This window comes from Stigmatopora argus, chromosome 2, assembly GCF_051989625.1.
Source record: "Stigmatopora argus isolate UIUO_Sarg chromosome 2, RoL_Sarg_1.0, whole genome shotgun sequence".
Taxonomy (NCBI): domain Eukaryota; kingdom Metazoa; phylum Chordata; class Actinopteri; order Syngnathiformes; family Syngnathidae; genus Stigmatopora; species Stigmatopora argus.
In genome coordinates, this window is record NC_135388.1 from 9279856 (window position 1) to 9527783 (window position 247928).

At 40.1% G+C, this 247928-nt stretch overlaps 7 protein-coding genes and 1 long non-coding RNA gene across 15 annotated transcripts; 5 read left to right on the top strand and 3 right to left on the bottom strand.

Moving 5' to 3' along the window:
• Positions 1–894: 894 nt before the first annotated feature.
• Positions 895–20057, bottom strand: LOC144067548 (uncharacterized). Its single transcript, XR_013297973.1, has 4 exons — positions 19982–20057; positions 8675–8834; positions 1679–1781; positions 895–990 (listed from the first exon to the last, which is right to left on the bottom strand). It is a non-coding gene; the product is annotated as an uncharacterized LOC144067548 (long non-coding RNA).
• A 3440-nt stretch (positions 20058–23497) lies between these two features.
• Positions 23498–194205, bottom strand: LOC144067535 (E3 ubiquitin-protein ligase RNF128-like). Of its 3 annotated transcripts, XR_013297970.1 has the most exons (5): positions 193888–194205; positions 98086–98278; positions 83619–83670; positions 37800–37993; positions 23498–23612 (listed from the first exon to the last, which is right to left on the bottom strand). XR_013297970.1 is itself a non-coding variant. In XM_077591372.1 (2 exons), the coding sequence occupies exon 2, from the start codon at positions 191364–191366 to the stop codon at positions 190296–190298; it is 1071 nt and encodes a 356-aa protein (XP_077447498.1). In that variant the 5' UTR covers positions 191367–191528; positions 193888–194196; the 3' UTR covers positions 188915–190295. The 3 variants fall into 3 exon arrangements, 1 of the variants encoding a protein (XP_077447498.1); XR_013297971.1 differs by lacking the exon at positions 37800–37993; XM_077591372.1 differs by lacking the exons at positions 23498–23612; positions 37800–37993; positions 83619–83670; positions 98086–98278 and adding an exon at positions 188915–191528 and having other exon boundaries at positions 193888–194196.
• Positions 148648–166949, top strand: sema6d (semaphorin 6D). 5 transcript variants are annotated; one of them, XM_077626696.1, is made up of 20 exons: positions 148648–148860; positions 154145–154284; positions 154886–154997; positions 156025–156085; positions 156256–156318; positions 156413–156514; positions 157104–157194; positions 157425–157544; positions 157819–157907; positions 159009–159226; positions 159321–159452; positions 160171–160326; positions 160912–161085; positions 161411–161551; positions 161765–161842; positions 161925–161983; positions 162498–162554; positions 162987–163169; positions 163886–164127; positions 164226–166949. In XM_077626696.1, the coding sequence occupies exons 2-20, from the start codon at positions 154164–154166 to the stop codon at positions 165342–165344; spliced, it is 3318 nt and encodes a 1105-aa protein (XP_077482822.1). In that variant the 5' UTR covers positions 148648–148860; positions 154145–154163; the 3' UTR covers positions 165345–166949. The 5 variants fall into 5 exon arrangements, with proteins under 5 accessions (XP_077482822.1, XP_077482813.1, XP_077482832.1 ...); XM_077626687.1 differs by having other exon boundaries at positions 148649–148860; positions 154119–154284; XM_077626706.1 differs by lacking the exon at positions 162498–162554 and having other exon boundaries at positions 148649–148860; positions 154119–154284.
• A 598-nt stretch (positions 194206–194803) lies between the features above and the next one.
• slc24a5 (solute carrier family 24 member 5) lies at positions 194804–199412 on the top strand. Its single transcript, XM_077591360.1, has 9 exons — positions 194804–195225; positions 195953–196132; positions 196263–196346; positions 196450–196553; positions 196641–196741; positions 197156–197442; positions 197526–197732; positions 198349–198450; positions 198805–199412. Exons 1-9 carry the CDS (start codon positions 195063–195065, stop codon positions 199125–199127), a joined length of 1551 nt encoding a protein of 516 aa, XP_077447486.1. The 5' UTR covers positions 194804–195062; the 3' UTR covers positions 199128–199412.
• A 430-nt stretch (positions 199413–199842) lies between these two features.
• On the bottom strand, positions 199843–207163 carry myef2 (myelin expression factor 2). The gene is made up of 17 exons (XM_077589407.1): positions 206944–207163; positions 205652–205854; positions 204913–204965; positions 204212–204219; positions 204023–204116; positions 203726–203914; positions 202862–203015; positions 202730–202779; positions 202593–202653; positions 202315–202416; positions 201990–202034; positions 201820–201909; positions 201630–201725; positions 201447–201497; positions 200664–200833; positions 200393–200444; positions 199843–200244 (listed from the first exon to the last, which is right to left on the bottom strand). Exons 1-17 carry the CDS (start codon positions 207048–207050, stop codon positions 200081–200083), a joined length of 1689 nt encoding a protein of 562 aa, XP_077445533.1. The 5' UTR covers positions 207051–207163; the 3' UTR covers positions 199843–200080.
• Positions 207164–215461: 8298 nt separating this feature from the next.
• On the top strand, positions 215462–225941 carry slc12a1 (solute carrier family 12 member 1). The gene is made up of 26 exons (XM_077587424.1): positions 215462–217108; positions 218130–218264; positions 218466–218541; positions 218636–218731; positions 218810–218949; positions 219245–219355; positions 219452–219563; positions 219861–219988; positions 220091–220175; positions 220294–220451; positions 220553–220660; positions 220736–220859; positions 221036–221137; positions 221351–221506; positions 221596–221695; positions 221911–222022; positions 222096–222236; positions 223149–223255; positions 223347–223429; positions 223520–223645; positions 224109–224237; positions 224388–224499; positions 224673–224759; positions 224848–224983; positions 225082–225149; positions 225242–225941. The coding sequence occupies exons 1-26, from the start codon at positions 216863–216865 to the stop codon at positions 225375–225377; spliced, it is 3114 nt and encodes a 1037-aa protein (XP_077443550.1). The 5' UTR covers positions 215462–216862; the 3' UTR covers positions 225378–225941.
• Positions 225942–226524: 583 nt separating this feature from the next.
• On the top strand, positions 226525–228885 carry dut (deoxyuridine triphosphatase). Of its 2 annotated transcripts, XM_077587992.1 has the most exons (7): positions 226525–226701; positions 227336–227486; positions 227953–228044; positions 228128–228172; positions 228302–228376; positions 228602–228672; positions 228759–228885. In XM_077587992.1, exons 1-7 carry the CDS (start codon positions 226617–226619, stop codon positions 228813–228815), a joined length of 576 nt encoding a protein of 191 aa, XP_077444118.1. In that variant the 5' UTR covers positions 226525–226616; the 3' UTR covers positions 228816–228885. The 2 variants fall into 2 exon arrangements, with proteins under 2 accessions (XP_077444118.1, XP_077444125.1); XM_077587999.1 differs by lacking the exon at positions 226525–226701 and having other exon boundaries at positions 226713–227486.
• Positions 228886–229339: 454 nt separating this feature from the next.
• Positions 229340–233292, top strand: LOC144069824 (protein phosphatase 1 regulatory subunit 3E). The gene has a single exon (XM_077594833.1). It carries the CDS (start codon positions 229898–229900, stop codon positions 230819–230821), a length of 924 nt encoding a protein of 307 aa, XP_077450959.1. The 5' UTR covers positions 229340–229897; the 3' UTR covers positions 230822–233292.
• Positions 233293–247928: the final 14636 nt, after the last annotated feature.

Consider the following 247928-nt stretch of genomic DNA (forward strand, 5'->3'; position numbering starts at 1 on the left):
CACTCTACTTTACACACATAACTGGAAAAAAATGTAGTCCGCACATCTGACTCTGCCGCTAAGATGTGGGCCTTACTTTAATTTGCACTACAAAATATGGTATTGTTTACTTTGTACATTAAACATTACACTCCTTCTGTCCATATCTAATGTGCCAGATTAAAAAAAAATAAAAAAAAACATTTTCTTTTATCATTTGTGTTTCATTTTTGAGACGAAACTGGTATTGCTCAATAGTGTCAGAGCCCGAACCAGACCTTATAAGGTGTCCACTGTCCTATGATTGTTCTCAATTTCAAATTATTTCTCCTTTCTTTTGTTGTGAATGAATTTAGGGATACAATGCTTGGATATTTCCACATTGACAACAAGTAAATGAGACAAATGTGACTAAAGTTCAGTGTCTTATTGTCTGTTATCGCTCTATTATCTGCTTTACCTCGTCTCGGTGATGAGATTTAATGAAGCAAGTCAAATATTACTCTTTTCTTCCTGGGGTTCATGCACCCATTTCCACATGACTGGAGTCTCTTTGAGGCGTCGGCTTTAGTGATGAAAGTGCGTCAGCAACACCCATGTACTGTATGTAAAAGAAGCCGTCAAAGCCGAAGCCTAATTAGTTATCCAAATGGTTTATAATGTTTGCGGGTGTTGCTGATCATGTCTCAATCGACTCGTCTCATTTTGGTGAAGGTGGTATGGATTCAGTTTCCTATCAGTGATGATATGAAAGGGAATGAATATTTTTAAAAAATGGTCTGACACCTGTGTTCTAATACTAAAATTTGGCAAAATTTAAAACGAGACCATGAATAATCATGTGCCTCTTTCTCCACTATTATTCCACATTTATTTAAAAAAAGACTATATAATGGGAAAAAATGGAGGACATACTTGAGACATTGGGTAACTGGCTGCAATTTCCTCCATATTTGTTCATCAGTTCACAGCAAAGCAAGCATTATTCTTGATTGCGACATTATACTTGACCTGTGAATAAGGAATGTAAAACACATTTTCTTTTGTGAGCCAGAGTGAAACAGAATACCAAACAGTGTGCATATAACTAGCATATAGCACTATATGTCTATAGATTTCATTACAGTTGCTCGGGGTGTGGACTGATGTTTGTAGATGAGCCTGTGCGATATATAAAGAACATAATTAAATGCATTATAGATTTTCTTATTTCATGGATGATTGCAAGCTGGAGGCTGCAAAAGTGTTGCCTGAGGTGAGAGGCATTCTATCAGGAATGTTAAGAATGGAACTTCAACGTGGAGTGGAATTTATAAATAAGTACATGCTTAGTGCCTTGTTGCATCAAGATAAACGTGAATGTTCTTTCAGGTATATATAAGTATATATATTTGTTTTTACCCCATACATAAAAAAAATCAATATTACCCAAAATGAATACAGACAGAAATAAGAAGTATTTTGGATAAAAAAATGACAAGCGATACAAATGTATACATTTTTCTTATTTAAATGACCAAAATGTAGGCACCATTCATTACATATAGAAGGTCACATTGAGAGGTTAAAGTGTTAAGAAAGAATGAAATCAGAAGCACATGCTTCACATGCAAAGAGACATCCAACCAGAGGTAATTGTAAGGGAAAAAAGTGGAGGAATTACAGAGCAGGAAGGCAAATCAAGTGTTCATCTATTCACCTGATTCATGAACAGATGTGATGTACAAGACTCTGGTCTTGTAATTGACCCATAATCTTTGTCATAATCTTCATCTTCTTTCGCTCACAAAGCTGATTTTGTTCTAAGAGAGATTATTATTTCAACAACACATACAAATTTAAACCTGATTGGACATGTTATGTTTTGCAATGTAGTATATTTGTTTTCACGTTCAATTCCTTCTTATTTCTGGATTGAGAACTTAAAGTGGGTCTTATGAAACTAAAAACTGACTGGCCCTAAAATGAATTCTGAACTTTAAATGCCAAAGAGCGACATGATGATTCAGTAATATTTTTAGAGTGATTCAGTCGTGCCCGGATTTGGAGAGTTACATCATAGACCACCTAATTCAACATCCTATTAGTTTATTAACATCAGCAATCAAATTACTTTGCTTGATCTTTGTTCTCTCTTCTAATGTGACCTCCTATTTTAGATTTAGTCTTCAGCCATGCTATGTTTTAATTGCTTAGAACACTGCGCCTTAAATCTCATTTTGTTCATGCTCAGTCTCCTGAATCTGTCTTGCTCACAATCGCTCGAAGACTTCTGTGCCGAAAGAGATACGGGAGATTGATGACTGCTATCAGAGTGCTGTCTCTCACTTTGACATCAATACCATTTTTTACCCTTCTTCTCAATATCCTTCCTCTCTTCACCCCGATGAAGATCGGCTGAGACTCATGTGAAAATAAAAGTCAGTCATTCAACTATAACTCTGTAATCCTAGGTATTGTAAATATAAACTACCATAGATAGCATCTCATTTTTTTAACATGGGAAGAAACTGAACGACTAAAACAAAGGAATGATTTTCCATTTTTAAATAACTCAACAAACCTTTTATACCAAGTACAATTTAATAAAAATACACTCAGAGTACTTTCAACTCATTGGCTGCCTTTATAGGTGTCCAATTTATCTGAAATCGAGGGGTTGGCATTGCCAAAACAGTATAAATTATAGTTAGACAACAAACATAGCTGCATGGTTATATGCATACATATAAATGTACATGAAAGTAAAAAATAAATAAATGTAAAAGTGTACAGGAACGAGGGGAAAAGGTGAAAGGCTATAACACATCCACTATTTCATTCTCCATTGTTTGTTCAATTCTGCTTGCTCGTAATAGGTCTATCTCATCTCATCTCATTTTCTGAACCGCTTTATCCTCAGTAGGGTGGCGAGGGGTGCTGGAGCCTATCAAAGCTGACTACAGCCCAGATACATTTTATTTGAATGTCCAAATGTCATTAATGATGAGGAACTAATAAATCTGTTACACTGAATATTTGGACATTCAAATAAAATGTGTCTGGCCTGGAGTCAGCTGGGATAGGCTCCAGCACCCCTTGCCACCCTACTTTATTTTTCTCAATTTAAATCTCTGATGATGAGTCATCATCAGAGATTTAAATTAAGAAAAATAAAACAAAAGATGGAGAATGAATTGAGCATGCGCATTAAATTGAGTGTGATGGCAAGGATTAACCAGAAGATGTCCCTGCTGATTTATTTGCTAAAGTGCTTTCTACTGAAGCACAACGCTATGCTACTGTAATAACATTTCAACAAAATTAAACGTATCCTTCCGATTTAACTCAAGTTCATTCGGTACACAAATAATTTAGGAATGATTGAATATTTTTTCCAACGTGGTACAACATTCTTTTTAAATGAATTCATGAATGAATATCATGTTATTATTAGGTGAATAATTTCTACTTCATCTTGTTTTGACATAAACTCCAGTCATCATATTTCACAGAGCAACCTTGTAAAAATTAGTGTTGTCCCCTCTTTCTTTTCCAGACTGTTTCAAGTGCTTATGGATGTGTGCTTTTGTTCCTTGGCTGATCATTAATCGGACACCAGATAAAATGTTCCTAAGCAGAGTGCAATGAAAGAATCACTCTCAGGCTGATTACATTTTCAGTTTGTGTGAGCATTCAGGTGGGAAAGAGTCACTTTGTAAAGCCATAACACTGTAAGAGACCTTGACTTTAATGGTGGTCATGCCGGCATCCTTGTAAATGTTCAAGGAAGCTCATAATAGACTTCTTATCTGAGCCGAGGAGACAATGAAGCCAGTGAAGATGGTCGTTACAAATAAAATAAAAGAAACTGGTCAAAGAATTGGAGAATTAAGGAGGCCCTTCCAACCCTGACCAAAGAAAAAAAGAGATAGCCATTGTTCTTTGAGATACAAAGTCCAGAGATTTAGGGCTAAGGAATTCAAAGGTAATAGCATTAAATTTTACCGCAAGGTGTAGTGAAAGCTAGAATGGGTGTAAAGTCCCTTTCACGACACCTCATCATTAGTGGGATTGAAACTTGGTCAAGTAATTTCCCCTGACAGTGGAAAGAATAAAAAGATACTTTTTTTCTCCCTGTTTTCTACTATAATTGCTGGGTAAAAAGGGTAGAAAAACTGATAAACAACAACAACAATAAAGAAGTCACTCAGACTACATCGCCATTCACTCATTCATGTTCCAAATCGCTTATCCTCACAAAGGTCACGGGGGTGCTGGAGCCTATCCCAGCTAACTATGGGCACCAGGCAGGGGATGACCTGAATTGGTGGCAAGCCAATCGCAGGGCACAATATGCAATTCAGGTTTAAATGTTTCATCTTTTCACCTGATATGAGCATGTATTTTCAAACATATTCCATGTATCTATAAAGAAAAAAATTAAATGAATTTACAGGACCTTTAAAATATGTTTTAACAGCAATCCTCCTATAAGCAGAGTGAATATGAAGTCTATACACCCAAATTTAAATCCCTGGGTTCATTGACAAAAATGGACAAAATCAAAATTCCTTCCATAAAAAAAGAAATCCACCACTAATTTGAAATCTAACCTCTGAAACCCAGCTGAAATGTCAATCAATCTTGTTGAGATGGAAAGTAAAAACAGCCACGTGGTTGCACAACTATGCAAATGTTCTGAAATGATCTAACTTGTCTATGACAGTGCAGAATTCTGACAAGCAGCACAAACAAAATCTCTTCCAATAGAAGGCCCAAGGTACAGAATGAGCCTTTATAAAAGTATAATCCGTGCCTTGGCTGAAATAAGATGCCGAGAGTCCTATGCAAGAGTAAATTGTCCTAAAACATTAGGGGGCAGTAGAGAATAAGACATACTAGAGGTGGGACCTCCACCAAAATATCATCTCATAATCAAGTTTTTCCTCAATAAGCCCTTGAGAAAGAAAGCCCAACTGATTTCAGCCTTTTGTTGTATTTTGCTACTTTGATCAGAGGGTTTTACACCTATTGCACATTTGTCATAGTTAACAATGCATAAATGGTTTCTACCAAAGAATGAATAGAGGAAAGTTTGATCTTCTACACACCAAAGTACTGCCCTTTGAGGGCCATTTGTTTCTTCTTAGATGGCGCGTCCTTCCATAAGCAGCTCATAAACCCTTTCTGCCCTTGCCATTCACCTCTGCTACTCCTCTTCCTCCTCCTATCTCCTGGTCCTTGGGTCTTTCTCCCCCAAATTCCCAAACAGGAACCCCCCCTTCACCCCTCTGCTTCTTGTCTCTTCAGGTTGTGCATCTTCCCTGCTTCTTATCACCATTATAGAATGTGGCTGGACCAGGCCGGTAAAAATGAGCAATGAGGGAAAGGAATCTGTGAAGCGTGCACCGGCTAGGGCCAACACGGTAGCCATTATGGGGCTAAAGCACTACAGCGTGTTTGATGAGGGGGAACAACGGAGACTTGCCCTAGGATACCCCATTAAACTCCCCCTCTTTGTCTTTCTGTCTGCAGCTGAACACGCACACACATTTCTTATGGGTCTCAGGTGTGTTCTGTTCTATACTATCCAAAAGCCATGTCTGTCATCTCGGCTTAAAGGATAAGCTAGACGAGGGTGCCCTGACTTCTTACTGTCACCCATCTTTTATCATTTATTATGTCAAGCAGCCAGCCATTTACAGCTTTTGATGGATTCTTTCACGAGAATATATTTTTCAATGAGTATGTAAGTAAAGGCCAAATCTTTCAACTGAAAATATATATATTTTGCGTTTACTATGAAAAAAAAGTTTGATTCTTCTTTTCTCTTTTCCTTCTTGATTAATCAGAAGTAGAACATAAATCAGTTTTCACAAAAGAACCCCTTAATTTGCACATTTTACAGCCTTTTGAAAGATTCTTTCAAGACTCAGGGAAGGCTTTTATCCCAAATGACTATGTTTCAACCAAAATTCCCAAATGAAATTATAGGGCTTTCTTTCGTAAGTAGCAGTTATATCAACCTTTTTGTTTTTAGAACCTAGGTAGATTTTCACGGGGGCTTTTTTCGTAGCTAAAATTGTTCATTACTGCCATCCTTTGGTGATTGGGCATGTGTAAAGCTGTTCGCAAACTTCAAAGTCACAAGGAAGAAGCTCAGACCTGCCAAACCCAGACCCACTGAGAAGCTGAAAATTATGTGTTCAATGATTGATAATGAGGATAATATCCCAACAATGATCATCCATATCAGCGTGACTCCGCTAGATTTTGGCTAACTCTCCACTATTCAAATGTGTTTAATAAAATTAAGATAATGTTCATAATCGCCAACAATTTAACGGCAGGGGAATTCTTCGATATGTTGCATGTTTTTCCAGGCTTCTTAGCAAGAAACATGGATTGCTCTGTCTCAACAGTTAAAGGTTTCTGGAGAAAAAACGTGGATCCCTGTTGACCACGCACTTCACCTGAGGAGGAGATGAAACAACTCCATCACTGTCATAAACTAAGATTTTTGCAGCCTGTGTGCAATTTCTCATCCAGCAAGCTCTTAACGTTGCTCAAATGCAAAGTGAGACCTGTGAAGTTATGTTCTGCTTATGCGTTTAGGTGACAAATGTGTGTGTAAAACAGGAAACAACAACAAAAAGAAGACTTATAGCAGAAACATGCATTATTGATACTCCGGGATGTGCCATAACTGAATTTTCTTTTAAAGCATCTTTTGATGCCTGCACTGTCCATTTTTTTAAGAATATCTATGTGTGTATGTGTATGTACATATATATATATATATATATATATATATATATATATATATATATATATATATATATATATATATATATATATATATATATATGTGTATGTATGTATGTATGTATGTATGTATGTATGTATGTATGTATGTATGTATGTATGTATGTATGTATGTATGTATGTATGTATGTATGTATGTATGTATGTATGTATGTATGTATGTATGTATGTATGTATGTATGTATGTATGTATGTATGTATGTATGTATGTATGTATGTATGTATGTATGTATGTATGTATGTATGTATGTATGTATGTATGTATGTATGTATGTATGTATGTATGTATGTATGTATGTATGTATGTATGTATGTATGTATGTATGTATGTATGTATGTATGTATGTATGTATGTATATATATATATATATATATATATATATATATATATATATATCTTCAGTGGCGTTACTTAAAAAAAGAATCATGACTTTTTGTGTTCTATGCGAGTTCGATTTATTCGAGAACATACTGTGCTTGCCAGGCCTTTTTTAATAAAAGACTTCTCAGCCATCAAGCTAATTTTTTAATTTGCAGAAGCATTACAACTGCAGGCTTGGCAAATGAACCATCAAACTCAATGAGGAAAAAAGGACTTGTTGGTAAGGAGAATCACAGATAAAATTAAAAAAAATCACAAGACTGAACTGAAGGGAAGAAAAGCAAACTATGATATTACTTTGCATACAGTACTTAGCTTTGAAATCACAATGACAGAACTAACTGGAAAGGTATTCATACGCGCCACTTCAGGCTACAGAACAGACAAAGTCCCCCAATCAATACATTGGACAGCTTCTATTTCTCTTGAGTTAAGGTTCTCAACATGATACTGCATCTGTCATCTTAACAGTGCTTGACATGTCAAAAAGACTTGAGGTTTGTGAAAACATAACAACAACAAAAATAGCCAATCAGTCAGAAAAATGTACTTTGTAGGTGCTGTTGATCATCACAGGGTCGCTTTATTGATTTGTTGTGAGAACTCTGTATATCTGTAATGACAATGTTCTCCTATCTCAGGCCGTTGAGCCATTTATCACTACGTTATCCTACTGGTTACCACTCTAGTACAGATGATTTCTGAGTATGCAAAATACCAACGTACTCTAAGTGAACATGTTTCCCCAAGATGGAATACTGAAAATATGACAATTATGTTTAAAAACGGGTGATTTTTACGATATTTCTGTTCCCCTCCCTTTCCACATCATGCTCACCAATATTTGTTTCAATAATTTTATGCCATGCTGACAGTGACAGCACTACGGGTCATGACCATGGTTATATCAGAAAGCATTCAAAGCTAGAGAGCGAGACATAACAGGCATGTTGACACAGTTCCGCAGAAAAGAGCTTTGGAATTTCAAAATTGTATCCACACATTCTGTAATGGACATTTGACATGTTAGACCAGTGCTTCACATTCATTTGAACAATTCAAATGAATGCCACGTCTCTTGCCGTCGATGGTTGCTTATGAGTTAAACAAGCTTACTGGCATATGCTGTTGCCAATAAAGTCCTGGCCAGGGCTATATTACTCACTCACTACTAGTCTCATGACCGAAATGAAAATAAAAATGGTCGGTTTATATTCATAAGGGCAGCTATATAAAAACTAGTCCAACAAATGTGTGGCGACAAGCTTAAAGTTGCAACAATAGTAGTCCTTTCAATAAACCCAATGCATAGCTGTGGTGACCAATGCATGAGTTCAATAAACATTCAACAGTTGAGCAATCTGAGTAAAATAAGCCATAATAGCCTTTTGCATAGAAAGTTGCATATTATACATTGTACGCTTCATTTTTTTGGAAGCTAGCCTAGATCTTTTCTTCAAAACACAAAAGGTAGATTCACAAAATCTTGAAGAAAATTGTTCGCACCTGTGTTGGGTTGGTTGAGTCCTTGTGATTTGAAAACACCAGCCAGTTGGTCCTAATTGGTGACCTCTCCTCACCCCTTTAAACGGAGAACATGAAACCAGAGAAGATGTTGGCAGTCCAAAGAGATTAAACCTAATGGCCAAGAGGCAAAGTCACCGACCTGCAATTGGAAAATTGAGGCTATAGGTCAACCATTTACATGAAAGGAAACATTTAACCATTAAAAAACGAGAACACTGAATGATTTGTTATAAAATAGCCACAACTATAATAAAATATCAAATAAACACCCGCCTACAATATCTCATCTCATTTTCTGAACCGTTTTATCCTCACTAGGGTCGGTTGGGGTGCTGGAGCCTATCCCAGCTGACTTCGGGCCAGAGGCGGGGGACACCCTAAATTGTTGGCCAGCCAATCACAGGGCACAAGGAGACAAACAACCATTCACGCTCACACTCATACCTAGGGGCAATTTAGAGTGTCCAATCAGCCAACCATGCACGTCTTTGGAATGTGAGAGGAAACCGGAGTACCCGGAGAAAACCCACGGAGGCCCGGGGAGAACATGCAAACTCCACACAAGTGGCCCGACCTGGATTTGAACCCCAGTCACCCACTGTGAGGCCGACGTGCTAATTACTCAGCCGCCGGGCCGCCTACAAAATTAAAACTATCAAAATTGCATGAGTAATAGGGGGTTTTGTGACATTATAACTGAGCTCCAAATGACCTAATGATGAAACAAACCAAAAAAGTGTCCAATATAACTGCATACCCGCCATATTTCTAATGCTAAAATCACAAGGTTACATCACAGAGTTCTTAATTATATTATTCGGTGGAGCAGTCAGAGTCACTCATGACGTGATTTTCAAAGGTTTATATGAAGTCAGTAGTTTGTTTGGTTTTTCACCTCATCGTAAATCAAGCTTATTTGTGTAGAGCCATTCACTAAGTGACTAATAATATTCCATTTAAATATGAAGATCAAAATAAAATTCTAATGTAAAAAGAGGACAAGAAAAATCAATAAAATGACAAAACCTTCAATGTCAAGTTGAAGTCATAAAATAGAAAAGAGGATGGTGAAATAATACTTAAGGCAGCAGTTAGTAAAGTTTTTCAGGCCAGATTCATGTTAAATGTAAGAGTTTAAATATATTTAAAATCGCTGCTTCACTTTGTTCAGTCCTGGTCCTGAGACGTTAATAATTTAGAGGGTCTGGAAGTCTCACTGGGATTGTAGATTTAAAGCCCCCCAATGTAAAATAAGGCAAGTGTGAACTGTTTCTGTGTGCTTTTACTGCTAATACAGTAATCCCTCGAATATCGTGGTTAATGTAGACCAGACATGACTGGGATAATCAAAAAAATCGCGAAGTAGGGTCTTTTTTCCCCCCTTCAGCGCTCAGTCCTAGTAGCAAGAGTGGCTTCCGCTTACGAGTTTCAGTGTGGATTTTCATATTTTTATGATTAAATTTTAAAAAAAAAAATTAATAGCAGAAAAAAATCGGAGAAGTGAATTCGCGATAAGTGAAGTCGCGGTAATCGAGGGAAGACTGTACTTTTACCTTTTCGCTCAAACATTTAACCATTATTTGCTGTATTTTATTCATAATATCTGAAAATCTATATTCTTCCTTTTCTCAAACGATTTCCTTTGCCCTCTGACCTTCTCTCCTCTGCTAATGAAAGCCACACACTTGGCAAAGTAATCTCAAGTAATCAGACGCTAAAGTGCGGAACAGTCAAGTGTGTGAGCCAGATCATCAGTCATGTTAAAATTAGGTTGCAGAATCAGTGAAAATAAATGTGCCTAAGATAGGACAACCTATGAAAAAGTTTCCTTTGCTTGGCTTTTCATCAAGCAAAGTCATTGCGAAATGAACTATCACAAAATGAATGATTTTCTGTCCTCAGATTCCCATTTATCATAGCACGACCATCTCTCATGTTATATAACGGACTGCAATGACAGCTGCTGTCTGTTAATCAAAATATATTTATTTTTAAAAAAGCTGTTAGGAATTTTGTCACCAGCCCAACTGTAAAAACTTGATTGGAACCAGTCAAGCAAGATGACATGTCCTACGACATGCAAACAAAGGAAGCAAGTACAGTGCATCATTTTTAGCCTCCATTAAGTGACGTCATCTGTCTAAAATATTAATGCACAGTACTGTGCGACCCATTATATACAGATCAGGCTCTTTTTACAACTACTAAGGTGGTTCCCAAGCCATTATTGGTGCCACTCTGTTGTTCTATATTATTTCCTCTGTTTAGAAAATACAATGTTGTTCTAAAGACACAGGTGGAATTTCGTGTAAGACATCAAGTGATCTCCAATGGAAGTCTATTAGGCCCCTGATTTGGAATCATAAATAACAGATGTTATGACGTTAGCAGCAGATTTAATTATTCATCACCCGAATGTCTTGAAAATGGGCTTGACGAGGCAGAGGTTTAATTTTAGCTTGCTATAATTTGCACTGTGAATGGGAGGTTTCCAAACAGACAAACCTCATCAGGAAGCACCAGCATGACTCACGGTGGAAAGAGCCAGCCGCACACTGAGCGAAATAAAATGCTGCTTGTGTTTTAATTGAACTGTCGTAGGCTACCCGCTGCGGCAGAGTGACAATCAACGGTGCCCTTTGAGAGCTAAATCTTATTTTCATTTCCACGTTTGCTTTCCTCAACACAGAGGAGTCTGCCACACAATTTGAAGTACAGGTACCCTGGAGTAACTAAACAATATATTGTTGCTGACGGACTGGAAAATTAGTGGCGCGCTTCACATAAGAACTGTGAGTTGTAAATTCTTGTGATGTTATTTAATCAGGATTCAAATGATGAAATCATTTTTAATTGTTGAGTCGTTAAGATTTAAATACAAATATGTAAATAACGATTCAATTTACGAGTAAAAAAATCATAATTGTAGACGTGTTGTGTATGTGTGTGTGTGTGTATATATATATATATATATATATATATATATATATATATATATATATATATATATATATATATATATATATAACAAGATCAATCATAGTGGAGCTAAATATTCATTATTTGAGAATCACCACAGACAATTTGACCAAGACTCTTCAATGCCTGTTTTTGTGGCACTTTGCAGCAAAGCATTCTTTTTAGAATTGAAAAATCCTTGTGTGTGTACCAGGCCTTTAGTGAGGATTTCAACTGCTGTCCACAGTGACTCACTGGAGAATATGAGTGATCCATTGCTCTCAAGGCTCTGCCCTGTTCAAAATGAGAAAAACAGATACATTTCATATTCCCCAGTGGTGCGTGCCACCACGCTCATTTCCATTGTGCTCACACATGTGTGAAATTAAAGCTATCAGGACCTTACATTTGACTGAGAATGCTATTACTCCAATATAACATTCCAACGGAGGAAGTATCGCTTAGAACACATTTTCTTGCTTTGGTGGCCTGCAAGTCACGGGGGTAATAGCAACAACATGATGCATCCGCATGGATGGCAGGTGGTTCCAACAGATAGAAATGAGGGGGGCTGGGGGTTGTTTGTTTGAATGTGTGTTTGTGTGCATGTGTTCACGTACACAAACTGGAATGTATATGCGTGTGTGTATCCATATTCATTAGATGAGCAAAGGAAAATCCGATAATGAGTGTGTCACTTGAGATTAAGGAGATTGACCTTCAAATGACTTGAAATGACGACGAACGGAAAGGTGAAAAAAAAGACAGGAACATTTCCAGCTGGGAGAAACATGTCGATGGGTACAATGTGGATCTGTCGCCAGGTAACCCTGCCTTGCGGATGGACAGGTGTATTACAAGCTGTTCTTTTGGCAAATAAAGAGCATGCTGGGCAATAGCTGGCGGTCTTGATAAATATTGTGATGATTTTCAGTATCAAAGGAAAATGAAATGGAAAGCTACTGCAAACAGAAGGATAACATCATTGTGTGTTGTTGAACAACTTCAAATTTGATCCCTATCTAAAGTGTGCGCTTTTCTCCCTGCAATGTATTTTCACATAAGGTCTATTATTCATACAAAACTACAGCTGCATCCGAAGAGCAATTGCTGGACACGAGGTGAATGCACATCCGTTCCTTTTCATTCCACACAGACAACTAAACAGAAGTCATTGAGCAAAACTCCTGCTCCGGTGACATATCATGCCATCATATGGCAGAATTATGACTGTGACCTTTAGCGTAGCGGGATAATTGAGAGCTTAGTGATTCCCATCTCCACACGCTATATGGCAGTGAGTGATAGGGGAAAGTAGGCCGAAGAGGGCTTACCAAGAAAAAGAAGAAGGTGCAGATCAAAGGACCAGGTGCAGAGAAGATGAGGGGAGAAATGAAGACGGTAAAGGTGTGCAGGGAAGAAGATCCCACCGAGGTGCTCATCCCGCAGGTACTGACATTATCAGGGAGAGGCACATCCATGAGGGCAACGTGTGACAGCATAGTAAGGAAGGAAAAGGGGTTAATAAAGATGAATAAAATGTACCCGCTGAAACTTTACATCTGACATTTATACACTTATCATGTCAGCGGGGCTCACGAATGGAGTTCAAAACGGGCGACTGAGCCTGGAGACACAAAAAGTTGTCATTTTTTAATGGTGAGCGTCAATGCCATTTCACTCAGAACTTGCCTTCATTTACTAAATAAAGACCTCATGTATAAAACTTATCAGCTTTCCCTCATAGTAATGTCTTATATAGAAAATTGCATCATTACAAAAACAGTGCTGACAAAAAGTTACAGCAATTAATGAGAAAGTGCCTAATTAAACTTGGCCAAGACAGCCAAGCCAACATGCTGACCCCAAATCAAGCCATTTACACACATCCCTCAAGCCAGTGGGTGTAGGTCTGCAAAATCAGCATTACGGAGGGGGTCTGTAGAGAAAAGCTTACTGGAGCAAAGATTATTTCATCATCATTAAAACGCAGCTACCCAAGACTTTATCACACACCAGGCAATTAGCCTACATGACAAGCTGGTCATGGATATGCATTTCCCAGAAGGGGTCTACACCACTGGCACAATATCAATCTCAACTGCCGAAAGGTCAAATGACTTGTCAAGAAACGTGATCTGCAACATTCAAAGCATACAAAAAATAGAGGCTATTTGAAAGTAAATCCATTCGAAAAAATATCTGCTAGGTCACCATGTTGCTAGTTTGGACCAAGATTGTCCAAAGATTTTCCATGAGGGCCAAATACGTCAAATGTTTAAATACATTCATTGACCTCTCCAGGACTGTTGTATGTAGTACCTATTAATATCAATGATGGCTTCAACGTACGCAAAGGTAAACATAATGCAGTTCGTGTACATGTGTTGTGGGAGCATCTGGCTGTGGGTTCTGTATGTTTGAGTCTGTAGCGAGTGTAGCGGCACACAGTCAAATTCTGATTACAGGGATACAACCCTTTCAATTATGCATGGCATATTGAGTCAAAACCAAATGCGAGCAAGCTTCCAGGTGCAGCAAAGTAAAGCCATGCTGAGCTGAGTGAAATTATGACTACAACAGAACATGCAATATTGAAGAGAAGTGTGTGCGTCCCATTGATTTTATAATATTTTCCCCCCAAACACTAAATTTTTTAACACTGTTTGAGTTAAGTGTGTGCGTGTGTTAGAATGATTTCATCTTGAATCACATGACTTGCTTCATTGACCCCTGACACATGATTGGTTAAAGATGGTGGGCTGATGGGCCGTAGATGTAATTCCCCTCCAATCAAAAGCATCTATGTCCCGGTGGTCACAGAAAGGTATCATTGGTGCTAGGACTTCACCGCTCTTGCTCTGATCCACAAACCTTCCCCATTACTTCTAATTTGGACTATTAGTCAGGGAGCACCATCTGGGTCCTCTAATTATCCTCTTATTTCCCTGCTTCTTCTATTTTTTTGTTTCCCAGCCCCCTTTCGGCCTCCTTTTCGAGCAAACCCAGAGTTAAGCAGGGAGCGATAAATGTGTTCAAGAGAGACTAAAAGATGAAAAGGGCTGTTATGAGAAATCAAAATTGATGAATTTGAAATAACATGCATTAAAACTCCCACATTAACAAAACTGAAAAAAAAACTTTTGACTTGTTTCACCTGAAAGTCTTCTCTCTTTAATACAGCTTTTAGATAAAAATCATAACACTTCTCTAAACTATACCCCACGCTATTTTGCCCAACCCTACCAGGTCATAACACTAAAAATCAGATTACACGATGGATGATAGAAAAAAAATGAGCCAGACAAAAGCAAATTAAACTTTGCTATAGGTTTGGATGTAAACCCAGGGCTTGTTGAGTGACATGAGATCCAGCTTGCATTCTCCTGAATCCTAAATTGTTGGGTTTAAATCTAATTGATCAGAAACCTACACTGCCGGCCGGCCATCTGGGAATGAAAGTGATACTGATTTCGCTCGATTTACCAGACAAGTCATAGAAGTCTCAAGACGCTGCTGGAACTGCTGCTCTGCCAAATCACACGTATACACACTGACAGCTTGTCATACTTGACACACAAAATGCATAGCCGAGAGGTTTGTGTCCTGAGTTGAAATGTACTGTCAGTCTGCAACGTGGAAACTTGTGCTCTCCTTGTATCTAGTCAGGAAGAACACTATAATAGTTTTGAACCACCCTCTTAACTCACCCACTGCCATTTGAGTTAATAGTAGTTATTTGCACAACTACAGTGCATCTATAGGTTCCAAAATGCATAACTCAAATACAGTACCGAACAAGAAAAAAGGAACCAGATACTCACTCACAATCTCACAATACAAACTGTACTTTTGTACTGGTGACAGCTCTGTGTTATCTACCATGTCAGAGCTGACACTATTGCCCCTAAATGCTCCACAAGCGAACCGTTTTCTTGTTCCACAGGAGTAGACCAAAACAGTTTCAACATATCTTTGGACCATGACAGCATGAAAGTCAGTGGTAACCTCATGCTTTCTTTTTCCTTACAGGAAAAAAAGAGGTAAAGTCATGTTTTGGGGGGAATAAACTACAGCTCAGATATACGTATAGAGGAGGTTTGGTTTGTGTACATTCGATTTGCTGAAAACCCAGATGAGTAAAAATTCTTTCAATCTTAACTCATCCGTTACCATTGATGGCAATTTAGTAACTGGGTAAATTATCTTATATGCCGCTCACACAAAATAGTTCTTTTCATTTTATCCATGGAAGAAATTAGTGAGCTGTCAAATTCAGAATTTTGCTCTAGCAACTGCCACTGATCAGACAACAGTAAGCAATTATGACTTAACGTGATTCAGTCATTGTTGCGGGCAGAGGGATTGGTGGAAAAAGTCAAGACAAAACAAGCCTGAAGTTGACAAATTGAATGAACATATTGTGTCTGGGAAGATTAAAGTAAAGATGTGAGTTGGCTCGTGGCACGGCTCAGCGACTTCTAGTTCTGGAATGCAGTACAGCTGATTAAAGTGAAAAGTGCGGTTCGCAAGCCAACTGAGAATGGAGAGAGCCATATCAAAAGCCTCTGATTTTGGAGGCTATGTTTCAATCACTGTTGACGGTTTAAGCAAACTGCCAAATCCTACAGTTGCTGGCATGGTGACATTCGGGGGGATCTAACACCTTTGTGTATACATTTGATACTTAATTGAAAAAGAAACATGTTATATTTATGCCTGTTATTGGAGCTAGTCACACAATTATTTAAATTCAAAGCATCTCTTATTGTTAAAGCTGTGATGTAAATCTGTTTTATAATTCCAAGTGATTCATGTTTCTGGATGAAACAAGTTTGTTTTTATTTTTTTAATAATCGCTAACACTTGTGGTCATAAACCAATCTCACGGGAAGTTGCAAGTATGTACCAGATGCTCTTCGCTCTGTAATAGCTCCCTCTTCCCCACAGAAGGATGTGAGACTGAAGAATATATTAGCAGAGGAGAACGTTAAAAATGCTTGGAAAGAAGGTCATGACTTTATGCTGAGCACAAAAGTCAGATTTTGACAGACACAAGTTGATCATATTTCATAAGCAATACGCCAAATTCTATAAAAACCTGTTCTTTTTCACTTTTAATAAAATGTGACATTCTTCAATATAATACGGACGAGGTCGAGGAAAAAAGCAAGAATTCAATACCTGAGGAAAAAGGAAGAAAAAAAGAAATTATATTATCAGACCAACTGAAAGAATTAATAGCTCAGATGGAGGCGGTTGCGAGAATTTGTTCGGGTATGTTAACAACTGGTGATTCAGTAGCTATATTTCGTGGCTGTCATATACAATAAGTGACCCACAGTGTTAAAATGTTTGTGGTAAATATTGTACAGCCGACCCGAGTTTTTAAAGTAATTACTATGTATATAAGAAAATAAAAATAATTCCAAGCGCAAATCCCAAGGTTTTGTTGCTTCTTCACATATCACATTAATTGTAAATGATCCCTGATACAGAAAAAGCAACTCTTTGTCTCTTCCCTTGTGTCTTAGCAGGATTTTTCACCAATAAAGGGAAAGCGCAGCCCTAGATCATATTCACTGAAAAGCTGAAGCTGATTGTAGAACCCAAGTTACGTGCCAAAGCTTCTTTTCCTAATCCCACGATTAGTCAAATAAAAGGAGGCCTGTTTTCCTGCTCACATGCTCAAACACACAGAGGCAAAATGATGGTTTTGGCGGACTTCTGTAACCGGAACTGGTATCTACACTCTCTCAGAACAGTCCCTTGGCCACAGTAGTGGCAGCAGTAGCATTATAGCCAAAGTCTTGCAGCCAGACAAGCTTTTCTTGAGTACGCTGGGTTTAGGTATCCGAGAAGAGAGCTTGTTAGCGGGCCCCTTAGCTGGACTGAAGATTAACCTACTGGCACATTTGAAAAACTTCCAGATGGCTTCTTTTGGCCACTTTCTCTCTAGGAAATTTCACTTTCTCCGATTTGTCTGGAAACAAATAAAGTGTGTGCATTTCCTGAAAGAAATGTTCCATTTTTGTCTATGCTGACGCAAAAGCATCTGACTTTTGAAAACCCTGAAACATGAATTCTGAGATGTTATTAATTGGTTGACACACAAGATGCATACAATGCTAGATATTTAAATTCATGTGAGATGCATTTTGTTGTTACTCTATCACACGTGTGTCACTTTAAGAACATTATGCAGCCAAAATGAAAACAATGGTCTGAATGGCCACACAATAAGATTGAAAATGAAGAAAAAAAAATGGATTTGTGCATTGAAACATGCAGTCGGAATATAGCCTTTGATTGGGAAAGTGTCTCAGGCTAGTCAATTCATTCCTTTTGTCATTGTTTCACAAAAACAAAAATAGAACTCATCAACATATAAATATCGAAAAGGGAACTGAAGCAGAGAAGGTGTAAAATGCAATTATGCATGTGTCCTGGACCCTTGCAAACTGCTAGTATAACACCGCTGCACCTAATTCATTTGCAAAGGAGTTGAGCAGGATGTAAAGCCCAATTCACCGTGAATACCGACCAAGAAAAGCCCCCTTTCTACTCCCATCTTTCATGCAGACGAAAAGCTCCCGCATCTTCACCCCGTGTGAGAATTGTAGCTTTGAATGTGCATCTTGGGGCAGAGGCACCCTGGCTAATAACACACACACACTCCATGAAGCAACCTATATGTTTGCTTTTCACTGAATGATCCCACAAAGAAACAATGTCAAAAGAGGGCAGGGCATCGTACGGCCAACTGTGTTATTGTAAGATCCTCTTCTGACATAAAGAGATTTTGGAGTGCATTTTAATTTATTCTTTCGGAAAAATGCAACTCAGTGGAGCGTGAATAGGGCCTTTTCACAAGCCTCAGAATGGTGTGAAATGAGGTGAAAACCATCCGACTTAGAAGAGCCAGCATTGCAGGAAGTCTTCCTCCAATGTCTGCCGAGGTTTACTGAGGTGACCCAAAAAATCCGCTTTCGAAAGGAGTCAAGGAGAGAATTGAGCGTGCCGGGAAGCAAACACACACACGGAGTTCACTTTCTCAAATGTCCTTTTCGCCAGACTCTCACCATCTGCCTTCTTCCTTGTGATCCTTGAAACTGCCAAGTGAAACATGTAATTATACCGTGAATACATCTTCCATGTAAACAAATTCGCACAATAATTCATTGACAACCACTAAGCTATCCCCGTCCGTGGCTGTGAATGAGTTAAATAACTACTTTACAATAATAATTAACTTCTTCTCATCTCAAAGACAGAATAAATGACAGCGACTGTACGCCTGCTGCAGTTCGCCATCTCATTTGATAGCGTCTGAGTGCTGCATGTTTTATCAAAGTGACAGCAGGATTCAGGGGAACCAACATAACCACTTACTCACTAATGGCTTGCACAGCCATGGATCATTATCCCTCCCAGCATAACGCAGCACAACTGTGCACTGTAAAGCATAATGCCGTACACCCGAACCCCTCATTCGTGCCAACAGCACAATGGATCCAATGCAGCGTGAATTGTGCAGGATGCTCTTCCAGAAGTTTCACTTGAAATATATGCAAAATGGCATCTGGTATTGTAAATGAGCAAAGTTTTATATAATATTAACTTGATAAGCTGCCATTTATACAATCAATTTTCAGTGGATTAATACTGAAATTAAAGGATATACTATGATTCAGTGTGAAGGGTTTTTGTGAAGTCTTTTGCATTGAGAAATGCATAGCAACGTTGGTCCTGTCAAAGGACAAATCAAGAGTAAGAGCGACATTGAAAATGTTTTGCGATTTGTGCCTTGCTTCAACAGTTGGTGGAGGGACAGTGAGTTTGGCAATAAAATGGAAAAATCCACCACGGTAGTGAAATTTGACATATTGAGTTAATGAAAATAGAAGAGTAGCAGTGATCCATCTGTTACTTCAGGCAAAAAATGAAGAAATGGTTTCATTCTCTGGCCAATTAGAATTTAGAGGGACACAAGCAGAGATCAGAAAAGAGCGATGGCGCAGCATGACGAGGGCCCCTGTGAAGAGAGTGTGATTTCACAGGCCAAGTGTGAATGGTTAACAAGGCTGAGTGAGCGAGGTGAGAGCAATGCCCGAGGTGAGAGCTTCTGCTGGAGGAAAGGGTTGCTGGTCCAGTGGGTGGGTAGCCGATGATGCGGGGTGGGGAGGTGAGCAGGGTGCAATCAGAGGCCACGTCAGGTAGTGGAAAGGCAGAAAATAACGTTTATACATCATACATCCCAAACAGTGTCATAGTAAAAACTTAAGATTTTGTTGGGGCGACTTTTTATCGAACTAAAATTGTACTCACTGATGGTGTAGTGGTTCATTTGCCTGACTTTGGTACAGGCAGCATGGTCTCCAATTTTTGCCGCTGAACTAAAACTGCAAAATAAATAACACATCAAAATTTCAAATAATGAGAAAGCAAACATTCAACATTTATCATTTGTCTAACATTTCTAAACCCACCCAGTGCATTTCTTCCCTGACCCGAGTCAACACCGGTCACAACCCATAAGTCTCATGAATTCCAAGCAAGGGAGAAAACGAAAGCAAAATATATCAAATATTTGTAGGAACCTGCAATATAACTAGTAACAATTTGCATAAAAGTCAATTCAACAACAATAATGTCTCCCTCAAAGTTTAACTTTCTGGTGTTTGCTTTCTAAAAGAACAGACAGTGTAGAAGGCCCTACGAGGATTGGGCAAAGGTGACGAATATGGTGTTAAAAGAAGATGAGTGTTTTTGCAGCAAAGTAGCATGGCGAGGTGAACAATAGCAATTGGACATTGAACAAAAGCGAAGCCAAGCCTTCTTTCCTTTTTCCCCTCAGAGGAAACATTGTGATATAAGACCCACTGATTGTGACTGTGTTTACACGTACCGCGGGGCACCGCAACACTTTTTGCTTCCGCAGCACTTTTCCACCGGGACTGTCGCAACTAATTCAATTACGCAGGCATTTTTGTTGGAGCTCTGCATTACGTATTTGTATGCAAATAAACTTGTGCAGCTAACCTATGAATAGTAAACCGTTATATTTGCATGTTGGAACTCACTGGCGGGTTCCCATATGATTTCTTAATGAATTTGATTATGACTGGTATATTTAACTAACAATAAATATTTCATAGTCCAAGCAGCACAGTGGGATGATTTTTATCCATATATTAAATGTCAGCTATTTTAGAGGCAGGGGAGATCACCTTTTGGGGAAATTCTTGAATTTCTTTGCTGCTTAATACTTCACTAACATAACATATAATCTACACAGGAACTCTTGAAACTGATTATTTCTCCAAGTTTCACAGATTCAGACGGATGGAGAAATTTATAAAAACATTGCCTCATTTACTTGGAGTCAATATTTGAGTTTAGGTATAACGAAAAACTGTAATTGACACAAGGATTGCATACAGACAGCAAAAGTTTAACAAGATTGACATTTAATTTCGTGTGTCAGTAGAGTAGTGTTTTAGATCCCATCAATTTAGTCCTACTTGATGTCGTTCATCTTTTCTAATTTTGGCAAAGTCTAATCCTTCCCCTCATCCTCGGCATCAACTCCCACTTTCTTGCCGACCTTTTCTGTCCGTCTACTCATCGGAGATCTGCAGCTCTCATCAAACATGACCTCTGCAGCATGGCCTTTTGCTTTTCTCTTCCTTCCCTGCTCTCACTTTCTCCTCTCTCCTCTGTATGTCCTTCTCCTGCTCCCCTTTGTTCTCCTTGACATGAAGTAAGCGGGACAGAGGGGTTGGGACCTGCAGCAGCGGGTGCTGCTGAGTATAGGCTTTGATCATAGAAAAAGCCCAAAAAGGTTGCTGACACACTGCTATGGCTCATCCCTGGTCGCCTTAAGATGTGATCTGGAGTTTACTTGATAAATACACACGGTGGACAGCAATGGAATTGCTGAGTTCGTATAAATCCTCTATCAACCTCGATTATTATTGAGACTCCACGATTTTTCATTTGGCAAGTACTTTTCATTTGAATATTGAATATGTTCTCAATGTAGAGTCAATAAGAGAAATCCACATCTTTGTGTGCAAATATTTTTTCTCGACTTGTTCCGATCACATTTTTGCATGTGAGTCCGAGTAACCTCATTCCGAGCATCTGCCGGTACAAAGAGCCAATCTGATACTGAGGAAAAAATATCCATTTTAAAAACCAGATCTTTTTACCCAATTCCAATCCTACGAAAATGACATAATCCAGGTCGATTTTCGATTACGATTGGATCTGACATATCCCTAACTTTTTCTCATGAATGTAGACGTAGTTGCTGAAACTATCCATGGTTGCAAGAAAATGGTTTGCTGAAATAATTGGTTTTGGTAGTGTCTCACTTCACAAAGGACTTGACTTTAGACCATAGGGTCAACTATTCAAATCCCACTGTGGATGAAAAATATGCATATGGAAATTGAGGTTGGCTGGGAGATGCCTTTTTACTCGTGGGACAGTCTGAAGACGACCTTGAACCCCTCACAACTTTCCCAAGCTTGGGAGGGTACTTTGCACATCATTCTGAAATGTCTGTCGTGTGTGGTCTTACTCGTTCGTTGTCTGGTATAAGTCATGGCGGGAGATAATAGAACTTTAAGTGGATTTTTAAATGGTGATGTAAAAATATTTTCTAGTGGCATCACAAGCAAACAAACAAAAAATCTTCTCAATTTAAGCAAGCCTGCATGAACAGGAAAAGCGCTGATCAATTTGCTACCAATCAAAAAATAGTTTGCGAATTTAAGAAAGAAATTGAAAGTAAGAATACTTAGAGGAAACCATTGCTCCATTGTGTACAGAAATGTATATGTACAAATAAATACTCCTATAAACAGAATAAAAGTAAAATATTTTGGGACAAAACATGAAAATCCGTGTATATTTGTCTTGCGGTGTCACAGGAAGATTTGTTTTATCCGCGACCTTGAAAATGGAAATTACTTTTTCTTCTTGTGTTGAAATTGTGTACAAGCTGAGTGGAAAAACTGGCATGCTTGTTTCCACCTGCTGCGAGGGGAGGACTCCACACAACTCCCAGCTTATTGAAATATCATAAAACAACCACCTGAACACTAGGAGGTATGTATTTTTGAGTTTTTGTAAGCATAAGTCTAACAATAAATGCTGATTCAAACAAAACATGTCTGATGAGATCAGCAGAGGTTGTTTAAAGAGTGCTAAAGATGTACAGAAAGTCAAGGATGAGTGGAGAAAGGATGGCAAGGGTAGGAGGTCTCTCTCCTGCCGTGCTGCTACCCCACAGTCAGGATGGAGCACAGGTGAGTGCTGGCCCAGGTGAGGTGTAATTTCCTGTTCATCGTGTTTGTGGGCTTTGCACCTGCAGGGAGACATCCTGAAACACAGCTGCTCACCCTCACTCAGGAAGAAACCGGGCTGAAAACGTATTATTAACTCACACATTTTTTTGCGACAGCCTGTGCTTTCATCAGACCAGACGCTCTTTGCAACTCCTCAGCTCAAGTGAGACGAGGCGCGTCTAAATGTGCCAGACTAAATGTTATTTTCATATGAAATGGCTCAGCTATGCTGGCCTTTTCGTGAACATAAAGCAAATGCTGACAACAGAAGGTGTCTAAGATAATTGTACTTGTTGCAGTGCTGAGAATAGTCATCTTTTCAATTGATCATTAAGCATTTGATGCGAATATTGTTTCGGTTAAAGATCAGAATTCATCCGTTTTGACTTTCGACAGCATTAACAATAAGAGCAAAACCAAACCAAATGCTTTGTTCAAAAAAATCTTTAACATATATTTTCAAATTTATTTATATGAAAAAACCCACCTCAGAAATTTCCGATTGGTCTTTTCCATCCTGAAATGTCCATTTCAGCTTAATTGTTGTAAGCAAATAGCCATTGTGCAGCCGTAGTTATTTTCCTGGGCTTTGGGTGCTTTTTCTGAAAGTATCAAAGAAATATTCACCTCTGGCAAGAACAAGTAGGATCAAACATGTTTAACATTATCTCGTGAGCAATTGACTTTTGTAGCAGCATGCGTTTATTAGATAGTCTTACCCTTTGATGAGCTGTAATACTGATAGAATTAGGCTCATAAAATGAATATAATGTTTAGTTCCATCGTGAATTGGTCGATCCCTCGCTGCAATGTTTTACAAGGGGCGAGAGGATACCAAATTATGGCACCGGGTTCCACTTTGCAACGCTTTGACTGTGCTGTGAATATTAAAGCACATGCATCTACATGATAAAATTGCAACTACTGATGGGGCTAGCGATGATAGTGCACCGGGGAAGTCTGTAGGAACATCAATAGACAATGGCCCGAGGTGGGACTGAATAATTCACTGAGCGAGGAAGTGTTGCATGCTGCTTAGGGAGATGCACAATCTGCCACGAGCTTGCCTGCCTTAACTTTGATCATTTCCTCTATCAAAGGGGGAAAACAAGTTCAACAATTAATTAAAACGAATTGAGGGGAATTTATCCAATACATTTGGATGCACTTTGCTATGTAATGCTTTCTTTCAGATGGAGTGTTAGTTCATTTGCTGGTGTGGACATTAATAGACCTCCAATCTATATTTCACTGGTAGCACTGGCAGTGATTATTCACTGCCAAGCCATCCAGTTTAAAATAGATATGAGGTCTATGGCTGACATCGGCATTGAAACATGGTCATTCGCTGATAGCCTTCCAATTTAAAATGGGTTTGACATCTATCGACGTCAGTGGCACTGAAACATGACCTTTGGTTGCCAGCTTTCCCAGTTAAAATGTACTGGATGTCTGTCATTGTCCAAGGCAGCAAATGAATTAAGGTCAGGCAGACCTTTAGCGCAGCCTAACTTGAGGAAACAAGAGATCTGTCAGGATTTGGAGAAAAAGAAAAACAATAAGTAACTTAATATTTGAATAGTATTTTGTATTCATTGTGTCAGGATTACAGTTGTTGAACCGTGGTTCTTCTTTTGACTGGGTCGGCGTTATGTACTGCTGCCGGCAACATGATTTCAAATGTTTCGACAGCTCCAGGCCATTTGCCTTCTCTGCGGCAACATATTTAAACACATTTTTTTTCATCTTGCTTAAATATTCAAGTGGAGTTTAAATACAGTGTGATTCCCAACCAGTTACCGCCCACATTAGCCTGCATAAATTTGACTTTTTTGTTGTTGTTTGGTGTTGTTTTGTGGTTTCCTTTGATCACAAAATGTTGAGGAAAACTGCACTGTAAAATGTAATGTTACAATACGACATCCCACTGACTTGCAAGAAAAAAAGAATCAAGCCAGACTGCAGGTGGGAGGAGCCAATTTCGAAAGTCAATTTGAAGATGACAGACACGGGTTAAGAGAAATGTGGAGGAGGCTTGACCCTAGCAATTGCGAGGTGTGAAGGGGAGTTACACAATGCAATTGACATTGGGTGTGAGCACAGGTGGAGCCCACAAACAAAAACAAACACACACTGCAGTCTAACAACAGCAAGACCTGCCTACTGCCCATCCCAATTAGCTGCTGGTCAAGGTTACTGAATGTCAGCGTGTGTTGCACAGAGATAAGTTTCCCATTAATGGATGAGCAGTTGTACAAACAGTCATCGCTTGTATGCTGTTGTTTTCATCCCCGAATAAACTTCCTATCTTCTTATGGCCATATTCCCCACCAAATTAAGCCAATTCTGAGCACTTCCGTTTTGTAATATTCTTATAGGTTAATATTTGTGCCATTAGAAACTGAATTTCTCAACTGAATCTAAATGGCTAAACATGAATTTGAAATATTTACGTTGAATAGTTGAAAGATAAACGTATACATAAAATACGAGCCCGATTGATTGGCACTCGGTGGCGGTATGATTGTGAGTGTGACTGGTCGCCTGTCTCTCTGGGTGCCCTACGACTGACTGGCGACCAGTCTAGGATCTAGACGGCCTTTCGCCCGAAGTTATCTGCGATAGGCTCCAGCAACCCGTACGGGGACGGAAAATGAATGAATACCTTTAATAAATATGAAATAAAAAATAAAAAAATCAAATTAAACTTTTGATATTCAGTTTTCAAATCAAACTATAGGACTTCAAATGAAGTTCTGCAGATGCAGTTCTATATTTTAACTATTTAAAACACATTACAAAGTTTAGCATTTCATATTCCATTTAGAAATTCAATTTTTGTTGTCACAAATATCAGCCCGTCCATCCATCTGCTATTCTTTCACTCCACAACATGTCGTCAGAGAGAAGGAAGAAAGGAGGTAGAAGTGTGAATCAATAATAGTCTTTACCTTGCCTTGCGGCTGGGTTAGAAATCAATGTCAATGGGTAATTAAGTCATAATCTATGACTGCTGAGCATATTGAGCATACTGGAGAAAAGAAACAAACAACTCTAGTAGCTAGAAGTGAGCGTAGAGGTTATTTTTAAGGATACTATTGTGTTTCAGAAACTTTGCAAAAATGTTGACCTCTCGAAATAAAATGATTACCAATGCATCTAGGAAAGTACTGAGAGCATAATGGGCTTTCAAGCTATAGGTTTCCTTTCACAGAAGGCTTCAAAGAGGGAACTTTTTATGCCAATCCATTTATTTTGCACAAGAATATTTTACCACTTCCTTTGGAGACATGGCTGTTTATATGCGAAGAAAATGAACAGAGAGTAATAAGAAAAATATCTTTTATCTATAAAAAAATGATATTCCATTTGTTGAGTTTTATTACAGACGCACAACTTGACATAAACTTGATATGTCAGGCAAGAAAAGCAGACCTCATTTAGTGAACATAAAAAGTTATTTACTTGTTCAAATGGCAAGTTTTGTGGTTTTAACATAAGCTAAGATGTATATTTTTTTTATTTACACCATTTATATGACTTAAAGAAAGGTTCCTTAATTACTCTTACGTTACAGCCTCTCTAGAAAGGAGGCAAACTGCACCCTATACTCTCCCTCACTAATTAATATCATTCTTTATTAAAAGACACAAGAACACTAAGTTAGCCAGAAACATTCAGCATTTTTACTGAAATTGTTATCATTATATTAGTATAATTGGGATGCAAGATCGTCGAGTGAGCCATTCATTTATTTGGCTTCTTTTTTTAACATTGTAAACAGCGGTCTTTCCTTGCAGTAGTGACTAAAGTAAATAAAATACTACATATGGTTTAAAATATTTTCTGGTCTGAGCTTTAAGGACACTTTCCTTTGACTCATTAAGTCCATCTTTCTCCACTTTTATTTGCCTTCCTGTTAAATATTATTCACATTGTCCCTTAAAGGTTTGTCTTCGTATCTCCCGTTTGTGCTGTGTGTGTGTGCATTCTTATTGCATAATAAGTGAACACTTCCTATGCAAATTTTGGCAATGAGAGGTACTGCCATTTACTGTAGGGGGAGTGCATTTACACATTAAAATAGTATAACTTGTCTGGACTATAGTAAAGGATGAAATCATAGCAATCTTTAAAGAAATTAGCCTACAAATCCATCATTTGTTTTAAACTCAGCCATTTTATACTAATCATAAAAACAGAGCTGTCAGAGCACAGTGAGGAAGAAAATGATGCAATGTGAAAAGTAAGCTCAAGACTAACAGCAGGTTTAGTAAACTAAAAGAGTTATTGAGAGGTGAGCTCTGTTATTTCTCGAAGGGCCCATGCGAAATAGCTCATACAGAGGCCTCTGGCACCACATCACTCCAAAGAACCTAATTGCACTCCGACGGGAGCGAAAAAGCCTTGTATTGGCCCAGAGGATTTCTGCTTAAAAACAGCACCAGAAACCAGCATCCTTGTGTTGCAACACATGAAAGATTTGTCGACTCCACAAGTCCAAAATGTCCGTGAACACTTTTCAAAACGTTAATCTAAAAATGTATGGCTAAAATAAATATGAAGATCAAGAGATTGCAGTGTGTAGCACTTGCATACGTACAACATTTATAAAAGAAGGGCAAGGGGCTAAATTATTTCCAGCGATTTTCTCTTTCGAGATGTGGCAAAGAATATTATTTTATGGTGTTGTCAGGACTAGGCTGAATAACTGTTGCAAAACACTGAGCAGTTTCTAGCAACCTGTCACACCTGACTCATGAGACCCTAATGACTTACACTGGGGTCACTTGGGTCAACAGATCATGTGACCTCAAAGACTTTCAAGGCGTTAACGACTTCACGTGAACTTAATTCCTGGGAATTTTATATACAAAATGGTTCTCAGGTGAGAGGTCAAACCATCAAGGTCATGAAAAGTCATGTTGCCAGAAAAATCTCGTATTTTGTAAAGCCCCTTTTTTGATGGGTTAAAGCTGTGATAATGATCATTTCATCCTATGCACATGCATTGTTTTCAGATTTTAATTAATAGAAACTACAATAGAAAACATAGAAAAATTCTACACATCCACGTGCAGATGATCGGTTTGGGTCATATCTATGAGACAGATCATTTTAGTAATATCAAATCAATACATATACAATTCTATTCTCTGGAAAATTATATAACAGGGGATATAGCTGTATTATTTTTTCTAACACAGATTGAATTTGAACCCTAAAATAACATTTTGCATGACTACTTAGTGGAAAAAAGAAAATACAAAAAAACAGTGAGCCTGACAGCCAACTGTGTGCTCCTAGCAAATGTGTACCACAAGGGGAACCAAAGGTTACCATATGGGCCATATGTAAAAAAGTGAAGTTGGCCTGTAGATGAGGTTGAAGGGCTTGCGAGGTTGGGGGGCACAGAGTGAAAGGAAATATGAGGCAGACTGGTAAAGATAGCCCTCCAGTTACTCATTAATTCTTAGTGTCATGCCCACCACACACAGACATCTGTGACCTGCGGCGATTGGCAGAAGCCAATATCTGTGGGTGTCTGTACGTATGAAGGTTTAGTCTAGGGAATAGCTGCAATGAGAGGAGTTTTGATGGTTAAGTATAAAAAAATAATAAAAATGCAACATACAAATATTTAACTTTAAACACGCGCTTCATAAGGTGTCAAAATTATTCAAAAGCACTTTTTGATGGCCCATTGGCAGGATTTCTCAAAGGGCCCAGAACCCAGAGGCTAAACAGTTCGTATCTGACAGATAAAATGTGGACTTGCGTCTAGTATCCAGTATGTGATAGATACTGATTTTTCCTTTTGCCTACCAGGGAGCCCCAGAGTTTAAAAATAATGATGCGCGAGGAAAGAAAAATACACATGCAGTATACACTACATGCAAAAAGTAAAGAGACAGTAGGTTTATAGTTTTACAATCCAGAATTAACTGCAAATATACTATAACTAATTGGAGATTATGAAATATGTCCCCCCCAAAAATCTCAATTAGAACAAAAAATGATGCATTTAGTAAAAATAACATTTTGTCTATGTCAAATAACACAAGATAACCACAAGAAAATTGTCAGGGAAACTACCTGACTGGGATTTAAAACACTTGAGACCCATGGTATAATCCCTCTGGGAAATAATTTTTGGTTTCTCTCAATGTCTTAGTTTCCATCTGTTTTGTTTTTCTTTAGTGCCATCAAAATGTACTCCGCCATTTTTGTGCCTGTCTGTGTGTGTGTCCTTGGTGTCACCTTCCCTGTAATTCATGTTTCAAGGTGACATTTTAATCTTTACTTTGTTTTTTTGTTAATAACCACCTTCTGGCTACTGTCTTGTACAAACTTACAGCATCACATTTACATCATTTTACTTTAGTATATGCTGCACCAGGGAGGGTTAGAAATGTCTTTCTCTGCATGTAAACAGGGAGGTCGTTAATTTAGTTTGAAGCTAATTAGTATGAATAAAGATAGCTTCAAACCCCCCAGGGTACCATTCACTGTCAGGCTTTCCCGCAGACTTTCAATGCCCCTCTCTTTCTATTGTCACACAAAGTGGTTACTGCAAAAAGAAACTAGATCTTAAACTATTGTTCAATTAATCGTAATCAATCACTATGCATTTGAGTATATCTCAATGTCAAATATTTTATTTAAATTAGGGGTCTGTTCATGAAAAAGAGGATTTGTTGATCGCCTTACTGATTGATTATTTCTCTTTTACCAAAAGCACAATCACATATTTGAACTTGCTGCTCTGGTAAGAGCTGTTCTAAAAAGTAGCACACATCAATTATAACTTAGCCGTGGCCGGATGATTCGCTTAAAGACGTTTCGCCGACGGACGTTTGACAGACGGACAGGTCGCCGAATGGACGTTCCACTGAACGGTTGTTCGGCCGAATGGCGGTTCGGCCGAACGGAGGTTTCGCTGAAACGGGATTTGCGCGCTCGCCCCGCCCTATTTGTATTTGCGACATCAAATGTCGGATAGGCACTGGGGAAACACACCGTTGATGTGTGTGGTGCTCATACTTTGAAAAATTTATGGAGCTCGGGATTTCAGCGGGGCATCAGCCAACCCAATCCGCTCATGTGTCACTATCCTTGGTTACGCTCGGGGAAAAACGCTGCCGATGTGTGTGGTGCTCACGCTTAGAAAAAAATTATGGTGCTCAGGATTCCAGCGGGGCATGTGTCACCCCTGTCCGCCCACAGAGCACTGTGCTCGGTGAAAAACCCGTCCAATGTGTGTGGGCCTCAAATTTGAAAAATTTCAGGAGCTGCAGAAATTCAGCGGGGCATTGTCCAACCCAGTCCGCTCACGGCGCACTATTCTCGGATAAACCCGATTTTTAAAGTGCTCAAACTCGGGAAATATATGGAGCTCGATAATGAAACTCAGCATGTGTCATTAAAATCCGCCCACGAAGCACTGTTCCCGGGGAGAAACCCCTCCGATGACCGTAGGGATATGATTTACCTACTCGGCGGGCCGGATTAAAAATCCTAACGGGCCGTATATGGCCCACGGGCCGAGGTTGCAAAACTTGTACACACACGATCCGGAGGCGGGGCGAGCGCGCGAATCCCGTTTCAGCGAAACCTCCGTTCGGCCGAATGGCCGTTCGGTCAAATGACCGTTCGGTGGAACGTCCATTCGGCGACCTGTCCATCTGTCAAACGTCCGTCGGCGAAACGTCTTTAGGCGAATCATCCGAGTACCAATTTAGCAGTTCTAGACCTTATGTAAATACTTATTGAACCATACTGGAAAAATCCTCTTCCCTGATGCCAGTTTAGAGATTGAAAAAAACTGAGACTTTATTAAAAGGGTAGATCACAGGAGTGGCTCTAGTCTTGTGGGATACAGGACTGCACGCTACATGAAAATCTTATATTTAACATGAAATTATCCATTGCCCAACAATGCAAAGCTTTATATCTCGAATTTGTTAAGTCTTTTCGGTGAACTGGGGCAAGATCGAAGAATCGTTGTCTCTCGGGGTTCCCTCAGTGTGCAGTGATTATGCTTTAAAGGTTTGTTTACCCTACTTGGATTTTGTGTGGGAGTTGCATTGGCACAGCCGCAAACCTGACAGAGTGAGTAGAAGGTCAAAGAAGCTACAAATAGCCTTGCAGAACATTCAAAACGATCTCTACGGAATAGACCAAGTACATTCAGTGCCAAAATTGTTACAGAGCTTCTTTCGCCGACTTGAATTTTCTATGTAATCTTTGTAGTAAACACATTAGTTTAACATTCATAATTATTCATATTGAACATGTTATACATGTGTTTACTTGTTTGTCAGTGCTGGCTTATCATTGTTCTGTTTTATCATGGTATTGTCACACTGCCCATTTAAACAAATGAAAAATAAATATACGTATTCATAATCACACTTGCAACCATTAAGTGTGTTTAACATTATTCAATTTATGTGGTGCTACGGTTTGCCTTTTGCAGACAAATTTCCCCCCAGCCTTTGGTACTCCTACTCCTTATAGCAAAATCATGACTAATGTGTTAAATAGCCTTAACATTTGCAGTTTAACAGTTTACTGTAGTGAGGTTTGCTGAATCTCAGTGGGCTTTTTTTTCCTCCATTGGAGGCAATTACGTCTCATGGTCTCCCTTATTTTCTTTAATACTGCAGAGGTCTCACAGTTTAGTCTCCCAAGTCTGCCAACTCCATCTGTCCAATCCATCTGGCCCATTACCTTGCCTCAGACATGAGGACTTTTATTGTTTTTTTTTCTTTTTTTCTATTTTTTTTAAACAGAGTACACACAGTAACTTTGACTCACCTGTCTGGAACCAATCCAGTGCGTCATTAATGTTAATGAATCAAGTGATTTAGGACCTCGATTTTTAATTAAGTCAGGGGAACAGATTGGCAAAATGTTATGAATTAATAATTCAACCTATTAAAAGTGTGGCTGTCTATTAATGGTTAATTGATGCAAACATTTGTGTTAGTATAATAAATTAAAATCTACAGCACTTTGTGTATATGTGCATGTAAGTATACACGTACACATGCATTTATGCGTGGCTATATTTATAATATACATCCAACTTTTATGCTTAACAAATATATTATACCATTTATGACAACAGGAAGTGATTTTAACAGACTCATTTGATCTCACTTTTTTTTCGATCCGGCGCTACTCTACACAAAAAGGAGGAATTTCAAAGAAAATTAATCTTATTATAAACACAATCCAGCTGACTCAATGACACAGTGAAAGATCACAAGCTCATATTTTTTTCAGTTTTGTCACCCATGCAAATTTTAGAAGTCCAGATTAGCGAGATGAATTCATCGTAACTCACACTTAAATACATAAAGGCTGACAGATCTGTATCACAGAAGGAGGTCATTGTTCCAGACCGAGTAAGTTTTATGATCCTAATTACTGTTATGTAGCTGTGGTAGGATAGTGCTCCCTCGTGTATGGAAGCAACAGCAGACGTGTTTCTGTTTCTCCGCCTTATCTCATGTCTTATACAGCGATCTGCCTGATAGATTTGTGATCTAGCGTCTTCCCCCGGCATTCACACCCACCAAATTCAAATTAAATATGCACACCACCACATTCAGCACGACCGTCTGTTCACAATTCCCAGGCCTGACATTTAGTTTCTTCTATTTCTTAAACTCTGAGGAGATGATTCTCATTCTCGCCCTCTCTTTATGTTACAGGTTGACAGCAACTACAGCCTTTCAACCGTCACATTTTCTTCTGTCTACCTTCTTAGAACAAAGACTGTTGAATGAATCCATTTATAGGAACCTGTGTTTAAAGTTGAAAGCGTACAGAATGGCAGCAGCTCAACTTAAACACAGTACATTTACAAAAGTCCCTCGCATATCTCTCCCTTTGTGCATAAATGTACACCATCGGACAATTATTTTGATTTAAATAAAGAAGAAGTGGAGGAAATTAAACTCCCTCAAAGGAAAGCAGAGCATGCCTCCAGTCAATTTGTTGTATACCCCGATGTATCGGTTCAAGGAATACAAGGTTTCAATCCTGTGTCAATTCACTCTAAGCATTGTTTACGGTTTATGGCTCATGTTTTTTTTTAAATTTAGTTTTAGCTCATCTCTTGCTCCTTAGGAGAACGAGACAAATATGAGTAATTCAATTGGTCTCGCGCATTTGCTATGGGTATATCGCTAGAGAACAAATACAGTTTGCAGCATTATTGTTATTAGTTATTCTTCGTGTTGATCTAAAATAACTATTGTGCATAACAAAAGTGAAATGGCAGGTTATATTTTGAAAAAGAAAAGAAAAGATACATTTACTTGTTACTCGAAAAAAAAGGTACTATTCGAACAATGTGACTATCAAAAACCACTGTCACACTGACCCTGCTCTTGTCACGTGGGCATTAATTTTGTCATTGGTTGACCTTTACTACAATTTGCACTCAATGCTGTTTTGCTCCATAAGCATGATCGATAGAGCCACGTAAGGGCTTTAGTTCCAAAGAGAATGAGCGTCAACTTGCATAGAGGGATAAGTAAATGTAGAATTGTTTCGAGGGAAACGTGATTTTTGTCCCACTGCTAACCTAATGATCTTCAAGATGAGCATCATCATTATTTTGTTCCTTAACTAAATGTGGGACTTACTGGGGAACAGAATGTCAGGAATTACCCATGCCCACACAAAGGAATAAACAGTTTTCATTGGTTTTCATCGAGTTATCATTGTTTAGAATAATAAAAAATGATGTTGAACTCTACACAGCAGAATCTAACTAATTGAAGCAAAATTGTCTTTGTTAAAGAAAAGCTAGGACAAAAGATTGGCCATTAATCCTCAGGCTGGCCATGACATACTATAGATTACCATTCTATGTGGTGATCCTTCAAGATGAAAATGATTTTGACTCCATCACTTAATGTCAGAAGCCCCAGAAAGATGCCATTGTGGTTGGAAAACACAGTTAAAAAGTAAAACAACTGTTGTAGTGAAGTATAACTACACTTCTCAATGATATGTAAAAGATCATATGGGTTACTTCAGGTTATCATGAAGGTGACAACAAAAAGATTAAGAAAAGAAAAGCAATTTACCTTTCGGGAGTGGAATGTTTATAAGGGTAGTTTTTGTTTATCTTCCAGCTGACAGACACCTAGGTATTATTTATTGTTTTCTTGCTGTAAACAGTTAGTTGTAAACTATTTAGTTTCAGACTTTAAGTTCATGTCTCTTTTATGTACTAATCCTAACAATAAATAAATATTGTTATTTTGGTCAGATAGTTATTCCTTCCACAGTATGACTGAACAGTTATGATCTTGCACGCAATGATGGATGATGTTACATTTGCTGTTAGAAGCTTTACAATCCACAGTTTGATACTATCACATGTTCGCCTATGCTATGAAACTGTTTCTCTGTGTATTGTCCGAATGCAGGTGGCCTTTCCAGTGTGTTTATCCCAGGCCGACTGTATAAGCGAGAAGGCCAAAGCTTCATTTCCAGACTTTGAAACCGGGAAGGACCCAGGGGGATTACCTGCTCTTTAAAAACCCACAAGCTCACACCTGCTCTCAGTGGACCACAAACATACCATACCGACATTTCCAATAAGAGAAGGCGACGACTAAAAAATTGACTTTTTCTTTTTTCAAAAGTAGGCTGGGGTGTTGATTAAGAGGCCTCTGCTTTGCAACTCCCTCGAGTGTTGCTATGCTGAAAAGGGGAGACGGTGAAAATGGACACGTGACATTTTACTGTCCTACATCTACTAAAGAAAAAAATAATCACTAAACTTTTAGGATTTATTTGTACCATTTGAAAACAGTGAAATTTACATATGGCTTTTTGATGTATTAAATTTAACACTGGTGGGAGTTGCTGGTGTAGAAATGAATGCACATTTTTTATATTCCACTGCCTGTTCCTCTCATCCCACCCAAGTGTAAGCCATTAGAGGCTATAGAAGCTCAGATGTGTGAGACATGAATAGCCTTCACCTCCTTTGCCATATTAACGTTCCCTTCAAATTCATTGGAGAGTGGCATGAATATTCTCATCATCAGGTTAAAAATAGCAACGATTGTTCTTCTAATAAGCACTCGGGGAGCAAGAATGTAATGGCATGAGAATGGGGATGGGGGTAGAAGTCATATTGTGGTCTAATCTACTAGAGTAAAAAAAAGTGAAAAGTACTACCAAGGATTGACAAATGTATTTCAGCAATGCAATTATGAATAAAATTCCTTTTAGGCTTTTGAAGAATCATTTTTTTAGATGACAATTTTTATACACCCTAATTCATTGGGAACACATTTACTCTCAAGCTGAAATTCAAAGGAATTTTGGAAAATACGAAGTTAGGCACTTTTACAATGAATATTTTTTCTGATACAAGAGGACAAGATTAGTTCTGTTTTTGTCTTTAGCACATTGTTATAGAATTTTTTGGGGCAAGAAAGCACAATTGTCCACAAATATACATGGTGTTACCCCGAACCACAAAGCCTTTAATTTAATTAAACTTTTTTGTTGTTGCAAAAGATGAATGGGTTTGACAGTTGTGGAGTTTGAGAATATTGTCAACCGACAACAGATGACATGGGTGGAATAAAGAAACACGGCTACATAGTAGCGGTTCAAGCAGTCGGCTGTTATTGATAGTTTCGTGGCTCTTGAGTTGGGACAATTTAAAATACAATCATGTCTATTGGTGCACTGATATACATACCAATACGACACTAAGATGACATTATTGATATCGGGGAGCTTTGAAATGTGTTTTTTATGTCTAGTTTCCAACTGCTGGTTGGGGTTGAGTACTTATCGTCCTTTGCAAGATGATAATGGACGTCCATGGATGTGTGGTGTGTAATCATCTTACTGCTGTGAATTCAGTGAGTTTATCAGTGGTAGGCTCCATTCAAAGCCAGGTGGTGTCGGAATTGATATTGGGAGCCAAAAATGGTATTGATGCAACACTAATATTGTCTTATATTTGGGTATTTTACTTTTAACAGGGTCCTGAAGTCTGAAGCCTGGGGAAATCACCCAATGTTGATATTTACTCCAATTATACCCCTTATTCTTGAAATAATAATAATGTTGATAAAATGTGTTAAAACCAGGATTAATGGTCTAACTATGTTGCATCTAAATGCTTGTTGTATGTCTCAGATAGAATGTGATGTGAATCTTAGTTTTAAAATAACAATTTTAAAGCTGGCGCACTTTTTATTTTCTTCTTCTACTGCCAATCGTTCCAAAATGTCTTCTTGGGGCTGTTTCAAATAGATTTCAAACAAAGTCATTACTGAGGAAGGAAATAATTATATCCATCGCATTTTGTGAGCGAAAATTGATTAATATATTGACGAGGAAAAGAAGAAGCTGAAGAACAAGGGAACATTACAGTTTATAATGGCACAGTGTAGAGTTGTTCGTTTGTCATAAAAGTCAGGAGCAGAAATGATCGCCTCAGTCACCGTGTCTATCACTGTGATTACTCACCGTTAATTATAATTTCTTAGTAGCCACACACACATATGCACAAGGTTTAAAATTAAACGCAATGGCAAAAAGACCCCATTAAATATATTCAAGCCTAGAAAGTGACAGAAGAACTCAGTGTAACCTTCGCTATAATTACGGATGTGTTATCTTCTTTATGTATGATGAATTATCAACACAAAAGCAGCAAAAGAAGAAGAAAAAAATTCTTCACAATTTCAACCATAATTTAATTACAGGGAGTCATTCTTCAATTAGAATGGTAATTTTCCATGAATGATGCTAGGTGTCATTGGATATTGAATACATTGTCCAACCATTTGAAACGAACGCTTTGGTTCAGCGATTGCTAATGAAAATAGTATGAGTTATAAATATAAACAGCCGGGCCTCAATTATGTGAACGTGCCAATGTAATTGGCAGGGAAAGAAGGGGCTTGGTAGTGAAAAAGAGATAATTGAAATCTTATTTTAGACACAGCCATGTAGAAAAAGAGTTGTGACACTACCAATAGAACCCATTATAAAATTTTACCTCTGGGTACTTCTGGGTTATGGTTGCATCGAATATTTCCAAACATGGCTTCGACAAAGGACAGGATGCCATTCTATTGATTGGCTGGCTGTCAAGTATATTTAGTGATCATTTGATTAAATAGTTACTACTTTTAAATTTTCAAACGGCTCTATTTTATCAGATGCTCTTTATGACGTTTATGTTGAACCACGTGACCACCCATTGGTGAGATCAGAGAGTGTCACAACTTTCCACATCAGGGGTGCTCATTACGTCAATCACGATCGACCAGTCGATCGCCAAGGTACAACTGAGAGTAGAATTTGATCCATTCTGTTAGTTTCCTTCCGGCCTGAACAATGTCTCGTTTTCACAGCAACACCGCAATGTGACCACCGCAATCCTCACACCGCAATCCTCACACTTGTTTTGAACATGCATGGGGTTGGCTACCTCTGTTCCTGATTTTATCTAATCTATTGCATGCCAGTCAATAAGTCATGTAAGTCACATTTGTCTTACTAATTGACGGTCAAGTAAATGTGCCCTTATGCCTATTTCATGCTGATTCAATATTACATTTATGAAGTCAATCATTCAAAACAAGCACCTATTATGCATTTCTTGGTCTGGACTTTTCTGGTCACTATTTGAAGTAAGTGTGAACACGTGTGAGTTGGAGGAGACTTTGAATTTGATATGAGATGCTCTAATGGGGACAAAACACATTGTCCCATACATCCATTACCTGAGTGTGTGTGACGAAGGGCACCGCGATCCCACCTCATCCTAACACCTGCTGTTCATCCATCTGCACAGCTTAACACTCCTCTGCTAACCCCACAGGATAGAAATGTTGTTGGTGGCTGTGGGATTGGTAGCTTGTTTGCACTGAAGCTGTTTCTTGTAGATGATGTGTAAATCCAGCAAATGGGAATTAATCTACAGACAGGCAAGAAAGCATTGTTTGGTACTGTTTTTTCTGCTAACTTTTCAATAAATCCAAAAACATTATGATATTGCACTTTAAGAAAACACTCAAGGTACTGGCACAAAAAGAGTATTTTCGAGTTTTTCAACTGGTCAACTAGAAAGTATGTACTTAACTAATTATTCATTGATGTGAAAATGGCAACAAGTGAGTTAATGGGCTTAGGAGCTTGTCTCAGCTCTTTTTGACTCGTTTACAGCATTAGACATCTAATCCTTTTTGATTTTTTGGAACGAATGAACATTTCCTCTCTGTCCCATAGTTAGCTAGGATAGGCTCCTGTGAACCTTGTGAAAATAAACTAGTGAAAATGAATGAAAGACTGTAATCTGCATTTGAAATACCTAAATTTGCCATAAAAATATATTAAAGTAATATATTATAACATAATATATCATCATTATATATGAGTCATTTTTATAAATAATATTTTTTCAGAAATTCATTTGGCTTAGAACAAGACTTGAATCATCAGGCATCACACTGCATACATCACAGAAACAACATTTCCGGCTTCACAATTCAATGGGTGGCAAATGTCAAAGCGTAAGTGGGAGATTACACTTTGCACTGCAAGCGCTCTCTTTTTCAGCAGCATAGAGTGTTGATTCATTATTGAAGAAAAAAAAAACACCCTCAGAAGGATAATTAATATTTACATCAAGCTATTAGAACTAAATGCTGTTAACGCAGTCTGTCATGCTCCACGTCTTGTGCGTAACAGTACTTCATGTCATGTTTGTTTGCCGCAGCGATTCAGCTTAAGCAAGTTAAACCGATACATTCCATTTTCTCTGGGGCGACGCGGAACTGCTGAATCTGTGCTCGATTATGTTTAGTCTTTGTGCAGGTTTGTCTGCTGGATGAAAATAAACATGCTTGTTCACAAAAAAGGTCTGGCTTAGGTCAACTCTTTAGACAGCAACTGTCTTATTTCCTGATTGGTGCTTTTTCGATGGGAAGCAGTTCAGCTTGGTTGGCTTAAGTAGTTGAAGCCATCAAAAACACACACACACACACACACACACACAGCGTATATGCACACACACTAGAAAGACTGTATAACAGCACTGACAAGCAGATATGACCTACAGTTGACCTGGGAACATTACCACAATGCAGAAGGTTGCTTTGACAGCCTCACTGAGCCCTCTTTGTGTTAAGACTAACTCGGCAAGGGACACATCTACAACTGCATGCACTGATAGAAAGCACACAGGGACCTGCAATAGATATTACTTCTAAAAGCTAATTAAAATATAGACTGGGTGCTGTGAGACCTGCATTCTTTTTCCACTATTATATTCAGATTCTTTTTAGTGTTCTGCATTAAATCCCATGGCAAAACGTCAATTATTTTCAGTCGAACTGAGTATCAATAGTTTTTCACAATTTCGAATACTGGCATCATAATTAATACTCAAACATTTTTTTTAATTGTATCTGTCTGGAAAAAAAATCTGGTATAACAGTTGGGTAAAATGAGAGCAAGTCCAAGTCTGCGTAAATGTCTGTGTCTATAGGAGACGGGACACACACATTTGTCTTCATTAGAGCTATGTACATCAGGCCGAGCATCATCCAGCACCATAAAATAGCTTAATTTAGCTCTGTGATCTGCTGAGAGCCGCTCAGTAATAAGAGCGGTCAGGACCTGAGTGGAAGTGAACTGTCACACCGCTACCACCCTCATCTATGATGAAAGACATTGTCAACAATCCTCTTTGCTGCAATGCTAATCCTAGTCAGAAAACACCCCTGTTCATCTCTCATCTCCATTCCTTCTCGCTTTGCTTACCTTGAGCTCTTTCTTTTTTTCTGCATAATATTCTACTCTCCTTTCTTCTCCTCGATATTGAGAATAATCGCCTTCTTATCCTTATCCCCCAGCATATGTTCTTATCCTGCATATTCTTCTTTACTTCCCCTTGAATTTCTTTCATCCTGTTTGCTTCACTTTTTCGGAGTATAGCTGTTTATCAAGGATTGTAAATAACTTTTCCTGTTAACTCATCTTAGAGTTCAGAGACATCCTAAGAACCATTTAGATTCCTGAAGGGTGCCATAAAACAGATGCAATATGGTGGTGGGGGCTCAATGGAGGGCGCTGCCCCCCCCTCTTCCCAGCTAACTTGCCATGAAAAAATACAAACTAAACCATATGTAGTTATAGATGAATATAGTATTTAAAATGCCATTAATGATGAGCAAAACTGATTCAGCATGTCATAAAAAAGCCTTGGTCACTATTGTTACGAATTATGCTGCCATCACGTGCTCTGGTAAAGATGATCCTTACGGCTCGCCAATTAGTAGTCCACATGCCAGCTATCCGCTTCCTATAAAGCCTGGCCTACTATAAGAAAATGACATTCTGTGCTTGATAAAAGTGTTGTCTTTCCCTTTAAGAGTAAAATTTTAGCATACATGGACAGTATCAATTTGCTATTTGTAACTGCTAACATCAGCCAAACCATGCTGATGCAACAAACCCAGGCTTTAGCCCAACTCAGCACAATTCTGGCCAGCATGATAGAATTAAAAGTGTGTCGCTTCCGTTATGGAGCAATTGGCAGCATACTACTAAAGAGCCACGGGGTAGTAGCCACATGACATTTGTTTGTACAGTGTGTATTATTGGGCTCCGGGCAGATGAACGATAGAAAAGGGCAGTACATCTAAGCTTTAAAAAAATCTCTTCTTCAATCTAATTACCCCGAAGTATATCAAGTATTTAAATGCCGACCGTTAAAATGGCATGGCATTTGAGAAAACTGGGGTCCAAGCTATGCCTGAAGAAGTTTTCACATTGCTCGAATATTCAGTCAAAAGAAAGGTTTACCGACTAGTCGGCATCAGCATTAGTGTAAATCAGCAATTTAAAGGATTACAAAATGTCTTCCGTCAGTTGTAGCAAGAAGGATTTGAATTTTTTGTTGGTTTTTCATTCCTGGATTTTAGCTTTTCTACACAGGGCCAACATTATAAATACAAGTGTCTGCCATTCTGACATTGTTGAAATTTGACCATTCAGATATGGCAGTCAGTTTGAATTGGGTAATTTCTTGGATCAAACCCAATGATTTCAGAAAGTCTACAAATGTTTAAGCCAGCATTATCCACTCCAACAGCACTACTCTTGTTTGCCAGCGCTGTCCACAGCCACTGCGTTCAAGTTTCAACTGTCCTATTGTTGAATTGAGGTAAAATAGAAAGGAGGTAGTCCTCCTTTCTCCATTATTTCATTTTGTGCACTGCATCAGCACCACTGGGAGCCACAGAGCATGTTACCACAGCTCCAATGCTTGGCAGTTGCTACAATCATTTAGATTTGGACTTGTCCTGAAACTCACTGCACTTGTCGTTGTGAATAAATAGCTCGAGCTTTGTTCCGTCCGACCATAAAACTTTTGTTCAGAAGCTGTTTGGCTTGTCCGTGAGGGAGCTACAAATTGTAATCAGGCTTGAAGGCAATCTATAAGGCTCCAGTTTTTGGCAGGCTTGAGCCTTAGTTGGTTCCTGAATATTACATTTATTTATTTTTTCCAGATACAGACAGTATTACAATATTTGAATAATCCATGATGCTGAATAAAAGCTATGATTACTCTCAACATCCCTTCAATTGGCTACAACTGGTTAATGGGTGTACCCTACCTCCTGTCCATAGTTATCTGAGATATGATCTAGCAACTCTGTGAATCTTGTGAGGATAAGCGGTTCAGAAAATGAATGAATGGTGGAATACATGTGTATTCTCCTTTAAAATGCAGGGTTTTAGTGTCTTAGGTCTGGACTGGGACATGTGCCAAAGTACGATATCAGTCACAAATAAGTCCATCAAACATGATATGCTGCATTTCTTCCTTTGACGCTGCTCTAATATGATATCCAATCCGAGAATATCAATCCTTTTGTCTAAATTAATTACCCAGACAGTCTGTCATATAAGCTAAGGTCGCATGTGTTAGAGACCCATCTTCATCCATGTGTACGCACATCCATTGTTGCGAGCCCGTACATCAAGTGGAATGGTTTCTACTCCCTGATGGATAAAACTGTTTTGCTTCAGAAAGAAGAGATTTATGGGCATGGCGCCCCCACACATGGAGACACCCACTGACAGTTAGAAGGATGGGTGCGCTTGAGAGCAAGCAAGGGAAGAGGAGGAGGACGGAAGGTAAAGTAGATTGGAGGAGAAGGCAAGCTGTGAGCTGCAAAGATATAAACAGGTGAATAATTTTCTCTTCGCTTTTAGATTGTTTCCTCATCGCTCAGCCTGGACTTCTCCTCGGAGAGAGCGAGAAAGAGAGAGGGATGGGTTGCAAGTGCAGTGTCTTGCTAAGCAGCCCTGGAAGACTATCTGGCACAGATGTATAGCTTGGCTCCTCTCGCTCCATCGTGCACTGCTGGTCGCCTCGCACCACTGGCCAAGCTGTTAAAATGCACAGCTTTATCCTCCCGCCTGAATTGCATTAGCTCTGGGGCTGTCATAAACAGGAACAAGCATCAGTCGTTAAAGACACATACGTTCGCCAAGAATAACCTTCATGTGGACGTTCTCGTATTCACTCACAACAACGCTTTGCCTCCAAAACAAATGCATTCACAAAAGGTTGAATCCTGAAGGAATGAATGCTATGACCTTTGTAAATATTCCGTTTTTCTGCCAGTGGACATTTTTCTTTTTTCTCCATTTCACATTCCATTTGCCAAAGTGAGGATGGAGGGAAAAGTAAAACATCTCCAATGGGCAATATGTTTAATGATTTTATAATGATTGCCAGGTCAAAATATTTATTTTTTAAGCTCCTGTACAAACATTTTTCAACACATCTCACATATATCTGAACTGAAACTTTGGCCAAAATGCCCCCTGCTCCCAATTAAATTATCACCAGAGAAATCCGCTCTGTTTAAAGAGTGAATGAATGTTCCATAGAAAATGCAAACGGTGATCAAAGGGCATAGGTGTGCGTAACTCAGAAGCAATATTCTTGCGCATGTTTCAATAGGATTGCTGGTAGGAAAAAGGCTGCCCAATGCACTGTCGATGGGAAGCCAGGGCAAAAAAGCAAGTGAGCAAACAAGGCGAGACAACAGCCAGCTTTTCAGACACAGCAGCAGTGACACCTCTCTCAGCAAGTCTCCAGGCTGTCAGTACCAAGCGGGGCCCCTCTAGCAGTACCATTGACTCGGTGCTGACTTAAAAGAACCATGCATTGTTCTGGAGGAGTTATCATACTGGATAATATTCTCCTGAAACAGACTCTTAAAGTGGACCTGAGAGAATGGAGCTGGCTGTTTCACTTTCTCTCTTTGGTTGCTAGGTTAAAGTTCTCCAAACAGGATCACTGGAGCCTTTATAGGCTTCTGGCATGTGTTCAGCTCGCGTCTTCTGTCTGTTTCTATAAGAGAAAGGGAGAGGGCAGCCCAGGGAAAAATCCTTCCACTCTCTCAGGGTGGCGTGCTGGGACTTCCAATGTGCCTGCTACCACTGACGTCCTGGTCTTTTGCTGGCAAATTCATTCTTTCTGAAGGCCAGTTCCTTCAGTGCTGCTCTTTGCCTCTGACCTCAATCTGTCTCATTAAACCATAATTGGGAATAAGCGAAGGGACCGGCACCTGTGTTCGCCTTTACTAAATCACAGCCTGGGATGTTTCACCCACAGCTAAAAAAAACCCAACAAAAAACGCCCAACTTGAGTGAAGGCCGAGGTGGAGATTGTTCCGTTGCGGCAACGTATTTCAAAGAGTTAGCCTGAGGGTATGTTACGACTCCTGAAACTGGAGAGCAAAAGTGACACGTGCTACAAGAATGTTCCCTTTCATACCTTAAGAAAAATTGTGGTCAAATATATCACCCGTGGTCAATGGTTTGCCATCATAAATTATTGGGATGGTTCTAATGGACATTCTCTGCAACATGAGTCTCAAGATGGTATAATTTCCAACAAGGCATTACCAGGTAGAGGGTGAATGTGAATGGTTGCTCTCAGTGTAACCTACGATTGTCTGGTAACCAGTTCAGGGTGTCCCCCGCCTACTGCCAACACTTGGTTGGGATAGGCTCCAGCACCCCCACGACAGTGTGAGAATAAGCGGTACGGAAGATTAATGAGTAAAGGGATTGAACAAATGACTCTACAATTCTGCGCAAAGCATAATTTCTTTTTAGACTCATTATTTATTTGGAATCCTCTCTAAATTGCATTTTTTTCTAATATTGCTGTCATTGAAATAAATAACTGACTGGACGTAAAATTGTGTAAAAATGGAAGAGGGAAACAAGACTGAGTGTGGTCCCTATGATGCTTTTTCTGCTTACGACTCCCAAATGTTTCTAAAATCGTCATTTTAAAACAAAATTCCAGTCATACATACTGTCTGTACCTGCTTAACCTCATAGCTGAGGAAAAAAAAAAATATATATATATATATAAAATTCATCATTCAAAGTGAATAAGGCAAAAGGGATGTGCATATATATATATATATATATATATATATATATATATATATATATATATATATATATATATATATATATATGCACATCCCTTTTGTCTTATTCACTTTGTATGATGAATTTTTATTAAATCCATATTTTGTCTCGATTACGGCGGAGACCATGAAAAAAAAATCTCATCCAGCAGAGAAAATCACAATATAACCCACATGGTGTGAGCATTATCAAACAGGTGGAGTCAAATAAAGCTGCAATAGTTGTGTGGTTTGAATTTTAGATCTGCTCCCTCAGCACCTTTACTGTCTCCAGGAGTACAACCAAGCCCAGGCTGTTTTGCTGGGGGTTGGGGTGGGGGATGGCGGGGCGCTCAGGTATTGTGCATAGATATGTGATGTGGGTTGCATATAAATTGATTTTATCACATCTTTTTTTTCATTTCAAGCTGGATATACAAAGACCAGCAAAACAACCAATATACCACGTCAATCATCTTGTGTTTGCAATGGTGAATATAAATGTAAATCAGACTGAAACCTAATCACTGACTGACTGACAAAAGCACTGTAATACAATCAGACTTCAGACATGATTGATGTGCACTGCCAGCAATATAATTTGGGTGAGCTGTCTTCAGATTAGATAGAAGCTTGGTCTGGTTCAGGTGTGCGTTTTAAAGAACACAGTGGTCATATTTGTCTTATCAAATCAAATATCCGATGACTATATTTCCCAGAAAAGTTTGCTGGCTGCATTGTGACTTCATACTTGAATTATTTTTTCTTGTCTAGAAGGATATCGCATGAGTGTTGAGTTTTAAGGCTATCTCATTCTGAATTGCATATTTATGGAGGGTAAATGAGACTCATTGCTAGATATTTTAATGCTATGTAGTGAAATTTGCTTCTTCAGACTGTTGCACAACAGTACCTAGCATTCCTAATGCATCTTACAATGGTAGTGTTATGTAGACAGTCATACTGTAAGAAATGTCTCTTGAACCTCACAGTGACCATGGCTAGTTATTTCAAATCTCATAACAAGGCCAATCCGGCTAACGACTGAACATTAGAGAGTACTTTCTCCTCATTGGGTCCCAATTGCAATGGCCATACAGTACACAAGATTGCCAGTTGTCTGCTACACACAGACTCATCCACCCACACTGACTAGCGAGATTGACTGAGAAGGACACTCGGAATGACTCACTCGGGATAATTTTGAATGTGACGAAAGCAGATTTCTCACACTATGTCTTGGTTAGCCACAGACATCTCGTCTGACCATGCAAACATTCTCTCCATATAATCCAATAAAGAGTGGGGACACTGTCAAGACACAGTAGACCTGCACATAATGGCAATGGAAAACATAAATCATCTTTCATGAGGGGAATGCATCTCATCTGACCAGGTGATCTTTGAAGCGCCAGTCTAATTGCGGTCTTGCCATATTGACAGCTGCCTTTATCTGAACCCTTCACCAGAGCAGCACAGCACAAACAGAGTAGAGTCAGCTCAGTTGCGAGCTTCTGAGCATGTCAACTTGGTGGAGCAGACAGCTGGAACCAGAAGAGTCATTTCTGATCTGTCGAGCTGCTACTCAAGGGGATATATTGAGACCACATGGACCGAGGACAATAACATACATCTCAAAATGTTTGACAGAAAATGCCATGTAGTAACACGTGTGAATGACTCCACGAAGTGAGTGGGGATGGACGTACAAAGCAGGGTTATTTGGGAAATAGTCTAGTACAGATGGGAGCCAAAATTTAGTCGTGCTTAAGCCATCTAATACATTTGTCATTGGACAGCATGTTTTTAAACAAGCGATTTGCATCGAGGGATTGTAACAGTTTGGACTATGGATAACAAGTTCCTGGTTTCAGCGATAGTATTGTTACCAAGTACCATACTCAACTTAGGGAACACCACAGTACATTTGACTACAAGTGTTTTTAGAACAAAATATATGAAGAGTTCAGCAAGAAAAACTAGAAACAAAAGGTGACATCAAAAAAAGTACTACCTGTCAACAAAATTAAATCAACAGACGCAGCCACAGCAAAATAATTTCTAACGGACTCATCAAAGTCTGATTGCTTTGACTAAGCCTTTGTCCAAACAAAGAAAAAACATTTTTGGCCTGTCACCCACACGCAATCCTAAATTTTGGACATTAAAACCAAACACCATATTCATCATCATATTCCAAGTCAGTTAAGATTTTCTATCATGAAAAAGACTGACATAACAAACGGCAGATCTAATAAGGATCAAACAAAGATTAAAGCATAAATGCATTCAACGAGCAATAAAGGCACAGATGCAATTTTTTTTGAAAAACAACCCATCCAGATAACATCGAAAGTGCAATGCTTATTCAAGTTCTTAACAATGAATAACATCATCTTTTGAAATTACGACTTGGCTTTAGAAAAGAACCATATGATATTGGTTCATAAAACACTTTTTCATTTCATTTTCCGTTCATCTGAGACATCTGAGATGAGTTAAGTTCTAGCTACAACGTGGAAACCCTGAATTGCCAACTTTTTGAAAGCAACGGCAACAAGATTATCAGAGGACAATCGTCCCTCATTTGACTTAATTCATTCATTCCTTTGTATGAACTTTTTTTCCCTTCAACCGCTAATATTCACAGAGTCTCACTGTGGTGTTATTGCACGAATATTCCTGACGGGAGCCATCTGCTGTTCCTCCCCCCTGTCATTAGCCCATCTCCGAGATGATTCCCAACACATATAATTGGCTACAATCTGTCTGTCTGCATTCACTGCCAACCAAACATCAGAACATCCGAATTCTCTGACGGGTCTATGGCTGCAAACCTTTCCTGTCCATCTTCTTCCTGTGATGCCACCCCCTTCTTTCCCGCCTCATACTATCCCTCAATTTCCTCCCATCTCTAGCCAGAAACATTCTCTCGACTTTGTTATATCTTCCAAATTATCATGTCTGAAAGTAACACTCACATCCACCCTTCCCGCTTTGTTCCCTCTCATTGGGTACAGTCATACATCGCCCGGTCCTTCGAGGGAATGAGCGATGTGCGTGTCGCTCATGGTGGCAGAGGGAGTAGCAGAGCCTGACGCGAACATACGCTATGAAAGATCCCATTTATAACACTGTTTCCTAATGAACAACACACTGAATTCAACATGGAGGCAATTACCATCAGCAACCCATTGGAGGAACAAAAGTATTCTTACTGCAAAGTGGGAAAAGTCAGAAAGAACATTGATTGAAGAACTTTTATAATCGAGAAGATTGCAAAATTGCCAATGTGATTTTTTGGCTCCTCAGCTATGAGCTAAGCCTAAACACGCAGAATTGTAGCCAGATAAGCCATATGCATCTCGAACATGGCTGATTGCTTCAATTGTCCCGTTTCCATCTTCCTTCCATCTAATGCAACACTGTCATGCTACACGTGCAGCCTTCATAAGAAAAGTCCGTCTGTCAACCTGGCCTAACATAAGGAAGAATGCCAACTTATTATGAGGGAAAGAGATCAGCGGCTCCGTATCTGGGACATGAGGACAGGGGCAGCAGTTAGGTGTGTGCAGCTTATTCATAGAAAAATAACAATACATACATAGAATACACACATCTTAGTATTCTTTTTGCTTTACGTCATGCAGACAAGATAAGAAATGTGATTTCACAGTCAAAAATTAAGCATATTCTTCTTTTTTTCCCCCCATGTACAAATGACAGTATTGTCAAAACAAACTGAAAATTGAACACACATTTTCTATTGTCACATTAGAAACATTTGTGTTTTCAAGCTCCAATTTTTTTGGGGGGGAAATTGCCCATCTTTGTAGTTTTACAACTAAAAGCAGGCCTTTTTAACCGCCTCTTAGTCTTGGAAAGTTCTCATTCTGGTCATAACTTTCCAAAAAGTTACTTTAAAAGACTAGCCAGACTAAATTTTTAATGTGAAGGAAAAACACATTCTGCCTATTACGCCAATAAACATGAATAATTGATGCAAACTAGGGATTGTAAAACATTTAGACTTTTGTTGGCTGTGAATTTATGACTTTATTTGCACAACAAAATAATGGTCCAGGTGCGTTTTGGTAGGAACGTCTTGTGATTTGGAGCCAAAAACTGAGAAGCAGCGACTCATCCATTCATTATCTATCAAACTATCCTAGATTACATTAGGTAAGAGGTGGGGTACATCCTGTACTGGTTACCAGCTAACCTAGGGGCACATCGAGACATTGACAAACAACCAGTCACACATTTCCTGTTCAAATGCCATATACTAGAATCCCAACAAATGCACATTTCAATCATCTTTATTAGTGTTTTGTAGAATGCAGGTACTGATATTTGAGATGTTACCATAAAGCAAGAATATTTGTGTCAAAGACAGTGATCCGTTGAGAATATAGTGTATGCTTTCACAGGATGAATTTTATTACTTATGTAATTCCATGCACTTGTGAGCCTATATTATACACGGTATTACACAATGGTAAAACATATTTCAATACATTGGTCAATATATTTTTCTTTCGCAATGGAAGGGAGTCCAAGCTCTTATTTGATGGTTTCCACATTTTATGAAGTCACATGGAAATAATAGTCCGGCACTGAACTCTTTCGCTACCATTGGCATAAATAAGCGTCAAATCCACTTTAACTGAGAGGGCTTGGAGTGAACATTCACCGAAAGAGGTGAAACTGATGAATGTAGAGCAGCACAGATGGGCATAGGCTAAAAATTGCTGAGTAGTGAGAAATGCACACATACATCAGCGTGGGCTCCAAATGAGAAAATGTGAGAAAACCTGTTAAATGCTAAAAGGTTGTCCCTTCCATCTCCCACTAACTGCATGTCTTCTTATCACGACCCCGCAAAATATGCACAGTAACAAGGCGACTGCAGGTTAGTTGTCAGGAAGAATATGTTAGGGGGCTGAAAGAAAAGATGCTAACCAGCAGATGCGTTTTCTACCATTGTCGTGACTTGACTCGGCACACTTCTTGAAAAGACGTGGGGAAAAAGGGTTTCTAAGCAAGTGGCACAGTTGGAGCAAAACGGTTATATGAAATGGATGACGAGAGAGATCTTATAAGTCCCAGAGAAGGACTTTGTCGTTGTGTCGTTTATGCCCGTAAAGCGCCTCTGAGGTGGAGGATTGGTCCGTGGAGTTGGCTCCATATGGCTGCCGTGCTTGGCAGCAATGAAGGAGAGAACATTCTCAGAGGTTCTTTTTTTTTAACTGAGAGGGTTCTTAAGGTTATTCTAGACTGCATAATACAACATGGCTATGGAAACAAAATGAGACATGATACACTATGAATATTAATCTATGTGGACATGAATTGCAGTCGATTTAGCACGAGTTGTGATCTAAATATATGAAGCAAAAAATGACACTTTTTTTTCTTCTAATTCACAAACGCAGAAGGCGATAGACATCTAATCTTTTTCAACAGAGAGGGCTGATGGTGATGCATCACTCTTAGGCCTCCTAAGTGTGTTCTCGTCAATTGGATTGAAAACGAAGTCGCTGACGAGAATGTTGTCATTGGAATCCAACGTTTTGACTGGTGTTAATATGTTATCCTGCCGTTGGAACTGAAAGAGTTAATTGTGTTGTGTTGCTCAACTACAGCCAAGTGTGCTGGTGTGTGGGTAGCCGTACTTCTTTGACAGAGTAGCTTGATAACGTCAAGTGAAGGGCAATCTGGCTCCATGTGGAGCTAAAGCGTGTGGATGAGTAGAAAGTGAAAGAAAGGAAAAAACTAAGGGAACAAACATGCTTTTTGAGAGAGTGCATACGACACTATTCACGATAAAAGGCTAAGCGAAAAAAAAAAATCAAGGCAATTAAAGATGCGCGATTGGAACCTGGCACATGCAGGGAAAAGAAAATGAAAATAAAACTTTTGTCGCCAAAACAGGAAAATAATCAACACCTTATTATTAACCTGCAAACTCAACAAGCGAATGCCAAAATTTACCAAGGAAAAAAATAAGTATATAGTCTTTCATCTAACATTACAGCACAGCCCTGTGTTATCTGTTTGAGTGACTGCATAAAATATAAATGCAATTTTATTTGCGTTCTTGGCTTTGTACCATCGTTTACGGCTTTCACTTGTATTTTTCCAAGTCTCTAAGGTATTTATTTTAAAATAGATAATGACTGGTTCAGTTTCTTGTTTCTGTTCTTGTGCTTTGTTTGTTTGTCAGTTAAAGATTTATCAGCATTTATTGTTTCAGTCTTTTCAGAGGACACACTTCTGAATACTGTCTGTAGAAATTGTGGCGTAAAATGAATCAGGCAATCAACTTTTTTATGTATTTTTGGTAAAACTGCAAATGAAAACAGATGGCAGAAGCTGACACTTGAACCTCAAGCTCTGCTAAACTATTTCTGCACAAATGTGAATTACATGCACAACGGTGATTATAAAAATATGTACATATACATTGTATTAAACTTTTGACCAAATTTACCATTTAATATTATTATTTTAATCAAGGAAGTGATCTGACTTGATTGATATTTAGTTTTTTTACTGAAGTAAAATTAGTAGAACTGATTATATTCCAATTATACTTCAGGAGGACTCAGAGTCACTGTGATTGAGTGGATTTATAAGTAAAGCCATACTTCTACAAATGCAGCTCCGGTGTCAGAGTCTTATATGTACTGATGACAGGGGACTATAATAACCTCTAATGAGGTTAGAAGTGCAGAGTGAAGAAAAGGGAAACTGAAGCAGAGCGTGGGGGGTGATTCAAGTTAATCTTTATAATTTGTGCCCCTTATATGAAAATGCCAGATGAGATACCATTCATTCTCCTTTTAGTTTGGGATTCATGAGTAACTGGGTTTTATTCCTCTGGTGGTTCTGCAATCAGTAATTTTGTGCATTAACATTTGCCAACATACTTATTTATACGATGATATTTACTTGTTCATTTTCACTTGCCGTTTTTATTGCATTAAAATGTGTTTGTGTTCAATTTCTTTGACTTGTCTAGTATTGAATGTTTGTTTTCATTCAACCCTGACTGTGGGTTGGGTTTGGTGTAGCGATGTCTCGGTCATGTTACTTAATTGAGTTACCGAGTGAGTGATTTGTGAGTGTGCCTTTTTGCTGAAAACTCATTAAAGCTTTCTACTTTAACAAATTGAATTGCATGGAATCCTCTTGGGCAACTCATCATCGCGACAATAGTAATGCACAGTGATGGGGACACGTTACTTTGATCAGAATGTTTGTTTGATAAACTAAAGCATTTAAGTATTTGTTACTGGAAAACAAATACGTGGTTTTAGTGTAGAATACGCTAATTACTGGCATTTCTCTTGACAAAATGTCCGTCATTAACTCATTGGCTGCCACTGACAGTGATGAACGTTCAAGCCATTTGAACTGGAAGGGGGGGGGGCAGTGAATGGTCATGCTTCCACTCCATTGACGGCGATAGATGCTCAAATGGATTGGACGTCTTTCGCCATCATTATTAGCCACTATTCTCATTCGGACATGTAACAAGAAGCAGCTTGAGCAATGTGAAATGTGATAGAAATAATCAATGCTACTATATCAGGTGACTTATTGTGCTGGGCCTGTTTGGTGTGATTTAACTGTGCATAATTCCTGCAGGGTATACAGTAAATACAAGAGAGAATCAATGAGACTGTGAGCCAAGTTGAGCTGTGTTCCAGATGAATGATACTACGACCAAGGGCAGCCAAGAGTAAGTAATGGATGAAGGTTCTCATCTTGGGTGACTGCATGCTCTGATGAACATCATCAGTGTAGAATAGCACCACAAACTCAATCAACACATACGTACACACCCACAAACACTTTTTAGGAGTTCCCTTCACCTGCCCACGATGTATCAGCGAGATACACCATTATGGCAGAACATAGAAAACCTCAACTGGTATATGAAATGCCAAGACAGCATACTCGGGCTGGAAAGGAAGTTCTGAAGCTGGGAAAAAATATTTTCATATATACTGCTTCCTTCGAACTGATCAAACCAAAACCGGTCATCTCAGTAATACATAATCTGAGACATATGTTTCTAAACTGATTTTTCCGATGAAGCTGGGAGAGAATGCTTGTCTTTAATGAAGCACGACATTGAAAAAGAATAATAGCAACCTTGTGTTTTCTCCTCGTGAATCTCAAGACTGACTCAGTACAATTCCATTAGCCCTCCTCCTCTTTTTCTCCAGCTGAGAGCGGCCTGTCTGTCATTCATCACCAGCTGCAAAGCTACAATGAAAATTAATTTCCCCCTACTACACATCCAGTCCCCTTTTGCACCCGCTGTTCCTCGCACAACTCCTTTATATGATTAAACTCCAATTCCTGAGGTTCCTTCTCTACCTGGATAACGAGGGGGAAAGTGTTTCTTACTTCTGGCTGCTCTTCTGCAGCCACAGAAGAAAGAACTGATGAAAATAAAGTCTCTTGCCCATTATTCTAGCAAAACAACAACCATATATTCCAATTGGATTAAATTCAATTGGGTACTTCACAGAATTGTTTGACAGTAGGCACTATATTAAAAAAGCTGGAAAAAAATACATGTAATATTGTTAATGATAATAATATGGCAATACATCTTGCAGATATATGCAAAACAAAGGTTGTTTACTATCTTCATTACTATTGCTCGGATGCAGGAAAGAGACTATAAGCTAGTTTTTCTTTTTGCCTTTGAAAGCCACAATTGTTGATGCTCAGCTGTTTTTCCGGATGATTGACCCAGTTGAGTCAGTGCTAGTGGACTAGGTGACAAATCTTACTGACTGGTTGGTCGACCCCAGCAAATTAATGAACAAGTACAACCGTGAAAGTGAGTGTAACATGACGAATTCTTCCTAAATATGTCCGTCTGACATGCCAGATTGAAGAATAGGCTAAATCTGCTCGTCAGTTGCTATCCACTTAGTTTGATTAACTGGCCAGAGAAGCAAGAACGGAATATAAATTCTTGTTTCTTCAACTAAGCTCTCAGTAGGTTGCAGTCTAAAGTCGAATTCAACGCTGAATCTGACAGCGACAATATTACACAAAAGTGGAAATTTTAAGAAGAAAAAATACTTTACTTATGCTGTGAGAATCTGTGAGCTTTCACGCTCATTGGATCTTATTGTGCAAGTGGCTAACTGATATATCTACACGGGCCCAGGGTCAACTTCATTTCTTCATCCATTTAAAAATAGATCTGTTGTGTTTATTAAATGTGACAGTGAGCTGCATTCTTGGACACTGACAGGGGGTGTACACCTAGAATGTAGTACCATACATGAAGCAGGACATGAACCTTGAGTCGCCATGTGCCCAAAGCTCTCACAAGAAGTAGTGTTATTCTGTCAAAGACAACCAACAGTACTGTCACCTGGTAGCTTTGAAGCGGATTGGGACCAAACAGCCTCTAGGTTCACTGTCATGCGAGATAATCCAAATTTGGCTCCCTGTATATGCACTAGGTGGACTAGTCAACAGATGGAAGACGGCAATAGACCGCAAGGTACAATACAAGATGCTAGGCTGGCATTGTGGGCTGTAGTTTTGTGTAGAATGTGCGAATGAAAGAGCAATCAGTTCTAATCTGGGTCTACTGAGACTCAGCCACAATAATGCATCCCTGGGGAATGTCTATTACTATAAGGCTACAGTTTTGCTTGAAGAAAAACAAAACACACACATGACCTACATGCAGTACAACTCAACTCAGCCTGTTTACATACAGTAGTCCGTCACTGCAGCTGCTAAGCAGAATGATAATGCTCCGGTCATGCGCGGTTTGCTTCAAGGTTGTGAATATCACGGGGAGGGAAGGAGTAAGAGGAACAGAGGAGTCTCTTTGATTGGCAGCGAATGGAGTTGGCATGTTTAGGTCCGCAGCATTGATGCTGGCAGTCAGTCAAATCTTGTTGCTTGTTTTGGCTAGATTTTTGGTTGGCACTTGGATGAGAAGGTACCGTCACCCAAAGCGCCTGACGGTAATTCTCAGAACCGCTAGAGTCGCTATTGGGAGGCCGGCAAGTTCGCCGAAGGAGAGACCCAGCCGCTGTCAGTACTGGGCAGACTGAGAGAAAAAATAAACCAAAAAAGAGCCAAAACTGAGGGAAACAGAGAAAAAAGAGCGCCTCCCATAGCACGAGTCTGGGTGTGTCTATACGGATTGGAAGGTCTCCCAGGGGAGTCCTTCGTGGGACACCACTAGAAGGTTCCGATATCTTGCCCCGCTAGTGGAGCTGTTGTAGCAGGCAGGTGACTCATGACTCACATTAAAGTCAGGTTTAGCATGTATTTGAGTACATCTAAGACTATTCAGATAACTTTCAAGACTATTTTATCAATGAAAGGTTACATCTGCCACTTTCAGGGGAGATATGATGATATGTTTGTGTACTTGTGTAATTTGTGGTGAGAATTTAAATACATTTAGCAGTAGAAATGTCACACTGTACATGACAACTTGGTTTAACTACAGAGGTTAAGATGAGGGTCAGTTTCAGGGGAACATTTAAAGGGATAAAATGTTGGATTTGTAGATGAAACAGAATCTAGGCTTCTCAAAAACATACCCGATTTGAAACTATCCGTGGGAATTCTCTGTTCATTCTTCCAGAAGAACATTTGTGATTGCTGAGATGTGACTCAATATTAAAGCTACATGCCAAGATCTGCAAAAAGAATCTCCAATTTCATGAAGTTACAAAAGTTGAAACAATGGAGTGTGGCAGTGGGTGTCAGTAGTGTTTGAGAGAGTATAAATGAGTGTGTGGGTTGGCGTTGAAGAAGTACCACAAGGCTTGGTAAGCTGAGAGAGAGTGGGCACTGAACTGGCAGGTCTGTGCCACTGCTCTGGTGTTCCCAGTTAATTCTCCAGACAGGCTCATCCAAGGAGCAACATTACACTCCTAACTGGATTTTTCTCCTTCTTTCACAAGAACAAAAACTGAGCTGAGACCAACGCGCTAGCCCCGAGTACCACAAGAGAACCAAAATTGCAAAGAATACAAATTATGTATGGTCAAAATTGTGTTTTCCTTCCATTTGCCTCCTGTGGAAGTAACTAATTGATCTGTCCACTGTGTGATTGCCTCTTGCCTTGCTGACTGACTGTCACTCAATCTCTGCGAGCACTGAAATGCAGAGTGAATCAATCTCTTTCAGGAGAATGCGGAGCACAATGTTTTTAAATGGACACACGCAATGTTTTCGACAGTCACCCATCACCCCTCAACATCAGACCCCCTGTTTTTGGACATGGGCAGGCAAAAGAGACAGGTAGAGCACTTTGACAAATGGCAGTAGAATTCTTTGTGAAGGGAGACATCAAGGGCAAACCACTAGTTTTTCTACTACAATTTGTGCTTGAATGACAATAGTTTACTACTTGACTCCTATCTTCATAATTTGGATTTTTTTTAATTGGCATAATTAACATGTTTTGTGGAAATTGCTAAACAAGTTTATTTAAAATCATTCTCATGTCATTATCAAACAGTATTACATACTATAAGAGCAGAATTCCTGAAAAGACAGAGCCATTTTTTAGAGTGATTTGTAACCACGAAGCAGCATTAGATTAAGGAAAAAGCTTTTCTATTAGTTAAAGGTTTTAAAGCACGCACCACATTTTCATGGAAGTAAAAATCAATATCTCATTGTACTATGAAATAAAAGAATGAACCAAATGAATTTTCAAGTAACAGAAAGAATCCTAAATATGAACCTATAAACAAAGTTGTTGTACATTCTAAACCTTTTACTTTTTAAGGTAGTAGCTATAGGCAGCTCAAAGACCGGAACAGTGGAAAACAACACATTCAATTTCTTGTTTTGTTCATTCCAAACTAAATCAATTTGGTTTAAGTCTAGAAACTTTGCCTTTTGGGCTTTTCTATCCATCTTATTGATTTGGTAGTTTACTACTATGGATTTTTATACTATTTCAAGATCTGCAGTGGACTTATAAGTAAATGAGGCCCGATTTGAACATAAAGAACTATAAGTACAATTTTTTAACGATGTTATTTTACCTTTATTGTAGCACAGAAGGGACAATTCTATTGTTGTCTTACCATGTGGTTGCTACTGTACTGTATAATGAGTATTGAGAAGTGTTCATACATACATATTTTTTTCAACTAAAATAAATACAAACAAAGCAAGACGCAGACAGAAGTAAACTGACCGAAAGTTCTCTGCAGCTGAGTTTAACCGGAGGGGCTTAGGGGAACAAAAGAAAAAGTGAGGAAGCAAAAAATACTGAAAGTGAGTCACGGAGGAGAAAAAGAGGCTGTGTGTTTTCAGTCTCAGCCTGTCTGCCAAATTGAAAACTTGAAGACGTTGGGTCTTTCAGCATCTCGGATAGTGTAATCTTCATGCTTCAGCATCCGTGGGAACGCAATGGCTTCAGGTGACCAGCTGTCAGATGCTTGGCCCGTCAAGATGACTGTAAGGTCGAAGACAGCGCCCATGCTTTCAACTGTGCGGTGGCGTGGCTTCAAGTTACGTTGGAAGGCGGACGACAGGACGACTTTTCTTGTTGTTGTTTTTTTTCTTCCCCTCCAGCTCCCTGCAGCCCACAATGCTCCTATCCTGCTATCTTGTTTAGTCTGACGAAGCCTCAGAGAATTGATGTGATGTAAATCCTCAAGCTCAGTGCCGAGCCCTTAAGCTGAGGTAGAGGATGTAAATTGTTTGATTCCATCTCTTTGTCATATTATCTTGAATCTCAAGCGCTACTATGCCTGACTGCACTGCTGCGTGAAATCAAACCAGAGACACCCTTTATAATTGGGGGCATTTATGTTTGAACACGAAAGAGTTCAGACAGTATTCATTAAAATTAAAATGACAAACTACTCACATGGGCTCTTTTTTAAAGTTTTCCCTAGAAAACTCACTACATTGTAAACAATTTCACAAGGCTATTGGTGATTTTTTTCTAAATTCTTTTGAAACAAGAACCGAGAAGAATTTGCTCATCACATCTGCTACTGCCTCTTCCAACAATGTGGAAAAAAGTAAGTAGCTGGGTGATAAGCAAAGGGCTTGAATTCCCATGGTCTGAAACAGGAAGGAAGGAAGAAAAAAAGATAATGAATGTAAAACACAAAGCCTCTCAATGGCAATTACCACGCATTGCCTAGTGCAGCTGACAGTTTGAGAGAAGCACTCTTAGCACGTTTTATTCCAACCACAAAGAAAAGTGAGGCAGAGGCACTGAAATAGTGTACAAAAGCTCAACTGCCAAGCCAGCTCACTAACTGTTGCCTATTCATATAAAAAAGACGGCATTGAACAGGGTTGTGATCCCGGTGACCTCCTTATAAGCATTTTATAGTTTCAGAGACTGTTTTTGTCATATGCAGTTGCAATTTTTATATTTAAAAAAAATGTGAATTGTATACTCATAGTTGACTTGGGACGTGTGTTTCGTTACAGTGGAGAGTGGTTACCAGCTGATGTCAGACAAAATTAGGTTTTTTTATGACTTATTTCCCAATGCTATTGCAACTCAGCGTGTATCTTCGTTTTATTTCCGATTAGTTTTCTTTTCGAAAAGCCCAGTCTTGTTTTTGCATTATTCTTTTTAGTCTGAGGTGAAACAGAAGCACAAGAAAGTCACTGTCTATCTTTCCTCCACTGGTACACAACAAAATATTCTGTGTGGTCCAATGTCAGCCAAATGGCTATCAATATGGGAAACTTACACACAACATTTCGATGCTCTTTACCATCCCCGTGTTTTTTACTCCTTGCTATCTGCTTCTCAGGAAACATATAAACACTTTGCAGCTGCCCTCTCCCCAACAACCAGTTCCACCCTTTCTGATGATACGCCACGTTGTGCTGCTCTGGAATCACAGAAAACTACGTGGGAATCAGAGGGGAGGCCATGTGCGGGCTCTGGATTTGCCGCTCCTACTAATGAGCTATAATCTGGTGCAGCAGGAGGGAGCTCAAGGAGTGGGTTATGTTTGTTGCTAAAAGAGGGGGAGGCATCAGAACTCAGGTGCTTATTTCCTGAGACCGAAAGGACATAAGAGGAGGCAGCGTTTGAGACAATTTAGATGGGGATCATGAGCTTCGTTCCACTGATATTTTGTGCCCAGGTAGCAGAGGGCAGTCCAAACTAAAGTCCGTTTTTCAGAGCTATTTCCTTCCTGTGCATTTTGCCTGCTCACAACCAAACACAGCTGGCAAACCGACTGGCTTGCTGTCCAGCTCATTTTTAAAGAGCAAACCCGATAAGCTGATTGTGGTCTGAACACAAAACAAAACAAAACAAAAAAACAGAAAGCGAGAGACAATTCAAGAAATGTTCCTCATTTTTCATCCCAGCCTTGAAAATATGACACCACCTGTGTGAGGGGCAAAAAGAAACAGGGGCAATATGTTTCAATGACAGCCCTGACTGTTCTGCAAAGAAGGCTTATATCATCTGCAGTAGTGAAAAAAAGCAAAAGGAACAAATTTATTTCAATTCAGACCTGCCTGAGAGCGAATAAAAGGTGTGTCAAAGCGCTACCAAAGCAAAACAAAGTGCTTGGAAGAAGATGGATAAAAAGACTGCAAGGATGATGAAGAAGAGGGAAGATGGAGCGAGAGAAAGCAATCTTTTTCACCTAAGGCTAGAGCGCTAAAAGCTATGCGTTCCCCTGGTGACAGAGCACAGTAGGTTTCTGAGTAGAACACACTCCACCCTTGGCTGTTTTTCCAGCTCTGTATTTTACCTTCTTCCTGTCCACATCTCATTTGCCGCCATCTGTTCATCAACAATTTCATGCAAATGCTGGGCATCTCTCGCTTCCATTGTGCTCCAAAAAAGCAGCAAAGAAGCCAGACTCGGTCGGCAGCCGCAACCAGCATTAGCCCCCGAACAGTATCAGTCGGGCTTTATTACATGTCAGCATCTCTTCCTTTCATTTTTTGTCAGGCGAGGAGATTATGCTCCAGGCCAGAAAGATATGCAGCAGCAGGGGAGAAAGGGAGGGAGGGACAGAGGGAGGGAGAGACTGTGGGAGTGGCGGCGGTGGTGGTGGTGAAATGGGGGATGAGAAAGCCAATGATGGGAGGAAGAGAGCAAAAATGTTGGTAGGGGTAGCTTGGGGTCTCTTCTGGGGCTCAAACCACAGGTGTTTTTTTATAATACTGTCTCTTGGTTTCATTCAAAATATTTTCTCTATTTCTTTCTCCTGAAGAAATTACGGGTCATTAGTTAAGCAAATAATATCTGAACGAATGAATAATGTGCTTATATCTGGCTGGGCATTACTAACGAGGTTGTATACGAAAATGACCTGCGATTGCAATTACGGCTATCAATGGCAGTGAATGAGTTATAATATAAATCTTCAGGAAGGCCTTTTTTTCTGTTCCAGTTGGAGTCTTTTCGATTGCATATCACAAAGGCAGTAAAGGCATTCCTGGATGACTTTGATGAAAATGAACATGCACAGAACCCTGACCTCAACTCCATCAAACACCTTCTGGAGTAACGAGAACACAGCGAGCCAGCAGGTCTTTTCTAATCCAAAATGAGTTACCTTTGACCTCACAAACGTTCTTCTGGAAGAATGGACAAAAAGTCCCACAGACACATTCCTAAAATCTTGTCAATACTGGGTCTTCCGAGGACAGTTTACAGAAGCTGTATTATATTTCTGCTGCAACAGTCTTGTCCAATTTTCATAAGAGATATGTTCTGTTTACAATATTCACGCTGGACTGGGCATACGGTAAGAGAAAGCTAAGTTGCCCTGTTTGCTGTCGACAGCCGGTCCTATGCGAGTCACTAACGTTGTTCATATTCGTCTACTGCCAGACAACAAACCATGCAACCCCCTCCCCCACATCCCACCCCTCCAACTTGCTCGCTGATGAATATGGGTAATACAAAAGTCGCATTAGCAGAAGATTGAGTTTTTTTCATTGAACTGGGAGACATGCAGCTATTGATCATATGGTGAGACATCGTGGAGCCATCTGCTGTGCACTACCCTGCAAAGATAACCATGCTAAAGCGATCCTCTCCTTTATGTAGAGTTATTAACTCCTCATATCATAACAGAGGCTGTGTTTTTCATATACTATAATGACAGTGGTGCCTAGAAATACAAGTAGCCCAGGTTATTCTAGATACAAGCTGTCCTTTGGATAATTCTTCTAGTGAGCAAAAATTTGATAATATTAAATATTTGTCTCAACACACAGACATAGACTTATAAACTGAAAGTAGGATAAGGATAAAATACACAGCATGTATTTAGAAATACATATATAGAGAGAGATAGAGAAAGCGAGATACTATAGAAAGATAGCGAGACAGAAAGAGAGATATGGATAGATAGATTAGATTTCCTTTAGATTGTTTTTTATCATTAAATTAAAATACAAAGCCAATTAATACTGTAATAGAACACACACACCTCTACATAAATCCAAGGTATATAATACAGGAGTACTCCAATTTACTGTCACTTTAATTTAAATTTTTATGCACAGTATATTCAGTAAACCTTACCCCAAGATAGCACATGCACAAGTCCTAGAAAGAGCACCACAATTGAATTGAAGCAAAAAATAAATCAAAACATGGAAAACTGGAAATGTACTTCTATTTAATTTGATTATATCATTCATTTTAATGGAGAATGATGATTTGACCTAGGGATTGTAAAGAATTTCCCTTTGAAATGTTGGGTTCATTTTAGAGTGAATGATTAGAGCGTAGAAACACCCACATTTCATATCCCTTACCCAGATGTTGAAGGTATAAATATCAGAAGATTAACCCATTATTGGTAGCAGGCGGCTAAATCTTTATCTTTTACTTTCAAGCATGACTTAAATGTCTAAACAGTTTCTGTCAGTTCCCTCCCAGATGGACCCCTATAACAAAGCATAAGCATGTCATTTTTTCCACCAATACCCTGACGCCTGAATGCATACTGTCAGTTAGAAGATTTTATGGGAACAGACTGTTTTTTTTTTTACAGGCAGAAACACCTGCGACAATGGTGACCCCCCTATTTGCATCTGTCAAGTCTGATTCCCAGGTGGCGGGAGCGCACTCATATAGTATGTAGACGTGTGCACGTTTGCGTGAAAGTGCTGTGTTCATATTTGGTGACTAAGTCTGCACACCTGCCTGTATTTATGGGCGTGTGTTTTTTTTCTCAGATCTTCGGAGAAAGACAGAGCCCCTACATAGGTCAGACCTGGAGGCAACGGGGTGTGGATGTACGCATTGAGCTGTGACCACCAACAGTTGTGCAGACCTTTATTGGCTCCATTCCTTCATCAGTCCTTCTCCGGCCTCATGTCCCCTTTCAGTAGCGAGGACACAGATGGTCTCACTCTGTAAGCCATGACTGCCCTCCAGCCGACCATTTCCGTTTTTATAGTCGTCAACTCTTCCAATACGTCTAACGATGATGTCAAAATTATAAAACCACATGTATACTTTGAGCACAAACCCTTGAATAGTGAACACAATGACAAATTCAAATTCTAGATGAATAGCTTTAATATAACGACAGCGTTGTCTCTGGAACGTCATGTTTGTTTTAAGGCCAAATTCAAGTCAGCTTGTCATTTTGAGCTTTAAATTTTAGCTCTATCAAAACCTTTCCATTACAGAGGGGCCTTGAATTACAAGGTTCTTTTATTTCTTGATCAGCTCATAACACTTGCCAATTAAAACGTCATTGAGCATTCACATGAATTAAAATGCCGCGCAATTTTCAACGTTCAAAATTCAGCCTGTTAAACAAGATCGTCATTTTAGAATCGTGTTTAAAATGTTGTGCAATCAACACTGTGGGCGAATTGTTACAGGCACAATAGTTTTGATTGAACAGAAGAACAATGTGCCCTTAGTGAACACTTAACCATGCATTCGTTTATGTTCCAGTAAAATAAAGACAATGTTTTGGTTTGATTATCATTAATGTATTCATTTAATATTTGTAGTATTGTAGTTTGAGCGGTGTCGAACACTTCCCCATAACGAGGGGTTATATTTTATATAAATTAGGTGTTGCTAGTGGTTCGATGAGGACATGAATTTTTATGACATAGTCTACTGGAAAGTATTGAATAAAGATGGGTTCACTTTTGGCACACAATTTCAGAACTCCAGTGGGGGTCCGAATGACAACAAGTGGTGTGGAAAATGAATGGATGGCAATATGTATTAGGACTATTTCTTGGACCCAGTCAGTTTTCAATAAGCCCTAACAAAAGCCCCCGTGGCAAATATTTATACACATTCACAAACGTATAAGTTCAATTTTCTACTGGAATAAGATGCTATTTGCCGCACAAGAGCAATAAATCCACTAAGCTTTCTATCCTGCCTGAACATAAGGGGAGTTTATTTAAATTGATTCGTAAATGATATAAAAGGCAGTAAATCATGAAATGGTGAGCTGCAGAAAGCACACTAAGCCCGCCAGGTTAAAAATACAGAGTGCGAGGGAGGGGCGCTGTTATTTATGGTCACGACGCCACTTCTTTTTCCGTGCGATGAGGCGATATGAGAACTCATGGAACGCAGCAGGTAATGAGACATCTTCCGGGAGAAATTTCACCTTCATTTTTAGAACGCCGACATAATATTAGAAGCACGTAAAAATAAACAAATGTTGTGATACGCAGAAAAAGACAAACTCGGTTAAAAAGGCTGCTCAAAGTCAGTAACAAAATAGCTACATTGAAAATATAAATTATGATAAATACTCCTACTGTCATCTTATCAAATATTTGGCTTTAATATTTCTTTCCATTTTCCCAAACTCCTCCTTCTGCTGGCAACTTCAAAGAACTATTCTCATAGTTCATTGCATAAGCTGAAATTCCACTGGATTTTCGAGGTGACCCAATTACAATTTGATTTCCATCCATGTGGCCCAGTTTGGATATGCGTTGTGTTAAAAAAAAAAGGGACATGCAATCCAGCCACGACTCGGTCAAAAAGTGATGAAAATCCGTCATCAATCTGCAAAAATTATAGCTGAAGTGGACATATTGGATACAATCTGTCAACAAAATGAATCATACACAAACAACACTACGGCCTTCTCCAGTGGCGGAACAAATATGATCAGGGTCTGGGTGCGGTGGCTAAGAACGGGGCCCCTCGAGCGAGTCATCGCTACTTTTGCGCCCTGAAGGCCGCATGTCCTAACTGTGTAAGCAAGTGGTGCTCGAATTAGATGTCAAGTGTGGTATGTACGACCACATAAACACACTATAATAAATAACAATAAATTATAATAATATGAGCACATTAATATGGTCTTGACTGTAAATACAGTAGACCATCCTAACATAGGAGGAACTTGACTTGGAATTGAACATGAAAGTCATGGAAATTCAACTTTTCCTCTAAATACACAGCCCTGCGACTCTACAATCAATGGTGTGGCTAGAGTGGCAAAGTATGGCTGCCAAGCATCAACGGATCATATTTCTGCCCTTGATCTGAAAAAAAACATCAGTATTCTGTGTCCATGGCCATGTCTGGCAATGAGATGATGGATGTGTCTCAGTAACTGTGCTTAGAAAGGGAGCCAAAAGAAGGACGGGAGTTGTGAGCGCACTCGCCCGAAATCCATTTTCCAGCAAACAAAAACACAAGACCGATTACTCATCCGGTCCGAGCTATACTATATATGTGTTGATGGATGTGTGTGAACAGATGGCAAATGTACAACACATTGGTTATTTAGGGGCAAAACAATTTTAAAAGTGTGCCTACAACTCAGCTTTAATAAGCTTTTGGATGGTAATGATTTGCACTCTGAGGACCAAACCACACAGCTGATAAATTATTCATGAAACCATTACATGCAAGTGAGTCATGTCAAGGTTTCCCCTTACGATAAATATGCTTCTCCGGTTATAATTGTAGTCATTTGTTATTGATGTAAACTGAATTTTAATATTTATAAACAAGTAAAACGTGCAAACTGTGGATGATCTGATTTTTTGGTTATTTTACTGTCTCTCTAAAGCACCTACAGGATGTTTTTGCGCTGGATAACTATTTCTGTAAATAAAGGTGCTCAATTTTAGTGGGGGAGGGATCAGTCATTCTTGACTCCACAGTCTGTCATGTGAGCCATGTCCCCCAAAATCGGGAAAAAAAAACTCAAGAGGCTTGATTTTTATGACCAGCACAACACTAAATATAGGTGGAATATATACCACACCTAATATACACTGCCACTGACAGCGATTGACGTCAAATCCATTTTGAGCGCGATACAATGATCCCCTGTGGTCCTCCACAGTTCAAATGGATTGGACGTCAATCGCCGTCAGTCGGAGTTAACGAGTGAACGAAGGAGTGATCATTTTCGTCAACCCTTCTGAAGTAAAATGGATTTGACGACTGGGTTGTTATATGTACTTGAGCACGCTTTCGGCTGTTATCTGCCAACAAATCTCTGAATTCTCTTCACGGGGTCTCTAAGTATTCTATCCAAGATCTAAACTCCCACTCTGATACACAGTTCCAGTTGATGTAAGCTTCTCCTGAACATATATTTGAATGCATTTGTCTGTCCATACCAGAGGGTATCCTCTCTTGGTTAAAATAGAGGCAACATGTCACTTGAAATTGTTTTGATAAATATTTAAGTGCAGCAAAGCCCAAAGGGGCCTCGAGTGAGCTGCGACAAAAAAAATGGTAAAATGAGAGTGAGAGCGAGGAGAAAGAAACAAGAAAGAGCGGTAGTAAACATACAGATGAGACAAGACGCTTTAAAGCAGAGCTGGAGACAGCCTAAGTTATGCTCAGTTTGAAAAACACAGCTTCATTATACATTTCACAACAGCATTAACTATGCATACGCTATGCATTTCATCTTTCAAATATCTTCTACATGCCCTTTTTTGTTTGCAAATGCTGGGAATTTTGATGAGCGCACTTTTTCCACTAAATTTTATTCCAGGTCTGGCATGTATACCTTCTAGTCAGTGTCCATTAGTATGAGTTCATATGTTATTTCTATAGCGCACTCATATCAGGTTCCTTTTATGGACATACTGAGATTTTCTTTGTTGTTACACAGGCCGCTAAGCCTAAAGCTTCAAAGTTGCTGAAGTACATTTCATTACATGGCATGACATCATTAAACAGCTGCTTTTGTCCTTTGAAAGTCAGCATAGAATAGTATTACTTTGTCCAAAGTAGGGAAGCTGCTGTGCAAAATGGTTTTCCTCAGCGAATAAACATCTGGTGATTATTTTTGAAGGCTAGAAAAGCGGTTAATTTGAAATGTTTCCAAACGTGTCCCGTTGCGTCTTTATCCTTTAGTGAAAGTAAAGGCTGAGTACAAAGCGATAAAGGAAATCTAAATTATATATAACATAATATACCAACTGTCGTATTTGTTAAGGTTGGACTACCATAGCTGAAAAATGGAGCTGGAAGAACAGATTCCTATTGCACGTCATGTACAAGGATGCCTTATGCCTGAGAATGATAAATTAGATCACCCATGCTATCATAAAGCTTATACTCCTTATTTTTATTTTTCTATTACCTGTCTTTTTCTTTTATTCAGTGGTAAACCACTGAGAATGACCAAGGAGCTGCCTGACTAGAGGTATAAAAATTCAAAGTCTAATTGTCTTGAGATCAATGGCTCTGGGAAGGCAGAAAGTATTTGCGGAAGCACGGCTTCCCACAGCCATCGGTTTTAGCTTCAGAGCTCTAATTAACATCGCTCGATATTGAGCGTTACTTTAAGCAATGATAAACAACTCTAGCTTTATCTCACTCACTCCTTTAATTGAATCAACAGTGTAATTGACAGTTTATTTTATTCCTGGTGAAAAGGACATTGGATTTCTCCTCAATGTAGATGTTGACCTTGGTGTGTAGTACAATGTAATGACCTTGACTACTATGAAAAAAACAGCAACGATATAAAGGAGGCCTGAGGGTATATGCTTTTGTTGTATTGCTACCTTTACTTGAAAGATGAATGCAGTCGCATTTCACATTATAATTTGAACTTATCGTTTCATTTCGATAAATGATACTCTCCGGTTAAAAAAGATGAACAATCAACATTAAATGTAAGACGGAAGAGGTGTGAAGCATAAATGTGGCTCATTTACACCAAAAGTAATTGAACTGTCATACAGTGTGTGGCGTTACGTAACAAGTTCTCACGAGTAGCCGGCTGATGGCTAGCAGAGTTGTTTTCCAATACTTTTATATATCTCAATATCTTGGACAAGAAACAGTTGTGTTGTAGATATCTAAAGTTTTTCTAATATGGCAGCACAAAAGTCAAAAGACAAACGTAAAGGAACAAAAAGAATTATTTGGGGTATTTAAGGGGGGGATGGCCTGCGGAAATAAAAAATATAAGTATGCTCTGTCACAGACCAAAACATCCTCTGAAAAAGGCAACCGAAATGATTCAAAGAGTTCCATGACTGTGTGAAATTAGGGTTGAGTTCAGTATTTCGCTCTTGCCAGAGTGAATGAAAACTGTTGGAAAAAGGATGCACTTTGATTTATGTTGAAGTGTTCATTGACACACCACACATTTGTTCTGAAATAAACTAAATTATTAAGGTCATCATTTGCTTGAGACTTTATATGGTAAAATGGGCTATTAGAGCATTCTTGAGTAAAAAATAAAACATTAAATTCGTCATCTGAATCAATTAACTACCAAAGACTACATAGTGTGAACATATGAGAAGACAGAAGAACAATAAAATATGTTTAGCCTGCTGATTTACAATCTGATTCCAGAGTACCAGTTAATCCCTGCTAAAATATCCATTTATCCATCCATCCACTTTCAACACTGCTTATCCATGTCGAGGTCGCGAGGTGCTGGAACCTATCCCAGCTGACTTTGGACACACTCAGAGACAGCCAATCCATTTTCAACACTGCTTAAAGTGGTCCAAGCTGGCTAAATTAACGAGTCATAAATCTTATTTTTGTTTTGTTTTAAGTGTGGTTTGTCACATTTCCTCCCTTAAGTCTACAATTTGAGCTTTTTAGGGGCCCTCACTTCCTTCCTTCTTCCCTTCAATGACTGGAATTCTTTACATCCTCACTGGACAACACAAAGAAAGAGCTGTTTACCTTCTTCACATTACAGGAACCCTCCAAACTTACATACTACTCTTGGACCCAGCCTTTTTGCAGATTTAACCTTTACCTCAATACCAAGACCTGGATCACAATCAATGGACACAAAATAGATTTAAAAGATAAAATAAACACAACTATCAAGCATTATAAATACGTAAATAAGGGTGTTCTAACCTTTTTATTGGCTGGCAACCAATTGTAGTAAGCTGGAATAGTTTCCAGGAACACCGCACCGTGTCACTCGTGAGGATCAGCGACACGGGAAATTAATGAATGTATAATATTTAACACCTACACCAGGATAATGTTGTATTGCAACATTTTTTCGTATTCATAAGAATTTTTTTTTTAATCAAAATTCGGCAATTGCTCGTGTCTACGTTATACTTTGGTCCTTACTTTATGTCATTAGGAAAGAGACGAAAAAAATGTCAGACAAAACTATACTCCAGTGTGGGTTCAATAATTCTGAACACTGTATGCATAGCCGTTGGGTTTTAAACTGAAACGAATGACAGACATCTGGCTCTCAATTCCACATCAGAACAAACAGTATATATATTCTACAAAGACAAACTGTATATATCCTACAAAGACATCTGCCCAATTGAAGAATTCTTTTCTCATGTGGGTTCCCTCATCGCTTTAAAAAATATAATTAACAAGCCTTGCATCAAAGGCGGTGGAAACATGTAAGCATTTATGTTACTATTCATGGTATTATTCAGTTACATTTTGTTGTTTACTAAGCATTGCAGTAATCCTGAAGTGAGCTATGAAGTCTCCTTCTCACGGGAGTGCTGATAGTGCACCTTCTACTCAGGGTTAAGGCTCATGAACACCTGTGGGCATCCTCCAGGAAGCTTGGACAAACACACTCAAATAAAATTAAAATAAACATTGCGTGCACAAAATGCATGATCTGGTCTGGGGTTTTTTTCAGTTTGGCTGCCACATCTTTGTTGTTTGTTTTGCTAAACTATCCCCCTGTAATCCCTTTAATTCCTCTTGAGTGGCATCACTAGATCAAATAAGGCACCAACAATAATAACATCAGTGGCCATTAAGTAAGTCCATTGATGAAGTCTGGGAGGCATTTGGGTGATTGTTGTACTATCCTAAATGCTTTGTGGTATCTTGTGAGGAAACATAGAAACCTTATTTTTAAGATGATCCTTGCCTGTACAAACACACGGGGAGGTGGAAGAGGACACTCACTTGAACAGACGCCAACCTTTAAACAATCATATTTCGTCTCTGCGGCCTAGTAACTTCTTTTATGTTCTCAAACCTCACCAATAAACACATTTTAGAGTCCCAAAAGTGTCCAAGAAATTAAAACGCGAGACTGTTTGTTGGAAATATGCTAAATTACAAAGTTATTACTGTGAAACGTATTAAATAATGACACCTAAAAGGACCAATTATTCCACTGACATCTGTGTGTCGCTGAATATGCTTGTATTTGTGTTCCCCTGAGTCTACATTCTCCTATGTGTTTGCATGGAGCCTGTCATAACAATATGTGAATTGTAGCAGATTGGGATCTGTTTGATTTCTACATACATGGACCAATCAGAGTTTAGTACAAACTGCGTAAAGACATAAAACATCCTTCGCAAATGCAATGGCAATAAATTCACATGCAATCTATCACCTAAATGTTGGTACATTTCTCAGCTCATCTCATTCGCAGGGTCGCGGGGGGTGCTGGAGCCTATCCCAGCTGACTTCGAGCCAGAGGCGGGGGACACCTTGAATTGGTGGCCAGCCAATCGCACAGAAGGATCGGTATTTAACTTCCACTCTCCAAGCGAGCCAAGTCGAGGAAGAAGGGCTGCAGGTCAGGCTTTAAAACGATCAATTTTTGCCCATAAATGAAACGGCAGGTCACAGGGGAGCCCGACATCTATAAATGCCACTTTCAACGTGGACTGGTTAACTATGGTCAGACCAGCTTATAAAACGTGGGGGTAGTTACCTTGAGAATGACTCATAGCTCGAACTATCTGAATGAGGAACTTCATATGTCATTTTATTTTGCCTTGCAGCCCAAAACCGATACGGCCGGAGCCGTCCGTGGCATTCTGACACATCCTGGTCAGCAGTCTGCAAGTTACTCCAACACAAAGGAGCTTGGCTAAAACTGATGTTAATTCATTCCAAAATGGGAGCGCCTATAACTTTGGTCACCTTTTATGTTGAAACTTTTTCTTCCTTATCATACTAGAGTGTCCTCCCGTTTCCTCTACATTTTTAGAGAATGTAATGAGGAACTGCCAAAAAGTTTTCCAACACTGTTCACTGGAGAATATAATATTCTGTTTCAAAAATAAATCACACCGAAAAAAGGCTTCCATATTAAACTGTGGTCATGGTTGAATGAGGCCAAAGAGTACAAATGCTCCTTTCATTTGCTTTCTTAGCCAAAACCAATATTGTATGCGATGAGTGGAGGCAACACTTTTCCTCTACCAGCGGGATTTCAACATATTTGGAGAATCCAACACCAAGGACTCAATTTAATTAAGCAAGGCTTCAAACACAATCTAAATAAACAGAAAAGCCACAAACAAGCTACAAGTCTAATTACAGCCATATTTATATGCAGGGCAAAGCAGCATTTAACTACCAAAGAGTGAGTGGAAATGAAAAGAGGAAGGAGAGGAGGAGAGTCTGGTTGCTTTGATCCATGTTTGGAGATCCAAACTAACTCTGATGATGATTTCAGTGGGGAGCCACAAAAGACATGAGCCTTTAGGTAATCAAAGGATTTCTTTCACTTCTTCAATTTTTGGAAATCCTTTACAAATTATACTCTAAACTCTCATCACATTACAAAGAAATGAAGAGAAAATAAAACAAAATTTAATGAAAATCTAAAGGACTAGTAAAAATCCTAACAAAAGAATTGTATCATTAAATAAATCAATAATGCCGAGTAAAAAAATATATGTTTAACAAAAAAACGTTTTTTTTTCAATATTGTGGATCCCTTTATTTTAGATCACAATGAAAAACACCAAAATATTCTAACTTAAATATACTGTTTTGCTCGTCAGCTAAGCATGGTGCTAATGCATATACCTTGTTGTAGTAATAATTTCCATGATACATACTATTTACACCATATTTTTTTCTCCGCGTATTGCTAATATATAGTTATTGTTTTCATGTTTTTTTTTTATTTTGTTTTTTCACAGCGACTGTTGCAAGAATGGCATTCTATAAATGTGCGGTGTTGTTTACAAGTGTTCCTGAAAATGAAAACTGATGAATTTGGTAGTGAGATAGGCTAAGATTGAAAGTTTGACAAAGAAGTTATGTTATATATTGTTTAAGCTATAGTCATCTGAAAAACTATATACCTTAGATGAATAAAGAACTATTTTGCCTGGTGTTCTAAATTTTATTGTTTTTACTGTACGGTATATTTGTTCTAGTCCCTGATAAAAATGCACATATTATTAGGGGATTTTTTCCTGGTGCAAATTATACTCCGGGGCAAAATATGGTACATTCATATTACATGCTTCAGAATTTTTCACAGTTTTTAAAGAAACATTAAGTGTGTTATTTTATAAGTGCACTTTAAAAAGTCCCACAATCATCTTGGCTAATGTGGCCTGATGTCCACAGAGGCCAAAGGGCTAGCTGGATCACTTTGATTGGAAAGAATAGATGTGTATTCTCACTGGACCATAGAGACAGAAATGCACAAACATGATTCCCTTAGAGGGAGCAGATGCAATGTGTGGTATTAGAGCGCAATATTTCAAATAAACGAAACAATAACAGCTTCTTTTTTTTGATATTGGATTATCTTTTGCCACAGGCCATGTCACTGTGTCTTTCACCGCGATGGAGCAAATAAACAGAAAATACTGTAAAATAAAAGCCCAGAGCTACGCCTCTGCCATATATTGACCCAAGCAAATGTATTTGTGAGGGGAGCTCATACTCCAAATCACTGGAGTGCAGAACGAAAGTGAGTGTGTCAGTGTGTTGGGGCGCTCGCCTCAAATATGTAGGCTAATTGCGCATGAGGCATTTTCATTTCAGATAAACCAACATTAATGAATATTTTCCTGCCGTCTAATTCGAACGCCATGCCTTGTAGATTTTAATGTGTGTCTCTCCATTTGTGGGTGTCTATGCCTGTGTGTGGCTGGGGGAGTGTTAGCCTATATTCGGCCTCATTAAGAGTGTGTTGATGGGTTGGCAAGGTTAATAGAGATTCATAATCTAAGCACAGATGCAACCCCCTTGCTTTATTAGGCTAAAATGCATGTGTGACTTTATAAGCAGTGTTTAATATTCATGTAAGCTTTTAGACATGAATTTTGTGTGTGCTTTTCTCTCCTGTTTGCATGCCTCCGCATGAGCTCTGTAATCTGGTTTACGGGAAACATGCCACAGCCAAGCACATGGTCAATTCCCCCTCCTGGTACTATCATTATCCAGAGGCATAATCCCCTGCTATAATTCGCGAGATGGCTCCTGCCAGTCAGTGTGCGCTAAAAGGTCACATAAATCTCAGCGTGATGCCCAGTTTGGGCTGAAGCCCAGTAAAGTCGTGTATTTTCCTCGTCTGCTGTCAAAGACGTCTTTGCGGTTTGATTACCAATAAGGGCTGATGAAAAGGGCACACATAAGCACAGGCGCGCACACGCCGAGGGAGTGGTAATCCCAACATGATCATGCTTTGAATACTTATGATGGTGAAGAACCAAAGGAGCACGGTTGGGAACTTGACGCAGTTTGATGATGCCTAACATACACTCGTAGAATCATCAAGTCTTATGCCCGCATAGTCCTGGAAGTTATTGACACCACCACACAAATAAATGAATGATGATACAATAGATATTAAATCTTATTTAAAAAAATAAATAAATACATTGTATGTTACGACACAGAAACTCATTTTTATATATAATATAGTTGGTTTTCAATATATTTTTCATATTACATGTTTAAAATCGGATTAAAGGTCTTGGTTCAACATCGGATTACCTTGTTTTTTTATAAACCAAATGTGCCTGTGGTTCAGATCTCAGGCCATAGTTAATCCAGCAAAATCTACTGTGACTTGAATATGTTCAGCCATATTAATGCCTATATATGGCATATTGTTTCCACTATTGATGACCTCAAATCTTCTTATTAAAGATTACCATACTGAGAACAAATATTATAGTTTGGCACATGAGAATAAACCAAATTTCACATTTGAGTTAGAAAAAGTCACATCAAACAAGTTTCACAAACTGTGTTAAAGACCTGATTGGAGTTTTAGTTTGAGTAACCCATTGATAAATTGGTCAGTTGTGGAGACATGCATAAAGGTTAGGCTAATTTAAATGACTTGTTGACTATTGGGGTGCTTTTCATAAATAACTGAAATTAAAAATGAGCAGCGAGCCAATCAACCCAATTAAAATAAGATAAAAGAAGACGTGACAATGTGAATTTAACACAATTAGGTGGTATTTTCCTGAGCTCTAAAGGGAAAATTACATCTTCAAAATGAAGAAAAGAACTTTTACTTCCTTTTTAAGCCTATTTCTACACCACTTTCAAGAGTGTAATGGTTCTTAAGTGGGCGCATGCTGAATGGAGGACCTCATTTATCCTTTCAAATGAAGCGGCACCTTTGCGCCTAATGTCTGGCAGGTTGGCTTACGATGGCAGAGAGCAAAATGTAAACTTAGCAAAGAAATAGCTTTAACAATCTTAGAAAATAGCAGCGTTTCCTGGCCATCTGAATGAGTGAGGATCCCATATCCCAATTTAATAAGTAGAAATCGTATATAATGTTTCATGTCAAAATATTACCTTGGAAATATGCGCACACAGCAAAGAGTGAAAAATAGCGCAAATTAGGTCTAATATGAAAGTCTGGGCTGTACGTGAGGCGGCAATGGTATCTTAACTGTTGAATATGAGGGGATTTAGTGTAATAAGAGCTGTATCTTACACCTGCAGCTGACTCGTACAGATTTGAGTAATTACTGCAAATTTGTAGAAATACACCATGAGAGGAAACCCATTTCCCTTCAAGTCAGCAGAGTTCATTAAAAACTGTAGCCAGCACATAGTGCATGATAAATACACACACGGGCGCGCGCAATGAGATAATGAATGCAACGTGAATGCTGGTCATTACAGAAGCTGTTGAATTTTCAGAAATGTCCACTCGCCTTGTGAGAAGGTATTTACAGTATAATGCTAACTGACATATAGAGGTCTCCGGAGCAGCAGTAACACAGGGAGGATGATTAACTGGCTGCCTCAACTCTTGCCTTGCGCATATATCCATCTCGCTTTCATTAAATGAATAATCCACCCCTTCACTCACTTCAATGTAGAGACAGAGGGGATAAAAAAGAAAAAAAAAGTTGTGTCTCCATTTTGGAGGGCAGAGTGACATAACAATAAAGAGAGAGAAACTTATTTCAAAGCAAAGATGGAACATTGGAACTTTCAGTTTCATATGGCTGGATTAGGTTAATCCTAAACATGGAGGGAAGATTTGACAAGTGCTTTGTGGGACTCAACAAGAATTAGGGTGTTTAACATACTGTGGTCTCGGGGTTCTTGGGGAATCACAGTGATTATGCTATTTCTTCATATATTGCAGAATATCATTGCTCGTGGTAGGATTACTTGGCCCCCTGAATTAGGTACAAATGATATGGATGGCTGGATAGGGATAGTCTATGGCCTGCCCCAATTTTATTTGCACAAATCACTTCAAGGACTATCTTCTTAACCCACATTAGATACTCTATGACAGCATATATAATGCCAACTTTTCTGAAATACAGTGAAAGTGGGTGGAAAAAAAGATTTGGAATAAAGACAAAAACTTTTGTGTCAGCAAAACCTGAGCATATCTCATTTCTAAATTGGTGCTTCATTGTTATCTAGTGGCTTTGAATTGTTTGTATTTGCATTATTGCCAACAGGTGTATAAGTATAAATCCTAATAAACGTTCCTTGAAATTATCCATAAAATTCATTGCACAGGTACTATATTTACCGTTGGGTAATAAGATAAGCACAAGAGGGATCCTTCTGTATTAAAACATTGTCTGTCAGTAATGAGGAACTAATTAAAATGCCTTTAAAAAGGCAGGATATGCAAACATATACACCCCTTAGCGGGATTATTTTCCTCTTGTGGTAATCAGAAAAAAATTGTAGCAATACAAATATGTTGACTCAAGACAACGTGATTAGTAAAAAAATTCAGCTAATACGTTGCGGCTCTGCCAGTCTGTTAATAAAAACAAAAACAAGTACGGATGTGGATGTTTCAAAAAGTAAAGGCACTTTGCCAAGAATTTGATGTTCATAAAACAGCAGATGATTACAATGCCCCCAATTCATAACTAAAGATCAGAATCACAAACTCAATCTCAGGTGTATTTGTGATTCATTCTGTAATTAGCAGAAAACTAATGTATTTTGAGCTTACTTAAAACCACTGCATATTTAAATAACTGAGAAAATAATGCAAATAACACTCATTAAGGAGTAAGGTGATTAGAAATCACAAAGTTTGAACATAATGTGCTCATTTGAGTATATAACTTCCTTCTATATTCTCTAATAGCACCAACAAATTTTGACCTATTTTTCTCAAACTAATTCATATGCTAAATCTACCAACTATACACATAACTCGACCAAAAAAAATCAAATCACTTGACATTCCTCCATTAAAATCTATAGCAGAATAATCTTAAAATGCTGTAATAATAGTTTCAATGTCCGCCCTTGTTAACAATCCTTACTCTACTATACAGTGCAGTTGTCTTAAATCTTGGGTATGCAATTAGCCTGGGAGAAAAAAAATCATGGCTAATGTGCTTATGGAAAGAGAAGAATGTTCATGGGCTCATGATCATCTAATGAATTTGGAACAGGCAATCGGCAGGGGAGGGTGACTTCTTTCTCAGTGTGAGATGAGCCTTTCAAAAATTGAAGCGAGGAGGAACCTCCGCAGCACACAGTCATAAAAAGAAGAAAAAAAACATCCAAATTTAGGTAATGAACCTCCTCCCACACGTCCCATCCCTTTTGTCTTGCCGTTCACCTCCGCCGTTGCTTTTCTTCGTCGGCTGCAATCGACATCTCTGACTAACTCGCAGAACCTCCCTCTTAATTGTCTTTGTCTGTTCCTCTCAAAGCCTCTTCCGTGCTATCTACCTCTTAATCTATCATCTTCCCTCACTTTCTACTCGCCACTGCTCCACCAGCACCCCCCACCTTAACGCTAATTAGTGTAACATGAAATCATTAGGATAGCCATCACAATCTCTGCCATGGTAATTCCATAATCATTACCGCGTCTTCCTCCTCCGCTCACAGATAGAACAGACTCATCAAAAGAGCTGGACTACCTAGCTCTGTCTCCAAGACACAGCAATTAGTAAAAACCCCTTGCCAAGGATCTATATTCCTGGTAAACAATGGAATTAATGCTTCTGTGTATCTCTTCAATTAACACAAAGAAAAGAGTGTGGTCATCATTCTTCAGCCTCTACAAAATGGTGTGGAATAAGTAACAGTGTGAATCTCAAATGAGGACCACAGGTGGTTGGACTGTAATTGTTTTTTTTGTTTGGTGGTCATTATTTTCCATACCAACAAACTTCATGAAGGAATTTAACTAAAACTCGAGCTTGCAATCAAGAGCTGTAACGTGTCTTCATCATGAAAAGTTTTAGATAATGTCGACGTATTTTGTGACTTTTTCATCCATTCTAGGAAAGATTTTTCCAACAGACTTTAGTCATGAATGTAAAATGTATATTTCCTGCACTGTGAAGCAAAGGAAGCAATTTGTATAGCATGGGCAAGGGGAGAGGTGGATGTGTAGCAAAGGTTCAAAACATGAAAAGAAAAGGAGTGTTCGTGATAGTAATTCAAAATTTAAATCAGTCAATTAAAATAGTGGTCTGTGACACCAAAAGGTAAACTGAAATTCAGAAGAATCCCCTTTGCATCCTCCACTGCTTACTAAAATGATTAACATTTTTCAGGGAAGTTGTTTGGTGCAGCCCATTTCCCCCCAAGCACAAATGTAATCACTTTTTTCTTCCTCTCTTCTTTTCTCCCACATAATCACCACAAATTATTGTTCACTGTAGCCATGACAACACAATGTGGACACGTAATCATAACACAATGAGGCTGTGGTTGAAGGAAATTGAAAAACTGAACTGACAAACTAACATGTAAATGTTTGCGAAATCTACATGTCAACATAAATTTAATTAAATGTTCAACTCATTTCACAGTACGCAGAGTGGATTGCTATGGTCTGTGGGGAGAAAACATGCTTTGGACGGAAGCCAGAGAAGAAAAACCAAACCGTCATAAACTTTTCTTAGCCTCACGTGTATTATACTGTAATTCTTGTGGTCATGGTGTCCTGGTGGTAATTCATTTGTGTGACCGTTCAAGCAATTACACTTACAAGGCTGGCTTTGAATGATCACATTTCAGTACAATTGGAAGCCATTTCAAATGGATTGAACGTCTATCACCCTTAATGCCTGTCATTGAGTTAAATATGGTAGTTGACCAGAGGTTTTCATTGGAACTGAGCGCCTGAGTGTTGGTTGATGGGCTTTCTTAGTGGAAGTAGTGGTACCACTGCATACTGCGTATCTAGTTTTTTGACAAAAGTAATAGTAATGCAAGGCCGCTGTGGCAGTTCTTCGCACTTTTGTAAAGCTTTAATTAGCTGTCGTGACACCATGTTGACATGGCCCATGAGCTTTCCCAGTAAAAAAAAATGTAATGGCGCTGAGAATAAACGACCCAATTATGTGAATTGTGACTATTTCCTGTTCAAACATGAGCTGTAATTTGCTTGAGGATTCACGATGATGTAATTTTGAAATTAATGCATGCAAAATTGTGGTTACTTGATTAGTGGTAATTAGCTGATTGCAAAGAAGAGACGCTGGGAGCAAGGCGCGAATGCAATGAGTGAATAATGCTGCTTTGGTCTGTCAAATATCAGACTAATGCGCTGATGCATATGCAGGCATAGAGATGACCCCTCTCTCTGCGTGAGACCAGCCTGGCCATGATTCTGCATACATTATCCTTGAGTCGAGGCAGCCAGAACACCACAATTGAAAGAAGCTCCCCCCCCATTGACATCTGTTTGTATTCTTTTCTCATCTGAGGCTCTGGGAAATTTTGTATAATCAAATTTACCTTTCCGTACATGTCAAATTCAAACACAACACCAGAATCATACTGTCAGGGGGGCACACAAAGGTTAGCTGTTTGGCACGTATAATGTACAAGGTGTCAGCGACACAGGCATAAATAAACGATCATATGGGAACAGAGCAGCTTGATTGGGATTGGCAGATGTCTACGGTGCTCTCAAGTATGGCTGAACTGACTCCCAGGCAGTGTGACTGCACAAAAGCACGCTGCTCGCTCAACATCATTTTGCCCTTTTGCCGACCTCTTACAGCTCAAGTTGCTGTATGCTTGTCACATCACGTTTGGCACATTTGACGTTGCTGGTTTCAAGATCTGACATTCCTTCCATCTTTTGCGTCAGGAACTGTAACACTGGTGTAAACATTGCTTGTATCATCGTCCAAGGGTAAGCATGGTAAATTGATTGTACGGCAAACACATTCATGCAGTGATATTTAGGCTTATAGGCATTACACACAACACATTCATCACTGCTAGGAGTGAGATAGAAATGTGAAAGAGAAAAAAAAAATCTCAGATATTTTTTTCTAAATGACAAAGGTGTCATATACTGTATGAATTGTTGATGGGAAGTCACTAAAATTTAAATTAATACTAAATCACTAATCTTTTTAAAGTAACTACAAAAAAGTCATACAAAAAAAGTACTCATTTGAACAGTATCATCTCTTTTGTCTGCTTACACTATCAACAATGTTCAATTGAGAAAACTGTTGTATTTAGAGTCATCTTTTATGAAGATAAATGCTTGGTGCTTTAAAAGTACTAAAAACAGGGCACAGGGTGCCAAGATTTAAACTATTCTACCAAATCTGCTCTAAAACATTGCGGGCAGGGCTGGGGATACAATCTGAAAATCTCCATGGATGAGGTGACATCCTCCTGGGTCAAATTAGCCATCAAGATAATAAAATCAAGCATTCATGCTGACAAGCGTTTGCCTCTTTTTGTCCTCTACTCTGCGTTTTCCGTACCGTGGCCCTAGCTTCACTGCAGGTAGAAACCCACTTTCAACAAGGAGCAATGCTGCGCATCAATATTTATGATCCCAAAGTTCCCGTTGACCATTGCAGTGTTTGTGTGCGCACGCCTCAACGCAGTGCTTACATCAGGTAGGGGAGGATTAAAGGATGAAAGGGAAATAATGCAATGTGTTTTGTGACCTCCACAGGACAGAGAAGGGGATTGAGGCTTTATTCTGATGCCGTTTATATTATGCTAACTTTAAGATGGCAGTTACTGATCCCACTATTATTAGCTGGAAGCTGTGAGATGGAATAGGAGAATGGAAAGACCTCTAAGCCACGTAGGACAGCATTTCCATTAAGTTGACAAGAAATGACTTTAATTGTCTGTGAGGCTGCAACTACAAATAAGAGATTTGGTGTTGAAATTAAATTACAATATTGCTAAATAGAGAAATTTGAGGGAAATTAAATTAAATCAAGCCTCCATGGGTTTTCGCCGGATATTGAGGCTTCCTTCGACATCGCAAAAAACATGCATGCTAGGCCCGTTGAACACTTGATTGTCCCTAGGTATAAGTGTGAGCGTTAATGGCTGTTTGTCTCATTGTGCCCTGGGATTACTGGCAACCGAATCAGGGTGTCCCCTGTCTACCGCCCACAATTGGCTGGGAGAGGCTCCAACTCCTCCATGACCCTTGTGAGGATGAGCGGAACCAAAATGAAATGAATGAATGGTTTTCCCTCAAGCCCTGTGAGGATAAGTAGCAAGGACGCTGAATAGAAAAATGTTTTGTTAAATCAGAATTATAAATGAATAGGACAAGATTTATATATTTATTGGGAACAGAATAGGGAATGTCCCGTATATTTCCAACATGACTCTGACAAACATTGTGAGTCAGGCCATTTCTCAGGCGCACCATCTGTGAACTTTAAGCACACTAAAGTTCTTCTAGATGAGATGACAACAATCCCTTTGGAAAAAGCCCAACATCTTGTGGAACATTTTACACGAAGAGTAAAAACCCCAGTATACCGCCAATTTCTTTGAAGCGCCTCTTGTAGTTGATTATCATCACCTCAAAAAATTGCACTGCACACAGTCAAGGAGGGTGATGATGGTTTACAACTAGTGCCGTTGTCTCAGCTGCAAATCTATGCACTCTTCCTATAACTGAACAAGGCAGCCATAAAGAGAGATGAGATAGTGGTAAGAGTAACAAAGAATGATCCTGACTTCCCCCCTCAACTTAATCCAATACATTTAGACTATAAATGCGTGTGCTGGGCCAATAATAAAGAGATAAAATCCAATCGAAATGTTTCCTTCATGTCTTAGACCACCAGAACGCTTGGTGAATAGATGCGCTTTGTTCGTTTGTTTTGCAGCACATGAGTTGGAAGCAGAAGCACAATTCCTGGGACAGGACTTTCAAGTTGTCACTGAACATGAGAGCAGAGAAAATCCCACCAAATGTATTCTATTGGGAGGCGAGGGAATATTAGGTGCTTTTTAAGTTAGTCTCTGAATTTTTAAAATGTGACAAATCGCTTTCGCTCACACTCTCCATAAATGCTGTAAAGATTCGCCTTCATTGGATGAAAGAACCAGAGGCTGTTACTCCTTTCCTTCTTCTCATCCTGCCATGAATTCCATGGGGAGGAGAGTTATTGATGCCCACTTGACCCATCAGGTTTACATATTCATGAGGAAATAGAGAAGGACGCAGCATGTTCCTGCTCTCTCTTCACCTCTTTCTGTCCGTCACCCCCTGTTCTTCCTCCCCTCCCACTAGACTTCCTAGTACTACAAGAAGTGACTGACAGATAGTAGCCCCTCTCCCCTTCCTGCAGCACCCCACCCCACCATCTTTTAAGTAATACGTTTGTCAGTCAAGTCAGTACATGGAAGCATTTGACAGCTGTAGGCAGAAACACAATCACTATCTGATGGGGCAACAACACTTCTGTGGTCTCTTGTAGTTGATGAATGTGTTGTTCTCGCTTCTCACATTGTGGTTTCTGTTTAGTGTGTATTCATACATTTTTAACATGAGTTAACAGACCCAAGTGATAATGACAAAAAGACACACAGCTGGTAGCAATGTTCTTGATCTGGAATTCCTTTCTGCTACTGAGAAGAATTCCACAAAAACCTCCACATTTCCCTCCCTTCTCACGCAGATAGTGGCTAACTTGTGCATCAAGGAAAGAAGGCTGTGTTTACATCTAATGGTTATTCTGCCTCATAAATACGCTGTCCACTGTCTTGTGGTTTTACCTGAAGTGTTTGGTTAGGTTTGTTGTATTCCCACAACATCAAGCGCTTTCGTATGAACATTACTAACTGCTTCTTGGGTATTTGGACCTAAAATAGCTTTGCGCATTACTCTTCCTTACCATGGCCTAAGGGCCTCCTTAGCATGGCCTAAGGGTATTGTACATAGTCCGATTGAGATGGTATGAGAATTACCCTTGCACAAGTAAATAATAAATATATATCACTTCTTGTTTATTTCAATTCAAGCTTCAGGATCATTGTAAATATGAGACTTGAAATTGAACCCAGACCAAAAGAGACGGGAAAAGAATGAAAAAAAACCCATTGAGAACAAGTAAGAATTACATTGTAGAATATAAGGAAAGATTATGGAACACATCTTGGCAGGGCCATGTGTGCAGATTGGGACGGGAGGCAGGGGGCCTAGAACTCAGTGTGATTCTAACTGAGGCCAGGGACCATGAGCTCACCTTGCCGGACTCCCTCCGTTCATCACTCACATGCATGCTAAACTAAATTACAAATCAAAGTCACTGACTTCTGCGGAAATCACTATTTATATTATGTTGTGAACTGGTACTACAGCGTTGCATGTATGACCATTTAAACATATACTTTATGATGTAGTTATGCATCCATTAATTCATTCACCTTCCGTAGCGCGCATTGATGATGCCGCAGTCAACTGCAGAGCATATTATTTGTACACTGTGAGGGTATTACTTGAAATACCCTCCAGTAAAGACTCCTCTCTTTGTGGTGTCTGTCAAAGTTTTCACCCTAGCCCTATGTTGTCAGACAAGACATCAAACAGAGTATAATTACTGTCACACATGCCATTATCTTTTTACCTAGTGAGGTCATAGGGGTGCTTGAGCATATCCCATTTGTCATTGGATGAGAAGCAAGGGTAACTTGAGAAGACCTCTGTTCATCAGTTGGCTTTAATTGTTATTATTCTCTGCTTTCTTTTCAAAGGATCTGAGTGTTTTTATGGCCGGCAATAGATTGAGCAAATAAACAAGCTGTAATTGTTTCATCCAATCACACGCGGGTATTTTCAGGAACAGGAGCACATACTCACGATGGCAAAATGGATACTTTGTCATAGCGGGGCAGCCTATAATGACCCTTAAGAGATTTGTTTCCGGCCTTTAGTGTCCTAATGAGTCTTAGTCACCCTCTGCTATCGGTTGATGTCAGGGCAATCAGCCCTTGTGTGTTAGAGTGGGTCTAAGGCTGCTGTGGGACTTCCCTGTACGTATTGCCTTAGCCAGGATGGATGGTACCTCAATTGAATAAAGGCGCTCACCGCTGCACAATACAGCTGATGTACTGAATTCACAATGAGACCTGGATTTACACCTCCCTTCTGTGTGTCTGAATTAGCATTTCTTACCCTTCCCACTACAGCATGTGTGTATGTGTTCGTTTGCTTTCATCTCCAACTGGGACTTCTGCATAAACACTACAGATGATAAATCCCCAAGCCCCCGAGGGGAAATATTGGTCTTGTTACTGGACAAATGGCCATGCTTTCAACAACGGTAGCTCAGATTAAGAGTTTGTGGAAAAAGAAGGGAAATGGGCTTTTGACCAAGCTGGCAGATTTAGCTGCTTATTAGACTCAGTAGATATGGTTGAATAAACTTCATTGCCTGATGGAACATGTTGGAGAGGCGTTTATGAGATGAGATAAGATCATTGACGTGTAAAGTGCTTCTGGCAGCCGCTAAAGACTCCGCCTTCGCTTGATTGATACATTGCTCAAAATCTACAGTCTTCACATTCTAGAAAATAATAACCAGAAAACTCTCCCAAAACCTAATCACATGCTGTAAAACAATCTCTATCTCTCTATTGCATTCACCATCTCTCTTCACCTTTTTCTGTTGCCAATATTCTTCACAGCATAAACAAAATTATTTAAAAAAACACTTCGGTATCTTCCTGCGCATCTCCGCTCACTGAAGTGGAAATTTTCTGCATTATGATCTCTTACAAACAACTGACCAAGAGAATGAGGGGATCAATTTGTCTCAGTCTGTTTCTGCTGTAAATGGAGCCAATATTCCTTATCTCTTGAAAACACTGGAAGTCCCTGCTGGCTCTGGGAGAAGAGTTTGCTATTATTTCCCTCTGTGCCAGTATTCAACAATGCTAAAAGACTATAATGTTAAAATACACCAGCTGTGTGATTTGCTCACTTGGCAAGGCTGATGAGTGAGTCTCCTTTGTGCATGTTGGACAGATTATGAGAACATTGTGTAGTACAAACAAGCAGACCAAAGGCAGGTGAATAAAGAGTACTGTGTTTGCATGTAGCGCACCTAGGGGATGTCTAAAGACTAAGGATGGACCAATAATGCTTTTAAACCAAGTACTAGTAGAATAAGAAACCTTTAAGTACTCACCAGTTATGAGCAGAAATACTTGACAATGCCATTTTTTTCTTCATTAAAACACCTGTGGAGGAAAAATGAAAATAAAATTGGCTGCGCAAACATGTGATTTTGGTAATATTCGAGAGGAAATTATCAGTGTGAAATTACAAGTTACATTTAAAAAAACCTACACAATAGAAAATAAACCCATCATCTGCTCACTATCGTAATCGTGAGCTAACCTTTTATCAAGGTGGGGGAATTAAATATCGGTCTCAGCACATTTCAACGGAAGTACTGTAAGTATAGGCCGATTTCCACAAAGCACCTTTCTTAGCTTAGACAGAAATCAAAGTCAAGCCTGTCTTTTTCACAATTCCTTTCTCTTTTTCTGGGCTTGCCATTTTTCTCACCAGGAGATTTGTTATAGCTCAATCCGGAATCACCCCCGCTCACAGGTGAGTCACCTTCATTTCTCCTTGAATCCCTTCCCACGCTGTGACGGCATTAACTTGTGTGATGAAAGCCAAGTGGTGCAAGTCGGGTGACTGACGAATGTCAAATCTCAACTCACCAGAGATAGCAAAGGATTTGTGAAAGTGAACAGAAAGGGAGAATTGTGTGAAAGCTAAACTAAAAGTCATTGATTAAATGCGTGAGTTTTGATTCAGAACACGATTTTTGACAAGTCGTCCATTTGTCTGGTCTGTATCAGTCTATTACCTTCCACTCTTTGCTGTGGACCTTTGTCCTTTCAATGGTTTTTAATGTATTCTCTGAATGTGGTGTGTTACTATTAGGCACCCATGGACACGGCAAATTTTAGAGACAGTATTTCCATTATGCTGGATGATCCTACCACCGACCCATGCTGTCATTCTAACTCATTCACATTTTACGTCATTCATTTGCTTTTGATACCGCCTTTTTTGTCTCGGTGGTAACTCATGCTGTTTGCTACAAGGGCAACCTCACAGGGTTGCTATTGAAAATGCCATAGGAGTACAGTTTCTGCATCTCCTTGCTGATTTCATTGACTACTGCTTGTGATGGCTGGCAGCATATCAATGCAAAGTAATTACAATGAGACACCGTGGGGTTGAATAATTGATGTGCTTTTTGGAGCTGATGTATACTGAAAAAGCTATCTGCCCACAGTCCCGTCAGTAGTTTATCACAAAGTGAGAGAGGAGAGAGTGCAGACTGACTGCCAATGCATAGCGCTGTGATAATGATGCGGGTCTGGGCCTGTCAGCAGAGAGAAGGCTGGGACTGAGCTCCCAAGGTGCTTGCCGCTAAGCTATCAGCTTCATTGCCAAAGATCAATACCTACAAGAGAAATGGTTTCATGCCAAAAACAGCAGAACTTTCAAGATTGGCTCCTTTTTGCACTCGTTGTTCTACAGGATTTCACTTGCTGCAAAGGCAACGTGCCCTTCCAATCTGAGTCAAAGCCAAAGTCAGTTACTGTATTTTCACAAATATAAGGCGTGCTTAAAAAATACATTTTTTCAATGTCGCCTAATAATGCACAGTGCGTGACCAAGTTTAAAAATCTGTAAATGTCGCGACGTGACTTCGATAAGCTGTCTACTTGACTGAGAGTATTATTATTATTATGTATTCAAGAAGAAGCTGTGTTTTAAACAAGATGGTTACCCCTGCTTTAAATAATTCAGTGTTTTTGTATGCTCTCATCTGGTGCTGACAAGTATAAAGGCCAAAAGTCTTCTACTCGTTTCCTATCTATAATTATTTTTACATTAGGACAAATATAAACACTGATTCTTATTTCTTCTCATTCAGCCAAGACATATTATTCTCAAAGGAATGAATTGATCACAACTAGACTCTTCTGGTCATTGTAGAAGTTTTTGCCTGTCCCTTGAGTAGTTCATTTGCTTTGGCTAGATTGGACTGGTTCCTTGCCAGACAGTCGGTACAAACCAAGGTTTTGCTACTGTCCTCTATGATTTTTTTCCTCTTTTCTTGTGAGGCAATTAATCTCTTTTTACGTCTAGTTGCCAAATGTTGGCTTAGCCTCTTGGTCAGTGGGATGTTCTTCGTGCCTCATTCCTTCTTTTACTCTTTTGTGCTACCATGCCTGCAGGCCCCTGAGCCATACTCCACCCTGCCATACTCACACAGCATTCATTATTTACAAGCCAAAAATGGAAGAATAACAGGCCTGGGGGGGTAAGAGTAACACATAAATAAAGTACAAAAAGAATCTAGAGCAAAAGAGAGACGTTGAGGCGGTGGTTTATTATTATTACTATTCTCTTGTAGATACAGAGTATGCTTGACAATTAACCAAGGTTATGGTTAGGCCAGCATACCGTTGTAATGTTACAGATATGTAAGTTTCGATCTGCTTTTTGCCAAAATTATACAAGTCATTCTCTGTGCACTTTTCATGAATTTTTGAGACACAAGCGGGAAATATGCTGTGAACCCTGCATTGGTTGGTAACCAGTGCAGGATGCTTCATATCTCACCCAAAGCCAGCTGGGCTAGGGTCCAAATCATCCATTACCAAGAGCGGGATGAGCATTAGAAAATGGATGGATGAATAAATCTACATCGTGTAATGACACAGGCCAACCGGCATACTGTCTTTCCCTAACAAATAACTCTTGTTTACAAACTTCAAATTGAGCGTAGAACTGCCTTAAACATTTTTACTTGAGAAATAATGCAAAAGACATTTAAATGTGTTCTTGGCTCTTCAAATCCTTGTTCAAATATTAAAATTGGACAAAGAAACATGACAACAATGCATATTTAGTAATTAAACATTTTGCATTGAAGGTCATTCGAATGCTGTGTGACAGGATGTTCTCCTTAGCCAAACTTTGGGAAAGTAAGGTTCTATTAAGATATCAAATTCTCTTCCTCTGACAAAAGGTGTCATTGCCTGCACAATATAATCATATTCTCCGTTTCTCCTTCTTTAATTTAATGCTCTAGCGATGGAGGTCAATTTCACACACGTCCACCTTTGAACGTCTGGTTGCCTTCTCTTATCACCCAGAAACTTTATCATTAAGACCCGCCACATTGGGTGGGTGAATTATACAGAATGTGCATCTTTGTAAAAGCTTTCAAGGACACGGAACATAAACGCTGTGTGCACACTTCAGCATTCATTCATTCATTCATTTTCTAAACCTCTTATCCCCACAAGGGTCACAGGGGGGTGCTGGAGCCTATCCCAGCTAACCACGGTCACCAGGCAGGGGACACACTGAAAAAAATAACATGACATTTCAGTCGGAAAGATGTTAAATGAGATAAATAGCCAGAAAGGGATTTGGAAGGCAGGTTGTAATTTTTAAATTTCAGGAGACGACTTGATTTAAAAACAGGCGTGGTGGAAATTCAGACATGATCTTTAAGCGACTGGCAGATTAATTTACTTTTGTATTGCCATGATTAATGGCACAGATGTGCTATTTGACAGCAAAAAAATTGAACTGGCTATTTATTAAATCAGCCTTGAATGTAATCCAAAGACTGAATAATTTGTTGTTCGGCAAATGTATCTTTTGCCGAGGTTTTTTTTGGGCCAACTCGAAACCATGAGGCTGAGTTAAGTGTGCTTCGGGTTGATTGCCAAAACAGAATTAACATTCTAGAGCCAATTGGCAAGAACGTTTTTTTTGGGGGGGGATCACCAAAGATTCAGAGAAGAGCAGTCCACACCAAATGTTTTTTTAGCTTGTTGCATAGAGCACCGCATCTTCATTTGCCCCGAGGAGCAATTCAGAAATTAAAAACCAAATAAAACTGACAAGTGACTACCGGCGTAACGACTAATTACAGTTGTTATAAATACAAGTTTAAGTGCAGTCATCCGCTCAGTGGTTCGCCTTGTCCATCGCTCCAACACAGCTTTTTCTGCAAGTGTAGAATAGTTTGTGGGTGATTTCTGGACATGCTGAAGTTGTGTAATTGTGTGCCCTTTTGAGCTCGAGAAGAATGTCTCAAATGTCCCAATACTTGATTGTCTGATCGTACTTCAAACCACAATAGTAGTAGAGTGATATATGAGATCCTTTCTTAAATTTCAGATACAGATTCTGAACTGTTTGTCAATAGCAGAGGGATTAATGCAAAATGAAGAGAATCCTCATATAAGCCTGAACATGTAATGTACTGCAAAGCACTGTTCTCTCAAAGATTTATTCTTGTTCTCGTCTTTGTTTCAGTCCCTCCTTTTTGCTTGCTGTCTAATGTCATACTCAACCTGTCTTGCAATTATTGTTTATAAAAATAACAATAAAAAGCCAGAAACAAAGAGCCGGAAAACACCCTCCATCATGTTCAGTTGGTTGGAAATTGCTCTGAAAATAATGTCAGACTGACACAGCCGTTGATTGCTGTCTACCCGAATGATAAAAATTGGAGGAAAGGCACAGCATTTTAGTGTAAAGTAGGGGATAAAGAAAGTTTAATCTAATCTAAAATAAAGAATATAATTTTTACAGTATCCTACCTGACGAGTACCGGACCAATCAGTGAATTTACAGCGATGACAGCAATATAATGTCTATTTTGTTGTCAATGGCAGTGAATTGAGGTACATTGATCACGCTGTTAACAAGAATGCCGTTGTCAGAACTCAATGTTTGGATTTTTGTTAAAGGTTTCTTGTTGAAACTGGTCTAGGGTGCAGAAAATGGTCGGGGACCACTGATTTAGAGGGTTCAGGATGTGAAGGTGTACACGTGTGTGTAGCACAACCTCTCGATAAGATGCCCAAATGTGTCAGGCAGTGTCGACTTTGCCGAGGGCTGAAGCCTTTGAGAGAGCCTTTGACTCCATTTTATCTTCTCACTCAAGGCACACGGGGCAAGATTTAATCAAAGCAAATAGCCTCTTGGATAATTCCTTCTAACCTCAGTGAGCTAGCGGTGGGATTTGAGACCCATAGAGTCCAGTCATCTGTATGGAAAATCATATTCCCATTCAGCACAACTGCGTGTACCTTTGCAGAAGGCAGATGGTTTCAATTTATTATGAGAAAGTCAATACGGTGGAGGATTAGGAGCACACAGATGGGGGAAGGGACTAATACTGGTGTAACATTGGGAGGAAAGAGTTGTTAAAAAAGAGAGAGATAGAATCAGATCATAGTGTAAGAGGCAAACATATTATTTACCTAAGCCTGAAATATTTGAATTGGCTGTTTGATGTCTATTTTAATCGCCATACTGACTTTAAGTCACACTTTTGTCGATTGGCTGGACCTACGACTTATATTGAGGTGCGACCTTCAGTCCGAAAAATGTGGTAATTTCATTTAAATTGGCTATTTAGGTGATCAGTGATGAATACAAATAAATACAAGCAATTAACCAAACATGTAGAAATGCCACCAAAATGGCAGTCTTTGATCCTTGACATAGGTTTTTGTCCTTCACATTTATAGTCCATATTTATTCATATATAGCTTATGAATAAAAATGACTACAGAGCTTTGATTCAGGAACTGAATGTACAACCCTTTTTTTTTCTCTTACTTATTCTTTCGCTTTTCTGCTGCCATCATCTCTCTATCCAGGGGCACCTACAGTATTGTATGCCCTTGAGATGGCTTTAAAAGCCTACTTCAGAATCATTATGCAATTTGGGGGGAGGCTCTGAGGTACTCGTGATTGGGTTCAATGAATATTCTATGGGCAAATGTAAAATTTCGGTTACCTTTCATTATTATTATGCACTCTTATTTGGAATGTGTGGGTAAAAAAAGAGTTCTGTGAAAGGACTTAACTTTTATAAGATGCATTTTCTTTTCCCCAGCATGCATATATAAATTATAATGGCCGTTCAGCCAGCGTAGCATCTTTTGGGCGAATGATGAGTGGCAGCCAGACCAACAGGTCAACTGCAAATGTTTACCATACGCAAATTTAGACAATGTCCAAAAGGCATTTGAAGGTATCGCTTCAGGGAAACAGAAAGAGATAAATGAATAAAATTGTTATAAATAGAAAAATAACTGGAAGAACTATACGTAATAAATGTTTAGCTGTTTATATTTGCTCTCAGCTCCCGCTCAATGTATTTACAGTACGCAGACCCAATCGACACGCCAAGCTTCAATATAAACTAAGCATTTTAAGTGATTAGTGTAGTATGTCATTGAGCGATTTAGTCATATTTGCCTTTGTTTGTAAATTGATATTTTGAGTGCAAGGCGGAATTTTTTATTTTAATGATAAATCCATCCCCCTAGTGGGTGCAGAGCAAGACGAGTAAATCAAGTGAAAGCAAGTGTTAAATGCATCAAAGTAGTGCTCATATATTATAGATGGCTTTGGAATTGCATGACCAGCTGCGCACTTTGAAACCATGAAGCATAAATGCAAGTTCAGGCCCAGCACAAAAAAGCATCCTTTAGGAAAAATTGTTAAATGAGCACTGTCACATTGAAGAGTGAATGTTAAACAACTTCAGAACTTGTTTGTTTAAGGTTGAGCGAGTGTTTACGCAAAAAAGTGCTTAACACGTTTTCAGAATATGTCAGCTTTTGTGTCTAACCGGGTATTGTAGCAGAAATTAATGACATCAATTCTGCTGAGTGTAACCATCTAATCATTTAGTTCCATCCCGTGGACCGGTACACAAAGTTTTCCAATTATTTCTTCTTAAAGCTCATTTCACCTCCTTTGACTGAATCCTTAATTAGAATTTCAAATGAACAGATTTTCAGGAAATAGCTGAAAGGTTCCAGGCACAGCAAAACAATAACAGGATGAATGACACATCCCGCAGTCTATCAAAGTGGGATGCGTGAGGGTGTGGGGGATAGAGCTTCAACGCATTCTCTGGAATATTTCCAACGTTGATGCATCCTGATTTGATTGTCTCAGCATTACTCAAAATCCTACAACAACCTTTGGGGTGTCACTAAATGAATAACATCTTATTTTAGCTGCCACTCCTTGGTGGTCAGAATGTAGACAATTGTCTCACCTCATATGACATTTCTGCAATGTACATTTCAGCTGTCACACGCAAGATTGGCTTCAGCGTTGCAATATGTTCTACACGTGGTATGAAAAAGGATCTCTAAGAAAAGGCTTTTCTATTCAATGTTTACATTATTGGTACAACTGTGGTTTAGTTTTCAAAAGTCATTCATGATTTCTTTTAGATCCTTTATGATTTATTTTAAAAACTATTTTAATTTGTAATGCATTTCAACCACGTGTATTTGCTATTCCTGGTAGTTTGGATTAGCCAGCATCACTGAAAGTGCAGCGGGTCACTTGCTTGATTTCCGTGTGGGCAGTGAGGGTTCAGTACCTACTCAGTGACAGTGCGAAAGGTTATCTGTCTTCTATATGTGCCCTGGGATTGACTTCCTGATCACTCCAGGGTGTAGTTCACATTTTGCCCAAAGCTAACTGCAATATCTGATTGAAAATTCGATACAATCTATAAAAAATGATTGGATGGAATGAAACTATAATGGAAACTTATATGAGGAATTCCCTCAACACCATATCTGGAACATGCGTCACTATCACACCGAGGTCCTGATTGACTAAAATCTCAAAATAGTAAATAGATTGCATGCAATCTATATACTGGCAGCCCAGTGGTTGAGTGGTTAACACGTCGGCCTCACAGTTCTGGGGTGCTGGGTTTGAACGCTCTAAATTATCCCTAAGTATGAGTGTGAGCGTGAATGGTTGTCCGTCTCCACGTGCCCTGCGATTGGCTGGCCACCAATTCCGGGTCTCTCCCGCCTAGTGCTCAAAGTCGGCTGGGATAGTCTCCAGCACCCCCCGAGACCCTTGTGAGGATAAGCGGTTCAGAAAATGAAGGCAATCTATTTTGGGATCTTTTACAAAGATTGTTATTGGCAGATGCGACTTTGCATGTTCAGTCACTAACAGATTGTGGCAAATGCAAGTGGTGGAGCTGTGTGTGTATACGCTTGTCCCACTTTAATGAGACCACCACACACACATTTACCAAAAAGAACAAATCTCCCAAAAGGGCAGTCAGTGTTTGAACAAGTTAAAGGCAAACACAGCACACAGATTCATTGGTTACAATGACACTACATTTAGATTTCAGATGACCTTTGGTGCACTGACCTTAGCTGTAAACAACAGCCAAGTTGCGACCTTTTCATCAAAATTGTTTGACTAGTCTGCATCTGCTTTTTGTCTCAGTTGAAAGTGGAATCAGTAATAGGGGGCTGTATGGCATGGAAAAGCCTGCAGAATGAGGCAAATGACACATTCGCTCAAACACTGTTGGTGAATGTTTTGTTAAGTAAGGGAAAGCCAGCCAAGTAAAGCTCATGGATATCATTAGTTATTTTGGGGATGAATTTGCCATATGTAAGATATCTGTCTTGGTCGTTCCTTCATCACTATCAACCAAAAAATGATTTATGTCCCTGCGACACGAGTCTTTTGTGTACTTCATCATCTACTCAAATTTAATCTAAACAGGCTAGCGTGACAGAATGAGATTTAGGCCACATAGAAATGGAGTAAGGTAGATTTCCAACATCCCATTTCATCAGTACCTTTGCTGACTCGCTCTACACACACACACATGCACAAAAGCAGGTCTGTGTTTGCCAGATCCTAAGTGTTGAGCACTGTCTGTGTGCGCAAGGCAGCCTGTTAACGGGTCTGATTAGAACTCTGTTTGAACAGAAAGAGGCAGCATCCTATCAGCTCCTGACAGGGGCTGGCCAATGATCACCAGTGGCTCATTTGCCGAGGGTTTTCACTTCGATCCGCCTTGCGCCATGACATCATCATGCACAAGGGCGAACGGAAAGGCACAATGACTGACACCATAAGATTGACTTGCGGACCTGAGGGGTAGGGGCAACACACCCATGCAGCGGACAGGTTTCCGCTCCTAATGCATTTAGATGCACGTGACGGGATGCACACAAATGACGCTGATTCGATTGGCAATGACCTTCCTGCTGTGGAACAGATGCACGCGGCTAACAGCTGGCCAGCAGGGAGGGCATCAATTCTTTTATGCGCCATTATATAATTCAATACAGTCTGTGAGACTGGGAAAATAGTTTTCAAATACATGAAACAGTATGAAAAGGTAAAACACCATTTTTTGTGGAAAAAAAAAACCTGAACTGCCTTTAGAACATTGGAAAGCATAAAATAACACACAAAAGGTGAGGTTTGGATCATGGGCAAAGAACTTCGATTGGATGGTCGAAGTGAAAATGTAAGTGTTAGACCACCCATCAATGAGATTAATGTTCTTTCAGCAGGAAATACTGTACACATTTGAGACATTATCCTTTGTAGTTGCATATGGTTATGGTAAAGCTCTGAGCAACACTTTATGAATTGAACCTGTCTGTATTCTTACAAATGCCTCATTGGATCTCTAAGACATTAAAGGTCATTGCCCGTTGATATTTCACTATGTGGTCCTGTTGTTTTTATTATGTATCTGAGGCGGGAAAGCACTTAAAAGGTGAACAGAGAACCAAGACGGCAATAACAAGATTTGATGGGACCAAAATGTCAAAGAGTATAAATAGACAAGTGAACAAGTAGATATACAATACCTATTTACAACGGGGTGTTGTTGGTTTTTTTCATTTGACCAAAAAGAGGTGGCTAAACTACACCCATAAATAGATGACAAGGAAAAGAATAAGGATAAAGATTTAAAGTGGATAGGAATTTCAAGTACTATATGCTGTATTCAAAAAAATACTAAAAAACAATAAAGATAAAACAATTAAGGAAATATCACATATAGAAGGTAACTAATGAACATATAGAATCTAAAAGCACATAAAAACCCACAAATGGCACAAATAAAGTTGAACATATTCTGGCAACCGACTCCATTATGTCCGGCACTTTAAAAGCTAACTGATAATCATGCAAAACCAATCCACTCCAAAGATCACTACAGCAAAAAAAGAAGAAAAAACACGCCAGGTTGAGGCAAGTGTTTGAACATTGCATGATGAAAAATTTGCTCTTAATACAAAACTACAACATTTGCCTTGCCCGTCAAGGGTCACGCACTGTGCGAAGGAATTCATCTGCTGCCTATGTGTGCTTTGGGAAGATTAATCAGGACATGTGGGCTTGGAATGACTTTCTCTTGACTGAACTCCCCCTACCCTTCTATCTCTGACCCTTGTCTAGACCAGAAACTGAGAGTGTTCCCTAAACTCCTAAGTGAAGGGGAGACAGACAGTCTGTCTGTGGTAGAGGACACTGGCCTGCTCTCAGGAATGACCTCTCACATTTGGACAGGCCCTTTCTTTGCCTGAACCCCTCAACATGACTCTTCCCCCTGTGGCCCTCCAGTCTCCACAAACAAAAATATCCATCGCGAGTCGCCTCTCTGTCCGCTTCTCTGCTCTTCATTCACTGCCACACATTCATTGCAGTTTACAGGGTTGTCCCTCCTTTGTCTCTTCTTCAGCTCAACAAACTGCGTGACTGGAATAGCGCTGCACACTTTTTCTTTTTTAACAATCGTTAAATCCTTAGTCTATGAAATCAGGCTTTAGGCTTATTTAATTCTGCCTCACGATTTCATTGCATTCTCACAGTAAGTGACAAAAGAGAAAGATACATTTTGCTTGTGTTTTGTTCCCAGAAAAAACAGTAATAAGATTGAAAGAGGATGACAACACAAAGGCAACATCATCAAGCTAGTTTAAGAACAACACTTTGTTCCAGCATTTACAGGTCATTTCAACTTGTGCCTGATGGGAATAGACAACAAATTAGTAAACTGGAGTCATAATTATAATTACCATGTCGTTGCCAAGTGATTGCAATGCTTTTTGTTTTGCTTTTGCGGGTTCATGAATTCGCTATTACTTAAAGAACCAGAGAGCTTGAATGATTATTGTTAGATACAGCTCATCAAATAATCAGCTAGTGAATGCTCTGTTAGACTTCAATGTCCAATTCATCACCTTAAACACAGGGGAAAGCTGTGAAACGCCAGTTTAGACAGTTTGAGTCAAAGGATAAGGATCTGGGAATTCATGAAAAGGTTCAAGCAAAGCACAATTCAATTAAAGTTTAAAGTACTTTATTTTATCTGAGTATGAATTGATATTGGAAGCAGTTATAGAGCTCACCCATTTTGGTATAAATAAATAAAAAGCTAAATCAGCAAAGGGGTGGTAAAGGTTTGCCCAAAAATTGTGCGAGTGAAGTAGCAAACTGAACACGATTCTAGAATTAAGGAGAGTCAAGAAATGTCACTCTTAATCACTGGAAGTATTCCCAAATCTGCACAGAAGAAAAGGGATGGATTTTCACAGTGGGAGATTGATTTCCTTCAAGACACTAGATAATGTGTAGGTCTCTGTTGTTTTTCCAAGGAGTTTGCTTTTGGGTCATAAGTTTAAGAAAAGGGTTTGGTTGGTGCTTTCCCAAACTCTGTTGCTGACTCTTTGAAGGCACTTGATATAGAAACACAAGGGGAAGAAATGCATCAAATTTGATTTTTCTGCATTTAGATGCTCCAAGTCTTGTTAGTTGATTTACCAAATTCCCTCTCACTTTCTTTGTTGGTTTAGGCTGTGTGTAGGTGGTGGACTTTAATAATGTTTAAAACAGAGTGTTCAGATCCTTTCAGAGACAGAGAGTAACAGTAAATGTGAGTTGATACTGGGGGATGCCACAGAGCAATCTTAACTCATTGTTCTGGAATGGTGTGAATACTGTTGCATTGTTAATCAGGTATTAAGGATAAAAAACACACTTGTTTTCTCCCTAAAAAAATAATTAAGCTAGTGCACAGTATGTATACACTGAATGGACAACTTTATTATTAATAACTATGGGATAATAATGCTTAAATTAAAAGATAACTGGGTCATGTGCATTATGGTAGCTCTGACCCATTTACAGTAGCATTGGGAATGAAATGGAGATGTTCGTCCCAAACCGTTACATTTTTCAATATTTATTGTGCCATCAGTATGGGCCCATTCTCCCAAGTCCATTCCAGTGAAATATAGTTGTTGTTGTTTTTTAGCCTTTAACCTCTAAGTGCCCAGAGAGGGTTAAGACTTGGCTAGAAGTGAATGTTGACTGCAGGGATCAGAATGGGAATATAGGTCATTCGGCACCTCAGATGAAAGATGCATAGCGCTGCCTGCCGAGATTGAAGCTGGGTGGACATAGCGTAAGTATAGATTTGCCTCCATAACTTCAGCATGAGGAGTTAAAATGACCACAGAGAGATAAGAAAAAAAATAAAGCATATGAACGGGCATGGATAAGCACTTACTGACTGTAGGATAGGAAGGGCAAAGGAATATACAAGTGAAAAATATTAGTAAGGTATCAAATATCAAATTCTGTTCTTGGTGGAAGGGAAACCCAAGAAGCAGACAGCCGTTGTGAGAGCAGCTGTAGTTGACGCACAAAGTGGGCCTCTGTGTGCTCGTGCCTGGTAGTGATCAGAGCGCCAGTCTAAAGTTCACACTCAGCTTGCCGCTTTCCGTTTGTTTGCTTTAGAAGTGGACTTTTTGTGGTCACGTTAAGCGATCAAATCAGCCATTGTGCTTAAATGCCAGTGACGCGTGGTGCTCATGCTTATGCTGATGCAGAAGCTTAACTTGTCTATCCATATGCTAACCGAGTTTAATCGTTTAATGTTAATCCGTAAAAGCTGTTCCGTAGACGTTTCGGCAAATGTCACAGCAATTAATCGGCTACTTATTATTATTGATTTAACTCAATTATACATTTTCCTTTCGATTCAACCATGCATCCAAATAGACTCCACCCAGCATTAGACCAAAACGAAGCTTGCCTAAAATTCCCACCCAATTACCGTTCGTCCATCAAGCTGCTGACCCTACCATGCATCCAATAAATCCAGCTGTCCGTTCAACCAGCACTCCACCCTAACTTCTATCCAAAACAATCATCCACCCACCATCTATTCGCCATCTACCATACTTCCATTGTACATACTGTATCCCAAACCATCCATTATGACATATCTATCTATTTCCACCACTACCATATCAAAACATCTGTCCGTGCAAAAACAACTCCACTCATCTTGGTCTTGGGGATGATGCTTATTCTCAGAGAGCAACACAAATGCAAATATAAATTACGTTGGCCATTTGTTTCAATGAGATGCAATAAGTGTGTGTGTGCCGTAACTGTGGCTGTAATGTGTTTAAGAACCACTGATTAAAATGAAATAAAATCAATCTCAAGGACAACTCCTCAAGTGTGCAACATCTAAAAAAAACATCTTAAGAGCACTCGAGTGTGGAAATTGAATAGTAGCAGGCTTCTTCCCCCCACAGATTGAATCTAATATAGCTTAGTCACAGTGCTTCCCACACCCTAACAAAGTGACCTCTTCGGGATGCAGGCAGGTGTCTGCCCACCACCCCATAATACTGACTCCGAACCAGAGTGACACACACACTTAGACAGTCCAAACACACAAGGTTGCTTCCGGGTTTCTGGGTCACGCTGACAGGCACAGGTCAAGCTGTCATGTCAGGCTTTATTAAAAGCCTGGGAGTCTGGGATATTTAATTAGCGCGACCCATGTTAAGTAAGTGCTGAGCGGGGTAGGGACTGGGGTGAATTAGGGTCTTACATGTCTGTGACTAAACCAGGGTCAAGCTAGTAAAACTGAAAGTCATTTCCCACATTGAAATCCCATAAATGAATTCAATTGTCCTGCAAAAAAAGATGATCATGAAACTATGAATAACTCATGTGATTGTATTCTTAAACACACCTTTAGTGACATCAAATAATACTTAAAACCTAGGTATAATGACTGGTAAAAATAGTCTAAAACACATAAAAAATACAGACAAGCAGCACAGTTGACGCAAATTCACGACAAAGTTTCACATAGGCTATAATGTCATCAATGTATCAGATTTTTTCATAAAGTATGAACACTCCAATTGTGTTTTATTTCTCAATTCAGTCCTAGATTTACTCTCCGGGTATAGATAAGAACTGGATAAGTACCCGACATTTCTCCACTATGCCTGCAAATCGGCATGAATGCAACCTCATAAACAGGTGAAGAACATCACTACTGTTGCACAGGATAAACAGCTCAGGCAAATGAGCAATGGCAGAGGGTGTTGCAAAAAATAAATAAATAAAAAGATACGTTTCTTTCTTGACACCACAAGTGAAGCTGTCAAATTAAGAAAACGTTGGCTCCGGTAGCATAAAATCCTCAAAATTGCCAGAGTAAATTTAATGAGTACAATATTTGATCCAAGACAATACAGACATAGTGACTGCATTCTCAAAATTAAAACTTAGCACAAACAAAAACTTTTCCTTGCATGTCGATTTTCACTTGCCAGAAAACGTTGAATAACTATTTGAACCTTTGACACATGATTCAAAACAATGGCATGGAAAGGCTCAATGACTCAGGAAAATTCATTTCACCATCAATACTAAAGAATGGAAGGAATAAAAGAATAAAATACCTGTACAAACTGGTACGGCTGACGATTGTTCACACTGGGTCCAAAATGTCTTTTCAAGTAGAAAAGGCTCGTCTTTAATGATGATTGACGACAGCTGGTTGCGTCCCAGTGCCCGCACAAAGGAGGTTGATTTAGTTTGGTAATCAAGAACATTCCCTGAGGAGCAATGTTGGCATTTTCCCAATCACAACTCCTGCAGAAAATAAAAAAATACATCAATAAAAATAAACATACTGAATTATTTCTGCACACAACTTATGGCCATATTTAATTAGGTCTTTGCATGATATTGCACCCGAAAGGGTTCATCTATTTTGGAATTATTTTGGCACAGCACTTACAGAAACAGATCTCACGGGGACAATTTTCCTAATTTGTTTTAAATATAGAAACTAAGTGAATGGCTCAATTCCAGTCCAGATGAAATAGTCAGGGAACTTTATTTTGGCAATACGAAAAAAGCCTCAAATTATGAGCAACAGCATATTGTGGTTGCAAACCTTCTAATCTGCAGGGCAAATAATAATATGCAGTAAAACAATCTGATCCGGCAGTGCAGACCAAACATAATTGGAGGAACAGCACTTATCACAAAAAATCAAAATCAGCAATATATTGAATCTTTGTGCTCAAGTTGAAATTAAGTTTTCGATGTCATATGAAAGTGTGTTTTTTTGTATATCATAAATGAGTTACAAATGTGAATTCAAGCATATGGTAGAACCAAGATGTGATTTTATACGGTGTTCCCATTAACCATATATTCAATAAAGGACAGATGAGAAAACAAAAACAACATAGAAAGTGAAGATTTCAAGGTGTATATTCACTTTCATATTGACACCTATTTCCAATTTAAATTCTCCATTAAAGCATTAGTGCAATTTTACAACTTTGAGAGTGTAAACTGCTGGTCTTCTATGGTACAAAAACAATTCAAATTCAATTTTACTGTATTATAGTGAGGCCATAAACAATCAAACCTTCAAATGTGGTCATTTGAAGCTTCCCTGTGTGCCACTGATGGTGTTGTACAAGTGGCTTTATTATTGCATTTAATGTGACTGAGAATGTAACACACGGCACTCCAGAGACAACTTTGTCTTTTGAAGTAGCTCGCCAGCCAGCGAGTTGGATGACTGATCAGCTGGTTGGGAAACGGGGACATGGGTATATCAGGGATTTTAGTTCCATGCCACAAGCAGATGGTGTTGTGTGCGTGCGTGTGTATACACACAAACACAGGCACTGCATGCTTGTCATCAACATAAAATACAAACGACTGCGGAACCTCAAACATGTTCACGCACACCAGACACAAACCCAAAAAGCGTGACGCACCTCACTCAGATTTAGAGACACGCAGTGTCATTGTCAACTTGTTTAACATCCATCGTAATTAATTTTGAACGCAGTAGATACTCCACCCTGTGCTATGCGGCAGGATTGGATGCACAATGCTCACCAGTCACCCAACCACGATCCTGCTCATCCCTGCCCTGGTTCCAGCTGCTTTACACAATTGACATTGAACCAAATATGCCACAGCACCACCTGCAAAGATCTAAGCATTTACACACAAACACCCCAACTAATGTATACTTTCCAAGCTTGATTTAATGTTTTTCTATAGTAATTGTATATATCATGTTATAGGGTGTAAGGATGATGGATTATATTTGATGCATACAGTAATACCTTGACATGAGTGCCCCGACATACGAGGAATTTGAGAGAAGAGTACAATTCCGAGCAAATATTTGCCTTGAGATACGAGACAATTTTTGAGATACGAGCATGCGAGACAGTCAGGTGGCCGAGACGCGAGAGGCTGCTTATGACTGTTTTTCTCGCCCCAACTCCTTTGTGTAAAGATCTCTACGAGCACTGGGCGGAGCGTTTTTTTTTAATATGAGAGGGGTGTAAGCATAGCGGAGATTGCTCTTGCCAATACGAGAGGAGTACTTCCCGGACAAGTTGGCAAGTGGCCGTGCGTTATCCTATCATGAGGACATTTGTGTGCATCATTTTCGGAATATTTTGAAGGGAAAGCAAAAGCAAACAACCCTCGATAGGTTCCTTTTGAAAACTCCGGCTGAAAGTCAGGGTGGCAAAAAGAGCCAACCTAGGAGAAGAAAGCCAAATTAGAATTAAGCTTAGTTTAAGGTTAGATTTATATATATATATATATATATATATATATATATATATATATATATATATATATATATATATATATATATATATATATATATATATATATATATATATATATATATATATATATATATATATATATATAAAAAAAATGGGGTTCACTACCAAAGTTGTATCACCAATTCTGCTTTTACAAAGATAGCAAAGCCGGAGTCCCAGTATGAGGCAACACTACTAGGCATTCTGAATGTAATCTGTGATATGAAGGATATGAAGGTTTAGGCCAATTTCTCAATATATAAAGATATCAGATATTACATCAGAGGTGTTGCTGGCTATGAGTGAAAGATGACTTAGCCAGCTGGACATCTGTGACCCGTTAAACAGCTGATAAGCCTGGTGGGATTTGTGCCTGTTTCCCAACCACATCAGGTGGAAAGAAATGGCACAAACTCTACTGGTCATTTGATGTGTAATTGAAACGACAATTAAAATATAAAAAGCAAATCCACATTGTAAAATTATTATTTTCCTTGATCCTTAAATCTGCTGTTTTTAAAGCGCCAAAGACAAACAAGAACTTCTTTTGAATCCAAGTCTCCCACAAGGAAAAAATAAACTCCATAATTATCTATGATCTAAGTTTGTACTGTCATGATTTGTTGACCAATCCCAATATCCAATTCCATCTGGAAAAGCGGATCCAAGCTAGAAATGACATCCACTTGCAATGGAATGAGATCAAGCAAATGGAGAATCTATCATTAACATCACAGCAAGGATTGTTGGCACCCCTTGCAATTAACAGAGCAGAGCCCATGTATTGTGTGCGTGTGTGTGTGTGTGTGTGTGTGTTTGTGTGTATGTGTGTGATTGACATTTTGTGACGAAGCAAGTGGGAATAGCTGGCACAATTCTCAACCAAACGTGACCTTGAGATTTAGAAAGCATATAAAAAATAAAAAAAATCAGGTGAAAAGCAATCCTAATCTATGATTGACTGGGCTATTTTGGCAAAAGATTGCTGAATCTCATTTCAATTTTTCTTGTGGATCATCTCCTATGGGGAAATGCTATAATTTATGCTTCTTGAATTGAAGACTTTTGCTCCAGTTTTCAACAACATACACTGTAGCGCTGTGACTTTCTTCATAATGTTGTTTGTGCCTTTGTGTGAATGTGCATGCGTATTTGTATGTGCATGTGTGTGCACCGTCTGAAGGTGTCTTAATGCCTGAGGCGAACTGGCACACTCAGCAGATGGGGACGAACGATCTCCTGTTTGTTGACAGTGCACTTAAACGTGTGTTTGTGTATACGGATGCGTGGATGTGTGCCCGTGTGTGCATAAAACCCAGTATTAACCCTCTTCGGAGGGTTGTAAATAAATCATAAATTAGTCAATCAATCCAAAATAACTTGTAGAAATAGGTAACTGCAAAAACTGCATGTACTTGGGTTTTCAATTCAATGTGAGGGGTGTATTTTAGAATAAACATTTACAACATGAACTCCATCTCATTGTAATTTCCCTTGCTCTAAGTGCAATATCATTTATGGCCAAATAATCAGTACTTAGAAAACATTAGATTATGTTGAAGGTACTGAGAGAAGATATAACAAATGACAATCATCATTAATGTTGGATAAAGCTCTCAGAGCGGTGGAAGATTCATTCAAATTCTTGACGTACTAGCCACCTTAAGCCCCTCAATTTTCACTTCTTGCTATATATTGGTTAGTTTTAAATGCTCACAGAAATACAGCAGCTGCATTTTTTATGCAAATAAAATCTCGAGCATGAAATCTGACATTTTATTTTTCAAATCTATTAACCCTGCCATGCGCTGGTTGAGACCTGTTTAGCCCTCTTCCTCCTTATTACAGTGAAATCCCTCATTATCATGCCAATGGTAAATGTAATTAACCTCTTCTTTAATAAACAGCTACTGGAAAACAGCAGGTTCATATGATAAGATGAGATATGAACCATTTCAAAAATGCAGCCATTTCAGGGTGACTGAGCCATAATCTTTCAGTAGTGGTTCATTGGGTGGGTTTTAAGCCAGTTGCTTAAACAGAATAAAGGGTCTGAGATACAGCAGTATTGTGTATATGGTAGTCATGTAAAGAAGAACCTTTGCTCCTATTTTCTTTTTTTTATATGGGATATCTGCAATTTCCCTACACTGGTAACTTCTACTTTTATCTGACAGGATAATGACAGGTTAGGGAATTGGAAGATACCCAAAGACAGGGAAAACATTTGGTGGGATGTCGTACTCATTTTTCTTTTAACCCACCTCCCTCGTAAGGTTAGAAAATGGTATAGTATAGTTGACAAGCATCAGACAGATGGCTTGGACCCTACAAACTTGTGTATGTCTCACAGCTCAATGTAATGTGCAACCGAGCGTGCGTGGCACAAAACAACCCCTTACAAATAGAAACACAAGAGATTATGAATAATTACCATCGGCAATCCTTCATCTAGATCAAAACAAGTTGGTAAAAATGTGGTTCCAGTCATGAATACACATGTTTAATGCATGTTCTACTGTATGTTGTTAAACAGTGGAGTTGAATATTGAAATGGCAAATGTTTGGACTAGTAATAGGATAAAGGCAAATTATTCCTTGTGTTCAGCGTGTGAAGTATTTGTTTATGTTTCTGCAAAAATGACAAGAACAGAATCAGTCATCGAGTCAAATGATGGAAACAGTGGGATGCCCGCAGGTGTGACAACATGGATGAAAAACCTGTTTAAGCTTTTGTGTTGCGCTAAATCATTGGTTCTTAACCTGGTTGGAGCTACCGAACCCCACCAGTTTCATATGCGCATTCACTGAACTCTACCTTAGTGTAAAATAAACTGATTTTTTTCAAATGCAAGATATATAAATTCCTCGCAGCACTGCTTGGCCAAGCAATGTCACATGATCATCTGCAGCCAGTCATGGTCAAGCGGAGCATGTTATTGTGAATGGACATGATGAGTCGATCTGTCTTGGACCCCTGAACCCCTGAGACCGACTCACCGAACCCAGTTTAAGAACCACCGCGCTACATACATTCTACAACAACTGAATCCATTCTTTAGAAAACTAACTAGGATGTTAGAAGGAAGGCATATGGTGGGAAAACAATGGACCACTAATATGATGATTTCTACTGATCCTTTTTCTTAATGAGATGTTCATCATCATATCAGTTAGGAGTAAATAATCTCATACAATTTCAAGCCCATCAAAATGATTGAGATAACTCACAATGTCAATTTGACAGTGAAGAAGGACTAAGACAGAACTTTCCCTAACTAATTAGTGCCAAAAAAGGAAAAATGTTTTCAAAGTCAAAACTTTGCAGCACGGAAGCTCAAATCGAGAAACAAATGACAATAACAAATAACAAAGGATTCGGTTTCTGTTACTTTGAAAAATGGGCGAATTTGCAACACATATACGGTACACGTGAAGCAAAAGTTACTACAGAAAGAATTTTTAAAAAAAAGATAAGACAACCAACATTACTTTGAAACAATCAACATTTTTATAGTCCTCTAAAACAGTGGACAGTCTTAACTTTGTCTTACGCTATTTGCCAAGCTCATTAATTCAGAGGGTACTTGAAGGACAATAATAGCCTTTAATGGGTAAAAATGTGATGGAAACAGGAGATGCAAAACAGATGTTCTGATCAATTCACATTAAAATGGCTGCCAGTGGATGACGTCAATGGACCTTGTTTATCAGTTACAAAAAAAGACACCCATTTTCCTTTCCCCCTTTCATTATTGTGTAAAAGGTCTTAGCCATATAGTGTTTAGTGAACTATTATATTTTATTTTTTTCTTCGACTATATCCATTTACAGTGGTACCTCGACCTACGATGAGCTCTACCTACAACATGCTCGAGGTACGATGAAAATTTCGATCAAATAATTCGCCCTAGATACGATCAAAATTTTGAGATGCGACCAAGCCAGGTGGCCATGACATGAGAGGCTGTTTATCATTGTAGCACACTGTCTTTTTTGCCGCATCTCTTTCGTGTATAACAGATATCTACGAGAACTGAATGATTTATTCAGACGAGTTTCTCCTACGCATCCACCAGGAAACGCACGATGCGCATGCACGGGCAAAAAGAGGGCTTTCTGGTTAATGAATTATACTCGTGCATAGCCAATGGCACCCTTTCTCAAAATAAAACTTCATTACCGACAATCAATACGTGGGTAGGCTGTTATTCCTTCCTTAGCCTGTTAGCTCCCGCGATCGCTCATTCAAGACTACTTCTCGTTGGCAAGTGGTCGTGCATTATCCTATTGTGAGGACATCTGTGTGCATCTTTTTCAGAATATTTTGAAGGGAATACAACAGCAAACAGCCCATCAATAGTGAATGTGAGGGTGGAGGCGTGGGAAACAACTAACCCGCCCAGAACGAAGGTAAAAAAAAAAACTAAATTAGAATTCAGTTTTGTGCAAAGTTACATTAAACGTATGTTTGAGTGTGTCTGTATAGATTAATCCAAGTTAATTTAAATTTGTTTGTTCCGTTACGAGTGTGTTGTCGTGAAAAGTCCCCCCAAAACCGTAACCCGCCCCCTCTGTGCGTCTCTCTCTCCCGTCGGCGAAATCCGCACAATTTTAGTTATATTAAACACATTTTATTACTATTAAACCACTAGTTATGTGTTACTTTGTTAATAGATGGCGAATTAGAAGAAATAAAACATTTTTTCCAATCCAATATCCTGTTTTTGGTGTTTTTTCCGAGGGTTGGAACGAACTAATTTGTTTTTAGTTCATTTCAATGGGAAACGTTCGCTCGAGTTACGAGAAGCTCGACATACGATCTCAGTCCCAGAACGGATTAAGATCGTATGTCGAGGTACCACTGTATTGCCTTCATTCAGTACAATTAAGCATGGAAAGAATCGGTAACAATTTCAAAGAGTTTTCCAATTTTTTAATGTTCCCCACAGCTCTGCGCTTGTCTAAATGAAATCCTGACACTTTAAGGGATGAATAAACGGGTAATAAAAGTCACCTGGGAGTATTAGTACTTGTGACACATGACTTGGCTTCTATTGCTTTCCCTTATTAATTTGATGTCCAATAAAATTGGTTCATTCTTTATGAATAACCAATTAGAATAAATTAAGATTTCCCCATGGAGCCAATTAGCACCAACAAATATTTGTTGTGAGACTAGTTACAATACCCAAACTGATTTTGAGGAGAGACAAAGTTCTGTTGCTGTAATCTCTCACAACATGAACTCACTTGCTCTTCCAACTACTACAAGACAGACAAAGAATTATGAAATATAAACTCTACTGCTTAATGGAAACTTGTCTGCGATTGTTTGCAGGTGGGAATATGAATGTGAAGGGTGTCTGTCCCACTATTCTCTTACCACCAAACTTTTGGTTCGATTCAGTAAGGTTTTTTATTGGAAAGGTTCCCAAGATAAAGAACTCATCCACTTTTAGTATGCTTTCATTGCTGTAGCAAGATGCAGAAGTGTGGTATATTTTACTTGTGTGGGGCAAACATGCGGCTGGCCGTTGATGAGCCATTGCAGACCGAGAAAAAAATTACCCTTTCGTGTTACAAGAGTATACAGCTACATGTACTGCGTCAAGTTTCTATCTTTTGGCAAGCAGTACACTGTCCTGCTGTTATTCCTTGTACATCCCGCAGTGGAAACATCTCATAGGGGTAAAGCAATTTAAACAAACTTTGGAGCGCAGAACTGATCTTTCATGTGAAGGTTATCAAGTACAGTCTAACTGAGTCGATTCTTGGGGATGGCAAAATGGTTCATATTGGAGAGTTGCAGGCAAGTTTGTGTGATGGATGCAGGTATCGTTATGACAAAAAGTCCCAACAATCAAAGTTCAACCAAAGTCAGATGTTCAAAAAAATTGACGGCTCCTTATTATCCCATTGGGAAGGCTCTCGCCCAAATTAGCTTCACGCCAGCTAAGCATGCCAAATCTGCATACGGCAGGAAATAAGGTGATTGACAGTAGAGATGATTAAAACTGGAAAAATGACAAATGTTCTCTTTCAGACTGAATATGAATCATTCAACTAACTTGGATGTGTGAAGGCGCCGATGGGATTTGCAGGACAGGCAACTCGCTCTGTTGTTTGACGTGGGGTTTCTCTTTTTCTGGCAGGACGCATTGAAATGGAAAGACTGAGGGCTTCGGATAATGGACTGTCACACGGTGGCACAGCGTGTTGTCTGCCATTCCCTCAGACAGCCACTCCTGCTAGTGCTACACGACTCTTCTTTTCAATCCCAAGGAGATACTGGACAGTGGCCAAGCATCACTGAGCGTATCTGAGTGGGTGTGAGTAAGTACGCTTTTATTTGCATGGGAATACAGGAGGTACTTCTTCACTAAGAGCCATGCTTATTAACACCCTACTGTCCAAGTGCTCTCTGGTTTCTATCATTTTTTCCACTCATGTTTCCATCTCACTGGTCTGCCACTCACGGAGGAGAAATAAAAAAAATAAAAGAAGTGGATGCAAAGTCCAAAAACTAAACTGACTATCTGTACGAACAGAAGCTGAGCCCTCCTGCTGTCTCTCAGAAGCTGAATCCGTTTGATGCTGAGAGAAATCGATACACTCAAGCCAGTGCATCACATTGACGTGTCCCTCATGATCTGCAAACCCATCAGTTTCCCAAAAACTCCACAATAATGATAATAAAACACTGCACATAAAACATCCTTCATGAATGTGTCTGTCTGCAACTGTTTCCTTTTTGTGATGACACTGTAAGGCAGTAGACAATGAATGATTATCGCCATCCTTCCCGTTTCACATGGAATGGCTGTCTATTGTCATCCAAGGCAGTGAGTAAATTAAATTCATCCGAAACTTCTCACAAAAAAGACAGAAGGCCTGGGGATGCCGTCGAGCTTGGATAAGATGTTATTCTACCAGTTAAAGCTTACTTCAGCTCCCTGCCCTACGATTCCATATGGGTCTGTGTGTTAAGGTGGCTGTGTAATGACACACCTGGGATGGGGGATAAAGAGGTCTATTGCTCCTGTCAGAAAAAAAGGCAGGCACCAAGACCAGAACTAGTTTGCATGCATTAGAGTAGCATATAGGACAAGCCAGTCACATCAATCAGGTGGAAATATAGTTGAGGCAAATTTGCTTACATGCCTACCCTACACTCTTCCTTTTCTTCGTCTACTTTTGCTGCCCTCCATACTGTGCATTGTGTCACACATGGGTGGCTGTGTGCCATTTTGCCCTCTGGGAACCTCTTGTCTGATTAAAAAAAAGAGGTTATTAAAGCTGTGGCATCTGGCATGGCCAGTTCACATGCAAGACAACAGCATATCTATTCGTTAGCGCAAAGCAAACAGAGAAGAACGGTGGGACTGGACCAGAGTGAAAGGAGCCCATCAATGTAAGCGGGCACAGAACTGCCGAACAAACTCCTCCACACTCCTTGAACGAGGGGTCCTGTTTGATTTAATCCCGACTATGCACTCTGAACCTTGTACGCGCACTGATCTCACAGGCATTAGGCAGAACCACTGTTTACGATGAGGCAACGCAAGCAAGACCAAGAGGTAACTTAGTGGGTATGCCAAAGGTTTAAATTTTCCCATGATAGCAACAAGGACCCGGGAAGGGAACCATTGCTTTCAATGGCTGCTGAAAGGAGAGCTGTGAAATTGTCAGAAATTTTGCTGTGTGTAAACAGGAGACTCAGGGGGGGACCTTGCCTGGACCAGACTAAACTGCTTCCCAGGATTCTTTCTCTGTTCCGCTTTTCTTCAGTCTGTCTTGGACACTCCTCCATTGATCACTGCCCACCCCTGTCTCAAATTAATTTTCGTTCTGCCTGCCCCCCTTCCCTCTAAACAAGCCCCACACTGTGAGGACACATTGACCCACTGTGAGGACATTTGAGCACATGGCATTTATTTGTTTATTCTCCCCATTTTTTTCGGATTGACTCAGATTCTGAAAATTTAGATATAGCAAGAGGCAATTGTACTCCCTAAAATCAAGACAAAGTAAGTCGAAAGAAAGAAATAACCATCATTGTATCCAATTTTCTTTGAAACAAGGGTGCAATACGTGGGTTGCTTGCTCCAATTAGAATCATGCACTTCTTTAAGTGAGCATGACCATACAGGAATTTGCCTAAACATCTCAGTGGTTGCTAAGGGACAGTCTCAACTCGTGTGAGCATGCCGAGCGAACGAGGAGGGGGTAACTAATGTCCTCACCCAATAACCACACTCTCAACAGACTGCTCTTGTCCACTAAAAAACAACATTATTCTACTTCCTAAATAGAATTAAACACAGCATGCAGCGCAGACTCAAAAAGCCTTAATGCCCAACGTGCTGTCAGATGTGTTTAAAGTGAAACCACAAACAACTGCTCAATACTGAAATTACATTTCATGATGCAATAATCCAAGCTTGATAGTTTACAAATGTGTTCAGAGGATGATGAGGATGTTTTCACAGCTGGTTTTAGGAGGAACGACTAATTCAAATATAAAAACCTTAATTTGAGTTGAATCCACATTGTACGCATCAGTAAAGACCATTCTTAACATCACCAGTAAATATTGAATACTCTTAAAATACAACATGCTGACCTAACTCATTTGCGATTACAAATCTGCATGAGCATGGCTAAAATAAGCAAGTAAAAAAATTAGAGATAGGGAGCCTGATTCAAACCGCCAAGTCTAAGCGCAATAGACTTGGTCTGATTCATCTCATCGTTTTGATACAGTAAGTTTCCTTGCAGAGCGAACCAGTAAATCTATGAGAATTCTCAAGTCCTACCCAGTCCTAAAAGACAAGGTATATTAGATCTTTGGGCAGAAAAGCCAAGACCCAACTAGATTTAACATGTGTGCTAATGGGCACCCATTGTAGATGCTCTCTCATCTATAATCCTGACAGAACTCATGTTCGGCTCATTTATTTTAAAACATTTGTGTCAAATAAATGAAAGTCTAATAAATCTCTCTGCCAATGTCAATGCCAATGACAGAGCCATTCACTGACTTTTAACCACATTTTCCATCAGAGAAGCAAGCAACCAGCGTCAGAATTTGGGGCATGGCATGGCATGGGTCCTCAGTGCCCTTAATCATCCTAACAAAATGGAAAAAGACGGAACCTGAAATGTGCTCCTGAGCTAAATCATATGGTCTTCCACTCACAAAAGCTCTAAAAGCCTCACTGAAAGTCCTCACAGCAACTGTGATTTCTCCTGGGATTGTGGTCAAGAAAGAACAGCTTGAGATTGCTCATTACAAACCTTTAAAACACCCCAAAGTGCCTCATGCTACCACTGAGGCCATCTTGAAGTGCTTCTGCCATTTTTGTTGCACATGCTCCAAAATATCCCAAATGAAGTCAATTAATCTCAATTATTTACAACTACTTTGATATCACCTCTCTGCATCTGGCTGGAAGATCCTATTTTGGTCAATTGCTGTGCTGTCGGCTTTATTTTCAGGACTGAATATTCCAGAATGTTGGATGCTGACAGCATTGCATGCAATCAGTAAAAGGTTTGGTGTTGCATGTGTCATCATCCGATCAATAAATAATCTGCTCAACCAAACATTTGCACATATCCCATTGGCATACATCTTGTGGCTTCATATTACCTGACAGACAGAAATGAAATTTTAAAAGCAGGCCAAGTGTGAAAGCTAGGGGAGTTACAATTAATTGGACAGCATGTAACTATGACGTAATTGTGCAGCTGACTACGCTAAAAGACATCTTAAAAATCTTTTGGTTGGAAAACTGGTTAGTAATAAAAGAATAGAAATTCACTGATTTTGCTGTGTGATGTTCGTAGACACTGTTGTAGAAGTGTTTTGGTAATAGCTCACTCTTTCACAAACTGCTGATTTCTAGGACAAGTAAATGTGTAATAAAGCCACATATTAACTCATAGAAAATTACTTTAAACTGGAAGCGCACTGCCAGCTTCATCCCCGTCATACTTTCTCAGCATACTTTTTGGGTTGGCGTACCGTGTTATTTTTCATGAGCCGCTACAAAGGATTAGTAGGCTGATGCAGCCATTTAAAAGTGTCATCCTACTACATCTGACACGTGTTCCTCACTGGCCCAGTACAGTGACCACATTTGTACACTTTAATCCAGAATCTGCCTAAATCTCCTGATACAGTTATTTCCCTGGTTTTATCGGAAGAATGGTTCTAACAACATTTCTCTTAAAAGCCGTCTTTAAGAGCCTTAGCTGGAGCACTGCTTTAGCAGCCAAAAGGTCACATTTGCAAATTGGGTTCATTAATCTTTTGGTGTATGGCAGCCCCAATGGGACACTCTTCAGACACAGGCAGAGATTAAAATGGGAAAAGTGCTCTCAGATTAGCCTGGAAAAAAAAGAAACTTGGAATGATAATGACTCCTCAGAAGTCGAGACTGGCGCTCTTAAGTGAAATTGCCAGTTGGGCTCATATCAGAAAGGGAGTGAGTGCTACTGCTGTCACAAGAGAGGAGGGTACATGAACCTGAAGTGGCATTTGACTGAGGTATGATTATAACATCACAGATGATTACAGTAGGCATACCCATGCGATGACAGAATTTCAATCTCTGTAAAATCTCCTGAAGTGTAAAACATCTGCTCTCGCATCAAGTGACATAAACCCTGATCTGGAAGGCTGGAGTGTTATAAAAAGTCAACAACTATCAACATTGGAATCTTTTTGAGTGACTGTTCAAAACCTGACAAATGACAAGTCACCAATTTTGTTCGATTAAAAAAATCAGGGCTGACAACCAAGATCGACCTATCTCAGCTGAATATGGCCAGAAGGCAAGCACCCTGAATTGGTTTCCAGCCAATCCTAGGGCACATTAAGACAGGCAACCAAATGTATTTATTGAAGCTAGCTAAATGGTGTCTATGATTTTATTTTAGGAATAAGATAAAGGTACTGAAAAAAATGAAATATATTTTGTGTTTGAGTGAACAATGTGTCATTTTCTTCACATTGATTGTCATTTCCTTTCATAAAATGTTGCTATTCTGAGCAGTCATCAGCAATTTACATCTTCATTTTTGTTTGCAAATTTATTGAATCATATAACCACTTACAAAGTGAATACATTTATATCAGTGTTTAGTGAGTGTCTAGCTTGAGATTTACTGGACCGCCCACAAGACAATTATGGAGGATGTCGGTCTTTATTTTATAGTCCTCATAAAGCATACCAAGCTCCCACATATCTTTGATGTACAATAAAACAGAAGCACATTATCATAATAATGGGCATACTTATATTGACTATTTGAGGATTGAAGGGTTGCAAAAATGAACTTCCTCCAATTAATCTCAATTTTCAACTCAAAGATTTTAACAGTTTCCTGAACAAATTGCATTAATTTCAAATCAAAAAAATCCCTGCATTCCATAATTTGGTTTTAACTACTCATTCTGTGTCCATGATGCTTACTATAGAATTTATGTCTCATAAATGAATAATAAGCTCCATCTCCCTTCAGTTAATATGTTATTGTTACAACTCCTAACACGCCAAGAATGACCAGCATTGGTCCCTCAGGCCAATGAAAAGCTTCATCGTGTTTTAAAATTCTTTTGACTTTAGTCACAATATGTACATTTTATGTAAAGCCCCATTTCTGCTAACATTAAATTACTGTAACTATGAAACAATTTCTTTACTCAGAATACAAACTACATTATCAAGGAAAACTTTGAAAGTTGAAACAAAACTCATAACAGCTTTCCTCTAACGATCAGCTCAGTTGCAGATAGGATTTGGAAATGCTTGCATCATCACACACGCACGCACGCATAGAGACACTACTCAAATTCACAATTCCTATTTCATATTCTATCCACTGGGTGAGTAATGACGCCCGTTATTAAAGCGGGTAATTGTCTTACAGCGGTGTAGTGATATTGGATCCGGGGGCTGTTCTGCAGACACAATCAGAGGCAACTGGATGTAAAGTCGCTGAGCAGTGAAATAGGGAGCAGGGCTGAGTAGACGCACAAAAAGATGATATCAGCACTAGCGGGAGATGCAAGCATTGTACTGTTTGACCTTTGCGAATGGCACTTGGCCCACCTGTTACCTTACCCTCCCCGAGGACTCTCGCTGTCTCTGTCCGTTCGCCTCCTGCAACTAGACACCAAGTTACGCCAAAATCTGATAAAGGTCCTGCATGGGGCGATTCGAGCATCCAAGACATTGGGGACACTGGTGTGCAAAGCCATTGTGCCATCAGAGGAAGCTCCTTCGAGACATTCTACTGAAGTTCCCCACCGATCATATTAATGTGAAGTCATTTAAAGTATACTGTAAATTTGATGACCATGTGTTGGTGGCATCACAGCACACTGACTAATCTTTTGCCGGACTATAGTTTTAGTTCAATTTAGCCGGTCCGCCTGCCAAATTTTCCATTAAGCCCCAGTCCATGCATTTGCACATTGCTTAGCTGCACTTAACGGCAGACTTCCCATCTCGTATTTGCATGTGCTTTTTATACAATATCCTCTCCATCCTCTCTAATACACAACCACTCAGTACATTAATTAATTCAAAAAAGGACAGCAAGGGACTTCAATGAGGAGCTGATTTGGTTGTGGAACAACAAAATTAGCAAAAGCAGGTCTACTTAGTGAATTAGCGAGTGAAAGGCATTTTTTCCTAGAAAACAAATCTACCGTATTTATTCGAGTATAACGCGCAAAATGTTGAACCAAAAAACAAACAAAGTTCGGCTGCGGGTTATACACAAATCCCAGTTACATTTATTATATGCTGATGTGATGCCAAGAACTCTACTGATCAAATGACAATGAGATGAAGCTTATAAGCATGAAAACATACTACAGTACTCTTACACCAATTTCAACAATAAAGCAATAATGCTGATGGCTAAGGCAATTGCAATCAATCAATACTAGACAAGGCTTTTCATTGTCTCTCCGGTTAAACAATAAAAAACCTATCCTCCTTTATAGCATCATTTAACTCCCATTTAACACTGGTCCAAATAAAACAACATTATTCTACTTCCTGTCCAGCTGTGCACAGCATGTGGCAGAGCCAGCCAGCGAAGAAGGATGTGGACTGTGAGAGTCCTGTTAGTCTTCAGGCTGCTCCCCTGCCAACCAGCTGGTGTCATTGGATCTCTCCTGACCGCGGCCAATGAGGTGATTGCTCAGTTGGGGTTGGCAATTGGGATACAACTTTAGTATTTTAAACGCTATTCGTTACAAGAGTCATTTTGTCAGCAGGGTTCTCCCAGATATACAGTCCATGGGCACACTTATGGAAAAAAAGCAAAGGCACAAAATCTACACACACATTCACCTCAGCAATGGTTATACACCCATAACAAAAGGAAACCCGTCTAACTGTTGTCAGAAAATAAAGCCCCACAACACCACTTTCTCACTTATGGGGCTGGAAGCCATTATGCCTATCTAGGCTAGTCTATAGCACACACGTGTGAGAGAAACAGCAGTTAAAATTTTCTGCTTGAGCACACTGACCTGCAGAAGGTGTTTAAATTTCACATGAAGCCAAAGAAAATGTTTAATATTCCAAAAGAAATCATGGTACACGTCAATAGCAGCTTTTCCCTGATTCACAACCACACTGTGGATAAAAGCAAAATCAAACATGTTTTTTATTCGATCCTGCTCAGTAAAATAATAGTTTATTTATTGGCAGCCCTAATATATGTTAAGCCCTTGCTCAAACATGCAAAAGGAAAAAGTGAAAGAATGAGGGAGATTATCAGTGTTGAAGATTGTGATCATGTCTGGGCAAAGATAAGCAGAATGCAGGTGCTAGTGACTGCATCTGGATAGAACGTAAGACGGAGCGAAAAAGAGTGTTTAATCGCATGTGAATGTGAATTATTCATAATCTACGATGTACAGTTTTGCAAACTTCCTGGAGTCGACTTGCCTAAAAAGTGTCTCTGTTTTTACCTCGAGCTCATCGTTCACATCATGTTCCTCATCTATTGTCTCATGAAATGCAGTCCATTACTGCATATTAGCAGCAGAGTGAAGCAGGGAGATAAGGAGGGCTGCTGATCAAACACTCAGACAAATCACCAGTGACAGAAACACACATTTGTTGCTCAGCGTTTAACTTTGATCTCAACCTCTGCCGAGAGCCAACGTCTCAGCCTTTGAACCGGGGCTCTTAAGTATAGGTCTCACGCTCTTGTTTTAGGAGAATCCATGTGCCAGCTCTAGCATGCTTCATAGCCAATTAAACACACATTCTGAAAAAGGGTTAGATTGCCTGTATGCAGCATTTTTTATGGGCTGAGCTGCCCAGTTCACACCATGATAGACAAAACCAGATATTTGTGAAAGAGTGTGGGTGCAATGGATTGGACAAAATTGCAACTGTGATTGAGATATTTCAAGTATCAAGAGTTACCATCAAGCAAAATCTAGTCAACCGTGATGTCATGATGTACACCTTTCTTAAAAGGTTTGAAGAAAAACAAATAGGCTCAATGTCCCAAGAATCAGCTGAGTTCACTTCTGCGGTTCATGTATAAGAGGCTTGGCCGTTCACAAGGGCGTAACATCAACTAGCCTCCAATCTTGCAATGTCCTAATATTAAACTTTGCTTTACATCCTTGCTAACACATATACTCATGCTACCACTGAAAGATTTCTGAACAAGATTGTTTTTTTAGCAGAGTAATAACAGATAAGTGGCTGCTGTGTGCCTAAGCTGTCAGCCATGGATCATCTCATTTCCTGACTGGACCGCCTCTGCCCCTTGTGTGTTATTACACAGCCCCAGATCATGTGACAGCGAAGGGAGATGACTGGAGCAACTAATTGAGACTGCTCGGTGTGTTGCATGGCCAAGAACAGTGGGGTGACTGTTTGGCCAGGCGGTCTGATACTCGACCCCGCAACCACAGAATGACTCTTTCAAACAATGACCCTGGTGAAACCATCAGATCTGGCCACCTTGAAGTCAACCATGTTATTCCTTTTCAAATTTGGGAATACCCTCCCCCCTTCCGCAATTCTGCAGTGGGATTTCGGGTACGGGATTAAAGGGGCTTTAGCACACCTGGCTCTGCATATCATGTGATTGGCAGGGTGGGACTTGATGCAAAGCTTTTTGGACTTATTCTGATTGAAATTGTAGTTATGATTGTGAGCTGTAAAGACATCAGGCGTCCATGCTACCCAACGTGAACTGACCTGGCTGTTTTGGACAATGCATGTTGCTCTGCCTGCAGTTTAGAAACAACAGTGCAGCACAGAGCATCATCAACCAGTCTTTCAGGCGTATTGTTAGCAGCGGCACAATGGAGAGGGGCCACCAGTAGCAGCTTAAACCCATAGGTCCTCACAGAGGAACAACTGTCAGCTACTATTTGCTCTGAGAAGAGTAGCCATGCTGTCACACTGCGCTATTATTATGACACAGCCCTGGGTCACGCTGAGGCTCCAGGGCAAGACGCAATGATCCCGAGTCATCACTTTTAGCCCGGCTGTGATATAAACTACTGTACTACAGTCCTTTTGACGATATTATGACAATAAAAACCATGCAAATCCCATTTAGAAATGGAGGGTAAATCTGAAAACATTGAGCTCTGAATGGCACATAAACCTAATTTTTCAACAACCCTTTTGCTGTGTGACCTTAATACACACTGTTCTCACATAGCGTAAACAATTACGCATTCAGTAGCACTTAGATGCTCATTCCCAAACCTATTTCTTGCTCGTGCCAAGCCTCAGTCGCTGAAGCTTATAGAGGGAGGAGGGGATTGTGGAAAGAGATATTTCCACTTGCTACTGCCAAGGTTTGCTAAAGAGACTATGACTTGGTGTCATCCCGGAAACAATTTTAACTTCTGGTAATCTGAGAGAACCATGCTTTTAAAGTGTTTGCTGCATCTCAGATGACACTCCTGGCCAACAATAATGCAATCATCTTGACCACTTCTTGGGTGTCTGTCTGGTCATGCGTAATGCAGAATGTGTGAGAATGAGTTATTCGATCACGGCTCTGAGAAGAATCACCCCTCAACTGTGGAGGTCACATAGAATAACATTACAATATGTATTCTACTAATATGGGTTGTTAAAAGGAACAAAAGATGAGATATGAACATTGTAGTGTGACTCACTTCCCAAAAAGGAGCAGTTTCACAAATACAATTAGCGAATAATTAAAAAGAAATAGCTTCAAGCCTTTCATTCATTCATCTTCCAAGCTGCTTATACTCCCAAGGCTTGCGGCGGTGCTGGAGTCTATCCCAGCTAACTATAGGCAGTAAACTGGTTACACTCTGAATTGGTTGGCAGCCAAGCAGAAGGATATAAAGAACTATTCATGCTCACACTCTAATATTCATGTTTTGGGGAAATGGAAAGAAAAAGAAGCATCAAGAGAAAAAAACACAGTAATGGGGAGGACATGCAAACTCTACACAGGAAGGCCACAGCCTAGGATTTAACCCTGGTTCTCAGGTTTCAAAAAAAAACATTATTGTGGGCTGATTTTTTTCTATATTGGAATACACTTTACAGAAATACATTCCTGTTTTCTTTCTTTTTTTTATAAGGCTTCAGGGTATTAAATTATTAATGACATGCTTCTACCTGTTTTGACTCTATCGGAAAAACAAGTCCACAACAAGTTCATCACTGAAGGTGATGTTTTGAAGGCTTTTACAAAACACCAGTCCCAGCATGATGTCACGATTGCCGCTCCTTTTCATTTTTGTAACAAAAGCTTTGTAGTCTTTCAAAACAAAGTTCAGCCTCTGCTGCTTTAAGCTCACGTTCGTCCGACACCAGACAGCAGAAATAAAGGAACACATTCAGCCATGATCCCTGAATGTCATCACGTCTGCTGCGCCCTGGGCTACAATTGATCACGTCTCATGTCACGCACACCATAAGTGGAACTACTCAATGACGTCTTGATTGACGTCCACTGCCTGTTCGTCACCACGCCGGGTAGTCGATCTCAGGTGGAGGCTAGTGATTGAAGCAACTCATCCATTATCCTTTCCATCCAACCTTCAGAGCTAATGAGGGAGTCAAATAATTGGAGGGGAGAAGTACAGAAGACAGGTCCACCTGCAGCTAGCATAATGCCTCCTTTTTATTGCCACCCTCCCTCTTGATGACCTCTCATGCTTTTACCCCTCAAGCACTTTCTCTATCTGTTTGATGTGATGTGAACTGGTTGCTGTTTTACAATGATTGGAGTTGTTAAAAACAACATGCTTGTGGCTTTGGTGTGCAAGTGGCGGCAATTAGAGCTAAAATTACAGATACAATTCTGATTCATTATGGAATTATCGCTGTCACGGCGCGTTCGGCAGCACGGTAAAAATAATCACACCCCATTAGGAGAAACATTTTGGTCGAGCTAGTTAGCATCCCAAAGCACGCTAATGTGAATTTGTTTATTTACCAGTGGCTGCCTTTTGAAAGCTCGACATTTGACAGGTACAAATTCACAGTTCTGCCAATTTTCTCCAGAAACATCCCGCATGATAAAAACAGCAGAGCTTGTGTGGTTTCTCTCAGGGGACCGATCAAGTCAGCCAGATATCAGAACACCCGTTAAGAGACTCATACAGAGTCTTTGGAACACATTTGATTAGATTTGCAAATTACTGCAGTTCCCACTGGAGTTGCCTTTAGAATAAAAAAAAAAAAAACATTTTCGGATGAAACTCCTACTGTGACTTCATCTTTGGATCGCACAAACTTCAGTGTGGTGTATATCCTTGCTGTTGACTTTTAGGAAAACTGTCATCTCCAAATAGCTGAGCGTATGAAAAATATGCTCCAGAGAAGTGTCGGTTTAATGGAGGAATCACACAACCTTGATGTATTTGAGGCAAACAGCATATGAATCAGACGGAAAAACAGAGAGGGAATACGAATAGAGATTCCCACCCTGAGCATTTTAGCAGCTTCCCATCATTTATTATGATGATCTATGGCTGCTCTTTACGCCCTGACTTGATATTCAGGCTCATGCGAAGTGTGGATCATTAGGGAAAGCTTTTACCATTAATAAGGCAATGTTGTTTACATGACTAATACTCCAAGAGGCAACGAGGGTAACACATTTAGAGGAGGGCATTCATCTTCCCCACACCAGTTAACACCAAACACAAGGTTTTGGTATTTACAAGGCCAGAAGCCAGAGTGAACAGATTTCTGCATGTAAGGTGATGTTTGAGTAAGGAGGCGACGTGATTCTCTCGTATTTGTTTAAATCACAACAGCGGCATTAGCACCAAACAACTCAGAAGAAATCACAAGAAAGCAGTGAACTCCTGAAGACTATTTGCTTAGGGAGGTGGACTAAGGTGTTCTTGTCCGACTTTTCAATATTTAGCCAGTCGTAAACCGGTGGCATAGTATTATCAGTCTCGAAAAATAGAACTCAATTAAGTCGCTGCCTGCCATTGAGACGTTAGAAGCACAATCTATTTTCACTGTCAGCCTTCTCAGTTGAAATTGATTGGATGCCTATTGCTGAGTTGCAAGGATACACTGCACATAATACAATAGTCAACATATTTAGACCAAATTTTGTGTATTTGTGCTCGGGCAGAGAAGTGGTTCACAATGCTGTGTGTCAAGTAGCAAGGACAAGTTGTGTTCCCAGCCAAAGCCTCCGTACAGTTAGTAAATCTTGTTTAGTGTCAGTGGAACCAATACTTCTTTCATAGTCTTCTAGTGTCAATAGTCTAGTTCAGTATCTGGATTTGGTTAGGAACTCAGAACGACCAAAAAAGTACTTACGAAACACCCCTGTCAATTCAAATCCCGATGAAAGGCTTCCAACTTGACTGAATTATAAAGTTTCCTAATAAAGTGGTGTGTACTCATCCCTTAAAGTGGAAACAAAGAGAAGAAAGGAGCCTTGCTGCTTGAGAACCAATTTATCATAGTCTTGGGTGTTTCTGAACTCAATAACTTTTTGACTCCTCAACTGACAGTTTTGTATACAGAAAAAAAATAAACAGTTATGAGACATAAGAGAGAAAAGACCAAGTTGGGCAAATGAAAGTGGACTTCAGAGGTATTTGTTAAAAAGCTAAAGGAAAAAATATCTGGGTTTTATTTAGGGGTTCTTTGTTGCTGCTGAAATTGAAATCTTCCAGAAACTTCAAAATTCCACCTTGAATAAGTCAAAGGGTAAATATCACAACCTAACACTTAAATGTGGGATAGGTATGAATCTGATGCATATTAGATGTCATAGTTGTTGAAAATGCCAGAGGATGTTGGGACTGAAGTTTAAAAGAGTGTGGTCGGTGTTGATTAACATCAAATTCATATGATTTATTGTGGATAAATGTGCACCTACCCTATATAGTAGCTCCCTAGGCATTATAGAATCTATTCCAGTGTGTACTGATGATGATTCTGCCAGCTGCTTTTGGCTCATGTGGCATTTTTCCTTTAATTTGCAACCCAACTAACTATACATCTCCAAACATTACACATATGCAAAGGCAATTTCACATAAGCCTAACCATATGCTGAGAAATAAAGGCACTCATTTAAACTTTTGGAGAGCAGTTAAAGTGTGTAGATGTGTAATTGTTCCTCTCATTTGCTGCCATTGACGGCAATAGACATACAATCCATTTGTACTTGGAAGTCTGGCAGTCATCATTCACTGGCAGTCCCTCACAATTCAAATGGATTGGACATAAATCGTCGTCAATAGCAGCCAACGAGTTGAAAAAAATCCTTACTGTTGATTCTGTAATAATAGCATGGTTTTGTTAACTTTTATAAAAAAGCTGACAGTGGATGTTGGTTATTACTTGCAGTCACTGATTAGAAAGTGACATGAGTATCCGCCTTATTGATCACTGGGATTATTTTAGAAATTATTCCATGCGTCAGATCCTTGCAGGAAAGAGAGAAGCTTAACTTGTCATGCCTTTAGAGAACGATGTAATTAAGAGGCTCTGATGAGTAGCTCTCTCTATCCACACACACAGAAGAATGGCCTGGTTTTGGAGGAAAAGTGTGTACGTGCGTGAGTATGTGTTTGAGCGCGGAGGGAGCAATAGCAAACAATGTGACGTTCACTTGTCCTTGACAACAACCTTGTATACATTCACTGATTCTGAGCTATTGTAATTTTAAACATGAAGAACAAGATGGATTTAGCTCAGTCACAAGTTGGAGGGAAGGAGATGGGCTCTCACGTCACAACTCGTTCTTCCTATGTCGCTTGAGGATAAATATTTGAATCTTATTAACTGCGTTATTTCTGTCTCAAGCAGTGACGTTGTCTGGCAGCACTAAAGGCAGAACATTAAAAGGCAGGAGCAGAGTGGCGTATCTTGGATCTAAGACAGTGATGGGCTACTAAAGGCTTTTACAATGCATGGCTACACATTGTTGGACTATTTTATTACCCGGCAAAAAGACGTCAGCGAGTGTACTGTATGCAGCGATGCACCAGAGTGTGTGCTTGGGAAAAATCTATAATTCATGAGTGCTAGTATGTATGGAAAAATACAATTATAGCAAGAAGCTGGACATTTTTACAATTTAGTGCCTTCATTTCAATCATAAACTCCTCTCAATGTCATATCCTTAGCGCTTTTACAGGTTAGAAGAATTTTTTAAAAGCACAGAATAAAACTGGGGAAGATTTTGCATGTAGGCATTTTACGTGAGTTCATACAAAGTTGAAATTATAATGTTTGCATGTCTTCTTTTTGACAAATTGCAAAAGCGTCACCTATCGAGATTCTGCTTTAGGCCCAAATCTTCCAAAATCGTTCACTGCCAGTGACAAGTGTAGTTGCCAATTACCTTTTTAGATTCCCCCCAAAAAGGTCTCAAAAACTCCCTTGCTGCTGTTTTTCTTCTTCTTGGGAAGGACACTAACTAATTTTTGCATTTATGGTTTTGGCAGTTGTCATTAGACAAGTAGTATAATGAATGTACTCAAAGAAATTTTTGAATCAACTTTATGGAGTCTTGAGAAAACATGATCTCTTATCTTGTGCTGCAGATTGGATACGTGGGCTAGTAAATGAATACAAAAGTATTAGGTTGGACACTAACTAATTTTTGCATATATGGTTTTGGCAGTTGTCTTAGACAAGTAGTATAATGAATGTACTCAAAGAAAATTTTGAATCAACTTTATGGAGTCTTGAGAAAACATGATCTCTTATCTTGTGCTGCAGATTGGCTACGTGGGCTAGTAAATGAATACAAAAGTGTTAGGTTGGACACTAACGAATTTTTGCATATATGGTTTTGGCAGTTGTCTTAGACAAGTAGTATAATGAATGTACTCAAAGAAATTTTTGAATCAACTTTATGGAGTCTTGAGAAAACATGATCTCTTATCTTGTGCTGCAGATTGGATACATAGGCTAGTAAATGAATACAAAAGTGTTAGGTTGGTGGATCAATAGGCTGACCTTTGATAAGCAGCACAGAATTGTGGGCAAATTAATAAAATCTAAGACGTACTGGGAATTCTTAATGAAATACGGATCAGAAAGGCTTTTCAAGGGCACCTTGCCAGAGCCAAGGGAAAACACATGACTATTGTCATTGTGTCTTGAACCTGTGTCCATGCAGTCCCAGGCACCGCATCATCGGTGCTCCGCCCACTTTAACCATCTTGCTTATTTTTGACAACATATTTGCGCTTTTCATTTTTATATGGGTTCAAAATGTTCTTGAACGTGTCTGATGATACAATCTAATCAATTGGATGCTCTTATTTATCCAAACTCATTTGAAATGTAAAAGAGTCCATTGGGACATTAACCTGGCAATTTATCAATATTGAGACAGGACTGAGAGCACTTAGGGAGACTTATAAAACGCGTCTAGGACAGTTCTACGAGCCCTGGATATGAAGTCATCTTGAAACATTTAACAAGAAGACCAGACGGTGTGTAAATAAAAATGAACTCTACCACATAACTGAACACATAAATAAAATAAAAAAATAGATTGATATATGCAACTGTTGTTTCAAAGTGTACACAAAGATTTAAAGAACATTTTGCTTGCCAAATTTAGTCAAAGTGCCTGATGTAGTCGGTTTGTTCCGCTATTATTCATACTTAACCTGCAACAAAACCTACTCAAATTTATTAGCCACAAAGAACACCATGATCCTGTATCATCGTCCTTGTCCGCAGTAAACCTTAAAGCTTTTTTTAACGTTGTGCAAACTATCTCCATTTTAAAATGCACTGGCTACCATTGGCAGCAATAGAATTACTTAAACAGACCAAAGACATGCTGAAAATACATAAAGAAATCTAATAAAAACGATAGCATTCATCAACACATTAGAATTTGGTGATTGCTCATTTAAAATAAGTCCTTATGTTATTTGGGACAAAGCCCTTGTGGTACAAAAACAATTGCTTTGCATATTCGTATGTCAAACATAAACCAAAAACTGACATTGTAAAAAAACTTTCACTTGGGAAACTATAAATGTTTTTCCTTCAAGCCTCCAACACAAAAGTCAAAACATTTTATTTTCAGGTTAAAGATGTGTTTGTTAAACAGACCACAAGACGGGACTGTGACAGGCTCAACACAGCCAGCACAAAATTATAGGAGATTCCTTCATTTTCCATTAATTTCTTTCAACAGGACATCTTGCTCTCTAGACAGACATTCAAGCAAGCCATTGTCAAATCTCCCCTTTTCACTTGAGATCACCCTGTGCTCGATTCGCATTTATTTTCAAATCCGTCAACATTTTCACCAGCCAGTGAGTCCTCAAATGTCAGTGGCGATTTAAAAAACACTTATCAAGTTATTAAAGAACAGTAAAAGCTATTTTCTTTAGAAGTTTGATCCAGGTGCCATTACGGCGATAACACATCGTACAATGCGTGAACTGCAACAACCCTTATAAGTTAAGCTTCTTGGGAATCCCCCAGGCCGGATTTACATTTACACTTTGTCCTGTCCTTGTATTTGTTGCTTTTTGAGCGTTTATTGCTATTTCTGCTTCGCATGTGTGGCAGTCACTGTCTAATCTTTTGCAAACCCTCCCAATGTATCCCCAATGCACCAACAATCTGAGGCAACAATAGACAAGCATAAAGGACAATCTGCCAGCCTCCGACACCAATCTTCATCAAATTTATTTTGGAGCCCGGTTGTGCATGAATATGAATAGACAACAATGACCGTCCGTGCATTTGTTTAGTGAATTCTCACTACTAGCCGTACCAGTTGAATTGGACTGAACATTTTATCGCTGATGAGTCAAATGAGTTCAAGATATCAAGCCATGTTTATGGTCACTTGGATTGTCATGCCTTGTTAACTCTCCTTTATTATGAAATCATCCTGTCTGGCACAAGTGACCTTCAATGATCTTAAGCCAATACGACAAATTCCCAGTCCACTGCCTCCCTGCTGATGCGAGTAATCGGTGCTGGGACGGACGAACAGACAGTCAAAACATGCCTCATATTTCATCATGTTATGAAAGGAACGAGTCAACGTCCTTGAGTTTGTCCATCTCACTAATTGCAAACTATATTTTGAGCTGTGAGTATTTACAAATTCTAGCAAATCACTTTTTCAGACTAAGTATGACTCCCACAGACACATGAAGACATGCTCGTTAGTCATTTTGTCATAAGAGAAACGTCAGCATTAACCAAAGAGGCTTATCTCAAACAAGGCTTTTTTTATGAGATTAAAAAAGTGGTGTTGACATGCACTGCCTCTAACAATAGATCTCACGCACACAGGCGCAGAGAGAGAGAGTTACAGAGGTTACGCCATTTAAATCAGCAGAACGGAGCTCGTTGGGTTTGCCAAAATACAGTGATAAACCACGGAAATTAGCCGACCCATCAGACAATCTGAAACTAAAAAAAACAAGGGGACATCGAGCATGCATCTGAAGGGGACGAAAGATGGTACGATCAGGAGGAAAGGGGTTTAGGAAGTTAAAGCATCAATATTGGCACCCAGACACTAATGATGTTACTGGTAACGTGCAGAATGTTAAGTACAAAGGAAAATAGTTCAGGGCAAGAGTTTATGGTTAGTTGGTAAAGATGCAGATGTGATTCCATGATTTGAAATGGCACTTATTGCAACCAAGAATAAGAAACAGAATCATGAATTATGCAGAGTCGTTCACCTCGTCATGCCTCAATTAAGTTAGCTATACATTATAAAGTGACTTTGAAAAGCAACATAATTAATTAGCTGTCTAAATGACATGTGCTCTTAGGTAATCATTTTATGTCACAACACTTTAATGGCAAAACTCTCTCAAGGGGATTTAGCTCCAATTATAGCTTCAAGAAGTCTCAAGGAGAACCAAGATCTTGCTGAAACTTTTCAAAGAGAAAGTTCTATATTTCAAAATAATGATCAGGGCAGTCCAATTGGGAATGTTCTTTGTTTTCACTTATAGAACTAAACTCAAAATGATTATGTTTTTGGCATTAGGTGTACAAACTTGCACTGGAAAGAAAAATAAGAATAATAATTGAAAAGCCTGGGCGATGGCAGCTTGTACTGCACTGTACTGTTCGTAATCTATGGGCTCCATCACACCCGTGGATGATTTTCCAGTACTCATGGAGGCCCACACACATCAATTTCAACCAGAGACCAGCTGCGTCCGAATTCTCACCTTCATATGGCATCATGCAAAAAGAGGGCGGTGAATTTGTGGTGCCAGTGAATCTGACGATTCCATGACTCAACGCCACATAGGCAGCAGGAAGGGCGGGCCTAGCAATGGTTGTGCGGATGCATAATTAACAGGCCGGTTTGGCACCTGACAGCCTCGGCGCCTCCCGGGTCAGGGCGTCCTCTCCTTTTTCGCCAGGCGCCAATCAGCCTCACCGGATCACCCGAGCACGTCCTTGTCCCAACAGCAGATTGCCCAGAGGACATCAGTCACATTATACAGCCCAGACTGGAGCTGAGACTCACACAAAAGCTGGAGCAGAGATAGCTAGAGATGGAGTGCCGAGGCGACGTCTCACCATTGACACCGGAATGTCACCCGGGACAGATGGGACACTAAACAAAAGACACCCTTGCAAAAGGATGCAACCTACCACATGGTATGGATCACAGGAGAAAGAGGGATACATACTCAATCGCCGATGGTTCATCCATCTGCCGGATAATGATTCGCTGCAGCGATTCTGCTGATAGGCGCATACAGTATGCGTTACTTTCAAATGTCAGCCCCTCGCAGGTCAGTTTAATTGTGTTTCTAGAAATGCCACAGCATGTGTCACCGGATTTAATTTGGCCTGGACCTTCCGCGGTATTTTGTTCAGACAGGAAGAATATGTTTTCTGGTAAATAAATAAAAAGTCAAATATGATAGGGACTTTTGAGTTAGAGCAGCCCTTCCTAACCTCAAGTGGGAAGATTCAGCGCCCTGTCATCGCCGCTGCATTAGTTCTGCTGCGGGAACCCTAAAGAGATCTGAGTCAGCAATACTTTCAGTTTGATGGAAGTTCTAAAGCTACTACAGGGCCCTCACCAAACAAACCATTTGTTCCCACTCATTCTGCACCTCTAAATCTCTGGGCTCCTATTGACCTGGAACCGGGCCTCAACACAATACTGAAAGACTCCTTTGAGAGGAGCGGTGCAGCAGGCAGCAATAGGAGGGGTTGGAGTGTGGGGAAACAGGGTAAGGACATTGCGAGTTGATGGTCCCTTAGCTCCTGATTCACTGCTCCTAGCGATAGGGCCTGGGAGATGAAAGACCCTCGCACTCTGTGAGAATTCAGCGCCAGACAGGTCCCACAAAACTAGATTTGGTAAGACTGGACCGCTTTTGAGAGCACAGAATGGATGCTTTCAGCAGGCCAGTCCGTTGTCTTTTCTACGAAAGCTACTGCTTGACTTTTTTATTGAATAGAATGGAGTGGATAGTTGATATAGTTCAGCCTCAATTGAAATCTTTATTTTGGTGCTTTGGAGCTCATATGAGAAATAAATTAAAGTTGTATGATGATATCTATATTTGAACAAAGTTACTTACATTCAAAAGATGTGAACTTATAAATAATATTATGCTGTTTTGTCCAACTCAGTTTGTCCACATAAAATGAAAAAAAAAACGCTAATTTTGGTTGATCTTTTTGTCCAGGAGAAATTACTTTTGCTATATTGCTATACAATATGTTCTGGTTTGTGTCAGATGACCAGATATAAAATTTCTTTAGCTACTCACAAAAGAAAAGTTTTTAGTGCTCAACAAGCCCTAAAATCCTTCTAAGCTTGTCCCAATACGTATCTTTTGGGGTGGGGCATGTTAAAGCAGCAGTAATGTTGAGACTTGGGTCTGAACACAGTGATGCATTTGGTAATTTTAGTACCTACATGAGATGCAAGTATATTATATTTCGAACGAGCAAATTTGGATCAAGACTGAACGTGTTATGCACGAGTGTCTTATGCTTTGGAATTTATGGCACCAAATCGGGAAAAGCATATTATATGAGTAGAAAAGAAAACGAGGTGTTAAAAGTACATCCTTCCCTTTCTAAGGAAGAGGAGAAAAGGTACTACGATGGATAATAGCTCTTTAATGACACAGTGACAGCTGATGGACTCTGAACTATTCTTAATTGTACATCAACCAGTTTTGTTTTTTGTCATTCAAAACACCTTAATATATGTGTTTACCTTTGGAGTACAGATGTAGACAGAGGTCACATTCCAGTTCAGAGTCTTGTTTGGACATCAAAGTACAGTCCAGCTTGCTTTGAACTGGAAAAAATAAGCTAAACAAATCAATGCGGGTGCCGCTCGTTCCGCCAATTGTAATGTCGTTTGCTGGGTTGCACCATGCAAAATACGTTTCATTCATTTATTGTCTCGTGTAGACTATTGAGACAGAATTTATTACAGGGGATGCATCAAACACACCATCTGTAGGGTGGATACACTTGCTCTGTTACACTAACTGCTTTGAAGGCCATCTTTCAGTACTAATGTGACAACAAAACCGCAAAGCAGCTTGTGCCGTATTGTTACCTCTGTTGTGGGACACAACCAATCCTTTGGCAACAGAAGTAAAAAGCAAAGTGGACCGCACAACCCTCTGACCTCGCTTCCCTTGCTGCCTTTCGTTCACCCCGCCAAGTCTTTCTCTAACTTTCCAGTGCCTGATTGTCAGTCAGCCGAGATGTGAATGTTTTGTTCTGAAAGTGCCTTTAATCCTTTCTAGAATGAATGTGGTTGGCTGGTCAGCCTGGATCAAGAAATCTCTTTTCGTCCTACTTTGAAGATAAAGATGTGCCTTGGTGTTGGCAGGTCCTCTATAAAGAAGCTGTTTGTTGGAATGACATGAAATGACGCATCCAAAGGGTTACGATGGAGATGTAAAGTTGACGAGTTCACGGTTTGAGCAGGGCGGGCATTCATTTAAAAAGTTGCAGTTTTTGTTCATTTTTTTCGCCTGGATTTACCGTTGTACTGCTTGTTTTAAGCTCCGTCCCACCAATGAAAGAAAAAAACAATATCTAAAATGCAAATATCACACAGAATCCATGATCAAACAGTATTGCAAAACTCATTTAAAAATCCTCATTTCTAATCAAACCTCTAATCACAGATGATGTAATGACGTGTAAGTATATCCAAATAATAGTACACTTCCCAGATCGGATTTCTTTTTACCCTACTTTATGTGTTCTGACAACTTTAAAATATGACAATAGTTAAAAACTCAACTTTATTTTTCCTGTTCTGAGTAAACAACCGAATGACAAGTCAAGGAGAGTGCAGCGCTTTCTCGGAGCCGCATATGCTGGATAAAGAATCCAAAAAGCTGTCATTACGTTGCGTGAAAACAAGTTTTAGGCAGGAAGCCAGACACAAAAATACATCCCAATGAAATAAAATGTAAAACAGCTTTAACGATCATGATGATGATAGTGTACAAGCTGGTTTGTTTGTCCAGAACGTACGGGTTCAGTGGATACACACTATGTTGCATCGTGTCGAGCGGCTCTTGGGTCAGGCTCTTATTTACTGGCCGGTTCGGGGTGTGCAGTGGGAACACAGCTGCCACAGATCACTACACAGTTTTAATTATGTTATCAGTCAACTTTGAATGTAAATATCCCAGCATATGTATAGAGCCAGCGGGAAATGTGCACGCATCACAAAAACGCGAACAGCTGCAACGTATCCAGTCCTTTGGATGCCATTAATCACCATCTCTTTTTTTTGCCAGCGAGTGATATTTGTGTCATCAATATGTCTGAAGAGGTAGGCTGTTTGTTATTTATAATGCCTCAGAAAAAGAACAAGGAGGTTGATAAAAGATGATATTGAAACTGCGAGAGTTTGAGGACAGATAGTGGAGATAGGACGAACGGCAAAAGGAGAGATCAATCATTGAATATAGTGAAAGCTTCCAAAAGACGCTCCAGGCACTGATGCTGCGTTAACATTTATCGCAGAGAGCAGAGTCACACACACGACCATATTGTGACACACTTTCAAAATGAAGAGCAAGATTGGCAGAGTCAGCTCATCCAGGCTGGACATATAAAATATGGAGGGAGGTTGTGTCAGGCCGCCCTCGAGCAACCGAGCCGGTATCTGTAGGATAAATAAGCGTCTTGCACCTTGGGGAGTTCAGGTTTGTTTTCAGAGAACGCTCCGACCATCTTTGTTGCTTTGGCTCAGGGGACCTGCCTGGACTCGTGCTGCAATAACAACTGGATATTGAGACAACTTGGACTATTTTCACCTTTGCTGCAGGCCAGCAAAACAAATGAGTTTTAAGATTTTTTTTCTTTGTGTTTCTGTGAGGGGGTGGGGGTATTGGCTCCCGTGCTGGTAAAGAGTTTAGTTGTCATTTTAATTAACTACAGTTGAATCATGAGATGCATGCAACTTGGCCAGAGGTTTTTGAAGATACAAGCTCCCTTTGTCTGGTTGATTTTTGTTCTGACTTTCATCTGACCCTCGTTTTGAGTAGTATTGTATTGATCAATGTAATATGGTGAAAGCTTTTCAGATATTTTCCTTGGTTTTCTCAAAGCTTACAAAATGCTTTTACAAATGCTTACAAATAAACTGAAAAATTCAAACCATTAAGCAAAGCATTCTAAGGGGAGAGTTTATTTGTAACTCATCAAGAAAATATTCCATTTCTTTGCTTCAAACACAAAATACACACATTGCATTTACAGTGCTATCACATCTCATTTGGGCAATTTGCCAATTTGCGAGACGAATATTAATAACATATCCTTTACATTCAGCTGGTATCTCAAAGCGGAACGTTTCCAAAGGGAGGAAAACATTAAAAAATGTTTTGAAATATTTTTTGCACTCTCTACTACTCATTCAGTGGTTTTCTTCTTACTCTAATTATTGCTGACTTCTTCACATTCCCACTGAGGGTATTTATCTCGATCTTAATAGTGGGTATATTTGTTCCAGTGGTGAGGTAGTTGTTCTGTATCCAGTATTTGGGTGTCAATGGCCCCACTGGGGTGACAGAGTAATTACAATGTGTGTGACCCTCTCCAGTCTTGCAACGTCCCGTCTAATTGTGGTTGTCACCTTGGCTTCCATCTTGCTTCAGATAAGAAGCAACTGCTTGAAAGCCTTGAGTGCCTTTCTGCAGCAGCATATCCCGAAGATAAAACTATTTACGAATAACATCATTCAGCCTTTTCAGTGCTGACTGGTGACTTATTTTCATCTACAAGCTCGATGGTGGGATATTTTAATGGCGTGTTGACTGCAATATTTACATATTAGGAAAAATAACTCACTTGACGCTAATTTAGAACACAAAATAATGACTGACATGCAAAAAAGACGAGTCCTGTTCAATGTTATGGATATGGCTGTCAATATCAATATACATAAATAATCAGCTGAGAGGATGAAAGATATGACATTTGACCTAATTCACTGTGGACCAACAAATATTGAGTGAACTATTCTGATTATAGAGAGTGGCTTTTAAAGAATGGAGTCACATAAAAGTTCAGAATGATTGATAGCACCCTTCCGGATGGACTGGGCCGTTTATTAGGAACGAAACCCCAGGATTGCCACACAAACAGATTTTCTTTGTAACAGCAACACTTTTGCTACATTCTAGGTATTTGTATGATTTGTACAAAAGGACTGTTTTGGACTTTCTGGAGTAATGTTTTTTCCCCCTAAGTAAGTTCCCTCCTTCACTCACGGGCATTTTCACGTTAGAAAAAGTGAAGCAATCACATGCGACAAAACAAGTCACCGTGCCTGACCTACCACACTCAGGCAGGTACTACCGGTCCATCAGGACTAGGACGAACAAACTCTGAGACAGCTTCTTCCTGCAAGCCATCAACTGAACTCACAACAACAGCAACACTCTTTCCATACTGCTAGATTTAATATTCATGACCCTGCTGTTACTGCACATATAACATGTGGCCTACTGCCTTTTGTTCTGCATAATTTAGCACTGTTTGGTATAGTTTTTGTATTATTTACATTATATTTGATTCGTTTTATTTTTGTCTAAATCAAGACATTTCTTGCAGTGTATTTTATCACGTTCTAGAATATTATAAGTAACTGCGTGAAGATGCCTCACAAAAGCCATGTAATGAACCACACATGTTCATTAGATTGTGGAGGTGTAGCTAATGTTACTGTAAACAAGCGTATGCTACTATAGATCTTCCAGTAAATTATTCAATACAAGTCCAACTCAAAAGCTGCGAAAAGGTATAAAATTGTTTTGTTGTCTGTTCTTCTGTTTTGCCTTGGGTCTAACTGGTAAACAGCTGCCAGAAATTCCATTAAAAAGAAATTACTTTCACAATTTCACAATTTGTGATCGATGCATTGTCAGGTGGAACATTGGAGTACTTCTGATTCTGAGGAAAATGGTCCACTACAGAGGATAGCAATTGTTCTCATAAGATTTTCAAGTTCTCAACTATAAAGACTTTTTTCAAGGTCCTCCACTGACAAATAACAGAAAACAGTGCTTTTCAGACAGTTAAAAAAAAGTCTTCCGCTTTGCAGTGACAAATAAGAATGTTTGCTGAAAGAATGATGTTTTATGATGGATCAACAACACTTGAGGTCTGTTGAGACAAAAAAATAACACCATTTAGGCCTGGGAAAACATGGTGGCTTGGATTTTATTATCATTGTATGTTGTGCGACTACGGTTGTCTTGGTAATAGTAATAATTTATTGTTTTTTTGAGACATTTAGGCCCGCAGCCGGAAAAAGCAAGAAAATCATTGGTTGCGTGAGTTTTAAAAGTATGTTTTTCTTGAAAGCAAGTCAATTGCTGGGTCAAAAGGGATAATGACTCACTCCAACTGTAGTTTGTGCTGCTTGCGTCATCAATCGAACAGCATAGAATGAGAATTCCTTTTGAATTGGAATTTCACTTGAGGAGAGGAATGTTCTATTTCATCTGTACGCATTTACTCATACTAACTACCAAAAGCCACCTTATTGCATTCCTGAAATAAATTGCTGAAAATCCCGAACCGTGAAAATCATGATCCTTGAAGACATTTGTTGTACCACAAATGCCACATTTTATTAGATATATACGTACACTGCTGTGCTTGATAAAATCCAGTGTAAAGGTGAGCTTCACCATTTCAAATGCTGTCACAAACAGGGCTGAATTGAAAATTGTTGCTCACTGTTGGAGTCAGACCTCCTTGTTAATGCGCTGTGAGGACTTTTATTATTCCACTTGTATCCACTTCTGAATACGATGTGACAACCAAAAAAACTGACTAAAAGTTTTAACATAAAACAAAATATAAAATGATCTTTTGGCAATGTATTGGAGCAGCTTGTCCTTACTATGTCTCCATTGTTATTTTGTTAATTTATTGATAAAATGTCATTTTTAAGGGTAGTACAAACTTGGAAAGGTACCATAAGATCTTTTTAGATCTCATTTGAATGTTTTTTTATAAAACTTCATCTATTGCAAGGTCATTATTGTTGTATATTGGAACTTAAACTTGAATGAACAGCCACAAGTGTTTTATCTTATGCCTCTTTTCATTCATTTCTATTTAGTCTTTTCCTGAACGTTTGTTTACAATGATAACATTGAAAACTGGAATGAAAACAGTTTTTTAGCATTATTTTAACACCACGTGTACTCTTTAGAAAATGACCAAAACAATTTAACTCTGAACATGATATCCAGACCCATAACAACTGAAAAACCCGCTACCACAAAACAAATCAACAACAGCTTAAGTTGCTTTAGTTTGTGTTTTTCTGAAAAGTAAGCCGACCCTGCATGTGTGTCCCCGTCCGTATCCTGAAGGGAAAATAAGCGGTAGACCACTTGGACAAACATAAAAGCTCTCTTGCTTGGACACTTGAGGGTTTATTGGTCACAGTTCAGAGTAAACTGTTTAGAATGAGTATGCCAGTGTGTGTGTCACTCTGTGATGATTGTTTGAGTCGTGCAAAGGATGTGGAATGGTTCCGCTCTGAAACAAAAGTCGTGGAAATGAGACATCAGGAACCAGCGACAGTTGTAATCTTGCATATAATGGATGTGGCTGATATTTGTGCCATTTATTATATGCCTGATTATTTGTCCTTGCTTTACCTTTAACTATGAGGCAAATATGATTCATAATTCTAACAAAATTTCTCCATCTGGATCAAATCAAGAGGATGCAAATTGCAAAAAAAAAATGACTCATCCGAAAAGGAAGCAGTAGAGAGCAAACAATTCCCACTTTGCCTAAATGTGCTTTCTCTTTCCAAAAACACAAATTCAAGCAAACCCCACACGTGCATTCCTATGTCCAAAATGGCTCGGCTAATGTATGTACAATGTGGCCGATGTTAAATTCCAGGCTGACAAGTACTTCATTCAAACTCGGGCCAAAGAAAGTTTTGAGTTTTTGCTCCCACTCGGCAAGTCCTAAAGCCCACTTCAGCAGTCAATATAATGTCGCGACAGCAACCAAAGAGGCCACAAAGGCAAAAAGATTTCTTTTACATAGTCGACCACTTAGTAGTTTTTCAAGTCGTGTTCAAAATGTGAAGTTCATTTCTATTGTGTGGCAAGTAGCGAATATTAAGTGAAGTAGTTTATTGTATGAGAGTGGTTGGCAGCCTGCAAACGTGTTTTGGTTTGAAAACGTGGCCTGTTTATTTCTTGATTTAATTTCATTTCATCGCACGGAGGAAAATGAATCACTGTCTACTTTTGCAGTAATTGTTCTCAAGAATGTAAATATCATCAAAAGCTCAACATCGACTCAAATTTTATCACGTTATAGTCAGATATTCTTCAGTGTTTAACTCCTACTTATTAACAAACAGTTGATTGGGCTAGTTATGCTTTTATACAGTAAAAAGAGGTGTTGTTTTTATCTGATAAAGTCAGAACCCAAAATGACAAAAGTATTGGTTTTGAGCTTTTGTAAGCCACTGTCACAAAATGTAGCACATATGTTGGGTTCGCACTTGAGTATGAATTAGTATGTTGACACCTGATCAAACAAACTATGCAAATGGAAAAACAAGAGCTCCATTTGAGCAGACCAAAGGGTGTCAGTGTGTCAACAATCTGAATGGCAGGCATCCACTCACTCAACACTAAACATGTACTTTGAATACTTGTATAGATCAAGGACACAAATAGTCCTACACAAGTTTTCTGCCAAGCCAAAGAATCCCAGCAACAAAATGTTCTCTTGAATTGATGCCCACCTCTTGAGGTCCACATAATTCCAGGATTTGCAGGGAACTTAATAAAATTGTTTATAGTGAGACTGTGTGCTTGCCCTAATACATTCATTCATTTTCTGAACCACTTATCTTCACAAGAGGCACGTGGGGTGCTGGAGCCCATACCAACTAACTATAGGCACCAGGGGGGTGGGACACCATGAACGGGTGGCCAGCCAATTGCAGGGCACAAGATGACGGACAACCATTCACGTCCACTCTCGTACCTAGGGGCAATTTAGAGTGTTCAACCAACCTACCCTGGTGCATGTCTTTGAGATGTGGGAGGAAACTGGATTTTAAATCGACCTCTTTAAAAGAATCTATAATTGTTTGATATTTATTCACTTAAAATAACCGCCAAATATTACCATGAATCATGTAAAAGCCAGATATGTATGATTGTATGTATAATTCCCCCAAAAAATAACTCACAAAAATGGAGAAGTCTATTTGCATTTGCCTTGCATTTAAAATGCATCAACTGCAAAATGCAATCTCTAAATTTTTAAATTCCCACACATTCCTTTTTGACTTGCCTAGAGAAAGTGTTAATAAATGATGGCTTTTATAGATTTGATTTCCTCTTGTGAATGGAACTTGAAATAGCCACACCCTGCTGTACTTTTTATAAAGGGGCCCTTATAGAAAGATAAGAGAGAAGAGTGGAGAAATACTGTAGTTCATTAACCTGGACATGAGACCACATCTCCCATTTCCTTATGGCAAACTTGCTTAGAGAAAGAAGAGAAGAGGTGCCCAGCACTTTGCTCCAGTGTTTTCCTAAGCGAAATCTAATTGTATGGGCTTAAGGTTTCTTCCCTCTCGCTTCCTGCAGACTATAATTAGACGTGTGGTTTCTGGCAGCCTACGCTGACTTTTGGAGCTCTTTCTGCCTGTGCGATGTTCTGAGGCCAGATTTAGAACTTCCTCTCCAGAGGACGATGAAGTTCTTGAAGGAGAGAGTTCAGACCCAGCAATCTGTGCCTCAGGTGGCGTTAATCTGATGCGGGGAACCTGTGAGCTGAGGGACGAGCCCGGGAGACTCCGCATCAGCACTTGGCCTGGAGTCATTAGGAAAGGTAGAGGAGGGGCGAGGGAGCGGGAGTTGGAAAAACACTTAGCAGCCTTGTGGCCTCGTAACATGGACTTGATCAAGCAGCCCTCTCTGACCCTCACGCTCATAACTCATGCTACACCCCCTACATACACACTTACACGTACACAAAAAAGGACACCACTGTGAAGGTAAATTTGGTGCAAAAGTAACTTATAGTCATAGATTTTCTTTTATGTGTTTTCAGTGGTAAAGACAAATTTGGTGTAAAAAGAAATCGTAGCTGTGGAAAACAACTTTTGGGGTTGTTGTATGATTAACTGTAATTTGTAGTTGGAGTAAAACAAATTACTAGTGGTAGCAAAAACAATCTGTATAATACATAAGATGTAGTCACATCATCTGCCCACTAGGAATTACAAACACTGTCTTCTTTCAACAATTACAAGTGACTTCTCCAACTAACTAGTGCACTTTGGTGCCAAAGGAAAACAGGTATAGCAAAAAATTATATATGTTGCAAAAATCTTTTGGGGTACAAAAGTACCTTGTAGTTATACAAAGAAATCCAATTAGAAATTAGTAGTTGTAGCAACAGCAACTTGGAGTGCTACAAAAGATAACTCACTACAGATTCCCTTTGCATTAAATTTACTTCCACAACTACAAATTAGATTTGTTACGAGTACAACACTTTTTTTCTGCAACGAGAACTTGCTGGCAATAAATTTCCCTCCATACACAATCTGTGAGCTGCAACTAGGCATTCCCATGCATCTCCCCTGCATATGTGTGTGCGTATGTTAAAAAGGGCGGGCTTGAATCTTTTCTATAGAGCAAAAGCAAACAGTCCATAAAGAGGCCCTGCCACTCTCCCATTTCAATGTAAATTAGGCTGACTCTGGTTGGGGGTTCAAAAACTCTCTTGGGGACTGGCGACTACCCCCGCTGAGGTCACACGCACGCGAAACGCAACACACAACTGCATAAGCCTACACACACCAAATCGAAGGCAAGGAGCCCAGATAAAGAGCTCAGAGAGCCTGTCAGAGTGTCAGCTCCCATTAGGCCAAAGGCTGTTGTGTGTGTGGTGTGTGCAGGCAGGCGTACCACTTTTTTTTTAAACATCGTATTCAGCGCACAGTATTTTTCCTCACACACACACACACATCCTCCCAGAGCCGCCCTGCCTGGCTGACATGCTGTTTCAAACAAGACACACAAAGGACAACGGAACCCGGGTGAAAAGACAAACATCTCCTACATTTCCTACATCACACACAGCAGTCGCAGAAAAAAAAGAGAAAACAAAACAAGCTTAAATGATACTCGATGGGAAGTAGTTATATTACAATTAAAGGGATCCCTGACACGATTAGCCTCTCAAACACATAGAAGACAAACAAAAGTAACACATTTGAGGTTATCATGATAGTATTGAAACTCAATTTTCAACTCAATTTTCACAGCGCCAGCAACTACAATGTGACACATTATTATTACAGAACTACACCAAAAGACGAGTGTAAACTGGAATTGATAAGCACGGAAGCCACATTCACTCAATGAACTGAGTAATAAGAGGCGTGTTGCCTGGGTTTGGCATGCTCTTGTGACAGAGAACATGAGGAAAGCCCGATCTCCTCCAAAAAAAGCACCGTACCACCTGAAGCGCGGCACCGCCGAGCCGACTTAACGAGGGGGGAGGCATGCTTTAAGAACTGAATAAACAAGGAGGAGAAAATAGTTTTGCTGAGACAACTATGTGTTGCAACCTGAAGCTTTGACATGCACAGGCAGCAATACCGGCTTTTATCCTTCTCAGCCGGTTAAGTTCAATGGAAGATGCAATTGTTTTTATTGTCAAAAGTTGAGAGGAAACTAAAAATAACCACTCGTACCATACCACTTTTGGTAGAGTCCCAAAGGAGGAGTGGAGAGATACTCAAGTTCTTTCATCCACAACCGCCCATCCCCAAAATATGATATGTTATTTGATATGATATGTTGACAGACTGATCATTTTCATACGACTCCAGCAAAACAGTTGTAACTGGGAAGTGAACAAAAATTATTTTAACTACAAAATAGGCTGGATTTGAATGTGAAGATCTTTTAAAATCCTTCTGGGGGATTATCATTTAACAAATAATTCAACTAATATATTCTTTTTTGCGCTACTTTCTTTCTGAATCCATTCTTCACATGCACAGTGAGAACAATGAAAGGCACCTGCCATAAGTTTCCAGCCTCCCAATGATGACGCAGCCAGTATTAAGACATCCATTTCTAAATGTTATTAGACTCAATATGAGTTGCCTACACTGACTCATGTCGCCAAGAGTTATTGGAACTGTCCATTCCATTTGGAAAGGACATTGGGAACCTTCACCCTGCCTTATGAGATAAACCTAGACACCCCACCAGCAAGATGAGGGTTAATGTCTCCCACCAGAAAATAGAATAGGCTGAAATTTCAGACCTCAGGCAGAGGTATTGAGCTCGGCCAAGATGCAGCTGTTAATGGTAAAAGCCTAACAACGGTAAAGGCACAACCTACATTTATAAGGATAACCACAATATATAGTAAATATTACAACTTCAAACAAACAGCTCCAAGTTGTAAAAACTTAAAACAAACAGCTGGTTTTCAGTGCACTTCCTTTGGTAAATTTTCACATGTAACATGCCAAACCATGCTGGACTTGTTATATTGCGCCACGAATTGTACACACATCAACCTTTGCATCCACATTGTAAGCAGACAGCTGTTGCGTTAAATAAAAAATAAAAAAAAACATTAAAAAGAAAAAAAACAGCATGCGCATGATCCAGGGAAACTCCAGCTGGCCCTGAGGGTTCATTCAATTTGGACAGTCTTTGACTACTCATGTTAGTGACACACGACACAGTCAGCCTCGTGTCTAATCAGTCCTTGTGTTGAAAGGCCTCAAACCACAGCCCAGACCCCCTCGGGCAAGATTTGCAAGTATACAGTCAGAATGTTTCGCATGCGCACGTTGAGGGTACTCATTAGTGCGTTGATTTGTCTCCTACTGTATACGGGGATGTTCGTCAGCGTAAGGCTTGGCTGGGCATCAGTCACGGCTCTGCCTGCAAGTACGCACAGGCTCAGACTGGCACAACAAACAGGGGCAGGACAAAAGCAAAAACACGTGAAAAAACAGCAATAGGAGATTTGATGATGACTTCACTCTCAAGTGAGCCAACAACATCTGTCCATGTGATGCCTTCACTGGCCAACAAGTCTCTGAGGGCGACGGAAAGGTTTGTTCTGAGAGGAATTGAAGAGCCCCTCTTTCTGCAATGTTCTCTATGATCAAATGCGGGTGCTTGAAAGTATACTGTATTTATTTCTTCAAAGCTTTGACCTCATGATCGCAGATCCTGAAATAAAAATTGGCAAGCATTTACATAAAATGGAGTTCTTCAACCCGAATTGTCGAAAATGCTGCCAAGTTGCATAGAACGCACGACTACTGTTACTGTTACTGCAGACTGAAAAATAGTAGTCACGATAATTAGTTGTTCTTTTTGTCGTGAAAACAAGATGTAAATCCCCAAAAAAGGAAGGGGGAGATTAAGCAAGACAAAAACTATTTCCACAAAGTATCAATCTATCATTTTAGGGATGACTTGCTCATTTTAGATGCTGCAAATATCACAGAAGGCCTACTTGGCATTCGCATGTCCAAAATGAGAAAATTATATAGAGTTTCAAGTTGAGACAAATTTGGATGATTAACTCTGCAAAGCTTGTCTCGTCTTACCATCCTCATTTTGCTCTCAACTTCTTGACCCCCCCCATTAAATTCTCCTGTCACACGATACCTGGCGCTACTTCGTTGTAAACTCAAAGACTAGCGTCATTCAGTTCTCTTTGCAACAAGGTCAATGTTACTCCTGGTGCTGCTGCAAGAAAGAGGAATGTCAGCAACATTTAGCATGCTAAAAAAAAACAGCCAAATCAGGGCTTTGGTCACTGACTTTGCCAGTCTGAGGATATATATTTGATTTAATTGTTCTGCGAGTCCAATGCATTTACAGAGGCAGTCAATTCGGAATCTGTTCGCAATCAGAGCGTATTAATCAAATGGATTCACAAATTAATCTAAAAATACACAAATAAATTTTAAGAAATACAATGAAAGAACATACAAAGGAGAAGTATCCCGTCCCTTCTAGATGTGTTAATATGAAAAATGAATTTCAAACGTATGTATTTTTTATTATTTTTTTATTACTATTAGACTAACAAGTTGGGAACGATGTTTAATAAATGCAAAAAGAATATTGATTTGATGTGCTTTTGTGATCATGTTTTTAGGCTTTGGGGTCATTTTGCTTGAGAGTATTAAACAGGACAATTAAACAGACAAATATAAAATAAAACACTCACGTGAGAAACTAAGTTACATCTAAATAAGTTGTTCCTCAAAATTGAGAAACTATTAAAACAATTAGCTGAATTTCTAATAACATAGATCGGTAGAAGACAAAAAGAAAATATAGGAAAGCGAAAGCGGGGGAATAGTATCATTCCCAGGTATAAGGCTCATTGGTGTGACTTATCGCCTGCTGGTATATAAAGCTACAGTTAAATTACCTTACTTATTCCTAGACAGTAGCATTATGGGATAGGATTAACAGACACATTCATAAGTGTCCCTTCCAGATGCACACACACACATATATATATATATATATATATATATATATATATATACAAAATACTTGATGGGGAGAAATGATTTGTCTTAGTCTGTGAGCATTTTTCTCAGTTTTATGACCTTACTAAACAAAGATGAAGGAGAAATGATTCGTGAAGAAGGGATAGAGAGCGGGGATGAGGCATGAACGCGAAGCGCAAGGGAAGATTTCATTAAGCTTGAGGAATTGGCACAGAGGAGAGACTCGGCGGGGGGGAACTTTATTTAACATGCACGATAGCACTTGTCTATAGCCCCAGGTAGGACGGAACCATAGAACTGGGCCACTTCAGCACTCCTTCCAGTGGGAAAATTGCAGAGAAAGGGTTTTTCCCTGCAATGGAAGCTATTAATTATCATCCACCCTCATACTTTGCTGGAATCACTAAAGTCAGAATCCTTCAGCAGAAGCACACGAGAAAATGTTGTCAGGGTTCAAAGTTTCTCTGTTCTGCCTTTTGGGGTGAACACCTCATAATATGTATACTGATGCTATCCATGCAGGTCAGAGGTCAAGTCCAAGAGTGCGGTTCACCCTGCTTCCTCTCTTCTAATCTTCAACAGCTGTGTAAATCTGAATGTGTGCACTTATGTGTATGAAGCAAATGTCAACATCCCAAAAAAAAAGTTGGGATTGTGTTACTTAAAACAGAAGAAAACAATCAACCAAATTAAACTCAGTGCAAAAGATATGTTTTTAGATCTTTTCCAATTTATTCATGCAGGAATATCTAAGACTGCTTGCAATGTGAATTCCAAATTGGATTATTCACTACCAGGCCTATCATATATAAACGTCTGTTGCCGTCAATGGCAGTGCTTGAGGTAATGACAGCTGGCGGACATAAATATATTGGAATATTCATTTGTGCGACAGCAGGGTAGAGGGGACAATCCTATTAAAACATAGCCCTTAATAGAGTTCCATTAAATTAGCTCTCTGAGCCAAACACAAATGGCCACTTCAAAGCGGCGAGTTGTGTGAGGCCACACTGTTTTCAGCAGAATACAATTTAGACTAAATAAAGTCATGCTCCATTTTCAGCCAGACCTGACAACTGCTTTTTTTTCTAAAGACATCTGATACTCTCAAACACCCCCTAAACCCCCTTCTACCATTTAGCTAGAAACATACTTGAAAAGCAGTATGCGTGGGAGGGGGCTGGTAAATGCAGTTGTATGTATGTGAGGGGTGGGACTCCAGGATTGCACATCTGTCCCAACACCACACACTGCCGTCTTCAGTGTTACAATGCGTATGTGCGTTCAAATATACCGGACACTTAAAAATGTTATTGATTCATGTGAGTCTATCATGCTTGATGTATTCGGTATGGTGTTTCTTCACAAGAGTTGATAATGACAAAAATGAAAACACCCGCACGACATGAAAGTAAAAGTGCAAACTAATCCAAATATTCTGGCTGCAATCTAATCCCATTTTCTAATCTTTTCTTGGAGAAGGTGTGGGTAACATTAAAATGGAAAGAATTAACCCTGAAGCAACACGCTGCAAAACTAGGCGCACCTTGGCGAGAGATTTCCCTGTTGACGCGTGCTAATTAGGCCAGAGTAAGTAGGGCCTGCTCGAGCTTGTCTGGCGTCTGACCTGGAGTGAAGAAGGCATTACCTTCTCCAGCTGCTCTCATCCACGCCGCCTCTCCTGATGTGTCCCTATTCAAGGACAGGTGGCATGGTGTGGATCACTCACTCCTTGCAATTAGGGCCAGTGTGGCCATAAAAAATGTTTACACAACCATTTGGACAAAGAACTGAAGTCAAATATGGCACGTTAACCCAAACTCTTTGGCTCCAATTGACGGCTATAGACGTCCAGTTCATTTGAGCTAAGCCAGGCTCAGAGTTGACAACTGCCAGGCACTCCCAGTTGAATATAAAATGGTCGTTAGATGAGGATTAAAGGCCCACTATCACCTCAGGGGGGTATTTTAACGAATTCAATGTATTGGACTTCACTGAGTCACAACCCATTGTCCTTTTCTGTGTAAAATAATTTTACCATTTTGCTGAGTCAGTTACTGGGACCATCCATTTTTTTCACCGCCTTGGCAGCCAGTTGTTGTTTTCCAAGAAATGAAATCGTTGTATTGGAAAAATTATTAATATGTGTTTTGCAGGATATTGCTTAAACATTAACACTGCAGATATATGCCTGTTTTTTTCCGAGAGCACATAGAAGGAAGCGGACCAGCTCGTAAGTATTCTGTTGTCCATGTAACTGAAGACTGCTTAGACCAAGTGACAAATCATGTGTTGCCATTGTTAACAATGACATGGGAACCAAACCACAAGGCTTTAGCTAACTTTAGCTATTTCTTAACACTCTGACAAGATTCTATCTTTTAAGTTCTGTGTAAAAACTCATGATAGAGGGGCATTAATGCCAGGATTCCTATCCTAGGAGAGAGGCCGTGTTAAACAGTGGGCCAATGGTCCAGTGATGGTGTGTTTAGTATGAGCAGGAATGGTGTGAGTGTGGGCGTAAACATCACTCCATCCTTCAAAGCATCTGCACCCATATGAGCAAGTGATGTGGGTGTGAGCTGCTAAAGATGCTCCAGTACATCTCAGTGTATGCTTCTGACAAACATATTGCCTACATCCTTTCCACTCAGATAATCGGAGTAGACACCTGGTCAAGCCCTAAAAAACAATGACATTCTTGAGGGCAGGAGTCTCAGTCTTTGTAAAGTTGAAAATAAATATGTCTTGTAAATTTGATACATCACCGAGATTGTTTTTAAATCAAGCTGCCTAATCCGAAGTGATACTTTTGGAGAAAAAAAATGTTGGCGAAGCATTGGTCAATAAAATCCACCTGAGGTTTAAAACTGAGTATGATGGCTTTATATAAATCCACTTGCATGCAATCCAACATGAAAATGGTGTCTAGTAAAACCAGCTTTGGCATTAGAAATTGAACAAATACCCAAAACAAAACAGCTAAAGCTCCAAAGTCTTGTAAATGACATTTGTGGCCTTTTTTTTCCTCAAAAGTTTACTGGCCACCCCCATGGCACAGAGAAGATGCCATGTGTAACATTTAATGTGTTTTGCTGACATGAGACATTTGCTGGCCCCAGCTTGTACAAAAGTCCCTGGATAAAAGGCTTTTCCCTTAAATCCCAGATAGCCTCCCTACTCCAAGGAAGACTTAACTGGCGACTGCCAGCCTGCATGGGAGGTAGGTAGGGGCTTTTTTTATGCCTGAGCTTTTGGACAGGAGCTTGGGGTTGGTGAAGGGGGTACGTAAATATTTGGGTCAGCAGTGGAGGTATAAGTGTGCTACACTTGGCAGGCTACGAGACCATTTGGAGTTAACACGAGGGCCGAGCAGTATAACAAATTCCCTCGGATTTGGAATGAGCTGCGCTGGCCGAGCTTTCTGTAAAGATTAAATATCATGTTGGAGACAGTACATCTTTTGATTATGTGAGCTGTTGCCTTTGAAAGGGAGGAGAGGGGGGCTTGGACGCCACATTGTGCAGCTGCCCTCAGACTTTTACTTTGTCTGTGCGTCAAATGCTATGTCCGGTGGTAAGGTCAGAGAATGGGAGCGCCGCCACCCTGTACGACTAGTCCCTACCCGCACAGCTGCTCACCATACTGTCACCGGCATACGGCGCACCTGTTTGCGTTTGTTTTTGTGTCTGCCTCTGCCCTGTGCGTGCCAGCGCCGTGATACACCGGAATAGGCCAAACGTGAGAGCGTGTGAACGCAGCAACCTTTGGGGAGCTTCCTTTGCTGGTGACACTTCCACCCCTCACATATCCTTCTCCACCCTCGACCAAGTCATATCCTTCCTTCCTGAAAATGTCGACTTCTCTGTCAGCTCATTAGCTTCATCTCTGGCAGTGTGACGTGGATAATCTGCTCCAGTCTTAAGCGCCCATTAATGGAGCTACACTGATGGCTTAAGCAGATATATTATGGGATTGATGCTATAACGAAAGGGGCAGTAAACAGGGGAAATGTTTATTATCATTTCAAGTTGGCCATGTGGACGACAAGTCCACATAAAGAACCCCTTTTAAGTGAATTCAGGGATTTGTTCCTAAATACATGGACTGTTTGACATGGGATAATGGCAGTAAATTGTCCAAAGACTGAACACTATGTGATAAAGTACAGTAATGAAAAACAACAATATTCAAAGATGAATATATATATATATATATATATATATATATATATATATATATATATATATATATATATATATATAGTTATAGATATATACCCGTATATATATACATACACATATACACATATATATACATACACATATACACACACGCGTTCACATGTACACACGTACACACGTATGTATATATATATATATATATATATATATATATATATATATATATATATATATATACACACACATGCATATATGTGTATGTCTGTGTGTAAATACTGTGTACAGACATGCTGTACCTCTATGTATTTTTACATAGCAGGCATTCCCTTACAGGATAGAGACTCAGTTTTTTACCTAGGCCATGAGCCAGGCTCTTAATTGGTTGAAATATTGTTATAATGGGGTCAAGATGACACTGCGTTACGAGCACATCGTTATCCATTTCTTGAACAAGATCGAGGGCAAGTGTTTCATAGCCAGCTCATATCCAGGAGAATTTCTCTTTCTTCTGTATGTGCACGACGATAGCCGTGTAGATTAAAACATTTCGACGGGAGGCGAAATGGAATCAATAAATAATGAGTTGGAAATGCCACATGTCAGTCCATCATCAGCAGTTCATGTTGATGTGGTTGCTTATCGCCGGCCGCAAATTCCTCACAGCATTAGCTATGAATAAGATTAGCGTTCTCATTTTCCCAGAGAAAACCCCAATAAATAAAATTACATTCTGGACAAATTTATTTCACACATTTCCTTGAGTCGCCTTGAGTAAATGTGACAGTCAGCAGGATTGCATCAAAGTAATGTAGATTGTGTCGTTTCCTTAAGTTCGAGGCAGAAAACATGTTATGACTGAGTAGATTCTTCCCCTCTCTTATCAGCAAAATGGTCTCATAAAGAAGGAGGTAGGAAACACAATATCAGTAGGCAGAGCTCAATTTATTTCACTACTAAATATAGTTATATTTCAGTGCACCTGTGTGTTTATTATGTTGGCGGTTATGAAACGTGTCACCTTTCTATGACCTCTGCTGATGAATATATTTTCATCAAGTAGAAGTGCAGTCAAATTTCCATTCTGCTGGATAAATAAAAGATCATTCTGTGTTGTCGCCCTTTTGCAATTATTTTTTTTTTACAATGTGTTTTTACTGCAACCCCACAAGTGAGTCAAATAACTACAGATTGTTTAGTCACTGGAAAATGTATTATTATTCTATTATATGTATACACATATCTCTCATATTAATTCATCAGAATCTTTGCAGCTTTTGCATTTATTGTCAATCATTATCACCTAAATCTTCTGTTTCATGACAAAGGTTTATTATTTTCTTCTACTTATTAACTGGGGATGTCACAGTTGAGAAAGTTTCTCATCGTGGACCATTAGGTGTTGATAAAACATACCATTTGGGGTTTACTGTAATCTAGATGGCTAAGCTTTAGGGTGATTGGCCAGATTTCTGTAATGGGTGGTCCTGGTGGATCGGACTAAATTGGGGATTTAGAGAAAAGAGCTGCACTAATACTGAAGGAAAAGAAGCCTCTCAGTCCTGGTGACAAATGGTATCTGAGGCCCACCAAGTGCCAAAAATGGCCTCTTAATCAATCAGAGGTCATTCCGGAGGCTCGGTCCAGACTGCTCCCACCCTGGGAGTCAGCCATCTGATGGAACACTCGTTGCCAAAGCATGGCGCTCACTCTTCTGCTGTAGTTAGTTGATGTACCTTACTCCTGGAACTGTCATTAGCAATGTTAAAACCATTCAGACTAAATTGGATGGCATTTTGGAAATAAAGGTTGTTTTAGGAAAAACATCGATTAGCCTAAAAGGTTTTTAAATGATAAATTTGGTTGTATTATACAGTATTAGAGAGATATGGTCCTGGCTCATGTGTATTATTTACACACACTTGTGCTTTTAAACACACAATTTACACGGTAATGAAAGAGAAAAGGAAAGAAATATAATTTGTGGAGGAAATAAATTGAGGTACGAGCTTGGTCACACAGTTAATTCAGTTCCTAATACAAGGTAACAATGTAGTTAAATTTAATCACCAAAGCATTTTATTCCAAGTGAGAGTCCCCTTAACATGCCATGTCCTCTGACAATCTGAAATAGTGGCAATAAAAACTGTCCCCCTAAGGTACGCCAGCCTAAAGCCTTGTAACCCCCATCCTTGACACATGGCCATCTGCACTGGCATTTCGGGCAGTAAATAAGGGAGTGCCGCACAGGCTGGCCCGACCAAAGGCCAAGCCCTTTGCATTCTCTTCTACTACCAGAGGCCCACCCTTGCACACCCCCTGGGCATCACCGACCCACTACATGGTCCCTACCGAGACATGTGACGGTATCGCAGGCCTTCTGTTCCTTATCTGGAGGCCCCTCGCTTCCCTTTCTATCATGTTATTCTCCCACCACAATCTATCCGCCAACCTTCCCACTGTGTCTAACAGCAATATATTCATCTGTCCAGCCCAGCTATTGTCAAGCAGTTTCACTCACATACATAAACACATATACATATATACAATACTCCACTACACCACCTCCACAGATCTAAACATGTACACACAAACACCCCAACTAATGTATACTTTGCAAGCTTGATTGATTTTTTTTCTATCGTAATTGTACATATCATGGTATAGAGTACAAGGGTGATGATATTGGCAGGGTCACATAATATCAATGGGGGTTTAATGTGTATACATACATAAATGCATACATACATACACATACATATATAAATATACAGCATTATCATTAAACCCCCACTCATATTATGTCACATTGCCAATAAACGCCCCCAGTAAAATTGCCAATTCACTGGAAAAAAGGCCAATCAATAGAACCATCAATCACCGGACACGCATCAATCCATATATCTATTCACCCATCCTGACTCTCAATACCTGCATCCGAGCAAACATTGGACACATTCATTGATCCGTCACCATCGTCCTCACCCTCTCATGTAGCATCATGCTGATTCAGTACTCGACAAGGGTACCAAGAGAGCACAGAAATCAGCCAAGGATAAGAGGACCGTCAGTAGAACAGGGATTCAAAGTCACAGAAAGGCAACAGACGCCAACAATAGACGATTCAAGAAAAGTGGGGGGAAAAGTGGAAAACTCGACATTCTTATTCACCCAAAAAGAGGAAGAGGGTGTAACCAGTGGGGGACAAAGACAAGCACAAAGTGTCAAACCAGAATCACGGGGGGATCAGGAGTGCAAACTAGTGTTTCCTCTGCAAGCATTGAGATGCAGATGCAACTTTCACAGCTCACAATGGAGGCTGTCCGGCGTGTGGGAGGATATGTGCGTGTGTGTGTGTGTGTGTGTATACCTTTGAGTGGCTGAGAACGAATGCGTACGCATAAGCGATTCTTACACATCTGCAATCCCGCATCTCTAAAGGGGTGCAAATGGGTCTCATTGTTCCATCACGAAAACCTTGCTGGAGTGACCCGACACCTCCGACGATAACCCCACGCACACTGACGCACCCTCCTCATCCTTGTTTATATTCGCAATGGAAATGTGGCAGGCGAGAATATACAGCATTACAATGCGGACAGTACAAAAATGTGTTATTTTCACTGTTGACCTGTTTGCCAAGGACAAATTAAACTCTTTTCAGGATCAATATTTAAAGTCTTTCTGTAGAGTGGGTTGATACCTTATTTACATGAGATTAAACAAAGTTGCTTACGGCATACTACCCTGAAAACGCCAGATCACGTCTGATCTCGGAAGCTGGGCGGCCCAGCGGCTGAGTGGTTAGCACGTCGGCCTCACAGTGGGAGACCTGGGTTCAAATCCATGGCCGGTCCATCCATGTGGAGTTTGCATATTCTCCCCGGTCCTGCGTGGGTGTTCTCTGGGTACTCCGGTTTCCTCCCACATTCCAAAGACATGCATGATTGACTGGTTGAACACTCAAAATTGCCCGTAAGTATGAGTACGAGCGTGAATAGTTGTCCGTCTCCACGTGCGCTGCGATTGGCTGGCGACCAATTTAGGGTGTCTCCCACCTGGTGTCTGAAGTCAGCTGGGATAGGCTCCAGAACCCCCCTCAACCATTGTGAGGATAAACGCTCAAACAAAGTTAAAGTTCTATTTAAATTATAATCATATTTTAATGCTTGTCATCCCAACTTTTCCACCCCACTTAGAAAACATACTTTGGGCCACTTTCATGGTGCTTTGCTAAATACAGTGAGAGCTTACCCCTATCGCCACAAATCCAAACATTGCAAAAAGATGTTTTTACTAAGCAGCAACCTATCTTGAGCCCCAAATAGGCTGAAATGAGTTTTAACCAGGAGCAGTTGCTGACTTGAAGGAGGATGTGGGGGGGTTTAACACAGAGGGTGCAACAGGGGTCACTCGAACGGGAGGAGGAGGAGAAGGGGGGGGATGTTAACCCACCATCCCCACCACCATCACCATCACCCCCTCCCCACACACTCTCTCCTTCCATTGCTCCCGCTCTGCCTCTGTGGCTCTTGGAAAGAGAGGAAGGGAGTCAGGAGCGAGGCAGAGCGAGGGAGCGAGCGCTGGGGGAGGGACTATCGGCTGGAGCAAGAGCGCTCCTTATTGGCGGACCGTGGATCTCTCCCTGCGTGGATTGACCGAGCTCGGGTCAAATTACACCATTTGCCGTGTCTCCTTAGTTTGTTTTTCCTCTCAGCCAGGAGAAGTTGGAGCGACGCGCGATATTATTCGCCTCCTTTTGGGGGGGATTTACTGCATATGGATACACAATAATAAGCCATTCAGATGAGGTGAGTTGCTTTTGCACAAATGCATGCGCCTATATTTTGGTTCCTCACTTTTGCCAAGTGAAAGTCGGATGAGTGAAACTGGGGAAGGGGTATTACTCGCGTCCCAGTGGGAAAAAAGGGGGTTACTGTACAGGTTATACGTGGGGGTGAATTTTAACTGCCGTTTTCTGGCGACAGTGTTTGGATTGTAACTGCTCTCATCTGATTGGACGCTCGTCCTCTGTGACAAAGATGAACTTCTTTGATTCTTTGTTCTTTTATTGCATCAAAGATTTTGCCTTTTTTTTTTTAAAGAGCTGAATCTATTTCGGGTGTTTACTTGACTAAATCTCTCCCCAGTGAAGTGGAGTGCTTTTCAATTCGGGTCTACATCGGTGAGTTGAAGCTTTAAACCTTTTTGTTCATTTTTTTTGTTTATTATTATTATTATTGTGTGTGTCCAAAGTTCGTGGAGGTGCTGCTGCTTGGGTGTGTGTGTTTGTGTGTGGGGTGTGTGTGGGAGGTTAGCCGTTTAGTTACTTCCACTGAACAGTGTTATGGTTTTTCGATCTGTTTTGAGCATCGGTCGTCAGAACCAAAGTGAACCAAGACTAAAGAAAAAAATGTTTAGATGAAGCAAAACGAAGCCCCCCAGAAAATGGATTTAAAGCAATCAAATGTGTTCGAGCGGAGTTTAACGTATGCACGTTGGTCCTTTTTTAATTTTTTTATGGATTACAAAAAGGAGTATTCGGACACTTGGGTGGTTTGATCATGAGCTAAATGTAGTTAAAAGAAGAAATCTGCTTTATTAAGTAGGAATTTGCTGGCTTTTATGTCGTTTCAGGGATTGGAAGACTGTTGAACAATCTCACTCGTTTGTATTTATTTAATAATTATATATTAAATCAAGGTATATGAATTGACCACTAGCACCCCCTGGTTGGCAGTGTTACTTTTATCTCACTGCTCATTGCTTTCTCCTTATGGTGCCTTGAATTAATTGAACGTATTGCACTTCTCTATCTTTGCTAGATAATAGAAAAGCTCCATCACTCTTGTCTCTCCTCTTGTGTCCCCTCCTCTTTGTTGTCTTTTGTACTGGTCCCACATGTGGACACTAAAGGCTTGTGAAAAGATTTACCACGGATGGAACTTTGAATGCCTGTAGACCCAAGCTGGACAATGCAAGCGTTTGTGGTTGCACCGATGCATTGGTGAATTGTCTGTGCAAAAAAATAACTGGGAACGTGTAGCGAATAAATACATCGAGCTGCTCGTAATTGTTTACCGGGGGTTGTGTTGAGTATTTGATAAGGGATTGGCGTCATGTGCAAAAAAAACTATGATTAACAAAATCTGCCATTTGAAGGAATTAAGGCTAAAATGTAAGCCAAATGTGCTCCAAAGCCGATGAGTGAATGAAAATATCTCAAGCTATTTTTTTATTTAAAGTAAGGGAAAACTACAAACTTGATGCTGGCTGAAGCATTAGACAACCGAACCAGCTGCAGGTTGGCCGGCAGCTTAGCTTTTCGTCATTTCTCAGCCCGTTGGCCACCGGGTCAGAATTCAACGACCAGAACGACATAGTTAACCCCACTATGGCCCGCAAAAGGCACTGTTAACCCGTAAGGTTTTGTTTTCAGAAATGTCATAAATGGACGTTCGAAATTGCTGCTTCAAAATCTAACGCACTAAAGTGTTTAAAGAAACTATGGTGGTAAAGGTTCCACATTTACACGCTGGATGTTTAATGCCTTATCCTTTTAGAGCCCCCAAATGTGCTCTTCTAAGCATAGATATGGCCAGTCACCGGGGGTGGGGCACCATTGTGTTTGTGTGGCCAAAGCCCCCCTTTGTTTCCTGGTCACACCTGCAGCTAGGCCCCTTTGTGCGCAACTACTGCTGTGTGCAACCTTTCTCCTGTTTCACTCCTCTTCTTTCCAAGGTCCACAAAAAAGGGGTTAGGGCAGGTTTACTGGAGCAGAGTCCTTCAAACATGCATACCTAAATCCCTTAAAAGTGAGTCCAGGTTGTAGTAACAGCTTTGGCTCGGTGGGAATAGAGTGAATATATACATACTAATCACTCCTGGGGAAATACTGTGATCATCTGACAATTCTCATGCGGGTCTGCTTCTTGGGAGCTTTTTTATTTATGCCACATCCACCTATACACTTGGCATACTTCCCCAACCAATCTGTCTTGATGTGTCTCCTGCACGTCTCACAGTATATGTGCACTACGATGCTTCTTTCAGTCACTTGTTTGAGGGACACAAACCTCAACAAAGCGATGCATTCTTCTCCCACCGCAAGTAAAGACTATTTGGGATTGAAGTGCTTGTGGCAAAGTGCCTTGCCAATGGGAAACCACCTTCGGATGCAGCTACAGATGTAGAGCACTAGATCCAATTGACTGATTTATGTTTTAATGTCTGGTTCGTATACTGCCACCGCTTCACATGTGTAACCACAATTTATTGCAAAAGTTTTGGAAGTTTTTTTTTTAAATTCAGGATGCATGACTAGTTTGTTGCAAAGCGTGACACAGCTCACAGGCGTGACTTGTTTGTACTCATTATTTTCCATTACGTATGTATTTTGAAGAGTATGACAGTTGAAATAGCTCAACTTGGAATAGTAAACACTGTTTTCCTAAATTTAGATTACTATCTTCCATCTTGGTATCCTATTCAGATTTAAGGCATAAAACACACTGCTATCGTTTACCATCTTTTTTACGTGCACCAGAATAGACTCCCTTGAAAAATAGCTCCCGAAAATGCGGTTGATGCAAGGTGGCGGCTGACATATGCCAGCAAAAGTGCAGCTCACGAAAAGAATATGTGTTAATCTGTCATTTTAGGCTCTTAACACTAAATCCTCAACTTTAACTATTCGAATTGGACTAGAGACCCCTACACCACATCCACCAGAGCCCCTTAGCATCGCTCTCCTCCCTTCCCCCATGTTAAACATCATGAGTTTGAGCCAACAATATCAGCGGGTAAGTGCGTGGTTGTGGGACACTGAAAAGCCTGTAATAACAGAGTTAGAGCGAGGCAAGGCTGAATGGCAGAGAGTTGCGTGACAAGCCTAGCGTCTCTGGGCTTGTTTGAGGCCTATATGTACATGCACACAACACACACTAACTGGAGGGCAGGAACCAGAGAGTGCAAAGGAATAGTCAATAGAAAACATTCTAGACTCGCCGGAGATTGAAAAGTAATTTTAGAACGGTGACCTCTGGGTGTCGTCTGTTTCTGTTCTACATTAAGGAGGGTGGTCTTTACCTACACAGTATGGCAATAATGGTGCTTGGCCATAGTTATTTTCCTATATAATTGGATGTGGAGGAATAAGCCTGAAGGAAGCACGCGCCTGCTTGTCCTCGAGGGTTATTTAGCGAAAGGCTCTGAATTTTGGCTCAGATGGTGTTGTGGAATCCCTCTCTCACTTTAGTTACTGTTTTACACTACCTCCACTTCCTCGTATTGTTGTGCATTCAGTGGCTAATCCTGTTCTGCTTTGCTGGGAATTATATTTGCAAGGTAATGAAAGTACACATTTAGATTAGGTTGCTCGGTCAGTCCCTATAGATCTGTGAGCTCGCATGGAGATTTGATGGTGTTACACAGTTAAAGGAAATGCTTCAATGTGTGTTAGTTATGCAAACCCCTATTTGACCCTAAACAATCACTTTAGTTGGTCAAAAACATCTCAATTTAACTGTTAAGTAGACTAATGGAGGTGAAGCACAGACTGCATCAGGTCTAGCATTACTCATAATGACTTTGCCGTTTGGAAGGCTGCAGCGTCCCACTGAGCACTGAATTGCCACCATTACATGCCGTGAATGACTAAAACACACTTATAGAGCGGCCCATTTCAGCGTCACTTCAATATCTCCTGGGTGACACACTATAAATTACAGACCTGAAATTGGATTATCAGTACTCGGAAAACTCTGGTCATTTAATAACAACACAGAGTATTCGAGGCCGTCGAGATGACTCAACACTGGGTGTATGCAGGAAAAAAGCTGGTACACAGATGTTTTGATGGACTTGGGCACTGAATGTAAGGATAAAGTGACCAGATTTAGGCTGGTTTCCACATGACTGTAGTGCAACGATGATATGGTCTGCCCTGCTTCCTGTGTGGATCAATCAAATCACTAATGGCTTGGCTCTGGCGCAGTGGAGCAGGTGTGCTTTGGGGCTAATTGAAAAATGAATCATTATTGTTTGTGCGTGTGCACATGTGTCGGTCTTTGAGATACTTTATGTGAAAGCATGATGATGTATGCACTCCCAGTGTGTTGATCTCAACATGCTTCCAGCTAATCCATGCCTTAGCCTGTGTGACGTCTCCCAGTAAATTGTTTATATCCGTTCAGGCTTTGCCCACATGAATAATTTGTTTGCCTTATAAATATTTGAAATGTACACCAATCATTTAGAGGCACAGCCTGCCTCTGAAGCCCTCCTCCACAAATTTCCTACACATGCATACTACCCACAAGAGTGGTATATTCATCTGGTGCATTATCTGCATCAGGACGTAGTATAAAAGAAAAATAAATACTGCAATGTCAAAACAACTGCGCATGGCTTTTTCCTCAAAACACAATTATTCACGATGGGAAACTGCAGTGCAAAGAAGCGCTTTGGCCCCAAGGAGAGACTGCAGCATTAAGAGCTAACAGAGCGCTAATAGAAGTCAACTAAGGTCGCATGAGATGGCACTCCGACGATGGCGGTGAAGTTGCGACGAGCTGATCAACGTCGACCTCGGCCTCGCGCGAACCAATCACGAGCGCAGATGTGCAGAAGCAGCAGGGCTGACCACGCTTTTAACAGAGCAGACTTCCGTTTCATCGAGTACATGCTGAGGCACCATACCGGATGGACTTTTGGCTGACCTTCTGCCCATGAGCAGATGCAAGCGAAAGCAGAAGGCAAATTTCACACTATGCCACCTACCAATTCTCAAGAGAGGGGTATTTCTGTGTTTTATGCTTGTAAATCCAACATCCATTACAGGAACCTTATCAAAAGATACCCAGATTTACATTTCCGGTGTCTTTTGGAATCTTTAACCGGTCAGTCCCTAGACTTCCACTAATCTAGCTATCTGTTTTGGTCTGTAAACCAGGCAGTGTTTTACAATCATCCAACAGACAATGTAATTCTAGTTGGTATTTCGACAGTAAAGATGCTGACTACCTTCAACTTTTGAGTAACAATTTTCATTTATTTTACTTTTGTCCAGGTAACATCTTCACTTTTGTGAAACAGGAAGTGTATGTGAGCAGCCATGGGACACAGAGCTGTACTTCTGCTCAGTGAGCTGCTGCTGCTGCTAACAGCCTCACGCACTCTCCTCGCAGTGAGCTTCCCTGAGGACATTGCACCCCTGGATCTCGTCGACGCACACTGTGAGTTCACACGCACTCACAAACACAAACTTGGCAGAGATGGGTCTCGATTGCAATGTCACCATAAACCCCACATCTCGGATAAGCACTTCCAAATACTTTTTGGTATTTTCAATTTTTAATAGACACAATATCTTCAAGACACAACTGTAGCGTTGTTTTTTGTTTCAGTCTAGAAGAATGAGTACGGGATTAACGCTGTGCGGCATATTAGCATTCTGAATAATAACCTTCCACAAATTGAATTTCAATTCACAGTATGTGCAGTATGTAAAGAGAGTGGCACTCAATGATGCCTTAAGCTCCATCAAGGTTGAGCAATCTCATTGTCATTAAAGTTGATGCATTTATATACTCAGAAATAGGACAAAACAAAGAAAACGTCAATTCCAGTGAAAAAACATCTGACCACAAAAGTTTTTCTCATGACGACCCCCCCCCCCCAATCGACAATATATGTTTTTCCAAAAAACATAAAATTATTTGCATAGATGATAATGATGTTCTCAATAAATGAGAATTGTGTAGTTATTCACACCATGTTTATGCCTAACCAACAGTCACATTTAATGTAACAAGCCATGTGTGTGTTCATTCGCAGTTGCCCGGAGGTACCCTGTTTTCCGAGGCAGGCCCTCTGGAAACGAGTCGCAGCATCGCCTTGACTTTCAGCTGATGACCAAGATACAAGACACACTCTTCATCGCTGGCAGGTATACTGAACATGTGCAGATTCTCCTTCACACCAACCCCCCAGCAATTCGCTAACTCAAATCTTGGCAGGTAAACAGAGGCACAAGAGAGAGGGAGGGGGGGTAGCTCTTAGTGTTATTGGATCCGTGGCTTCTAGGCCGTCATCTGATGTATATGGTATGGTATTGATCCAGCAAAAGAGTCTATCAAGCCAGCCTTATGCTCTGTCAGGCGTTTCTTGGCATCTCTACATGTCGTTTGAGTATTTATGACCACTGAGATTAATTTTACCAACAGCCACCAGCATTGTAGCAAGAAATCACCTTGACGTCGACTGTATTGGAAATACATTCCCCTGCCGACCCCCCCTCCCACAAACACATACACTACTGTAAACACAAACATGTCCAACTGGTTTCAGGTGAACGACACTGCCACTTTTTGGTGTTGACTTACGTTGGCTGACAGAAAAAGCAATTATTGTTCCTCGTTGGGTGCTCCGCATTTGTCATACCTGGCATGTCATCAAGAAAAAGTGATGTCATGTACGCAAGAAGTTTTAAAGCCAGTTAAGCCAACAACAACAAAAAGACTCACTGAGGATGATTTCTCATTGCTCTTGTTTTCTTGTTTACTTGGAAGACAAGCCACTAGATCATTTCCCTCAACATTGCCAACTGCAAAAGACAGTTTAGCCCCAAGATCTCATGTTACCAAAATAAAAGAAAAAAATCGTTTTTTGGGGGATGGAAGCGAACTATAACTAAATCAAGAACAGATGTGATTTTTCCTGGATGGAGCTCAGCTCTCAACAAAAAAACAATGCAGATAAAGTGATTACCATGCATCAGTTTCAATGCAGTTTACAATATTTAAAACAAAGTTGAGATGTGCCCCAGCCATATTAAATACCTAAAGCTCAACGTGTTGGAAATGAAAATGGTATCCGAGCCTTCAGTGTAAACTCATTCATCTCGTTTCATCTTTTAAATATACCCTTTGATTTCTTGTGTTACTGATTTGCACATTTTATGTTGCTGTCCACAGAGATCAGGTGTACCTCGTAAGTTTAAGAGAATCCTACAGGAATGAGATCATCCCTTACCGGGTAAGGTTCTTGCCACAAGCTACTCTTTTAAACCGCAAACACACACAGCTATTCGTCACAAACTACTCTAGTAATAAAATGAGCGAGTTGAAAGGAGAGACGCGTGTGTGCGCATTCCCGTTTAGCGTAGATGCATGTGTGTGTTAATGTGCCACGCTTTGATTCTGCAGAAGCTGACATGGCGATCAGGCCAGGCCGACAAAGAGATGTGTGCCGTCAAAGGAAAACACAGAGTAAGTACTGCAACAATTCAGCCTCGCGACTTTTTCTTCAGTGTTATGTTACTTCATTTTTTTTTCTTAAATCAATACTCTTGTCTGCTTATAGGATGAATGCCATAACTTCATCAAAGTGCTGGTTCCCAGAAATGACGATCTGGTTTTTATATGTGGCACCAATGGCTTTAACCCCATGTGCAGATACTACAGGGTCAGTACACAATTTGTGTATGCATATATATACACACATACATTTATTTTTTTTATATATATATATATATATATATATATATATATATATATATATATATATATATATATATATATATATATATACATATATACATATATACATATATATACATATATATACATATACATATACATATACATATATACATTTAAATGCATATATATATATATATATACATATACATATACATATACATATATACATTTAAATGCATATACATATATGCATATATATATATAGATATATAGATATAGTTCAGGCCATTGAAATATAAGGGCTTTTTGCACAGAAAGTGGCTGTTGAGGGGAAAAAGGTCTGATCCTCTTTTAATTGAAGTTTACTTTGAAATGATAAAATAGATTTACAAATTGTGTAATTAAAACAACTCCACACTGCATCTTAGCTTTTAAGCGTATTAGTCTAGCGCTTTCATCAAGGGCACTTAACGTGGTTTATTCAAAGTATTTGACTGTACTACTTGGACACATTCTTGTACATATTTACTGTGCCGTCTTTGTTTAACATGCCCATTTGTTCCATCCCTCAGCTGGATAACCTCGAGTTGGATGGCGAGGAGATCAATGGGTTGGCACGGTGCCCATTTGACTCCAAGCAAACCAACGTTGCCCTTTTTGCAGGTGAGGGTCAGCATGCATCCGCCTACACGCAAAAAGACGAGTCTTTGTGCACTGGAGCTAATATGTTTCCACTTATGCTCTCATTATCACCTCTATGTTTTTGCTGCAGTACAAATATGCCTGCAGCTAAAGCAAGCTGGGCCAATTAAAGCTTTTAAATGAGAAAAATGGCAGAAGAAGAAGCAGTGTAGGCCACATATTTTTGACTGCCTTTCTTGTTTGTTTTTTAGAGGGAAAACTGTACTCTGCCACAGTGGCTGACTTTCAGGCCAGCGATTCTGTCATTTATCGCAGTATGGGTGATGGATCTGCCCTGAGGACCATCAAATATGACTCCAAGTGGCTTAAAGGTAAACGAGTGCCTCTTCAATAGATCTTTACTTGCCTGGTTTTTGGCTACACTATGGCACCGCACTGTGTGTGCCGGAGATGTTTGAGTTTGGGATGGATAGCTCTCCCGGCTTGCCAAACTCCTCGGGGGATATGGCCTGCTCCCTCTCAGGCAATCTAGGTCATCCCCACTCATATACAGTCTTGTACAAATCCCTGAAATATTCAACATGCACACTGGCAGTGACGATGCAAAAATACTCTCTCAACTCTCTGCATCTGTTTCTCCCTCAGAACCTCATTTCCTGCACGCAGCCGAGTATGGGAATTATGTGTACTTTTTCTACCGAGAGATTGCGGTGGAGCACAGCAATCTGGGCAAGGTAAGAACAGTCCAAAGGTGCGGTTTTAATTCACTACATTTACTCCAAAGATTCTGTACCCCAAGAAGACTCCAGTCTCCTCAATTGAATTCATTTCTGACACAAATGGCCATGTGGCAGTGACCATTCATGCGAGGACAGAATACTGCATTAGAATCCAGTTGAATTTTCAACTGTCTGGGTTTGCTGGGAATGTTTGCCTGATGTAAAGCCATTACACAGGGAAAGGATTTGTCTCCCAGAGATTGCACAGTCGGTATCTGCCGCGCTCTACAAGCTAATGGCACAGGCATTAGGATGTTCTGTGTTGGGTGCCAGCCTCAGATTTGACCAAGCCCGTTTGTTCTAAGATATTCTGGCGAGCTAGCCAGAAGGCCACTGTTCGACATCATTTGATAGAACATATCAATATCCCATTGATTCGGGGGTGGCACATTATTGCTTTGGCTTAACTAATCCAGGCAAGGGTTCAACAAATAGCAAACCATAATTAACAATTCTAGTTTTTTATTATAAACTCCCATTCTGTTTGGCCACAGTAGGGTGAGTTGATTGGCATAATAAATCCAACACTGAGAATAGCAAGTTTATTGCCATCTTCCATTTTGGAATTTGCCCAACCATTTATTGCAATGTTATAATAAAAGAACAAGAATGGCCAAGTCACAAGTTTTGTAAAAAATAAAAACTAAGATGAAAAGTGGCAACATTTAGGTCAAAACAAAATTGCACAAAATCTAGGTCATACGAAAACCAAGGTTCCATATTAAAGTGGACATATTTTTTTTCCACATCGCACCAATCATAGCTTGAAAAAACAAGTGGAGGAATGAAACTTTTTACACGCAATAGCTTTCCATCTCCAGGCACACAATCGAACACACATCACTTGGTTCCATTAGGCCAGCCATTTGGTGTGGCCTCCTTCACAAAATTGCAAGGCCTAAATAAAAATGTGTATTCTAACTGTCCATGTGGAGTCGCAACAGAATGGAGAGATGCATTATTTAGTGCGCTGAAAGTGTTTTAGCGACATTCACTCAGCCGACTTCCACTTCCTCCCGCCTCTATCCTTGCTTAAACTTTCGCCCCCCTTTTTAGGTGGTCTACTCTCGCGTCGCCCGGATCTGTAAAAACGACATTGGTGGATCACAACGCGTTCTAGAGAAACACTGGACATCTTTCGTCAAGGCGAGACTGAACTGCTCTGTGCCCGGGGACTCTTTCTTCTACTTTGACGTGCTTCAATCCATCACCGACATCATCAACATTAACGGAGTCCCGTCCGTTGTGGGTGTGTTCACCACACAGATGAACAGGTGGGCTATGACCGTTTATGGGTGATGAATGAACTCATTTCCAGAATGATGCCAAGGTAAGGAATGGCAATTTACTCACAATGCTTTTTTACAGTATTCCAGGCTCAGCAGTGTGTGCTTTTTCCATGGCCGACATTGAGAAAGTCTTCCACGGGCGATTTAAAGAGCAAAAGACTGCCGACTCCATATGGACGCCATTCCCAGAGGAGAAGCTACCTAAACCCCGGTAAGGATGTTTGAAAAAAAAATTCTACAAATATCACTTCGATATTAAAAAAGGGGGATAGAAATAATAATGAAAGAGTTCTGGAGTCCAGTCCGTCCTCTTGTGCCCTATGATTGGCTGTCCACCGATTCAGGGTGTCCCCCACCAGGTGCCCGTAGTTAACTGGGATAGGCCCGGCACCCCCCGCAACCCTTGAGGGTAAGCGGTTCAGAAAATGAATGAAAGGATCTTCCCATGTCACATGAATCACCAGATGCTAAGTAGTTGCTCGTTTTTTGAACCCTTTTTTTTCTAGTACAGTGAAATCAACACTAGTTAAGGACCAGGTTATTGGCCTTGAGCCAACACATGCATTTACCATCTGCTAATGGTTAAATATTTAATTTGCCAAATTCATAAGATGAGGCATTATGAACCTGCGTATCACACCTATAGTATTTCTAGGCATGCCCTGTCTAAAGAGGGTTAGGGGGATTCGCCAAGCACTTCATTTCCCCAGTGGATTCTTGATGCAGTGTAACCCTGCATATTATGCATATTTAATGTTTCCGGCTGAGTCTTTTTGTGATCCAATAAGCACCTGCTCCCGAACCCTTTCATTTCAATTTCCATCCACTTTGCTACACATGATGATCAGCCCCCCTGCTGTGCATTGATCACATGGACTGCTTTTTGACCTTAAGCCCTTTGTGCATGTGAACCCCCCCTCCCCCTTAAGACCCGGATGCTGTGCAGGTTACGGTCCAGCTGCATCCTTTAAAAGCTCCATCGAGTTCCCAGACGAAACCCTACAGTTCATCAAGTCCCACCCTCTAATGGACACAGCTGTGCCTTCCATTGGGGACGAGCCCTGGTATACAAAGACACGTGTCAGGTAAATTATACTAAATATTTTTATTGCATATGAATATGTTAGTTATATTTTGATCATGTTTGTGCTAGCTATTATGAAACTACAAAAATAGAAGAATTCTATCAATTACAGTTCTGCAGTGGCCATTGACCAATAATCAGAAAGTACTGAACAACACGTGCTGTTTTCGGAGTTGTATTTTTGTACCTCACTTAATTTCAACTGTGAATATTCTTAATTGTTTTTAAAATAACAATGAGTTAAGCCAAACATTGAATTATGATTAAATTAATAGGACTACAAAAATCATATACAAAAAAAATTGACGTTGGGCATTACTTTATGGTAGCTGTGGCTGTTCTTAAACTGCTATTTAAATATGCTTGTGTCTAGATAATTCACTCAAGTGTGCTCTAAGTAACCTTTGAATAATTGCTGATTTGAGGTGTAATCTTGTATTCTGAATCACGTAGTATTTACATATATGCAGTCAAAATGAAGGCTTACCCTTAACCTGTAGCGTTCACCCCGGTACTAGAAAACAAACAAAAATACACCAAAACTAACACTGAAATGCATCGAGTTCAATACTATGTCATTTTTCAGGTACAGGCTGACAGCACTGGCTGTGGACAATGAAGCAGGTCCACACAAAAACTACACGGTGGTTTTCATCGGTTCAGAGTCAGGCGTTGTTCTCAAGGTTTTGGCAAAGACGTCGCTCACGTCCCTGAACGACAGTTTGCTTCTGGAGGAGATAGACGTCTTCAACAAAGCCAAGTAAGTCCTCATGCACTTTTCACCCGTTCTGTCTGCTTTAGTTTGATGCTGTCTTTCTCCTCACCATCTGCTTCATGGCTGAGGAGTCAGCAACTATTAACTTCCTCGTGCTGATGGCAGTGTCTGTCAGATTTCTGCGCATGCAATCTTTGTTTTTTCCAGTCATTTATTTTGGGATTTGCAAATCATCGTTTGCAAATGTCAAGTGTTAAAAGCCTGTTAAGCTCCGAGAGAAAGCTTATCCACCGAGCAAATGATTAAATCTTTTAGCGCAAGGTTCGACACTAATCTGATGTACCTTTGATTCCCACTCTTCACTTTCCAGGTGCTTGTCTAACCATGACGACGATAAGCGCGTCCTGTCGCTGCACGTGGACAAAGACGCACACAGTCTGTATGTTGCCTTTTCAAGTTGCGTCATCCGAATTCCCTTGAGTCGCTGTGAAAGGCATTCTTCCTGCCAAAAGTAAGTGATGCACTTTGAAGTTTGGGGTTTTTTTGCAATGTGACACAGCAGTTTTTTCTGATATAACTGCTTTGTTTTGGCCAGTAAAGGTCATAAATGGAAGGATAACAACTCTGCCCTCTATATTGGGGTTAATGTTCAGCAAGCCACAAATCATTACAGTCCTCTTCCAAGAATGATTAAACATTCGCGTGCATGTGTTTTTCGTACTAGATCATGCATTGCCTTACGTGATCCTTATTGTGGATGGATGACTCAAGGAGTGTGTGAGAGGATACAGCCCGGTCTTTTGTGAGTTCCAGATTCAGATTTAACACCAAGATGTCTTAATTAAAAACAAAATGATGAAAATTCTCCCGTGTCTCGTTTTCAGGACAGGCTACGAGCAGGATATTGAATTAGGAAACACTAACCACTTGGGAGACTGTCAGGGTAAGAGTCATCTTCATACCACTTCATCTACCCACAGGCATATATAACTCATAAACTTACATATGCACACACCTGGAGCAAACAATACAAATTCATCCGCACTCTCACACCAGTATTCACACCAGTAACTTGCCCCTACATTCTTGTAAGTCTATGTTTGGGAATAACACACATGTACATACAGTAAGTACATGGCCACTTGTAACTAATGCCACAGACATGTACATTGATGGGTCATGCTCAGGTGGTCCAATTACTAGAGGCAATTGGTACAGAAGTAATAAATGATGGCTAAAAAAATGTAACCATTAATGATTTTACTTTAAAAAACACCTGCCTTTTCAATTGTACCAACTGACAATGACCCAAGCCGAACCTCAGTATTGATCAGAACCAGAGGACCCGCTTTAGTAAGTTAATAATAATGTTATTGTCATCAGCTTTTAGTAAAGGGATTTTCTTTTAACTTCTGGATTCCCTGATAATAATGTATTGTGCTTTTGAATTCTTTTAGCATTTTTGGGCACTACATCAGCACCAGATTACAAATCATTTGGTGATCCTACCTCTGGTTAGTTTGATCTTTTACTCCAGTGGTTGATTTTCCCGTTGAGTTCAGCATCTCTAGCCCTGTCTTTCCACCGCTCATTCATTGTCATGTTTGACCGACAAAACACACCATATGAATGCAAAAGTCGCCTGCTTCATTTTAATCGTCACAAACAAAACCCATTTGCCAGCTCACACGACTACTTCACTTCTCCCTCATCACCTGTTCTGATCATATTTCCTGGCATGCTCAACCACAAAAACATCTGCACTGTTGTCAACCAACTCTGTACCCTCTCTTGTCCGTACCCGATTTTGGGATCAAAATGTCAAAGATTTAAAATGGTTTATCCAACCACTAACTTTTCCAAATCCCCATTGCCCATGCCTACTAACTGGGATGATGACAGTATGCTCGACAAAGCATTTGTTAACAATTTGTTTGTCACCACAGACATGGAGTTTTCATCAGCACCAGTCACTGTCCTGCCCAGTGGGCCCATACCTCCCCCAGTACTCATTCCCACTCAGAGCCCCAGCTCTGGGCCCGGTCCAGAGCTCTACGGCTCAGGCTTTGTGCTGCAGGATGACCCAGCCACCTCTCATTCTTTAGACTCTCTCCCAGGGGGGCAAGAGGGTAAGGCCCGCAGGGAGCCAGCCAGCATGCCGGATTGATATGATAGCTGCCAAGGCTCACATATGCAAACACTCGCATCATGGCAGCTCTCTAAATTCGATTTTGATACAACACGGTTCATTTGTCATTTTCTTTGACTCCTTTCCGAGCTTTTCTTCCTTTCTGAAAATGATCTTTTCACCTTTCAAAGAAGTCTTCTATTGATTTGATCTGCAGAATAGACTGTAGCTAACATTAGCTCTGGTAATAGTTTACTCTGGCTGGTAGATCATTGGCTGGGCCTGCACTGCCACAACCCAACTAACTCTCTGTGTCTGTGGTTACTAACAAACCTCCCATACAGAATCCGCTTGTGGAATACCAACACGGCTGTGAACAACTTCCTGCTGGTTGATTTCTTGTTGGGAAAAATGAATTCATCTTCTAGATAATCTAATCCTATGGTGCGCATGGACTCCAGGAAACCATTCCTTCTTTCTTGAATTAACATATCTCTAATTCAATATGGGAGCCTAACTACCTTGGCTGATAACAACTTGATCCAATTTCTTTGCCGATGACTGGGTATACTGTTTGTCTGGAGAGATGCAGGGTTGTTTTCCAGCATTAACATGCACATTTCTGCTGGGGAATGAAGAAGGGGGCAAGGGGAGCACACCGCTGACCACTTGACGTAACTCAGCAGGAGGTTAACCTTGTTTATTGTTTGTTTGTAGGCGTCTGGGACATTCAAGCAAGTGAAAGCAGCCAGATGGTCCACATGAACATCCTGATTACCTGCGTGTTTGCTGCTTTCCTCATGGGTGCCCTACTAGCAGGCTTGATTGTCTTTTGCAATCGGGAATCATTCATGCGAAAACAACGACGCGTCCACAAGGATACAGAATCCGCGCCGTCCTGCTCAGATTCTGCTGGAAGCTTCGTCAAGCTAAACGGACTCTTTGATAGCCCTGTAAAGGTACATCCCTAATTGTCTATATATATATACATGTATTTTTTTTAAAGATGGAATCAAACACTTAAGTCATTCTTTTGTTCTATTGTTAATATGTACAGGAGTACCAGACCAATGTGGATTCTCCTAAGCTGTATACCAACCTGCTGAATAAAGACCTGAAAACACCCAACGGTGATACCAGAACCATGATCCTGCGAGATGGTTGTACACCCCCTGAGTTGTCCGCTCTGCCGACACCCGATTCCACGCCTGTTCTTCAGCAGAAAGGCTTGCAGCCAATCAAAAACCAGTGGGAGAGAGATCACCGGAAGGTCAGCGGTCACCGTAAAGAATCCAACTCAGCAGCAAAGAGTCCGCAGCTTCTTCTTCCTTCCCCGGGTCCTCCCAAATCCAATCACCCTCACCTGGCCCTGGGACATTCTCACATCCCCAGTGCTGTGGTCCTGCCCAACGCTACACATGACCACCCATATTTGGACAGCGGAGATGATACTCTGCCACATCCTTCTGAGAAGAAGCTCAAGAATCCGGAAACCAAAGGAAGTAGGAAAGAGCCCAAGCGACCAGTGGATGCGAGGAATACGCTAAATGACCTTTTAAAACATCTCAATGACTCAGTGGCCAACCCCAAGGCTATTTTTCTGGAGGGATCGGGGCCCCGCCCTCGGCAGCACCTCACACTTGAACCCATGGAGGAACTGACGGAATTACCGCCCAGGGTGCCAAGTCGCGAGGCCTCTTTGTACTCTCCTTCCTCCTCCCTGCCGAGGCACAGCCCCACCAAGAGGGTGGACGTCCCCTTGACGTCCCCCACTCCCACCACACCAACGGGCAGCCTAAGCATGGGGGGTACATTGGAGAGGCCAAGAGGAGGATATCAGCTCCAACGGAGTGCGTCTCACAGGCACTCCTTGTCCACCTCAACCAACGGGGTGACTATGGGCGTATCTGTGTCTCGACAACACAGTATGAACAGAGGGGGTTACATGCCTCCAACACCCCCCTCCAGACTCGATTCCCACCTTGGAATGATGGGGGCAGGTATGCACTCTCCCAACCCTCCTTTATCCCGACAGAGCAGCTACAGTGGGCACGGCTCACTCCCTCGCACAGGACTTAAAAGGACCCCTTCGCTAAAGCCAGATGTGCCCCCGAAACCAAATGGCTTTTCACCACAGACTCCGCAGATGCGAGTGGTCAATAAGTACAGCTATTAGAATAGCACGAACACTTTGGCGTAAGTTCTTTGCCTTGACAGTTAGAGCTTTGAGGCGGGATGGCCTCCGCTATGGATTGGGTTGACCCCAGTGTGTGTTTGTCTATCAATCTGCGTTGTGTTCTCCGTTAAGTTATATGCACATTGACACACACTTCAGCTAAAAGGGAAAATAGGGGGACATGCGCGGCCAAAGATACTCCTCGGATATTTTTCCGTTCTCTCGATGTCCATCCTGCTTGTGATATTGTGGTGGGCCCCAGGGCTTTCTTTGGTGTCAGCCGTTTTCACATTTAGGTACACGGATTAGGACACCAGCAGCAGCCACCACAGTGTCTGTGCGTGAGGTACCAGGTTGAACACAGTGGAATACTTGAAGAATGGGTCTCATTTATCACTGCCTTTGAGCGCCGTCTTCCCACTAATGTGAACTGAACAGAGAGGTAGGCCAGGCTTTTGTTTGGCAGCTGGAGAAGGGCAGTGCAGGCCAGACCTAGTAGTACAACGATTATTCCATTTAAATCGAACAACGACACATTGCAGCAAGAATACAAATGAGTGGAAATGATGACCCGTGTTTTGACTGTTTATGTGGGCTGATGGGAATGAGGGGTCGTGTGCTGGCAGAAAAAGTGTCGAGCCTTTGCACTTCAAAAGCCGTGCCATGCAGACGATGCACCTTATAATCCATCTAAAACCTAAGTCACTGCCTGGCTAAAATATGTTGCTTCAAGCTTTGTATGACCTGTATTTTAAAAGAAGCCTGAACAAGTTTGTGTCAAGTGTTTCAAGGTGATAAGGTTGGGCAACTTTTAGAATGGTCGCATAGAGTTCTATACTGGGACAGGGACTCTTAACTCACTGGGATATGCTCCTCAATACATTTGCTGCTATTGGTTTTAGACATAGCCATGTGTGTTTAATGCATTTAGTAGTTTACCAGAGTGGAATGACCCTAACATGGGTATGCACTGTTTTTCGTTTTTTTTCTTTGATTGCAAAGTGTAGCCAGTAGGTACCATTTCAACAACAAGACACTGTTAAAACTGAAATAATGCCAGGTTTCTAATCTATACAACTGTTTTTGTTTTGTTTTTAATCATACTGTTGGCTCCAGACTTTGTTTTATGTAGCAGCAATGCATATATCTCATGCAAAAACAAATTATAACAGCCCTGAAGTTGGACAATTTCCCTAATACTGAAACAAAACCGTTATATGTGGTGGTTACATTATTAGACTAACCTTAAAATGTTATCTCATTTCATTAGTCTGTATTGGTTTCAATCACCCGTCTAACCATTTAAGCCTCCTGTCAGTGGCCATTGTACAATCAACACTACAATTACAAATGTGTCCAGAAAAGTCATGCTGGGAATGACAAGTTTGTGTATATTCATAAATACTTTAAATGGGAAGGAACCATATTTTTAGGCAAGTGAACATGAATCTATGTATCTTGTGCCTTAATCTCAAAATTATCTACCGCAGTACAGTATAATATTGGCAGTGTGTCAATGGTTTTGACTATGTTATTGTCAATTTCAAATCGTTTTGTTGGCCCAAAAAAGTGTTTAAAAAACAAACTATAAATGAGCGTTCCTGGTGTTGACTCGTATTAATGCGCCACCGTAGAGGTGCTATGTGTCTGAATGTATTTTTTGACAGTGGGATGTAGGCTGTTTTTAGACCTTGCACTGTGGACCAGTCGGCTTAATTCAGCACATCCTGCCCAAAGCCAACACATCAAAATGGTTGCAATTAGTCATAGTTAGAGAGAATCGCAAATTCAATTCCGTGTTTATTGGCCAGTCGGGATGGCTTGAGGAATGATATAACTTCACAGTCCATATAGCTTAAAACACTTAACCTAGTGTCAGCTGCCTGTTTAGTCCAAAGCCACATTTTGTTTACAAGTAATGATTGTATGTAAAAACTTGCTTGCAGGCCTGTCATCCAAGCAGTATCTGGACTCTTTTTTTGACACCTGAAACCTGATATACACAAACATACATTCAACATCCACTGCTTAACTGCCTTGTACATTGCAATATGAACTTATTTTCAGTTGCAATCGAAATTGAAGCCTTTAAAATTCAGTCCAAGCTTTTTTGTGTGTGCAGAAAAAAAACATGTTTTGGTCCTGTCATTTAGACTTCAATGCTGTGCGACATGGCGATGCAAGGCCAGATGTATATATAGAATTTGCAGAGTATTGAGAGTGTAGATAATGTTTTAAAGATGTACTGTGAACATGTAAATAGTAATGGTCTTTGTTTCATACTTTTTGGTTTGAGTTCTTTTTTTAACACAGCATGTATAGTTGAAATAAATCATTACTGCACAAGAATCAAATGTGAGGAGTGGTTTTTCCATTTTTTATCTAAATGGTTAGTGCAGCTGCCTCACAGCTCTAAGATTGCGGATTGGAGAGTAGAAAATACCTTGCCCGCCTCAAAAAGTAACAGGGCTCAGTCCAAGTACTGAATGCACTTTGCGCCCCAGCAGAGACATCAAGAGTCCTTAGAATGATTACGAGCTTGCGACTATTTTTAGAGCCGGGTTGTTTTGAAGTTTGGGGCAAGCACAGACTCAACCACACCAGAAACCATGTGGGAAAGTTTCCAAAATAGAATGTTCCGGCAGCGCACCAAACATCTGGACTAACTACTGCTCACAGCAGAAGATTAAAGGCACTAATGAGCTGTGGAGGAATGCATACATTTAGATGCATGCAGAATGAGCATCCAGAAAATGATATGACTTGAAAGTACAGCTGTGAGCAGATAACATGTCGCCAACAAAGGGAAAAGGGGAGATAACGGATTGATAATCTCAAGTGGTTCAGTGTGGAAAATTAGCTTGGAACTGATAACCATCGTATGCCCTCCTACTAAATATGAGAATGACTATGTGAACTACTCAATCGAGGGAACTATAACAAAAAAAGACCACTGTAACAGGGCTCAACATATAAATACTAACAAACATAAGGGATTTTTTCTAATCCAAGCATATTTTACAGAAAAGCACATCCTCTGTTTCTTACACCAAATATGACACAAAAGTCAAGAGTGAGAATACAAAACATGTCGCAGCAGATCCATGTAGTACAGTAAAAAAGTGTGAAATTGGGTTCCTCACAATTTTGCTATAATTGTGAAGCAGGCAGGTTTTGGTTACAATCGAGCAAAAATTAAATAATCTTTTTCAACATTACACAGGACAACGTTTATCAGTGGGTTGATGTCATTCTGGCAGCCAAGGTATGCTTAGTAAAAGAGCATACGTATATTAGGATTTTTTTTACAGTGATAGATTTGTTATTTAGCAGTTTTTTAGTCCGCAATACATTGTTTAAAAAAAAAAGATGCAGTCCTTTGTTTTTATACCGTCATGTGGTATCTTGGTTTCAATGAACCATGTCAAAATGAAACATTAGACAAAAGTGTTGTTTTCACACTGTCTTAGGACACCTACAGGCATTTGTATAAATACATATATATCCACGGGAGGGTCCTGGAGGAGAATGCTATTTAGTTTTAAAAGCACATCAACTTAAATATAGAGTAACCTACACATTATACACGATGCGTACTTCAGATGGAAAATGATTTAAGATGTAATCCACAGGATATTAAAAAAGTTTATGCGAACGGAAAGTGGTCAAGTCAAATCTTTGTATGTAATCATTAGCCAAAATTGTATGGTAAATCAAGTTGGGTGTTAAAGTGCCTTAGACATTTTAAATACAGTTTCGTGGATTTCATTTTGGTTGCTTCTGTTTACAATTACAAATGTCCTCCTTCCAAATCCCTTTCAGAGGCTTTTAAATAAGCCTATGGAAGGGATTTGGAAGCCCATGAAGAAATATTCCATAAATACAATTTGAGGAAAGAGCATCAGTCTCGTGCATCTTCAATCCTAATTTCGTTTTGTGGTCCAGGCTACTTTTTCTTCTGCAACACAGCCACTATCACAGGATGCGTGTTTGTTGAGTCAAGTACGCGGAAACAGAAAGGGGTGTGCGCTCACTAATCTGTAGAGAAAGAAAGGGGTGGCGTTGTAGTTTTTGGCTCATCACTCCCGCTAGAATGCTGACACAAGTGCTCCTTCATTTGCTTTCAACGGAGTCGCCACTTGCACACACGTCCTAGCAACCCAGCTTTGTCTCTCTTGCTCCCTCTCACACACACCCCCACATACCCCACACACACCCCACACACACCCCACACACACAAACTCACACACACAGGAAACACACTCCCCTCTGGGTGTTCCAAACAGGCTGGGGTGTGATTTGCTTGGCAATGGGGAACAACAAAGAAATGCCTCTTGCTATTCTGATGTACATCCCATCCTCTCAATTTATCAGATGGTCTCTTTCAATTAGTGAAGGTGACTAAAACACAGCCAGGGATTTTGTGGCCGTTTTATTTGTTTGTCCAGCCGCCTGGCCGCACTTGGTTTCATTACCAGCACAGACTGTCCTTCCCAAAATAAGGCTATGTTAGCTGTAATTTGAACATTAACTGCGGGTATACTGTACATATGTGTTTCTTTCACATTCTAAGGCAAGGGTGTCAGACTCGGGTTGGTTCGCGGGCCACTAACGTCAACTCGATTTCATGTGGGCCGGACCATTTTAGATATAATATTTAGATTTTTTTTATAAATGGATTAAAAGAACTGGATTAAAAGCCCTGAATATTCAGTTTTTTATAGATCTAAAACAATGTTTATTTGAGGTTTTTTTTAAATCTATTTTTAGATTTTACAAAGTGATTTTTGAACTAAAAACAGAAAAAAATTGATTACAAAATTACAATTATTGATTAAAAAGGAGGAAAATCAGGAAATTTAATATACATCTATACTCTTCATTTTAATTTGATCCTAAAACAGAAAGTCGGCACTCATGATTTACTTTCCCGGGCCACACAAAATGATGCGGCGGGCCAGATTTGGCCCCCGGGCCGCCACTTTGACACTGCTTGTGTTCTAAGGGATGACTCAACTGGGTCTTTTTAAAAGAAAAAAATGTTGACCCTTGAGCAGGCCAGAGAAAAGGACACTAGTAATTTAAAATATTAAGGAAGAAAAACATGCACGTAAGAAGTGTGTTCATACAAAATCTGAGTTGAGCTTTTAAATGAGGTGTCGTTGTGGGTGTTAATAGAGCCAACTGCAATAGCAGCCAATCAAAGTGGCTCTTCTACTTTCCTTTAAGGTCCCACTTCCACGAGTATCACTAATTAAAAATGATAGAATCTTGTCAGAGTATTCAAAAACAAATTATCCAGACTCACACAAATCGAAAACAATTGACATTTTATTTTTATTTATTTATTTTTATTTAAATAAATAAAAAATTAATAAAACGTTGGCCGCCATGGCAATGAGACTAAATGGGTATGGGCACTGTGCTTGTCTTCAGGGGTTATATATGGGGTTATAACTTTTGTTTTGTGCTTTTTTTGGTTTATTTTACAAAAGAAAGGACTCAGTTGGTTGTTGCTCACTGAAGTACAATCTATCAAATTCAGTAAAGTACCCCCTGAGGTGATAGCCAGACTTTAAATGTGGTGGACAAATTTCTGCTTAGAAAAGGATGCAGTGATTTTAAGTGCGCGTCCTCGCTACATCCAGTATTTGTGAATAAAATGCTTTTTTGGCGAATACTAAATTGACAGCGAGCGCCCCTTTGTCTTCATTTGTGAGTTGGGTGAGCTTGAAAACACTTACTTATGTACTGGCTGCCAGCCAATCCCAGAACTCCCTTAAACACTGAACACATTCCAAACTATACCCTGAAAGTGATCTGATCCATTTCTGTTTATTGCTTTTAGACACCATCCGTGTTTAGAAATGTAAGAATGCTTATTCGACTAATAGCCATGTATCAGTACTTCCTCTCTTTTCCTAAAAGCCGGCCGGGGGAGGGGGAGGTGAAACCAGCAATTCCCCACACTCTTCATGGAGAGGTGCTTAGTGAGCTCACTCGGATACATTAAAGCCTGACAGCGTCCAAATAATGACTCATTTTGAATAGCTAATGACAGGAAGTAGGAAGCATAATTTTTTTGGTCGCAGGTTTAAAAAAAAAGAAACCCACATCTTCACCTTAGCAAATGTAGGGTGACAGCTGGAAAATTGAAGACATTGCTTTAAAATTGGACAATTTCTTTCTATTCAAGGGAAGGAAGAATGATACATACAGGGCATCATACTCATGAGTGGGAGCATTCAAACATTTGCATAAACTATAAGCAACAGGGCTTATAACATTCGCAACATGCATAAACAATAAGCAACGGGGCTTAATGGAGTGCAACGACAAAGCACATCAAGGGATTTTTCCAAATGGTTCAATTTATGGCGGCTCAGCCAAGTTCCGCAATCAGTTGCCTTTTTGCAAAAGAGCAGCAGCACAGTGGAGGAACACAACAAGGCCATTTGAATTCATTGCTATATTATATAACCTAATGTTTATGGCTCCCCCTACGGCGAATGCTCCCAGATAACCTGCACAAAATAACATGCATTTTCTCAGAAAACAATACCTAGGCAGAGAAAGAAAATGATATCATGTATTATCTTCTACAGTGGGAGTGGAGAGATTCATATTAAATTTAGGTGTTTCTGTGTTGCAGTTGTGACTTCAACAGATTTGAGCAAATTAGTGTAATGTTAAAAACACCAACTCAGATGACAACTGCTACCACAATTTCTAGAAAACAACGAAGGGGAGATTGTAAGTGTGGTACAGTAACAGACATACTTTGGCATTTCCTACTCTTTTCCACTCGAAGGCTGTACTATTTTGAAGACTGGGTTTTACGATTGGATTTTGTTGCCAAGCTTTTGCAAAAATGTCATCAGTTGACATGTGCTCTCACTTGGATCGAATCCCACATTAACATGCAGAGAGAAGGCAAGTCAACGCATTTGGAAAGGTACCGACTATCACCCGGCATCAAATGCGCATCATCTACCTCGGGAAAAAACGGACCAGTGTGAGAGATCCAGACAAAACAACGGCAGAATAAAAACGACTATTTTATGTCCACGCTAGTTCTTTTAGATGCAGAGACACGGTTTCAGCGCCAGCGAGCAAAGGTGTTTACCACTTAAACTTCCTTGCTGAATAGAGTTTATTTGTGAAGTGTAAAGGCATAAAAATCAGGGCAGGGAGAAATCTTAAAAAACACGCTGTCACGAGGATGCTCTCACTCAAAGAAAATCACATGTTAAAGTGACAAATTGATATGAGGACTATTCATCTGGGGGCGACCTGGCTCTCCAATAACATTGTCTGGATAGTCTGTTTTTATTCCTTTAGTCCTCTCACCCAATGTCAGGCCTTTAGAATCTAGAAGTGTGGGCATTCTTGAAGCTTTGTTGGTTAACCGATGGATTATCTCTCATTCATGGCTAAAGCCTTGTCTACTATTACAGTTCTTTCTCATTGTGAACTCTCATCTTCACAGACCGCAAGCTGGACCACACCCAAACAAACACAAACCCTCAGGGATGATGGGAATACACGCGTATTACCAGACGGGTCCCTATTACCTGCCCGTCCCGGAGCCCGGGAGATCTCCCCCTCACTGTCACCGACGTACAAATACATTCCGAGCCGCTTCGGAGCAAAAATTGTGACAGGGAGGAGTCTGCAATAATGATTAAAAGATTTCATCACCCTGAGCAATACCCTTTAGAGCAGGGGTCTCAAACTTGCGGCCCGCGGGCCAACTGCGGCCCGCGGGACGATAATTTGCGGCCCCCGTCCTAATATGAAAGTATTTTTTTTTTTTTTTTTTTTTTTTTTTTTTTTTTTTTTTAACCCCTTTCCCCATGATGGCGCCGTTTAAGTGGCAGCCAGTGGCAGTAGCTCTGTCCACTCATGTTTTTCTTGTTTTACAGCATGTTTTACATGAAAAATTAGAGGGAACATTGACATGCACCTGCCGACGGACGTTTGACAGACGGACAGGTCGTACTAGTATTTGTTAGTTTAATGATTAAATACAAATACTAGCATTTGTATTTAATCATTAAACGCTGTTTTCAGCTGGATTTGACCGAATTTGAGAGCATTTTGAGCCGTTTGGCGAATGGACGTCTATAGACGTTTTTTTGCCTCCATCGCGATATCATCCAGTATTTGTATTTAATCATTAAATGCTGTTTTAGGATGGATTTGACCCGATTGCTGTCATTTTACGGCTCGGTTCTGCTACATCTGCCTGCCCAAGAGTGCTTATTCCCGGACTGCCATTGATGGTAGACGAACATTGATTTTTACTATAATTTGGACAACACCGGCGGCGGGCCGGATTAAAAATCCTAACGGGCCGTATATGGCCCGCGGGCCGAGGTTGAAAAACTTGTACACACACGATCCGGCGGGGCGAGCGTTCGAATCCCGTTTCGGCGAAACCTCCGTTCGGCCGAATGAACGTTCGGTGGAACGTCCATTCGGCGACCTGCCCGTCTGTCAAACGTCCGTCGGCGAAACGTCTTTAGGCGAATCATCCGAGTACCGATGATGTCGCTCACACTGGTACTCAGTGCACTCAGGGAGGTTGTCTTTCTGCTCAGACCAAAAAAAAATTAGAGGGAACTTTGGTTCGGAGCTGAATGAACCAATCACGGTGAGGTATACGGCTCTGGAGGGCGGGACATCGGCCGGGCTGTCCAGTGCCTCGCTCACTCACTCATTCATTCCTCCAATCAGCTGGGCGGAGGAGAAGCCGTGAGGCCGATCACTCCGCTCGGCGCGCACACTCCTCCGCTGCTCTCAGCATAGAACTGAATGAGGCGCTATGATCCGTGATCCAGCCTGTGTCAGTGTCTGTAGCCATCTCCGCGATTGAAACGGAGAGCGAAAGTGCACATGCGCCACAAACCCGCGCGACTGAATGTGAAAGATCAACCCGAGACTCATTCCAAGTGGAAAAACATATTACAGAGCCCCAGAGATGTCTCTTTCAAAGCCTGCCGTGAAGAGAAAGGTCGGTGATGAGCACAGACAGTTTCAAGAAAAGTGGGGAGTGCAATATTTCTTTGTTGAACACAGGGGCACCCCGACGTGTCTCATTTACACTGAAAAAGTTGCGGTGCACAAGGAATACAATTTGAAACGTAATTGTACTATGAGACATGCTGAGGAGTACGAAAAATACCAGGGAGATGAGAGAGCCAACCAGGTTGCCAGTCTTAAAACACGTCTTCTGAGGCAACAGGATCTCTTCAAGAAGGCTACCAAAGACAGTAATGCAGCAGTCAAAGCTAGCTACGCCGTTTGTGAGTTGATTGATCCTGTGCTAAGTGATCCCAAATGGCTCATGGACTTGGCTTTTCTTGTTGATATCACACATGAGCTTAATGTACTGAACAAGAAGCTACAAGGCCAGGGGCAACTTGTCAGTGCTGCCTATGACAACGTGAGAGCATTCTGCACTAAACTTGTGTTATGGAAAGCCCAGCTCTCTCAGACAAACCTTTGCCATTTCCCAGCATGCAAGGCTCTCGTGGATGCAGGCACACCATTCAGTGGTGAGAAGTATGTTGAGGCCATTTCGAAGCAAGCAGATTTGCAGACTTCAAGACACACAAAGCCACATTTCAAATTTTTGCGGACCCCTTCTCCTTTGATGTGCAAGATGCCCCTCCTGAGCTTCAAATGGAGCTCATTGACCTGCAGTGCAACTCTGCACTCAAAGCCAAGTTCAGGGAGGTGAGTGGAGAAGCAGACAAGCTTGGGCAATTTTTGAGAGAGTTGACCCCCAGCTTCCCTGAACTTTCCCGAAGGTTCAAGCGGACCATGTGCCTTTTTGGGAGCACATACTTGTGTGAGAAGCTCTTCTCCACCTTGAACTTCAATAAGTCCAAGTACAGGTCCAGACTTACTGATGAGCATCTTCAAGCTCTACTGAGGGTCTCCACTGCTTCCTCCCTCAAGCCAAATGTGACTATGTGAGAAGAAGCGCTGCCAGGTCTCTAGCAGCAAGGAGTAGGCAAAAGAAGCCGTGTTCAGAATATTTCATGTTCAATGTTCCATTCAAGTTCAGAAAGTTAAAGGTTAAAGAGCTGTTAATACAGACATTTGAAACGGAATAAAAATAATTCATTTTCTCTACTTAGCCAGCCAGTGTATATCTACTGTATGCTCATTAGTATTATTTGGTTTTATATTACTGATTGATTTATTTTTTATTCATCTTTAAGTTAATTTATTTAATTCATTATTTTTTGTTAAAAAATAAAGATATTTTATAACGTTGGAAAGTTTTATCAGTGCTTTTCTTGTGGAAATCCTGATGCGGCCCAGTCTCACCCAGACTCGGCCTCTAGCGGCCCCCAGGTAAATTGAGTTCGAGACCCCTGCTTTAGAGAAACTGGTTAAGGTCAGTTCCGGGTGAACTTTAAAATCTGTCTAAATTGCAAATGAGACGAATCAATTTAAACAAAGAAATAACTGAAATTATGTAATATCTACTTATTAGACAGATCTATGCATTAACTACAACACAGCAGTAATCAACTGTATGTTTTTCCACTACATACATACATACTCATCGTTCATAAGTGGGAAATTGCAGAAGAAAGAAACATTTATAAAACAGTCCGCTGCAGTACACTCAATAAACTTTTGCATCTTTTATTGTAACACTTGGATTGTGATATATTATCTAAGATATCTACTCTGTAAATGGAGTCAATAAAATGAAAATGCAGGCTGTTGATTAAAAATTCAAAAGTAACCAAAGGAATTCAGCCACAGCCCCGCTTGTTGTGACATGACTTGTTGTGTGGTGTTGTGCACATTAGCATTCAGTCTGATTGCACAACTTTAATCAAGACCTTTGCCAACAGCACGGACAATACGTGCGAGGCAATTTTATGTTGGAAAGAGCCCATATTCCTATTCCTGTAACAATGCATTAATGACGCAGAGGAGCATTACACTCTTCACTACCTTGGCATTTTTGAAGGTTAAATGGGGAAATCTTAAACTTAATGAAATTCTATTGAAAAAAAAAATCCTCACTTTGTTTTCAAAATAATAATATCCATTAGAAATCCAACTGTGGAAATGGGGAATACTTTAGTTGCATAAGACATTAACCTGGTTGATCTGTAAACACTGTAACACTGATTATGCAACTTATCAAATAAAAATATAGCTTTATGAGCCATTATTGTTGGGCAGTATATCTAACGAATTTACAAGCTTTATACCAGGATGAGAGGAAATGAATTTCTTCCAGCAAACACTGCTAATGAAAATAAGAAATCAAAGTACTGTAATTTGATTTAGGACATTATAAACACTTTTTTTAATAACTAAACAAAACATTATAGTATCATCAACTAACAACCAAAACCAAATTTAGATCCTACCTGAAGTGTATGTGTAAAACCTTGGACCTAAATTACTACTTTCCTACCAGTGCCATTTGGTGGAAATGTAGGGTTTTAAACAAAGAGCACCAAAGAACAATAATTGGTGATTTATTGCATTTATTTTGAAGTGAACTGTGACTAGGTTGGAGATTACCATCTCACCAAACTGAATGTCTTTCATTCCCTAGAAGAAAAAAAAACAGTGCATCTACTGAAGTAGATCGAAATTGTCCTTGACTGTTTGCAGGCAAGTAAACCAATCAGATTAAACCGCACTATTGTCAGAGTTCTGCTCTTTTTTGCCTCGGTTAGCAGGAACATTGAACATTGCCTGGATCTGACACCGGCTAACAACATAAAGATAGCCCCCCTCCTGCTTTAGTGCCAGAGTAAATTAATTCTCCCTGCAAATCAATGGTCTGATGCCCTATACACATTGGCACACAGGCTGCTGCATCAGCCGCCTCCTTTTTCGCCACTGTAGCATCCCCCAAATGACCTTGTTTATCAATCAGATAAGCACACCGAGTCCAATGGAAAAGCAACAAAAATCTTGCGTGTTTTCCTGTTTTTTTTGCCACGTGGATACAAACAAAAAGAAACCCTTGCTGCCCTAGACTGTCCAGATCAATAGCAAATAGGTGTCACGCTGAGAGGATAAGCTGTCTCTCTTGCTTTCCATCCTGACTGAACACTGTCCCTCTATGTCGTAAGGGCACATGTCTAGTCCAAGGAGATTGGAGGGACACTGTTTGGAAGGAAACAGAAAAGGAAGAGATGTTGGCACCAAAAGGAGGGAAGAGATGATTGCCAAGATGTTGCACAACAAACTCTACTCTTTCCAGAAGGCAGAATTATCATTCAGGGCAAAAAGATCCGATGGCCTGGGCGCGGAGGATGCAGCATGGAAATAACAATGCGCACAATAATGTGCATGTATATACACTAGAGGTGGGAACCTCACGATAAGATACTCGGTACAAAGCTCATAATAATGATTATCTCATGATATGGCCATAAAATAAAAGATTAAGCCATGTTTACGTGGAATAACACTCAAGCAGTAGCATTTTGCTATGGTATAGTCAGTCTATGTGCCCAAAATATAAGTGTACACTCTAAAAATGAATCTTGCCAACGATAATAAACCACTGGCAACAAGAGTGAGTACATCCTCCAGGGTTCTCCCCAGTGATTAATAAGCCTGTGTTTGTCAACAATGAGTCACTTAGGGAGTGTCAGTGGCTCGTTACTGATTAAAACCTGCATAGATATACTTTTTCGGATAAAGCTACTGTTCTTTCCTTTAAGCAGGAAGTCTTAATTGAATTTTGTTAATGCCCATTGATGAGATTCAAGGGCTCTGGAAAGCCGGCTATTGCTGAGTGGTATCATTATAAAGTGGTTTATGTAAGATGCTTCCCAATGGGTGTAATAAGGATTTTATTTATGATGTGCATTAATGCTTCATAAGTAAAGAACTAGCGGCAGAGGTTCAATTGCCGTCCCATACTGACAAGATCATTTTTATTCCAATTTCAATCTCTGTTAAAGGTCAAGATACACTTTTTTTCCACAGAAATTGCCAAACCTTTCTCTTAAATTAGCTTCTTGGAACACAGACTGATTCAAACCACATTTCAATTGAAAGAAACACAATCTAAACAGCTTCATTAATGTTTTGTTGCAGGTGAATGTGTGCCATCTCAAGTTCTTTATGATTTGTATTAAATCTACATATTAAAGCTGTAATGGAAGAGGTCTTAATAGAGATCATTCCTATGTTCCTTGAATGTTTTGTGTGCTTTTCTCACAGAAAAGAACATAGCTAAATGTTTCTTTCCCCAAAAGAAGAAAAAAAATGCTGCACCTGGAATTATTCATACCTTGGCCATATATTGATTTATAGATACAGCTGGTTTGTAAGCTTGCCAGTCAGCTGTAAATTGATGCTAGTTTTTAGCTGCCTGCCAGGACCGCTGACAGAATCACAATGACAGTGTTATGGAACATAAAGTGTACAGCAAAGGGTCCAGAAATAGAATATTTTTTGCCATGTTGCTCTCAAAAGAGCCATTGTATTTTGTAGAGTGAAATGTTCGCTTTTTCCTATCAAATTTAATGCTTGGAACATAAAGTCAGGATGTGATTTCAGTGTTATTTCATTAGGTATGGCAGCATTTTGATTATTTTTGCATTGAAAGTTTATATAGATAATGATAAATGTGCAGTTTGCTATCTCCAGAATATTAAAGATGTTTGGGTCACACCCACGGTGGCTTGAAGACATTATTGTGCACATGGAAACTGATTTATCAAAGTTCATGCAGATTTGGGCCAATCAGAGTGCTGAAAAAGTAGCATCAGCAGAATTGGACACTCAATCTGACAGCACATTCTATATCACATGTGTCAAAGTGGCAGCCCGGGGGCCAAATCTGGCCCGCCGCATCATTTTGTGTGGCCCGGGAAAGTAAATCATGAGTGCCGACTTTCTGTTTTAGGATCAAATTAAAATGAAGAGTATAGATGTATATTTAATGTCCTGATTTTCCCCCTTTTAAATCAAAATTTGTAATTTTTTAATCATTTTTTTCTTTTTCAGTTCAAAAATCATTTTGTAAAATCTAAAAATATATTTTAAAAAGCTAAAATAAACATTGTTTTAATGAATTGAATATTCAGGGCTTTTAATCCAGTTCTTTTAATCCATTTATTAAAAAAAATCTAAATATTATATCTAAAATGGTCCGGCCCACGTGAAATCAAGTTGACGTTAAAGGGGCCCGCGAACCAACCCAAGTCTGACACCCTTGTTCTATATTATCCCTGCTACAAAAGAGCAAAACACATGTATTTTTAAATCTTAATTACTGTAATTGTGAATAAGTTCTTTGAGACTGTCAAATAAGTGGTCATTTTAAAAATAGACTTTTTGTTGTGGTTGTAGCTTCACGAATAGCAAAAAGAAGAACTACCTTGTCCTTGTGATAGAGTTTAAATAATGCAATAGTGTTGATATTGATGTAATGTTAAGCCTGGTGACAACACGTGTCCAATGACCGACCGCCATGTGATCTCTTTCCCAAGTGCAGTACAATGTGATGGCAATGATCACAGGATGCTTCATGGATTTAAAAATGAGTCTTCAGTGTGTAGAGTTTGTATGTTCTTCCTGGGCTTGCGTGGGTTTTCCTCGGGGACTCCAATTTCCTCCCACTTCCCAAAAACCTTTGAGGCTAGGCTGATGGAACACTCTAAATTGCCCCTCGGTATGAGTGTGAGCATGAATGGTTGTTCGTCTTCTACATTCAGGATGCCCCCAGCTGGTGCCTGAAGTCAGCTGGGATAGGCTCCAGCTCCCCTCCAGCAGTTCAGAAAATGAATGAATGAAAAAGTTACAATAAAAAAAGAAATCAGGAACTGCACCAGGCTTTGATAATACATTTTTCTTTTCTCAAAAACAGCACGCATCAAATGCTTTTAAAGCACACTAGGGGTGAACAGCCGAGTTACTTTATCGCATGCAGACTGTTCTTGAGTGCATTTCTTACAATTGTGACTAGTCAGAGAAGTAATCTTTGCTTAGCGGCTCCACCTCTGCATGATGTGGAGAGTTAAAAGGCTGTCATCTGGCCTTAAGGCCACTTCAAACAGCCTAAAGAAGTGTGAGCTGCAACACAAGTGACAGATACGCACAGGGGGTCAATGACTTGAATGTGTGTGTGTGTATATACAAGCAGTCTTGGTACACGCGTTTTGTTGCAAAGGTACACATGCAACGGCGTGCTGATACATATGTGTTGACGTGCATGAGCGTGTGCATGTGGAGTTGGAGAAGGCCTATTAAAAAGCTGCCTGAGGAGAAGGCTTTCAGCAGGGAATCTGTGGGGGGGGGAGAGAGGACGGCTGGGCCATTGTGTGTCACAGTCCCATCCTGAGAGCTGGAATTAAAGTCTTTCTCCTCTACCCAGCTGGAAGATTCTGTACCACCACCGACCCCGTGTTCAATTAGAGCGGCCCTCGTCAAGGAGAACAGAGACCGAAACAAGCTACGAGGATGACTGATGAAAACGACACAAGTGAGAAGGTAATAATGATTGGAGGAAAAAGAACCCCAAAAAAAATCATTACTGGTTTGCAATGCTGGAAAATAATTAACTTGGAATGAAGCAGGGTAAGGAGTTGGATAAAGCGACCATGAATAGGTTCCCCGATGAGAGAAATTTTGAAGTGTTCCGGGCAATTTTGTGCGCTCATATTCAGACAAATGCTTCAGAACAGTGAAGATGGACATTAACTAGAAGTATACTTGTGAAAGCAATCAAACTGTTTTTTTTTCAGGCAAAGAAGTGAAATGACCATGGCAGCCATCTGGCCTGACTCCAATTGAGCACACATATCACTCGAAGACAAAACTGAAGGGAAAATGTCCAGGGAAAAAAGTAGAAACTGAAAATTGTTATATTGCATCGCTACACATAGAATTTAGTACTTTCTGATGATGATTTATCCATTTCAGACATTAGGCTGCAATTGATTCCAAAGATTTCCCAAACCACTATCAAAGCTCAATTTATGATTGCTAGTTTACCCCTCTACTTTTGGTCCCTGTTCGTAAAGAAATTAATAGTCGATTCATGCTGCAGAAAATGTACTTGACCAAAATATGTTTGCAAAAAAATTTGAAACTGTGATTCATGTCCCAATTATGTGATGGCACCCTGTAGTCATACATGAAAAGAAACAAAATTAAATGTTAAAAAAAAATTAAAAAATTAAAATAAAAAGCCACCGTGACTAAAATTTTTAAAAAAAGAAATTCTAGTACAGCACATTAGTGAAATAAATTCAGCTGCATTTAATATAATTCTCATATGACTAACATTGATTATGCTGGTATCTGAATAAATGTGTCCATATTGTGTATGGTAAGTGATGATCCAAAAAGACCTTCAGACTTGACTCCTTTAATACTTCCCACACGCATCAGCAACACAAAAGGAGGGGAAAGGGTGCATGGTTTGCCATTGTGAAGGTGATAGTCCAATTGAATTAGGACAACAAACATTAACAGACAATAATGAACAAAGAGCATGACTAATTTCGCTAGTTGTTTCCAACCTAAGCAACATCAATATTTACCAAAGGGAATGAGTGTGACAACGCACATTTATCAGTAATTGGATCACAAAGTGGATAGATGGAAGATTTGTAGGCAAGCTGTGGTCTCCTCTCTGCACGTCGTGTCTGTTTGGCCTTCATTATTCCCAAGGTTGGATTTGGACTTGTGGGTGAACAATTTGTCACGAACAACCTGTGCTGTCTTACAGTTACTGCTATTAAGGACTGCTAGTAGCATTGCTTGAGAGATTGGTGTGTCTTTGTCCGCTTCACAACGAACAAAGCAACTTCAGAGATGGATTTTCATCCGCATTTCGCCAGTGTAAATAAGGCAATTGAAGGGGAAAATGGCCTGTCCTGAGACATAACAAGACTAGAATACACACACTAGCATGGGGGTTTTGTGTTGGCCATGACTATATTTGGGCCTTTTCCCAGCCGTCTGCACTGTTCTACCAGATTAGTCGGCTCATTCACTCCTGACAAGCTCATTTCAACCCTTATACGACACGCATACACGTTGCCGAATGTGACCGTGAGGGCAAGGGAATATAAACCAGAGGCGGATGACGCCTTGGCCAAATCTCAATGAAAACATCCCATCAGAGCTCACAGTTACCGCTCTTCAAACATCACATCATGTGATCAGTCATGCACACTAGCTCATTTATGGTGAGCCACTGACACCAGCATGCACATTAGAGATTAATCCCAGAGTGAAATCCTTTCCATGGCACATTCTGCATAGACTACGCACGGCCCCCAACTCAATACGGACAAATAAAGAATCATGAAAAGGAGAAATGAATGCAAATGTGTGGAAATAGTGTGATTGAAAGCGCCGTTCCGTATTCTGTGCAGAACAATATTATCTTTGGCCTGCTGAGATCTGAACCGAGCAATCAAAACAGTATGCAGATCCGTGATGATTTCTTCAATATGCATGGCTGTGGCTGTACGTGGCTGGAAAGAAAAGCCACACGTGGATTCGTGCGCATTGTCCAAAAGAAGCGTGTCCCTCTCCTCCCACTACGCCGTGACATCTTTCCAATCTCGTATTCCGGGCCGCTCCTCTGTGATCAAGCTGCTGTCACAAGTGGGCTTTCGGCACTGATTAAGTTGAACTCGCCGTGCAGAAACTGCCAGGCACCGTTGTGCTCAGGGGCAGTAAATTACTTTTATTCACGCAGGAGGGTCAAGAGCGGGAGGGGGAAATGTGTTTGCGTGGGTGGTTCATCATCGGTGTTGTGTGTGGTCAAAAGCAAGATGCTATCACTTTCTTCTAAGTACCTGGTGGGGATTACTTCTCTTCTAATAGCTCTCGGAAACATAAGGTTACAAAAGATGAAATCATTAGTACAATTCCCCTGTTTTTTTGTGGTTTTTCCACATTCCACGCGAAAAACGGGGGATTACTGTGGAAATATTTGCAGGATTCCACGTTTTTTGCATTTTCGCAAGTTATGGGACTTTTGTTTAAAATATGTGGTCCAACACGTTGGTGGTTAAGGGGTTCACATTAATTTATTAAAATTAACTAAAGCTATCCATAAAAAAAAAATCACCTGAAGCGTCAGAATAAAACAATTCTGCTTGCGTAAGAGAGACGTGGAAAAGGTCAGCGTTGCATCCTATTCTCATCTCAACTACAAATCTGTCTGGAGCTCTCAGGAAACTCATACAAAAGAACCACGTCTGCGGTTTAGTGTACCAAAACAACACTCTGCCAAGTGATTCCCTCTTTCTGTCTGTCCTGTGTCGTAATCTTCTTTTAGCCCAGAGGCCAAGTTCCCCTTTGTCTTCAGAGTCACGTGGTGTTTTCAGTGACCCCACCTGAAGCCAGAGTCCTATCCATTTCATGGCTGCACATCCTCCCCCTCCGTTCCCCGCTCCCTTGTGTAGGCCTCTGCTCAGCCACACAGCAGCTCTCCTCCATCCCCAGACAAAAGAAGCTCCAACGGGATGTAACTTAGGCCTGCACATATAGAAAGTGGAGACAAAGCCCACTATTCTACACTAATAACAACACCTTATTGTCCCCTCCTACAAAAGAGGATACACATCATTTACTAGCAATTTCTGACAGCTCTGGGACACACATGGGTCCTCAGTCTTTTTCAAAAAAAAAAAAAACCACATTGTACTTCCATATTTCACCGTCATGTGAGGAAATTGCATAGGCTCACCTTGAATGTGAATGAGTTTGGTGCATTTCGAGGCTGTTGCCATTTGGTGTACTTTATATTACATGTCTTGAAAGGACATTATTAAGGTGGAGTTTTAATTTTAGGAGTAGCAAACATCTGTCATGTTTTTGTGAAAGTGTTGTTTTAATCGCATTGCTGCTACATATTATCAGCTCATCAAAAACTATTGGCAACTATTTAGACAATAGATTCATTGTTAAGAGGAGTGATATTTAAATAGTGGTTTCCCGATCCAGTATCTTTGCCCAATAAAGCTATTTTTGAAGAATTGGATAGTACTGGATTTTGGTCTTTTCAGTAGAATCATACTTTTCAGCTGCTGAAAATCTAACATTAAGCAAATGTCAGCTGAATGGGACGGCTTGACTTTAGAAAATAATAATAGTTTTTAAAAAAAGCATTATGCAAAAGTTTTTGCATGGATTTTTTTATGGAAATAGAGCAAACTATAGGAAACAAACTGTGTCCTTTTCCTCAACTCTCACAGATAAAACGTGTTGTTGCATTGTAACTCGCTGGTGTACGAGAATTAGGACAAACTTCTTTGTGACATTTATCGGGAAGCAAATGGCAGCCGCAGCTTGTGGACAAACGGCAGCCATGACAGATGGTCGTGGCAACAGAGACTTTTGGGGACCTGGCTTGCACAATGACACAGAGACAACAACCCCAAGCTTCTGTCGTCTCACACTCACAATACTAGATAACAAACCAGCAAACAGGAAAAAAAAAAAACTAAATCAATGCGACATGGAGGCCTGAGCCCATTTGCTGCTAACACTGCAGGGCTTTCGTACCCATTACAACCACGTATAGCCTAAGTGGTATTTAGTTTCATCCACATCGCTCACGTTGAAGAAGAAAGGCAAAGAAACCTCAAGGTGTTTTTTTTCTTCTGTGTGTCATTTTGATCACCCTTTGTCCTGCAAGCTTTCGGCAATTAAGCAAATGGGTCATTTATTAATGAGGGCCAGAGGCAACAGTACAGACCACGAGTTAATAAGGCTGAATGGATGGCCCGATTGGAAAGAAGTAAAAGACATACATACACTGCTTCCAGGGAGTATCGAGAGCTTATCCCACGTTTTGTTATATTATTTCTAATGTGGAATAAATTAGTTTCCTATAATTTCAAATAATCTTTGCACACTCAAAACGAATTAAAATGCCATGAATCTTTTCCACCAAGCCAGAAAATATGTCTGCTTCCTGCAACAACACGTACTCGGAGAAGCAATACTATTGAAAATAAATTGACATCCGAATGGGCACTGGAACCAGAATGAACTAGTTCACAAAAAGATTTACGAAATTAAAATTATGTTCAGTTCATTTAAAATATGAATTACTTGAAGAACTTTCTGAGGTACAAAATATGCATGAACATAATAATGGATTGACCAACTTAAAATACAATACTAGCAGAATTAGCCTATTGTCAACACTGACATGTTTACCAGATGAGCATCTATTTAGATAAGCTCTATTGTATTTGATTATTTGATTCCATTCATTTCATATTCAGTGCGACAAAAATGCTGCTAATCCATAGCAGCATTTACACACATTGTTCAGTATTTTTGTTTCCATATCATTATGAATATCGCAATCGCAAATTTCTTTGAAATCTAATTTTGAGGCTATAGTGCTCACCCCTAAAAGTGAATGACAGTTCATGTCAGGAAAGATTTGTAAGTCTGGTCACTCCTTAGTCGACGATGACTGTACTTTCCCCAATGCACAGTGTAGATCTGAAGAAAATTACAGGCCACAGCAGGGACTTCATCATTGATTGGAACTGCCAAAGTTGTGCTGAGACACACTTTTTTTCGGTGGAGGACACTTCGGTTGGGCCGTGCCTTATGCCATTAACATTCAGAGCGAGGCGCTGGGATATTTCACCAGGATATGATTGCACGAAACTCAATCTTTAAGACACAGGAGTGCTGACTTATCATTTTGATGGAACAAAAACAAACAGGATCTGTTGAAGGGGGAAGCCACACAGGAGTCCAATAACCTGAATCTATACTGTGAAAATTGGTAAGATGGGTACGCGATTTTTCTTGGACAGGTGATTTTTTCAATACTGTTACAATCGTTGAGAACATTGGGATTTTACATGTGTACCTTTCCGCTTTAAAAATTCATGTTTCTAATCAATTTCTTAACTCATTTACTACTATTGACAAAATTTGATTAATTGGACTTCGCTGAGCCACAAGCCATAGTACTTTCTTTCAAAAATAGAACCAAAAAACAGTTTCAACCCCATTTGCTGTTGACAGGGAAACCAGTTTCATTAGTGTGGTAGCCAGCATTTTTGTTGGGATTTTTTTTCCAAGAAGGTCTCATCTCATCTCATTTTCTGAACCACTTTATCCTCATTAGGGTCACGGGGGGTGCTCAAGCCTATCCCAGCTGACTTCAGGCCAGAGGCAGGGGACATCCTGAATTGATGGCCAGCCAATCGCAGGGCACAAGGAGACAAACAACCATTCATGCTCACACTCATACCCAGGGGCAATTTAGGGTGTCCAGTCAGACTAGCATGCATGTCATTGGAATGTGGGAGGACACCAGAGTACCTGGAGAAAACCCACGCAGGCCCAGGGAGAACATCCAAACTCTACACAGGTGGACCGACCTGGATTTGAACCCAGGTCTCGCGCTAACCACTCATGCACCGGGCGCCTTACCAAAAAGTTAATATGTAAATATGTGTTGACTAGGAATTTGGTCAACACAAACACTGCTGATGTAAGCCTCTTTTTTCCATTCAGCCAAGTCATTAACTCAGTCAATTGAGCCCATAGAAAGAAATGGATCAGCCGGTAAGTAGCCTATTCTGTTGTTTTGATCCAAAGGTTTTACCAACAAAGCGACAAATGAATTGTGGTCAATGTATTTGGTTGTTTTTTGGGCTTAACTGCAGTAAAATATTAATTAGACTTAGCATGAGAGCTAGTGACCCTAGTCATTTTCCTCAAATTATTTGTTTTTGTACAATTGCAATAGTTATCATCTCTGTGACAGGCAGTAACATGGACCCTATTTGTCCACTAGATGGCAGCAATGATCAGCGTATCTATTAAGCTACATACTACATATTGTTGATTCAAAAAATACTGCACCTATATAAAATACATAGTATGCATGAAGTATTCAAATATTTATACAGACATACATTTGTAAAGGAATAAATTAGACAATGCTTGTGTGATTGTGCTTAATAATGCTTTCCCCTCGGGTAACCAATGCTTTACATGTCATTATGAAAATTAAAAATATTTCTTTATACAGTTAATGTGCACACACACACATGTCTAAATAATTAGTGATCATGCCACCACACACTATTCCATTTGTGCTTCATCAATGAAATGAGAAAGAAGTAGAGTGAGAGAGTATGGTGTACTATACGATCTAACAGGAAACAGCGTTTGATGTTGCATGTAATCACTAAATGGATTCATTTGTTTCTTGCTGCACTTTTGTAATTCAATTTTCCTCCTTCATTAGGATAATTACTCAGGCAGTCTGGAACAAGCCAACCTCCAACAAGACCAACTGTGGTAATTTCATTCCAAAGACCTCCTTCGCTCAGCAGAAGAAGTGGGAAGGGCACATTTCAGTGAATAGATGTTGTCGTTTTGACTTGGTCAGGACGAGGAAAAACAGCATTTTAATTAATATGTAGTTCTAATAGTAGATCTGTTCCAGGAAATTTATATCAGAGGATGTTATGTTCTCTGAGGTCAGCACAAGAAAAGAACCATATCAAGATGTCCGTGTGTGTACTCAAAACATAACGAAACCAAAGTACACGTTCTTGCAAGCTTGTGTCCTGTGCTTTCTTTTGTTTTATGGTTGAGCTTTTAAAAAAATAATAATAATAAAGCAGGTGGAAATCATTGGTAAAAGATACTGCTATAAAACATGGTTCTGGGTGGTTATTTTCTTTAGGACTGTTTCCTTCAATTGTGACACATTCCAAATAAATGTTAGTTGATTCTATGCGCACCTTGTGTGTGAATTATTGTCCAGCAGATGACAGTAAAAGACAAAACATTCAGGCTATGTTCTGCAGGTTCAAAGTCTCCTTGGTTGAATAATGTCCTTTCCCCTCCCAATACATGTTGATTTTATTATTCTCAGTGTTTTGTCTGAAGTCAAATGACTGCAGGTTTATTCCACTCTTTGATCCCCATCTAGGATTGAAGGTCAAATGCAGTTTCAAGTGTACAGCCACAGACTGTACAGCATGCCGTTAAATGAAAACCCTCTGAGTCAATTTTCACAGTAACAACAGCAATAAATCAGAGGAGTGCCACCACTGAGCAGAGTGTGACTCTAAACTCAGGCTCGCTAGCCAGCCTAGTTAGATCAGTATTGATTCTCTGTCTCAGTGTGATACTGCAATAACATTTGACCTATGAATGCCGAGATCACAGCATAGGCCTGAAATCGAGAGCACGTTTGGAACGTGAAGCGGCAGAGAACTTTATGCCACAGTTTCTCACCTCAATAGGATGTGATACATAACCAAGTTTTGAATCAGGAATTGTGACTTCACGTTACATCTCCAATACAGCTAAACCACAAGTGACTCCACTTCACCCATCAAAAAATTCACATAAACACACCTGAAGTCTCAAGAATGATGCATCTAATTTATAAACGAGGAAGAAAAAAAACATCTGTGACTTGCAGTCAAATAAGGCAGATAGGCCAAAGCGCCTTGCATTCATACATTCTTTTGTCAGAAGGTATGGTTTTCCAATCGTGTTCTATTTTTTAGCAATGTAAAATTGAACTGCATCACAGCAATTTTTAAAACATTGTATTGTCCCACTAGAGATTAAAGTATTTTACATTGTGGGCTTGTTTTAGATAAACACACACAAAATTCTCATAACCACTGCCCATAATCCTCCTCATTGAGGGATTTATTGCATTCTGATAAGCATACATGTGATGTCATTATTATGTGATGATTTTTGGACTTCGAAGTTGAACAATGAAAACAATTCAGAAGGAAAAATATGTATTTGGTACAATGGCAAACTTATATAAATTGTATTTTCCTCATCTGGAGGACTCACTATATCTCAGGTATTGCATGTATCTTCAAGCTGTCCCAAAATACAGTCCGATGGGAATGCCTAGGTACATAAACTGTACAATTTCTTATCAGTTCATTCTAACCTGCTCTTGTATACAGTATACACAAAAATAGAGGAACGTACACAAAGGCTCACGTCTCCAATAACACAATCTCAAAGTGTGCAAGTCATTCTCAAATGAGTATACAAAAAGATTACTCCCCCCCCCTCCCCTTCCAATAAACAAATGTACAATCACCATTATCACAGACTTCATCTCCACTTTGACATTTATTGCTGGTGTATAATACAACGGAACTTTCCACTTCGAAGTACAAGCCGGACAGAATTAACAAGGAAGTATTCGATATGTGCTAACGTGCACGTTTCTATGGGCTGTGTGTTGAAGGCATACCAGGAACCCCGAGGGAATGTTCTCCTCTCACTAATGTGTCATGCTGCCTTTCTAGCCAAGGGTGTGTGCGGCAGCTTGGATTTGCAAATCCAGCTCGACAAGCCAGTGTGTGTTTTGCCATGTTAAGAGAATAACCAAATCAAATAAGAAAGTGTGCCTTCGTTAACAATATTTTTGTTTTTTCGCCCTTGAAAAAGTTACCTTTGGAGGACAGAATTTGACCAGCAGAGATAACCTAATTAATGTTCTATTGCACTTTGTCCTGAAACAGTGGTGACTCGCTGCCCTGTCAGAGCGGAATTGAACCTGTGCTCGCCCCAACTTGACTTTCTCACTGTACTAAAATGACATTTTCTTAAACACAAACTTAATTGGCATCCAAGGTAATTACAGAAGGTGCAGTTCCATTATTTAGTGGAAAATCTAGCGATACCATCCTGTGAGGCTACAATGAACTCTTGCATCTTCACCACGTTCCTGCGCTATTTGCTGAAAAGGTGTAAAAGCCGAAGCCAAACAGAATTGCTGTGAGCCAAGTATGGTAACATCTATAGGCCATGGCAGGGTGGTTCACTGTATACTAAAGAGGACATACATAGTACATTCATTTTTGTCCCCCCCAAAAAAATCTGCATATTTATTTTAACCTCTTAATTTAACTGCATTTTTTTCGGATAGTAACAGTTCTGTCACTGTCTTCTTGCAGTCTCCCCCTCAAACGCCCTGTTGTCATAGTGATTCTGTTGTCTCTCGGGGTCAGAGTTCAGCGGATCGGTGAGTGGAACTTCATACATGGCTTCCCCACCTGCCACTGTGATGATGCTGACCTCTTGTGGCGAAGCTTGGGACATGCTCTCCTTCTCCACCTCGACTCCTAGAGACTTGAGGATGTCGCACTTGCACATGGGACATGTCCTTTTCTCCAGCAGCCAGGGCTCGATGCAAGCTTTATGGAAAATGTGGCCACATGTGAGGACCGTCACCACCTCGCCCGCTTTGTACGACTCGATACACACGGCGCACATGTAAGCCTCGTCCCCCGTCGTCTCCTTGTCGTCCCGCTTCAGCGTGCGCGTTTGCAGGTGGCCGATGGCCTTCTTGGCCTCGGATTTCAGCTTCCTCTCGGCACGCCGGTGCATGCGCATGTTGTACAGGCGGTTGGCCGAGATAAACAAGAAGTAGGCCACGGATGCGGCCGTTACAATGAAGAAGGCGATGGACATGAAGTAAAGCCAGTAGGTATCCATCCAGGGGCCACGAGGGGAGCCCGGGTCGATGAACATCTGCACTTCTGTGCCGTTCCTCACCAAGCCGGCGATCTCCGTGCCTTGGACGTTGCCGATCATGACGGCCACGATATCCGGTGCCTCGTCGTGCTGCATGGTAACGGTGCGGTTTCCGTTGCCGTCGTCGTCGTACACCACCACGGCCAACGCTCCTTGAAGTCTGGCAGCGTTGATCTTAATGCTGAAAGAGCAGTTTCCCCTTTTTACCAGCGCTATCCAGGGTGTCTCTCCGGTGTCGTACTTGGGAGTGCAGCCTTTGGGGTCTTCCACGGGAACGAGGACAACACCTCCGGCTTTGGCCAACGGAGAGTTGCGGCCAAAGCGTCCACACTCGCATTCTTGGCTTACCGTCTGGTTGGGGCTGATGGAGTATTTGATTTGCAGCACAGCAGTCCAATAAGCGATAGCGACCGAACCGTGAACAAGTCCAAAGAAAGACAGCAAAAGCAGGCTCCGCTTTGTCTTCTTACCCATGGTAACGCTCTTCTTCCAATTCAAAACAACAGGAAGCCTTCCTCGATGGCTCGTCTTCAACACGCCTTTTTTCAGTCCCAGTTCCTGCTTGTCACAGGCTCGGGAACTGAATGCGGCTCAGGTTTCGCCCTTACCTGCTGCCAGCGGTAATCTGATACCAGCCTTTGGGTAACATAACACAAGCTACGCGTCAGCCGTTCACCTCTCCTTATCTTCCTGAACCTTGAACGCTGTGTACGCCTCACGCGTGCCAGGGAACTGCTATTCAACCAGTTAAAACACAGATAGAAATTACGAGAAGGCGAGCAATGAGATAAGGGTAGTTTTAGGGACACAGGTCCGAAGCGCCAAGCGGTTGTGTGGGTGTTAATAAAAGCTGCTGACTTTTGCTTGTGTAACGATGAGTAAAGCAACTGAACACGTTATTCGAGTTGAGCTTGTTTCCTTCCCTCTTTCTGTGGTGAAGATGAGTTTTGTAAAAAGAGGCGATACTGGTCTTTGGACAACTTCCATGTGCTTACGATTACTACATGAAAGTTAAAAATGGTAATGTTTGAATAGCTGCGCTAATTTAACTAAAAACTGCGCAATCCGTGAGGCTGACGGAATGGAAAAGACGTTGTCAAACATTTCCATTGTATCCCCTTACACACAAGTGAAAGCCGCAACTCACACACAGAATAAAAGATGACCTCCACTGACAAATGAGATGGAGAGGGCCCCCTGTCACACTAAATGATTCTACAGGTCACACGCACTTAACTGGAGAAGCCCTGGCACAGTAGGCCAGTGTTAAATATTTCAGTTGATGGGAATATGTCAGTAAATTTACATTAAATGCATATACTTATTGTTACCAAAGCTGGGTAAGAGGCTGACATTTCTGAATGTATTTTTTATTTATTTAAAAGGCCCGATTTAACTTAATAGAATATAAGAATAGATGTATTATTACCATAGCTGGAGCCAACATTTCTTGATAACAAGAAAAATTAAGAAACTGTGTTCACAGTGAATTCCTGAAATATGGACATTTGAACCGCAGAAAGAAAAACATCATAAAAAGCCTTGTTATCAGGCCACTAAAAATGTTTGGGGCTTTTGTCTGTCCATATTTGAGGATGATTACATAATATCCTTGCGGTGTGGGAGAATACATACAGCAGACTGATAAAGAGCATTTCATATTGATCAGGGGAAAAAGCGCTTTTCGAAGCAATACTGCTACCTTGTGGCTATATCGTCAAGTGCAGGACCTTGACAAAAGAGCCACCCCACCAAATGAAAACTGCCCTTTTATTTGTTTTCATCAGAACTATCATTATATCGAAGCAGTAGTAGTACATATCTCATCTGGTATGAATGGAATAATATTCACTATCTGTTAAATCATTAATGGTTAAATTTTAGTGCAGTGATACGCAAGTAGTACAGCACGGCGAAATAAGATTGTAGTATGTCATTAGTGTATGATGTTGCTGAATGTGTGAAATAAGCACAAGTGTGCTACAGCACACTATAGACTGAAAGCTGTGACAGGCAGAGTGCATGCCCCCTACTGGCTGACATGGGACTTACAGGCAAACAAACCCATTAAAAAAATCATCAGACCTGAACAACCTCAAAACCTGGGCTCTTGGGAACACTAGATCGTAAATCATACTACATGGCTACCAAGTTTCAAGACAAAGGAGTAGGACTTCATAGTTAGATTCCACAAAAAATAAGAAGAACAAGAACAACTACTACTTGAGTGGCCTGTAAAAACAAATTCAATGCGGTTTTAGTACTCAAGTCTAAGCCAAAAGGACATCAACGGCTTGGGAGCAACAATAAGAGGCAATATAGACCATTCAGTCATCTAGTATATTACTTTTTCAAAAGCTAAGAGAGTACAAACAATATTTTCCTAAAACAAAATTTAAGTCTTTAATGATCCCAACATGCAGGGTTAATCAATATAGGAAAAGCACAACAGAAAAACAAAAGAGGAAGGCCAGAACTAGTACTAGGGTCAACCACAATGATAAAACTGAACACAAGTTCACAACTTGCTGTAGTAAAACACTAAAATATTGATCAACATCCAGAACACAGCTGATGAAAGAGCATAAAACAGCAGACAGCAAAGCTCAATAAAACAATAACATTGTGTACATGAGTGCAGATTCCAGAAGTGGAGGACTAATTGCCATCATAAGGAACAGCCTAGGGTTGTGTTGATCACGTGACAGTGACATACAATAAAACATTTTGACAATCACAAGACACATGGGAATAAAAGATCAATTCAAATATTAGATCTTGTATTATTTTGTCATCAACAAGCAGGGATCAATTTAGGAGGCGCTCAAGTATTTTCAATGGTATTTGGGAGTCACTTTTGTTGCATCTATAGGGAAATTTAATGTCTTGAGACAGGACACTGATTTTTACAACATGTGCGTGTTTCTGGAATTTGTGGACGCGAAATGTCCTCCAATTCAGGAATACTCAACAAAAGGAAAGTTATTCAACTTACCATGCGCTGGATCTTGATTGTTTTAGTGCGCTTGTTTGGAGTGGAAATCCGCCACTTAGATGCGCCGTCGTGGGTATAAACACGCCTTCGAGGAATTGGGGAGTTAACAATAACCGATCAAGTGAATCAATTGTGGGGGTAACATGCCCAAAGATGTCTGGAACAACGCGTGTCTTTTGAATGCCGAGCCACCTGAGGGAGCTCATGTCACGTTCAATAAGCAAAAAATTAAAAGTGCTCTTTTTCACCTAGGGATGGTCAAAATATTTTTCCACAAAGGGTCGCAGTGGGATCGGGCTTTCGTTCCAACCTCTAGAGAGGAAACTTTTCCACAAATCTGGTATCCTAGAAGTGTAATCAGTGTATTGCAGTCAGGTGCTTTGAGTTTCAGCAGGAACCTCATTGGTCAAATTGTTTGTGATGGGTCAGATGGAAAAAAAACCTGCACCCACACCCCCTTGAGGACCGGTTCGCCCAGCCCTGTTTGAACCCCTGCTAAATTGAGTTATCCCATCCACCTTGAGAATATGTACTTATTTCTGTTAGAAATTCATATTTTTCAATTTGCACACTTAATAAATTGGTTGAAAATAGTGGTTTAGAGGTTCACTCGCCTGATGCATGTTCTCCCTCGGCCCGCATGGGTTTTCTCCGGGTCCTCCGGTTTCCTCACACATTCCAAAGACATGCATGGTAGGCTGATTGGACACTCTAAATTGCCCCTAGGTATGACTGTGAGCATGAATGCTTGTTCGTCTCCTTGTGCCCTGCGATTGGCTGGCCACCGATTCAGGGTGTGCCCCCCCCTAACCCTGGCCCGAAGTCAGCTGGGATAGGCTCCAGCACAACCCGCAACCCTAGTGATGATAAAGTGGTTCAGAAAATGAGATAGACACATCATTGCGTAATTTGGTTTTAAAATGTTTTGTTAACACCTCATCTGATCCTCCCCCGCCTCCCCATCGGCTGGAGTCTGCTCAACTGGAATGACTCAACTCGTGATCCCCAACATTCTTCGTCAGCCAGCAGACCTTAAAAGATGCTTTCCCCCCCTCCAATGCCCTTTTTCTTTTTTTCGCTCACTCCCTTCTCAGCTTGTACTGTAGTATTATTGTGCTTATGCAGCCCACTTATAAGCCTATATGACTTCTTGGAATAATCTTTTTTAAACTCAAATGGCCACAAATAAAGTTGCAGCTCTTCGGAGCAAGAAGAGAAAAGATTTTATACCCTACTTTTTGGGCTTTGTCCTATTCCTGTACTGCACCGTTCATCTTATATCCTTCACAGCCAATACATCTGAATTGCGCCAGACCATCAGGGTCCGCCGTGCATTGGGTAAGTAAAACACCTTTATACATTGGAATAACTGTACCAAGATGGCAAAGTACAGATAGTTGAACAACTAAGTAAACTACGGAAAGCTAAAAAAAATATACAAATGAACTCTGGTATCTAAAATATTTGTACATAGTTATTTGGTGCTGTATTCATATTAGTGACATTTTCTTCGATTGCTATGTCTACGAGGGATTAAGCTATTAAACGCTTCATTATAAATGTTTAGGGTCATTTCGCGCCTCAAGGGAGAGTAATCGATTGCGGTTGCAGCAACTGTGACTGTGTTTGCTTCACTGATGCCCTTGTCTCATTGGTGTGGAAGGGTGTGGAATTGGAATTTAAGAGTTCAAATATACTGAATTTGTTTAGTATTTGTCGGCAAGTTTTACATTTTGGCGCCTTAGCCACCAGGGTTTTTTATAAATTCCAAACCATAAAGATATTAATTGGCTGGCATAGGCTCCAAGCACCCCCACGACCCTGGTGAAGATCAGCGGTACGGAAAATGAATTAATGAAATCGATAGTGGGATTTACTGCATAGAAACAAAACATGTTGCTGCTCTCAGAATCTCTTTCCAATTATATTAACATCAGGATAGGTTAAAAAAAAGTACAGGTTTTCCCTAGTAGTACTATTTGTAAGAACAGCGATAGTCATGGATAGTATTTTAATTTTTGAGGACAGTAAATAGTCTGAATATGAATTGGTCCAACTGTTGTAGAGAATGAGACCGAGTGCATCGCACCTCAATCGTCTGAATTCCCTGACGGCTTCTTCAGCGTGCAGGAGAGGAAGGACGGCGGCCTGGTCATCTACTTCATGATCATTTTCTACATGCTCTTGGCCGTCGCTATAATTTGTGATGACTATTTTCTCCCATCCCTAGAAGTCATCAGCGAGCGTAAGTTGGTGCTCAATACTTATTTCTTCGACTGAATTTGTCTCGAATTTCTTGATTTATGTCATAAACAAACAGTGTTCAAACACTCAATTTCAGAAATGATCAGATGTTTATTCTATTGTGACCTCAGGTCTGGGACTGTCTCAAGATGTGGCTGGTGCTACCTTCATGGCCGCTGGGAGTTCAGCACCAGAGCTGGTGACAGCCTTCCTGGGTTAATAGACACTTTGAGTCCATTTTTTTCTTCTACCCTATCCACAACTACATCACCTCCCCTAACATGCTTTTCTTTCTGAAAATCTTTTTGGGTTTCTCAGGAGTTTTTGTGACTAAAGGGGACATTGGTGTGAGCACAATAGTGGGCTCAGCTGTCTACAACCTCTTGGGCATCTGTGCTGCATGTGGACTTTTGGCCTCGATGGTACACATTTCCCAACACACCCACATAATGACCCACTAATCGACAACTGTAAATGTGTATACACAATGTTATTGTTTCCTCTACCAGGCAGGACGTCTCACCTGCTGGCCATTGTTTAGGGACTGCTTGGCATACGGCATTAGTGTCGCCGCCGTTATTGCCATCATTTCCGATAACAAGGTGTACTGGTGAGTAAGCATGACCAAAGAAGTAAATAATTGTAGCTGCTTGTAAAATACACACCTGTTGATGACAGAGCAACTCGTGACAGCAAGAACATATGCAGAACTGAAAATGCAGTTAACTTTTATGACGGTCATTATACAGAAAGATTTTGAATGGAAGCGTTTTATTTTGTCGATCGATGTACGAGTTAATAGTTACAGTTAGCGGTGATAAGATTTCAACGAAACAATGAAGAGGGTCTTGACCTCTGCCAGGCGTTAAATATTTCATACCTGTGATGAAATGTAGGTCAATGTATTAAGATTTTAAAGATGAGATCAGCTATCTTGCTGTTTATGAAAGAAAAGGTGGCGGTGAACTGCAAACTTTCGGAACCTAACTGTTGAAATTGATCAAGCTTTCATCCTATTTTGCAGGTACGACGCTGCTTGCCTCCTACTGGTTTATGGCGTCTACATCATTGTCCTGTGCTTTGACCTTCGCATCAGTGAGTTTGTTCTGAGAAAGATAAGTCCTTGCTGCAACTGTTTGGGAAAAAGTACGGGAGAAAAAGGCGAGACACGACCTCTGATGGGCCTTTGGAACGACGACACTAGCCTGCGAATCCATAGCCGCTCCAGGACAGACAGCGGGATCTTCCAGGATGGCTCGGAATATTCCCATCTTTCGCTCAGTTTGCATGGCCTCAATGAAATTCCTGATGGTAAGAAGTGTTAACCACAACTGAGAGCAGAGAATGAAGACATTTACAAGTAAATCCAACTCAAAAATCCAATTTTTTCACAGAACATAAAGGTGTTTTTGCTGTGCCTGAGAAAGACTGGAAAAGGATTCTGTGGGTTTTATCTCTCCCAGTCATCGTCCTGCTATTCTTGACCATCCCTGACTGTAGGAAGCGCTTCTGGAAGCAGTGGTACATCATTACCTTCTTCATGTCTGCGGTCTGGATCTCGGGTTTCACGTACATTCTAGTGTGGATGGTCACAGTTGTCGGTAAGCGATTTTATCTTCTCTCACGGGCCTGTCGTTTGAATGAACACTTTGTAGTAGAAATTTCAAATCACAATCAACGTCAGAGCAGAATCACATGTTGATCTGCTGCTTAATTCCGGAGATGCCGTGGTCTTGGTTTGATGGGACGTGAGCTACGGAGAGTGTGTGGCCCCAATGAAACATGTGCTGACTGTGCCAATGCAGGATTACAGTTCCTTCGCCTCAAGGAACAGTCATGTGAACACGGGGTGTACACATTGCACTCCCCTATGGGCACGGCTCCCAGAAAAAGGCTTTAGCTATAACTGAGAATGGCTGGGGTTGGGTCAAACTTCATCATGTGATGGCGCTGAAGTATAATGAGATTATTATTCCGTTGTGTTCAAATTGGTTCTCATGGGAGGAGCGTTGTAAAAGAGTAGACATGAGATCAAGATGTATAAATCTCACCTGTTGTATGTATTTGATGTATTCTGTTTTAACATTAAGTGAGAGTGCGAATAAGGAAATCAGTCTTTCATTATCTATGGAATTGTGGTCAGATTCACCAGAGATCTGACAAGAAATTTAGTCTATCTGAGATGTGATCTTTATTTCTCATTTTGTGTTTAATAAGGTGAGACACTCAACATCCCTGATACAGTGATGGGGCTCACTCTGCTTGCAGCTGGAACCAGTATACCGGATACTGTAGCCAGCGTGATGGTGGCCAGAGAAGGTAAAAAAAAAAATAGAAATAATATAAGGTTAAAAAAAAGTTTCAGGACTGGTGCCACAATTGGTGGGATAGGACAAATTACCTAAATATCCTTCCATGTTGCACTAAATGATGAACAGTGAGATAGAACATGTATGGCTACCCAACAATAGAAATAACATCATTTTCCCCCCAGGCTTCCTTATGAAAACAAATGTTTTTACACTCAGTATTTTTTTAAGTGGAAAAATAGATCTAGATAGTTCTGGAGACTGTTCTTGTCACTTTTTGCAACAACAGTTTTGAAAAATTTCTCATTTTCACTCTGCTTTACGTTAATTACTAAATCCAACTATTTGGCCTATCTTTTGCCAGGGAAAGCCGACATGGCCATGTCCAACATTGTGGGTTCGAACGTATTCGACATGCTGTGTCTGGGTTTGCCATGGTTCATCAAGACAGCATTTGTGGACACCAACAACCCAGTGGAGGTCAACAGCAGCGGGCTGGTGTTCATTTCTGCAACACTTCTCCTTTCCATCGTCTTCCTCTTTGTTGCCGTGCACCTGAATGGGTGGAAATTGGACTGGAAATTGGGGGTGGTTTCCCTCATTTGCTACATCCTATTTGCAACTCTGTCTATCCTATATGAGCTGGGGATTATTGGCAATAATCCTTTAAAAATGTGCGCCGACTGAAGAATTTACCCTTCGCAGAACCAAAGCCATGTTTACCAAGACTCTTGAGAAAATATTCCAACTATGTTCCCTCTCATGGTCATGGAGTTGGTCTGTAACCCGTCATCTCAGGAAGATTACCAAAGATCACGTTGCTGGTGTGAACCTGCCAGGTTATCAGTGTGAAACCTACTCTGGTGCATTGAGCTATGATGGCTTTTTGAAAACCTCTGAAATGGGAAATATGTAGTAACCGGAGTGAGCTCTCCCCCTGGAGAGAAGAAATTAAAACTAGTGTTGACTGGCTGTTTTCTTGTTTGTAAGGGCACCAAAAATTGAACACTGATAACGTTTTATGAGTTAGCTCTTATTGCCTGTGATGAGGAAAGAACCATAAATAGTCAAGAAAACTTCCCACAACCTGTCACCTTTCTCAAAACAATAGAGTTCGAAGGTTCACGAGGACTTCTCTGATCTCTGAGGCAATTTGGGTCATTTAGTGGACACTTCGCTCAAACAAGTCTGGGAATAAAAAAATTGTCCAACTTTTAATGTTCCATTTGAAATGTCACCACATCAAAGAGGCCACTACAGGGCAGTGTTAGACAATAAAACGCAATGGAACAACACTTATGGTTCAGAATATAAATATAAATTTTATATTTATATTCTGAACCATATATATATATATATATATATATATATATATATATAGCATTAAACAGACTAATTGGCATCGGGTTTAAAAATCATAATGTTTATTTTTTTCAAACAACTTGCCAGAGAATAATAAAAAAAACAGATTACAAAAAGGATAATAGAATCTATTCCGAATACATTAACAAAAAAAACAAGTGAAAACATTCATGGACGCAAAATTAAGCAAAGAAATGTGTTTTTAAAACAAAACAAGAGCGTATTGGCAGAAAGGGTTTGAAATGTGGAAATGAGTTCACGGGTTCTTCTTCAAACTTCTAAACATAACGATCAATACGGACATCCACCTCTCGGCCATTGATCTTTGTTCCATTCATCATCCGGCAGGCTTTCTCGGCACTCTCTTCAGAGTCGAATCTCACTGTTCCGCAGCCCTTTGACTTGCCGTTCTCCATCATGATCTCTGCAAACATCACCTTGCCTGTGGCCAACAGGAAGAAGTCATTGTTTTATCTTTCTCGTGTTTGCTAGACTATAAATGTGCCACTAAAATAATCTATAGTATGTCATGTGATTTATACATATTTTAACTAAGACAGGAGCCAAGTCGGTGAAAAAAAAAAGCATACCACAGTGACTGAAATTGTCTTTCAGCGTTTGCCACGTAAGATCATAGGAGAGCTGCAGAGGAGAAATAAACAGTACTTAGTTAGATAGTGTGCCACAAATATATTTTAACATAAGATTTTGCGTTTGCTTGTTATGGTAAAGCATGTTGTTGCAAGTGTCAACATTTCTTGAGCACAATTTTGATTCTGTCAGACTTTAGTGGGATAGATTAATTTCAAAAGCAGTTTCCACTACACCAAAAGTTCTCTCTGCAACCATGCTTAAACTCACATTTCGTACAAAGATCTGACGACCAGCTTTGGACCCGTAGCCTCTGTCTGACATGCCCATGGAACTCTGGCCGCCACCTCTAAAGCTGCGATTAAAGTCCATTCCTGACATTCCCATGCGGTCAAAGCCCGAGCCCATGCAATCCATGGCCATGTTGCCCATTCCACCACCTTGGGAAAGAAAAAAAAAACACAAAGAGTAGATGAGAAAAGGCAATAACACCTCAGTGTGCTAATGAAGACTCCAACACTGTTTCAAGGCCTCCTAGGATAAATCAATATAATCAATTACTGAAAATGCATTTTAGGATAAAAACAAACAAAAACCTAAATATGACTCCGATTTCACTCATGCTTTGTGTTGAAGTAAATACACACAAATCATATTGTTCAGTAAATCTGTCCAGTAAAACCATTTCAACAGGAAGTTGATACTTTTATGACTGACAATAACTACATCTTCGAGTCAATAAAACATTGCGTCCACTACTTCGAAAACAAATAAAAGTAACTGCACAATATATAGAGGGCCCTTCTACTAAAGAATGCTTCGTTTGACATGTGAAATATTCACGTTATGAAAAGCTTTGATCGGAAACCTTTTGTTCCAAGAGACGAACAAGCAACCCAACTTCCAAAACGTATATATTTTTTTTTAAAATTGTCATGACAGAGTTGACAGATCTCAATGTAATTATACATAGTTTTATGTAATAAATAGTTTGAGGAGCCTTTAAAACCCCCAGTGGTCCTGGATGAGATATGATAATCTGTGAAAATGTACCTAAGCCAGTCCCCATGCCACCAAGGCCCATGCCACCGCCAAAACTTCGACCTGATGGAGAGAATGCAATTTGGGGAATGATATGTGTTATGAACCAAAGCATATTGCACCCTATAACACCAGAGACAGTCCATGAATCGCAGTGGCCATCTTGCAAAATCCCAGAAGAAAAATTGAGCTCACCCAGTCCTCCAAATGAATCGCCAAATCCCCGATTCATTAGCATGTCGCCGCTTCCAAAATCCCGATCCATTCCACCTATTCTTGATCGGTACATATCTTAAAAGACACATAAGCCAACCTTAATACAAAGTTATGACAGAACAAACTAGACGGGTCCTTGTTTCAAAACGGCGCTAGTGCAAAAACCCACCGTTCATTCTGCTCATCAGTTCTCTTGCTCCCAAATTCATAATGCTGGCCATGTTATCCATGTTTCCAAATCCACTGCTTACACCCATCCCTGCCAGAAATAGCATTAGATAATGTACAATTTGTGATCGCAGTAAACAACGACAGTGCAAGAAAATACTAAACTTTTACCTCCACTAAGTCTGTTCATTCCACAATAGCCAGAAATATCCAGACCTAAAGACAAGAGAAAGTTACATTCTGCTAAATGATATAGGAAAACTACTATATCATATGGATTTCATGTTAACAGGGTGGGATGAAAGTGAATAAAAAAAAGATGTCCTCACAGCAGACAACAAAGTTGAGAAAACACTCAATGCCATTGTATAAAAACTAAGACTAAAACAATATAACTTTTTTTTCGTGATCGCCCACTCCCAGTTTAAGAGGTTTTTAAGTGTTTGAAATTGTACAGACAGTTACGGATTTGTTTCCTACAATAATTACAAAATACCTGCTGTACCTGTGGAGCCCATCCCTCCTCCACTGTTGAGATTGTTACTATTAATAGGCTGCCCTCCTGGTCCTAGTCCCATTCCAATACCAGACAGGCCTCCTGTGGACATAAAAAAAACCCACAATATTACAAAACTTTAATACTCTTTCTTACCACTATGTAACACTCAAAGTTTACGACCAATAGGAATATAATTAACAAAGAGATTTAAGTATTACACATTTTATGAGCAATTTATCCCTGGGACGACAAGAACATAACGGCAGTAGACTCACGTGGTAATTGAGGTGCTTTCTCCATTTGGCAATGATTATCAGGGAGAATGGATTTATCATCCTGTACAGACATAAGCAATGTATTAGGAGCTCACCAATAATTGCTCAAGTCCCGTAACTTTATCAACGTGTCATACCATTTTAACATACATCGGTCTGTCAAAGAGCATCTGTCCATTAAACATGGCTGAGTTCCAAGTCAAGGAGAATTTCAAAAATGTTGTTAACAAGTACATTAATTTTGAGCTGCATAAATTGGTCAAGGATACATATAGCCTGCAAAGCCTCAAGTGGCTGCTCAAAAATCACAGTTCCCATCCCACGGCTCTTTCCGTCCTTGTCCGCCTTTATATCAGCCCGTTTAACTACTCCAGCCATGCTGAACACTTCCTTCAGCTTCTTCCAGCTCACCGTGAAATCGAGCTGCATGAAACACAAAGACATGAATTGGGAGCCATGGACCAATACCACTGAGGTCAACAGTCGCTGAGAATCGTTACCGGACATTTGGTCGCCGGACTTTTGGTCGCGGACGTTTGGTCGCCCGGACCCAAACAACGGGCGACCAAACGTCCGGCGACCAAAAGTCTGGCGACCAAAAGTCCGGCAACCAAAAGTCAGGCGACAAAACAAGGTAAAACAACACGGTCTACACATCAATAAAAGCCAACAATGGCCCTGAGCAGTTTCACTGAGCGGACATGTGAGTGTATAAGAGTTTGTATGTACATGAGTTGTCCCCTTAGGAAGGGACGTCAGTCAGGGTCTTAACAAGTTCTCCAACAAAACACAATAAAAGTACAGGAAATTTGGAGATTTTCTTTAGCCTAATAATTAATAGGGCATTAAGTATGAGTAAATAATAATTCGCAGTTTGTATTTAGGGAATTTGAGCAACAATTTTAAATGATAATTATCAATAACCTTCCAGGCGACCAAACATCCGGCGACCAAACGCCCGAGTACCGCTGAGAATACATCGATATGGTGGTATACTGCAGGACTTTGGTGGGTTATGGATATCCTTCTGCCATAATCAATTTCTCGTTTTGGATAGTACATCTATTGTCGTCAATGACAGCCAATGAACTAATATATTTACTATATAACTAATACATTAGAGTTGTGCTCACGTTGATCACAAACACAGTGCTGCCCAGTCGCCCCGTTTGTAACGCTTGCTTCATTTCAGATGGAATATTGGGATTGTTGGCGATGGAGGGAGGGATAATTATTCCACCGGGTCCCATGTCCCGCAATCGACCGTCTTGCTGGCTTTCTATGCGTTGCAACACACGTCGAGCATGCTCCCCCTCGCAGTCCTTGAATGAGAAGCAAATATAGTTAGGTTTATGTGGACAGAAAAAGTGCAGTTCTTCCAAATTATTATATGTAGTAGTCTTTCTTGACAAAAAGTGTACAGTCTGTACCTCCCTAATGTTAAGAGGCCTTCCATTCAGGTCATATTGATTCATAGTTTCTACTGCCTTGGTCACAAATTCTTCATCAGTGAAGTCCACCACACTGTTTATTGGAAACAGAAAGACCATTGTAATTCTAGGAAAGACAAAAGGACTTCATAAAAAAAAAAAATCAAGTAAAATGGAGATTTTTCTTACCCACAACCCTAACCAAGGTATATCGGAGAAGGGCAGGTTGTTTTGGACAAAAAAAGCACAAAAGAAAAACAGTTAATATATTTTTTTTTTAAAGGCCAAGGCACCTTAAATTGTCCATTCATCCATTTTCATCTTTGAATTTGAAGTAAATATTATCTACATCTATTGCAGACAAAAGTCATTTACTGATTTTATTCCAAGCAGATATATTTTTTTAAATGTATTGGATTCTTTATGGCGAGATACATCTTTACATCAAATATTGACACAGTGAAAAGTACCAACAAAAAAATAAATATATCATAATATCACAAGATTTGTTTTATTCCATTAATGAGGCATTTGGTGGCGTAAGTATCAATCAGTAAACAAAACAAACAATCCAAGTGTCCCTTTAAAAATGGCCAAAACAAACTAAATTTTACACCATTTGAAGAGACAACAACAACAAAAGCAAAAAAATTAAAAGAATAATGCCCACTTGGAGGAGTTCATAAAGCTACTTTCCAAAAATGCAACAGGACATCTCCCTTTCAAGTAAATGTCAATCATTAAAACAACTATCAGGGCTCTAGAAGCAGCCTAGAGTATCTCCAGTTCTAGTAAGACCCAAAGGACCAGAACCTTCAAGAGCACTTGATTAAGGAGAGCCTGCTGAGGGCATTTAAAACCTTGTGCAGCAAGTTGGCTACATCACTTACCCTTGACTTTCCTTCCGCATCCTTAAAGAGCTCCACGTATGTAACCTCACCGACTACATGAGACATACACAGGAAAAAAATACCAAAAAAGAACACAAAGGAATGTAAATCACCAATTCATCAATATACTGTCACCCTTGGCAAACCCGCTACAGCTGGAGATGTCCCAGTTAATGATAAAACAGGCCAACATCCACTCAGGTAACACCAAGCCCTTGTGGGCAGTTGCATGACACCCAAAGGCCGGGGCCACCCACACAAATGGCTACATTCGACCTGGGAAATTCAAAAGGCTTCAATATTGATCAGATTCTATTCAGAGCAATGTAAATTCAAGCCGTCTTTCAGGCCTTCCAAAAAAAGTCATTCAGGAAAAGTGAAAGTCGTAGTCAAGGTTCACTCTGCAACAGATGCAACAATGTCATACAGTCATATTCAACTACACGTTCGACATTATAGCTACATTCAAAACAAGTGATAACATGTCATATCCACCTTTTCATCACACCACTCTATATTAACACGATCCAAAAAAAAAATGTTAAAAGGCCATAGCACTGAAAGGTAACTTTCCTACTATTTGAATGCTGTAAATCAAGGAAAAGTTGTAACTATGTGGCAACAACTTGAAACATAATGATCCACCTATTAACATAAAGTGTAGAACTAGAGTACAGTAGTTTAATGCTGAGGAGTAAAGAGAGGTTATAGGCCCAAATCCCATCAAGGATAAACGTACCTTTATCACGCATGAGATCTTTAATTGCCTGCCATTTCATGTCATACGGGATGTTGCTGATGTACACCCGGTTCCTTTTAAAACTTTTCTTTTCGCCACCTTGTTTCTCTTTGTAAGGATGATAGCGGCCTCCTTTTCTACCTCCGGAGGACTTCTCTTTATCTTCGTATTTCTCTTTTGGGCATGTTGACTCCTCAGCGTCCCTATAATGATAATGATTATAGGAGGGAGATTTCCCATATTTAGGCGTCCCAGAATACATTGAAAGGCCGTGAACAAAAGGGAATATTTAGGTCGCACAGAATGACGGGGAAAGTACTTCTAGAATATGTACTCGATCCAGGAATCGATGTTACATAAAAAAACACAAAACAAATTAGGGAAAAAAGGGGGCGGGGTTGACAGTAGATACATTTAAGTGAAGCGGTTAAAGTGATCTTGTTGCTGTTATATTTGTTTAGATTTTCTGAGTGCAGAAGCCTTTGATGGTTTGAACAAAAATAAACACTAGCTTAGATGCTCATCCTGCGAATATAGTAATGCATGCAAGACAACACAAAATACAGGCACACGAAGAACACAAACACAATTTGCCTTAATATCATATTATTTGATTTAACATTATAATCAGAAGAAAATTGATGAATTTTCTGATAGTATAAAAACAGCAGTCAGAACCACAAGTATTCGTATATTTTTAGATCTTTACATTTGAGCAAAAACATGTACGTATACACTTCTGTGCTGTCTATTTACTTGAACATGAGTGGCAGGCCGGTTACTGTCAATTTAAAACAGAGTGAGTGGGGACGATAAAAATGTTGTATAACCATTCCCCAAAACATCTATTTGTGTATTATAGCATGGTATATTGATATTGTAATATAAAATGGCCCATATCGTGAACGAGTGAATTGAGTGATAGGATTTCTGAGGGATGCTTAAAAAAATCCATCTGATTGTACTTTGACCAATGTGATTCTTTAAAATTAATAAATAAAGACCACTGGCGTGTGCTAGATTTGAACATTCCCCGTTACCAGATGACCTAATCACATGGCTATAGCCAGTAAACAATGGATCCCACAAAGAAAATGTAGCGCAATAAATCATTTAAAAAAGGCATTCCTTAATCTTTCGAAACGCCTGATTGAATGCTATAAACATCCCCTACGTTACAGTTACACCACATCTCTATGAAGAATGCCCCATTGCGACTCCATTTTAGCTTTAGCGTGAAGGGGTTCATACATTCGGCCGAGAAGAAATTACTACACGGATCTTTCACTTACGTTTTGACGCCATTAGGTGTCTCGGGGTCGCTATGGTCCGATGTGACTGATGTATTGAGCTCCTCCGCCTTAGAATCTTCACCAAGGCCAGGGATGATGTCTTCCATGATCCGGTTGCTGTTCCTTGCACGACGCAAGCTGCCTTGACGCACTTTCAAATGTGTTCAGCCAAACCTGCTCGAGTCTCGCGAGACTTAGTTTAGGACTTTCGCGAGACGTGAGCTGGACTACCAGGCGTTGTGGAGTTATAGGATGAACAAATAAGATGGGTAGGTCCGCTGCTATGGAAAGGTTAAAGGTTGATGGAAGCAAATAAATGAAACAATAAGGAACATGAATTGTGCAGCCACAGGCTATTAGAAACACGTACAGATTTTTTTCACACACATCAAATGCTTACAAGTGCCAGAGTCTTTGAAACACCTAATGAAAGAATTAAGAAATTCATTTAATTCATTTTCTGAACCGCTTTATCGTCACAAGGGTCGCGGGGGTGCTGTAGCTAATCCCAGCTGACTTCGGGCCAGAGGCGGGGAACACCCTGGATTGGTGGCCAGCCAATCGCAGGACACAAGGAGACAAACAACCATTCACGCTCACACTTAAACCTAGGGCCAATTTAGAGTGTCCAACCAGCCTACCCTGCATGTCTTTGGAATATGGGAGGAAACCTGAGTACCTGAAGTACCCTGAGAAAACCCACGCAGGCCCAGAGAGAACATGCAAACTCCACACAGGTGGACCAACCTGGATTTGAACCCGGCTCCCCCACTTTCATTAGGGGTGATGAAAATCTACACCTCTTACAACTGTCTGCATACAAAAGCATACAACCTCAAGATTAACTCATTCACCACCAGCAAAGATCACAGAGTATGCATTGTGATATTTAGAAAAAAAGGAAAATGTTATGGTAACTACCCATTGACGAGAAAAGATTTACACTCCATTTTGACTGCCAGCTCTCACAGTCAAAATAGATTGGATTTCTATTGCCCTTACTAGCAGCCAAAGACTTAACAAGGACACAGCAATAATACATATTATAACTGATTTTATCTGATTTTTATTAAATGATGGCCATGCATGGTAATGTAGCTCCATTATTGAATTAATTAATAATTCCTGCTAGCAATTCTGTTGGCATTGCCGCTTCTCTCTTTGTACTTTTGAGTCCAGATAATGTCACTGTAAAAGCAGGTGTGTTATGAAATTCATTAGCATTAAAGATATAGAGGGGCGTGACCCCAAGATAGAAGTCTAATAATCTTTAACCCTGTGTCCTATAGAAACAGGATAGTCTTTATGCAACAGGTTTTAATTTCAGTCCCACACGCAAAAGTGCCTAATATATAAAGTAGAACAAAATCCACATTAAAAACTGCTGTACTGAGTAGACAGTAATGTGCCATTTGTCATGTACACTCATTAAATTGTAACACGTCGGTGAGCAATAGGACAAAGGGATGATAGTCATTAGACTTTAAACATAAAAGAGCAATTTTGGTAAAATGTTAAGGCGAATGATCCTGAATAAAAGAATATTTAACTTTTCAACAACCAGCCCAACAAAACACACTTGAATTAGATTTAATTCAATGGATATGAGGCTTTGTACATCTATAAATTAAAGATATAATGCTTAAGACGGTGAAATAAGATCAACACTATCGCGTTTTGGGAGAAAAAAAACCTCAGTCATTCTTATCTCAAGGGACCAGTATGTAATATTAACAAAGGAAACAATGATTATGACTGGCAGAGCGCATTCAATACTGCAAAAGACAATCCTCCTCGTATTTTTTGCTTTCTTCCTTCTTTGCTGCCCACTTTGAAATTAAAAATGAAGTTCAGTTCACCACTTATACAGTCTAATTTATTTCAAAAACATAATTGACCATTTCCCCAGTGGAATTCCTTATCTTCAGATCTGAGTCACTGCACCACTACGACAAAAAAGCCTCACAGCTGATATAAACTTGTACTGCATAATAGCATAGCAGATGGCCGCTTCCGTATTGCATGTTGCTGCCAGATAACCTGCAAGTTTTCTACCTTTTCATCGCTACAGTAAAAGCACTCCTCCCCACAGTAGGCTCATCTGCCTTATCGTGATCACCAGTTCACAAACAATGCTTGATGAGTGATGCTCCTGTGATAGCTTTGCAGTAGTTCCTCAGCAGGCACAGTGAGAGGCAGCATTCCGTGACTTTCCTCTCTCGTTTCGGAGTAGCCTCTTTGAGGGGAAAAACACAAACACACCCAGGCTGCAAAGATGCAAAGGGAGGAGACAGAAGCTCCCTTGTTTATACGCCGTTGCAGCCATCCTTACGCCTCTCTGGGAGGAATGTTGTGAATGAGTGAGGCGGCAGGGCAACTGGGTGAGACTAACAAGTGGTTGCCATGCAGCAGGAGCGTGTGCGTTGCTATAGGGCGGGCTATAGAGAATCAGAATGATAATGAAGCTGGAGGCAGCGAGCAAGGCAGCACGAGGATGAGCAGCAGCATCCTTAAGAACAGACACAACCCGGCTTGAGCCACCCCCTCCTTTGCCTCCTTTGTTTCTGGATTTTTGTTTTGGTGAGACACAAGCCTTCAACATGTTTATAGTGGGAGGTTTCACAAGCGGATTTGCACCTTTGCCGAGAGGGAGGACCTCTGCAGAAGATGTGCTATCAACAGGTCTGTGAATGGCACCATCATGACGGTAAGATAAGACCCCTGCAAGTATAGTCTCTCTCTCGCTGTACATACCTGTATCCTATCAATTACCCTGTCTACTTTCCGGTGTCAGCCGATTCATTCCACTTTTCAGCCCATTTTCTTGAGCCACCTGCTGCTTAAAAAGATTTGTGGAGAAACGACTGAAAGAGGCGGACTTGCAGCAATTGCCTGCATTCACTGTTACTATGTCTAATGGAATGACACTGACTGGCAGGCATATGCTCCTATGCAACAGGTCGAATGCCATTTTGTCAAAAATTGCCAAGACGAAACTCGATGCAACATTTCCATTAGTGGTTTGCATGTGTTTAATATCTGACTATAAGCACTGCGACACGCTGGTATTTTAACTCAACCATAAGCTATGTAATCATGCTTCAGGCAATGATGCCCTCTGATTGCTGGGACTTCATGTAGCCCTCCAGCATTGAATGTTTGGTTTTATCTTCATGTCTAAAACATTGTGTCAAGATGAAGAGATTGAAGTTTGTACGGAGAAGCTATTAATAGACTCTCAGCCTTCATGAGTCACGGTTAGTTCTTGGATGTATTGTAAACAATCTGAATTGGATATTTTGCTGAGTCGTCCCTTCACCCGACGTCTGCCTGCCGAGTTAGTGGATTAGTATTACTTAAGGCTACTTAATTGGATTTTATCCGAGTCCCAATCTCAAGACATCACATCGTATCTACCCAGGTAACATGCAACCAGTGACCCTGTCAAAGAAGAGATGAGGCACCTGGATGTTGATTTACAATGTGCAGCGTCCACTACAACCACTCCCTCGCTGCCATGAGCGGAAACGACATGATGGCGCACTCTCTGACTCTGGAACAGAAGACGGCATTTGCCTTCGTGGGGATGCTTCTAGTGTTTCTGGGACTGTTAATCGTGAGGTGTTTCAGGATCTTACTGGACCCCTACAGCAGCATGCCGTCTTCCAACTGGGCGGACGGCATCGAGGGACTGGAGAAAGGGACGTTTGAGTATGCCCTAACTTAACACAGGGGGACAGACATCAGGAGATGTCCTCTCAAACCTTATTTACTTTAGACTTTCATATGCATTTAATCAATCACTGATGGAACGCGCACTAAAAGATTACTGTTGCACACCTGCGCAAAGTTGGATATTTTCCACGGGAAGCAGTTCTTATTTATATTCTGGATTAACATACGATGTAGGTTAGTCTTTTAATCAAGCTTATGTAACAGAATTTTGTGCAATTTTCAAATTTGACCTAAATTCTGTATTCTTATTCCCATCAAATGTTTCCAGTTTTGGAAATTCCAACAGCTTTGCAACCTACCATGTCTGTGACAGTCCAAACAACACCAAAGCTGCACTATTTTGCCAAAAATATTTACTCACACACCTTGACTATGGGTTTAAATGATAAATCCGTAGATGTCATATGACTTGGGTTCAGTCAAAATGGGATCAGTCCCCATTCAGTGACTGCATGAGTGTTACTAGTCTGAAAGCTTGTCTGTGTTCAGGATGTTGTCCCGTGGCCAGCAGACCTTCAAAAGGATAATTGGTGTTGAATATGGGTGGAAACACCTACTACTTTTATGTGAAAAGTTGATCTTTACTCCACATGGGCTGAATTAAGGAAAATAGACTTTCTTGTATTTTGAAGATGTTTCAGATATTAATCCAAAAGGCTAAGATTTGGAAGGTGTACAGTCCCTCTATTTATATAGGGATTTTTCAAAAAGCAAAATCCAAATATTAGCCCTGTGTTCCAGAAAACAAAGAACAATGAATGCTTCACCCCAACAAAGGATTTCAGACCATTCCCTGCTCCAGTCTTTGTGGGGACTAGCAGTTGTGTAGAAATTGTATAGTTTTAACAGTCTTAACATTGAGATCCAGACTCAGTCAAAAATTCCCATAATTACTTTCCTAGAAGATTGGCCTACATCATTAAAACAAACCGTATTGATTACAAATGGAATGTCACTTAAATTCTTATGAGAGTCCATTCAAGTGATTGATTACTTTTGGCATTACAGTGCATGCTACTTTTAGTGTTTGCTCTTCAGAGAGCCTGGAGAGATTTCCACTGCGTCTACATATCGTTATGGGAGCGAGCGCCAGGCAAATGCTGTGTCATATTCTCCTTCAGCTCATCAAATGGCACAGAAATCGCTGAAGCTCCCTTTAACCCTCGCCCAAAAACGGTCAAGGCGAGAGTTGGACACACACGAGAGGTTTGCGGTGCACAGCTGTAAATATTCTGATGTAGACTCAGGGCAAGTTTCCTAACGTGTTTTCCGAATGGATTAGAAATAGGTGAGGCAGAGTCATCCTGCCCCAGAGTGTGTGTGATTGGACACAGGGTATTGATGTGAAATGATCCTGTGATCTAATCAAATCCAATGTGTCAGTGAATCAAAGACACTCCGATGCCGTGTATAAAGATCACTTTGAGAAGTCGCGTAAGGGATGCCAAACTGATTTGTATTATGATGTTACTGTTTCTTAATGATGCAAAGAGTGTACTGCTGCTGTTGCTGTTGAATGATGGCCTTCTGCTTGTTGCCAAAGTCTGAGCGAAGGAAACATGTTTACGATCCATTTCATCTGTCCGGATGACAAATGACAGAAAATGTCCGTCAAGAATCTCGTCCAAAGTTTGGCCGATGGAGTTGAAGGGACAAAATAGGGACTACGAAGGGGAAAGGACCATCTATCTTTTAGTGCTGCTAGAGTTTCACTACCTGTCTGCGAAGGAGAAGGTCACATTGGAAATGGACATTTATTAGCACTGTGGAGGAAATCGTTGTCTTTTTCTCAGCCACTCTTCTGGCAACAGACGAAGGAAGGGCTTGGTCTGGATGGAGAATCAGATTGGTATACATTTTAAGCTGGCAAATATCTGCAATTTTCCCATAGTGCTGTGAATCTGCCTTACTGTGACCTTCAATGGGTTTATGTGCCTTCATCTAGAAATGTTAGAGCTCCTGTATGTTGTGTGGGCGTGCGTGACATATCATAATAACATATATGCGGACCAGTTTTCTGCTCGGCTGGTGGAAAGTGTTTCTTGTTGACATTTGACTCAATGATGTAAAATAAATGGAATTTCTTCATTGAAAAATGGACATTTGAAAGCTTTGTGTGGGAAATCAGGGTATACATCTGTAACCTATTTGCAACTGTCTAATTAGGGGTGTTAATATATTTTTTGTCTCAAGCAACCTTTGATTTCGATATTGCAAGATAGGGATTTCCACAAATGGACTATAACATAATAATATGGTATAAATATTAAATGAGCCCAATATGAATAACTTTCAAAAGTGTTTTTTTCGCCAGCCATGTGACAGTTACTTGGTATGTATACAGACAACGTACTCTATATTTTAAAGACACTTAAGTACAATGCATAAATGTGTATATAACTTTTTAAAGTAATTAAACACTATTTGAATGATACCAATGTAAACTGACAGAAGTCAAGACATTTTTAGAGATGTTAGTGAAAATGCATGGACAAAAAAATACACTGAAAATCAGCTTTGCAAAGGATCCCTGTGAAATCAAAACCTAATGAATATAGGATGTAAATGATGACAAAAGCAGGAGAAGGTGCAGCCTTTCTCACTAAATTCAAGTTGACCATTAAGAATGAAGATGGCTGGGTAGTTGCCAAACAAGACATCCCGAGATATAGACGGGAAATGAATGGGTCTTGGATGCATTTCAGATTCATTATAAGAGACTAACCAAAATGTGAACAACAAAATCTTACAACAAAACCATTTCTCAGCCAGGGAAAAACATCTCTAACCATGACAACTGTAATCCATCAAGGAATGACCCACGGAGTACATCACAATAATACTTAAACTGGAAAGTATGGGCACATTAATATGAGAGGTGGTCTTTCCCTTTTTGGCCAGGCAGTCAGAGGTAGACTGATCATTATTTTCAATGCCTTTTACAATGTCCCTGTTCCACCTTGGCCTTTTTTTTTTACATTAAGCTATAACCTTGAGATATCCTTAAACGTATAACATTTCCTTCATTTAACTTGTCAAGAAAAAAAAAGTTTCCATTCCAAAAAGAGAGTGGCCAAAAATGGCATGCATGGGAGAGTTTGAGACTTCTTCCCAAAATGCCAGTGTGCCTCAAGCGACCCATTAAGCAAATAGAATAAGGGTATGAGAGCTGCTTCAGGCTTTGGGTTGATCACAATAAGCAGTTCGCTGAGGCCAGTCTATTGATTCAGGTTGATGTTTTAAATATTGATTACAACAACTCTACTCTACATCTTACTAGTAGCACACTTTAGAGGATGCATTGCAACTTCTTTCTAGCCACTTCTATATACGGCAGATGCTGTGTTGATTGGTGCCGGGCAAAATATCCTCATTGCTTTAACTTAACAGACACTCGGGCGATTGTAGATAAGGATGAAATAGTGAAAAAGTAGGGAGAGACATTTGCAGTTTTGCATGTCGTCAAATTCAGTTTCAGTCATATTTTTCAGGAAAAAATGTTTCAGCCAAAAAAACACAATTTAGTCATGTTTCAACCAAATAATTTTGGTGGCTGAATTATTGGCCCAACTCTAATATATGTATGTCTACAGTATGCTGAGTATAGACATTCAATTTTAAATACATCAACATTAATGCAAGGATAAAGAACATAGCAGAATGCACAATAACAGATATGAATCAAAATGACTGCATGCTGCTATGTAAAATATTTTATAACGTTTCACAAATTGTGTAAGAAAAAAACACTGCCTTTTTTGCGCATTCCCTGCAGTAGGGCGAATCATCTTGGAATAATCTTCCATTTGCAGTCTAAAAAATGTATTAATTTGTTTGTTGTTCCGGTATGGATGAATATATATGCAACGCTGAATGCTTTTTTAATCTGAAACTGTAATTCAAATATAGAGAACCGTTTTGTCCATACAACATTTCCAGTCCAAATGCCCAATTTGGTAGAAGCCTCTATCAATAAGGCATTAGTCAACAAAGTTCTGGGGGAATAATAAAGATGTGATAGCGCTGCATGGTAATCACAGTAGTTCAATGGACACTTGTTTCAAAGTGTAAGAACAAATAGTAGTAAGACAAATCATGAACCTTAGCTTTTACTGATTATAAATCATAAATTTTATCACTTGTGGTCTTCGGACCGCTCAAGCCTAATATGTTGTGATAAGCTCACAAGATACAGTAGCCGTTTTAATTCCCAGTTCTTTTTGAATAACTAATAATTATGATAGTGTAAACAGTTTTTAAACCAGAACTAAGGCTCTTTTTTCATTATATTTGCAGTAAAGCAGCTTTTAGCCAAGGAATGACATTCACAGATGGTTTATCAATGGAATGGAGAATAGTGGAGATCCTGCAAATGTTGACAAAGACGATGAGATCATTTAAGTTCTCTTCAAATTCCTGCTAGAACATTTCAAACATCAAGTCAAGCTAAACCTTTCCTAGCCTAGATCAATGATTATCCATTGCAACATGAATGGTGTTGTTGCTGATCGTAAAGATGTTACGCTTATTAACTTACTGATGATTCCTATGAAGGGAAGTCATTTACTTGCTAACAGATAACTTCTCTTCCATGACAGAGGTTCCTATTAATCAAGTAAAATTAATGTTAGATCAGGAATTAAAGCTATTAACTGCAATGTTTTGGTCAATAAAGTCTGTCCTTTGAGAAGTATTATATTTTTGGAAACCATGAAGTCAAATCATTTTCTAGATCTTAAATTGGGAGAGAAATGAATGCAAATTTCAAAGTTACAGTGCATTTGCATTAGGTGTACCACCAAATCCAGATAGAACACCAGTGTTTGGGGCAATTATGCATATTTTAATAGGCTCAATGTACCGTAGTTGAACTTTGTACTCGGAGTACTTGTTCACATTACTTTGAAAAGGGCCACATTTCTAAAAAATGCTGCCGAGTTCACTACAGTTGTTTGAGGTGAGCTGCAGACTGCAAATTAAATCCAATAAAACTTGAGGGGTCCTGCCAACTTGAAGGATGTTTACGTTCAGACAGAGGGAGCAGGTGTGTCCATGTAAAAAGACTGCAGTCCTTTTTATTTCACCACAAGTCAAAGTTATGTGCATCCTTCTGACTGCACTCGGAACAAAGATAAGTAGTCCGTCCCTGAATGCCCCTGTGGAAATTTTTTCTCTCACATGACTCATTCAGTGCAATTCAAGAAAATGGTTACAACTACTATGTTATAACTGTGATAAGTGCCATGCCATGCACTGGTTCTTTTCCATTTGTACATAAAAAACATTCTGGACGATTACTTCTCAGCAAAGCAACCTCAAGGTCAGATTGAGACTCATTAGCCTCCCTTTCACTGATGCATAAATCACAGTGTGTGTCAGTAATAAGGAAGTTTACCTGTTAAAAAAAGTATTTGAAAGGCAGCTCTAAAGAAGCCCCTTAGGCATGTTCCTGTAATTCATGGTCTCACATTAACTCTCATTTTATGGCCATTTCTTCACATCAAGTCAATTCAAAATGTTCTTTCAAAGAACTTCCTGCAGAAAGTGTCATGACAAAGAGCAATGATTTCCGCAATAGTATTAAATTGACTTTTTGGATAGGGAGGTTTGTCCGATGTCACCTAATTAGTCTGTAATCTCCACTGCATAGTTAGGTGAGCATTTACCATGGGAACGTCCATCGAGATGATTCATCCAATACAAGATTTGGACAAAGGAAATACCCAAAGTGTCATAAAGTGCCACCGTTGAACAACATGTGCACTTCAGACAATATTATTAGTAATCAATTCTCCAAAGCCCTGGCAATGAGCTGCGTTATCTCTCATTTGGCGTTTATGACTTGGTTAATCTTTAAGCAATGCCTTTGTGATCGAGCAAGGACATATTTGACACCCGCCGGTCAGTTTTCTGAGGGTTGATCCAAAGCGTTGGCCAATAGCTGGAATAGCTGGCGTGTGACCCTCGGATGTAAGGTATAAAAGGGGAGGTGTCGTAGGCAAATCAAGTGTGCAGACAAGAAGAAGCTCTAACGAGAAGTTTCATTTAAGAAATAAATGTTGATAAATCAGTTGCTGCCGAGTTCTTTTCTTCAAAATCATACTTGGATGGTTCAAGAGATCAAACCGACGCAGGTGCTTTTCCCTTGACAATTTAAACCCGAGAAGCTCTTTCAACAACTCCGATGGAGAAGATCAAGTCAAACGGCGGAGAGCATGTTAACGCTGCTTACGACGCTACTCTAGACGGGCCGCCGGTCTATGATAACAACGATGACCACCGAACAGTCCGGCCCTCAGTGGTCAGCGCCTTTGGTCATGACACCTTGGACCGCGTGCCTAACATCGACTTCTATCGTAACGCGGGCAGCATCAGTGGTCATCGAGCTGTACGGCCTTCGTTGCAGGAGCTGCATGACGTCTTTCAAAAGGTAAGTTGTCCGTCTTTTTTTTTAAACAAATATTTATCGTTCATTTTGTAAAAATATTTTACAACCTGATAAATGATAATTGTCATAAGTTTGGGATGACCATGTAAAACACCATGGATTTAAAAAAAACTCGTTTCTGTGTTTTGGAATATGAGAAGTCTGGGGGAAAAAACAAAAAAAACTAAAATATGTATTAATATTTAATAATTATTTCTCAACATATGTATTTGACCTTTTTGTTCCATCCATTACTTGAGGAATACGTTCTCTAATCGGCTGACAACATTTTTTTGAATAGATCCACCAATTAGCTCATAGGCGGTGAAAATAAATGCTTAAAAAATATCGTCACGTTTCAAACAGTGAAACAGTCATGTAAACAAAACAATGGTAAATTCACTGAGTTAACTATTTTACTTATGCGTGTAAAAACAAGTACCTGCAATGAAATATGAAGTGTATTCTCTGATCATAACAGTAAAACTTTTTTTTTTAAGTCAAATATGCTGTTATTGCCTTGTAAATTTTATAGGTTGGCCTGTATTTGCCTTTTTGGGCTCCTTTTAAGTAAAGTAGATTATAAAAAATTGAGTGGAAACCTGATTGATTATCCATCAACTACAACAACACCCATCATAGATCATCAACAATAATCTACTAATCAGATAACTAAATGATAACTGATATGGACACATAATTTTGAAACACTAAAATGAAAATGGCACACTAGGACAATTTGCCGCAATGGAGAGGACACAGGCAGTATGACAATCACATAATAAAATGCCTCAGCGAGGTCAGTCTAAACAAGATGCTTAGGAGTCATTTAACTTTTTTTATTGTTGTATAATTCTCAAATTAGTTTTGTCTTTCTCTAGTTTTCAAGGGTAGGGGAAGCAGTGTAATGAATTGACAAGTGAATTATCAATCTTCATCCTGTTAAAAAATGTGCATTCTACTTTTAAGTAAAATGTATTGAGGTAAAAATACACATTATTCTTCTATAATGGATTTCCACCAGAATGGAGCCATCTCGGTGCCCGACACCGTGGCGGATAACTCTGAGGGGAGTGACGGCACCCCGTCTGATGACGTGGAGTCTGCTGTTCCTGTTGAGAAGGGGGCCGTAAAATTTGGTTGGATAAGGGGCGTTCTGGTGAGTTACTGAAGGGTTCCCAATGCTGCATAGAAGCAGAACTTTGGAGACTTTTGTGTCAAAATCCTGAATTGTACTGGAACACTTTTTTTCCCTCACAATTAAGGCTCACTATTTTACCAGTGAAGTCATAAATAGCCTTTCTCAAATCTATCATCCAGTCACAGAAAAAGTCGCTCAGTCATGACATTTCGTCCACAGGTGAGATGCATGCTGAACATTTGGGGCGTCATGTTGTTCATCCGCCTGTCCTGGGTGTTCGGACAGGCCGGCTGGGGTGAGTCAGTGTTTTTTTTAACAACTGGCCAAGAATGTATGATTCCATAATAATAAGAGTCTATTTCAAAAGTATTGATTTCTGCGCATTACAGGTTTGGGAATCGTGGTTATTGCACTCAGCTGCGTGGTGACAACAATTACTGGCCTTTCCATGTCAGCCATTTGCACTAATGGTGTGGTCAGGGGAGGTGAGCCAATGCGACGTGGAAGCACCAATAAAATGGTTGCATGAAGATTAATTATTGATGTGTGTGCGCAAATTTCAGGAGGGGCGTACTACTTGATATCTCGCAGCCTGGGACCCGAGTTTGGTGGTTCTATTGGCTTGATTTTTGCCTTTGCCAATGCCGTAGCTGTAGCCATGTATGTGGTCGGATTTGCTGAAACTGTTGTGGATTTACTCAAGGTGTGAAATATTGAAATGACCTATGTGTCTAAAGCCTCTAAATGTGTTGGTAAATGTGTTGCTTTCCAACTCTTTAAAACTGTCTATTGGATCTTCCCTTAATACATTTGCTGTCATTGACCATGATAGACGTTCAATCCTCCCAAATGAAATGGTTTGGACTACTATCGTCGTCCATATCAGCCAATGAGTTCAATTCATCATGTCCATGCTATGATTCATTATACCAGTAATGACATAAGAATGGACAGCTAGTCTATCTTATTGATTGACAATGATGTTTTTGTCTCATCAGGAATACGATGTCCTCATGGTGGATCCATTAAACGACATTAGAATCATCGGAGTCATCACAGTGATCGTGCTTTTGGGCATATCTCTCGCCGGAATGGAATGGGAGGCCAAGGTTAGCGTCGCATTGGGTTGTAAGCTTTGAAAAGCATACATAAAGGCATACGTATTTTGGCATGTCTTTTAATGAGATGAATGAAACCACACCTAGGCCCAGATTGTTCTACTCATCATCCTTCTGGCGGCTATTGTGGATGTATTTGCGGGCACCTTTATTCCTCCAACCGAGGACAAGAAATCCAAGGGTGTTTTTAATTACAATGGTAAGGAAATCATCTGGCAGATTTTCAGTTATTTCAATTTAAAGAACGTACAATAAAGTGAAACCTTAAACGTCAACTGGGAGCCTTAAATCATTTTTGTCCCGATAAAATGGGGTTATGTTAGAGAACTTCCGTAGTCAGAATCAGAGGTCAAAGCATTTGCTTTCACTTCAGGTTGCTGGCTTTACAAATATTAGATCTATGGGGTCTTTGTTTTGACATAGGGTATGGCGCCACTCTATTTACTGCGTTTAGGACGCACATTTGATGTATTTTTCTCTGTATTTGTCTTGGCAGTGAACATCTTTTTAGAGAATTTTCCACCAGCTTTCAGTGGCGGGGAGTCCTTCTTTTCAGTGTTTTCAATTTTTTTCCCTGCTGCAACTGGAATCTTGGCAGGAGCCAACATTTCTGGTGACCTGAGGGTAACTTTTTTTTTTTCAACATTCGATTTTCCTTACAGAACCATTTCATTGTTATTGTGGTGAATACAAATTAGCTAATAAAACCTGTTTGCTATTTTACAGGATGCTCAGGCGGCCATTCCTAAAGGCACCTTATGGGCTATTCTGATCACTGGTGTCACCTATCTGGGTGTGGCCCTTTGTGTCTGTAAGTACAGCTTTCAACTTTGAACGGTGGACCCCACGGGACACAATCCATTTCTAGTGGTTGAAATTAAGCAATGAATTCCATGCCTGTTTCCAAAACATATTCATTTTTGGCTTAGCTGCCAGTGTGGTGCGTGACGCTACAGGAAACCTGACAGACCTCATCATGCCTGGTGTGCCATGCGAAGGCCCAGCATTAGCCGCCTGCGAGCTGGGCTACAATTTTAGTTCTTGCGCAGTCGAAACGTGCAAATTTGGTGCCATGAACAATTTCCAGGTAAACTGTTCATATTAAAGTGAACCAGAACCTCATGGGATGTTTCACGCTTCTAATGAAGTGCTTTATTTGTTCATTTATTTAACTCATGTATGCAACAGGTGATGACACTGGTGTCGGGATTTGGTCCTCTCATCATTGCTGGAACCTTTTCAGCCACTCTTTCATCCGCTCTGGCTTCTCTTGTCAGCGCTCCAAAAGTCTTCCAAGTCAGTCAAATAGGTCTCATTTGGATTCACTGAGCGTATGCTGACCTTGACTAATGATTTTAATGTGTGCCTCAGGCACTGTGTAAAGACAACATCTATACGGCCCTGCACTTCTTTGCCAAAGGACACGGCAAAAATGACGAGCCCCTCCGAGGCTACATCCTCACATTCTTGATATCCGTGGCCTTCATCCTCGTTGGTTTGTTCAGTTCACGTGATATCTAGTATCTTAAAACTAACTTTCAGTTGCATTAATGGCTAATTGTTGTCATTGGCGGGCAATGAGATAACTGGAAAAGCAGGCATAGTTTGTAATATTAAATGAATGTTTTATGAATGATTCAACAAATACTGTATATCTTCTTTTCTCCACAGGCAATCTTAATACCATCGCTCCCATCATTTCAAATTTCTTCTTGGCCTCGTACGCACTTATCAATTTTTCCTGCTTCCATGCTTCCTACGCAAAGTCTCCAGGTGAGAGTTTTAAAAACAATACAGTCCAAATCCTGGCCAGTAAAGAAAAATCAGTACTGACACTAAATTTAGAATAGTTTAATGTATGTGGTTAAAATTCTTAATTTGGATGTTTATTAACTTATGTTGAAAAAAGTCAACCCAAAGTAAACAAATGGATATTCATCAGAGCATTACAAAATAAAATCTGTTTGGCCTCACTGGTTTTCCCAGGTTGGAGACCAGCATACAGGTACTATAACATGTGGTTGTCCCTCCTGGGTGCTCTCCTGTGCTGTGCCGTCATGTTTGTCATCAACTGGTGGGCCGCGCTGCTCACTTATGCAATCGAAATTCTCCTCTACATTTACGTCACTGTCAAGAAACCTGGTAGGCTCTTTGTGTGTAGTACTAGTAAACTTTTGTTTCGGCCTTTGGCATGTTGTGCATTGACACTCACCCATTATGGTCCTCTTCAGATGTTAACTGGGGCTCATCCACTCAAGCGGTGACGTTTGTCAGCGCGGTCAACAATGCTCTGTCTTTATCTGGAATAGAAGATCATGTCAAGAATTTCAGGTAGGAATTTCTGGATGTTTGGCGCCACCAATGACAGTGAAATATGAGCATTTACTGCCAAATAATTTTGATGTGTGCTCCTGTTAATGGTGGGCAATGAGTTAAAATCAGTTCCATCAATGTTTTGTAGACCACGAGAAAGAGTCTGCGTACCAAAGATGACACTCATGTTAACATTTTGAGCCGCTTGCTTTGACCACCCCTGTTTTCTTTAGGCCACAGATTTTGGTGCTGACAGGGTCCACTCGCACTAGGCCTGCACTGCTAGACCTGGCTCACTCTTTGTCCAAGAACTATGGACTCTGCCTTACCTGTGAAGTGTATACGGTACAGTCTCATGATCAGATATTATTGTTGTAAAAAGGCGGAAGTCAATTGATGTGACCATTAATCTCTCCAGGGTCCAAGAGTGGAGGCCCTGCCAGTCATGAATGCCTGCATGGAGAAGAACCAGCAAAGGCTGAAGAAGATGAAACGAAAAGCATTCTACGTCGCCGTAGCAAATGAGAAATTCAGGGAAGGAGTCGACATCCTGCTGCAGGTCAGTGCAGTCATAAAAAAAAAGACAAACCAAGTGACCCAGAAAAATCCATTCGATTAATGTATAACCGGGGAATGAAACGTACACATCACAGAAGTTGTTTTTATTGACCGCAGTCGTCCCTCAGAGATACACCGAGTATCTATTGCTATGCTGTGAAGAATCTGGCAAGATGCACAGAGAGTTAATGAAAAGCAAGAAAACAACCTTCTGGTTTTGCACTATCATGATAAGGCGTTGTTTCATTGTCTGGATTTGTGACTTCAAACAGTTCGGCAGCATAAAGGCTATCATTGATTAACACTTTTTTGACGACACAGGATGTGCAGATTGATCTGGTTTTACCTAGTGGCAATATAACAGCTGCACACCTTTGTTTGGGGGATAAGAACATTTTTCAGCTATGTTGTTTGTTTTCATGAAAACAGGTGAAGTTAATTGACTAAAAAAATGGCATGCTGTACTATTTGGCATACGGGTTCTTTCAAACTTGATACGTGGGATGACATATTCTCTGATTTCTGCAATACCCAAAAGTAGATTTATTAAAAAATAGGAAATCTGCAAACATCCTTATTTTTGATTTCATGGCCAATTTACAGCTAAATAACATGATTTATACATAAACCAATTCCTTGACTGATTAAATAAACCAGTGATTGGTCGCCTATTAAAATGAAGAAATAATAATGAAAAATAATGTTGCAGGCAAAACATCTAGATTCTAGATAGTATATGGTCGGCAATCCAATAATAATAATAAAAAACACTCCAGTGGTTTGCAATTGGGCTGTCATGCTTGGTTTATATATTAAAACAAATAGAATACGCATATTCAGGGCGCAGGTATTGTTGATTCCTCCACTATGTGACAGACTGCATGGCTGTCGTCATGTTCCTTCATTTTTGCAGGCCTCGGGTCTTGGCCGCATGAAGCCCAACACGCTAATGATAGGCTTCAAAAGAAACTGGAAGACTTCAGGTTCAGAAGCGGTCCAGAGTTACGTGGGAGTGCTGCAGTAAGTCATTAGCATAACTCCCACGCAGATGTAAGGAATAGATTATACAGGAATATTACTTGCAACTGAAGTCTGTTTTTACTCTTGACAGCGATGCCTTTGACTTTGAATACGGAACTGTCATTTTAAGGATGGACCAGGGACTTGACGTTTCTCATATTGTAGAAGCGGAAGGTCAGTTTGACAATAAATGGCAAGAAATGAATTCTAATTCTGTGAGGAGTGGTTGTAAAGTGTGACTCTGTTATTTATTTATTTTTTCAGAGGAGATGCTCAAATCAGCAAAAGAACAAGAGGCGCTGGAAAACGATTTCATGTCAAATGGGGGCAAATCCAAAGGTTTGTTCCGAAAGTCAAGAAAATCATCTCGGCAAGTGCTCACCACCCGAGGTAAGGTTTAATGCACTCTATTTGTTAAGGTGGCAACAAAAGATTAATCCATAAAAAACACTACTTTAAATCTGCCTGCTCTCTTGGATTGGGAAAACTTTTGCCAAATGGAAGTAGTGTCTTTCTGTTGTCTGTGTTTTTGGAAACTTCTCCATTCTCATCAAGTGAACTAAAAGATTTGTCTCGAGGAGTAATCCAATATTGAGCCTTCTTTTGTTCCAGCACCTCAGCATTTTTGTGACTTGGTTCACAACATGAGCTGAGCAAAGGGAAACAATAAATGACACACTTAAACTTAAACAAGGAGGGTGGGCAGTGAATTATCTTGTAGCAGTGCCATTGACATCTAATCTATTTGCACTTTTACCTTACTATGTACTTACTATAAAACTATAATCATTTTTTTCTGAGTTTACAACTCCACATCCGCGCCCCAGTTTACAATCTTTTCCCCATCGTTCAGTGTCGGTGTGCGGACCCCCGCCACCACAGGTGGCCAAGATGAACGAGAAGCTCGTGGAGGCCAGCGCTCAGTTTAAGGGCAAACAGCCCAAGGGAACACTCGACGTGTGGTGGCTTTTTGACGACGGAGGTACGTGTCAATTGTGCTGTGCGTTCATGGAGAATCAAAAAATGACAGATTGTTTGCAGCCGCACGAAACACAGCGCTGAGAGGAAACAAACTGCTGACTCACAGACAACACATTTCATGGTTGGTGGATGCATCTGCCTTTTCTCCCAGGTCTCACTCTGCTGCTCCCCTACATCCTAACCACCAGGAAGAAGTGGAAAGATTGTCAGATGAGGATCTTCATCGCAGGCCAGCCCGGGCGCAGTGAGCTGGATAAACAAGAGTGAGGGGAACCACCTAATTGCTAGACTATCAATTATAGCCTAACGAGCGCGGGTTTGATTATCCGTCAACGTGCTGTGCCAAGGGCAAAGGCATGAAATGAGATGAGATGTTCCTGGGCGGTAAATAAACATACATTGAAGTCTTAACCGTTGCATCTTTTCTACCTTGCAGAATGAAGTTGCTGCTGCAGAAGTTCCGGATTAAATGCACTGACATCATAGTAATTGATGATTTCCATGTGAAACCACGTAATGACAGGTGCGCACTGGTGCAGCACAGGACAAAAATCGTCTTCAAGCGACTATTGCCTGTGATTACATTTTTTTTTTTTTTTATTTGCGCTCAGCTTGAAGAAGTTGGAGGACATGATTGAACCTTTCCGCCTGCACGAGCGAACCAAGGATAATGCGCAGGTTGAAACCATGCGCAAAACACAGCCCTGGAAGATTACTGATGACGAGTTGGACGAATTTGAAGAGAAGGTATTTAAGAAATGGAATAATTTCCAGTCAGTTTGCCATGAAAAGTTGAAGAAAAGACCCTTGCGTCATCAATGACCAAAACCATTTGTGCGTTTTAGACCAACCTGCAAGTTCGACTCAACGAATTGCTTCAGGAGCACTCTAACTCAGCCAACCTGATTGTGGTGTAAGTAGACCCATTTTAGTGCTATTTTTTTTAGTTAAACTTAAATGTTTATGTTTAATAGTCTGACCCATTGTCTCTTACTTTTCATCCAGGAGCATGCCCATTGCACGAAAGGAAACCATCTCCGACTTCCTCTACATGGCCTGGTTAGACATCCTGTCCAAAGACCTCCCACCCACCATCCTTATACGAGGCAACCACAAGAGTGTGCTCACCTTCTACTCATGAGAGCCTTGCACCCTGATCCATTCACTTGGAACCAATGGTTCAGTTGCCATTACTCATAGGCATCATCTCACTACAGGGAATCACATTTCTGATCTTTTCTGAGGTCACAATAGCAATAAAGGACACTTGTGGATTGTTTTAAATGCATAAGATGTACACATCACACACCCCCATACAACAGTCAGATCCCTTTGAACAGGTACAGTCGACCCGGGAACTGTTACTGTCAAATAAATGTGTATAGTAGGATATTGCAAATTATTAATCTATATTTTTGAAATCCAAAAAATGTTTAGCAACGATTTAAGTCTATAATACTTATTGAACAATGTTAATTAGAAAAAAAACATACCTAGTTTATGTTTGATAAAAAGTCAAATGTTATCTTAAGTTGTTTATTCACTCTGTGGTTTTAGATATATTTCAGGTTTTGTTCAGAAAAAAAACATTGTTTCATAATCATTCTGGATGTTTGTAATGTAAAAGCTTCTATTTAAGAATACGTGTGTGTAATTGTGTAAAAAAAATGATTTTTAAGTAAAAATAAATCATCTGTTATTCTTATTTGTCATTAATTAGTCTGTGTGGTCTTTGCCAAGAGGTAGATAATTGACTACTATATTGTATATATAGTATATAATTACGCATAATAATTGGATCATTCTCAACAGGCCTTTTAATATTTTTAATTGGCTAACTTTGATGGGCATGTTGTGCGTGCGTGTGCGCGCGCGCGTGTATGTGCGTGCGTGCGTGCGTGCGTGCGCGCGTGCGTGCGCGCGTGTATGTGCGTGCGTGTGTGCGTGTGTGTGCTGCCATACCATTGGATTGGATTGAATAACTTTATTGATCCCGTTTTCGGGAGATTTCATTGTGGCAGGAGCAAGAGGGTGATTAGACAGAACAACAAAGCAAAAGCACAAAGTACAAAGCAAATCAAAGTAAATGGGATCATTGAAAATCACCAAATCAACTCATTAATCATACTGTACAATACCATACCATATCTTGCCATACACCATTTATACACACATAAAATATATAGATATACAAAATATACATATAATGCTAACTCAGCGCTTACTCAATTCACAAACTCCGTTGACTCAAATAAAATGTTTTTGGACGACCACATCCAAGATGGCGGTGCTGTTGGTGTATGACTCGGCGGTCAAAATAGTGTTCGGGTATTTGTGCCTATGATGTCGTCTGTTTACAGGCACGATTACGTCTCTTATAATGCGCGTTCACAACCTCACGCAGCGGTGTTCTTGGCGTCTTTTGGGTCGGCATTTTCTCTCTCGGATGATTAATCCTAACAAAGGCAAGCACCGGACCGACACAGACACCATGCACATCGATACGTGATGTTAGATTTATATTGGTTGCAGTCATATTTGGCTTCATGGATATTGTTATCGTGAAATGGATGCGTAGACGACAGGAAAATTTATGTCTTATTGATTTGAATTGTTCTAAATTTCTTCGCACGAAAGCAACGTTAAAAGCAGTTCTGGTGAGCCATTCGGCGATTTTACAGTCGATGGATAATCGTAAATAAAGATGCCTTGCGCGAGATAGTGACGCTGTCGCATGTTGATGATGTCGTCGCGTGTCAGAGTGACGCATATTCGAGGCGTTTGCAAGAGGGAACACATGTTTTTGTATTTTCATTTAAAATGAACGGGGACATTATTTATTCATTAACTATTATCACAGTACAGTTTGGGCGATTATACTTGAAAATTAAATGTATAAATGTTTGAAAGCATAATTCTGGGGGCGGGGTTCACTTCTACCGCTAAAAATGTGAAAAAGCCGCGTAAACTCCGTCGCTCATTCATTTCACTGCAACGTGGTCTTCACTAGCGTCCGCAGTGGAGACATTTGGTCGCCCTTTTTTATTTTTGCTTGTGCTTTGTATGTGTGTTTAACTTTTGCTAACATGCCCGCCCTAGAGGTTTCAGATGCTTGCCAAGTTTCTCCATCCAAGAGGTTCAAAAGCAACCCTGCCGAAGATACAACCGTTCTTCGCTTTGCAAAACTTTCCGAACATGCCACCAGACCCACCAGAGGCTCTGCAAAAGCTGCTGGATATGATCTTTACAGGTTGGGATTTCCCAATTATTTTTAAATAATGCTCAAATGATTTAAGTCCATGTCCTTTTTATATAATGCAGTTGTAATGAAATTTTTCTAAGGGAGAACTTAAAACTTGGGCATTTAACATCAAACTAATTTCAGTTTAAATGGATTGGGTGGTTCATAGCTTTCAAAGCCATTAAAAGAACTCATCTCATTTTGATTTAAAAGTCTGTGATGGACATGTTCATGGAAAAAATGTATTAGATCACATTTTCTTTCATATGTTCATTTTAATGTCTTGAAGTATTGGAGTAATGGTGAATTATATCACTAACAGATGAAAAAAAGAAAACGGTGAATTCCTAAAAAGCATTGTTATTAACAGCAAAATGCTGTTTCTAGGAGTTTTGTCACAAAAATATAATAATTGAAATATTAACCTGAGTGCAAATCTTAACCCCCACCTTCTTTCTGTTGTTTTTTATTTCAGTGCATATAATTATTCTATTGGTCCAATGGACAAGGCCATCGTGAAAACTGACATCCAGATAGCAGTGCCACATGGCTGTTATGGCAGAGTCGGTCAGTTGTTTTCACATGCTAAAAAAAACTACCGTTAGAGAGTTCATACGTTAACATTTTTTAACTTGACACTACCTTGACAGCGCCGAGATCTGGACTTGCAGTAAAGCACTTCATCGACGTCGGAGGTGAGTAAATGGGCAAATTTATCAATATTTTAACTGAACTCATCTAACTACCCATGTTTTTTTTACAAAAAATCATCTGCTTCTATATCATTTTTGTACTTCCACTCAGACATCTTTTTGTATTTTTAGCTGGTGTTGTTGATGAGGATTACAGAGGGAATGTTGGTGTTGTTCTATTTAACTTAGGCAAGGAGACATTTGAAGGTAAATCATTCAATTCTGATAGTTTTTCTGACATTAATACAAGTCAACCCAAATAACAACAATGTGACCTAACAGCCCCCCCCCCCAAAAAAAAAAATATATGACATCCATCATTTTGAATATCAAATATCAAGTCCTTTGTATTTAAATAGGTTGATTTTCATTTATTTTCAAACTACACTTGACAATGTTTTAACCTATGTCTTGTATGTTGAAACTTAATAGTTAAGAAAGGTGATCGAGTTGCTCAGCTGGTGTGTGAGAAAATCGCCTACCCAGATTTAGTTGAGCAGGAGGTAAGAAGTGAAAGTATACTTCTGGAAATGTGTTTTTTTTTAACTCCCATGCGTTGGTCATGATAATTATAACATGTCATTTTCAGACACTTGATGACACAGAGCGTGGAGCAGGTGGATTTGGGTCAACTGGATGCAACTGAAGACTTTAATGTTCGTTTGTAAATATTGATTTCTAATGTAATTGTTAATAAATAAAGGTGTTTTTCTGCATCATGTGTGATACCTGTTTTTAATCATTAATTTTGAAGCTTTGTTTTAGCAAAATTATTTTTCTCCACATGGGGGCAGAACAGGACAAGCTTGTATGAAGCTGAGTAAATAAAGCAAATTGGTCTCCTGACAACAATGCATAAAGAAAATTACTCTGTTTTTAGGTTCTAATCCATCTATTTATGAGGAAATACGTGTTATGCATTCACTTTTTTAACAACTTCATAGACAATAAACATAATAAGAAACGTAATCTTACCAATTGATTGCACGAGTTCACAGTCCCTTTGGGTGACCTGGTCATCTTTCCAATAGTTTTAATGAATAAAAAGTTTAAAATTCGCTTCACTGAGCGGTGGAGCGACGAGCAACGCTGTCGCTATGGCAACTGCACTTTTGCGGAACGTGACGTCACCTGGTGGGCGGGGTCCCTTCTCCTGCTGCACGACCGAGCCTTAAATGTTCATCGTTTTAAGCAATGCCGAGTAATGCAAATAGTGAGTGACGCGTGAGAATTTAGGTCAAAAGGTAGGGCAATACTAAAATGATCGCACGTGTATCGCGACATATTGAAGTCGATGCTTAAAGCATCTCGTCTCGCGAGGCAACGTGCAGATCAGCACGTAGACAGAGTGAAGCCACGCCGTGTTTTGGCGTCACAAACCACAACCCCACGCGAGAGGACGGCCAGGTTGTCTTTCAAATTTCCAACCCCAAGGTACTATAAAAGCTTTTTCTCATTCACCGCCCCTTTCTACATGAACGATGACAAATGAGATGGAGCGAAGAACGCTAAACAGCTGCGTTAATGGGTCGTGGTCTCGGAAGTCCCCGTGACGCTGCCCGGGAGCCAATCCGAGAGCGGGATATTGGCAGGTGGGACCAATCCGCGAGCGGGATACTGCCACCTGGCTCCTGACGCGCATCGCTCGGTCTCCCCCAGTCGCCGGTCTCCCTCCGCAGGAGCGCCGAGTCGGGCTCTGCAGTGCAGGGGCTGCGGTGTCGGCGTTGTATGGAAGCGGAGCGTGCGCGCCCCACCGCGGACATGCTGCCCCCAAAGACCTGCCTGCCCCGGAACTACAGCTGCATCGCCGGGCTTTTCGGCAGCTTGGCCGCGGCCAACCCTCGCCTGGAGGACGGCGATGACCTGGATATCATCAACGGCACCTGCGAGCCCACCGAGAGCCCCGTGGTGGACGAGAGGCCGCGGGGTCGTGAGACTTTCCTCAAGCCCCCGCAGAGCCCCAGTTTGCGGCGCAGGTGCAAGTCTCTCCCCACGCCCACGGAGAGGGCCAAGTTGGAGATCTCCCGGAGCAGAAGTCCAACAAGTCAGAAAAAGGTGCGCTTCGCCGACTCGCTGGGCCTGGAGCTCACCTCCGTCAAACACTTCGACGACTCGGATGAAGCGGAGGTGCCGGAGCGCATCTTGGCCAAGTTGCCCAAATCCACGGACTTTAACCCCATGGCGAGCACCAAGTTCCCACGACCCCTGGCGCAGTCCGTCTTCATGGAGCTGCAGTTCACCAGCCCGGGCACGTTTCCCGATTTCGAGGAAAAAGTGCGCGAGGTGAAGGTCCTCCTGGAGACCGTGGAGACGAACGAGTTCAGCCTGTCCGGCTTCGTGCGCGTCTTGAACCTAGCATTCGAGAAGAGCGTCTCCTTACGCTACTCCATCAACAATTGGATGACCTTTATGGACAGTTTGGCAGCCTACGTGCCCCATTCGAGCGACGGTGCGACGGATCGCTTCTCCTTCAAAGTTCTCATGCCTTCCTACATGGAGAACGGGGCCACGTTGCAATTCGCCATCAAATACACCGTCGACGGCGAGGAGTTTTGGGATAATAACAACGGGAATAACTACAAAGTGCGACGTCACCGCTTTAAGATGTCTCCACCGAAGGAATGGGAGAACGGATGGATCCACTTCATTTAAATTCACTCACAATTTGTGCGTGTAAATGAATCCCCGGGAACCCTTAAAATGACTAACGTGGATGAATGAGCAATTTGTTTTAATTTGTATTTTATTAATGATGGTACAGGGGGGTGACAGTATCATTTGAAGGGTCCGGTGAGGGTTAAATCGCCTTGATGTCAGGGACCTGTACAGATCGGTGCCCCTTTGGGAGGGCACGTCCGCATTATGTAACGTGAAAACACGTGACGTGGGGGCAGAGGGGTGGACTCGTGTGCATTGCCATCTATGCCAACCTTGGGCATTTTTACTCTTTTGCGGAAAGGCCGTAACGTTAATTGCTATGGTGAGTTGTCGGTTCTGAAACCCTAAGCACCCCCCCAAAACACAGACACGGGTGCAAGCTGGCTCATAAACAGGCTGGAAACACACCATTTTGATGTAGATGCCTTGAAAGTGTAGCTTGCTTCGTTTGGGCTAGGATGCGTGAAGAGATTTGAAGACACGTTTTTTTTCCCAAAGTAAATCAATATACTGTGGTTCCCTCATCTGTTGTTTTTGCCGTTAAATGCCTTTGTAAAACCAAGGGTTGGGATGGAGTTGTAATTTATCCTCCAAGCATACAATATATTTTTGTTATGTAGATATTTTCATGCAGCAATTTTCTTCAAAGCACTCTACTCTATTATATTAACTCACTTCCTTCTGGAACTAATCTGAGAAGACTAGCCTTTAATATATATTTTCAGCAAGTAACAGTACTAGTTTTCCCCTTTGCACTGGATCTTTCAAGTGTTGTATAAATCACCACTGCCTTTATCATTTTTTTTTTCTTTGGTCACAAATGCAATGCTCTTCAACAGTTCACTGCCTCTAACATTTCAGAGTTTTCCAAACTTTGCAGATCACATTCCAAATTAGGAATATGACTTCTACCTCTATTCTACTAACAAGTGAGAAAAAATATTCTACCCATAGGGCCCAGTAGAAATGGACTGGTAACCAAATTCATTTTGTGTCCCAACTCAAAGTTTGGCAAACACTGCCATTTTACTCATGAGTTAAATTCCTTCACATGTCTTCCAATTTTCACTTTTCCTTTGGATTACTGTCTCGAGCAGCTCTGCCTTTTATCTATTGATTTAATAACTGTTGCTCACATTTGGCGTGTGTGATAATGTGCAACGCTATCATAGTTGCGTAAGTACACTTTGAAATTCTCTGGCTGGAATCTGAACATTACATTGTTTATATTGCAGTGGTCTCAGAAGGGAGCTCCTCACTTGATGTAATCTGGTTGATGTGCATGCTAAAAGTTTTCCAGTCAGCACTTAGCTTTGGAGCACTTCCTCTGTGAAGTGCCCATTCCATTTTGTCAACCAAAAATTATTTCATGGTTGATTACAGCAAGGCGTGATAGTCGCAGGTGACATTTGGAGATGTCGCGTTACATAAACTGAGCTTTGTATGTCATTAGATGTACAAAGTCTGCTTCTGGTTATCTTGTTTGGAAAGTGAACTTACACAGTTTTGTAGTCGAGTAGAACAGATCATTAAAGTGCAACAAAGTCAGCCTATCGGTATGGATGGTAACTAGTTGGAAGACTAACTTTATATAGTCAACAATTAACTCTTTGATTGGTGATATTAGACATAGTTTGAACATATTTATTTTCATGCTTTCCAACTGTTATTGGTGTATCTTTAATGATGGACTGTCTATGTCAACATTTTCTTTAACTGTTTTCACGTCTAGTTTGAGCTCACTGTATGTACATATAGATATTTACTGTATTGTAATTGTGTCAACGTCTCATTTGGAATGTCTACATGTAATTGTACGAAGCATTATAAACGCTGATTTCAGAAATGTAACTGGCTTAGTTCTATCCTGTGATGTTTCAATACAAAATCTCAATTTGAAAGCACACAATTGGATATTGAGTTGGAATTTCTCTGTCATTGAACTAAGACTTTTGCACCATTGCAAGTGTACGCCGCCTTACTGTCCGATGAGTTTACTGTGACAGAAGTATGAGCCTAAGTGCTTGTTTGTGTCTAACATGGGTAAATTGGTTGGAAACATGTCCAGTGAACATTGCCGAATGCACTTTGGTCTAAGGCGACGATTAGAACGACTTATGATTGTATCTGGGACTCGGCGAGTTCACTGGACGCCACTTTAATGCACTTTGAGACAAGTTAAAGTTAGAGACAGGGTTGACAGTATGTAAATGGGAAGGATGCTTTTCATAAAAAATGTCTTTTGCAATTCAGTCCAATTATTCTTCCAAATCCACTGCTGTGTTCTCTCTGGGACTTAAACATATACCATACATGCCATTTCATCAATGTCTTAGCTTCTATTGTTTCCTCAGAATGTTAAACCTGTTTGCGATGCATGCACAACTCAAACCTTTATTTTTCAGTTTAACCATAGAACCACTATTTTATTAAATAAATGCTGAATAAACATTTTGGAAGAGATGCTCGCAATTGTCTTTTTTTCCACGGGAATAACACTCAAGCATTTGTCCATTTTGTTGATAAGACAACAACCCCGCGATTATTTGTTGTGTGCATTTTTAAATTAATGGCTGGTAATAAAACACCATACTTGGCTGCTTCATATTTTTAAGATGGTAATGGGTTCCAATGGAATAGTAAATAGAAATGTTTTCTTGGGTCAACCTGTGTCTTTCCAGCGACATCTTTTTATACTTTAATCGATTTACACACTTATTCACACCAGTTAAATTATTTCAGATGTGTAGCCAATCAGAGAAGAATAAAGCGAATGATGTATGTGTTGCTATGCAGCAGGGTAACAGCTGCATACATAACCTCTGTGTTTTAAGGATGATGGTTGCTTCGCTGACAGTCTTGCTGTGATGTGCCTTCAAGCACAAAGGCATTTTACAACCTACATGCACAGACTTTCTCTCTTCTCCTCTATGCCCTTCAATTTTATTACAGTTTTGGCGTTAGGGCACCCATGCCCTCCTAAGTTCGCTAGAAATGATCTATATGAAACATCCAGTAAATGTTCGGTTGTGCCTCTATTCAGCAGCAGCTGCTGAATCCCCACTGAGAGCAATGGGCCTCAATGATTACATTGCAAATGGATCTTTTACTACCCTGGAACAGAAATGTGCTTTTGCCACAGTTTTTACTTTTTCCTCCTTTCACTGCTGTTATATTCATTTATTTATTTTTATTTGCTCTACCATAAGGTTACCTGAAATAGTTTGTTTGATTTCGCACTATTCTTGACTTTGATGTCACTGGGGATATTGTTTCATTTTCCTTGTTCATAAATACAATACATATTCACATTTGGGTTTCTAATTGAAAATGGTGTTGAATATTTTATTTTTTATTTTAGGTTGAACATTTTCTGTCTGATGACAGTGGCAGTTGCTCCTTTCATAAGCACTTTGGAACTAGAGGGAAGAATTTGATTGATGCTTAAAATATCTAGCGGGAGTGTGCTGGTGTCGCCTGGTTTCTCCACTAAGTGAATTTGCCCTCGAGCAATGCAACACCACCGCCACCCTTCCTTTAAAGGTGCAGCTCTGTTTGCTTTCTGACTTTTCTTCTTTCATGTCTCAGGTTAAACACAAATATACTTGTGTTTAATGTCAGCTGTTTTGGGGCCCTCAGCATATTCCTAGGTTGCATGCCTTGTTACGGGGGCACTGCAAATGGGGAACAATAAGCAACTATTTTCCGCCAACAAGCCGTAAGGCTATTGGACAAATGGCATTTCAGATGTTTAACTTAATTTACTGCCATATTTTCAAATGCTCTGCCTAAAGTGGAATGAAGCAAACAATATTCAAGTGCATCTCAGTGGAAAGAATAATAACAATTTCAAAAAAACAATTATTATTTTTACGATTTATGATCGTAGGAAAATGTAGATAAAAGCCAATATTTACATTTACAGGTATGCCCTCCCATATGTATTGACTTCGCTTGATAAACGAGATGAGAAAAATAGTGTGCTGTGTATTTTATAGTTTGGTTTTGTGTGGTGTAGCACTAACTTCTGTTTTGACAGTCATTTAATGTATAGCTATAGTATTCTAAAATGTTGCTCCTCTATATAGAAAAATATCAATTTTCCTAAATGGAATAAAGACATCTGAGTTAACTGTCAGGAAATTCTTCTTTAACGACATCATGACCAAGGAAGAGATTATTGTTTAGATCTGTGCTGCGAGGGGGGAAGGAAATGCAGATGAAGCCCCAGGAATGACTGAGTGTATTCTTCAGGCACAATACGGAGGAAGTCTGATAGTTTATGAGTTTAGGATACGTGACCCTTAAATTCACAAGACTTTCTTTTAGAAGGTTTGCTCAGAGCGTTGATGAGCTTGGCAATAATACCTTTAAATATCCATTTATCTTTATTACGATGGCACTGAAAGTTGGTTGAATGCCACTTGATGTAGGGCAAGGGTACGCTTTGGATTGGTTGCCATGGAAAAGGGTCACAGAGTTCTTAGTGAGCCTAACATGCATGTTTTGTGATAGTTTGGAGAACAGCCAGCAAACAAAAACGAGCATTCTTGAGCAATCTCCCGCATTCAAATGAGCATTCTACCCCACAATAGTGTCGAGAGAAAAAGCTTCAGGACTTTATGGGTCTGAAAACAAATCATGGGACTAATATACTAACTATTATGCATTCTCTCAAAATCCATCAATATTTTAAATGACAAAGCTGCCATTTTCCCCATTTTATGTGCTGATATTATGCTTTGACTCAGATTGCGATATGTAATAAAACCCCCAAGGTTCCGTCTTATATGAGCGCAGAAGTTATTGCACCAGAGAATGTTATGAATTAAACAAAAGGTGCAATGCTACCCTTTTCTTAGACTGTAAACTATTCATATCCCTTCCTTGACCTTTTTACCATGTCATCATGGTCACTAATGGTCGAGTCACTCTAGATAAATAAATCAAATGTTACTTTTTCCCAATGTTCCGCCCGACTCCATTTTCTGGAGTTGTTTACAGTTATTGCTTACTCTCGGTGCAGCCACTTTCCTTTCATGCTAAGTTGCATTCCAAAAACACAACACATTACGGCAGACACGTTCCTCACATTTCCACCACAACAACTTTTGAGTGAGATGATCACTCATAAAAATGCAATCTGCCTCCACCCTAGCTTTTCATATCCTGCCGCTTTGCCTTAGATGGTAAAACAGAGAAAAGAGAAAGTCTCATAACTTGCAAACAGGTGGAAAAAGTGTTATGCAATAGGTCCTGTCTAGGGGCATGCACACAGTGATCATGTGGCGTGAAAAAGATAATCAGTGGACCATCAGTTTGACTGTCACGGCACAATTCTCGTGCTTCTTTTCTCTTTTACTTCCTTTTTTGGTCAGGTTTCTAAAATAAAAGAGTTTATAATTTCATTGGTGCTCATCTGTTTAAATGATAGATTTAAATTTGAAATGTAAACTAATAGATGGATTTAAAACTAGGTAGACTTAAATGAAAGAAAAGAAAGTATAGCCACTCCAAACTTTGCAAAACATTCACTGATGGCCTGCTATCTTTTTTTATGTGGAGAGCTATTTCAAAGTTGGAATTGTACCAAACTCTAAAATACTCTACAGCAGTCCCATTAGACCCACCGTCGTAAAAAGTTATAAAAGCAAACAATGTAATGTACACACAGGAAAATATGAAGGGAAAGAGCTTGTGTCCCCCAGGATCTAATAGTGAAGCTTTGCTAGGCCTTTTAAAATATTAGATGTCACAATGTATTGAGCTGTTGTGATGAGTCGCTTTAAGCTCCGAATGCATGGTGAAATCGACCTTCAGTCACCTTGGGTCCGATTAATAATTTAAATACAGTTAACCCTCCACAGTTGAATGCATGCAGTCTATTCCAGAAAATGGATAGACTTCCAATTTGCTCAAAAAAGGCACGAGGAGAGGTTAATAACAAATAATAATAAATACCTCAACTTGATAGCAGCACATTGAAAAACCATAATAAAAAAATGAAAGCTGCTTCTCCGTCTTGCTAAAAAGAACAATAATTGGCTATTAATTTTCTCATTAGTAGACCTGATAATGTAGGCCTGTCTGTTATATGCTGGACATCCATGCCACCTTTAGCACTCTGCCTGTTTCCCTCATCTTCACCTTTAATGGGCACCATTGGTGTGTTTCAATGGGAATGATGTCATTGCATCACACCCCCATCCTCATCTTCACAGAAACCTTCAGTCTGGTGTTCAAAAGCAAGCCCTTGCATGCGAATGATTCAGCAAAACGTGACTGTTGACCACATTTGTCAGCTTGTTTAGCGTCTGTGTCCTCCGCCTGCTGAGTGTGAGATGAGTCGGGCACGACAGCGCCCATGCGTGCATAACAGAGTTTGCATGCACGTGTTTTTGTATGCATGATTGAGGCTCTCCCCCTTTAACTTATTGTGGTATGATATCCTGATCTACGCCGCAGGCTGCTTCTCCAAAAGCCATGATGCCGTTCAGTAGACATCTCACGTCACGGCCTCATGAAATAATAAATATGCTTCTGGAAACTGTGTATCTGGATTCCCTCCCAAAGCACTCTCCTTTATCTCTTAGAGACTGATATTGACAATGACTAGCCACCTGGGGTGCCGTGATGGTCTTTTTATGGACACCTTTTTGAGGGTTAGAAAGTCTCATAAGTAAGCATGTACTTATTGTTCCATTTTTGGCATGATTGTTACTGGTCGACATTTTTTTAATATTATTCTCTGTTGCATAAGTTTTGTTTATTATTTTAAAACAAATTCCTTACCATTTTTGGACATTGATTTCATTTTTTCCCCTGTGTGTAGTGTTTATTTTTATATTCTTGTAAAACAAGTAGGATCCATTTACCTTTTCAGTCCTTTGCATATTTGTATACTTTTTATGATTGCTTGTCAACAGTAGGGTTGACTGATATTGGAGTACTTTGGCTGCAGTGTAGTACCAGCACGGCACATTGTCATGGCTACAAATGATAGCTTTTACATAAGATCCACTTTGTTAAAGATATCTCTTCGCAATAGTTTTGTAATCAATCAGAATTATTGTACTTTTTTAAAAATCTTTCTTTTAAAAAAGTTTACACAAGGAAAAAAGAATCAAATTATATCAATATTTGGATTCGGCACCCCAAAATTACCTTAGAAGTGTTTGCAGAATTTTATTTTGTTGGCTAAGGTCATCACTGAGCCATAAGTGCTATTGGGTTCCTCTCACGTATTGATTTGTCTTTCATGGTTTTTGCAGTGCTCAGGTGTAGTAAAAATGATCTGTATTTGATGATCGGGCCTTAATGCATGTGTGCACTATGATTGACTGCATGGGATGAAAAGAAGTACCTACTACCTACTCCGGATTCGATGTAACATAACAAATTTATAGACCACCCTTTGCTGCCACCTCCTGGGTGATCAGTCCATGCAAACTGACTGTGGGTTTAAATGCCTTGATCCAATTACAGGTTGCACAGGCCTGTCTGTTACCCAGGTAATAGTGCATTGAAAATACAGTTCTGTTGAAATTTTAATTACAACATTTTTGCATTCAATAATTTTTTGCCAAATTTATTCAACCACAATGTTCAAATTGAATGTTACATTGATTCATGCAAATGGTGAGGACGAACATGGGATCAAACCCATGACCTCAGAACTGTGAGACCCCTCAATGTTACAGTGAAAATATGATAAGATTGCTTTCACTTTTTTTTCATGAGAGGTTAGTTGAATTTACAATCTTATATTTTAATCCTAGTGTGAGATCTTTATAATCTGATGGAGATGCAATTTGAAACTCGTGCACATAGTGATGTAGTTCTTAGTACCAAACACTTGACAGCAGCAAAGTAGCAAAAATGTACAAGTGCTGAAAAGTTTCAACTAAAGGCACATTATTCTTTGAATGCTCTTACAGAAATCCTCATGTTAGAATCCCTCTCCCCCTTATGGGGTGGGCTTCAGTGTATGGCTGCCTGTTAACGAGCGCCTATGTGTTGAACTTAGGCCAGCTTCGCACTCAATCTTAAGAATGTGTTGGCATTTACGCCACTGAAGGCGCCACTGAAATGGGACTTTAATTAATTCACACAGAAAGCAGAACAATTACAAAAACAGGCCTTGCCTCGCAGTTTCGCTGAGTAACTGCAGCTTCTCAAGGTATGTTTATACATTACTCACCAACATGGCTTGCTAGTTGTGGCTATGTAAAAAGAGGCTGCCGATAAATCAGCAACGTATTTTGCCAAGTTTCTTCAGAGGTCAGTTCTTGTTATGATAAACACGCAGTCTGGTAGCAGTAGACCTCTCCACCTCCAAGAAGGTTCCACACCTCAGCCCTCCTCTCCTCCCCCAGTTTCTCTTTTACTCTTAAGGCTATGTTTAATGAAAGGGAAATGAAAACAATAGCTCAGTCAGCCTCTGGTTCAGCAACAACTCTGCCAACATGACACTAAGTCGATGAGACAGAAAGACCTAGACCGCATATTGCCAAAAACAGGCCAGACAGCAGTTTTTCAACCGTGGATGAATGGGGGAGAATGGTCGCCCATGAGAAAGACTTGTCTGTCTTGCCGACCCAGAGTACAAAAATGAAGCCTTATGGGAAAAGCCCACAATCGTGCGGATGATGGAAGCTAACTTTTATGTTTCCAGCAATTTACCAGCAGCAGACATTTCTAAGCATTAAAATAGACAACTGAATATATTAGATGTTGTATGTCAAGAACTGAATGGTCATTGTTTGTCTTGCAGTTGTCGCATCCCTTGAATAGTTGTAAAAGTTTTGTCAAAAAATGGTCATTTGTCCAATGTTGTCTACTTGCACATTTGCCTTAGTTCCTCCCACAACTTCCACCTCTCCTAAAGTAAACTTTAATCTACTTCTGTCATCTGCCAAAGGCAAGTTTTGACATATGGCAATACTGATTGTTCAGACTCAGTAGAGTCATCAAGCAATTGAATCCATTCTCCAAAATTGCAATTGTAACTGATGGAATGCAATCAGATATTTATTTTCAGTACAAGAACGGATGGTCTGGAATAGGCTGGGAAAGGAATTTGCTCTGTGGTTTGGTTGGTCTTCCTCTTTACTCATTTACAGAGTCATGGCTGTGCAAGCTCAGGCCAGAGGCAGTTTGCAATGATGAGGAAATGCTTAAATTTCATAGGACGCATTTAACAGATGGCCTTTTTTCAGTGGTCCCATTATGTTTCATTAGCCAACATTGCTTTTGTCTTATTCAAAGCCTACTATTCAATCATCAATGCACTGCCAGTACTAACAGTACGATGCTGCTTGTTGTTTGCCTCTCCAAAGTCCTGTTAAGACTCTTGAATGATTCTGAAGGACTAAAAGACATTCACATTGAACATAGTCACTGCTGAGCCCAAACCGCAGGCACTCAATGTCAAGATTCAGTGAACAGGCCTTTATTCCCGCACTGAGGTGCTTTATGAATAAACTTGTTCTAACTCTTTAAAATGTCAATTTTTTTTCAGACTGTTCCACTCAATTAAATTCCAATTCTTTTGAGCAAATGTGTCTTTATGCTGCTTGTCATCCTTTCTGCACATGCTCAAGCCCACCTGGGCCATACCCAAAGTGTAAAAATACTGAATAATTATGAATGGATTAAACAATTTAAAATATATTAAATTGTGAGGGGAAAAAATGAATAAATGAGTTACTTGCCCTATATGAAGGGTTAAGCCATTTTAGACATCAGTTACCAAAATGATCCATCACGGATAGGCCGAGACGCCGAGTTGAACCAAGTAGGGGAAAATATGAGAAGGACATTGAGACAAATAAAAGGGAGTAGGTGTAGAGCTCCTATCATAGTGATGGATGAAGGCGAAGATACGTATTAATGACAGACTGCCATAAATTATAAGCAATAGGACTGTGGCAAAATGGTGGAAGGGTCCTTTTAGAGTAAGCTCTGTGTTTGTAAATAACATAATCAAGGTCTTGAAACCACCCGTTTGTTTATAGTCTCTTTTTTTAAAGACTTCCTTCTAAGAAGAAATGGCTAAAATACTTTTACTGGTCAGAGAAGTGTCATTAAAACCGTATGAATGTCATACTTGGGGTCCAGCAATGGAAGATTAGATAATGGTAACCGATAATTTGCATGGAGAAGCAAACACTCTATGACAGGTTTTAACATACTAAAACATTTGAAGAGAAGAGAAAAAGATGTGCTTGTGTAACCTAGGCACTTTAACTGTAACTCATCATGGACACCAATGTTGTATAAACTGGAAGGTAGTAACAGTTGGGCAAGCAGGAAGAAAGGCTGGAGAGAAGGAAGAAAGGGGGTTGCTAAAAGGAGTTTGAAAGAGTGGAAAAAGAGAAGAGGTTGCCCCTGTAGGGTTGTGCGGCTGGCTGTGTGCTCCTGTTATGCTCAGCGGCAGCGGCTGGCTAAATAAACAATCCTAATTGGCTGTGGAGCCCCACTAGTCTGGGGTTTCACTTGCTTTCATCCTCGGGAAGCTGCTGGGAAGCTGTGGGAGAGCTGAGGTGAAGCATCATGATAAACACACGCTTAACCGCACACGTATAAAATCTCCCACATGCGTATATTTTCAAGAGTAAAGCCTAATTTGGACGGACGCCGTTTGCTCCACTGTATTTTGCTGTCATCACATAAATGTGATGTGTGTGACCTTTCACTTGCCTGCTTGAATGCGGCTTAGCATAGAACTGAGGAATAGATTTTTTTTGCTTCATGTATCTGGGAAAGAATTATCCATTTTCACTGAAGTCATACAAATCTTTATGATTTACTTGTTCATCTGTCTATGCTAGAGACATATTGCAAAAAGTTGAAAATTAGTCATGATTGTAAATAAAATATCTGGAGATCAGACAAAGATTACAGATATACAAAAGACCAGTGCCCCACAATTTTGTTCTCTCTTTTTCTTTAAGTGCGTTATAGGAATGAGAAGAAAAAGAAAAAGACTTGCTCTCAGACTCAGGGCCTCATCCAAGAATGGCTTGGGAAAGGGAGCTGTGATAATGGTTGTCATGGAGGACTGAGTGAAAAAGGATGACTCTTGCTCTGGGCAAGGTTTATTATTTCTTTACATCCCTACTGGCAAACTAAAAAAGCGGACTGGCTCAGACTTCCAGCATATAAACTGTTAAGAAAACAACACTGGATGAAAATAATAGATTGTGGCATACGAAATCCAAAGTGACAGTATCCATTATGATGAGACAGACCAAAATTGCAATGTGTTTTACAACGAAAGCAAGCTATGTGGCAGAAACCACAAAAGAGAGAAGTGATTTTTTGGGGCAGAAGGTTCAGGACAATGGCACATCTCGCATATTTAAAAAAAAAGGAAAGTAAATGTTTGTTTCATTCTATTTATAATTGCACTCTAAGGAAATGCTGCAGTTTACTGTCTCTGAAAGGATCCTGTAGAAATTTTGCATTCTTGGTGGTTTTGTGGTTCTGGCAATAGGAGCAAGTCGTGAATAGAAGGGATGAATGTAAAGATGGTCCTGTCTTGGAGACAGCTATCCTGCCTGGCTTATACCTCCACATTAGCCAAAATTCATTTTTCTTACATGACTTAAATAATCGGTCGAACAGATGGATATGTACAATCAATAATAAATCAGAAATTAGATGCAGAAAATATATCATCTTAAAAGTCATTCTTGTTCTTTTAGAACTGCTATGATAACCATATAAATATGGTCAAAGAATGTTACAGTGTCTTGAATATTACACATGGGGGGTGCACTGTTTATCTTGGCAACAACTGTGAGGAAATAAATCTAGGTAGAAAAGTACTTGTTTGTCCATCTATTGGTGAGTAGAATACGTCATAGTTCAGTGATGAGATGTTAAATGTCTCCTGTTTCATTGATTCCACGTAAATGAATTAATCAGGGGTGTTAAAGTGGTCTAAATTAATCAGTTGGATAACAGTAAATAGCTTGTTGTCCAAATTTGTACTTTGTGGGAATGTGGCTTGAAAAGTGCATAAATTGAGTCATTTGTTTTATCACCGTTCACCACTGTACCTGTTTACTTGTGGCACCCATTCATCACATGAAATGACTCAAAACCCATATGGTCAGATACAAAAATACTCAGACATGGATAGACACTTGATAGGGTCAAGACTGGGCAGCATATTATTTCCAGGCTTCTGTGAAGATGTCATTTCATCAACGATTATTTCCCTTGGAAGCTCGGTTGAAGCAAGAAAGAGAAGGAAGAAAGGGAAGGATGAAGGAAAGAGGGAGAGGTTGAAGGCGTGCTTCTTCCGAGGACGGCAGGCAGCCAACAACAACAGCCGACTCCAGTAGGTCGGCACAGGAAGGGAGTTGGGGAAGGGGGTTGGATAAGTGTTAGTGTGGCTCTATATGTGTGTGAAAGCGTGAGTGAGGAGGCTGTTAAAACCCTGGTGTGTACCCTGGGCTCCTCGAGCGCTCCCGCTTTGTTGTTCCCAAGCCAGAAGGCTTTCAACTGGATCTGTCCCAGGGGAGTCGTTACTCCACATTCCTTTCCCATTATTCCAGGCATCCCTTTATGAGCAGCAACATCCTCTGATTCGTTTGGCCTTTCCTCTTGCCCCCGATGTTCTGTTTTTATCCTCGTTACTTTGCCGTTATTAGCTGCTGTTTTTGCTCATGTTGAGGTGTGAGATGGTAATGACCTTGTGATGGTTACTCCATTGAGTGGATTCAATACTGTACTAGTATAGTGATTCACAGATACATACTGTGTTGTAAAAGTTCATAATAGGAACCTTACCAGTTTCAAATAATTGATTTGAAAAAGATTTTACGACAAATTATCATCTTGATGTAGTTCTATATGCCTCTTTCATATAGACACAGACAGACCAATTACTCATGGTATTTCATGGTATATGAGTTGACTTCATTTTGTACTTGCGGCGCTCTCTCAAACGTTCCATGGTGAAAACCACAAGTGCCACCTAAAGTCCAAAACCCACTTAAATATAGTTGCCTCCACCACTTCTACTTCCTTTTTTCCCAAGAAAATGGGAAATATGTTGGACTGAATTGACACCATGAGGTAACCTGTCGTTGAAAGGAAGCAAGAGAAAAAAATGTGGTTCACACAGTAAGACCAGAGAAGGACCAGGCAGCTCTCATTGTGGGGACGGCAGGACAAAACATGACCCTGCCATACTGGTCCTCATTGCTTATGGAAGATTGACAGCAATGCATCATACACTGTCTAACATCTGCTGTGGTGAACAGGTGTTGCAGTGACTCCACTCCCTGGTGTAAAGCTAAACCACCATGCTTCTTCTCCAATTAATTTATGGTCTGTTAATCTTCCCATTCTTCTCCTTAAGGGTCTCTTTGACCTGAGATAAGAAGGTTGTAGGAATGAGTATGTCAAAACTTTTAAAGGTCTTCGAGGAAGAGAGGACAGGGAAGTGTGTCTGGATCCTCAAGCTGGGTGAGTGCTGTCAAATTGACTGACATGTACAGGTGACAGGGAAATGAGTCAACCATGTGTCGTTGAGAACACACACATGTCGTCTCCGTTTTAACAATACCTCATGGAACCAGAGAAGTCAACTTCAACTGTAATGTTTGCTTCAAGGGCAAGTAGAAACACCCTGACCAAAATACTTATTAAATTGTGTGTATTAATATTAAGAAATATTTATAATATAACAACGATATTTATTGAAATCTACTTTTTTTCCACCTGCATTAGCACACAATATACAGAAAATAGTAATACCCACGGATAAACAGAATTTTTTCTGCTTCAATGGAGCAATGAATTCATTTTCTAATGTTGCATCACGACGCAATACTATTTTAAAAGGCCTGTTACTAAAAATTTGGAGTTAAATTATGTGAAATTGTAGAGAGAAAGAGTCTGCTTAAAAATCTACAATATAATCATGGCTTGAAAAATGAGCTCAAATTGAGTGACAGCCCTTTGCATTACTGCTAACTAGTTCTAAGTAATGGTAGTAGTACAGTCCAATGAATATAATAATACAAATATTCAGTTCAATAATATCACAACAAAACTGAATTAATTATAATGTGTTAATGTTGTGGTCGGTATATTCACATGCAATATATTTTAACACCATTGGGAAAATGAAGGACAAAACTGTCAAACTTCGCATTTTTCTGTTGAAAAATAACTTTTACAGGAATTTACTGTTTTATACACAACAACCTGGCCCTGTTTCTACTGCTGGAAGTGTGTGTGTGTCCTTTTTCCCCTTATTGCGGGGAATCACATTTTTTTAGTCGCACCTCTGACCTTGGGGAGACGAAAGCAATCCTGCGGAAATAATTGAACAAATAAACAAGTAGGATAAAGTCCAGGCCTTAATATTTAGATTATAGATTTTTCTCTTGTGTGTGAAGTGTGCGTGACACGCTTCGTTCTTGCTGTAGGCCCAAGATAATCAAACACTTTAATTTCTAACTATAAAGAGCTCCATATTGTAACCATTATTGGGTTTTGAAATTCACCCATGGAATCCTTACAGTTAAGTGCAACATGTGTAAGGACGTTTGTCAGACTGACGCCTTTTCATCAGAAATGTGAACTATACTGACTCTTTGACTTCCTTCTTGCCGTACACGAATGCTATCTCTTCCTGTTTGGACGGATGCGGAGCTGTGACAGGGAGCAAGACGTTGCCGTTAATTCTGGCATCAAAGAGTAACACAATAGCGGAAGGTTGGATTGAACCGAAAAGTTGACTTTTCTGGCCTTCTGTGATGCAAAATCACCAACAACATCATAAGACATTTCTTACATTAAGAATTATTTTTACTGCCCTATTTTACACTGCATGCAGTGACACTTTATTGACGCTAAGTGGGAGGCAATACCCCCTGTGCGAACTCCACCGTGGAGCAGACGGTCTAAAGCAGACATGGGCAAACTACGGCCCGCGGGCCATATACGGCCCGTTAGGCCTTTTAATCCGGCCCGCCGACGTTGTCCAAATTATTATTAAAAAAAATTATGAGGTCAAAATACAGGAAATCATTGGATGACCTGCATGAACAATTCTGCCGTCGGTTTTGTGATTTTGGAAAAATTGACAGCTGGTGTCATGCCCTTTCTCACAAGACCCGGAAACGGTTCCACAGGAGTTGCAGTTGGAACTGATTGATCTCCAATGTGACAACTTCAACTCCCTGAAAGTCTCTGAGTTTTAGGCTTCATTAAGTGCAGCCAAATTTCCAAACATCCAGAAGATGGCACAGAGGATTCTGGTGTTATTTGGCTCTACATGTGTGTGAACAGACCTTTAGTCTGATGAAAACCAAGAAAGCACCCCATAAATCCCACATTAGTGATGAGTATCTTCATACTTTAGTTCTTTTTTTCTGTTTATGTTTCATATGTACTGTTAACGGATGCAGTTTTTTTATATGTATCGTATCTTGTGCTGACCCGGCCCGCCTGTCAAATTTTTAAAGTCAATGTGGCCCCTGGGCCGAAAAGTTTGCCCAACCCTGGTCTAAAGCCACTAACTTGGCGTTTAAATGAGGGTTAATGATCTAGAGAACTGGGACTTTAATTGGGAAAAAGAAATCTGTCGGGCTCTTGTGTGCCCCCAAATAGATTGCGCCCTGGGCGGTCGCCCACCTTGCTCATGGTAAAAACCGGCTCTGCATCTAATTAATCTAAACCTGGATGACTAGCAGTGAATGCTCATTTTTCATTGCTGATGATAATACTAAACGTCCAACCCATTTGTACTGGTAGGGCTGAGAGCGAATAATCTCTTCAGTTTATGAGTTTAAAAGATTTTTTTTGTCCAACGCCATCCTAAAACTGTCCACCAGGTGTCCCTAAACCTCTCCTCCATTACTCATCTAGTACTCAACTGCTCCTCAATTCTTGGCAAGCTCACCTGTTCCCAATCCATGTTAAATTGTCCTTTCATTTTTGCTGGTCCCTTTCCTGTGTTCTCTGTCAGGTCGTTAATGTCCTTTCACAAGATGACCTTTAGGTTGGAGCGGCAATTTGGGTTCTTCCCGTTTAAACTCTTTACTTGTGGTTTTTGAAAACAGGTTGAAAGACATATTGCCCTTTTGTTCCTTTCTTTCCTTTCCTTTTCTATTGTCCTTATAGTAAAATTACAAGGTGTGTCTGAAAAGTTCCAGGATTTAATTATTTCTTTAAAAAAATGGTCCTGGAACTTTTCTGGCATGGAACAACAGTACTTGTTAGGATCTTAAAACATTGATCAGAGATACTCATCTCATTTTCTGAACCGCTTTATCCTCACTAGGGTCACGGGGGGTGCTGGAGGCTATGCCAGCTAACTACGGGCCAGAGGCAGGGGACATCCTGAATTGGTGGCCAGCCAATTGCAGGGCACAAGGAGACAAACAACCATTCACGCTCACACTCATACCCAGGGGCAATTTAGAGTGTCCAATCACCCTACCATGCATCTCTTTGGAATGTCGGAGGAAACCGGAGAACCCAGAAGAAACCCACACAGAAGGGGGAGAACATGCAAACTCCACACAGGTGGACTGACCTGGATTTGAACCCAGTGAGGCCGACACTAACCACTCATCCGCCGGGCCGCCCATTTGCAACATATTCCCAATGTCAGCTGGGATAGGCTCCAGCACCCCCCGTGACCCGAGGATAAAGCGGTTCAGAAATTGAGATGAGAGGAGATATTGCAAATGAGCAAATACTGTGATTAGAGTAAACAATATATACTGTAGTAGATTGGAGTTTGAAGTTTGAATAAGTTAGTGCATTACCCTGGTTTGACACTGGGCGGTGGTGTTGCAAATATGAATGATTAAGAAGTTGCCAGTATGGTGGTTATAATAAAAAAAATTGACATCTTAAACCAGAGGTGGACAACCCGGTCCTCGAGGGCTGCTCTGGGTGCACGTTTTTGTTCCAACCGATCCAGTACACACGTTGGCCAATGAGATTTCTGCAGAAAACAAGAAGCACCTGACAGAAATCCACTGATTGCACTTGTAGGACACACGATTGGTGAAAAGGTGTCCTCTTCATGAGTTGGAATGAAAACCCGCACCCACTGCAGCCCTTT

What these genes read in the sequence shown, in the direction of transcription:
- dut (XM_077587992.1), top strand. Translation starts at nt 226,617, where the DNA reads ATGCGCGTTCACAACCTCACGCAGCGGTGTTCTTGGCGTCTTTTGGGT. An exon ending in GATGATTAATCCTAACAAAG is followed by an intron (nt 226,702 to 227,335) that starts GCAAGCACCGGA and finishes TGCCCGCCCTAG; the next exon opens with AGGTTTCAGATGCTTGCCAA. An exon ending in CAGATTTAGTTGAGCAGGAG is followed by an intron (nt 228,673 to 228,758) that starts GTAAGAAGTGAA and finishes TGTCATTTTCAG; the next exon opens with ACACTTGATGACACAGAGCG.
- slc12a1 (XM_077587424.1), top strand. Translation starts at nt 216,863, where the DNA reads ATGGAGAAGATCAAGTCAAACGGCGGAGAGCATGTTAACGCTGCTTAC. An exon ending in ACATTTCTGGTGACCTGAGG is followed by an intron (nt 219,989 to 220,090) that starts GTAACTTTTTTT and finishes GCTATTTTACAG; the next exon opens with GATGCTCAGGCGGCCATTCC. An exon ending in GCAAGTGCTCACCACCCGAG is followed by an intron (nt 223,646 to 224,108) that starts GTAAGGTTTAAT and finishes CCCATCGTTCAG; the next exon opens with TGTCGGTGTGCGGACCCCCG.
- myef2 (XM_077589407.1), bottom strand. Translation starts at nt 207,050, where the DNA reads ATGGAAGACATCATCCCTGGCCTTGGTGAAGATTCTAAGGCGGAGGAG. An exon ending in GGCCTCTTAACATTAGGGAG is followed by an intron (nt 203,915 to 204,022) that starts GTACAGACTGTA and finishes TTCTCATTCAAG; the next exon opens with GACTGCGAGGGGGAGCATGC. An exon ending in TGAGGCTTTGCAGGCTATAT is followed by an intron (nt 202,780 to 202,861) that starts GTATCCTTGACC and finishes CTTGGAACTCAG; the next exon opens with CCATGTTTAATGGACAGATG.
- LOC144069824 (XM_077594833.1), top strand. Translation starts at nt 229,898, where the DNA reads ATGGAAGCGGAGCGTGCGCGCCCCACCGCGGACATGCTGCCCCCAAAG.
- LOC144067535 (XM_077591372.1), bottom strand. Translation starts at nt 191,366, where the DNA reads ATGGGTAAGAAGACAAAGCGGAGCCTGCTTTTGCTGTCTTTCTTTGGA.
- sema6d (XM_077626696.1), top strand. Translation starts at nt 154,164, where the DNA reads ATGGGACACAGAGCTGTACTTCTGCTCAGTGAGCTGCTGCTGCTGCTA. An exon ending in ACACTCTTCATCGCTGGCAG is followed by an intron (nt 154,998 to 156,024) that starts GTATACTGAACA and finishes TGCTGTCCACAG; the next exon opens with AGATCAGGTGTACCTCGTAA. An exon ending in TTCACCACACAGATGAACAG is followed by an intron (nt 159,227 to 159,320) that starts GTGGGCTATGAC and finishes GCTTTTTTACAG; the next exon opens with TATTCCAGGCTCAGCAGTGT.
- slc24a5 (XM_077591360.1), top strand. Translation starts at nt 195,063, where the DNA reads ATGGCCACAAATAAAGTTGCAGCTCTTCGGAGCAAGAAGAGAAAAGAT. An exon ending in CAGGGTCCGCCGTGCATTGG is followed by an intron (nt 195,226 to 195,952) that starts GTAAGTAAAACA and finishes CAACTGTTGTAG; the next exon opens with AGAATGAGACCGAGTGCATC. An exon ending in GCTGGTGACAGCCTTCCTGG is followed by an intron (nt 196,347 to 196,449) that starts GTTAATAGACAC and finishes TGGGTTTCTCAG; the next exon opens with GAGTTTTTGTGACTAAAGGG.